We start from the raw sequence: 288,358 nt of genomic DNA on the forward strand, positions 1-288,358 counted from the left end.
AAAATAGTTGTGGATGTTTACTATACCTTTCTAATGTGACGTTGTTGTCCCTGGCTCTCTTTCCCTCCCGCTCTGTTCCTGTGATACTGAGTGTAACTACTGCCCCTTCCCCCTCTTCCCAGCGCAAAGCACAAGGCTCGCGTGCGGAGTGAAGCGGGAAAAAAGTGCGAGAGAGAGATGGTGAGAGAAAGAAAGAAAAAACCCACAGCTTGTGTCGTTCACTTCAAAGAGTCGGCTCTAAGAGCCGTTTCATTCGCGACCGACACATCACTACACTGAGTCACGCTGTCAATTGATGTGCTTTTGAGGCATTTTTTTTCCATCCAGCTTGTTTATGAGCTGGAGGTGTATCATGGTGTTGCACAATGTGTCTCCTCTAATCTGAGAGCCTACTGTTTGATAATCTGCCGTCAACCCAATCTTCCCAAAATAACAGATTATGATTCTAAAAGTCATGGCCACAGATCAGCTCACATCTCTATTTATAGCCTTTTGCATCATCCCACCATGTCTTCTGTTCTCCAGCTATTTTTAACCACGTCTCCTTCACCAGTGGGATAAAGATAATCCATTTCTCAGCGAGTATTTGTTTAAGCTTCAGGTCAACATCTTTTGCGATTTTAAAGGGAAGCAAAAATGAATAAATGAAGTCATATCTAATGCATTTTTATTCAATTAAAACAACGTATATTCAAATTTTACTTTGATGACGTAATTTAAATTCATTTTTAGTGAGAGTAGGATGACCCAAGGACAACATGAAGCCCCAACAAAAATTTGCCTTTGACCAGGCCAGTGTACTTCCAGTGCTGCTGCAAAGTCCAGGAAGGGATGTGTCAGTAAGCTCATGTGGTGTCAAATCTTTGTCAAGTCAAACATGCAGATCATCATGAATGAAATTTCCATAGAGGATCGGTCAAGAACTGGGGTAGGATTGGTGTGACAGAAAAGGAAGCACCTGCATGATGGAATTGTGAATACTGTGCATTAATATTTCTGGATTGGTTTTAGATAATAGATAATTCTCTTCATCAAAGCTTTGAGCTCAGTTTGGGCTTATAATCCTGCTGATTCAATGAGATCCTGAGCAGCAGCTGAAGGAAGAACATTTGAATAATGAATGAAAAGCTCTTATCTGTTGGAAGATGAAGTCACTTAAGACAATGCAAAATGCATCTGATAGGTAGGCTAGTTGCATAGTGTAGTGAATTTAGAAAGGTAAATAACTAGTAAAAGAAAGAATGAATATTGAATATTCATTGATTATTTATTTATTATATATTTAGTTATACAATCCAGTGTATAGATTTTAGACAACAGATAAAATCTAACTTAGCAATTGCCAACTAATATAAACCTGAATGTTGGCAGGTATGCCAAGACACTCACCTCCCAACCAATGATCTGTAATTTTTGAGTAATATGGTAAAACCTCAGTGATAGGTTTGTAGCTTGAACCTATTCGCTGGAACGTTAAGACAATATAATTACACTGCAAGCAAGACGCAAGTAGGCAAACTTCTTCATGGTACTCGTGCACGGGAGAGACTGGACAGAGCGCCGTCCCTTCGCTTGACCCCAGTAGCTCTCGTCCGTTCTCCCATACACTGTCCTTTTATTGAGGTTACATGAATATGCATAGGTTCATTAACATACGACGTCTACATACAAACAAAGAGTACCTTGCCTGTGTGTGTGTGTGTGTGTGTGTGTGTGTGTGTGTGTGTGTGTGTGTGTGTGTGTGTGTGTGTGTGTGTGTGTGGACTGCTGATCAAAGGGTCAAACATCCTTGGTCAGGAAGAGGGTAGCCTCCCCCTCACCCTAGATGGTTCATCCTAGATAACACGGTGAGGAAGTCCTGCAGTTCATCTAAACAAAGAGCACTTAGACTAGAACAGACGCAACTACGTTAATCCTACCATAAAACAATAAGACACGGTATGACCTCTCATGCTCCCAAAGTGCTGTCTAATACACACAAAGTTTGCAGACTATCAAGGATCAAAACCTCTACCAATCTACAACTAATTACAAAACTCTAAGCATATATAAGTAAATATTTCTAAGCATAAATGACAATCAACAATACAAATCTAACATTTCCCCCCTTTTTGACCTTTATGCTTGAAAAGTTCCCAGGTATGATCACCTCATGTCTGACAGTTTCAATGCAAACCTTTTTATACTCAGCATATGTCAAATCACCCTAAATTACTGAAAAGGTACACAGTTTAACAAATGTATTAGCAGTTATCCCATTCCTCATTGATCTCATCTCATGGCAAACTGCATCCCACAAACAAACAAATTGTTAATTTAATAGTGAAAATAAGAAGATAACATTTCCAAAAACATCTCAGCTTGGTGGTGCTTCCTCCAGGTGTGCACATCACATGTCTCTCTGCAGAGTGGTTTGAGTTCTGCAGGGCGACATGAATGTCTCTTCTAGTTGTTTCGTTGTCCATAGGACCAGAGTCCAAATGTATGTAGAATAAACATTCAAACATACCAGTTGGTTTTGTTGTTTGTCAACATGGGTCTCAGCTATTTCCAAAGCTGCAGACCTCTCAGCACTCTAGTTTTATGGCCTCTTACCAGCCCCCATCACCTGACTTCAGACCTTCGTCTTGTGAGGGGGATATTTATGACTCCTTAATTGTCCACGCTCTGCAGAAAAGCTCTCTGTGGAAAGGGTGCTGGGTTCCGTCATCTTACTGCTGTTATGATCCCAGCAGCCTTCAGAGTGTCATCGTATGCACAGTACAGTGGCACAGCATTAGGTGATGTTCATAGGAAACTGCTGTCATCACCACCATAGCTTCTGGTTCCTGTGCTTTCACAGAATCATGATGTCATCCTCGAACTCCTTCTGCGCTGTCGATGGAGCTTGGCACGCTCCCCTCATCCCACGAGTTTTCATGTTCCAACGCTGCTGAAGGTTTAAGGCAGAGCACGTCGTACACCTTAGTTGTCTTCCTCAGCGTCAATATTGAATCTTTCATTTTATTTAAAATCTCCTGGAAGCTCAGTAGCACAGCCCTCTGTGTGATGTCTGCTGTGCTGAAGATGATCTCTGATCCTCCTGAAGCCTCTCTCCTGGCCTCAGCTCCCATCTTGTGGACGATCCTCTCCTCTATTTTGCAGGCAGTTTCATGGTCCTTGCTGTGGCTCCAAGGTCTGATCTCATGATGGGCCCCAACCAGCTTGACCTTTGACCTCAACCACTGCCTGGCTGTCAGCTATGCCTGGAATGGTTCACGCTTCTCACTGGGCCTCTGAAGATTTCTCAGGAGATTACTGCTGCACCTGTATTTCCTTGCTAAGAAGAAAAACTTCTATTTGGAGAGCATGTCAACAATCATCAAACCACATTCTTTAGTTCAGTGAACTTCACTTATAGGCCATCAAAGCCTCATCTGAACATGGATGCACCACTTGCATAGGTTTAATACTTGTAAATAAACGGCTAATCACACAAATCACTGCAACAATAATAGTAAACATTGTTTAATGTTAATCCTTGCACTCCACCTCTTGACGCATGGACATTCCCATGCGTCAACTCACCAAACCTGGATCCCTGTCTTAAAGAAAAAGATTAGCTAGATCATGTCCCAGGCAACATCAGGGCATCTCCTCTGGAGTAGCTCCGTAACCCTGCAATAAAAGATGTTAGCGTGTCTTGCATATTAAGTTTGCTGAACACCTGGCTCTCCCAGGAGCCTGCATACACACCATCATGGCCTGGAAAACAAATCTGGAAGTGAAATCAAACTTCATACCTGTAAACAATTGTATCATAAGAGTAATAAGCATTCAACATCAGCAAGACAAGTGTCATGTGCAGGTTTTCTCAAATCAGTAACTACAACTATTACCCTAATTCACCTCAGACATGGATTATCCCATGTACTCTGTTAACATTAATGTAATCAGTGACTTCTCTTAAGCAAAGTCACTCCACTCATATATTATTATTATGGGTTCAAAAGTGGCCAGCAAATGAGCCCATAATAAACTATTCCATAATTACTGTAATCTCTTATTTGTTGTACTCATGTCACTTGTCCGCTTCAGCTGAATCTTCTAAATGCAGTCTCAGAAAAACAAACATTAGCAATACACATTGACTATCCTGGTGGGCAGGCGTCGGCCATCCACATTCCAGAGGTGCCATAAAACACCATAAAGTTAACACTCGCTGTGGAAAAAGTAACACTGGTCTCATCACAGTATGTCTCAAACTATATTAATTTCTCCATCAACATATAGCCTGTAACTACAGTTTTCTTCACACATAAACCCAGAAATCTTGTAGTAGAGAAACATACGCCAGTATTCCTATAAATCACATGATCAAACACATGAAGAACCATAATGCTGTAAAAACGAAAATGCAAATGTTAGCGCTTGCGCAGGCGTATGCATACTTTGTCACAGTTATCTCTGTGAGCACACAAGCTAGTGAATGACACACACATAGTAAATTCACAGACACAGAAAATGTCATTTAAAACGTTAAATCATCACGCAACCTCAAGTGTTGCTGTCATCTTTCTGCTTCTGTAAAGGGAAGCACACACAGACTCATCTGCACCTCTGCCAGGCGGGGGTCAACTTCACACAGTCGTGTTACATCAGTAAAGTCTTGTCAGCTTTTGTCAGCTTTTACCAGTCAGTCAGTTTGTTTTCCTTTCACTCACTCATTCATGCATTCATTCTTTCTTTCTTTGCTGATAGTGGAACCTATCGTCGCATTTAGTTTCCACTCTCAGCAAAATGACGTCATTTCAAAAAGAAAAAGAAGAACTTTAGTTTGGATTACATCGCTGAATCCTTTTGGACTGGGACTGTCATTTAATAATTGTCCCAAATAAGTGGCTTTCTCCAGAGTCCATTTAAATGTGGAGAACTCACTTGGCACAATTGTCTTGACGACGTGTAACGCTTTTAATTCCCGACTTGCAGATCTGCTCAAAGAAAAGAAATTCACAAGCAAAAATCAGTGCTTGTTCAAAAATGAAAAATAAAAAATAACAGAGATTATCAAACCAAACTCTCAGTGCACTGTGAAAGTATCAAAATAAAAAGGCCTTGTTAAGTCATGACACAAACTCCTCATCTCAGGAGGGTAAATCATACCATTAGCATGGTTCATCATACCATCATACTAATTGGCAGGCTCAACTTCACAACAAAAGAAAAATCATCAGCTAGATTCACTCCAAATCAACCATCAGCTGCACCACTCACAACATAAGCCTAATGTCTTCTTTAACTTATGAGTTTAATCACCAGGTCTGTGTTCTTCACTCATTTAGGCCACAGATCTATTTTATTCAGTTTTCCTTTTTTTCCCTTCATCATAAAACATGTGACATGCTGTCATGCACTTCACAAAAGAAGTTTGTTCTGACGTATTCAGAGTTGTGTATCTAAATACAGGATTCACTCGCACATCAAAGCAGGAAACTCAGTGTTTTAGAGTCTCCACTCAACACACAACAACTCCAACACATCTCATTCACTCATACTAGAATTCAGTCACCTTTCATTAATCTAAAACCAATCAACTAATTTGCATATCAGCTATTAACCCACTAAGTTGACAGGACGACAGGAAAGCATGTTCAAAATAGTATCACAAAAGACAATTTCCCTCATACAGTAAATTACTTGCTGCATCAATCAAGCAGGAAGCTTCTCCCAATTTACCATTTTAACAACTAAATTTATTGTCTGATCACTGGTTGGTCAAACCAGGATCTTTTTTCCCCACAAAAGTTAAACTGTTGTCCTGCAACTTGGAGAGTCAATTTTTTTTTTTTTTTTAGGATAAATTCAGTATTTGATAACAAGTGTCTGCTAAATTGACACTAATTTAACACTGATGAAAGATAACAAGCCAATTTTCATTACATGTGTTTGTGTTATTAGGCAGGTCTAATGCATGTCTGTGGAGCTGCATCTCCAGCAGAGCATGTTCTTAAAGCTGCCTTTCCTACACACTTCTCTGCTATTATTTAATCATTTCTTAACTAATGTGCTATGAGTCTTCATGAGTCATTTTGTGTTTGGAATTGTTAGTAGGGTTAATGCATGTTCTGCTTGTGTGTGTGTGATTTTGTATATGTTTCTATTTTCGCAATGTTTCAGACTCCGTCTCAATTTTCCAACTTAAGCAGTCAGTTTTCTTTTCCCCAGGTTTGCTAACCCAAATTTTGATTTCCCACATTAAATAATTCCTATGTGTTCTCACCTAGTCTTCTCACTCTGTTGTCCTCTCCCACTTCAACAGTCCAACAGCCGGCAGTTCTCCTTCAGCTTTGTCCTGTGTCCCACTGTCTCTTCTTGCCATTTTACTCCACAGGTGGCAAATGTCAAACTCCAACTGTTCAGTTCTCCCAAACGTTTTCTTCACATGCACAGTGAAGTCACAGCCACTCTCACTATTGTCCTCTGATGCGGTTGACTTCGTGCTAGTGGCTGAAGTGCTGCTGCTGCTGCCTTCCTGGGCGACTTCTTAGCAGCTGCTGCCGGTTTCTTGGCTTTGGCCGCGGCGGGCGTCTTAGCTTTGGTCTCAGTAACCCTGTTCATCTTGAAGGATCCGGAGGCCCCGGTGCCCTTGGTCTGCACCAGAGTGCCCTTCGCCACCAGACTCTTGATGGCGGTCTTGACACGGGCCTTGTTCTTGTCCACATCGTAGCCTCCGGCAGCCAGAGCCTTCTTGAGAGCGGCCACGGCTTTCACAATCAGCTCGCCCACGCTGAGGCCGACCTTCTTGGGCTTGGAAGTCATCGTCTTCTTCTTCTTGGCCTGAACCTCTGCACAGGGCGCAGGGCGTGTTTATGATGGAGCCTTTCCCACCACAGCGCCGGCACGTTGAACGCATCATGAAGGGTCCATTTCTTTCATGTAGCTATGGTCGCTAGCCAGCATGCTAGCCGCATGTGGCTTGCCCGAGTCACTCAGTCCTTTTTGAGCATTTCAACATGCTGCCGCCGCAGACCCTGGCCTCAGATCCAGCAAGTTTAGCGCGCTGATCTCCAAAAAAGTCCCGAAGGCCAGAAAGACGTCAAATAAGTGTCTCGTGCTGAGAACTCAAACAAAAACTCCTCTTCACGCTGCCATCTTGCTCGCCCCTCCGTGAAATTCAACCAATCAGACAGGAAGATGGGTTTGCTTTCTTCTTCTGCTGCTGTTTATCCACATTACTGCTGCTTGTTGGGACTTTTTTGCTCAGGACTTGATGCTGTCTCTTTATCATGTTATTGCTTTGGAGCTGCATTCCTTGTCTTCAGGGAGGGGTGAGAGCTTGCTTGCTTGTGAGGTTGAGAGACACATGGCGCTGTAAATAAGTCAGCCAGAAACTTGGCCTGCATGTTTCCAATGATGTTAAAATATAACTTTCTTCCGACTGCTGCATGTGGAAAATTGATTCAGGTCTGCTTTTCACCTGAAAGTGACAAACTAAAACATTTTCATTATTATCATCACTGCTTAATCAACACACATCTCTCTCTCTCTCTCTCGCTCTGTGTTTTTGTGAACAATCCTTTCTTAAAAGCAGAAAATGAAATTGTAGTTGTTTTTGGCTGATCAACACAAAACCTTTTTCCTATGATTATTTTTCTTTTTCACTCTTTTTTTTCTTTTTTTTTCGTTACAATAGCTGGTGACCTGCAGAATCACCGCTCTCACTCACAATCAAAGGCAATTACTTTTACACAGCGCACAAAAACACTGTGATGTCAGACACATTCACACTCACTTTTTCATCTGCATAAATAAACCATATGGCTGGAGATATGTGCCATGGTGATCCATAAGCATGATCACCAGTTTATTTAATTATTTTTAATCCAACAAAACAAATAAACAAAAACATGATGCTGATGCTACACACACACACGAGTCAAGGTGCAGAAAAACTGCTCATGGAAACGCTGCACACTCTCTGTTTCCCCCTCTTTGAGTAGTTCTCAGACAGCTCTTGATCTGATAATGTGTAGCTTGCTCATCAGCTCAAAAAACAAAAACAAAACTGCAACGCGACATCACACAGTAGTTGCTCTGCCCACAGCGGCAAAGTCTTACACTTTCATATTCAACTCAGCTTCTCCATCATGTACTTTTAGATGTTTCATACAGGGTTCAGCATATTAGTTGTTTTCACAGGTGTGCTGTATATCTCAACAATGGCTCATAATAAGACGACAGTCTTCCACACAGGTCAAGTGCCTCTATGCACTTCATTAGTTTAAATATTTATCTATATCACTTCACCTCACATGTCATCGTACTGAATTTAAGCAACCACAAGCGTAATGTAGATGACTTTTAACAACTATCCACCTCAATTACGTCTATGGTCTGGCACACAGGCTGAAGAGTTAACGTTTTGTGTCAGCAAGGGGTGGGAGGACAGCCACCCACCAGAGCATAGCTGCTGATGTGGGCTGGCCTTCTCCACACGCTCTTCAAGGCTGGTGTGTTTTCTGAAAACTTCTAACATTTTAATCTCTTCCATTTTTAAGCCTGCGATTAACCGCACGGCTCAGGTCCGCGTGAAACCCGCGTGACCGCGCTCGCGTGAACCCGCGCAGCTGTGGAGCCGTCGCTCCCTCTCTTTTTTACATAAATACTTTGTGCTGCCAGGAGCAAAGTCCAGCACAAACGTCTGTCTCCCTCCGACTCACTCTTGGTTGCTTAGAAACCCATGATAACAACAACAGTCGGTGTCACAGACCACATGTTCTGCTCCGCACACACCCACACAACAACAACAACGACGACGACGACAACAAAAACAACACAAAATAGGCCTATCGTCCAGCACAGTCTGGACCCCGCGGAACTTCTCAACGCCCCACAAAGTGGCGGAGAACTCACCTCTAGCCACACAAAGTAGCGAGGAACCCGGGTATCGCTCCACAAAGTAGCGAACTTCTCAACGCCTCACACAGTGGCGGAGACTGCACAACCACACGGTTATAGAGTCGGGCTCTTCTCAACGCCTCACACAGTGGCGGAGACTGCACAACCACACGGTTATAGAGTCGGGCTCTTCTCAACGCCTCACACAGTGGCGGAGACTGCACAACCACACGGTTATAGAGTCGGGCTCTTCTCAACGCCTCACACAGTGGCGGAGACTGCACAACGACACGGTTATAGAGTCGGCCTCTTTAAACTTACTTGGCATTGCTTAGAGTGTAATATCAGCCCGAATCCCGCCGACCGTCATTCATCGAGGAGAAAAGACAGACCGCGAATCCACAGGAACTTCCTGGCTGACGTCAGTCTTTCAGCGTGCCTCTCCTCCCCTCGGTGAATGCGATTCCAGGGCTCCGGCATCGAAGGACCAATTAATGATAGGTTTGTAGCTTGAACCTATTCGCTGGAACGTTAAGACAATATAATTACACTGCAAGCAAGACGCAAGTAGGCAAACTTCTTCATGGTACTCGTGCACGGGAGAGACTGGACAGAGCGCCGTCCCTTCGCTTGACCCCAGTAGCTCTCGTCCGTTCTCCCATACACTGTCCTTTTATTGAGGTTACATGAATATGCATAGGTTCATTAACATACGACGTCTACATACAAACAAAGAGTACCTTGCCTGTGTGTGTGTGTGTGTGTGTGTGTGTGTGTGTGTGTGTGTGTGTGTGTGTGTGTGTGTGTGTGTGTGTGGACTGCTGATCAAAGGGTCAAACATCCTTGGTCAGGAAGAGGGTAGCCTCCCCCTCACCCTAGATGGTTCATCCTAGATAACACGGTGAGGAAGTCCTGCAGTTCATCTAAACAAAGAGCACTTAGACTAGAACAGACGCAACTACGTTAATCCTACCATAAAACAATAAGACACGGTATGACCTCTCATGCTCCCAAAGTGCTGTCTAATACACACAAAGTTTGCAGACTATCAAGGATCAAAACCTCTACCAATCTACAACTAATTACAAAACTCTAAGCATATATAAGTAAATATTTCTAAGCATAAATGACAATCAACAATACAAATCTAACACTCAGCATGCATGTATACCTGTGAATTGAAAATAAAGTCTTTTTTAAATTCAGTTAGTAGCAAAATACTCCACTGATTAATGAACCAGTCTCACAACAGTGAATCAATTGTATATGTGTGTACAGTTGTGCTACAATTACATTTCTATATTGTAGTTCTTCGTATGTCAACTGAAAACATCTAGTTATACACTTGGGGTGCTTCTGCTGAAAATACATAATAGACGGAGAGAAAACTATAGTATGCATCACTGTGTTCATTTTTGATTCACCTCATACCAACTGCAGCACCCTGTCTTGTACTACATCCCAAAAGGCAGCCAAGTATTTGGACTCATTTGAACAAGACCCAATACTAATATACTTTTTCACTACTGTGGAAAAAGTATTTACCCCCTTCATTTTTCTATATATATTTGTCACACTCACAAGTTGTAGATCATCAAAAAATAAATACATTTTAGGCAAAGATAACTGAAATAAATATAAAATGGCATTTTGAAATGATAATTTCATTTATAAAGGACAAAAAGCTGTCCAAACCCTATGTGAAAAAGTAATCTAATCTACGATTTAAGAAAACTCAAGAACAGAAGAAAAATGTCGTGGATTAAAAAGCCATTTCTAAAGCTTTGGGACTCCAACAAACCAAGTGAGAGCTTTCTCAGAATTGCTAATCCAAATTACTGCAAGAACACATGAACGACTCATCCAGGAGGTCACAAAAGAAGCCGGACCATCATCTTAACAACTGCGAGACACAGTGAAGATCTTGATGACAATCAGTTCATGTCTTTTTCAATTCAATTCAGTTTTACTTATACAGCACCAAACCACAACTGCAGTTGCCTCGAGGCGCTTTATATTGTAAGGTAGACCCTACAATAGCACATACAGAGAAAAAAACCCAACAATCATATGACCCCCTATGTCTTGATGCATGCACAATCATCCAGGTAAGTAAATCTCCAAAAGTTGATTCTGTTCATCCGGACGTAGCGTTTTGTGGGAGAAACGTTTCTCACTCATCCAAGCAATGTTCCCTCTAAGCTGCGCACCTGCGCAATTGCGCACTGCTGGCATGGTCTCTGCGCACAGAAAAAAAATCTAACCTGAATTGAAATTAACATTAATACTTTAACAATTCTGTTTTGCAGTGTTAGTCAGTAAGTGGCTGGCTGCTATGGGATTAGAACAATCCCACCTTATCCCATAGCCCAGCCAATAATGCGATTCACATTCGTATAGACGCAGCTAATCAACGTCATTGACAGGCTATGACAGCATCCTTATGTGCCGACACCGGTGTTTTAGCTAGCAAAGTGGCGTGGCTGATGTGGAATGAAGCCACGTTAATGACAACGTGAACAACCATTGGAGATGTGAGCAGGACAGACGGAACAATCGACGGAAAAAGTGTGGACTTTATACCAGTTTTGATTTTGTGTTGATCGGCCACGTAAAACCAGAGTTATGATAAAAATATCTGCAATGTTTGTTTTTCTTTCTGAATGCTATCGTTGTTTATATTTACTGAGGGAAGAAATGGTAAAAACTGCGTTTTATAAGGAAAACGCTTGAAAGCGCTCTCTGCCTGTGAGCAAAACCAAAACCAAAAAAACCCCACTCTTTCCTATTGCTGGAAAAATGTACCATGTCGAACAAACAAAAAATGATATGGCAACAAGGCATTTACTTGTTTAGGAAGGGGGAAGTTTTAGGAGTGACGGCGATGTTTTGAGATGTGAGAGATTTGCGACATAGCGCAAATCGTGTGTAGTTAGTGTGTAGTGTAGTCAATAGTTTTGTTGTGTGCGTCAGAGCAATGAGGCGACTGCTGAATATTACAGGTGTTACAGCAGTGATACATCTCCTGTTGTCAGGCCTGCAGGTATCAGGCTGTTGTTCTCCTTTATCTCATAGTGGCCAGAAATTACTTTTTGGAGTGGCAGAAATAATTTGTGTGGCATCAGATTTGATTCAGAACAGCTGATTGTTCTGTAAATAGTTTGAAATGTTTATTTAAAAAACCACCTTGGCTGCATTTTTAGGTAAACCGCTGCAAAAAACGTTGTTGTTTGCATAACTCAGTTACTTTTTTGAAGAAGTAACTATATAATTAATTGCCCAACATTGGTCATTATATGCTGTATTTTGCAGACAGAGTGACAGGACTCTCTCCCAGACCACAGACTCATAATACAAGTCAGAGCTTTATATTAAAAAAAAGAAAGTTGTGTTTTCAAAATTGGAGTTCAAGTTATTTTTACTTCCAATAGTGTTAACATACTACACAAGGTCATGAACAAGATTTTTTTTAAATTTTCATTGTAAGTGGGCTAAAGCAGTTAATTAAAAGTAGTCTAACATAAATGTAAATGCTGTCATTTGATTATTTTAATAAACCATGTAACTTGGGTGGATTCGATGCTGGCGTGACCACAGTGCACACGTTTAATGTTGCTCACAGTGGTCCAAGGGGCCGCTCAGGGAGTTTGTGTGTTTGCTCAGACACATGAAAAATTAGAGGGAACATTGCATCCAAGAGACATCAGGTCAGTCTAAGGTCAGTCTAAGCTGCAGGACTGCGGGTCCCAAGAAGTCACTTGGATGAGTGACGAAATGTTTCTCCCACAAAACGCTATGTGCGGATGAACAGAATCAACTTTTGGAGACCCCCTATGAGCAAGCACTTTGGCGACAGTCGGAAGGAAAAACTTTTAACAGGAAGAAACCTCTGGTAGAACCAGGCTCAGGGAGCATGGGCCATTTCCTGGGGTGAGAGAAGGAAGACAGGATAAAAGCTGTGGAAGAGAGACAGAGATTAATAATAAGTGTGATTCCCCACAGCACCCTATTGCAGCATAACTAAGGGAGGATTCAGGGTCACCTGGTCCAGCCCTAACTATATGCTTTAGCAAAAAGGAAAGTTTGAAGCCTAATCTTGAAAGTAGAGATAGTGTCTGTCTCCCGAATCCAAACTGGAAGCTGGTTCCACAGAAGAGGGGCCTGAAAACTGAAGGCTCTGCCTCCCATTCTACTTTTAAATATTCGAGGAACAACAACTAAGCCTGCAGTGGAGAGCGAAGTTCTCTAATGGGGTGATATGGTACTATAAGGTCAGTAAGATAAGATGGGGCCTGATTATTTAAGACCTTGTATGTGAGGAGCAGGATTTTGAATTCCATCCATCCATCTTCATCCGCTTTATCCGGGGCCGGGTCGTGGGGGCAGCAGCCTAAGCAGAGAAGCCCAGACCTCCCTCTTCCCAGCCACCTCCTCCAGCTTATCCGGGGGAAGACCAAAGCGTTCCCAGGCCAGCCGAGAGATATAATCTCTCCAGCGTGTCCTGGGTCTGCCCCGGGGCCTCCTCCCAGTGGGACATGCCCGGAACACCAACCCCAGGAGGCGCCCAGGGGGCATCCTTGTCAGAATCAGAATCAGAATCGTGTTTATTGGCCAAGTATATGTGCAGACACATACAGGGAATTTGGTTCCGGTAGATGGTGGCTCTCAAGCACAGCAATGTAAATCACACACACACACACACACACACACACACACACACACACACACACACGTGTCTATATATACACATTACACATACATACACAAAGCTGTGTAAACCAACTATAAATAACGAATCTAACTTATATACATAAAATACAGAAATGCCAGATGTCAGATGCCCGAACCACCTCAGCTGGCTCCTTTCGATATGGAGGAGCAGCGGCTCTACTCTGAGCCCCTCCTGGATGGCCAAACTTCTCACCCTATCTCTAAGGGAGAGGCCAGCCACCCTTCGGAGGAAGCTCATTTCTGCCGCTTGTCTCGTTCTTTCGGTCACTACCCACAGCTCGTGGCCATAGGTGAGGGTAGGGACGTAGATCGACCCGGTAAATTGAGAGCTTCGCTTTTACACTCAGCTCCCTCTTCACCACGATGGACCGGTGCAGCGTCCGCATCACTGCAGCCGCCGCACGAATCCGTCTGTCGATCTCCGGCTCCCTTCTCCAATCACTCGCAAACAAGACCCCGAGGTACTTGAACTCCTCCACTTGGGGCAGGAACTCATCCCCGACCCGGAGTGGGCTCTCCACCCTTTTCCGGCTGAGAACCATGGCCTCAGATTTGGAGGTGCTGATCCTCATTCCCGCTGCTTCACACTCGGCTGCAAACCGTTCCAGTGCAAGCTGGAGGCCCTCACCCGATGAAGCCAACAGAACCACATCATCCGCGAAAAGCAGAGATGAGATTCTGAGGCCACCGAAGTGAAAGCCCTCCACCACTTGGCTGCGCCTAGAAATCCTGTCCATAAAAATTATTGTCTGGCCCATTGCTACGGGCCATTCGATCCCTATACAACCGTTGCAAGAGCTTGGTTTGCATTGCCAGCAACAAGTCGGACTCATTCCCGGTGGGTGATGGGCTCCGCCAGGCTGCCCTTTGTCTCCGGTTCTGTTCATAATTTTATGGATTTTGAATTCAATTCTGGATTTAACAGGGAGCCAATGAAGGGAAGCGGCTATAGGAGACATATGTAATATGTGTATATAAATAAAATTGAATTGAATTGAATTGAAATATGCTCTCAAAAATGTAAAGCAATTTTGGAAAGAGTGAAAGAGAGTGTATTTGAGAAAGTGTTCTACTTATAGCTTGTCCTCCTGCTGCACTTTGGCTTGTTTTGTTGCAATCGATTTTGCATACTGTCAGTGTCACGGTGTGATGTGGAGAAGATGAGGGTCATCCAGACAGATTGGCCTGACAGTAAATAAGCTCCTTTATTCAAACAAGCACCCTCATCCTCCTGCTTTTGTTTGGACTGCATCCTCTCATCCAGGTGTCCCCTCCAGATGGAAGAGCTCAGATTGCTCTCCCAGACACACACACACACACACACACACACACACACACACACACACACACACACACACAGCCCCCTCTGGAAAGTGCTCTTGCAAATATATTTTAGGTTTGTTTAATGAACTGGACAGGACAATTAGAATATCTGCATATTTAATTCTGTTTTGCCAATTTAAGAACCCATATTTAGTTACAATTTTACAACAATGATAGGAATTTGGATGTTTTTTCTAATGGCCTGCTTATAGTATGAGCCTTTTCTTTTTCTATTTTAGTTTTACTGTTTTTGCATTTACAGAGTTTATTCTGTATTTTCAGAGTTTATTCTGTTAAGTTTGAGCATGTCTGTACCTCGTTTCAGTTGGTTTTTACTTCTTTTACTTTAGTAGTTCTTTGTCTCTTGTGTTTTACCTTTAGTTTTATTTCCCTCTTGTCTGATTGTCATTACAGTTTTTTACAGATGCTAGGACACATTTCCCAATACTTAGGTCACTTTTGCAAAACACTTCACACAATCCTCCTAACTGACCTTCAGCTTGGCAAAGCAGTTCATTTCACATTCAAAATGCACTACAACTACCAAAACACTTCATTCAGGTCTCAAATAACCTCATTCTTCCAGAACACTAGCAAAGGTTGACAGCCGACAAACACACTTTGTCACCCACAAAACAATGACCTAAAAAACACTAACAACATGTAGCATTACACAGTGTTTTCTTGTGTAAAACAAGGACACATCTCTTTTTAGAATTTCAATATATGTTACTGGAATGAATCAGACATCATGCAGAATTCGTTAATATTTGTTTCTGTATTTTTATTGTTTTTGCACTAAGTAATCCCAAAATACAAGAATTTGTATACACACCATCCACTGATACACATACAATAGTAATGCTAATCTACTCGGTCTCCTCCATTTGGCCACAGGTTCTCATCCACATCACATCTTATGTCATCTAGGGCGATACACCTAGGAAAGAATCTTCTGGCTGCCAGAATTGAAGGAGTTGAAAAATTGAAGGAGTAACACCTGTGCAGATGTTCATCTACAATGAGAATAAGCTGTGGCTGGTTAAACTGCATTTTTAGATTTAAAATATGTTTCAATAAAATATTGCTGTTGGATTTTGCTGTCTTTTCAAGTTTTGCATTGTGTTATTGTTTTGGCCATAAGTTTAACAGTTTTGAAAACAGTATGTAAGCACATGCAAAATGTCCTGTACGTACAAAGATTTTTGGCAGTTGTTGTGTCTGAGTGAGAAGATAATTCATGAAATTTGAGAGATGTAGTCATTGAATGCATTTTGTGCCAAAACAATGATAACTGGTCCTCAGTTTAGCCCACATAGACTTCTGTTGTGCTCACTGTGTGAGGAGTTTTGCAAAAGTGACCTAAGTATTGAGAAATGTGTCCTAGCGTCTGTAAAAAAACTGTAATTGCCATCAACAGTGTGATTAGCCTCATCTGTCTCAATGTCACCACTGATTTCACTCCCACTTCCACTCCAGTAATAAAGAATAATTTTACAAGAGCTACTATCTGTTTCTTAAATTTGAAATGTGTCTCCTTTTTCTGCACTAATATTTGTATTATATTATTATATTTGTATAGTTATACACTAATATATTCTATCTTGCTTCTTGATGCACCAAAGTTGCTTTCAAGATGGCAGCTGACTACACGTGGTCACAGACCAGGTCCCTGGATTCAAAGCGACTATTTCAATGTAATGCCAAACTGAATAAACGATTCTTAATTTTAAAGGTAACATAGTTAAATTGTTGGCTCATAATAATTTCTTGTACATAGACTCACCTGAATATTTGAAACATTTTCATTATTTAAAAAAAGAGAGAGTCGTTTTTAGCAGGTAAGCACTCCAAAAATTGTTTTTGTATTGTTTTGTTTGGTTTTTCAAATGCAATTCTGAGTCATCATATCCTTTTCTCATGAGGAGAAACACTTGTGAAAGTGACTTCTGTTGCATCTGTTTTTCTGTTTGTTCTGTGACATTCAGAATGTGAAGTTATTAATCATTAAATAAGGGGTTATGAAACAGAAAGAAACTATGTCAGCATAAAACAGGCAATATTGTGTCTTCTGGACTTGAATACTCACATTTAATATTCTGCTGTGAACAACAAAGGCTTCAGTGACCTAAAGTAATTACAAAACTACTCTTATGAGTATGGGCTGTTACATAGTTTGGATTGATGACACCAGAAGAGAAAAACAGATATAGGAATATGAGGGAGCTCTCAGGTTACCTGTATTCCCATATAAAAAGAAACAAGAAATATATGAATTACAAACAGTCTGATGGTCCCCATATTCAATTCAAGGTATTCCCTTTAGGGTTTAATATTTAAAGTGTGGAATTACATTTTAATTAAACATGGCTTAACTGAATACAACATAAAAAATAAACTACTGTCTTTTTTTCATTCTGCCCTTCACCTCTCCTTCCCTTTCATCCTACTATACATGCATGCCTCTCGGTTCCTTCAACCCACTATTCTTCCCCACATCGCACACAGATTTGTTCCAAATATAGAGAAAGCAGCCTCCTATCAGTGGTAAAGTAAAAACATAGAGTAGAAACACTAGTCCTGTGGTGAATACCACAGAAGAATCTTAGCTGCAGAGTAGACACAGCAGTGACCAACACTACAACACTATTGATCTGACTGGAAGACCAAACTGCACCTCTTGAGTACACAAGCACACTGGGATGGACAGAGAGACATGAGTGTTCCTTAGCTGCTGCACTTCGAAGAAAACATTTGGGACATTGTCTCACATATACTGTCCAGTTTCTGTAACAGCTGTACAAACTGAATCTGCAAACACACGCATACAGACACAGACCTACTGTGCAAACAGACACACACAGAGAGGGAGAGAGAGAGAGAGAATAGACAGAAAGTGGGATTTAGTTACAGGAAAAGTTTAAAAAATGGCAAAAACCCAGTAAACTGGCAGGCAAAAATTTGTCTAAAGAAATGGTTTTTATGCTGCAGGCTCAAAATACTGTCGTTAAAAAAAACCAAATCCAGGAAAAGCATAAAAGCAAAGGGGTTTTTTTCCCATTGTTTCTGTCCCATTCTTGAAAGGGTTGATTTTTACTCAGCCCTTTATTTTTGCCACCAGCTGACAGCATTTCATCACAAACTTTTTGTGTCTTTTCTCACAACTGTAGGAAGAAACAAGAAACTTAGATTATTACATTCAGCAGTTGCATTTTGCCTAAACGCGTTAAAAAACAACAATGCTAGCAAACATATTCTCCAAAGCGCTCTACAGAAGTGGAAAGTTTCTGTAATCTTGATGATATTGCTCCTGTTTTTATTATTTTTATTTGGATTAAAGGTGTGTTGGCCCTGCAACAGACTGGCGACCTGTCCAGGGTGTACCCCACCTCTCGCTCTATGACAACTGGGATAGGCTCCAGCATCCCCCGCAACCCTGAAAAGGATAAGCAGAAGTGGATGGATGGATGGAATAAAGGTATGGGGTAATGTGTCTCTTTGCTGTTGTTTGTGTTTGTTTTGTGTGTCTTTGTGGTTCCACATCGGTCTGATATTGGGCCCCTGTGCTTATTCTTTGTCCCTTTATATCCATTTTGCATCTCTTCTTTTCTTTGCTTTGTTTGCTTTGATTGTATTTATCATGCATACTTTTTGCTGTCCTTTAGGCCTATTTCAGTTCCTAATTTACTTTAGCTGTTCTACAGTCATTTGAAAAAGAAGATTTTCACAGGACTCAATGCCAAAGAAAAAAAGCATATCTATATACCGCTTCTGCTTCTGTGGGAATTAAGACGTTAAGTAGTAGCCATGTGCTGTTAACCAAATGCATCAACAAGTGTGACCACATGTGTAAAAGCAGGAATTTGGCACTTTGCTTGTCTGGAGGATTCAGATATCTGTGGACACAACGCCACAATCCTACCAGGAGTGGACAACCCAGCAAATTTACCCCAAAGAGAAACTGAAAAGAGCTACATATACTCTACAGATCTCAGTGTGCTAAATGATAAAGTACATGGCAGTACAATTAGAAATAGATTGAATAGGTAAGGCTTGTTTGGTAGAGTTGCCAAGAGAAAGCACAGGTTAGATTTTCATAGATGCCACAGCAGCTTATCAGCACAAACATCTCATACCAACTGTCAAACAGTGGAGAGTTGATGATTGTTTTACAGCCAAGGGACCCGGGCACCTTGCAGTCACTGAATTGACCATGAACTCCTCTGTATACCAAAGTATTCTGGAATTAAATATCAGGTCATTTGTCTGACCATTAAATCTTGACTGAAATTTGGTCATGCAAGAGGACAATGATCTGAAGCACTCAAGCAACAGAACGGCTACTAAAAAGAGGCACTCATGTCTGCCTAGTAACTTGTCCAACATGTATATGAATTTTTTATCTCTGCTTTAACGTATTAGCAAGGAAAGCCTTGATGATGAAGAGTAGACATAAAAATGTCGTGTCCAGTCGAATGAAATAGGCAAGTTGAATAGAAGCAGACAGCATCAGCACTTTCAGATCAGCATCTACAACTTTTAAATATTTTTATTGTTAATCATTTATGTCCATTTTTTTCAGTACTACAGTTCTCTGTGTAGTGAGTTTTTTGATAGCGTGTTACTTTTACTAAAGGAATGGTTCTAAAGAAAATCCTCCAGCATGTCATTGTCAGTTAATTAAACTCTGAAGGCAGATTTATGCCTTTTTGGTGGCGTGTATATCTTTGTGAGGTCCTACTGTTGTTTTTAAGCATGTGTTCTGTGCTCCTACTTCAAGGATTTGTTTTTATGATGTTTACTTTTTTGCTAAGACACATAAAGGCTCATCATTGTCTGCATCCGTCTATGTGTGCTGTGCCACTTGGCTTCTCCTCACACAACTCGGTGACACAAAAAAATCTTCCCCAGATAAGATGTGATCTAAATGTACAGGGTGGGCCATTTATATGGATACACCGTAATAACATGGGAATGGTTGGTGATATTAAAGTCCTGTTTGTGGCACATTAGTATATGTGAGGGGGCAAACTCCTCAAGATGGGTGGTGACCATGGTGGCAATTTAGAAGTTGGCCATCTTGGATACAACTTTTGTTTTTTCAATAGGAAGAGGGCCATGTGACACATCAAACTTATTGGTAATGTCACAAGAAAAACAATGGTGTGCTTGGTTTCAACGTTACTTTATTCTTTCATGAGTTATTTACAAGTTTCTGACCACACAGCAAATCCAGCATGTCCAAATTAACACTGTCGGATTTGATTTCAACACTATTAAAGTGTCTATATGGTAAATGGTAAATGGCCTGTATTTGTATAGCGCTTTTCTAGTCCCTAAGGACCCCAAAGCGCTTTACACAACCTGTCATCCACCCATTCACACACACATTCACACACTGGTGATGGCAGCTACAATGTAGCCACAGCCACCCTGGGGCGCACTGACAGAGGCGATATATGGGTCCACACCAGAGAGTGTTAATTTAACTCTTTTTGGAGAGTTGGTACGTTAACTCTGATTTAGTGTTAAACACCAAATCTGTCTGGAGTTGATAATTTAACACTTGGTGTTAAGAGTTTATATATTAACTCTCAAAGAGTATTTTAGTTTAACTACGTTAAGAGTTATCTTCTAATTCATTCTAAAAGGCGGGAATTTTACTGTTCTGAACTTCTAGAAATTTCTTTTGGAAATAAACATTTACTAAAAAGATGCAATGGTTTTTGAAAAACATTTATTCTGAACTGTGCACCACAATTTCAAAACATTTTCTGAAAGATGTAACAGTATACATGTTCTCACTTTCATTAGAATTTTGTTTATCAAAAGGTCTGACATGGTAAATGCAAATAACAGAATTCTCATCACTTATTTCTTCAATACAATATGCATGTCCTTCATTCATCCCTTTGTGGAACTTCAACGCACTTCTGCTCTCCCCCATATTCCATCTTCACAAGCATATCCTGTGCGGAGATTGAATAAAAATTAGTTGACACTAATTAATGGCACAAATAATCCAGTAAACAATTGCAGCACAGTAAAAAAAAAGGAATCCTCTTTGAGCCATTACTTGTGTAAAGTATTTTCCCAAAAGACAAGGACACAGGCAACAGGTAATACTGAACTAAATGTAAAACCTCAACCTTTTTAATTTTTACCTAAACCGTGTGCACAAAACTCTGGAGGGATCTATGCTAACGTAGAACCCAGTCAGGACGTCAGCTACTGCTGTTTGCTCGTTTTTTTTTGGTTTTTTTTTTTTTATGGGCGATCGGTTTCAGGCTTCAAGTAGCACCGTTATGCCAACATTTCACATTCTAGACATTGTTTTAGGTGTATTTGACCAAAAGTTTGACTGAAAATTCACATGCAAGCTTTTTTCAAGGCTGTGGTATTTGCCTGCAAACAATACCTTTCAGCTAGCTAAAACAGAATGTTATGCTATCACCGAGCAACATGGCTAATGCCTTTCACACAGCTTTGTCTCAACTCCAAAGAGCCACAGAAGTAAAAGCTCATAATAATAATTGAAACAATGTTTGAAAGAATGACTTACCAAGCATGGCAAACAACTCAAATATGTAGAGCAAAATGTTCTGAAACGGCTTCACTTCACTTCGATTGGAGCTGGGGGCGGAGTCTGTGAATTTACTCTATTGGTGTCATAGCCCCTGTAGGAGTTCAGAGTTAAGAGGTCAAGAGTTAATGTTTCCATTGTAACACCTCCAGATTTGACAGAGAAACACTCATTTTTAACACTCGATTTTAACTACTATCATTTTACACCTCAGAGTTACATTAAAAGAATGTGACTCTGCTTAGAGTAAAATTAACTCTACTTTTGCAAGAAGACTATTAACACCAAAACATTTAACACTTTTGAATTTGCTGTGCACTTATAAAATATGTTCAATGTGCTGCCCATTGTGTTGGATTGTCAATGCAACCCTCTTCTCCCACTCTTCAAACACTGATAGCAACACCGCAGGAGAAATGCCAGCACAGGCATCCAGTATCTGTAGTTTCAGGTGCTGCACATCTCGTATCTTCACACCATAGACAGTTGCCTTCAGATGACCCCAAAGATAAAAGTCTAAGGGGGTCAGATCGGGAGACCTTGGGGGCCATTCAACTGGCCCACGACGACCAATCCACTTTCCAGGAAACTGTTCATCTGGGAATGCTCGGACCTGGCACCCATAATGTGGTGGTGCACCATCTTGCTGGAAAAACTCAGGGAACGTGCCAGCTTCAGTGCATAAAGAGGGAAACACATCATCATGTAGCAATTTCAAATATCCAGTGGCCTTGAAGTTTCCATTGATGAAGAATGGACCCACTATCGTTGTACCCCATATACCACACCAAACCATCACTTTTGTTGTTCCAACAGTCTTGGAGGGATCCATCCAATGTGGGTTAGTGTCAGACCAATAGCAGTGGTTTTGTTTGTTAACTTCACCATTCACATAAAAGTTTGCCTCATCACTGAACAAAATCTTCTGCGTGAACTGAGGGTCCTGTTCCAATTTTTGTTTTGCCCATTCTGCAAATTCTGTGCGCCGATCTGGGTCATCCTCGTTGAGATACTGCAGTAGCTGGAGTTTGTAAGGCTGCCATTTGTGAGTAGCTAACATCCGCCGAAGGGATGTTCGACTAATGCCACTCTCCAGTGACATGTGGGGAGTGCTACGCTGTGGGCTCTTGCTGACTGAAGCTAGGACAGCCACTGATGTTTCTTCATTAGATGCCATGCATCGCAAAGACCAAAGTTGCTCATATACTGTTTGATCATATTTGTGGAACTGGCCATTCACGCTGAAGTCCGTTCCTTTTAATTCCCTGCCGCGGCTTTTCACCTGTTCCTTTTGTTTGAAGTGGCCAAATTTGGCTACAATAGGACGTGGTCTCCCGGCCGGCGACCTCACGGCCCCCAAGCGATGCACTTTATCGAAGGCGATGTTCTTTACGGTGTCCTCCGGCAGCTTCAGGTGGATTTTAATGAAGCTTTTCTTTTCACCGTTGCCTCCGCATCCTCTCCGGCAGACTCTGGAATACCAGAAAACACAAGGTTGTCTCGCATGCTACGGGCTTGTAAATCGATAACGGACTCTTTTATTTTTTTATTTTCTATGTTTAGCTGGGTCACGTTATCGGTGAGAGATTTGACCGACTCCCGTAGCGTGGTATTTTCAGCGGCAAGCGTTTCCACCTGCTGCTGGCTGAACTCCAGGGTTTCTCTCAGAGATTTAAATTCCCGGTGTAAAATCTCCACCAGGGACAGCCTCGCATCGAAACTGGACAATCGCTTGTCGATGTCTGCAATGTCTTTGCCGGCAGGCGATGTTGTGCTGGGGGAGTCTGCCGGGCGACATCTCTTCGATGACGGTGTCTCAATTTTGGCCGGGGAAGATGCACTCTGAGCCTTCTTCATGACTAAATCTTGGAAACAGCGGTCGATGTAATCTTGGAGAGCGTCTAAACCAGGGGTGCCCAATCCCGGTCCTCGAGAGCTACCGTCCTGCAGCTTTTAGATGCATCCTTGTTCCCACACACCCGAATCAAATGAATGGCTTGTTATCAGGCCTTTGCCAAACATGATGGCATGCTGAAGAGGTAATCAAACCATTTGATTCAGCTGTGTTGGAGTAGGGATGCATCTAAAAGCTGCAGGATAGTAGCTCTCGAGGACTGGGATTGGGCAGCCCTGGTCTAAACTCTCCCCGTTGTCCTCCAGGGTGTTAGAGATGATAGGACAGATGTTGTTAGTTATATGACAATTGATTAGTATATTTGGTAATACTGAGGCTTAAAGAAACTTTGTTCAATTCTAAATTACCATTCGCTTTAATTTTTCGCCAAAATCTCCGGCATCTGACGTCAGTGACAACATGAGTCACTTCCGTCACTTACCTGTCTGAGGAACTGAGGCTGTGTCCCAGATGCAAGTAAAACACAGTAGAAAATAAATAAAATCAAAGACTCAGCTGCCCTGTTGCTCTACTTTCACCTGTGTAGCAGGAGTGGGGCAGGCGGAGGTTTGCCCTGGTGCAGGTGTGCCACAGCGGTCATGACAGTGGAAGGATCCGGCAGTTTCTCTGTGAATTTCACATTACCGTGGCAGCGTACTCTGTGCTTGCTCGGAAGTTAAGTTTTTTTTCGCTGTAAAAAGAAGTTTTCTTCCGCTAATGTTTTTGTCACTTTTTACAGAATCAAACTCAAAGTAAGGTCAGTACTTCCACGCTTTAAACACTGCACGCTCATACTCTCTCTCGCACTTGTTATACCAGGGGTCGGCAACCTTTCTGATGACGAGTGCCATTTAAAATTTCCTCAGAAGTCAGTGTGCCATATGATTGCATTAGCAATAAATTTAATAACACTCTATATTAACAGTTACACACTATATAGAACCACTTTATAGAATTATATTTGTTTGCAGATGTTGGCAGCTATCAGTGAATAGTTATCAGCTATTCTGAAAAAAAAAAAGACACTTTTTATCCATAACAGCAAATGAGCTGTACAACAAAAATGCAAATGCTATTTATGGTCTCCTCACAACAATGATAAGAAAAATAAACTGGGCCAGAGACACAGGTCTCCAAGTGTCCAGCATTCAGACGGCTACCCGAGGACACTCGTGAGAGAAAATCTGCTCACACAGAGCCAAATACTGTCAACAAGGCCTCTGCAATGTTCTGAAGACAGCTAAACTCGTCAGGTAGTGATGTCCAGCGTGTGAAAATGCAGGCTCCATGAACACGAACATCTATGGATTCCAGCTGCTTCAACTGCATTAACTGGCATCAACTCCACCAGTTAATGCAAGACAAATCCAGCTGCTCATTAAAGCTTTCTGGTTTGATCAGAAAAGAAAACATTGGTCCATACACCTGAAAGTCCCAAAAATGCATTGTGAATTCTGTCTCGAGTCTACGGGTGTATCCATGTATTTCTGTGGTGCTGATACTGCACTGAGTGGACAGCTCCTGAAGCTTCGCCTCGGGTATCTCCTCTTGCCTCCCCTTTCTCTCATCCACCTGCTGGCCTCCACCACTTGCTAATGTTACTGAATCTGTGGAAGCTACGCCATAGCGACCACTGATTTATTTTTACACACCAGCCAGCATCTGGCCAATCCACCACCTTTCATTGTTTATACCGTCACAAAAAAAAAATTAAAAATCATCGGGCCACTGAGCAAATTCCCGGTATGCCCGATGGCCAGTCCAGCTATGGTCGTGCCATCAGTTAACCCTTCGCGTGCCAACTGTGGCATGCGTGCCCATGGTTGCCGACCCCTGCGTTATACTATCCATTTTTGCGTTATACTATCCACGTTCCTTGTAACGCGTTACTGCCCATCTCTGTTCACAACAGCCAACTAAGTGAACAAGACTTTCCAGGAGGTAGACGTATTGATGCCCAAGTCTGCATGAGGTGCAAGCCACTCATAAGCCTCAAGAATTAAAGGCTAGATTGGATCTAAAAAAGCCAGCAGAGTTCTGGAGAAACATTCTTTGGACAGATGTAACCAAGATCAACCTCTACCAGAATGATGGAAAGAAAAAAGTATGGAGAAGGTGTGGAACAGCTCATGATCTGAAGCATAACGCATCATCTGTATAACGAGGCAGTGTGATGCTTGGATGTGCATGGCTGCTGCCAGTGGCACTAGGACACAGTAGTGTTTATTGATGATGTGACACAGGACTGAAGCAGCCAAATGAAATCTGAGGTGTTCAGAGACATACTGTCTGTTCAAATCCAACTAAATACAGTCAAACTGATTGGGCAGTGTTTCATAATACAGATGGGCAATGACCCAAAAAACACAGCCAAAGCAACCCAGGAGTTTATTAAAGCAAAGAAGTCGAATATTCATGAATGGCTAAGTCATCCACCTGGTCTTGAATGTATTGAGCTTGCATTTCACTTGTTGAGCACTAAACTTTGGACAGAAAGGCCCGCAAACAAACAGCAACCGAAAGCTGCTGCAGTAAAAGCCTGGCAGAGCATTACAAAGAAGGACACGCAGCATCTGGTGATGTCCATGAGTTCAAGACTTCAGGCTGCCATCGCCAACAAAGGGTTTTCAATCGAATATCAAAAATTAACATTTTATTTTTAGTCATATAATTTGTCCAATTACCTCTGAGCACCTGAAATTAATTCTGTTAAAAATACTTTGGTTACATTTTTATGCAATATTTTTTTTTCTCTTCCGGATATATCACCCAGTGCACTCAGGTGTATCTTTGTATGTTTGTGCCTGTAAGGACTCTGAAGAGCCCATTTGACTTGACTGTGTATTTGTATGTGTGCATGTGAGCACATGTTCACATGTACGTGCACATCTGTGTGAATAACAAAGAAACCTGAACAAAACACTGCATAATCTGCTTACAGAGGACAGGATTATTCATCCAGAGGGTAGCAGGGATTTCTTTAACACAACCTTTCCTACATGGATGAGCCCTAACTACTGCATACACCGAGTTCAAAGACTTGAGTTTTCCTGATGTTTTTAGATTATTAAACAAGGCATTTTTAATTCATGTCCATGTTTAGAAAGTTATGATTTTGCGAGTTTAATGGTCAAAATGGTCCACATATTAGAGTACTGGAGGGGTAGCGGAGGTGGACAGCATATATGCTGCTCTGACTGTGACGAAAACAATGAAACAGCTCATGCACATCAAAGTACTTGGCCAGTTGTCAGCCATTTCTGCTGTACTTTTGCATATACAATATGTGTACTATATGGGGAAATGCATATATTGTTTTTTGAAGTTCTGAAAAGGCTATACTGTGAGTTCACAGCACAAAGTCATCTTGGCAACTTGACAAGCCTGAATATGACACCTACTGGGCTGTTAATGAAACCAAATAACTCCTAATGTAAAAGCAGAATACTAAATCTTTCATTTTCTTCTTGCAGAAATTTCTACAAATCTTACCAACCCTGTTCCACGGGCCTGGACATGACAACTCAGTGGCTGAAGCTTCATTAACAAATCCCCACTGTTCACTCATGTACTTCACTTGGACCTTACAGCCTAACCTACAGCCATGGAACTGACTGGACTTTAAATTACATTTGTTTTTGGAACTTCCTAATGAATGGATGAACATATTGCGCTATAGCGGCGTGTCTCTTTTTCAGTTTAGTGACTTTCTAAAGCCTCTGTTCCTATTCTGTGACTCAATATCTCTGCCGGTACGTGGACTCTAACATCAAAATGATGCAGCAAATGATTTTCTTTGAAAACAGATATCATCTCATGACAAATGGATGAGCAAGTGAGCGAGTTTAATGATGGCCAGACTGTGATGGCTAGTAGACAGGGTCAGAGGATTTCTCAAACTGCTGCACTTGTGGAGCGTTGCTGGTTTGCAGTGGTCAGTATCTATCAAAGGTGGAACAGGGGGGAACCATTGGGAGCAAAGCCTGTATGCTCTGATCCAACAGACGAGCTACTGTAGACAGTCTGTTAAGTTTTTTTGTTTGGGGCTGAATATTCACAGACCTGTCAGGGTGCCCGTGCTGACCCCTGTCCACTGCCAAAAGCACCAACAATGGGCACATGAGCATCATAACTGGACCACAGGGGGAGATCAATCGTGTGTGTGTGTGTGTGTGTGTGTGTGTGTGTGTGTGTGTGTGTGTGTGTGTGTGTGTGTGTGTGTGTGTGTGTGTGTGTGCGCGCGCGCACGCGCGCGCATGCACCACTCACCTGGGGAACACCTGGTACCAGGCTGCACTATGGGAAGTGCTTTGGGCAATGTTATGCTGGGAAACCTTGCTACTGGAACACTCTTAGGAACTCCTAAACACTCCCGTGGGTCATTTTGGGAACTGTAATGAACTGTAAAATGGAGAAGATGTTCAACTCTGCTGAAGTAGATGTTCTTTTGAAGTTGAGGAGCTTTATATTTTGCTTTTAGGTTTCAACTAATGATGAAAATTTGTGTGGTATAAAGACTGCAGAAAACAGACTAAACCAGTGGTGTCTCAGTGAGTGAGCGTGGGCTTATAATGAATTTCAAACACATCTAATCAATCTTCTGTGAAAATAAAAATCCTTTTAACTGTTCCAATCAAATCCTCGATGATCAAAAGAGGTGAGGAGACGCTTCAGTGAAATAAACATGGAATCCTGGAATGAATTACAGGACAATACCAGGATTAACAACAAGATCAAAGGCAGGTGCACTATTACACTACAAAGGCAGTGTGTCACCATATGACTGTCAGTGTGCATGGTGTGAACAGAGGAAGAGTGGGTCTGTGTGCGAGGCAGAGTGAATGACTGTAAAATCAAGAGGCAGTTACTTTGACAGACCTTTGTTTAAAAAAATATATCTGCATGTGGGTGATACCAAATATTAAATGTCAAAGAATTTTTTCCATGTTTGTTTGTTCTCAAACAATATCTGAGTCAACCAAAAAATGCAAAAATTACCTTAAAGACTGTGACGAGCATGCTAGAGCAACAGGTGGCAACATGTAGCACTGTAAAAAAGTATTTTCCCTTTCCTGATTTCTTAGTTTATTGCATATTTGTTGCACTTAAATGTTTCACTTCAAAATAAATGAAGTAACTAAAGTAAAAGCTAAAAGTTGTTTTTAAATGATAATTTCATCTATTAAGGGGGAAAAAGCTGGACCAGTGTGAAAAACGAATTGTCCCCTAAACCAAAAAGCCACCCTTGGCATCTGTTCAACACTGCTCTGTGGAAGAATTTAAGCCCACTTGTTTTTGTAGATTTGTTCTAATTTGGCTAGCCTTTTTGAGGTCATGCCAAAGCAGCTCACTCAGATTTGACTTTGTCTAAGCCACAACAAAACCTTCATTTTGTTGTTTTGAGAAATTCAGAGCTGGATTTCCTGATGTTTTCAATCATTGCCCTGCTACATAATCCAAGTGCATTTGCCTTTGTGTTTTGGGTCAGCAGTGGTCTTCTCCTTGGAACTTTCCCATGGATGCCATTTTTCTGCAGTCTCTTTCACACTGTTGAATCATGAACACCGACCTTATCTGAGAAAAGTGAGGCCTGCAGTTCTTTAGATCATTTCGAATTTAAACGATTTTTTGATTCAAAAAGTCTGTCAGTAATCAGACCCATGTGTGGCCAGTGAAATTCAGCTTAGCTTTCTAAAGCTAGGAAAGTTCACAATCTAACAAGTGGAGGCCAATTACTTTTTCACACCAGGTAGCTTTGAAAACCATTTTTCTCTTATTAAATAAAAAAATATTTAAAACTGCATTTTCTATTTACTTGGGTTACATTTCACTAATAATAAAAATTATTTAATGATCTCACACATGTAAGTGTGACAAATATGTAAAAAAACGAGAAATTAGGAAGGGGGTAAATACTGGCCAATCAAGAGACTGGAATCAGTAAGAGGTCCCACAACCAAGAAGATAGGTGGACACCTCTGACATTGCAAGAGAAATTGTCTGTTTTCCATATCAACATTTAACTGCAGAAATTGAGTTTCTGAAAATCTTCACCAGGGAAGAGCTCAGTTTTCATTGTTAAGTAAAGGCCCTACAATAAGACAGAGAAAACCCAAAAAACCAAACAACCCCCTATGAGCAAGCACTTGGGGAAGTGGGAAGGTAAAACCTTTTTCAGAGGAAGGAATCTCCAACAGAACAAGAATTCACTGTCTTCCCACAGTCCACAGGCATGCCTGTTAGCTTAACTGGTGATTCTAAATTGGCCGTATGTAGGTGTGAATGTGAGTGTGAATAGCTCTCTCTCGTTCTGTCTCTCTCTGTGCTGACACTGTGAGGGACCGGTGGCCACTGTGCACCCCACCTATCACCAAAAAGCTGAATCAATGTGCTCTGCACCACCCAAAACCCTGAATTATATAATTGTTAAATAAACATATTAAACCTCCACTGCTCTATTTTGTGAACAGCTTGGACAACTTGATTTTGAAGCTTTTTGCTGATATGAGTGAAAAGTGAAAACAGTTTCTACATTCTACATTTTAAAAGAAGGATTAGATTTCAATCTCAGTCCTCTACATGTGACCCACTGATACATAATGTACTCTTTTCTCTTTTGTCATAGTAGGTCAGGTTACAGGGTACAATTTAGTGTCGTTTCAGAAATGTTTTTTCTCACATGCATTTTGTTACTTCAGTCCTCTGTTAAAACATTCCTCCTCTAGAGATGCCAAATGGGTACAAAGTCAATACAAGCGGTTGATGTAGACCTTCAGCCTAACCCAAAAGAGCTCACCTGGTGGATGGCATGAGGTTAAAGAAACCATGTGATAGGCAGTAAAATGACTATAAAGACATAAAAACAAAAACAACATGTAGCTCTGCAGATTTTACCCAAAGGCTGGAAGGTAGAAATGTCACTGCCTCCTAATCTAGCACACTCGATATGTCATTCTCATTGTCTCAACCCAAGGCTGTCAGACGCTATTGCTCCAGATAAGGATTATACCCAATTCATCATGAAGGAAGTGTGTGCGTATGTGTGTGTGTGTGTGTGTGTGTGTGTGTGTGTGTGTGTGTGTGTGTGTGTGTGTGTGTGTGTGTGTGTAAGCATGTACCAAGGGACTCTGGGTGTAATCTGGGAGCTCATTTGCTAATGCCACACTGCCGTCTATCTCTCACACGGCATTATGGGTCTCCAGTTTCCCTTCATGCTGCAGTGACATCATAGCACACCTCAGCGCAAGAGGGGGTGGTGTGTGCCGGGGGGTGGGGGGGCAAACCTAATATTTATGTTTGCTTACTATTAATAATAACACACAATGAATTCATATACTATCCATGATTCACCAATAGTCCTAATTATCATTTAAATATTGGAATGGGTTAGAGTATGCATGCAGTCTTTTTCCTTCAGCTATTTTAATTGTGTGTTGTTGTTTTTAAATTCTCATCTCGGGTTTATATAAGTTCTCTGCCCCCATTGTCTTTTCATATTCTTTGTCCCATGTTTCAAAACACAACATTTTCTTTTTAAAAAAGAAAAAATATGATTGATTAGTCAGTATAACTCACAAAATCCACGTGAGAGCTGATTTTTCTGTACTTTTTGTTGTCACAGATGTTTTCAAACTCTGCAAAATTTCTGCTTTTTAACATGTAGCTCTGCATAAATGTTTGTAACTACTCTAATATTGCAGTGGACAGAGCTTTCAGCCAGATATACATTTGGCTTGTCCCCCCAGTGTGATTTCCCCCACAGCAGCAGCAGTCACTCCACTTTCACTTCTCTTCTTTTCACCTAGTGGGAACTCTTATTATGTAATGCTCCTCTCTCTCTCCTCCTCCTCTTTCTCTCTTTCAGATGCACACATCGACACGCCCCTTCCTCACGTTTCTCCCTGCTAAGAACGTCTTCTCTCCTGAGGCAGAAGCAACGCATCCACCAGCCGTGGAACACTAGCGCTTCTCCTCGACCTGCCACGCGGAACAGCCACCACTCCTATTCGTGGTCATTTCTGTCAGGAGGTCCGCTCTCTGACCCCAACCACAGTACGCAAGGAAGCGGTCATAGGAGCAGTTACGAGCAATCTCGTCCAAAATGATGAACTATAACAGAGTTACCCAAGTAACGGAAGTAACATTTTCAAAATAAGAGCAGACAATTTCTACATCTGACGTTACATCGGTACACTGTTTCGTATTTGGCAAAAATCGATTGTGAGAAATGACTACGTGATTTTTATTCTGTTCAGAAATTTCTTTACATTTATTTGTTTATTATTAATAAGATTCAACTTCAATGAAATTATTATCTAAAATAAATAGAATTAAATCACAGTGTTATACTAGTGTTAAACCTTTGAAAATTATTTCAAAGGTATCTTCACTACATGTTGTTTTTACAACAATAAATACTAATACCAACAACAACAGTAACAATAGCAAATTTCAGTTTTTATTCAAATTTTTCAACAGCCTAGAAAGACATAGACATATTTTTGCTCCTGGTGTCCTCCGGTCTGTTGCAATCCTGTGAAACAGCAAAACTGAAAATATCCAACAAATATCAGTTTTGACGTCAAAAAAGGTAAATTAGTTTAAATAATGTTAAATCCTTGAAGCTCTCCATGGTTTGGCTCCAGGTTACATCTCAGATCTTCTTAGCCTGCACTTACCCACTCGAACTCTGCGCTTCAGATGCTTTTATTAGTTCCACGCTCCCAGTTCAAATTTGGAGGTGACAAGGCTTTCTCCATTGCTGCCCCAAGACTCTGGAACAGTCTTCCCCCTTTTATAAAATCCTCTTCATCCTTGGAACTCTTCAAATCGAATCTGAAGACCTACCTATTTTCCAGGGCTTTCACATCTCTCTGACACCTCTTTTATTCTGTTTTAGCTATTCTGGTCTTTTATCTCATTGGATGATGTTTGCATGTGTATACTTATACATGTGTGCTTGTGTGTGAATGTGTACATTTTTGTATTTGTATGTGCATATTTGCATGTACACATATTTTTATTTTACAAAAATATATGGATGTCTCACAATGTTTTCTATAATGTTTTCATATTATCTATTTTAATTCTTTTTATTATATTATCCCTCTGTTCAGCACTTTGGCCGACACTTGATGTCTTTTAAATGTGCTATATAAATAAAGATGACTTGACTTGATCCTATCTAGGGAAATATTTTGCTACCTAACTAAAATAGAACCATAAGTTTTATTTTGAAGCTTGAAACCGGATGTGTAATTCCTTCACAGTCTGGTGAACTTTACGAAGCCATCCAAAAGCCAGTCGTATCTCCTCCCGTCGAGTAACTTCAGTACCCGTACAGTAAGCTTGTGTGCCTCTGCCTCCTCGCCTCAGGTTCTCGTACCTCTGCACCACCACCGGGGGTACCGCCGGAACGCTCGTGAGAGAAGAGCGCCATGGCCCGTGTGGTGGTTGAAGCGATGCCGGAGACAGTCGGAGGAGGAGGAATGATGCTGAACCGGCGGAGGAGCAAAGCCAGGCGAAGAAAGCGAAAGGAGTTGTTCGTCGTCCAGATGTGCTTTGCGGGGGTACTTCTGGGGGTTGTCGTTGGGCTCAAGACTGTGGCACAGAAAGCAGGTGAGGGGCACTTTAAAGCTCTGTTTCCTTCTAGTTTGAGTGCTTGTTTTTTGAGAAAAGACAACGTTCATGCGGAGTTTTTCCACAAGCAGGAACAACAGGCTGCTCGGAGGAAGAGAAACATAGAAACAGAACATTGGTACGTATTGTTTCCTTAAATGTGACAATAACCTTTAAGGACGCTACAGTGAAGCCAGTTTTGGGAACATTTAGAGTAAAAAACCCGCAAACAGGACAGTTAGAGTATATTAACATGAGATCTAATATAGCAAAATATTAAATGTCAAATCTTAAAGTAAGCACTGTAAACGTTTAGGCTGATATAATGCCTCGCGTGTGTGCGCTCAACACCAAAAATACACCGCAGAAAGCGTGAGGATGTCTGCAGACAGATCAGGCTGGATTGGGGCACTGTATCAGCTCACATGTACAGTCACGTAAATAACGAAATAACAACAGCATGCCTTCATGTTCAGCATCTGTAACTAATAATGCCCTGGAAATGGAAGCTGTGACTGTGTTGCCTGAATTGCTTTACAGAAATCCACTTTCCTCCTCCTACAGCCCTGTGGCTGCAGCTGATAGGCCGAGGTGCTGATGTACCCGGCACTCTGAACTCTGATGATACTGATGAATGATCGTTGCTGACGAGCTTGAGGCTGACGTTCTCTAATATAAATTAAACGGTACACTTCACAAGCTTATGGCAGCTGAGTGGGATGCTCATTAGACCGGCCTCTGAGGGATCTGCTGTCATAATCAGTCCTACCTTTTGAAGAGTGTCTGTATTTAGTTCTGCGCTGCCCCAGTGTCTTTTTCCCATAAGGTCTTGTTTATGTCCATGTCACCTGCCTGGCAAGTGCTGGGAGTGAGGCAGACCGGTTGGTGACATCCTGAGGATTTAAACTTAACACATCGCTCCTTGTATCTTCTTGTATAGCTCTTCAAGCGCTCCAGACTTGTTGCTTTTTAATCTTACAATGCATTGCCTTTGAGCAAAGGCTTACCAGTGGTAATTTTTCAGTAAATTGGCAACTGAAAAGTCTGATCTTTTGTGTGTGTGTCTGTGTGTGTGTGTGAGCCGAAGCTTCTATGGGGAGAATGTGAAATCATTACAGAAGCATTAGCAAAATGCCAGATGTCCAAAGTATGTAATTATGGACCGCAAGAATTCATCATCAGTGGGGATATTTTTTAAGTTATAACATTTTTTTAGTCTTGATTGTCAGTCTTAAAGTCTTAATTGATGAAGGAGTGGCTGTGTTCTTAGGTATGGTTATTTTACATGCACTGCTGAAGCCACAGAACAGTAAGCATCAGCATAAACACATATCATGAAAGTAAGTAAAATGTTGTTCTGAAAGGATCAGTCGAGAAACTGAGGAGTTCATTCAAAAGCAGTCAGTAATATAGAATTTTTAAAAAATGGTTACTGATGCTTTTCACGGGCTGTGAACTTCAAAGAGAGCATTTTTCATACTCAGCTCGCTAATTGAATAAAAGAAATCAGCATGCAGTTTACTGATCGGTGACGTTGCGGGATTCTTTCTAGTGTGGGGCTATGGATGCAGTCGTCGGACATTTGGATCAGATGTAGATCTGCACAGTTAACATCGCACAGAGGAAAATGTTCAGCTTGGAGGCATTTCAAGCTCTACAGCAAGTTTATGTGACTTAAATGTGGTGAAAGGGAAAAAACACGTATGACACTTTGACCCTCATTAGGTCAGAGAGACGGTATCTACAATAGAAGGTAGGAGAACGGTTTGGTGTGACATGCTGAGAAGCTTCTGTCATACTCATGGTAACCTCAATTCTTTGAGCTCCACATATTACACTTGGGAAGGGAGAAACAAGCAAAAAGACTATGAATGATAGTAGTTTGCAGAATTTCCGTTGTATTTATTATGGGGCCACTGACATTTAATCTTTCACTCATAAATACCAACAGTTCTGGGCTTTTATATTCTTGGATTTACTTGTTTGTTTAATTTTGTTATACAAAGGTATAAAACCTGATGTTTCCTCACGTATGGAGAACAATTTACAGTCTCTTCCTTACAGTGACGATTGCAGCTTATTAATTTAACACCAGTATTGGATCAACACTCAAGAATGGCTATGAGAAGGAGCCAGAATATGTGGAGAATACCCAGTCGGGCTGCTCCAGCCCAAAGACATGCAGTTTGTGGCGTTAGGTTAACTGGCGATTCTAAATTGGCTCTAGGCGTGCATGTGAGTGTGAATACAGGGTGGGCCATTTATATGGATACGCCAAATAAAATGGGAATGGTTGGTGATATTAAAGTCCTGTTTGTGGCACATTAGTATATGTGAGGGGGCAAACTCCTCAAGATGGGGGGTGACCATGGTGGCCATTTAGAAGTCGGCCATCTTGGATGCAACTTTTGTTTTTTCAATAGGAAGAGGGCCATGTGACACATCAAACTTATTGGTAATGTCACAAGAAAAACAATGGTGTGCTTGGTTTCAATGTAACTTTATTCTTTCATGAGTTATTTACAAGTTTACCGTGTTAGCTCTGGGGCAGACTGACGACCTGTCCAGGGTGTACTCTACCTCTTGCGCTGTGGCAGCTTGGATAGGCTCCAGCGCCCCTCCAGTCCATGATAAGTGGAAGACAATGGATGGATGGATGGATGGAGTCAGCATTGTCACACACCTACAGCCTAGGCAATGCTTCGGAAAAAGATGTATCATTGCTGGATCAACTTTGAGCATGGCTGGTTGAAGTACAGTAAATAGACTGGATCTTATCCACAAGTGGTACTAGAAATGTACTGTGTACACTGGCTTCCTCTGCAGACACTGTTATTTGACTTTCTTTGGTTGAAACATCTGTTTTGCTTTCTCAGTTTCGGCTTCTCTAACAGAACAAACTCACATCTTCTTCGTGACCTTAAGTTCATACGTGCTTTGTCACATGTAGAAATGATGTGTGTCCGTATGCAGATTGCAGATAGCAAGACTGATACATTGAAGTAAAATATCAGAGAGACATATCACATTATTTAGAGTTTAAAGAGCAAATAATTGCATCAATAACTTCTTGTTAACCTCCCACTCACCCAAATATAATACATTTAAAATCATTGAAGCTCCCAGTCCCAACTTTAGACTGATCAATTTTAATCATCACTTTACCTCATCAAAGAGTTTCTAACCATTTCATTTCAGTGGAACAATCATTTACTTGCTATGAACACGTGTTTGTTCATGGAAACGTTTTGGGCCTCATTGATGCATTTGGGCTCATTTTTGCCCAAAAATTCAGACTTCTGTCTTGGTGTTGGAACTAAAAGGATTGGACGAGTGCATCCATATTCATGAGTCAAACAACAGAACAGGATCTCTTGAGAAACCTGCTAGTGCTCAAAAGAATGTTCTTAGTAGGAGAAAATAGTCGAGCCCCACAGATTCTCTTAAATTGATTGAAAACTGGCATTTCAAGCATACTTGGACGGATATGCAGAGTGATTAGGTCAGCCCTGCAACTTCCTAGGACAGCTTCAGAAAAATGATGTGGTCAATGTCTGAGTTTACTTTCAGTCAGACCGATAAGTGTTTAAATGACTTGTAAAAAATAAGCTTTTATCAATGTGCAGGGAGCTTGGCAAGTCTCTCAAATGCAGGGATCCAACTTTGAATTTCAGCTTTTTGAGTCAGAGCTGCCGCAACATTGTTGAGCTGGGTGAACTTCTCCATGGTCCAATTGTCCGATTATCCTGTTGGACAACAGGATACCCTCACTGTGCCCTCATTAAGGTTTCCACCCTCCATAATGCATGCAATGTAGCTGTACACACAACAGAGCTCTCTCGCCAGTGCTGTTGCTCATGGAGAGAGACACACTGGGAGTTTCCATCGTGATGAGAAGGACGGGAGCCTGTGATAGTGGGAGAACCTCGTGTACATGCAGTGATGAATGATTGAGGCAGCTGTAATTAGAGGCCACAGATGGACAGATACGAGCTGAAAAGGCTGAAGTGGTATTAAGTCAAAACATTCACCTGGTTCTTTCATGCACACACACACAAAGATCAAAGTCAAACTTCTCTGTTAAATGCAGAGATGTTGTTATAATAAGGTAATATTGATTTAATGCAGTAATACAAGAATACAAGTTAAAAATGCATTGATTGGCAAACTGTTGACGATCACGCTGACTCCCGCCAGTCCCCATGACTATGGCTGCATGACTGCGTCCAAAATGAATGTTGCAGTTATTTTAATTCAATTCAATTTTATTCATATAGCGCCAAATCAAAACAAAAGTTGCCTCAAGGCGCTTTATATTGTACAGTATTAATATTGAGATAAAAGTTATTTGTCATGCTTCTTCATTTATTTGTGTGACAAGTAGTTTTTATTGCACTGCCATATAAACATCACACTGACACTGGTATCCAGGGGGTGGCTGTAGCTCAGGAGGCAGAGCGTGTCCCCTACTAATCGGAAGGTTGGTGGTTCCCTGGCTCCCCCAATCTGCATGCCAAATATCCTTGGGCCAGATACTAAACCCTGATGGGTTCATCTGTGAATTCTAGATAGAATCTGTGTGTGGATGGGTGAATGAGGCATGTTCGCTTTGAGTGCTTGAGTAGAAAAGTGCTATGGAGGAACCAGAACCAGCCCATTTCAGTTGCAACACTGACCTGCATTACAGGCTGATTCCACGTCAGATGCTTCCCGTTAGCAACCACTGCTTTATTTTTCTTGGCATTCATGCAGTTGTTACACTGGTTTTCTGGCAGTTGAGTAAGTTCTGCAGCACTCTGCATATTATTGGTTGGTTAACGTCATTCGTATTTTCCAAAACCTAAGTTGATTCCCTTCAAGTGACAAGCCCTTTACATTCTGCTGTGCCAGACGTTTAGTTTCAGCGTTGTTTATTTTGTATTTATCTATTAATATAGTGTAGTCAGACTCAGTCAGACGTTTCCACTGTGTGCTAAAATGTGCTTTTGATCGTGTTTATTTAATTGTGGGATGCCAAAAGTGACTGAGATTAAAATTCAATTAATTGTGCTGTACAGTTAATTGAGATCATCATTAAATTTACGTTGTTTTGCACCTCCTCGTCTCTGCAGTGTTGGCAGAGGAGAGTGCTTCGTAAACAGACAGACACATGGTGGGCACATTAGTAGGAAAAATGGCGTGTTGAAATAAATCAAGATTAGAGTAAATCCTTTTACAGGAGTTGGTCTTACGAGGCCCAGTATCAGCTGACGACCTCTAATTCCAACATCTTTGTTTACTTGCTTCAGCATTAATGTGTCGTTACTGAGCCGAACTCTCTGTTTCACTTCCTCTCATGGAGCTATGTGCTCATTGTTCCTACATGGATTCCCACCTGGGAGACCAGGACTTGCTCTTACGTTTGTGATCATACCCCATTGGGTTTATGCACACAAACATGTGGTTAAGGTGCGTGTGTGTGTGTTCCACTGGGACATGGATGTGCACGCACCTCATCTCTGCTCGTTCTCTGCCTGTCCTTTATTTCTTTTAACCTCATCCATCCATCTGTCTGCATCGGACCCCTGAAATCACAAGGTATAGAAGCCATGCTTATCCAGGATAAAAGCACTATGGGATAACATTTACAAGTGCACACATAATGAAGCATTCATTATCTACAGGTTTAAATATATTACTTTATATCACTACCATCTCCTCATAATGTGTGACAAAGCTAAAAGATGTATCAGCCAGACAAGTGCTCATGCTATAGAGAAGCCTCTAATGGCTGCTTGCCGTATCTGGTATCCAGCATTAGTGTCTAGATGATCTCACTACATAACGTAAAGCTCGGGTTGGCGGGTCCCCTTCTTTCTGCACGATAGCTGAGGAACAGAGACGGAGCACTTTGTGCTGACGTATAATGTCGGGTCTTTATCTTACAATATAAAGTGCCTTGAAGCAACTGTTGTTGTGAATTGGCGCTATATAAATAAAACTGAATTGAATTGAATTGACAAAGCCTCAGGACTCTGAGCGAAATTAGACAAAAAGGAAAAGAGACAGAAGTGGAGCGAACAGGGACGGAAGGGGGTGCGGTGATTTGAACAGCGAGAGCAAGTGAGGACAGCAGTGGCATTGATGGAAGGAGGAGGAGGAGAAAGTGAGATGAAGAAGGTTGGGGGAATGGAGGCGGAAGGAGAGAAAAGATGAGGTGAGGTGACAGGAGAGAGAGGTGGGAGTAGGCTGGGGTTGTCCATGTTGAGGCGGGTGAAGTGAGGATGGGAGTAAATGTGGTCATGAGGCAGAGAGCAAGTGTGAGGATATGAAGGGAGGGGATGGAGCGAGGTCAGGATTGAAGGCAAAGCAGGCTCTCTTATTTTTCATTGTTATGTGACCACTCTTTCTCTTTGCACTCAATACGAGCAGTGTGGGGCTTTTTCTTAAAAAGTAATAATGCATTCAGCTTTTACGCATTTTAGTCAAAGCAGATTTGAGTGCAGCAGCCCAGAGAGCTTTAGCAGCGGGTCAGAGGAAGAATAATTCTGCTTTATTCTTACGTCAAGTTAACTGTTGATATCTGAAAGGACAACGATGTCGTGACAAGTCAGAAATAACAGCATGTGTTTTTACGCATGTGTGAACTGCAGTGCGTTCCATCAAAGTGTAAATATATGGGATCAGAACGATGCCATCTTGAAATGAAACTGAAAAAAATATTGTAACTGAAATAAATGTACTGAAAAATCTTGTATTGAAAGTGAAAATAAAATTGATAGTGAAAAATAATTAATTGAAACTGTAAATTTTTTTTTTTTTTGCTTACAATTTTTTTTTCCAGTTTCAATCCATTTTTTCAGTTTCACTCTGCTGGCACTGTTGTGGCGTCCAGGGGCGCTTGAGGGGCGGGGATTCCGACCCGCATGTATTTGGATATATTATAGTGCTGACCAATGACTGTAGAAAACATGGACGACGCGGCTGCGGTCACGGACAAACTTGCATGTGTCTGTTTGGGAATGGCAGATGCTGAGAGGTTTACATTACCGACTGTTTCAAAGTGACAGCCTGAGGTGTTCTTCAGTAAATTGGACTACCAGACAGGAGGACCTGAGGCCCTGCCGCAATATTTTCGGTAAGTTAAATGTGTTTGTAAGCTAATCCGTAACTAAGGTCCTTAGCTAGCTACCTAAGATGAGCACTCGACTGTCGGGGAAACTTGTTTTGTAAAGTTCGTTTAGCTAACCCGTGCAGGTGAATGAATTTACCCTGACTAAAGAAATCAAGAGAAACGCACCGGGCTGCTCAGTCACTAACCACGGTTACTGTACTTTTATTATGAGTATTATACTGTAAGAGCAACAGGCTGGACTCTGCTTCAGCTCCTGTGCAGAGCTGATTATTAAATATGTGCAAACAGCAGCATGTTTTCTGTCGCTTGCCACATGTGGAAGGACATTAACACCAACTTTTAAAAAGCTGGCACTTCAGTAACCCCTCATTAGTCAGTAGCTACGGATTAAATAGCAAAGCCCGATATTTATGTACTGAAACCAACTACTTACGCTTGGCAGCTTAAGTTAAAATGTTTAATTTTCTGCAGCAGCAGACTGAACCAGGACTGAAACCTGCTCCATCATCTCATCTTTGCAATGTCCATTTACAAAGTGCCAAACATTATATTGGAAAATGTGTTAGTATATAAGGCCTTTTTGTTTTTGAAATAAACTGTTCATGTGTCAGCTGTCAGCTACTGTAGGACTGAAAAAATGTAAGAGAAGAACTTCAGATCACGAGTGTGTGAGGACAGAGTGGATCAGCTCTATTTCAGATTTGAGAGATAAACTTTATATTTCAGTTTGTGATGGTTCTCTTTGTGATTACAGGAGCTGTCCTCAGATTCAGACCTCAGCACCACCCAGTGACAGCAGACAGATCATCGTATATCTTCACTCTTTGTAGTAACTCCAAAATTAACTGATGAAATCAGTACAAAGGTTAAAGTACCACATGTGCTGTCAGTGAAATCTGCAGCTGTTTTATTGATAAATTTAAAGACAAAAAGTCAAAAGGATTAATCACCCCTGTAACTGTGTCACTATACATCAGCATTAACAGTACTTAAGTTTAGTGTTGCAGAAAACTGCTGATCTCAGACCTGTACAACTTCTGTTTTAAACACTGAATGTACTCAGCTACATGAAGAGCACATGATGTTTTCTCTGACACAATTAAATAAAACCTGATGAAAGGCAAAGGTTGTTACTTGTATGTTGAACTAAAAACTTGTGATCTGGAATTCTTTCACTGTTATTTTGTCAATAGTGTGTTATTTATCATACCAGAGTAACCAGAGAGCTCAATATATATTTAACTCACTGCTTTTGCTGCACTGTGGTATTAGGTTGCTGAACACTTTGTGCTAACCTGTTGACAGTGTTGGGAAGGTTACCTTTAAAAATGTTTTCCACTACACATTACAGATGTAACGTATTCTGAATACTTCACAGCTACATTAATGTACTATTGCTGTGTGATTTATTACTATTACTGAAGGCTACTCGCCATACCAAAACCAACTATATTTTAAAATCTTAATATAAATGAGTAACAGTAGGGTGGACATTAGGTAAGGCTGCACTTTTTGCCGCAATCTCGTATAGAAAACTATTCCGCGTGTATATAAAACATCTCCGCGGCTCTGAACCGTAGTAAAGGGACCTCTGGCTAATGCGTTGGGTTCCGTGTCGGACTTGTAGCCGAAAGCTAGCTTTACTTTGTTGTCTGGGTCAACTTTGCTAGCGAGAGACAGAGGTACTCCACTTTCACTTTCAATACAAGACTTTTCAGTACATTTATTTCAGTTACAATATATTTTTTTCAGTTTCAATATTTTTTTCAGTTTCATTTCAAGGTGGCATTGTTCTGATCCCATACTAATAAAGCTTTGCTATGTTCTTTTGTTAAGTGAGATTTATTGAAAGTTTTTTTTTCAACTTTCTACTAGACAGCACAGTGAAGAGAGGCAGGAAGACAGGGAGCAGGGAGAGAAAGAATCGAACCCGGGTGCTGCATTCAACCTTCGGGAGTATGTCCAAAAAAATGAATAATAAAAACAAACACGTTTAAAGAATTTCCTAATGTTTGGGTCCAGGAGGAGTTGCATCTGTCATCCGTCTGTTTTGTTTTTTGGGTTTTTTTCCCAATATATTTCAATACAGCACAGTAGCTGATAATCTCTGTCAAATCCTGCTAGGTTAACAATGGTCTAGCTCCTTGTCATGTCAGAAATGTTTCGCTTTTTAAGATTTTTAATGTTTTTTTATCGTTCCCCTTCCTGAGAAGTGGTTTAAAGATGTTCCTTACTCTCAGAGACTGCATAACCAGCTAGCCTTCTTTTCACACGACTTTTCCTCACTGCAGCGATGTACTCAGTAAATTCTCTGTCTTTGATGAAGTTGCTTTTCTGTTTCTCACGGAGTATAATGTCATGGTCCTGGGCCATGTTGGCCCAGTGTTCTTAGTTTTCTTGTATGTTTGTATTTTGTTCCTTATTTAGGCCATGTTTTCTGAGTTGCCCTGTTGTGTTGTTCCCTAAGTGTTTTCCCTTCATGGCTTTTACCCCTGTGTGCCCCTCTGTGTATCTGTGAGCCCTCGTCTCTCCTTATGTTTTATTCCATGTTTCCCCTGCCCATTATGTCCAAGTTCTCCCCGTGCTCTCTCTCCCCCCCCCCCCCCTGTGTGCCCTGTGTATTTATGAGCCCTCGTCTCCCTTTGTGGTTGTTTCATGTTTCCCCAGCCCGTTATGTCTGTGTTTTCCCCGTGCTCTCTCTCCTCCTGTCTGAACCTCTGTGCACTTCCTGTTTACTTTGTGACTCTCACGCCCGTACATGTCATGTTCAGTTCACCCCGCCCTGTCTCGTTATGATTATCAGTGTCACCTGTGTTCCCCGTGTGTTCAAACTTTCCTCGTTTACCCTCTGTGTATTTCTGTCTGCGTCTCCCTCTGTTCGGCGTGACGTCGTCCCTCATGCTGTGTGTGGATCTCCCTGTGTCTCCCTGTGAGTTCTTAGTTTATGGTTTCCCAGTTTAGTCTAGTTTGTATGTTTGTTCTACCAGCAAATAAAGCTGTGTTTTGAGTTCACCTCCCCGAGTCTGTGAGTCCTGCATTTTGGGTCCAACTCCTGCCTGCCGCACAGCGATTCATGACAGTACGACGTCACCACAACATGGACCCAGCAGACTTACCCGGGGAGAGCGATCTGATACGTGTCCAACGCCTAGTCGAGTGGATAACCCACACTTCCAATACAAGGGCAAAGATTGTGGGGATAAATGCTATCGAAGCAATCCTCAAAGGAAATTCTCATCTCCGCCAGGTCAGAGGATGTTTGGACTTATTGGCCAATTTGAATGAAGCCCGGGAGGCGGCGCGAACTCGGGAAATATCAGACTTGGCCCAGCAGCAACAGACAACAGCCACCCTGGAGCAGCCGCGTCAGTTTCACCGGCCGGATGTGGTTTTTCCCGGCCCTTTGGAGCCATCTGCGGGGAAGAAACGTCGATCACGCCGCGGGCGCGCCACCCCACAGCCGGACGTTCGGACTTTTACATCGCCGGCTGTGGTGAATAAGGACTCTTTTTCTGTGTCGAACCGTGGGACTATTCGTTCAGGGGTTGTGTTTTGTGCTACGGATGGTAATGTGAACAGTTTATTAGCTGCCCAGCCTCCTGAAGCTCTCTTAGCTGCCCAGCCTCCTGAAGTTCTCTTAGCTGCCCGGCTACAAGCTGTGTCTCCTGTGTCCCCGCTAGCACAGTCATTAACTCCACCACAAGCTCCATTTTCACCTCTACCATCGCTTCAGTCATCAGTTCGGTCTGCCACTCAGTCGCCCTTAGCTCCATCATCCACACTACCACCTGTTTCTCTTCCACCACAACCGTCACTACACCCAGCCATTCAGGCTGCTACTCAGTCAGTCATTCAACCCATAGCCCTGCCATTAAGGCACTCTGTAGCCGAGCCATTAGCCGCCCGACCCGCAGCCACTTCAGCCACTCCTCCACCCGTCACACCTCCACTACAACCATCACTGCAGTCTCTAGCGCAGTCTCCTGCAGCTCTGCTTTCCCCAGTGCAGTCTCCAGTGTCCCCAGTGCAGTCTCCAGTGTCCCCAGTGCAGCCTCCTGCAGCCCTGCTTTCCCCAGTGCAGTCTCCAGTGTCCCCAGTGCAGCCTCCTTTAGCACAGTCACCCACTCAACCACCAGCACCACAACCGTCACTACCTCTAGTTCATTCCCCTGTGAAGTCATTAACTCCACCACCTACTCCACTCTCACCACCACCGTTACTACAGACATCAGTTCAGTCCCCTGTGCAGTCGTTTACTTCTCCACCGTTAGCAGCTCAGGTCCCCGTGTGTCCAGCAGCTCAGGTCCCCGTGTGTCCAGCAGCTCAGGTCCCCGTGTGTCCAGCAGCTCAGCTCGCACCTGAACCTTTGGCCCAGTTCCCCGTAGCAGTGCAGTTTTCTAGCCAGCTTAACGTTGAGCCCGGGGTCCCAATTCTCTCTGGCTCTACATCGGCTCCTGCTGGAAGCTCGGATGAGCTCATCCAGCACTCCGCGGCTCCCGTGTCGCCATCTACCTCGTCCGCTGGGGGTTCCAGTGAGCCCAGCCAGCACCTCCTCGTCTCCGCTGGAGGGTCCGAGGGGCCCGTTCAGCCACCCGTCTCCGCTGGAGGGTCCGAGGGGCCCGTTCAGCCTCCTGTCTCCGCTGGAGGGTCCGAGGGGCCTGTCCAGCCTCACGCCTCGTCAGCTGGAGGGTCCGAGGGGCCCGTTCAGCCTCCTGTCTCCGCTGGAGGGTCCGAGGGGCCCGTTCAGCCTCCTGTCTCCGCTGGAGGGTCCGAGGGGCCCGTTCAGCCTCACGCCGCATCAGCTGGAGGGCCCGAGGAGCCTGTCCAGCCGCCACCTGCGACCGCCTCGTCGTCGCCTGGTCCGGCTGCATCCGCCTGTGCTTCTGCTACGCCTGGGCCAGCCTCTGCCTGTGCTTCTGCTACGCCTGGGCCAGCCTCTGCCTGTGCTTCTGCTACGCCTGGGCCAGCCTGTGCTTCTGCTACGCCTGGGCCAGCCTCTGCCTGTGCTTCTGCTACGCCTGGGCCAGCCTCTGCCTGTGCTTCTGCTACGCCTGGTCCGGTCTCAGCCTCTGCTTCTGCTACGCCTGGTCCGGTCTCAGCCTCTGCTTCTGGTCCAGCCTCGGCCTCTGCAACCTCGTCTGGTCCGGCCTCCGAGTCTTCGTCCTCGTCTGGTCCGGCCTCCGAGTCTTCGTCCTCGTCTGGTCCGGCCTCAGCCTGTGCTTCGCCTGGTCCGGCCCCCGCATCGCCACTGTCTGGTCCTGCCTCGTCTGGTCCTGCCTCGTCTGGTCCTGTGCCCACCAGGCCATGGCCAGCACGCCTGAGACTGGAGGGCCGCCGCTGCCTTCCGCGCGGTCGGCCCCCTGAACTGCTCCGTCGTCTCCTTCGCCGCCGCCGCTGCCTTCCGCGCGGTCGACCCCCTGAACTGCTCCGTCGTCTCCTTCGCCGCCGTCGCTGCCTTCCGCGCGGTCGGCCCCTGAACTGCTCCGTCGTCGTCCCCCCCTTCGCCGCCGCCGCTGCCTTCCGCGCGGTCGGCCCCCTGAACTGCTCCGTCGTCGTCCCCCCCTTCGCCATCGCCGCTGCCTTCCGCACGGCCGGCCTCCGGACCAGCTCTGTCACCTGTGCCACCCACCTGGTCGGCCCCCCGACCGTGTGACCCGTGAACTCTTGTGCCTGTGGGCTCTGGGTCGGCCCCCTGAACCTTATTTGGACTATAGTCATGTGCTCCTGTGTTTTCTGTTGTTTGTTTTTGTTTCCCGTTCTGGTCCCTCCGTCCTGGTCCCCCGCCTCCCGCCCTGGGTGGGTTGTTTTCTGTTTTTGTTTTTTCGGGTTTGGGCTGTCGGGAGCCAGCCCTTGAGGGGGGGGGGGGGGGGGGGTACTGTCATGGTCCTGGGCCATGTTGGCCCAGTGTTCTTAGTTTTCTTGTATGTTTGTATTTTGTTCCTTATTTAGGCCATGTTTTCTGAGTTGCCCTGTTGTGTTGTTCCCTAAGTGTTTTCCCTTCATGGCTTTTACCCCTGTGTGCCCCTCTGTGTATCTGTGAGCCCTCGTCTCTCCTTATGTTTTATTCCATGTTTCCCCTGCCCATTATGTCCAAGTTCTCCCCGTGCTCTCTCTCCCCCCCCCCCCCCTGTGTGCCCTGTGTATTTATGAGCCCTCGTCTCCCTTTGTGGTTGTTTCATGTTTCCCCAGCCCGTTATGTCTGTGTTTTCCCCGTGCTCTCTCTCCTCCTGTCTGAACCTCTGTGCACTTCCTGTTTACTTTGTGACTCTCACGCCCGTACATGTCATGTTCAGTTCACCCCGCCCTGTCTCGTTATGATTATCAGTGTCACCTGTGTTCCCCGTGTGTTCAAACTTTCCTCGTTTACCCTCTGTGTATTTCTGTCTGCGTCTCCCTCTGTTCGGCGTGACGTCGTCCCTCATGCTGTGTGTGGATCTCCCTGTGTCTCCCTGTGAGTTCTTAGTTTATGGTTTCCCAGTTTAGTCTAGTTTGTATGTTTGTTCTACCAGCAAATAAAGCTGTGTTTTGAGTTCACCTCCCCGAGTCTGTGAGTCCTGCATTTTGGGTCCAACTCCTGCCTGCCGCACAGCGATTCATGACATATAATTTGATGTATTGATTTCATTTCTGGAAGCAAACAGAGGACTTCTAAAACTTATTAAACTTATTGACCCACTATTTATCATGCTTTCATCATGCTTTGCCCACTTGCAAACCACTTTGACTGTCGTCCTTCTCTCACCCCAACTGGTCGCAGCAGATGGCTGCCCCTCGATGAGCCTGGTTCTGCCGGAGGTTTCTTCCTGTTAAAAGGGAGTTTTTCCTTCTCACTGTCGCCAAAGTGCTTGCTCATAGGGGGTCATGTGATTGTAGCGTTTTTCAGTGGATGTATTATTGCAGGGTCTACCTTACAATATAAAGCACCTTGAGGCAACTGTTGTTGTGATTTGGTGCTATATAAATAAAATCTTTAGTTTAGCAATGATCTCACTACTACTTAAGGAACAGATATACTTGCAAAGGTGAACAGCGGCTGCAGGTTGAGTGAGTTGAATAAGCCTTTGATGAGTGTAGGCTATAACTAAAGGAAAGCTTGCATTTTGAACAAAGGAACAGTTTGACAGCTGTCCTAGAAATCAAGGAGATTCTGAAGTATTTCTTCTTAATTTTTTACAAACCACAACTTCTGCCCAAACTGTCAAATATTTTTCTGTGTATTATGACTGCTTACTTCATTGTTTTAAAATGAATCATGTTAGTTTGAAAAAAATTAATGAAAAAAAAGTAGAGTTTTGCAATTGGTTACAAAAAGCTGACTAACAAATCATCTAGTTTGAGTATTTTTTTAAACTCTGATGTCAAAAACATTGCACCTTTTGCAAATTTGGAGCAGCACTGATTCTTTTTCTCTTTCAGCATCTCAAAAATTTTGAGTGCACATTAATAATTTATATCTCATCAAACCAAATTACCCTCAGAGTACATTACTGTAAAAATGAAATGTTGCCATAACTGATATTGTTCGACTGTGACCACAAAATGCTAACAGCATACTATTTCAACATGCTAGTTCTTGAGGCAGGTTCCAAAGTTCTTCTCTGCACTTCTATGTTATTTTTTTCATTTTGTGTCTCTGGAGCCAACAGCCAAATTCTGACATTTCCCACAAATGGACTCCTGCTCCTCCCTGGGCAGTGCCTTTAATGATTGAGTGACAGGTTCACTAATTAGCTAGTTAGCCTTGAAAGAATGGTGACAGTGGCGGTAAGTGCACCCAGAGCCATTGAATGGAATAGTTGTGTCATCTCCTTTTACTCCAATGGACCTTTTTTTTTTTTTTTAAAGCAATGGCAGATAATCGAGCCTTGCAATAGTTAAAGACCAAAAATTGATGGTCTGTCTCCTGGAAGTTTGCCGGTAAGAACTGCTGGAATTATTTGAATTCTCCGTGTATCACATGACAACCCATGACAATTCAGAACTCCCGCTAACTTACTCTGACTATTTTTTTGTTCCACTGGAAGCTGGCTAAGATGGCTTATTGTCAACACCAGCTGAAATTTTCATCCAATCAAGTTGTCCGCCATTAATAAAGAACAGGAAGAATATTTACCACACATGCAGACGTGTGTGGTAAATACTAGGTACACAAAATTCACAGTTCGGTTCGGTTCGATACTTTGGTGTCACGGTTCGATATTTTTTCGATACAAAAAAATGTTCATGCCTTTTTAATTTGTCATTTATTAAAATTATAAATATATATTTAAACTCAAAAGTACAGTTTTTAAATTTAATGTTGCTGAAACAACAAAGTAATAAAAACAAATAAATCTATCTGATCGAGAAATCACTCATCTTTGGAAAAGAGAGTTTATTACAGAGAAATGGTTCTTTCCAAAATAAAAGCTAGTGGGGGAGGTTCAATTTGCCATGTTGCAAGGAGAGCTTAACTTCTGTCTCGCTAGCTTGCCCTGCGCTCAGTGAATCTGCGGTCGACTACTCCGCCTAGGCTGCACTGTCGAGCGCAGATCCACTGAGTGCTCAACACAGACAGCATCGTCAGAAGGAAAGTTGATAAAATAAATTAAAAATTTTGTATTGTTCGATACATATGCCTACCGAACCGAAAGCACTGTATCGAACGGTTCAATATTGATACGAATATCGTTGCACCCCTAGTAAATACCCATGGGTGTGTGAAGTTAACATTTGAGGCCGTTAGTGTGAGACATATTACAACATGTGTGTTGGGCCAGTCACTGTCAATTACAGAGGTGTAAACTTCTGCTTCCCACTTTTATAGAGAAGGTGATATGTATTTCCTATAGACAATCACAATGTAGTTACATAAAAGCCGGTGTTGTGGCAGAATGTGATTTCCGGTATTTGCCAAAAACTGATTGCTTGTATTTAAACTGCTATAAATAACTTGTTGCTCTAAAATATGTGAAACATGTAAAACATGGCAAATGCATCCCTCATGAATGACATCAAGTCATCTTGAGCCACAAACAACAAGAAGGTAGAAGCCACAGTCAGGTTTTGGCAGTGACTTTTATATATCCTTTATTTATCCAGTAAAAAAAAATCTCGCTGACATTAAAAATGTCTTTTTTAAGAGTAATCTGGCCAAGAGGACAGTAGATATTGCAACAAATATAACAATAGTTCTGTAAACATATTTAAAGTAGACAAAAATGACCGGATTGGTTATAATGTAAGTACAATAACAAAGAGTTATAAAGATACTTGAAACACTGGTAATTTTATATATTTTATGTATAACCGATTTGTAAACCCTGTTCACTGAAGTCTATTTACCAACATATGTAAAGATATTACATATAAAAAAAACACACGGAAACATTGGAAATCAGTTTTTGGCAGGCAATCACTCTTTAGCACAACACTGGTTCGCTTTCCTGTCCTTTCTCCATTGTATCTGTCAAATAAAGCTGAAAAAGGTAAAAAAGCTAAACAAAATTGTGTTGTTTATTGCTGTATAGCTGAATTTCTGCAAACTTCAGTTATCTGAAGCACCACTTTATTGAAGAAATTTGTCCACAATGATATGAGACGTGTATAAAATCCTACAGAATACGTTTTCTATTCAGCTTAAGGTGCTGAAGGTGGTTTTACGAGCTGCTGAATCATTTAAACACTGCTCCTGCATTTTTATTTCATTTTTGTTAAATAAGTAATGACACACTGTAATATGTCATTGTGTTTTCAAGACCGGCCAAGGACTAAATGGGGTTTTTTAAGTATGTCCTGACAAGTAAAACTTTTGTCTTTTTGCTTTGAACAAAGCAAGCTCTGGGTTAGTTTGGAAACTAAGGTCATAAGGGCAACATGTCCTGGCAGAGTTGGTTGTACTCTCTTCCCAGAACATGGTCTGTCAAGGCATTTCGGTCTAGCAGGCATTTTTACCGCACCTAACACCCAATCAACTGTTTTATGAGCATGCAAATATGAAGGCATCTATCAGAGTATAGTTTTCTCAGGAGTTCTTTGAGAACTAGATACTGCTAAAAGAGAGCGAATAAACTAATAACGCTTTCACAGACAAGCAAAACCAGGATAAAGATGGTAGATGAAGACATACAGACTGTAATGTCTAATGAAAAAGGGACAAAATTAGGTTAGAAAGAAAAATGTTGCTTGAAATATTATCAACACACAAGCAGGCTCAAGAATAAAAGCTCTGAAAATTACTATTCTGATCAGACATTTTTACTAATGTTTTTTCAGTGAGATGTGTCGCAGTTTTAATTTTCTGTGAGACATCTGCTTGGAACGCGGTATCACTCCTTCATTTTTCTCCACCTCAAGCCATTGCACCTCCACTGTTATCCGTAAACACACAGAGACCTACGCACCCACACGGGACTGTGTCTAATTCAGCTGCATCTGGGTCAGCCTGTGTGAACAGAGAGCAGCAGCACTTCCCAAATCTGAGCCAGGCACAAACAAGCTCTCTCCCTTTTCCATCCATCCATTTGTTCCTGCTGTGCCATACTCTTTCTCAATCATCCCCTCCATGTAGTGGCCACTGCGCTCTCATCTTGCCTCTTCCTCCCTCCATTTTGGTGGCACTCAGCTATCATTTTGGTATGTCCCCCAGTAGCTCTAACCCTTTTGCCCTTCCTAGCATCCCAGACGTGCAGCACCCTTACTCATGCTCTCTTTCCCTGTATTATTGTCAGTCTTCTGAAGCCTGCTCACAGACTTTACTTAAGCACAGCTCGCCTGTTTGCTGACTTATTTATTTGCTGTTCTGCCTCACCGTCCCATGTCTGCGTCATTTTCTCTCAGTGAAACAAGGTAACCAACCGTGTTTGCTCTGGCACACTTCATGCAGCCCAACCAAACTGATTTTCAATCACAGATTATCTAAATCTAAAACAGCGAAAGTGCTGGTCAAAAGAAAAAATAAAAACTAAGAAGAAGAGTAACTGAAAAGTCACTGAAACACTCGGTAGATCTAAAGGGAATGTATAGATTTATGTGATGATTCTCAGTGGGTTTCTCACTACAAGCAACACCCTTCACACAGTCTTAAACAGTCATTTGATGAACTGAAACTTGTGATTTTTCTAACAGACAGGCTTCTATCTCAAGTAAAAAATTTTGAAGTTGCCTGTATATACTGATAGAAATGTGTGCAGAAAGGCAAACGTTTCAGGTACACAAAGCTTAACCTCTCCGTTTTGCTGTTTCTGTGTTAAACATGGATGAACTGAGCTTCAGGTGCTCTTGTGCACAACCGAGTCCATGCATATCCACATTTGTAGCCTTTTTAGGGTGTTAATGTTTTTCACTTTGCAGGAAAATACACATCACTGTCTGTGCAGTAATCTGTTGTAAAATGAAGTGAGTACTTGATAGGAACGTTGTGTGTGTGTGTGTCTCAGATGAATGAAACGGTCAAAAGGCTGTTAGTGTTGATTAGAGACTACAATTTATGGATTTCTCGCTCTCTTTTTCTCATTTGCTTTTTTATTACAGATGCTTGTCTGTCTTCCTTTCTTTTTCTTTCTTCCTCACTCTGTTCTCTGATCTTTGTCTGATGGCCATAAAGCACTTCATTATAGGAGCTGCTTTTTGTGACGCTGAGTCCAGATTTGATAGATGAAGAAGGTACTGTCTGCTTCTTCCCCTATTCACAAGGTCACCACAGCGGGTAGCTCTGTATGTTTGATTTGGCGCGTTTTGGCACAGATGCTCTTCCTGACACAAACCCAATGGGATTTTGGTCTCCTCCCCACAGTAAACCAGGGATATTTTGCTTATTAGGCAAATGTGTAAACCGCTACACAACTCTTGTGTTTTTGGTAAAAATGGCCTGGTAAATGGCCTGTATTTATATAGCGCTTTACTAGTCCCTAAGGACCCCAAAGCGCTTTACACCATGACAAGGCATGATGTCCGTAAGGAGAGTCAAAGCAGCTAATTTAAATAGGTGACCAGGTGTCGCCATAAACACTTCTGTGAGAAAGCTCTTTCCTAGCTACACGTGGACTGTACACAAACAGCTGAACAGGTGTGTTCGCTGCTGTGTTGGAATGGTGGTCGCACAAGTTGGACATCTGATCTGTATTACAGTGCTGCCCTTCAAGTGCAGACCACAATTTAGTGAATATGTCAATTTAGTTTTTGTCCTCATACATTTACATTTCTTGAATATGTACCGAGGATATATAGATTTTTTTTCTTTTTTTGTTGAGTTGTTTCCCAACAATATAAGTTTAGCTTGTTTCTGTAGAAAAAACACAAAAGATTAAGTATAGAGGTATTTTTTGATTTTTATTTTATATATATTTAGCTTCTTTATTTCTTTAGAAATGATGAAAGAATTTAGTTTTCCAGTTTGCGTTCTTCTGTAACACTTGTAGCTTATACCATACAGGATTAGGATTTTAGTCTATTATACCCATGTTATGTGTTTAAAAGTTGTACAGTTGTTCAACTTCTGATAGAAAAGAAATTATACTTAAACCAAAATTGACTTTAAAGTTAAAAGGGAAACTTTAGGCTTTACAGAAGTAGTCATTTGGTTTATATTGTGATCTATATATCAATATCAACCATGAAAAAGATGAACATTAGCACTTTTTTTTCCATGTCACCCTCCCCCAGCTTAGCTGATGATGATAAAAGCCACTGTGGCTCTCTAACTGCCACCTGTTATACTAGCCTGTTAAACGTGGTAATTATCAGTGTACCACACTGGTTCACTGTTGGATTATGCAGCCAACTACCCAGGGAAGCCCCGGCTTTTCCCATTGTCCCATAACCCTATAATCGCTATTGTAAACTAGCAAACTATCACTGCAAAATTTAGGTGCACTCTAAATGATGGTTACCGTTACACTAGTTGATTAACCTAAATTTAAATCTCCATTTCATGAATTAGGATAGCAGTAACTAGGAATATCTCTACTCTTTCCTGGAGATTCTTGTGAGAGAACTCAATGATGTCACTGAACAGGGATGATGTGTAATGAAGATGGTAGTTTAAAGTAGGACTTGCTTTAGCAGCAAATTTCTAGAAGCAACCCATACCCATACCCATTCACAGCTCACTGAGCTCAGTAGAGACATCCGTCTGGTGGCATTTTTGTTGACTGCACTAAAATTAGTGACCCTGGTACCCTGGTACATTGAGATACCAGTAATACACCTAATTAGGTTAATCTGCAATGATGTTTTACAACACAGTTGTTTTCTAGTTGTATCCAGTGCTAATATTAATGGATGTGTGGAGTCACAGTTTAAAAATGACTGTCTTGGACAAACATTTACCTTTGAGCTCTGAATCAGTATCATTGTGTGCAGGTGCTTTGGATCCAAGCTTGTCAAATGGGGTCTGCAGGATTTAGAGTGTGATTGGGGGATGAATGAGATGTCAGCACTTTCTGTTTTTAATGTTGTGCTTTAACAATGTTCCTTCAGTGGAGCTGCAGGTGTGAGTCACTCAAAGCTCCTATTCTCCCATTGTATGAGTGTGTGGGTGACAGGTCCACGCTTTTGTCATTGAATACCAGAGATTAACCCAGCAGGATGCCCTCAAACACACACGCTTACACATAACTATTCGCTCACAGCTCTGTGACAGACATGGATTGTCTCTGATTGGTCTCAAAATGGGGACAATTGTTCTGCGATGTTGCTTATCTTTGCATGAATTCCACAATGTGAGTAGAAATCCTTTAGTTTGAATTGTTTGCTCCACAAAGGCAGCCAAATCTGAAGTTCTAAAATATGTGCCCACACTTTCTGTTGTATACCTATCTGACTGTTGGCAGGAAAGGGGCTGTGTTACAGAGCTGGATGCATTCCAGTGATGTGCATCCAGATCGTTATTTGTGAAAATTATTTAGAATGCAGTCAGAGTAATGCCACACTAAATTCATACAGTCCCGATCAAAAGTTTAAGACCACTTGAAAAATTGTCTTATTCTTTATGCTAAAGCATATAGTTAGGGCTGGACCAGGTGACCCTGAATCCTCCCTTAATTATGCTGCAATAGACGTAGGCTGTCGGAGGATTCCCATGATGCATTGAGTGTTTCCTTTCCAGTCACCTTTCTCACTCACTATGTGTTAATAGATCTCTCTGCATTGAATTGTACTTGTTATTAATCTCTGTCTCTCTTCCACAGCATGTCTTTATCCTGTTTTCCTTCTATCACCCCAACCGGTCGCAGCAGACGGCCCCGCCCCTCCTTGAGCCTGGTTCTGCCGGAGGTTTCTTCCTGTTAAAAGGGAGTTTTTCCTTCCCACTGTCGCCAAAGTGTTTGCTCATAGGGGGTCATATGATTGTTGGGTTTTTCTCTGTGTCTATTATTGTAGATATTTTGCATGGTTGGATCTTAACAAGAGACAAAGCATCTTTTTGAGTATGCAATTTTTTTGACAACAACACTTAAACTGAAGCAGACTGTTTTAAATAAAATCTGTGCAAATGATTCATTGTCATTTTCTGTCAGGTAGTCACACTGTCATGATGTTCTGATAGCAAAGGCAAAAAAAAGGTTTCCGTTTTGAACATGATCGGGTTGCTAAACTGCATAAGCAGAGTCTCACGCAGCACGCAATCACTGCTGAGGTGACACGCAGTAAGACAGTCATTTTGGATTTCTTAAATAATTCTGAGGGTTATGGAACAAAAAAAGTCAAGCAGAAGACCCCAAAAAATTCCACCGCCACTGAGCCGAGGATCCAATTGGTTGTCTGTAAAGACACAAATTAAGGCCGTTACTGGTGCAGACTGCACCATAACCCCATAACCATCAGACGGCATCTGAGACAGAATGGCTTAAAATACAAAAAACGTCTTCAAAGGCCTCATCTCCTTGAATGCCACAGAACTAACCGTTTGGACGTTGCAAGAGAGCTCCAAACATGGGACATTGAAAGGTGGAAGAAAGTTTAATTTTCGGATGAGAAAAAAACTTTGATGGTCCTGATGGTTTCCAAGCAGATCCCACCTGAGATGTTTTTATACGTGCCACAGTGGAGGGGGTGCCATAATGCTGCGTGATCTGCCTCACAGAAACCTGGCTATCGGACAAGGTACCGGACTCCGCAATACAACTACCGGGGTTCTCCGTGCATCGCGCGGACAGGTCACAGGATCTTACTGGGAAAAGCAGAGGCGGTGGTGTGTGTTTCATGATCAACAACAGCTGGTGTGATTATGCGAACGTGCACCCGGTCAAATCCTTCTGCTCACCGGACCTGGAGTACCTGATGATTAAGTGCCGGCCATTCTGGCTACCGAGGGAATTTACAGCAGTGATTATTACGGCTGTTTACATTCCCCCACAAGCTGACACTAACCGAGCACTCAGGGAACTGTACAGCGCGATCAGCAGCGAGGAAACTGCACACCCAGAGGCAGCGTTTATCACAGCCGGAGACTTTAATAAGGGAAACCTGAAGAAAGTCTCACCCAAACTCCACCAACACATCCACGATCAAAGCAGCCAAACGTGAGTACAGGGACAGGGTGGAGCAACAGTTTGACAACCCTCGGAGTATGTGGCAGGGACTAAACACGATCACAGACTTTAGAGGGAAAACCAGCACACCGCAGACCACGGCCTCTCTGTGTGAGGATCTAAACGTATTCTACGCTAGATTCGACACAGCGAACACCATGAGACCGGACAGTGTGCGCACCGCGGATGACGTCAGTGCGCACACTGTGTCTGAGGAGGATGTGCGGAGGTGCTTCAGGAAGGTGAACGCACGCAAGCAAAGCTACTGGTCCGGACGGGATTCCCGGCCGCGTCCTGAAGTCATGCGCGGCTCAGCTGGCTGGAGTGTTCACGCACATCTTCAACCTTTCCCTCTCTCTGTCTGTAGTCCCAGCCTGCTTCAAAATGGCCACCATCGTCCCTGTACCCAAATCCTCCACCATCTCCTCATTGAACGACTGGCGACCTGTAGCCCTGACCCCCATCGTAAGCAAATGCTTCGAGAAGCTGGTCAGGGACTTCATCTGCTCTGCACTACCCGACTCACTGGACCCTCTACAGTTCGCATACCGCCACAACAGGTCCACTGATGATGCCATAGCCCTGACACTACACACTGCCCTGTCACACCTGGAGAAGAGAGACACGTATGTGAGAATGCTGTTTGTAGATTACAGCTCAGCATTCAATACCATCGTTCCCTCGAAGCTGGACAGGAAACTGCAGGATCTAGGACTGAGCAGCTCCCTCTGCAGCTGGATCCTTAGCTTCCTGTCTGACAGACGCCAGGTGGTCAGACTGGGCAGCATCACCTCATCCCCCGTCACACTGAACACTGGTGCTCCACAGGGGTGTGTACTGAGCCCTCTCCTGTACTCACTCTACACCTACGACTGCACAGCCACTAACAGCTCCAACATCATTGTGAAGTTTGCGGACGACACTACAGTGGTGGGTCTTATCACCAACAGTGATGAGACAGCTTACAGGGAGGAGGTCAGCGCCCTGACCCACTGGTGTCAAGACAACCATCTCACCCTCAACGTCGCAAAGACAAAGGAGTTGATAGTGGACTTCCGGAGGTGCAGAGAAGTACACACCCCCATCACCATCAACGGCGCTGCTGTGGAGAGAGTGAGCAGCTTCCGGTTCCTTGGTGTACATCTGGCTGAGGATCTTACGTGGTCAGTACACACAAACAAAACAGTGAAGAAGGCGCAGCAGCGCCTCTTCTTTCTCAGGAGACTGAAAAGATTCGGCATGAGCCCCCGCATCCTCAGGACCTTCTATCACTGTGCCATTGAGAGCATCCTCACTGGATGCATCACCACCTGGTATGGCAACAGCACCGCCTACAACTGCAAAGCTCTCCAGCGAGTAGTGCGGTGCTCTGAACGGATAATTGGAGGTGAGCTTCCCTCCCTCCAAGACATCTACAGGAAGCGCTGCCTGAGGAAAGCGGGGAGGATCATCAAGGACTCCAGTCACCCCAGCCATAAACTGTTCAGACTACTTCCATCAGGAAGGAGGTTCTGCAGCATCCGGTCCCGTACCAGCAGACTGAGAGACAGCTTCTTCCATCAGGCCATCAGACTGCTGAACACGTCATAGACACCTCAGCTTCACTACTGGAACTTCAACATTATGCACTCCATACTGTACAGTAATGCCACTGTTTTGCACATGTCTCACTCTGTATATTTTATTTTATATATTTTATTTATTGTTTACTCTATTTAATTTGTAAAATATGTGTACACACACACACACACACACGTAGAAAAATATTTAGTATACACATCCAGAAATGCATATACTATTATATATTGTACATATATTTATTAGTTTCAGATGTAGCCATTCTTGTATTTTGCTTGTTTACATTATTGTATTTGCACAACTCTGTTGCTTGTGAAGCTCGCACACAAGAATTTCACTCACGTGCTGTACCAATGTACCTGCACATGTGATGTGACAATAAAAGTGATTTGATTTGATTTGATTTGATTTGATTTGATTTGATTTGATAATGGTCTGCGGTCCTTTCTCCTTCAGTGGAACAATGGAGATTCAGGAGGTGCAGGGGCGTCAAACCTGTCCAGATGTTGCAGAGAGCATCTCTCATGACTGAGGGCCCTCGTCTGTGTGGTAACGACTAGGTTTTTCAACAGGACAACTCTACAGTACACAATGCCCGCAGGATTAGGGACTTCTTCCAGGAGAATAACATCACTATTTTGGAACATCCTGCGTGTTCCCCTGATCTAAATCCAATTGAGAACCTTTGTGGATGGATGGCAGGGGAAGTTTGCAAAAATGCATGACACTTCCAGACAGTCTTCACCACTTGGAGAAATGTTACCACTCACCTTATGGAAACTCGAATTTTTGAAGTGATCAACAACAACGGTGGAGCTACTCATTACTGAGTTCATGTTTGGAACTTGGATTTCTGTTTTGGGGGAGATTCCAGATTTTTTGGAGGTGTGGTCCTAAACTTTTAATCAGCTGTAAAACAATTTCAGTTTAAGCGTTTGTTGTTGTTTTTTTTTCTTCAATAAATTTCATGCTCAAAAAATGTTTTGTCTCACTCCCATTTCTTCTTGTTGCATGTTGAAGCTTTGCTTGGAACATTATTATGATTCAACCATGCAAAATATGATTTTTTTTGCCATTTTTCTAGTGGTCTTAACGTTTTGATCTGGGGCCTGTTCTTCGTACGTCGCTTACTACATCCAAGATCAAATGACACATCCAAGACCAAACCATCGCGCTAACCGTGAGCTCGCTAATCCGGTTCCCCGAACACACCTGCTGTTGACGATTAGTACAGCTGGACGCAGTAATGTGACATCACTGGGTGTCGTAAAAGGGGCTACGCATCGATAGTAGAAACATTGATCGGCAACCCGCTGATTGGTCGGCGAAAATGTCGAAGGGGCGTGCTCGGTATTTTCCGGCAGCAGAGCAAGAACTCATGAGTGAGGGATTTCAGGAGTTTCAGAGTTTAATTAAAACGCAAGAGAACACTGCAAAGGCTGCAAAAGCAAGGAGAGAGGGCTGGCAGAAAGTTGCTGACAAATTAAACTCGTAAGTAATTTAATAATAACAATAATAATGGATTGGATTTATATAGCGCTTTCCAAGGCACCCAAAGCGCTTTACGATACCACTATTCATTCACTCCCACATTCACACACTGGTGGAGGCAGCTACGGTTGTAGCCAGGCTGCCATATCGCGCCATCGGCCCCTCTGGCCAACACCAGTAGGCGGTAGGGTAGATCTATCATATGACACTATATTGTCCAATATCATATGGCATTATATTATATTATAATATGTTATATTATATCCCCTTTCACATTAGAGCCACAACAGGACCCACAAGAACATGGGAACAAGTAAAAGTGGAATACAGGAGTATTCTACAGAATGGTAATATTTATCTCTTAGATTGCTTTGCGTCTCTTGGCAAGGTAATACTGGCCTGTAATACTCTGTTAGTTTGTTCATAACAGCAACCAAGAAAAGGGCAGAGGAAAAAAAGACAGGTGGTGGTCCTGCACCCCCTCGTCAACAAGTTGGTTAAGTAAATAATACCCTCACGGGAATATCGATATCTCTCAATGAGCACACTGTCGCGCTGAGCTAAAGGATCCTGTCTATCCCGCAATATACGCTGAATTCTGAGGACTCTCCTTATCAATCTTGCACCTTCCGCAATGGGTTGGTCGCGTATACGGACAGGACATGGCTGCGACAGGCTTCCCAAATCCACCTTCGCTTTTATAGCCGTGGTCTCTCATCTTGATTACACGAAGTAATTTACAATTGCTACTCTGAAATATGAATTACATCTGTAATAATCACATACATGTAATAGAATGTTAATAGTTCATTTCCCTTTTTTAGGAAATGACCTGTATGTATCTGTGTGACATCAATAAAAGGATCAAGTGCTGCATTATCTTTAGTTACATTGATGTTATTTATTTATGGTGAAACAGTGGTAAAATATCGCTGTTGCTTTCGTATAAATGAAGCGGACATACCTGCGTGGCCGCGATCTAATCCTGTTTACATAAAGTAAACCTGCTCCCGAGCAGGTTTACGCTTACGGCTCTGTTGCTATGACAGTAAGTCCCGGATGAGCTTCGGGGAACCGAACGATCCAGGATCACGCGAAATCGTCAACAATCTAATCCAGCTAACTTACTTAGCGAGGTACGAAGAACAGGCCCCTGGACTGTATGTAAATATGACTCTGAGAGGAAGACTCACACTCACCAGAAATACTGAGTGTTCACACGCTGGCACTTAATGGAAAACACTTTGCTGTTGAGCTGATAATTAAGTGGCCACTTGGCTCATAGCAGTCAAACTTCACTGTGTTATTAGGCTGTGATCAAACCCAAATGAATGTAAACTAAATATAGAATTGTAGATGATATAATGGATGGTCATGGTTGGATTAGCAGCATGAATTGCATTTGCAAATTTGCAAAGTTGTGTAAGAGTAAAGAGCACCATCACTTACTTACTTTCATTCAATAAATAATTTGTTGTTTGTACAATTGTATTGTACAAATGTTGAGTACGGCAACTGGTGTAGTGCAATATAGCCATATATGGTATTGTAAGTTTAATATGCTGTAGTGTCCGTGGAAAACGTGGGGGCAATCCTTAAAAGTAAGGATTTACAAATAATGCAAAGCCTATATTTAACTGAAAAAGTATGAAATGTCTCACTTTTTTTTTTAATTGTAAAATTGAGACATTTTAGTATTTTTTGTCTTTAAAAATGTATCTTTTTTTCATATATATCAATGAACCACTCCAAGATTTTTGAGATATTTAGAATCCTTCTGTATCATCTTTTTCTATATAAGTAGATGTTTTAGTTCTATTGTAGTTAGATTATAGTTCTAAGGCTTTTTTGTCAATTTTCAACCAAAAACAATAAGAAGTTGACCTTATAGACCTTGGTGGTCGTAAGCAAAATTTTAATGGATTATAAATATCACTTCACTTCTGATACAAAGTTTTGTCAGATTCATCAAAACGTTTCGACCTGTCGTATTTACAGACAAATGATGCAAACAATACAAAAACATAACCTCCTCAGTGGGAGTAAAAAATTTGTTACAAGGACAACTAAAAGGACTGGAAAATTGTCTAAGAAATAAAAACAACCATTGTTGTAAAGTATAAGATATTATATAATACTATACTCATTCAAGTACTGGGTCTACTTTGAGCTGCTCCCTTAGGGGGTTACAACAGCAAGTAGCTCCACAATTTTAATTTTAGAAAACGTAATTAATTTTGTTGGGTTCCCTTCCTGACACAAGGTGCCTCCTTCTGTCTTTTTCTGGGGATATTTTGCTTTATCAAATGTGTATTCCTCTGAACTATGGAGCTACCTAATGACAATAGAGTATAGTTTAATATGTTGCTAGTTCTAGTTTACCAAAATTCAAAGACACTGAGTTTTCAGTAGCAACAAAATGAGCAAATCCTCTTGTTTACATCCAGACTTTTACACAAAAACACATTCAAGAGTCCACTTATGATGGATGAACAAATCTAACCAAGGGCCACTGAGTCTGTCAGTAGGCCATGTAAGCGATTAGATCTAGCTGTGATTAAACATTAGGAGCTATTTTCTATCTCTCACTTTTGTTGCTCTCTCTCTAATCTTCCTCTCGCTCATCAATGCTCTCTTGCTCCCCAAATACGCCCTGGCTAATTCATCACCCGGCTCAAAGCCTATTTTAGCACTCGCCATGTGTATTCTGGGATCCTCGCTTGGCTCAGAGAGACAGATGAAAGAGGAAGAGTTAAGGAGAGGGGTCCATCCCTGAGGAGGAGTGTGACCATTGTAAAATATTCTCTACATCTGCTCTCATCTCCGTTCTTCCACTTTCTTTATTGTTCCATGTTTCCTTACTTACTTCCTTTTTCTGTACCCTTTCTCTTCTGTATTGTCTTGTTCCTCCTATTAGGCTCATTGTCAGACAGTGTGCTCACAATTACTGTTGACATGCAGCTTAGTTCAAGTCCATTGCTGAGATTTCCTGTAGTTTTGGGAGACTGGATTTGCTGCTCCGAAACACTGTCTATGCAAAGCATTAAAAGCAGTTAAGAATTATTTCAAAGGATATTTACTCTGCCATATTCTCAAGATAACTTATGATTCATTGCTGTTTTTGAGATGGCAAAATTCACTGTATTTAGGGTTAGATGAGATGAGAGTTAAAATATCTTCACAGACCAAAAGGTGCCTTTATTAAAAATGTATAAAACTATCATGACCTGGATGACTGAGAACTTACACAGACATGCCTAACACTTGTCACAGTTGGACAAATTTTCATACAGTACCTCCAGCACCTCAAATATTTAACATTGGAATAGAAGTATTATCACATTCTCATAAATACTGACTTACTATAGTATTGGTTCTTTTGACTGTATCCATAACAAGCTGTATACATTTACCCACTTAGTTCAAGCATGTCACATTTTAGCCAAATTATGTAACACACCTTGGAGAGTGATAGGATGTTCAAGGAATGGAGTAAATGTATTTGTACCAATTTTCAAGAACAAGGGTAATGTACCAAGCTGCAGTAACTACAGCATAATAAAGTTGATGAGCCATACCATGAAGATATGGGAAAGTTGATACAGCTGATAAGAAGAGGGTCCAGGCAAGGTGGAGTGGATGAACATGGATGTCAGGGGTGATTTGTGACAGAAAGATGGCATCAAAGTGAAAGGGAAGATTTATAAGATGAGAGTGAGACCTGCCATGATCTATAGTTGGAGATGGTGACACTGACAGACAGGAGGCAGATATGAAGATTTTAAGATTTTCATTGGGAGTGATGAAGATGGACAAGATTAGAAATGAGTTCCTGATTACAACTCGCATTAGAAATGAGGTTATAAATAACATACTACTTCAGAGGGACTTTTCAGGTTCAGCAGTTAGGAGGCAAAGTTGTCATGCTTTTTACAACTACATGAATGTACTATTGCTGTGTGATTTATTACTTTTAGGCTACTCACCACCGAGCTAACATTGTTAGCTGGTGTTAGCTGAGGTCAGTTCATATACCGCAGACTGTTAGAGTTGATGAATAGCATTAACGGCTGCTAGCTGCAAATAATCATGTGCAGTTCTAAAACCAATACCAACTAGATTTTTAAATCTTAATATAAAATGAGTAACAGTAGGGTGGACATAAGGTAAGGCTGCACTTTTTGCTGTGATCTCGTATAGAAAACTATTTCTGTAATCATCAGTAATATGTTTTCTTTCTGTCTGCCTTCAGAACTGCACATGATTATTTGCAGCTTGCAGATTGTTAATGCTATCCATGAAGTCATGGATTCCGTTACTCCCCAACACTGCTCACAATGATGTAGAACAGGCAGAAATTATGAAACCTAACAGCCTAAATGTGACACAATAAGGTTTCACTGTTTCCGGTTAGGCCCTTAGGTTTTTGGATAAGGACTTTTTTGTTGTTGTAATTTTACCTCTGTACACCACCACAGTGGATTGTAAATTATGTGAGCCATTTTTGTACATAAGTCCTTATTTTAATTTTCAGAGACTCAGAAGTAATTGGACAAACTAATATAACTTAAACAAGGTTTATTTGCAGTCTAGAAGCCATAGACATCACCAAATACTATTTCCAGGTATTTACCCCCAACTAGGGCTGTGCGATACGACCAGAATCTTGTATCCCGATATAAGACATTTATCGTCCCGACAACGCACAGAAAAGTTTTACATTTACTTTCTGTAAATTCTGTGAATCTCGGGCAACTCGACTTGAGTCAAGTGTTTTCAGCTGGGCTTCATGTACCTGGAGTCTATTGTTTTAACTGATGTTTAGACATAAGTTGTAACAGCATTTTCTTTGTGAGAATTTATTACACAGCGTGCTGCTGGGAAAAGCCTGTTTTAACGTTGAAGTCTAAGGTTTATTTTGAGCACCTGACGGCTCTTCTCATCTGTAAACTCTGTCCATACTCTTTCACGTGATCCTTCCGTAGGTGGTAGAAGAGGTTTGCTGTGTTTCAGTCTGAGGTGGGGACCGGTGCATAATTTGCACAGTACAGTTTTCTGGTCTGTGTCAGACTTTTCATAACCAAATCATTTTCATGCTATGTTTTGACTGGTCCTTCTGTTTGTCATCATTTCAGTTTATTTTGAAAAATCTCAACAGGATCTTCCGCTTTATTGTGAAAGGTTTATGTGGAAAATAAACAAGCGGATGGCAGAGCCGCACACTGGGCTTACCGTCGTTGTTGCTAATAACAACATGTAAAAACAGTCACTTGTCCATCTGTAGTGTGGTTATTTTAAATATAAGAGAAAGAGAACTTTAAGAAATTAATATAGCCACTACAGCGACCATTAAATCGATGAAAAAATATTGCCATAAACAATTTCTTTTGTGATACCATGAAACAAATGATAGCGTAATATGAAGCAATAGACATTTTCATATTTTCATCCGATATATATTGTTATATCTAACAGCCCTACCCCCAACCCCCAACACTTTTGTAATTGGAATAATTTTGTTAATGCAATATTTCTGTTTTGCAGTGCACTTTAAAATTCATCCTGCTACTTCTGTCAGCAGGCACATCACCTGGCAGCCATATACAGTATGACAATGCCTTAACACTGCCTCAACCATTTCTGACATATAATGTAATATGTTTTGGATCACGAGTCGTTTTTTTCTAGAACTAAGCAGAGGTTTGTTTGTTTTTAATGTCTGTTTTATGTTGAAGGAGATTCACTGTTGCAGAAATTGATGATGATATGATGATGAAGAGGTTTTTCTTAAGCAATGATTACCTGATTTGATAGTCGTACTCTTTCAGTTTCTTCTGTGGTCTTTTGGGACTGCTGAGCTGCCCAGGGCATTCATTCAGTTGTTTTCAGCCATACCAAATGTTTGTTTCAGCATGTTTAATATCTCTTCGATTGGTGATGAGGGAACGGGCCATATTCAGCCATGAAATTGCTTTTTTGTTAATTATCCAATTACTTTTGAGCCACTGAATATGTAGGACTATGTATAAAAATGGCTGTAATTCTTAAAGAGTTAATGCAATATTTTTGTTAAAACGAAACAATTAAAGCTGAGAGTCTGCACCACAGTCATACCTTGATTGCTTGATGAAAAAATGTCATGTTGAAACAATTAGGGAACTAACTCTATTGGATGCTAGTAAAATTATTTGGCTGTGCAAACAAAATACTTGGTCACAAATCCAAATTTATAATAAGGATATAATTCTCCCTAAAAAAGAAAGAAAATTTATTTTATTATTTATTCCCTTCTTGGATACTCAAAACCTGCTATCCTCCTACCAGCTCAAACCTGTGATCTTCTCAGAATTCCCTAAGTAGCTCCTGTTAGCTGGTGATGACAGAGTTGGATGTGTGATTGAGCTCTCCAGCAGCGATTAGCCTGCAGAGCCCTTTTGTTCTCCTGAACAATCCAAACACAATCACAGCACCATTCACCTGCACTTAGCACGGCCAGATGAACCCACTGCGCTTTTAATTACTCCGATCAGATTAATTATACTCTCAGATGACTCCCAGTGAAATTTTGCAATTTCTGTGTATCTGTGTTTGTATTTGTGTGTGTGTGTGTGTGTGTGTGTGTGTGTGTGTGTGTGTGTGTGTGTGTGTGTGTGTGTGTGTGTGTGTGTGTCTGGCCTCAACTGGAGAGCAGCTTATTACAGTAGAGATTAAAAAATCTTTTCCCATTGAAAAGACAACTATGCTGAGGAAACTACCTCCTTACCAGCAGCCTGCTCTTCATTGAGAGAGAACCCAGGGTTTAATAGGCAGTCTGGCTGCCAGAAGCTATTCTGTAAAAAGTTTCTAATTTTAAATTTGTTTCCAGATGGAACATATATTTGGGAAACTTTGGAATATATGGAAATTGAGGCTTGGGAGTTTAACAAATTCTCTTGATCATCTAAGTAGTTGTAGAAAAGTCTTAGTGACACAGATTGGATGTCAGCAGCTAAAAGGTCTGTGTGTTTTGGTCATCTCCACGTCTCTCTGCTCTGCTTTCTCCGTGCCTTTTCCGTGTGTCCTCCGGTGTCCTTATGTTTTCAGATTTGTTTATTAGTTCTCCCAGTTTAGGTTTGTTCAGTTCTGCCCTCACGTTGTTTTTTGAGCACTGTAAATAAACGTCACTCGCATCTCCACCGCTGTCTGCATCTTGTGTGGTGGAATGAATGAGGACCCGACTGCTGCCCCAGCCGTGACAGGTTAGGATTACCTTAACGTCTGAACTTCTAGATTTTCTAGTTTATGAAACTATGCATTTAGCTTCAGGGACCAAGCAATAAGACACAAAGACAAATTTGTTTAAAAAAAATAGAATTCATCTTTTATTGAATGTAAAATTGATAAGTGTCCATAAAATCCACAGTTATTTAAGGAAAAGAAAGAAAAAAAGAAAAATAGGTCTTAAACAAGGCCAAATTCACAATGAAGCAGAGTAAACAAAAGCATAACTAAGTCTAAAATAAGCGGCCTAACAATTCTCCTTCTTGTTATTTTATTTGCAGTTGGCAAACAAAAAATGATACATTGCCACTAGTATAGAGTATAGACTGAAATAAGGCTGTATAGACGCAGACTAGCAGACACATAAAAGGAGAAACGCCTGATAAACACAACAGATAAACCTCAAAAACTCTAAGATAATAAGTCAACAAATCATTTTACTACCCAGTAATTAACATGTCATATCATATATGGCACGGTGGTTAGCACTGTTGCCTCACAACAAGAATGTCCTGGGTTAATCAACCATCTGGCCGGGGCATTTCTATGTGGAGTTCTCCTTGTGTTTGCATAGCCTCTGTCCTAGTTAGGATGCCATCCTGTCTTCATGTACATTTTTAGACTGGGAAGTCAAATGGGAATCTTTCCCATTTAGCTTGGGCGTAAATGTTGGTGTATTGATCAATAAAATACAATAAAGTGCAGCAGAAACACACTTGGTGGACAGTGTATGATGTATACATGTGAATGCACCGAGTGGCTGACGTTATGGTGGCTGCATCAATCTTAACAGTTTATGTCAGTAATAAATTCTTCTATAATTTTCACATTTTATACACAGGTCACCGATTGCTGCGGTCTTTACTCATAGATACACACACACTATTCATCTCAAGCCTCCTGTGATATGATGCACACTTCCTCCGGTCCATTTTTGGAGAATTTAGGCAAATGCACCCTGATTACATAACTACCTTGTCTGAAGTAGTTTCTGCACTGAAGAGGCAATTTGTGCTGAAATGTGTGTACAAGCTTGTGTGTTTTGTCAGGACTCTCTACACACTCTACATAAAACATTTCCATAGTGATAATCTTTGGATCTGTCACACATCCTTAGTTTATGCTTCTCTGAAGCTCATGAATTATTTCTAATGCAATGTTTTTGTGTTGTGGTTTTATTGTAGAGGACTCTTTAGGTTTGAATGTGGGTGTTTTTAGCATCACGTGTGTTTGATTGAAATGACAACCTGATGCTTATGTAATACATTCACACACTGACATTACATTGACATCATGTTGGTTATTGTATGTGACAAGTATACTGGATGAGCTGCACATCCAGAGAGACAAGAATCTGCTCTGGGCCAAAAAGAAAGAGCAGATTTAGTTCATTTGTCTGCGGGAAAGGTCAGAGAAGTCAAATTAAAATAGAAAGTGGTTCACAGAGAAGATGATTTGATGCTCATGTGTTCTCTTATTTTAGGGATTCATCTTGGCTCAACTGACATTTTGCCACAATTTTCTCTTTCCAAAATCTGGTACAAAAGAAGATGCAAAAGAGTTGTATTTGTTGTTCCTGATGTGAGGGCATGGTGGTTAGCACCTCTACCTCACGGCAAGAAGATCCTGATTTTTACTCCACCATCTGGGTTTGGATGTTTTCCCCATGTTTGCATTGGTTCTCTCTGGTTAATCCAATTTCATGCCGCAGTCCAAAGACATGCACTTAGTGGGGTTAGGTTAACTGGTGAATCTAAATTCCCCATAACTGTGAATGTGAGCGCGAAAGATTGTCTGTCTCTCTCTGTCAGCCTGCAACAGACTCAATAATCTCAAGTACAGTAATGTCAAGTAAACATGCAACCTAAACTAAGGCATATAAGCCTTAACTCAGTCTTGTTGGAGGGCTTCACTATATTAGTAGGAGGCAACAAGAGTTCTGACAGTATTGTATCTCCTGGATGAGATAGACTTGGTGTTTGTTCATGTGTGTGCGATTTGTGCACGTGTATCTTTGTGATTACAGAAAACAGATGTTGTAAATGTTCAGGTGATCCTGCTGTCAGGAGCATCAGGACAGGAGAGCTGCTGTCAACCTTCAGCTGCCTAATTTAAACATTATGTCAGACTAAGTTGTAGCTGTAATTTGCCTATTTTCGTTGTAGCTTTCTCAGTGTAAGACAAACAGTGCTGGATGGGAGCAGCTACAAAGTTGTGTTTGTAGCCTGACTCCAGTAAGGTTTTAATGGTGATTCCATTAAACTGCTGCTCCTCGGTCACTTCACCTGAGCTGACCATCGCAGTTGCAACCCCAGCATATTTCTTTTTAACCTGACAGCCACATGACCTCTCTCAATCTCCTTCCCCTCCACATGAGCCACATCTTCAGACAGAAAGAGAGATGAGAGTGGGAGGCCATGGAAATAGTCTGAGATGACAGCACTCGCACACACTCACAGCAGTAGTGGCGTCTGACAGTGTCAGCTAATGAGACCATTAAAGCGCTGTCTCATTCATTAAGCAGCAATTAAAGAAATGGTCTGAAAGGCTTTGCGTCTGGTCATAATTTATCGAGACGTATGTTACACAATGGCACGTAAAAGTAGATGTATAACACAGTATTCCTTCCCTCTGGAATATGTTTGTGACATCTTCTACAGATACAGTATTTCTTTCAAACACAAGTGGCCATGTAACCACTCACAGTCTTATCGATTTATTGATGGGCAATCACACAGAGAGGCTTAGTGAGTGGATGAGTGGATGCGTGTCTGAGAGTGAGTGAGGTGTGTTACACACTGTTTCTCAGTGGTGCTGACAGAGGTTCACTCTGATCTTGCTCTGAGATATTGAGTGGATGTAGCTGAGCGCTTGCAAAGAGGAGTGTTTGTGTATTTCGTTTGGCAGCATGACAGCAAGGATTTGCAACAGTGCATTGACTGCTTGACTGCCTGGAAGAGTAAATTCTGTGTGGAATGCTGCTGCACCCACTTAAGGTGCCATCTTATTTCACTTTTTGACAATGTGCTGATTTTTTTATAGCTTAAGCTGAAAGTGTCTGAATTAATGACAGTCTGTGTAGCATAGGTGAAATGTAGTTTATATCCAGAAGGTGAAAAGCACCACAGATTTTTACCTCCTGGTTCGCAAACATTCGGCTGAGCTGCACTCCCGTGGTTGTAATGTTTTAAAAGTGTGGGCTCAGAATTTTTCCAAGCTGGCTTCAAACAATATCAGTGGTCCCTTGTCAATGTGGGGATGCACAGCTCCTGAAGCAGGTGAAAAGCAACACCCTGCATTGTTGATTTCGTGTCTCTTGACACCAAAGCAAATGATGGCATAAGCTAAGAGTCTGGGCTTTAGTCCAGTTGTTGCACGTGTACAAGAGAATACATGTGACTGAAAGTTTCCCTCCAAACTAGGCACATTTATCATCGCTTAAAGATGAGGCTGAATTTCAAGAATCTTAAAGTGTGGTGATTGCAGTACCTGTTCTGTTAGCAAAATTTAGAAAATAGCCAAGGCTAGCCCATAAAATAGACTCTTAACCACACCCCAGGAGACTACAACTACAAGTTCACAGATTTTACTGGAACAAAAGGAACTTTAACCGTGCTGGACACGAGAAGGAGTCTCTGGAAACTAAAGATAGCAACCTGGGAGAGAGGAGATTAGGGTTAGACAAAGCACAAGTGTGCAGAATGGCTGGCTCAGGTTTGAATTGTGAGTTCTTACTTGGGAGTCCGAGTCTGAGGGTGAGTCTGATCTGTAGGTGGGGGAGCAGGCAGGTGAGGATTTGATCAAGTTTTCCCAGAGAAGGTGGAGCAGCTGGAACAGGTGAGTAAAACTGGAAATGTATCCACTCTTAAGCCACACAGGAATCACTGGAGAGCAGAAGCACAAGGAAGTTGGTGCAGGAGATACTCGTGTTAATCTTATGAAAGATTAATAGAATAATGAGGTGTGCCGGCCGGAGAGTAGGCTGTGGGAGCCCTGCCCCATCTGTGTGGAGCCTAGATGGACTGCGCTGATCCTCCTTGGAACAGAAAATGTTAGTATTGCAGAAAAATAGGTTGACCAGCCCAGTATTCTGTTTCCAAAAGGTCAAGGGCAAATAAGACCCCGCCGTGTTAATTTAAAGTGATCTGACATTAAATGAAAAAGAAGACCAAACTAAGTATGTGCGGTATGTTTAATAGAAACTGAGTGTAAGATATATGCTGGAAATTGCATTGTATTATAAAACATGCATATGAAAATCAGAAAAAGTCCATCTTACTGTATGTATATGTGGTGTGGGGGAGGGAATGGCCAGAAGTAGACTGCAAACATGGTTAAAATTGCTGGTCCACACAGGTAATGTTAAAATCACCACAGAGAAATGCCATCGAATGGAGCTCTTGACTTATACTGAGCGGTATCACCTGCTCTGTCCAGCTCTACCACTCACCATGACTGTGAAACTGTTCACACACAGCTGCTCAGAGTGGCAGCTCTAATAAACACAGCACATAATCTTGTTCCAGCCTATTTCTCAAAAGTGAACTGTCACAGTAAAGTGACTGCTGCTGGGTTTTGGAGTGTTATTTGGACAAACAAAGACATCTGCAGATGTCACTGAGCTTTGGCTGGCTATTTTATTGATGAAAATTATCATCGTAGCCCTAATAAGTTTAAAGAATTGATAACATTTAAAAAATTAGTATAGATATTTACGAACTATTAACATCAACGGTTTAATGTTAATTCTAATGCAGAGCTACTGCATTCTGCTGTATACAGTAGAATTCTACTGTAGTGCTTCCCACAGATGGACTTGACTTGAGGTTCCAGCTAGCCTTTGCACTTTGGTTTTGTGTTTCTCCCGCCAGCTTGGTCAACCAGATTGTTTGTTTTTTTTATGCAGTCACTTTTACAAAAAGTCCCATCTTCCAGCAGGGCACACCATCACGGACTGCAGGTGGCAGAGACACCCCGACTAGAACCTGTCCAATATTTTGGTCCAATTTATGCCATAGCATTAGCACGTGGTGATACTGCAGATGAGTACACTGTATCTGCACTACAGTGGGGCAAAAAAGTATTTAGTCAGCCACCGATTGTGCAAGTTCCCCCACTTAAAATGATGACAGAGGTCAGTAATTTGCACCAGAGGTACACTTCAACTGTGAGAGACAGAATGTGAAAAAAAAATCCATGAATCCACATGGTAGGATTTGTAAAGAATTTATTCGTAAATCAGGGTGGAAAATAAGTATTTGGTCAATAACAAAAATACAACTCAATACTTTGTAACATAACCTTTGTTGGCAATAACAGAGGTCAAACGTTTACTATAGGTCTTTACCAGGTTTGCACACACAGTAGCTGGTATTTTGGCCCATTCCTCCATGCAGATCTTCTCGAGAGCAGTGATGTTTTGGGGCTGTCGCCGAGCAACACGGACTTTCAACTCCCGCCACAGATTTTCTATGGGGTTGAGGTCTGGAGACTGGCTAGGCCTGGACATGCACTGGCTTCAGCAGCGGAACACGTCTGGCACTGCGGGATTTGATTCCCTGCCGTTGTAGTGTGTTACTGATGGTGACCTTTGTTACTTTGGTCCCAGCTCTCTGCAGGTCATTCACCAGGTCCCCCCGTGTGGTTCTGGGATCTTTGCTCACCGTTCTCATGATCATTTTGACCCCACGGGATGAGATCTTGCGTGGAGCCCCAGATCGAGGGAGATTATCAGTGGTCTTGTATGTCTTCCATTTTCTGATGATTGCTCCCACAGTTGATTTTTTCACACCAAGCTGCTTGCCTATTGTAGATTCACTCTTCCCAGTCTGGTGCAGGTCTACAATACTTTTCCTGGTGTCCTTCGAAAGCTCTTTGGTCTTGGCCATGGCGGCGTTTGGAGTCTGACTGTTTGAGGCTGTGGACAGGTGTCTTTTATACAGATGATGAGTTCAAACAGGTGCCATTCATACAGGTAACGAGTGGGGGACAGAAAAGCTTCTTACAGAAGACGTTACAGGTCTGTGAGAGCCAGAGATTTTCCTTGTTTGAGGTGACCAAATACTTATTTTCCACCCTAATTTACGAATAAATTCTTTACAAATCCTACCATGTGGATTCATGGATTTTTTTTTTCACATTCTGTCTCTCACAGTTGAAGTGTACCTCTGGTGCAAATTACTGACCTCTGTCATCATTTTAGGTGGGGAAACTTGCACAATCGGTGGCTGACTAAATACTTTTTTGCCCCACTGTATATGTAACACTTTACATAGAGAAAAAATAATACATAGAAAACAGTAGCACACATATTGTTTCCTGTGATGATAAGACAAAATATATAAATACATCCCAAGAAGTATGGTATAGGAGAGTATAGTATGAGTCATGTACTCATGGCCTGATTATTTTCTCTCTAGGGACAAGGTTGTACCTAGCATGGAGGCACATGTGTAAGCATATATCCACACATGACATGTCATGTAGTGATGCTACAGTCATGCTATAACTAGAAACATGGATTTTGTATGCATGTATGCACACACATAAGCCTGCCAGGGGACACTAATGAAGATAAAGTACCTAATTAAGCATGACAGTGAGGAGGGATGGGCAGCCATATTAAATAATGTAATGTTAGGTGGGCTTGAACCTATAGGCAGTGTGCTTTAACCAATATAGGACACTTTGTAAATATGTGACAGGAGAATGGACGGATGTTGCTAAGAGAGCAAACTCTGCCTATCTGTATACTCTGCTCACAAAAATAAAGCAACACTTGGAATGCAAATGTCCACCAAACAACTGTGCCTGTTGATGAATGGCAGCGTTGGCCATCAAGTCATTAAATACACTGCTCCGTACAATAAAGGAACACTTTGAAAACACCTCTGATTTTACAGGGGGGGAAATAAAATCTACTGATATGGACCGGCTAATGTTTTAGGAATGAAAGGATGCCACACAATTTGATGGACATGAAAAGGATCAGGAACTGAGGATCCCCTCCTCGAACTGGACCTTCTTTTACAAGAATGACATCAAGCTTTATGCCAAGCGAGACTTAAGACGTTGACTCGCTGATCCACCTCACTAGGATCTTTATCAAACTCAAACTCAATTACACAGGGGGCCAAAACTCAAAGCACACTTTAGGTCGAAGGCCGGACAGGATAAACATTTATTGAAAACAATTGTTGTTGTTTTTTTGTCAGAGCTGGATGCTTGGCATCTTTTTTTTGGCAACGAGTTTGTTTAGGTTTGGTGTGAGGTTGTGTGTTGTGGAGAATCTCAGGATTACACAGCAGCTCAATCAGCTCCGTCTGAATCTGTACAGGTGCAGTTTCCACGTCCATGGAAATGGGTTGTGAAGCAGCTTGAAATTCTTTTTTGAGCTTCAAAGTCACCAAAGCGCAATTGCACAATGTGCTCAGTTTATCAGCAAAGTGCGCATTTGGGAAGACTGTTGTGCCAGCTTGGTTCAACATTACTTGACAACAGGGAAAGTGAGGCAAGTTGAAATGCCTTCACTGTATCACACATGTCAGCCATCATGTAGTCACGTCCCTGGAGCTGAAGGTTTAAGACGTTGAGATGAGCTGTTACGTCAGCCAGAAATGCCAATTCCACTTTTCATTTGCTGATGGTTTAAACCTTCAGCTCGGATAAAGTTTACAGTTTGTGTTACAGTGTTCATTACATGCTCTAGTTTTAGGACTTTATTACACAGCGTTTCCTGGTGTATCGTGCGATGATATGCTGTTAACTCACCTTTACAGTTCTCCTCCAGCATCTTTACTTGCATCCTTCCCACTAGTCTATATTCACAGTGCTCCATCTGTTATAAGTCCAACAAGTTTGTCCCAGGGCAGTTTCATGTCGGTTACATTTTGACGTTTTCAAAACTTGGTAACTAAACTTGGTAAATGGCTGGGCTGATACAGCTATCTCCTCTGGTACAATAAAACTTCACAGCAGCTTCACTGTGTTATTTTGCTCTGGTGAAAAGCATCTGCTGAAATGTTAGATTCTTCTTTAACTCTTCTACTTTCTTTATCTTCTGCTCTGCATTTAGGTTTTTCAGTTTATCCTGATGTTTTGTCTTGTAGTGCTGCCTTGGATTAAATTCCTTAATTACTGCCACATTAGCTCCACAAATAAGACACATGGGTTAACTGAAAATGTCAGTAAACAAACTCACCCTCCCATCGGTTTTGAAAGGCTCTGTTTTCAGAATCATCTTTCCTCTTCGCCATTGGAATGTGGTAATGTTCCCAGGTAGCAAGGCAGCTGAAGTGCTGCATTATGGGATCTGTAGTTTGTGCATTATCAGCACTTCATATCGCCAGGTCATTAATAACAATAATAATAGATCTAAATAAAATGATCTTGCAGGCTGGATACAAATGCATGGTGGGCCAGATGAGTTTGACACATATGATCTACAGTGAGGACAAGGCTAAGTGTAGATGAATGGTTGCAAAGACAGTGGAGGTGAGCTGCACTGAAAAGATGGAAGTACTAGAAGGCAGAATAGCAGATATACAGGATAGCTACAAATGCCTGGGTATCTCACAGATGAGCGAGAACCATGATGCATGGAGGTCAGCCACAGCCAAATACCTCCAGAATGTAAAACTGGCTGTGAGAAACCACCTGAACTGTAGAAATAAGATCCAAGCCACCAATGAATACAGTAAATACTATGGGTCACGAGATAGCCAGAATAATAAGCTGGCTACAGGAGGAGATAGATGCCACTGATGTCAAGACACGATAACTCCACCTGAAGTCTAGCACCCTGAAGCTCCTCTCAGATGAGCTGCTCCAAGAATACCTCTGGCAGTTAAAGACAGAAAGTGGTGAGGAATAAGAGGAGCTGTCATGGATGACCAAGCCCCTGCATGGGATGCGCCACTGACAGATAAAAACCCCACCAGTGGTTAGAAAAGACCAACCTAATTGATAGCACAGAGGCTCGGATCATGGCGGCACAAGAGCAGGCCCTAACCAACAGGCTCCAGCAGAACGTCTTAACATGCACCTGGTGTCCATCAGCTCGTTTAGGGTTAGGTACCCCTCTGTAAGTAATTTTATCTGGCATACCTGAGTCTTATAATAGGGACCACTAATATACAAAGAAAATTTGAGTAAAATCAGTTTTCAAATTTTGGACTAAAACCCTTTACCGCTGCATGTTTTACCCTAGCATTGACACTAAACAAAAGTTCCAAAAGGCGACTATAGACACTAAATTGAAACCAGCAAACCCACTCAGGAAAAATTACTCAAATGAAATTGAACTGAAAATAAAATGTATTAAAACGAAACGGAATGTGAAATATAATGTACCTTTAATAATACTGCTAGTACAGCTAGGGGGGTGATTTGGTATAGTTTAATAAGAGCTATTTACCAGTTGGAACCTTAAATGTAAGCTGTAATCTTAAAGATGATATATTTATATACGTAATACTCCAGTGGGAGAGGACCATATACGGCAATGAATTTTTCAGTTTTATTATTGGACATATATGGATGTATATTAGTCGGAAATATATTAACTGTGTGTTTTTCTTTGTTCTTTTTCTAAATCTTTGATTTGAAAATGGTAAGATGTCTTGCTGAAATTTGATGAAGTATACTGTACTTGTACTTTATTCCTGTGCTTGAGGTGTGTACATCAGTTAAACATGACAGCTTTCATGTCAGCTGTAGTTTTTATCCATCATTTTTTTTTGTTCACTTCGTCCAGCTTTACTAAAAAAAAAGAACTGAAGATGAGAACTTTTTCCTATTTAAAATGAAATGTGCATTTTTAGTTCATATGATCTCGATTGACATAGCTCACGTTCCTTTCCCCTCATCTGGAAGCCCTGCAGTGAACACCCCACGACGACTGCTGACTATGGTTACCTGTGTGAGTGACAGCGGAGCGCGTCTGATGGCATGTGCTTGTACTTTGGTTAGTCATAGTTGTATGTCTGTCTGTGCGTATGCAGCACTTACTCGGTATTATGTCATGAACCTACCCGACACCACCGTGCGTCTACTTAGTTCCATCATGTCGCCATAGTAACCTCGTAGAGCAGGTAGCTCAGAAGATAGAGCAGGTCGTCTACTGAGCAGAAGGTTGATGGTTCGATCCTTGGCTCTCAGAGTCCACATGCCAAATATCTTTGGGCAAGATACTAGTTCATCTCCGATGCATCCATCGAAGTATGAATGTGTGTGAATGTTAGAAAGCACTTGAAAGCATAGAAGAATGTGTTGTGTGAATGGGTGAAGGTGGCATGTTGTTTGAAGCACTGAGTGTTCTGGGTAGAAAAGCGCTATATAAGAAACAGTCCTCAGTCCATTTACCTGAAACTATTTCATAGTGGCATCCAGTTTCACTGGTCAGCCAGACTTAGGAATGCAAAGATTCAAGCTATTAGGTAGTGACAAATGTGGATGTTAAGAAATACATTGCTTACACATACACATGTTATTGTCTAGCCCAATCTCATAGCAAAATGTAAAATACTCATGAAATTTGTTTTTGTTCTGGTACTTGAATTGTGAAACATTTTAGTGATAGTGACCACAAATCTTTAAGTAATGTGTTTCAATAGGAAATGTATTTCCTGTCAGCAACACGTATCTTGTCTCATATTCGGCAGCAGCAACCTGGCTATCAAGAAAACAGCTTTTAAATAAATAATAGCCACTTTATTTTAAGTTGGTGATGTTTTTGTAAACCTGATCTATTAATTTTATTTCTCATTGAATTATGAACATATTAAATATTACAAATGTGTTAAAAGAAGGCAAAAGATAAAAGAAAATTCTGCTACAGCTCACTCTCGAATATTTTTCGAGCACTCACAGAGCTGGACTTCTTTAGTATTTGGAAATTCTTTGGTGTAACATTGTACAATGTGTTTCATTGAAAAAAGCAAGCACCACAGTCCAAGTTACATCTCTATTACTAAACTCTCTCTAACTGAAATGAAATAATGAAAAGGAGAAAGCAGACGAACAGTATAGGGAAAGACTGTACAGGTATGCACTCAGCAGGCAAGCTACAAGCACTCTCCTGGGATGTATTATCATGTCTTCTGCTTCACTGTACAATGGCAGCATTTCCTCTGAGGTTTGGTTGCAGTTTCCCTGTGGAATATCCTCTTAAGTCTGCACCAATCTCACTATATCCAACATTCATTCTCTCGTCTGCTACCACATGCCACACAGCCTATCCTTTCATATTCTGTAAATGCGCATATGAGCTAAAAAAAGCCAAACGCTTCATCCCCAATACAGGTGGTCACCGGGAGAAAATGGTAATGTAGCACCACAGAGCAGGACACAAGGCAGACACACAATAAGTACCATGCTGTCACTCTAGCCTTTTCCTTTTCATCCCTTTTTATTTCCGTTACTTTCCTTGTAACATTTACTTTATCATTAAATTGTATTCAAATTGATATTGTGACACAAAGCAGCAAGCATTGGCATTGAAACATAAATATATTACAGACTGTTGTTTCTACCTTCATAATGAAGCAGGTGATTTTTTATTTTTTATTTTTTTAAATAATATAACTCCTTGGATGCTTAAATTTTTGAGTGACAGGTTTGCAGACACAGGGAGCAGTAGCTGCTCAGTACAGTATCTGCATCCCTTGCAGTAATTCAAACTGAACCATACCTGTCAACAGTACCCTGTCTTGGTGTCTTTTCAGGCACGTTTAATGCGTGGTCATGGATGGATGGTTATGATGAATTATATGGCTGTGTGGTACACAGAAGAGTAGGGGAGGGTGTGTATAGAACATTAAGATCCACAATTTGCAAAGACTATACCCATATTCATATTTATACAAGCAGTGTTTTTATATCTGCGTGTGTGTGTGTGTGTGTGTGTGTGTGTGTGTGTGTGTGTGTGTGTGTGTGTGTGTGTCATTAATAACCTTTCTGTGTGGAACTTCAGGAAGCAGTTGCTTGTAAATGTGAGCTGGACATCACATTTCTGACTTTTGGAGTAGCATTGAATCCTGGTACCTCATGAACCCCTTTGCCGTCCTATCTATGTTCCTAACACACATACACCAACACAAATGTTGGTGTTGGTGCTTAACCACACACATTACGTAAACTTACCCCGAACTGACCCCTGACCTCCTAACTGCACCTCAAAACTGTTCCACTTTTCCTCACTGTCCTTATCATCAAGTTGACTGCCGACAGTAGGGCACGGTGTTCACAGGGATAAGGAACATGCAAATATGTGCATGCTTATATTATGACACAACATTCTGATCTGACATGCCATTCTGTAGTCAGCTGACCTGTCAAATGTATAAATATGATTTTGGAATTTCTATAAAATATTTTTATATGTGATTTAGATATTTAATTTTCTTTATGCAAAGTTTCATCAAGATCGGTCTTCTCATCTAGGAGGATATAAGGAACACACATAAAATCTTTATATTATGACAATTACAATTAGAAAAGTGGTCCAAAGGTATAATGTTTCATGATGATATTTCAGTTTGAACATGGATTAAAAAGGATATTAATCTCATGCAGATTTGATTGTTGAACTAGCGCAATGATACTGGAGAACACTCGCTGTTGGACTCCATGTATACATGTGTTGTTACACCAGCAGAAGGACAATGATCTCAAAAATAAAACTAGGTCTGATTTCAATTTAAGCACACTTCCTGTATGCTTTGTGTGCATATCAGAGTTAGCTAATCAGCCAACATCATTTAGGATTATATACATAATAAATAGTAAATAAAATGAAAATAGATCTGTTCAAAATGCCAGATATACACTAGATGAAAAGCTCTCTTTTCCAAGTACTTGCAATAATTGTACTAAATAGACAATAAGCCTTGGTTGCTAATTAACCAAATACTTATATACCTGAATTAATTTAGCATAGTGTTAGTACATTATTTATTCCAGAGATCATGAAAACTGATCAAACTGATAAAAGATAGAACATTTAAATGCAATCCAATCTAGTGCTTCCAGAGGGACAAAATCCTTGGTGCTTGTTATGTGAAAAATCTGAAAGTTATTTGAAACAAATATGTGGCTGAATCAGACAAATGCATTCAAAATCTTCTGAAGTCTGTGTTCCCCTGTGTGTTGACGCAGACTGTCTCACTGCTAGTTATCAATTTAGTTTTTATATTTTTGTTTTTTCCCCTCATTAAATACCATGAAAATAGTCAAAGGAGCTTGCAAAGAAAAGCGTCTGGACTTCTTTAAGTTGCTTGAAGACGTTTCACCTCTCATCCGAGAAGCTTCTTCAGTTCTAAGGTCAAATGAATCAGAATCAGAATCAGAATCAGAATACTTCTGATTCTGATTCTGATTCATTTGACCTTAGAACTGAAGAAGCTTCTCTTCAGTTCTAAGGTCAAATGAATCAGAATCAGAATCAGAAGTATTCTGATTCTGATTCATTTGACCTTAGAATATAAACCTAGTGGGAGTGACCCCCCACAGAGGGACAAAAGGACCCCCTGATGATCCTCTAATCGCCTGAGCCAAGGTGGGAAACTGGGCGTGGGTCCCAATCAGCCAGAGTTTCGGGTGAGCTCATTGTGAAACCTGGCCCCACCTTATCATGCGATTTCCTGAGGTCAGATGGCCCAGGATGTGAGTGGGCGTTATGGCGTCTGGGAAGGGATCTCAAAACTGGATTATAGATGGCAGAGAGTTGGTGTCGTAAACCCCCGCCTCTGTTCAAAGATGGTCGCTCACAGTGGACATAGATGGCTTCTTTCACTCCTCTTTCAAACCATCTGTCCTCTCTGTCCAAAATGTGAACATTGGCATCCTCGAAAGAGTGACCTTTATCCTTAAGATGCAGATGGACTGCTGAGTCTTGTCCTGTGGAGGTGGCTTTTCTGTGTTGTGCCATGCGCTTGTGAAGTGGCTGTTTGGTCTCTCCAATGTAGAGGTCTGAGCATTCCTCGCTGCACTGTACAGCATACACCACACCTCTTAGAAGAGGTTTACAAGTTTGTGGACAAGGCTCAGCGGGCCCAACACTCTAAAGGAAAAGAAAGACAACGCAGGAAATTTCACACCTTGCTTTCAAAAACACACACTCCTCATCCTGAACCTACACAACCCAGAGAAGAAAACACACCTGATGCCAGTCAGGAGAAATGGGTGAAGAACTTTTCAGACAGGATTCTCACTGAACCTGAAAAGAGAGTATTAGCCAAAGGACTCAATTTTGCCATTTCTCCACAACAGTTGCCCATAGTGGACCTCATCACAGCCACAGAATCTGCCATACGGATTAATAAATTATCACAGACAGAAGCAGAGCAAATCAGGATGAAAGTCTCAGCCACGCTCTCCAGTGCCAAAGTCCCTCCATCCAACCTCACAATACAAGAAAAGAAGGCCGTCGCTTCCCTGAGCAAAGACCACAACATCACTGTTTTACCAGCTGATAAGGGAAGATGTACCGTGGTCCTAAACACTACAGATTACCATACACAGATCACTACTCTCCTCAGTGACAACAATACCTACGAAGCCCTAAAGCGAGACCCCACAAGCAGCTACAAAAAGAAAGTTATAGCTTGCCTTCAAGACTTTGAAAAGGACAAAATCATTGACCGCCTTACATATCACCGCCTTTACCCAGGGGATGCCATACCCTGCATCTATGGACTTCCTAAGATCCACAAGGAAGCTGTCCCACTCAGACCCATAGTCAGTAGCATAAACTCAGCCACTTACAACATTGCTAAACACCTTGCTACCATCCTTGCACCTCTCGTGGGGAACACCCCACACCACATCAAGAACTCCACCGACTTCACCGACAAGGTCCTGAAACTTACCCTGGATCCAGATGAAACCATGGTGTCCTTTGATGTAGTCTCTCTCTTCACCTGCATACCCACCACGGAGGCCGTGGAGACTGTCAGAAAACAACTACAAGAAGACAGCTCCTTGGAGGACAGGACCAACTTCACACCCGATCAGATCTGCACACTGTTAGACCTCTGCCTCACCACTACATATTTCAAGTACAACGAAGGCTTTTACAGACAAAAACATGGCTGTGCCATGGGCTCCCCCGTGTCACCTATTGTAGCCAACCTTTACATGGAGGAAGTGGAAAGGAAGGCTCTTGGCTCTTTCAAAGGAAGAGTACCCAGCCACTGGTACAGATATGTGGACGACACCTGGGTCAAAATCAAGACACAAGAAGTGGAATCCTTCACTGCGCACATTAACTCTGTGGATAAGAACATCAAGTTCACCAGGGAAGACACAAAGGGCGACTGTTTGCCTTTCCTGGACTGCGCTGTGCACATTGAAGAGAACGGCAAACTCAACATCGAAGTTTACTGGAAGCCCACACACACGGACCAGTACCTCCTCTTTGACTCCCATCACCCTTTGGAACACAAACTTGGAGTAATCAGGACCCTACACCACCGGGCAGAACATGTTCCCTCTAAGCCTGAAGGGAAAAAGAAGGAACACACACATGTAAAGGAAGCACTCAAAACGTGCAGCTATCCTAAATGGGCGTTCTTAAAGTCAGCAAAGAGGCACAGAAAAGAAGATCAGACACCAGCGAGGGAGGACAGACGCAACAACATTGTCATCCCCTATGTAGCCGGCGTATCAGAGAAACTCAGGAGAGTTTTCTCCAAGCATGACATCCCAGTGTATTTCAGACCCACCAACACGCTCAGACAGAAACTGGTTCACCCGAAAGACAAAACACCAAAACACAAACTTAACAATGTGGTGTATGCTGTACAGTGCAGCGAGGAATGCTCAGACCTCTACATTGGAGAGACCAAACAGCCACTTCACAAGCGCATGGCACAACACAGAAGAGCCACCTCCACAGGACAAGACTCAGCAGTCCATCTGCATCTTAAGGATAAAGGACACTCTTTCGAGGATGCCAATGTTCACATTTTGGACAGAGAGGACAGATGGTTTGAAAGAGGAGTGAAAGAAGCCATCTATGTCCACTGTGAGCGACCATCTTTGAACAGAGGCGGGGGTTTACGACACCAACTCTCTGCCATCTATAATCCAGTTTTGAGATCCCTTCCCAGACGCCTTAACGCCCACTCACATCCTGGGCCATCTGACCTCAGGAATTCGCATGATAAGGTGGGGCCAGGTTTCACAATGAACACACCCGAAACTCTGGCTGATTGGGACCCACGCCCAGTTTCCCACCTTGGCTCAGGCGATTAGAGGATCATCAGGGGGTCCTTTTGTCCCTCTGTGGGGGGTCACTCCCACTGTGTTTAAATCTGGGACTCTCCACCATTTGACCTTAGAACTGAAGAAGCTTCTCGGATGAGAGGTGAAACGTCTTCAAGCAACTTAGAGAAGTCCAGACGCTTTTCTTTGCAAGCTCCTTTGACTACGATGACCTGGATGACTGAGAACCTTCACAGACATACCATGAAAATAGCGTTATCATAAATGACAATAGTGTTGCCATTTTTGTTATTTGTGTGTTACAATTTTCATGAAAAAACTAAAAGAAAACACGTTTTAATCTTTTGAGCTGGGGTGCTGTGGACACCCGAGTTTGTGAAAGCAATAACTCAAGAACAAGGCAAGATTGAATTTTCAAATCAATACCATGGTTGCATCTCCTGAAAATCTCTGTTAAGTTTAAATCTTAGTGACCTTGAGTTCAAGGTCAGAGGTCAACTTTCTGAAAACCAGAGGATTTTCACATTTATAACATAGGTATGTCTACTAGGAGGCTGAAGGGTAGCACTATATTTATATATTTATAAAGAATTACAAACAACAATTAGTTGATGCTTTAAGCAGGTTTATTTAATTAATATCCAATTTATTTCCAATTAATTTCAAATTCATCTTTAACATTTGTTGTAGGTCTGATTGAAGGACTGATGTGATGCTAAGTTTTCCACTGCTCCGCTTTGAATATTGAGAGATTAGTTAATGAACTTTAAGCCAATTGTGCCCAAGTTTAAGACCATATTCATTGGTTGTTTTTGTTATTTTTGGGGGGGCTTTTTTCACAAGAATTGCTAGCTTCCCTAGAGTTTTGGCCACCCCAACAATCAGACGATTGCTAAGAAAGCACAAGGTTTTGTCCCCCTGTGATATTCATGTCAGTGCAGGGGGAACTCTTAGAGAGGCAAGGGACGAAAAAGGGATGCTTCAGAACCTCTGAGGGTGTTATGCGCTGATTTGCATCCAAGGCCAACATCTGTTTGGTGAGCCTGATAAATAATGGTTGGCATTTTCAGGTCCTCGCCTAACCTTCATTAGTTTTACGAGATCATTGAGACGCTTAAGTTTTATAAATCGAGTTTCCTTGGATTGATAATCTGTCTCGTATTGAAATTGTTCTTTGGTCTTAAATGTTGTTGTAGTTGTCTTCGATGAAATAGTCATCAGTGTACAAGCCAGAATCCTGAGGATGATCTGGTAGCTGACCCTGAGTTTCAATTATGAATTTCAAAACATCATAATCGTCTTCCCCAGGATAGAGAGGCACCCCTGTAGAAAGCTCCACAGCTACCAGCCCCAGAGACCACATGTCAATTGCTTCATCATATGGAGTGCCAAGCATAACCTCAGGTGCACAATAACGTCCCCACACGGTCACCAGGAATCACTGCAGAGCGGGACATGCGAGTTTGACTTTGACTGGAGACTCATGGCGATTCACAACCAGAACCCAGGTGGAACAGAGCATTTTCGTTCATCCTGTAAACTTCGTAGCAGTAGCAGTAATGCAAGTTACTTCCCTCAAGTGAAAGCTTTAAATGTGTTTTTGTATATGAATATTTCATACTTTAAGGCTGCCTGTTTATCTAAGGGAGATGAACAATACATTATAATTGTACATAATAATATCACAGATAGATTAAATAAATAGATTTTAGATAGATGTGATGCGAAATATGCATTTTTTTTTTTTGGTAATATGCTGGAAAAGCTTGAAAATGGACCTTGAAAGTGCTTAAAAAGCTTGAATTTGACCTTGAAAAAGGTATATGAACCCTGGAGATTGTCTTATCTCTACTTCTCTGGTGGATTCATGGTGATTTATGTTTACATAATATTTACCTCCAAGGTAGATATTATATGAAACATTAAAACACAAAATACCTTCATGTTATTGATCTGTTACCAGTGAACCTAGTAAGTTAAAATGTTTCATTTTAGTGCCTCTTGCTTTTCCAGCCTTTTGTTTCCCTGTCCCAACTTTTTTTCAAATGTTTCTGCACTCAAATTCGAAATGAGTTAATATTTTTCATGAAATATGAATGTCTCAGCTTACACGTTTGATATGTTTTCTATGTAAAATTTGGGTTCAAGAGATTAGAAAAATCATTGCGTTCTGTTGTTATGTCAGTTTTACATAATTTCACAAAATCTACGTATTGCTTTTGATTTTGTAGGAATTCAGGTGACGCTGGCTTTGCTGAATAGAGAACTACATTTTTGGTTAGCTAAACATATTCTTAAGGGCCCAGATCCACCAAAGAACTGCCATTTTACTTCAGCTGTAAAGCCTGCTATTCCATATCATTGCCTTTCTCTGCTTCATCCTTTCCTGCAACACGGCTGCAAAACATTTGGTTTTTTTGCATTTTGATAAATATAGTTGAACACAGTGCTATTTATAGAAACCCAGTGTGCTGTGCACCTAAGTTGTTTCTGTTGCATGGTGGGAGGGGAGATGGGTCAGAGGTGGAGTGCTTGAGGTTACTGTAACCCAGATGACAGAGCTGGAATGATTGGCCTTGCGGCACTCAGTGTGCCGCCACGCTTAATGCTCCCGCAGGAACATGGTTACACAAGATGCATGTCTCATCTGCCTTTTGTTCTGTGGGGAGAGGGAAGTTATTCAGAAATGTCAATTGACTGTGGAACTAAGAGCTTGTGCATTACAGCCATTATTCTGTTTGTGTATGGGCTGGTTATTTTTTAATATATATATTTTTTAAAAGCAGACAAAATATAGAGAAAGTATGTCTGAAAATGTTTTGTTATATAAAACCACTTTTGCAGAATGCATAATCATGCATTCACTTATTTCACTTAACTTTGTCCCTTGGGTTGGAAGTGCCACTAATGATTGGCCTGATAGGTTTGTAGTGAGTCTGTTTTTCATGAAACCTTCCTTAACATTCCAATATCTGTTTGTCTCCTTTCGGTCTTTTTTTCTTTCACTTAGGATATCATGTTTCCAGCTCCATGGTTGTGGAGGAGGCAAGATGGGAAAGTCGTCACCTTCTACAGGAAGACAACCACTCCAAGCTGTACTCTGAGCCTGAGAAGAACTGCACCGAACCAGGTGAGAGTAATTTAAATGTGTCTCATATGCAAGTGTCAGTGTGGGAGGTTTCTGAAAAGCTTTTATTAGAGCAAGCGGATGTTAAGTGGTGCGTACTTCTATAGTACCCAAATCAAATCAAATCAAATCAAATCACTTTTTATTGTCACATCACATGTGCAGGCACACTGGCACAGCACATGCGAGTGAAATTCTTGTGTGCGAGCCCCACAAGCAACAGAGATGTGCAAACACAACAACACAAACGAGCAAAATACAAGAATGGCCAACCTGAAACTAATAAATATATGTACAATATATAATAGTGTATGCATTTCTGGATGTGTATACTAAATATTTTCCTACGTGTGTGTGTGTGTGTGTGTGTGTGTGTGTGTGTGTGTGTGTGTGTGTGTGTGTGTGTGTATACACATTTTTACAAATTAAATAGTAAAAAAATAAAATAAAATAATAATAATAATAATAATAATAAAATATATAAAATATACAGAGTTGAATATGTGCAAAACAGTGGCATTACTGTACAGTATGGAGTGCATAATGTTGAAGTTCCAGTAGTGAAGCTGAGGTGTCTATGACGTGTTCAGCAGTCTGATGGCCTGGTGGAAGAAGCTGTCTCTCAGTCTGCTGGTACGGGACCGGATGCTGCAGAACCTCCTTCCTGATGGAAGTAGTCTGAACAGTTTATGGCTGGGGTGACTGGAGTCCTTGATGATCCTCCCCGCTTTCCTCAGGCAGCGCTTCCTGTAGATGTCTTGGAGGGAGGGAAGCTCACCTCCAATTATCCGCTCAGAGCACCGCACTACTCGCTGGAGAGCTTTGCAGTTGTAGGCGGTGCTGTTGCCATACCAGGTGGTGATGCATCCAGTGTGCATCAACTGTGATGGGCTAGAGACTAAGGAACTCCGGTTTTGGGCATTACTGCCTTTTTGTGTTCAGGGACAGTTGAGAGAGAGGCAAGAAATGTGGAAGAGTGAGTAGGCGAATGTCATGCAACATTGTCCTAGAGATCCACTCCTCTGGCAATATATGCTATGCCCTATCCACTTGGCTGCAGGTTCACCCCATCAGATTCTTTCTTGGTTCTGCTGACCAGGGGTTAAAGGTAGTTATGCTACAACATTTTAGGACATTTACACACAGTTGATAAGTTTGTAAAATCTTTCCTGTCATTTGTGTTTTTTTTCATCCAATAATTGGCCCGACAGTAGGGTCTCACCTGTCATTTAGCTGGTCATCCAGCTGACTAGGCATATCTTACTTGTGAATGTCGTAACTAGAAAAATCATGTCTGGATCGAAATGTTAGCTAACATGGTCCATCATACTAACTTAGATGCCTAACAGACCTCATTTTATGTAACACAGCAAGCAGATAGCCAGAAATCTGCCATTTATATCAGCTGCGCAACATGTATCTGGCATTAGTAGCTTTATCACATCAAGTTCAGCTTCGTTGTCATTATATTGATTTGTTGTACAACATATACATACAGTACATACAGTACTGCAGCACAATGTCACAGTCGCTACAGGAAAAGCAGCAGTTGATACGACCAAAATTATTGTAACTTGTTGCCTTTGAAACTATTATTGTGAAAACGGGAACCAGATCAGAGGAAATTAGAGCAATGGCATCTTCATTTTGGTTAGTCATGAAGACCATAAAACAGCAGTAAGATGGGGTCAGACAGTTTGTGATAATATGACAACATATACTACATATATAGACATTCACATTGAACAGTCATTGTCATTAACTGCATTCACTGAGAGAATAGGCAAAACATTTTAGATTTTAAACAGTTAAACAAGTTAACTAGAATGCAACCTGTTGGAAAACAGTTGTGTCATGTCCCTTATTGCAAAAAAACATGTTGCAGATGAGTTGTGTTCATCATCCCAGATTGACTCACATTGATATCAACATCTTGGCTGCCTGTTTGCGTTTACACTACAGATGGGATTTATTTGCTGTCAGTCTCTCTCAGGCAGTCTGTGTGAGGGTGATTGAGCATTTCTTTGGAGACAGGTTACCTCCCACCAGATGACCCAGGCGGTCACCTTACGATCAAAAGTTGAGGTTGTTGCACTCTCGACCTCTTGGTCATGTGGTCACCTCAACTACTTGCAGTTGGTCATTAAATGCAATAAATACATGCAATGTAAATACAAAGCAACTAAGGATTTATTTTCAGTTTGCAATGTGGTTGCTATCCTGTTTTTGCAATGACTGAGCAGAGCTCAACTCAGCTGACACATAGAGTGCAGTTTTTGTTTTTTTTAGAGCACTGGTTTATGAAATTGCTGCACATATCTTTTTTCTGAGCTGAACCTAATGGGGTTCCATCATAATGAAAATAACTGCTAGTTTTAGGACTGTTATTTTCAATTATATCTCAATTGTTGTTATTGGCTCTCTTTGTCTTCCACTATGCTTTGCCCTTTTAATACCTGAGAAAAAAACCCACACCGCCTACATCCTTCCTTTTACCTTTCGACACACACAAGCACGCAAAGAACACAAACCTCTTCCAGGTAGAAATCCTCTCTGCTCTCCTTCAGAGCGAATGCTGCCAGCATCCGTATATATTTGTGTGTGAGTCTCTTCCTCAGTGTGCACCAAACTCTCTCATGCCTTATGTTTATTTTCTCTGTGGGCTTGTCAGTGTGTGTGTGTGTGTGTGTGTGTGTGTGTGTGTGTGTGTGTGTGTGTGTGTGTGTGTGTGTGTGTGTGTGTGTGTGCGTGTGTGGGTGGGTGGGTGGGTGGAGAGATGGAGCAGGACATCCAAACATTTGTGTGTTTTCCCTGTGGCGTGGAGTGTGTGAGTGTTTTTCATGTGGAATCCTGTGGCTTTACAAGGCTAACGTCCTGCCAAGCATTCTCTTGATCTCATTGTAAACACACAGCCCTCGTCTAATGCACACATGTAAATGCACTCCGTCCTGCATTTTGGATATGCAAAGACCCTCCTCGGTCATATTGGATTCATACGGACCTTCTATATATAGGCACTACATATTTTCTAGCCTGTTTCTGTTTAATTACACTTTGTCTCCTAAAACTCTAATTACCTTAATAGGGATTATTCCTGCTTTTTTGCGCTAATAGGGGCATTCACAATGCACTCCTTATGCTTCACTTCCCCACTTCTGTCTCTCTGTCGCGCCTTTATCATCTGTGTAGTTCTCTGTCGTCCCCCCGGAGCGCTCGCTGTCTCCTGCTTCTTCTTTGTTTTTCTTTTCTCTCTGTGCTTTTCCCTCCTCCTTCACAGATGCAATCATCAGTTCAATTGCGAGGGGTTGAGTGAAGTCGTCACGCGCTGCAGAAACGCGGCACAGAGACACACACTCGCTGAGACGACACGTGCACGTGCATCTCTGTGCATGCAGCTGATGTGGCAACACGTGCATGCACATATCCATCTAGAGGAACGTTTTCTCTCATGTGGAGCAACTGCACATTATTCTTCTCAAACCCAGTGGCACATCTTTGCAAGGAGCTTAATTAGATTTGTTAAACTTTATACAAGATTAGATTCAAAACGAAACAGCATCTTGAATTTAAGAAGATTAGCTCTTGTTGTTTAATATTGCCAGAAGCAGTGGATTCATTAAGTTGAGATGAGCTATTTTGTCAGTGAGCACTGGCGATGCACTGTATGTGAGTATGTGCTGTAATGAGTTCCGCTGGGATAAAAATCGGAATTCTTGTTGCTCACTGCAGTTCACAATTTTGGGGGAAATACCATTCTATTTTTACTTTTGTTCACTTGTAAAGCTATAGATGAGCGCCATTGTTGCTTTAGATAAGCAACAATGGCACTTGAACACGTGACAGTAAAATTCCCAGTAAAATGTTTACTGCTTTTGCTTCTGAATGCAGCTGGAGTCTCTGTGTCTCCTTCAGGTGACCGTCTATTTAACTTCTCTGCTCGATCTAGCTAAAAGTGACGCTGTCTGTAGGAGATGTAAATGTAGCCAACGTAACGACGAGGATAGAATTATTAGCCAGCCTGTGAACATTTTTAAGTATTTCCAAAGTGCTGGTAAAAAGAGCAACAGACTTTTTTACACAGCTTTTCCAAACATCCTATTTTCATTTTACTTTGCACATAGAAACAAACAAAACCAAGAACTGCCAGGCTTCAAATTCAAATATTAGCCACACTGATGCTAATATTGAACAAGTCTGACACGTCTCCTGAGCAATTCCAGTCCATTCTGCTTTAGCTAGTCTTTTAACATCTTCCTGGTTAAATAGTCTTCTGACCTGAGCTTTGGTCCTCAGTTCACTCCACAGATTTTTGAGTCAGGGCTTCAATAACCTTCACTTTCATCTGGACGTAGTTTTTCACCAAGATCAACATATGTTTTATTACTCGTACCACCGTGTTTCACTGTGGAGACAGTTTTCTTTGGGTTGTTTGCCTCTCCCGGCTTTCTCGCGCACTTCATGCGTAATCTTACTCCAGGTTGTCCTTACCATACTTCAGTCTGGTTTAAAGGTGTCTCTTCTGCAGAAGTGGAACTTTTCTTGCTTTGCTAGACACATCTCTCACTAGTTCTTTTCAGAGTATTTGAAATTTTTCGTATTCTGTACTGTCTTTGAATTTCTTGATGGTACTTCTCACTCCAGTTCTTGACACTTGAAACACTGTGATAGCTTTGTATATCCATCTCCTGCTTTGTGAACATCAACGATTCTTTATCTCAAGCATCTGATTTCCTTTGTTTTTGGCAGGATAGCTCAAATCCTTGTTGAACATTTTATACTGACAGTAAAGTTGAAGAACCCTTAGTTGTAAATTGATTTCATAACAATTCATTACAGTTTCTTATAATCCCTTTCTACGTAAAAAAAAAAAAAAAAAAGCACTTGGAATTTTTAATAAGCAAAAGCCAGTCTATCAACATTCTCCTCTTCAGGCACAATGTGTGACAGGTTACCAGCTCCCCTACTTTTAGATTGGGAGGTGGACTAAACCTAAAGATGTATACTTTGCTAGGTGGCTCAGAGTTGGAAAGATATGTTTCTTCTACCATTTGAGAGGATCTGTCTGAATTTCTACATTAACGAACTGTAAGTAGCTTGAAAGTTAATTTCCCATTGCCTCTCTTTGTGTCAGTTGAGGTTACCGTGCTCTCCTTTGTTGAAGCTTAGTTCTTAGTTGTTGGTTCTTGGCCTTGGGTAGATGGGCCCAGATGAGTGAGTGTTGTTTCTGTATTTCAAATTTTTTTTTTTTCCACTGGAAAGTATTTGAATCTAAACCAGAAATGACATCATTTCCAACAAGTCGCTAGCTGACTAAGCAGCATACATTGCAGTAATTTAAAGTAAAAGTTTCAAAAACTGTCAATGTGCCGTTATGGGTGCATGTCTGATGCAGGGGCGTTAACACCTTTCTTATATCACCACTCTGAAGACCGATGAGCGTTGTCTACAGGTTTACTGACATTCAAAAGGGTAAAACTAAAATCAAGACAAAAAATACAGTCATGACATGCATATGTGCAGCATAATATGCATTTATATACCACCCTGCTACTACATAGCATATGTCTAATTGTCTAATTAATGTCTAATTGATGAGATGAGATAGCCCTTATTTGTCAGTTGCAGGTCTTTTGCCCACAACCGAGATGTGTTATGCGAAGTTGTACTATCGATGCTATCCCAGACGACCTCCAAAATCGCGGGTAACTAGTAGGGGTGCAACGATACTCGTATCGATATTGAACCGTTCGATACAGTGCTTTCGGTTCGGTACGCATATGTATAGAACAATACAAAAATGTTAATTTATTTTATCAACTTTTCTTCTGACGATGCTGTCTGTGTTGAGAGCTCAGTGGATCTGCGTTTGACTACTCCGCCTAGGCTTCACTGCAGATCCACTGAGCGCAGCACAAGCCAGCAAGACAGAAGCTAAGCTCGTTGCAACATGGCAAATTGAACCTCCCCCACCCTCATTCAGATCTGGCCTTTGGAACTATTTTGGTCTTCATGTGAGGTATGACCCTGAAGGTAAGCGCGTCATGGACAAAAGTAAAACAGTATGTTGGATGTGCCACGCAATGCTCAATTACATGGGTGGGAACTAGTGCGTTAGCACAGTAAGCTCGTTAACGTGTTGGCCATCCAGCCCCACGCACGGGGCGATCCGCAGTAGCTCGTTAACGGAAATTTGCCGTGTTGTGGCGTTAACGTCATTTCAGATTAACGCTGACAGCACTAGTGGGAACACAACGAATATGACTGCACATGTACTTCGACATCATCCTAGTGCAAAGACAAGTGGAAGCAGACAAAAACAACAAGCATGCATGCTACAAACTTTACCCGAGTCATTTAGACAGCCGTTAGCACATGATTCTCCTTATGGGGACCTGATATGTTTAATATGCTGCTGAGAATATAGCCCAGAAGAAGCGGATAGTATAGCTTTTATTTTGGAAAGAGACATTTCTCTGTAATAAACTCTCTTTTCCAAAGATGAGGGATTTCTCGATCAGATAGATTTTTTTTTTTATTACTTTGTTGTTTCAGCAACATTAAATTTAAAAACTGTACTTTTGAGTTAAAATATATATTTATAATTTTAATAAATGACAAATTAAAAAAGCATGAACATTTTTTGTATCGAAAAAATATCAAACCATGACACCAAAGTATCGAACTGAACCAAACCGTGAATTTTGTGTATTGTTTTGTTCTTGGCTCCCTCCAAGACCTCCATCTTAATCCATATAGGGACAGAACCTCTGCGACTGCTCCCACTGCGACTGCTCCCTCCTGCTCCAGCAAGCTCTTGATCGTTTTTTTGCCTTGATCCCCAGCATGTGTCTGATGAGGTGGCAAAAACAAGTCTAAAATCTGGACTTAAGCCAGCTCTCTTCTTTTCCTCCAGCTTTAGCAAAAGATGATGACATTTTTCTTACATGGAGGAAGTCCTGGTGATGCTCTCGTCATCTGTGCCATGTTTTGTCACAATCAGAAAAACATGGTCAAGTGACATTTGTTACTCAGATGTATGGAAACAAAACAGGAGTTAGACAGAGTTGCTCAGTAAACTGTAACCCGTACAAAGGAAATGTGTCATCTATAACCAGTATAGTAAATGGCCTGCATTTGTATAGCGCTTCACTCAGTCCCTAAGGACCCCAAAGCGCTTTACACTACATTCAGTCATTCATACACTGGCAATGGTAGGTACATTGTAGCCACAGCTCCCCTGGGGCGCACTGACAGAGGCGAGGCTGCCAGACACTGGTGCCACCGGGCCCTCTGACCACCTCCAGTAGGCAAACATGGGGTTAGTATCTTGGCCAAGGATATTTGGCATGCAGCCAGGAGGCAGCCTGGGATCGAACCACCGACCTTCTGATTAGTGGCTGACCTGCTCTGCCACCTGAGCTACAGCCACCCTCTAATATGTAGCAGTTGTGCATGTATTTGTTGTTGTCCATTTAAATTTGACATCTGATTTAACAAACAGCAGTGTTAATATGTGAGAAAATATGTGTTTCTCTGTCTGGCTGTGTATTAAATATAAAGTATATTTAAATTAAAATAATAATTTTTCTTTGTTTTAAATCCGTTTTTATTTAATACAGATGTTTAGGTGTGATTGCATGCTTTTCCATGCAGTAAGACTAGAGAAACAAGTGAGAGACTCATAAAGTCATTTATAAAACCATTGCCTCTAGTTACTGCAGCTAAAGGTGGTTCTACCATCCGTTGAGTCATGGGGTGTATTTAGTTTTTAGCACACTCCTTTTGCATTTTTGGCTTAGATAAATAATGACACGCTGTATGTTATGTGTTGCTGTACATCTGTGGTTGTTATCTGTGATTAAATGTTTTTAAACCCAGTAAAGACCAGATCATTTTTATTGTGTCCTAGCACATAAACCTTAGAAATGTTAGTGTGTGGAGTTGAATGGTTTCTCTCTGTGCTCCCAGCAGTACACTGAGACACGAAAAAACTCCCATCTAAGCTGACAGCAGAAATGTTTCTATGCATTCCTACGGCAGCAAGCCTCTCTCCCGAGCTCCGTTTGTGCTGTAATTGCTCAGATCAATGGCAATTACGCCCTCCTCCTCCTCTCATCCCACTTCACACAAACATCCATACTCATACTAACAGAGTAGCAAGTGTACACAGTCAGGCTCTGGCAGACACTGGGGGAAGCATGCAAAATGACACAAACGCTCGCACAAACACACATATATATGAAGCAAACAATGGTGCAGATAATGATTTTCTTGTCGTCTCTTTGTGTGTGACATGGTTTCAGTTTTGTAATTTTCCATCAAATTAAAGAAAAACTAAAAGTCCTTGGGAGAAGCACACACACACACACACACACACACACACACACACAGATATGATTACAGAGTGGAGTGCATTGCATTAGAGATAATCATGTTTACAGTTGTAAACTTTCTCCTCTTTGCTCATGCACCGCAAACAATAACCTCTACCTCATTAGACTGTGTGTATTTGTGTGTTGTTTATTTGCCTGTGTGAATCAGTGTGCACAACATGGTAGCATTAACCTCTGTCTGTCATTTTCCTCTGTGACTCATATCTATTCTCATCTAATTCAATCTGACTCCATGATAAGCTATGTGTGTGTGTGTGGAGTGTGGTCTATCCATCGTCTTATCTGCCTTATCAGTTTCACTTTAGCCTGTTTTTCTCTCTATCAACTCTTAATTTACCATAGAAATCACTTGTTATAGTCTTAATCACACTTCAGTTAAACATTTAAAGGGTTGTGCTCTTTTGCTCTCTTTCCCTCTTCTCTGTGTTGATTAATCAGAGTAAGATTGCCATTGATGTTAACTCAGGTGTAGGGCTTGATTTGGACTGTGGCACATTGATTCACATCTTGGACTTGTATGCTTGTCATTAAACCTATTTAATTCTGGGTTCTCTACTTCCACAGATCCTCTTCATAGCTGCTATCATTTTCTTCTTACTAATTCTCTACGCTTTCACTAACTTTGCTCAATCCATCCTCATCGTTCTCTTTCATTTTCTTCAGGTCCTGAAAGTGCTCCTTCCATCTTCTCAATAAACTTGAGTCACTCGTTAGCACATTTCCATCTCTGTCCTTTATCGCTCTGACCTGCTGCACATCCTTTCCAGCTTGATCTTTCTGCATAGCCAATCGGTAAAAGTCCTTTCATCCTTGGTAACTGTCCAGGCTCACATACAACTTTTTCTTCTTTGGGTTTTCCACCTTTCTCTTTGTCTTGTCTCTAGCTTCCCAGTACGATTTTCTAGTTAGACCAAGGTTATTATCAGGTCTGCTGAAAAACTGATACTGTACCTGCAGAATGTGCAGCATTTTACTTTCTCACCTGAGAAAAAGTCACTTTCTGATTTTGACTTTCCATGACTCTTTCCTTTGGGTCACCATTTGTCAAAAGGCTTTTAGGCTATAAGAAGGTCTCTCATGGACTGTAATAAGCATATTTATGCTATTGGAAGTATATTCTCCCCTTGGCATGGCACCACCAACAAGCAAAATCCACACATCTGTAGAGTTACAGTATGTGAGTTATGAACTAGTGTTGTGCTGGCCTGAGAGAGTCTGGACCTTTATTGTGTCAGTGCTGTGTGTTCTTCGACTGATTTGCCTCATCTCCCGAGTCTCAAATGCTTTTGCAGATCCGTTTAAAAACACATTGTTGCCCCTCCCATGTCTCAGTAAACCATGATAAATAGCATGTGTACTGCAGGTTTTCCTAACATGAAGCTAATTATCTACTTAATGGGACTATTTTCTCTTTTTCCATTACTGCACGCTGAGGCAAAATGAACCTTCAAGTGTGAGAGCTTATTTGGAGGCAGTTCTGTCAGAATGGAGGGAGCTAAAAACAGCTTTTCTGAAAGCATTCAGAACCATGGAGTTCAGAAGCTATGAGAGGAACAGGAAACATGGGAATACTGGGGTTGGCACTGTTAGATCTCTCACACCTGTTTCACATGCTACCAGCCTTTGAAATTGCCATCATTAGTTGATATCAATTCCGTTGATATTGCCAGTTAGGTGGCCTCTTCCACCAGTAATAATAGCATTATTGTGTTTAGTTAGTGTTTCCTCATAGACTATAAATCAAAGATACTGTCCAGGTATAAAAATAATGCCATTTATTTGTTAGAGCAGTAGACAGGAAGGTGTTGGAAAAGTCACACTCACAAAATGATCCAGTGCTGACTTGAACCCAGGATGCTGCAGTAAAGACTTTGATTTGATTTGGTCACATGCTCAGCTAAGATATAGAACTCCACGGATGTTAATTCTAAAGTCTTGTCCACATATAAAGTTATTTACTTCTCATGCATCACTTGAAGCTCACAATTGATCACTGGTAGATTTTCCAAGTTCTAGTCTACTTCACTATATGGCTTTTAACTGCATTGTCATTTATTGCCACATCACTGCTAGTTTCTTCCTGATTTCCTTACCTTAAATAAAAAAAAAATCCATTTCCATGTACACCTCATTAGAATTTGATACATAATCACCAGTTATAATAATTTGGTTTGCCAGAATGATTTTGCAATAATCTCCTGAGAGATCTAGAGAATACAGACTGGAGCTGATGGCATTTATATATGGTTTTACAGATGTGTTCTTTAGGAAAACATCTATCGACTTCTTCAAAAAGTATACAGTCATGGTAAAAAGAACATCCACCCCCTCTCAGTTTTATATATCATGATATAATAAAAAATATGGTCCTTATTAAAGGTCACACCATTTTAGTGGTTTAAACTGAGGTAAATAATAATGACTGATCATCTTCAAATATTATGTATTACATATGTCAAGGTTCACCAACAGAAAGCTTCTTTCCTCAAAAGAACATGGCAGCACAACCTAGGTTTGCAAAGTTGCATTTGAACAAACAGCAAGTCTTTTTGAACAGTTGTCCTTTGGACAGATGACACCGAAGTGGAGATATTTGTTGTGTTTTGCTGTGTTTGGGTTTCAGTGAACATAATGCTGTGTATTATAATCAAACACCACATTAAAACTGGTTAGCACAGCAGTGGAAATGTGATCATTTAAGTTTGCTTTTTTTATAGTCATAGCACCTGAGCTCGTTGGAGTCACTGAGTGGACCATGAACTCCTCTTTATACCAAAGTATTCTGGAGTCCAGTATGTTGCCCAACAGGACATGATCCCAAGCACTCCAGCAAATCTCCAACAGAATTGATGCAAAAGAAAAGCATCCAGGGGTTGCAACAGCCCTGTTGGACTGAATTGCTGTGGTAGCAACGTAAGAGAGTTGTGTATAAATGAATGCCCGCAAAGCACAATGAACTGAAGCAACATTAAGAAACAGGGCCAAACTTCTTCCACAGTGATGTGAGAGACTAACAAACCCATACAGAAACGAATAACTTTATATTACTGTTGTACAAAGATTGTTTCACAAGCATCAACGGATGAGTTTTCTACATACTGCTATTCATTTTAGCTTAACTTTTTGTTTAACTGTAACTGTGGCTCATCCAGGTTAGTTTTTGCTGTGGTGTGGTCTGCTGTGCTTTTATAGTACAAAAGAAGGAACAGGTTGTGAAAGGCAGGTTGTTCATATGTCCTTTCATATGCAGAGCCTGGGGTTTGAGTGTAAGGGTGTAGGCACATGCTAGCGTCATGGAGACGCAGAGGCTTGTGTGGTGCGCTGATGAGGAGACGATTACGTCAAATTTGTAATGTAATCAATTACCTTTGTTTGTTTGGCCCCCAACACTCAACAAAAATTGAATGGCAATGAGGGGATGGCTCTTATAATCACACAGAAACACTCAGCAGTACAAAACACAAAGTCCATCTGTCACAAGAAAGCTCGCTAAGCATTTCAAAGTGTGCAGGCCTGCTGGGAGGAGTGTCCATATGTGTGCTTATGTGCATGCTTGTTTGTGTTGGTTGGACGATGTTGGAGGAGGAGAGTGGGTGGGATGATCTGTGTCACTTTGCATTACATCATATCCTGCAAAGGAATCGCACTGGCACAAAATAATCCAGACAGGAAAGGAGGGATCCATGATTATGGAGAAAAAATGGACTAATTTGATGTTATGTAATGGGAGCACTTTCCTAACATGACTGCTATCCTGACATTTCTGATTCATAAACCTTACCTTCAACATTGGCTATACTGTTTTTTGTCAACACAAACCTAATATCACTAACTGAACAATGGCACCCAACACTATGATGACAGACAGCAGGCTTTAACAAGGGAATGTAACTTTTTCTGAAATTCCACTAAACACAGTTTGTCAGATATCACCCCATAGCTTTTGCTTAAAAATAGCATCAGCCTGTTCGTTTGTTTTCTCTGCTGCTTCACTTGAGTGACAGGCGGGTTAGGCAAGCAGCCTTAGTTTTGTCCTCCATAGCACTGATTGCTTAAAACTTCTCTGGAGTTTTTACCAAAGGTCTCCACTAGGTCTACTTACCAAAAGGACTAATTAAGCGACACTACTGACAGGCCAATCAGTGGCATGCAGTCTGGTGACGTCACATCTTCAGATCGACAAAGCTCACTCGAAACTCCAGCCAAGCAGGTACTAAAAAAGTACCAGGTACAGGTACAATAGAAAACCCTAAAAACCAAGAAAAGCTAAGTCAAGTCGAGCTAGTAGGTACTAGTTTAAAAGAAGCTGTAGTGACAGTTTAACAGGACTTGCTGGTTTAATTTATTTCATAGCAATAAGGAACAGGAATAGTAAGTGGAAATGGCAGTCACCAAACTGTATCTCTATAAACCAGATACAGACCAAACACTGAATAACCATTAGGTGACCGTCTTTTCTCTACATTTAGTCTTGGTTGAAATATAGTTCTGAACTTTGCTCAAATGTTTGATTACTAAGCTTTCATTCTCTCGTCTGGCATTTTTATCAAAATGGAGCTTTTATCGTGTATATAAGGCATAATTTCAAAATGTGTTTTATTTGAGAACTCGAAACTTAATGTTTTAGTTCTTTTATGTTTGAAAAAGAAGATTAGCAAAGCTTGGAGTTTCATCCACAATGAGGTGTGTCAAGTTCTGGAGTTCACAGCAGTTACAATAAATTCCTACAGTGACAGGACTCTGGAAAAAGTGTCAAATCATTCAAACAGACTTCCCAAGCTGCTCCAGCAGCATTACTTCATTCAGCGCTGTCACAGAATGTTCAACTGGAGATTCAATGACTGCTCGTGAGCAACAGAATGAGTTAGTGAACTGCAGTATCCTGTTACCAAAATACATTACTTCTGGTGGTTCTTGTGAGCTTTGGGAAGAATGAAAGCCCAATATGAAAGCAGGATTTATCCCTGTTTTGATTGCCTGGAACATTGTCAACATACCCAGCATGCAGTGGGTGGGTAGATGGAAGAACAAACATTTTGCCTGCTGGGATCTTAAAGCATTGATGCTCAGAGCCAGACTCTTTCCTAAAAATCTAAAAGGGGTGTGGTATCATTTTGAACAACTGTGGCAGGTTGTTGCTTCATCAGTGTCCACTCTGTCCGCTCTGTATTCAGCAGGAACTAAAGCAACATTGTACATGATGGTTTAGTATTAAGCATGGTCTGTCACTGCTCTAACGTTTCGTCTTCATAGCGGCATGCACGCACATACACAACCTCAGACACATGTGGGGATTAAGAATTAAATGTCACATTACTCAGCAAGGCCGGCTATATAAAAGTTGTTGGATTTAATCAGCGTCTGAAACATGTCTGTGAATGCATTATGATCCTGGATTATCATTTTAGCAGAACCTTTATTTGAGCTTCGCTGTCTGCTTCACCTTTTGCTAAAAGACCATACAGTAAAAGATGCTAAATGTTTCAGGTAAACATGTAGTCAGTGTGTATGCAAAGCTTTAAACATAAATGCAGATAAACTGCCGTTGGCTCTGCTTTCACTGCTTCAACATCAGTTACCATCTGCACTTTGTGTGGAAACAGAGCTAGCATTAGCAAGTAAACGTGTACTTATTATCTTAGCAGATGAATTTTCTTTGCTAAACAAACTCAGCTTCAAACATCTGCAGAAATAATATTAATATATTAATATAATAAATATATAAAAACTGCTTTTGCTCATTTTTGCTTTTTTTTCTATAAACTCTTTAATAGCATCTGAGTAATCTTTACCTGCAAAAAATAAGTACGCTATCACATTTCAGTGATGACATCCCTCTAAATCCTAATCTGCTAAAGTTGTTTTCTTATTTCTAATTCACATTGTTCAACATGTTTAATTAATTTGAGTTATACAACACCAGACTTTAGTTACATGATATCCACCTTTTTTTTTCGGAAACACTATTCAGACACTCAAATTAGTTTCATATTAAAAGCCTTTGAAGCAGCTGAAAGCACATTGTCCCCCCTTTACCTGGAAGGTATTTAATGTAAGAATCTACCAGAAGTGATGTGGGTAATACATAAATAAACAAACAACACTTTCAGGGACTTTTACAAAAGTTTATCTTCACCTCAGACAAACCCATCTGAAGACTTTCTAAAGGCATGCCAAATAATAAGGCTCCAGGCCCAGATCGATTTGCAGCAGAATTCTATAACGAATTCTGGACAATTTTGTCACCAACGGTCCACAGAATGTTGCAGGAATTCAAAGAAAATGGCAGACTACCACCAAAGTATGCCAACATTAGTCTCCCGCTAAAACCAGGCAAAGCTCTGTATTTGCTACCAGTTATTCTCCAATATCCCTAATTAACGTTGACCTTAAAATAATCTGCAAAGCTCTCTCGAAGACTAGGGAAGATGACACCCTTCATAATGCATCGTGAACAAACTGGTTTTATTAAACGGGCTTTAAAAGGACTTTTGTAACTTAAACAAATTTGGTTTTAGAAACTTTTTCATAAACTCATTAAAAATATACAGTTTCCCAACAACATGTGCTCGGACAAATGACCAAACATCTTCAAGCTTCTGTCTCTAGAGGGAAACAAGGCAGGGATGCCCACTCTCCCTCTCAGTGTTTGCAATTTTTAACAAACCACTAGCAGCAGCAATTAGACAGGCTATACTGATTAAGGGTGTAAAATACAAGAATGTAGGACATAAAATCAGTATTTATGCTAATGTATTACTTTTTCTCCAGCATTTCCAAACAAATATCTCTGAGGTAATTACATTGATAAACTCTTTAAGAGTTGCAGATTATTAAAAAATCTGCAGTTATTCCGATTAGTTGCTCCATCTATAATTATTCTTCTACCCCATTGCAATCTGTAAATATTAATTATTTAGGTATCAGTGTTTCTCCTAGGCTTGCAGATTTAACAAAACTAAACCACATCCCACTTTTAAAGAAAGACAATCTGGCTCACTACTTTCCTTAGCCAACAGGTTAGAATACATCTCAAGATGGTTAAAACATAGCCTCTTGCATGATCCCTGGCACTTTGCAATAATGTAAAGATTTCGGACCCACCATTCATTAGCTCAAACATTAGATGATATGTATGCTTTAAAAGCATTAATATTAGCTAATCTCTGACAGTATTGGGAGTTGACGAAGTCTTCACTGAACCCATGCAAACATACACCCATCTGAAACAATCCTAACATCTTACAAAACAATAATATGATACATTTTTCAGGCTGGAGTTGTAAAGGACTTTAATACTTGGAACATATATTTGAAGGAATAGAATTTATCCGTTTGACACAAGAATAGTGTTGCAGGGTGTGGTTTGTGGCTCAGCTGCAGGGGAGGGATGGAGAAATGGGTTCAGGGTGTGACCCCCCCCCCCCCAATTACTGTCTAATATATGGGCTTGGTGCATCTAGGGGTTCGCTAGGGGTGGGTTTCTCAAACATTTCCCCAGCCTAGCTGCCCTTGGTGGAATTCGGGGAATGGGAGTGCTTATTGGGAACAGTGAGGGAGCTGGCTCCAGTGGGGCCTCCCTGACCTTGGTAAATTTGGATAGGGAGGAAAGGACCAGGGGAAAGGAAGAAAGGAATTTGTATTTTGCCTCCCCAGTCCTTCCTCCCTGGCCCTTCCCTCCTCATTCCTAATTACTGCCCTTCTCCTGCTCCATCATACCGCAACACACGCAGGGCTTTGAGATGCAGGTGCGTCACTGAGGTACAGGGAGGTCCTCCTTCTCTATGTCTTCATGGCTGCCTGTGTCTCAGTTTTACTCTGGAACTTAGACACTGTCTTTACTTAGATTCTCATGATGTGTACATATGGACTTGGGTATGGATATAATGGACGATGTCCAGAGGGGGAGCTGTTCATTCAGCCTCACCTCTGGTGCTGGTGCGGGGCTGTGGCTCCTCACCCCACAGGTGTTCACACAGGTGTACACACAGGTACCCACAGACACATGCTATCTTGGGCTGCTGCCTCAAAAATATCTTGTGTTATTAGTGCTCTGTGATGTTCAGTAACATTGTCATTGTTTTTTATGTATATGTTGGTTGTTGCTGTGGTTACTTTGCTTCTTTTCTTTTGTTGGCGTTCAAGCAGATTCTCAGTGGGGGTTTTTTCTCTCTCTATCCCTTTTATTCTCCTCTATTTTTTCTCCCTCTCCCTCCATTGATTTTTTTCCCCCAAATTCACTGTGTCTTTTTTTTTCCTTTTCCACCCCCTGATCTTGTCCATTGTGGTTGCAATAATCCAAAATAAAGAATTCCAACCACGTTCTAATAAAATATGACTATCAAGTGGATCATTATAGCAAATGCCATAATAGTCCACTTGTGAAAGTAAATCTACAGGGAGTGCAGAATTATTAGGCAAGTTGTATTTTGAGGAATAATTTTATTATTGAACAACAACCATGTTCTCAATGAACCCAAAAAACTCATTAATATCAAAGCTGAATGTTTTTGGAAGTAGTTTTTAGTTTGTTTTTAGTTTTAGCTATTTTAGGGGGATATCTGTGTGTGCAGGTGACTATTACTGTGCATAATTATTAGGCAACTTAACAAAAAACAAATATATACCCATTTCAATTATTTATTTTTACCAGTGAAACCAATATAACATCTCCACATTCACAAATATACATTTCTGACATTCAAAAACAAAACAAAAACAAATCAGCGACCAATATAGCCACCTTTCTTTGCAAGGACACTCAAAAGCCTGCCATCCATGGATTCTGTCAGTGTTTTGATCTGTTCACCATCAACATTGCGTGCAGCAGCAACCACAGCCTCCCAGACACTGTTCAGAGAGGTGTACTGTTTTCCCTCCTTGTAAATCTCACATTTGATGATGGACCACAGGTTCTCAATGGGGTTCAGATCAGGTGAACAAGGAGGCCATGTCATTAGTTTTTCTTCTTTTATACCCTTTCTTGCAGCCACGCTGTGGAGTACTTGGACGGGTGTGATGGAGCATTGTCCTGCATGAAAATCATGTTTTTCTTGAAGGATGCAGACTTCTTCCTGTACCACTGCTTGAAGAAGGTGTCTTCCAGAAACTGGCAGTAGGACTGGGAGTTGAGCTTGACTCCATCCTCGACCCGAAAAGGCCCCACAAGCTCATCTTTGATGATACCAGCCCAAACCAGTACTCCACCTCCACCTTGCTGGCGTCTGAGTCGGACTGGAGCTCTCTGCCCTTTACCAATCCAGCCACGGGCCCATCCATCTGGCCCATCAAGACTCACTCTCATTTCATCAGTCCATAAAACCTTAGAAAAACCAGTCTTGAGATATTTCTTGGCCCAGTCTTGACGTTTCAGCTTGTGCGTCTTGTTCAGTGGTGGTCGTCTTTCAGCCTTTCTTACCTTGGCCATGTCTCTGAGTATTGCACACCTTGTGCTTTTGGGCACTCCAGTGATGTTGCAGCTCTGAAATATGGCCAAACTGGTGGCAAGTGGCATCTTGGCAGCTGCACGCTTGACTTTTCTCAGTTCACGGGCAGTTATTTTGCACCTTGGTTTTTCCACACGCTTCTTGCGACCCTGTTGACTATTTTGAATGAAACGCTTGATTGTTCGATGATCACGCTTCAGAAGCTTTGCAATTTTGAGACTGCTGCATCCCTCTGCAAGATATCTCACTATTTTTGACTTTTCTGAGCCTGTCAAGTCCTTCTTTTGACCCATTTTGTCAAAGGAAAGGACGTTGCCTAATAATTATGCACACCTGATAGAGGGTGTTGATGTCATTAGACCACACCCCTTCTCATTACAGAGATGCACATCACCTAATATGCTTAATTGGTAGTAGGCTTTCGAGCCTATACAGCTTGGAGTAAGACAACATGCATGAAGAGGATGATGTGGACAAAATACTCATTTGCCTAATAATTCTGCACTCCCTGTATTTGTCTTGTTTTGGCATTCAGAAAACAATTCTGATTGCTAAACTGCCGAACAGGACGGCGGGGAAAGAAGTGATCTAGGTAATCTAGATTAACATAAACCTGTAGCAACCAGAAATATTACCTGAAGGCCAGGAAAAATGCCCAACAGATTCACCAATTTGATCATTACATATTTTGCCATACTGATCCACTTGATTGTTCAATCTTTATTATTTATTAATTTGTTACTTTTAAGTCATTACAATCGAAACGGACAGGACCGGGGGTTAGGAAAGAGCAAAAAAAACTTTTTTTAAATGTGTGGAAATAATATATAAAGGAAAAGTAACTCTAAATATATTGAAAATATTAACTTCATACAGTAGACCAGTAGCTATTGGGCCTAAGTAATGTATGCCAAAGATTTTAGCTTGATGTTTTCTATAGCAAAAAACATATAGCTTCACAAAACATTTTGAAATAATTTACAGCATTTCTTTATTGATCATTAACATAATGACTAATTAACTGCATAAAATATTTACACAGAGCTTGGGATCATTTCAAGTGGAGGTGTATGAGGATCCACGCTCAGTATGTTACCTGCAGTAGATGCAGTAGGCCACAGCTCAGGCTGCACTGTGGACATGGTCAGCAGCAACACAGATTTAACCTGAAAAACCTCCATATAAGTTTAAATGTGTAACTCTAATATGACATTTTTTGGTTAGGTTCACACATTCTCCTTGAGAAATGTTATAACAGATGAATTATAAAGCCAAAGTCTGTGTGTATCAGAGTTGATTTGAAAGGTACTATCATCTATTTTCTGAAACTTTATTTCCTTAGCATCTAGCTATAATCCAACTTAACCATAACCGTAGCCAGGGATGTTATGTTAATATGTACCTTCAAACTTCAACTTATCTGTCTAACCTGCAGGGAAGCCTCATTGCAGAAAACCTCTATGTGTTTTTTGGTCTTCACGGCCATTGTTTCAATGTTTTTCTGCAGAGAAGCAATGGTGTTAAGTTTGGTGTTCTCAGCAAATTTTTTGCATAACTTCATCTAGTATCAAACTGAGAGGAGGTCCAATTAGCTGGAATAATGCAAGGCTGGGATGCACACCACTGTAATTATCCCAAATTATTTATAGTAGGCTGTAAAACAGAGATTCAGGAATTCCCCTTTTAACAACAGGACTGCATTACCAGTGTGACAGATGCCCTTATAGCCCCAACAGATCTGCAGCCTGCACAAACACACGTGTGTGTGTGTGTGTGTGTGTGTGTGTGTGTGTGTGTGTGTGTGTGTGTGTGTGTGTGTGTGTGTGTGTGTGTGTGTGTGTGTGTTTGTAATGAAGGTAAACTCTTCTTTAGGACCTTTCTGCCTTCTCACGCAAATCAGCAAATTTTTGCTGGTGGGAATAGACCCTCCTCCCATCCTGCTGCTATGGCAACCAGTGAACTGTGTCACATACCAGTAGGTTTAGTGTGTCTGTGTGTGTATATGTGTTTGTGCATTGGTGTGTACAAAAAGGATGGAGCAGCTGGAAAGGGACGCATACACAATGTCTGATGCATATTTGAGTCCTGCTGCACCCACATCTATGTGCACGTTGGCTTCATACCTGGACACACCTGTCTCTCCCTCACACTACATCTTTGGATCTAAACTGAGAGCTTAGTGCATGAAAGTACTCACTGCCAGCTGTTTGCATACCAGAGGCTTTGCAGCAGTACTTGGCTGCCTCTCGTGCCTCGGTGTGCAGCTCTGCATTCTTCAGCTCTGCAGGGGATGTTTACATTTCCAAACTCTCCTGGTGGAAAGAAACGACCCAAAGCTGACAGACCCGAGTCAGAGGGTTCAGGAGCATGGAGACATGGACATGTGTATTTGCTAATTCATAGTTTTTGCATCTGTGTCTGCGGGTTCTTGCCCCATGTCTGCCAGAGGACTGTCTGTACAGAAACCGTTCCGACAAAAACAGTAAACTGGGCGCTTTTTTTTCACACTTCATGTAACGATTACTTCTTTTTTTTTTTTTTTTTTCTAAATGACATCAGAAACAGCAGTATGCGACATTACGTGATGGCAGAGCTTCAGTTCATCCTTTGTCTTTTTTTTTTTTTTTTTTTTTTTTTTTTTTTTTTAATAAACAGGACAGGGGGAATGAATGAGAGAAAGAGGGGGAGAGAAAGAAAGAAAACCAAAGGGGAGAAGAGACGGTGAGAAGGGGGGGGAAGAGAGAGAAAAAAAAAAAAAAGAACTCCTGGGTCACCTGTATGGAGAAAAAAACAAACAAAAAAAACAAACAGAGGAGACAGCAAACAACAAAGAGTAACATAATAATAGAGAAAACAAAGCACCATCACAATAAACTAGCTAGTCATAGATATCAATATTTACTAAATAATAAACGATATTGTGCAGCACGCAAGATAGACAGCGCACAGTGTGCTTTGAGGCAGCAGCCAAGAAAGCTTTAGTCCGCGTCTGTGAATACCCATGTGTGCATACCTGTGTGGATCAGCATGCTTGCATTCCAAAGGTTTCTCCATGTAATGATCTGCTAGGGAGTGTGGGGGGGCCACAGCCCCGTCCTCCAGGGTGTGAAGCGGGTATGGAGGAGATCAAAACTCCAGACATCCAGAGGCCCCCAGAACACAAGAGACCATGGAAGACCAACAGAGGGGCAGCCGCGCCACTGTTCCAGTAAGAGCTGAGGAGAGTCCCAGATGAGGGCTCGCCCAGCAGCCGCGGAGCAGAAGTCAGGGGGAGTTGCAGTGACGCGCCCGTGAGCAAATGTAACGATTACTTCTGATCAGTTACATAACTGACACACACTACCTCCTCTTTTCCACTTCTTGTTAATGCTGCTGGCATGGATCAGTTATACATAAATTGTTCTATGCTTGCAGCGCATTACACAGTGGACGATGGTAATTGGGAGATGGGTCTGTCACTCTCAGGAGGTTTACTGTAAAGGGCCACACTTTAACACAAACCACAATCACGTTTAGGGCCCAAACGTAACCAATGAGCAAAAATCACAATAAAAGCAAAAAAAGATGGATGGCTGGATTATGAAGTTCAAACTAACGTTGTTTGCATACAGCAAGCTAGCTCAGTAGCTCATTGTAGTCTTTCTGTCTCTGTGCTGAGAGAGCACAGTACAAGAGCCCCTGTGTACCAGGTGACATCATCACACAGCAACTTTTATTATGTTGGCCGTTACCTGCTGCAGTCTCTTGAACGATAGGTGTCGCTATTCCAAAACCTCCTGCAGAAATGGCAGCTAGCAACAGTAAATGTGACAATCTGACACCAGCTTTGTAGTACGGTGTCTAGTGAGGTCTTTAAACTTGCCATTCCCAACCTGTAAAATGCTCCTGTGAGACACTACATGGATGGTTCATCTCCTGGTTTTTCAATGGGTACCCCCACCCTAAGCACTGCTGGTTTAAATGATCTGGAGGGACTATGGCGACATTGCCTGCGGCGTGCAAAGGAACCAATGCCGCGGGTATACTGGGGCCCTCGGGCATCAGTTTGCACAAATATATTTGTGCAAACTGATATATTTGTGCAAAACTGTGACTTTTCAGCTTTTAGCCCAAATGCAACATGTTAGAATGACTCTCAGCTACTCTGCATACAGTAGATTTTAGTGCGTAGGTACACAGGGACACACATCATAAACAGTTTCCTACAGGGGGAAAAAAGCAGGTTTACAATGATGAACATATGATCCCTGAAAGCTGGAATACATTTTTTTAACGTTTTAACATTAAAGTGTTGATTGCTGAAGTCATGGGACCTTGCATCTACAATTTTAGCCACAGGTAAAGAGGTTGAAATGATCTTGAAATAATATACTTGCAAAACTTCTTGGTTTGCTTATGTTTCCAGGGTTTTCTTTTTTCCCCTTTTCGTGTGCCTCCTTTGTTGTCCTGTCAGCATCTTGTTTAAGTTTATTCTTGGACTCTCTCTTTTTTTTTCTTTTTTCTCTTTTTTTCTTTCTGTGATCGTGGCTCAAGAGTTGGGAGCTCGCCTTGTAATCGGAAGGTTGCCGGTTCGAGCCCCGGCTTGGACAGTCTCGGTCGTTGTGTCCTTGGGCAAGACACTTCACCTGTTGCCTACTGGTGGTGGTCAGAGGGCCCGGTGGCGCCAGTGTCCGGCAGCCTCGCCTCTGTCAGTGCGCCCCAGGGTGGCTGTGGCTACAATGTAGCTGCCATCACCAGTGTGTGAATGTGTGTGTGAATGGGTGGATGACTGGTTGTGTAAAGCGCTTTGGGGTCCTTAGGGACTAGTAAAGCGCTATACAAATACAGGCCATTTACCATTTACCATTTACTTTGAAGGTTAATTCCTCATGTGGTTTTCTGTTTTTTTTTTGTTCTTGACTGAGTTCACGTGTGCACTTTTATCCTACTGTGTGTATTCACTCTGGATTTGCTCCCCCGGTCTTTGACACGTCATAGTTGTTTCAAGTGCCAGTTCCTTCTGTTGTCTCTCTGTGTTTTGAATGAACTTTTGGTTTCTGCCAGCGTTTTTTGGTATAAATTATGCCATGAGTCTGCATTTAGTTCCAGCCTTCCTAGCTCAAAGGATATCTTGACTGATATAGATCTCATAGACAGAGCTACAAATGTAAATTTAGGTTCGAATAAATGATGCAGTAGTTCTTAAAAGCCAGCGAGTCTTTTAACATAAACTGATTTAAGTTTACCTTAACCAGTTTGTGTAAGGGAATCCATCTTATTCATCTAGTTGACTGTGGAGCAGTGATACGTCGTTCCATGTTTGTTATCAGACGAAATCGTTCACAGAAAACAAGTCGGATTTTTTGTTGCCTTGTTTTCTCCTCCTCCTGAACATTCTGAAACCCTGATTAGCGCCTCCCATTGCTCAACTTTGATCTGTCACTTAAAATCCCTGTGACAGCGCGCTCCTCCTCTGCAGCAGGGAAAAGGCACATCACTGGCAACATTTATGAAGAGTGTGTCGAGAGAAATTACAAAAGAGCTCCTCTCTCCTCTCCAACTGGGTTTATTTTCAGTGCATGTTTTTCATGCTCTGAATCAGTAAGCTGCAATAACATTTCTATCATGACGCTGTTGCTGTCACAGCAGTGTAGATATCATCAGCAGGGGCCAGACATTGAGGATTACACCATGATATAACTCCCGGTTACACACACACGTGCACATACACAGTTATGCCTGTAGATTTGTACTTGCTCCACTCGATGAGATGACAGTCTTGTCATCTTTTAGCACCTTGCCCTTACTTTAACCCTCCTAGCCAACAGACTTCACTGAATACATGTATTTCACCTTGATTCTGTGTTTGCACATGTCAAAGGTATCCCACAGCAAAAGGTCTGTTTACTGCAGGGTTTTCATGAAGCAACAAGCTCAGAAAAGAATCCAGCAAAGGGAAAAGCATCGAGTTGCTCATTACAAAAGTACAGTCAGACATTAAGCAGACATGTAAATATCCAAAGTTAGATAGTGATGCCATGATTTTCAACAGAGTGAATGCAAAGTAGGATCATGATAGGTTAGAGCCTGCCCTGAGCTATGTACTACAATACTACAAAGCTAGTTCAACATCTGCATGTTTCCATTTCCTTATCTGCCTTTACTTACACAATCTGCAATCAGTCTAAGCTTTCACAGGTGCTTATCCACTTGATAAGTCAATAGAGAGTTTCCCAATCTAGTTGTGAGCACGTGTGTGTGTGTGTGTGTGTGTGTGTGTGTGTGTGTGTGTGTGTGTGTGTGTGTGTGTGAGAGAGAGAGAGAGAGAGAGAGAGAGAGAGAGAGAGAGAGAGAGAGAGAGAGAGGACAGATAAATAACAGGAATGTTGTAAAGAGGATAATGTAGTCTGTATTACAGGGGACTGTGCTGAGAAGAAGCCACACGTCTTCCTGTTGGTTAGAATGATGACTGTGCTTCTGTAGAGCCAGCAGCAGGATGTTAAAACTGCATTGTCAGAAGTACAGTAATAATGTATAATCGCATTTGTTTAGTCTCAAGCTTTAAAAGATACAGCAGCAAACTGCTGCTACTTGTAGGTGGATGGTGATTTAAAGTAAGCACAGCCAATATAAAGTGTTACAGAGTGTTTTGGATGACCACGTGTCACCATGTACCTCCAATAGGGAAATACAGGGTGGGCCATTTATATGGATACACCGTAATAAAATGGCAATGGTTGGTGATATTAAAGTCCTGTTTGTGGCACATTAGTATATGTGAGGGGGCAAACTCCTCAAGATGAGAGGCACCAAACAAGGATGCCCACTCTCCCCTTCACTTTTTGCAATTTTTATCGAACCACTAGCAGCAGCATTTAGACAGGCTACAACAATTGTAAGAACGTAGAACATAAAATCAGTCTCTATGCGGATGATGTGTTGCTTTTTCTTCAAAACTCACAAACCAACCTTTCTGAGGTAATTACTCTAATAAACTGGTTTTCAAGAGTTTCAGATTATTCAATTAACTGGTCAAAATCTACAGTTCTTCCAATTAACTGCTCCTTCCATAATTCTTTTTCTGCCCCACTACAATCTGGAAATATTAAATATTTAGGTATTAATGTGTCTCCTAAGCTTTCAGACTTAACTAAATTAAACCACATCCCACTTCTAAAGAAAGTAGAAGGTGATCTGACTAGATGGAAACCTTTACCCATATCACTCATGGGAAGGGTCGCCACTATAAAAATGATGATCTTGCCAAAAATAAATTACTTATTTTTAATGATCCCGAACAAACCATCACAAGATTGGTTCAGATCTCTGGATTCATATATTTCTAAATTCCTTTGGAAAGATAAACCCCCGCGTATCAGCTTAAAAACGCTTCAAAGAACCAAGGATAGAGGAGGATTAGATCTGCCTAATTTTCAACAATATTTCTTAGCCAACAGGCTTCAGTACATCTCAGGATGATTAAAACGTACCTTCTTAGATGAGCCCTGGCTAGATGTTGAACAGGCAATAATCTAGAGATTTCAGACCTACCATTTATCAGCTCAAACATCCAACAACATGAATGCTTTAAAAGCATCAACATCAGCTCTTCTCTGACAGCATGGTGGGAGTTTCTAAAAATAATGAAGTCTTCATTAATCCCATGCAGACGTACACCTATCTGGAATAACCCTGACATATTACAAAACAATAATATGATTAATTTCCCAGAATGGAGTTCCATCTGACAGACATATACAATATGGGATCAACAAGAAAAGATTTTTAGAATATCAACAAATTAAATCCATAGTAAAAAAGAAATTTAACCTCAGTCAAGTTAAATTGCAAACACCACCAAGCGCGGTACATTTTCTTACTCTTAAATCTCCTAAATTATTGTCTAAAATATACAGAACACTTTCTAAAATAGATGAATCAATATCTCTTCCTATTGCAAAGTGGGAAGCAGATTTGTCAGTCGGCTTAGACCAAAAGTTCTGGTCTCAGATTTGCTTAAAAACCTTTAAATTGATTAGAAATCCCAGTCTGCAATTAATACAATACAAAATATTACATAGAGTGCACTATACAGGTCATCGGATGTTCCAGACGGGCTTTACATCTTCCAACAACTGCTCACACTGTCAAGGCAATACACCAGACAATTACATCCATGCTCTTTGGTTCTGTCCACCAGTGCAGAAGTTTTGGCGCGAGATATGTGAAGACTTATCAAAGTGTCTCAAATGTAAAATTCCAATCTCCCCTTTAGTGTGCTTGTTGGGCAAATTTGTCACTACAGAAACGAATACAGTCCACATGGTTTTTACTGCCCTTTGCATTGCCAAGAAAACTGTCCTCATGAACTGGAAAAATAAAAATAATCTTAATTCTAGCCAATATAGAAACCATCTAATCCCTCTGGGCTCCTTTGATCGGCTCCATCACCTAGCGGGGGTGGGGGGTCGTGGTTTCGTCTTGCTCCTCCCTTCTTTTCCTCCCCATCCCCGGCTGCCTCCCTCTTCCCGCTCCAACACACCCACCCACACAAATAGGGCCTTGGGCCTGGCACACAAATAGGGCCTTGGGGTGCGGTTGTGTCACCAGGGTGCAGGGGAGGCATTCCCCCCCCCCGTCCCCTTCTGGCTGCCTGTGCCTCAATTTTATTCCACAACTTAGACATCCACATTACTCACACGCTCATAACACATACATATAGGGCCTTGAGGGTGGGCATGTTAACGGTGTCCAGTGGACGGTGTGTGTATTCAACCCCACCTCTGGCGCCGGTGCCCACCTCTCAATTTTAAATCCATGTAGACATTGAGGGTTCTCGGGAGGGGCCGTGCTAACACCTGCTGCTCTCTGGCAGCAGCACCATGCTCTCCCGTGTTTTAAATGCACCTTAGAACTAGGCCTGCACAATAAATTGAAAATTTATTGTCATCGCGATATCAGCCTGCGCGATGGGCCCATCGCAAAAGACGACGTAAACTGCGATAATTGGGTACCTTAAAATGTTTACACACGTGCTTTAAAGAAACCCCTTTACACATTTGACCAGTCGAAAAGAGCCCTTCACGGCATTAACCAATCAAATGGATTAGAGGCCCGCTTCCTACGCAGGTGGGGAGCGAACAACGCTGCAGCAACGAGTCAGAGTTGTAAAGGCTGAGAGCGAGATGCATGACGAGAACGGTACTGACTATGAACTCGTGCCTAAAAAAAATTAGTACCTCGCTTTGGAGGTACTTTGGATTTGATAAAGACGATGTTCTCCAAACACAGGTACTCTGCAAAACTTGCCGAACACTCGGCAACCACCAGAGGAAACACGACTAATCTCCACCATCATCTTCAATACAACCACAGAGAACTGTTTGAATAGTTCCAGAAAAACAGGGCTAGCCAAACAAAGGTTGCTAATGTTAAGACAAAGAGCACCGCAGTCCAACAGCCGTCTCTGTATCAGAGTTTTTCAAGTGGAACTCCTTATGAGAAAACGTCGAAGCGCTACAAAGAAATAACAGAGGCCATTACACATTTTTTGACAAAAACATGATGCCTTTAAATACAGTTAGCAGAGAGGGCTTCACCAGTCTGATACATAAAGTGGACCGGAGATACAGTGGGGCAAAAAAGTATTTAGTCAGCCACCGATTGTGCAAGTTCCCCCACCTAAAATGATGACAGAGGTCAGTAATTTGCACCAGAGGTACACTTCAACTGTGAGAGACAGAATGTGAAAAAAAAATCCATGAATCCACATGGTAGGATTTGTAAAGAATTTATTCGTAAATCAGGGTGGAAAATAAGTATTTGGTCAATAACAAAAATACAACTCAATACTTTGTAACATAACCTTTGTTGGCAATAACAGAGGTCAAACGTTTACTATAGGTCTTTACCAGGTTTGCACACACAGTAGCTGGTATTTTGGCCCATTCCTCCATGCAGATCTTCTCGAGAGCAGTGATGTTTTGGGGCTGTCGCCGAGCAACACGGACTTTCAACTCCCGCCACAGATTTTCTATGGGGTTGAGGTCTGGAGACTGGCTAGGCCACTCCAGGACTTTCAAATGCTTCTTACGGAGCCACTCCTTTGTTGCCCGGGCGGTGTGTTTTGGATCATTGTCATGTTGGAAGACCCAGCCTCGTTTCATCTTCAAAGTTCTCACTGATGGAAGGAGGTTTTGGCTCAAAATCTCACAATACATGGCCCCATTCATTCTGTCCTTAACACGGATCAGTCGTCCTGTCCCCTTGGCAGAAAAACAGCCCCATAGCATGATGTTTCCACCCCCATGCTTCACAGTAGGTATGGTGTTCTTGGGATGCAACTCAGTATTCTTCTTCCTCCAAACACGACGAGTTGAGTTTATACCAAAAAGTTCTACTTTGGTTTCATCTGACCACATGACATTCTCCCAATCCTCTGCTGTATCATCCATGTGCTCTCTGGCAAACTTCAGACGGGCCTGGACATGCACTGGCTTCAGCAGCGGAACACGTCTGGCACTGCGGGATTTGATTCCCTGCCGTTGTAGTGTGTTACTGATGGTGACCTTTGTTACTTTGGTCCCAGCTCTCTGCAGGTCATTCACCAGGTCCCCCCGTGTGGTTCTGGGATCTTTGCTCACCGTTCTCATGATCATTTTGACCCCACGGGATGAGATCTTGCGTGGAGCCCCAGATCGAGGGAGATTATCAGTGGTCTTGTATGTCTTCCATTTTCTGATGATTGCTCCCACAGTTCATTTTTTCACACCAAGCTGCTTGCCTATTTTAGATTCACTCTTCCCAGTCTGGTGCAGGTCTACAATACTTTTCCTGGTGTCCTTCGAAAGCTCTTTGGTCTTGGCCATGGCGGAGTTTGGAGTCTGACTGTTTGAGGCTGTGGACAGGTGTCTTTTATACAGATGATGAGTTCAAACAGGTGCCATTCATACAGGTAACGAGTGGGGGACAGAAAAGCTTCTTACAGAAGACGTTACAGGTCTGTGAGAGCCAGAGATTTTCCTTGTTTGAGGTGACCAAATACTTATTTTCCACCCTAATTTACGAATAAATTCTTTACAAATCCTACCATGTGAATTCATGGATTTTTTTTTCACATTCTGTCTCTCACAGTTGAAGTGTACCTCTGGTGCAAATTACTGACCTCTGTCATCATTTTAAGTGGGGGAACTTGCACAATCGGTGGCTGACTAAATACTTTTTTGCCCCACTGTACCGCATCCCATCACGAAACTACTTTTCCCATGTCGCCATTCCACAAATGTATGAAACATGCTGCAAGACCGTCATGTTTGAACTGAGCCAAGCTGAAAACTACGTAAGCACTACAGTAAAGTTTCCTCTCTGTCATGGTCCTGGGCCATGTTGGCCCAGTATTCTTAGTTTTGGTGTGTTTTGTATTTTGTTCTTTATTTATGCCTTGGTTCCTAGGTTGTACTTCCCAGTTCAGTTTCATATTATTTTGTATCGCCGTTATCTTTTGTCAGCAATAAAGCTGTATTTTGAGTTCAGTCCTGTTTTCCCGTGAGTTTGCGTTTGGGTCCTCATCCTGCCTGCACACAGCCTGATCATGACACTCTCCAGTTTTGAATTACATCATAACTACTTGGTGAGTGGTAAAATGATGAACAGCTGCACTGAGATAATTTGCAGTATAATTTAAGTTATGTTTATTTAAAACTAATTCTAGAGACCGGGAAGGATGTCTTTCAGAATTCAAGCCTCAGAAATTTTTTTATGGGGCAATGTTTTTTAGTAAATAAATATAAATATTTAGTATTTACTGCTGTTTACACTTAGCTAGATTAACGTGATGGTGTTGTGTTTAGTATGTTGCTCTTTTTTTTTGCTTGTTTTCTCTTCTTTTTCTCTCAACACGTGAACCAGGAGATTTTTTCCTCTCTCTTTCTCTTTTTAAGTGCCCTTTCTCACTGTCCCTCTTCCCTTCTGTTTTTCTTTTCCTTCATCTTTCTTTCTCCCTTTCCTATCCCTCAGTCATGTCTGTCCCGTCTGTAACAAAAATAAAATAAAATAAATAATAACAACAAAGGTTGATCAAATGGACCAATACGGCAAGGCCGTGATGATCCATTTGAAATCCATTGGGTATCCTTGTTGGTCTTCAGACAACAATTCTGATGGCTAAAGAACCACATGGGACAGGCAAAAAAAAAAAAAGATGGGTGGTGACCATGCTGGCCATTTAGAAGTCGGCCATCTTGGATACAACTTTTGTTTTTTCAATAGGAAGAGGGCCATGTGACACAAGCACACCATTGTTTTTCTTGTGACATTACCAATACGTTTGATGTGTCACATGGCCCTCTTCCTATTGAAAAAACAAAAGTTGTATCCAAGATGGCCGACTTCTAAATGGCCACCATGGTCACCACCCATCTTGAGGAGTTTGCCCCCTCACATATATTAATGTGCCACAAACAGGACTTTAATATCACCAACCATTCCCATGTTATTACGGTGTATCCATATAAATGGCCCACCCTGTAGTGTGTATGTGTGTGCTTGTCATTCTGTTTGTAAACATTATAGCTTAAAAAGTTCTGAATGAATTCTGATAAAATTCTTTTATCATTCAATAAAACCCTCATAATGTTATGCTATGATTTTTACATGTGTGGAGTGCAATACCAACAAATAGAAAGTATAAGGATTTGAAATATGGTTGTAAACAAGAATAAGGTTAAAAATACACAGATAAGGTTACACAGCCAGTCTGTGGAGGGGAAATTCTGGCTTGTAGGGGATCAAGTACTTATTTCACTCAATGACATGCAAATCAATTTATAACTTTTATCTGATGCATTTGACTTTTGGTTGATATCCTGTCCTTCTCCATTAAAATGAAAATATGATTAAAAAATTAAAGACTGTTCAGTTCTTTGTGAGTGAGCAAAGCTACAAATTCAGCAGGCAATAAAATAACTGTCCTGATGGAAATTGGATTGATGAATATCACAATACACGTCTGGGTGCAAGGAGTGAGATCAAAAGATTCTGAGAATCCTCCTATTTCTTATTAAAATATGAAAACTTTTCCGGAATTTAAATTCTTCCTTTCAAAGTCGTCATCTCTTGTGCGTCTGGACCATTTTCTTGACTGCAGCTGCTTTTAAATTTCGCAGTGGAAGTTCTGTTGCTGTCATTTTAAAAGAAAGATTTCAGAGGAATCTATACACTGCTGTGAAAAACACTCCACAATTGCCTTCGTGATAGCTTTAAAAGCTATCTCTGGCAGGGATAACTTGAAGTGAATGATTTCTGTACAACTTCAGCCTCTGTCACTGCTTTGGAGGAATTTTGGCCCACTCTTCTTTCCATGCTTTTGCTGTTTGGGGTTTGCAGCTCTCTTTAGTTTCCGCTGTTTTAGTCTGGTTGAAATCTGGACTGTGTAATTGCATCTTGATACTTTTCACCCAGTGTCTTGTTTCTGTGCTTAGGATCATCGTCCTGTTGCTTGAATCAGTTTCAGTCAAGGTTTAGCTGTCGGACAGATAGCCTCACATTTGACTAGACTCATTTATTATACAGAGGGTCTAGACAGGGTCCTGTAGCTGCAAAAGCCCAAGTTATCACTCCTCCATCACCGTGCTTGACAGCTATGAAGTATTTGTTTGATGTTTGGCACTTTGTGTGATTTTTGCCAAATGCAGTTCTGTGTATTACGGCCAAATATCTCTCTTTTGGTGTCTTCTGTTAAAAGGACATAAAATGATACATAAAAGCATAGAACAGAGAGTCTAACTGTTTCAGGCGTCAATAAATCTGTTCATTTAGGAGCCACGTGCTGTTCGCTAGCAGGACCTTGCTAACCTTTTTCCTGCTCTGGGACTGCAGAGCAGCATAGGTTTGTTACCTACGTAGGAACAGCTAGTGAACAGATATGTTCACACGTGTTCTGTGTTACTAAACAATAAAACACTGAAAGACCATTGTGTAGTGTGCATCAGCTGTAAATCAACTGTAAATGAAATAAATGGTCCGAACAGTCTTCAGAGTTTGTCGTCACATTCTTTGTATCTCTTCTTCCTCCCTCTCCCCCTCTTTTTATCGCTCCCAGTCGACTATTTTTTTTTTAAAGTCACACATGCATGGATACGTTCACTGTCCCATCTCCTGTGCCGTGTGCATTATCAGAGAGAGGCAGGGCTCAGGTGTAGATCACTGCTGAAATTGAGTGTCATGGCAGCAGTTCATTAACACTGGGAATTATTAACAGCAAAAGAGTGACAGAGCAGCACCTCTGTGGCTCAAACCTACCTACATATATCATGATGTGTGTTTCCTTGAGTTTTAATGTCACAGCTGTTAATGCCCAGAAAACAAAAAAGCCACTACACTTAAGCCAACAATCATCGCTCATTATCAACCTCAGTGACAGAATGAGATGAAAATATATTTAAAAGGTTTTAATCCATTTTTTTTTTTCATATCAGCTTACAAAGCTAAATTAGAACGATCCCAGTACTGCTCAGATTACTGCACCATGCTATGTACACAGCCTCACTATTTGGAATTATCTGGCTCTAAGGATTAGCACTAACAGAGAGGAAGTTTGTAAGAAAATTCTCTCACTGGTCTGTGACAAGTCTGTGACAGTCAGAAGGATAGCCAAAATGTAAATAAGTCTAAATACTTGAATACTATGAATGCACCTAATATTGAAGATTGTAAAATGTGAAACTTTCCATGCTCGTGTCTTAAAAATAAAACACATCTTAATTGTCTACGTGTCCTTTCTCGATAAATGAGTAGTTCGGGTCAGTCCACAACCTGAGGTATTCCTGTTTAGCACAGTACAGCTGATACATTGTATAAAAGATGGACATATCCACTGTGTACTTGGACTGAAGTTATCAGCTAAGACTCGCAGGCTTGGTTAGCATACTGCATCCATGAACTGTACAGGTGCAATGCCAGGATAGCCATAATCCTAAAAGAGACTTAAACACTTAAACAGGCCTAGAGACTGGTTGGCGAGCGCCTGATAACCTCTGGGCGCTAGGGGAAAATATATACTCTGGTGTAGGTGTTTGACTGCAAGAGGTTGCTGGATGTTGCTGGGTGAGACTGTTCACAAACCTCCTTATGATGGCTTTGAGCAGTAGCAGTTTACTGTCCATAGTTTGCATGGAAAAAAACATTTGTCTGCAGACACTGGCTACCTGATCACTAAGCGCAAACTGGAAATGGAGAATGCTCACATTAAAAAAAAAAAAAAGTTGTGTTTTACTGCTGAAACCAACACATTTCAATAAGTGCAACTGTTACTTTGAAGGTGAACGATGATTGTTTCTGAAGTTTCCGTTTGAAGCCTGCTTAGTGAGTAGTTGGTGAGAGTTTACAGACAGGGATCTTCCATGCAAATCTCCTGCAACCACTTGCCAACCTGAGGTATAGACTGGCTGGCAGTTGCAGATCACCATACTTTGGCAGATTGCTGTGTCAGTAACTAAAAAATATGATTCACTCACATTTTTGGTTGATGCCATAGGGAAAGGGAAGCAGCTATGTATATTGACATTAACACCAAACTTGACCATCAGCTTAAGTTTATGAAAGTTATCGTGTAGCCACATCATTTTCCTCTTACAATCTTCTGTTTGCATTCTCTGTCACCTTTTATCTGTTTGTAGTTGCTTAAGCATATGCAGGAGGAAGAAATGATTGAAGTTTTTTCCTTAAATGATACAGTAAGTTTTCTTGGGTATAAATTGACAGATTCATTCAGCACCAAAAAGGAAAAACATTAAAAACTGAGCGTCTTTATTCACTCTGTCTTCTTCCGCTCTTTGTTTTCTGCATCGAAACCTTTACTTTTACAAGCATTCCACCTCAGTAAATGTGTTTGTTATTAAGCAGCAGGCTTACAGTCACATGCTGTCAGAGCACCCAGTTACACCGGTCTAAAGTAAAATGAGAACATTTCAGTGCGACAACAGCTCGTCTCATTGTAGCCTACAGATAATCCTCAGCTTCAAATCTGGGCTGCTGCATGGAGGAATTTTATTCATACATTTACAGTTTCTGGTGTGGCAGTGGGGTGTTTCTCATAAAGGAAGAATTAGGGAGTTTAATTTGTTATTCATCTCTACTTTTAAATTAACATCTAGTTATCCTAGAATGCCAATGTTTCTATTAACTATTCAATAGACATTATGCTCAAGATTTACTTCGGAAGGCCAACTGGTGATAGTGATGTATTGTTGGCAATTTGAAGTTCTGCCATTGATGTAACAGCATGAAGATTTTTGCACACAGCCAAAAGTAATGCAAATTAGCAACAAGACTTAATGAGGAAACAAGCAATCAACTACAGGCCCCTTCATTCATAGGAAGTGGCACGTGCTGCGCAAGCAAAGCACAGCGCAAGCACACAGGGAAGGAGTACCGATGCACAGCGCGCTGTGACGTACATTCACACAGCCAACAGAGGCGGAGCCTACAGCTGCGCTGTTTAATCAAAAACACGGAAGAAAACTCGATTCTGTGAGTATGTTCATACGTTTAAGTGCGTATACGGGAGGAAGGAAGGAAACCAGTCTTGTGGAAACATATTTGCACTGAATTGGCGTGAAACAGTGAAACACCTTATTAAATTTCGGAAAGCATATGTATAGTTTAGGTTTATATACTCAAGGTATTAAGCTTAATTTTATACTTTGGTTGTACCTTCTCTTCATTAGTAGAAATAGTGCCAGAGCTCTCTTCTTTATGAATGAGAGATGCATGTTTTGATATAACATGCGCATTTAGTACACGTACAGGCATTGCAAAAAAGTGACATGCAGGCAAAGCGCAACACAGATTTTAGGCTATTGCCTCCAGCTAGCAGTCAGTGCAGTGCATGCTGCTTCCTATGTAAAAGGGCCTTAACTGTTTTCTTCCATTATAACTGGTTACCTAGATTGTTCACTGTAGACAAAAGATGCTAGCAGATGCGTCAGTAGACAGAAAACCTCTCTGTATTTAAAACTTTTGCATCTGGTCAGTGGAAGTACTGGATAACATTTCCCAAAAAGCCACATCTCTACCAGTAATGTGTGGATACACTCTGTTGGGGGAAAACTCTGTAAAAGACCCAGGAGAAATAAAGACACAATGAGACAAAGTTACTTTCTTTATCAAACGTGTACACGGGTGAGCTGCTAAGAACAACTCACACCATGCACAGTGGCTTGGTAATTTTTATAGGCACAGAGCACAGAGACAGTGAGAACAGGATAACAAATAATAAACAGATAAAATAAAACAACTCCATATATGGTGCTAGTCTCGTCAGCAGAGAGCTAGGGAAGATAAAACAATCTAAAACAATATGTCCCAGAAACAAGATGTGTTTGCTGGGAAAGTCTAAAAAGATAATTCTAAACTAATCTAACCATAGGCAAAGGGCAGACAAAAGGCATCTTTGTACATTTAAAAGAAGGTAAAGAAACATAGAATCATTTTTCCTGTAACATTCCCTCCTGTTTTAACTTATTTTAAATGTATACAACAATTGTCTGTGAAGGTTATTTATTAAGTATCTTAAGCAATTTTTTAATTTTCAAAATGTCAGCATAGCAGAAATGGAAGTCATTTGGTCTAAAGAATAAAACAAAAGAAAATAATAAAAAGAAAAACATAGTAAATGAAAATCATAGTAAATGAAATAACAAGTGGAATAAACAAGAAAAAATAATAAAACTAAAACTACAAAAAATAAAGGATAAAAACCTTATATTTTAAAACGAAAACTACAAAAAATAAAAGGATGAAAACTAAAATGAAAACTTTGTATTTAAAAATGATGAAAACCTAATATGTAAAATGAAAACTTCAAAAAATAAAAGGATGAAAACCTGCATAACCTACTAATGTTTTAATCAGTGCGTGATCACTTGACAAGTCATTTTTAATCACCACGTCATTCATTAGCAGTTATTACAAGTTCTCCTCTAACAGAATTGCAACGGGATGCTGTTCTTCTTGAGGCATGGCAACATAAGCAGTCATTGTAGTTGTTATCATCTTTGAAATCATTACTCTTAGACATGGCGGTGTAGCTGCTTCAGATGTGTGGTCAGTGACATATTTCTGCAGAATGGTCAAATTCTGCAAAGCTTCATAAATGTCTCCTCCAGTTTCGTATCCATCAGGGATAAAAGTGCAATATGTCTCCCCGATCAGCTTGCAAACTCCTCCTTGTGATGCTGTTAGCAGGTCTAGTGTCAGTCTGTTCTGCAGCACCATCGTTCTGATGGCCTGCTGTTGTCCTGCTAAGGCCGGTCCCAGGGTCTTAGTCAAGTTGATGTGTCGTAGCAGAGCATATCGGTTGATTTCCACGTGATCCCGCACCTCGGCAACTCCAATGCCGGGGATCAAGCTCTGTAAGAATTTCACTCCTCCTCAGATGCGAAACTCTGGTTCCTTTACTGCTTGGTGCCGTCCGTGCACATCCTGTCTGGTAATGAGTCTTTGTTTGTAGTATCATTCGGTAGCTGTAGTTGGAGCGACAGTTGAGGCTCATCAGTGTCGCGTTACTGGCACAGGTTTCGTTGAGTGAACAGTCCATACACTTCCTCTCGTTCCTCGGTGGGCAGAAAGTGTATATGTATTTGCATAGCAGTCAGTTTTATTATTCAAGTAAGCTGTAGTGTTCATAAACTGCCACCAGAAATTAGTGGCATAGCCATGGGGAAACTTGGTGTACTTTCCTTTGTCATACAGTGTCTGCCTTTTCTCCATGTAGCGTGACTTATTGTCCCTCACGGAAGCAAAGATGAGGAGCCCGGCCATGGTCAGGGCCACTGCAGTTATTAAGAGCCACCACCTCATGACGACGGGACACACCCTCCTGTCGCGAGTAGACCCCCCGGCCAGGAAAGCTGACCCCTCCACCGGGCGAGATCACAACAAGTGGGCAAGCCTGCCGTCAGCTGTGTTTAGATGGCTTCACTGACTCGCCTGCAGTGACTCTGATGGATCCAGGATGGTCGTTCCGCAATTTTGCAAGCTCCAGTTTTTCCTTTGGAGCACTTTGATCAGAACCCAGTCACCGGGCTGTGATCTGCAAGACACTTGATAGACATCATTACATTCTTCGTCATTTACAATCATCTCTTTATTTTCCTACAACTTAGACATACATTTTGCTACTGAAATTGTATCTGCCTTTTTCACTGGGTAGATTTCTGGCCACTTTGAGAATACATCTATAACCACTAGGGTGTATTTTTACCCTTGGCATTCATTTAGCTCAATAAAGTCCATATGGATTGTGTGGTCTCAGGTTTCCCTGAGCATTATATTTTTGACACGTCATGCACGTTCTGACAAATTGTTTTGCTGAGGTTTCAAAACGGTTCTAGCAGGCGTTGTCTCTATGTTATCTGCTGTTGCTGCGTGGCTGTCTGCAGCCTTGGTGTTTGTGACTTTGCTCGCCTCTCTGTTCCTGATAGCCACCTGCGAATTAGTGTTTTAGTCTGTTGTCAACACGTCAGCCTTATTTCTAAGTTACAGAATGCTTCTTCTCCTTTTTTTTTTTTTTTTTTTGTTTGGGAGAATAGATGCAACTCTACATTTTCACTTAAGGCATTTTTAGATAATTTCTAGTTCTTCAAACAAGTCATGGATCTCACACATTTCAAACTTTCAAGTTAGGGTTGTTTCCCATTTATACAAATATATATATATTTAACTTTGCATTGCTCACAGCTCATAGCTCACAGCTCTAAACCTAGGCATTTTTCAATCATATGCCTAATCACTATGTGTCACTGTGATTCTCAAGTATTGTCACAAGTTCGTTTAAATTCGTTTCCAAAACCAACAAAATAATCAAACAAAAACAAAAAACATAAACGTATCAGGACACAAAAGAAAAAGAAAAATGCTGCCACCCGTACAAGGCAGAAGTCTGCATATGTTGGCTTGTAATAGCATGCAGCTTGTAACATGGTAGACTAATGTGCCTGTGTTAATTCAGCTCCATATTATTGTGTGAAGTTGCACTGGGTTGGGAGTGGTTTTGTGGTTGTCACATTTTTGGTGAGCCAATGGCTGGAATGGGGTTGGACTAATTAGAGGCAGGTGTACTTGATTGCACTGATACACTGGTCTACATATAGCCCACACTACAAACACTGCTGTGTTGTTTTGTCTCTCTGTGCAGTCCAGGGCCTATTATATGCCACAGCCTAAAGGCAGCAGAGTTCCAGAGGCTTGAGTGACCACTGACTATATGCTTGCAGGGTGGTGGGTCTCCAAGGACAACTTCTAACCCTGTTAAAGGCAACATGTGGGGTGCAACTTGGCCGTGTGGCATAGCTGGCTCTGGCCTTGGGACTGTGTGTTTTTATACAATTCATAAGTGGGACACTGGACTGTTTTATCTTTTATCTCTTGATATATTTTTCGTCAATAAATTATCTTTTAGAATTTTATTGACTGTCATCTTTTTGCCCATGACTGAAACGGTTGGTCAGACCTAGAGTCTTTCTTTGGGCAGAATAGCAGCTTCTGCTCTAAAAGAAACAAATAAATAAAAAGAAAAGAAAATGTGGAACATGCTCATCAGCTTAGCAGTGTCTACATATTTAATTCAGCTTCTCAATCCTGTAGTTTTAGCTGTTGTCTACAGGGTTTTGCTTATTGGTTGTTATTATAGGTGTGCTCTATATCTCAGCAATGTGTCATTCTAGAATGATAAGTTTCAAGCTGGTCAAGTGCCTCTATGCACTTCATTAGTTTAGTTATTCTCTGTATTGTCTTCATCTCACATGTCATTACACTGAGTTTCAGCAAACCTTAAGCTTGATGCAGACTACTGCTTAACAATTATCCACCTCACATCATAACCGATTAAGGTGCCTCTTCATATTAATATTATGTCATTGTTAATATTATCCTCTTTGTCTTATATGACAGCAATAGCATATTATAATATTTTATCAGTGTGTACCACTATACTACTCCTGAGCCAATTTGTTAGTTAGGATCATCTTATTCAGCAAACAGATAATTTAGAATTCATCCAATCTGCGGTCACATTTGTTCTCTCTGTTGCATGGCGGACCAGGCAGTTCTATTATAATATATTATTTATATTTTATTTTGTATCCATCAAGGGCTTCAGATGACCTGCAGAATCATCCTTTTCCCAGGGTGGAGACAGTTACCTTTTCACACACTGTCCTTGGCTGAACAGTGACACAGCCTTAATATACTTTATTTATGTTATTAAAATATTTTCGTGTGAATTATTTGCTTTATATTCATTTTATACATGCTGGGCATGGTCATCATGCCAACTGTGTTTCATTGTTAATATCACTTTACAGGTTGTTATCCTTGCTATTATTAATTTCAAATACTCTAAAGATAATTTCTACTGTAACTTTCCCTTTGTTTATCTTTATTTCGTACTTTTTATATTTATATCTACTCAGTGGGGTCTGTTTTCAACCCTTTTAAACTAACTCAAACTACTTTGATCTCTAGTTTTCACTTAATAAGGGATTATTATGTTCTTCCTGATATGGGTGTTGCTGCACATGCGGCTGCAGGAGTGAGTGATGGTTTACTAAAAGGATTGTGGACACTGCACAGTGTCTCGTCTTCTGGTTTTACTAAACTGGCAGTTGGATTCTGTTCTTCTGACTGTTTATATTTTGTTTTCTTAAATCTCTCAGTTTACAGACACTGTTTTTGTCCGGCGTCTGGACTTTTCTTTTCTCACCACTGCTCATCAGCAGGAATGAGTTTTAATTTCACTTGCTTGATTACCCATCTTATTTATGTATTTACTTATTTTTGTTTATTAAGTAATGTATACACGATACAGCTGCTATCACCTTCGCTGGTATTAGAGACGAGAGTGAATGCTCACACGCCCTTCTACTTTCGGACTAGTTCCGAAAGCGGTGTGAACTTTACGAGACGGAACTCGACCGTTCTCTCAACTCACCAGCACGTCAGTGAACAGCAGTGAAAGAAAAACACAGTAGGAGCAGCTCAGTCTCTTATTGGACCGTGAAAATTCAGCTTGCTCCGTTAATTAAAACAATACACACACACACATTCACACTTATTCGCGCGATCGGAACCCTTATAATAAAGGGGAGCTGCCAGTCTTTCTGTAGACGAGCTACTTATTCCCTTGACCCAGCTGGGGGAGCTACCCAGAGCTCCAAACCTAACCCACAAGAGTGGGGAGCTTCCAGTCGACGAGCTCCAAGCTACCAGCCGACGAGCTACTTTAAACCCACAGAAGTGGGGAGCTTCCAGTCGCGACGAGCTACTTTCACTATTTTAAATTCCCTGAATTTAAAATACGCTTTTACGCAAGATTGTGTCAGTGTGTCTGTATCTACCTGGTCAGTGTCGCCGGGTCTGGTCCACCTCGATCGGGCCCCACCACCGTGGGTCGCTTTCTAAGAACGTTGGCCAAGACTCAAATTTAACGCCCTTGGTCTTTGACCACACACCTAGTGTGTGGGCTGTCGACAGACGAACAACGTGGACTGGTCACGGAGATGGGACACGATGGAGGCGCTCCGGCTCCGAAGGACCAAGAAATGTTGGGGGAAAACTCTGTAAAAGACCCAGGAGAAATAAAGACACAATGAGACAAAGTTACTTTCTTTATCAAACGTGTACACGGGTGAGCTGCTAAGAACAACTCACACCATGCACAGTGGCTTGGTAATTTTTATAGGCACAGAGCACAGAGACAGTGAGAACAGGATAACAAATAATAAACAGATAAAATAAAACAACTCCATATATGGTGCTAGTCTCGTCAGCAGAGAGCTAGGGAAGATAAAACAATCTAAAACAATATGTCCCAGAAACAAGATGTGTTTGCTGGGAAAGTCTAAAAAGATAATTCTAAACTAATCTAACCATAGGCAGAGGGCAGACAAAAGGCATCATTGTACATTTAAAAGAAGGTAAAGAAACATAGAATCATTTTTCCTGTAACACACTCCACAGAGGAAAGCAAATTTCTATGACTTTGACACTTTGCGCATAGATGTTTTTACCGAATATATGAGTCAATGTCTGCGGTGAAGACAAAATGAGAAGGAAACAGCAGAAAACAAGACACTGAAGACACAAGAGGAAATAATCAGACTATGAAAAACAAAACACGGAGCAGCCCAGGTCGATCTGCCCTCTCCTCTGCTCCTCTATAAACTCTTCCTCTTAGTGTCTGCTTCCTCAGGCCACAATTAACTCACTGAGGGGGCTGGTGCCCAGTACATACTAGCCCACCCTTGTGGAACAGAAGCGGGGAGACTAACCCCTGTTCTGCCCTGCTTGTTATCTTGTTAATCACTCACAGCAGCAAAACCACAGAATGAATGTAGGTAAAATGTGGCGTTAGTGTAAAGCGATCAGACTTACTGGTTAAGAAAATAAAACAGAATTTTGTTACACTGGCTCCCATCTATTCTCTTCGGCTTATCCTATCCCATACTGCTACCTATCCAGCAGGCCGCTGTCTCCCGCAGGGCTCAACACTGTTTGTATTAGACAACATACAAACAGTCAGTTCTGGAAGTGTGTTAAAATGTGTTGAAAACAGGCAAAGTCAGCACTATAAACATCAGGCCAGCTTTGATGAGAATCAAGCTATGATGGCTCTCTAAAAACACCTCTAAAACGTCTTGTGATATTCGGGATGTGCTGGGTTAGTTTGACAACAACTAATAAACTGGCAAAAGGGTCGCGAGTACCCAAAACCCATTCACAAGTGCAGGAAGTGAGGTCTGTTTTCAGAGTTTGAGTTGATGTGACCTCCAAATTTCTCAATTCAGTCAAGCACCATTAAGACGTGTTGTGGAAAAACAAGTCAGATGAAAGGTCTGCTGCTAACATCTTGGAGCCTGATACTGCAGAACACATTAAGAGAGCTTGTGAAAGCCTTGACTCGCCATGTCAGAGCTGTTTTGACAGCATAAGCGGGACCTGGACTGGGCAGGTGGTTTTAATGTTGATCAAAGTGTATTAGTCACATGTCACACACCCAGTCCTCCATAGAGGAGACAGTGAAGGAGTGTATTGAGCTTTCTTTCTCATATCATTTGAATCCCAGGTCAGCACAGGTCATGCTCTGATTTCTCACTGTCCACATTTGCTGCCACACTGATTAAATGCCAGTATTACCATCTAACCTTTAGCATGGATGTAGCACACGCACACACACAAGCACTCACGCCGCTGTTTAGTGTGTACTTGTTTTTTCCAAATGCAACACAAAGTCTGCTCTCATTCATCTCCCAGACGTCCTACATCCCTGCCTCCGTACCATCTATCCATTTTCCTTTTTCAGTATCAGTTTTGTTTTCCTTCTACCCATACACTGTGATTCAAACCTCACACCTCCCAACTTGCAAATAGACACATTTCCATGAATATGATGTCTCTGTAGAGGATTATAAAAACAAACTCCTTGGAAACAAGGACGCAGAACATGGAGAGACACAGAGAGAGAGTATTCCCAGCCAAAGCTTATTAAAAGCCTGCGTCACTGTGTTTGATCTGGAATGTGTTTCATCAGGTGTTCTCCACCAGCTCCTAAAAAGAGCATCTTACTCTTTAGCTCTTAATATGTTCAACATATTTCAACTTTCTCTGTTTCACACCATCTGTCTCTGAAAGCACAAAGGCCTGCTTTAGTTGTTGATGGAGCAGAAAGAGTGGCTAAAAATAGGAAAGTTACAGGCCACAAAATCAAGAAACATGAAAGCAGTTATGCTAAATCCATCCAGCATGGGGCCTTAAGAATTATGTGATAGTTCCACAGATGGCACTGCGATGGTAAGGGACTGGTTACCTTTGATTGCTTTTTAGAAAAAGGTCAGAATTTGCCTTTCAATTGGTAAATATTAGATGTCCTTTCTTGTGTATTTACAACAATAAAAGACTCACAGTATATCTGTGTGAGCATCATGGAGCTGGAGAGATTAGAAGTGAATCTCCAACACTAAAAGTTGAACATTAGGCTGAGGGTTTCTGTCAACCAGGTCAGTTTCCACTCAGGGAAAGATTTCAGCTCTATAAAGATAACACCTGCCTGCTGAATTATAATTATTATGGCCACAAGTGCGAGTTTAAACATACACCATTCAACACAGTTGGTAAACCATCCAGCTGGATAACATATTGGAGCACGATGAATTCAGTTCAGTTTTATTTACGTAGCGTCAAATCACATAAACAGTCACCACAACGTGCCTAAAATGGTTGTTGTTGCCTGTGTGGAGCAGGGAAATTATTTTACTGCTATTGTTAAATAATTGTCATCATTACCATTGCATTAATAATATAATCTGGAGTTTATATTGTGTTTAGAGGTTTAAACAGTGTGTCTTTCAGAAAGGCTAAAAGTAACAGGACAGGAAACAGGCTTGGAGAGTTTTGCAGAAGTGGAAGTTATTTTGAGCAGCAGGCTAAGACGAGGCTTTAACAATGTAACAGATAGCTTTAAGAAGGCCTTAAGCAGTTATGACTATTTTATACACAATGCATATCTGTGCTTATTAAAGAGTTGGAGCTCGGTCAATTAATTGGGGGTCGGAAGCTTTGTTCGGCGCGATGTTCGGACAATCTATTGTGCAAGTGACTTGGAGCCATAGAAGGAATTGCAATACATGCTTACAAAACACTTATATATCAGATCATTTTATATTAAGCTTTTAGTAGGGGTTCTTGATTAAAACATTTATTTAGTAGAAGACATACATATAGTCTCAGTGAGCCTCTGGTCTGGTAAAAGGTCAGAAGTGCAACAGATGAATTGAGAAAGAGCATTTGAGGACGAGACACAGACAGTAGGTGAAGAGGTGACACAAAGAGCATGTGAGGTCAACACATACACACACACACATGAGTTAGATTTATTTAGAGGAGAGATTAGTCATGTCTCGGCAAGAAAGAGGAACAATTCACTTTAAGACAAGAACGGAAAGTACCAGCCATGAAAATAGAAGATGATCTTCTGGGTGAAAAGCTATTGTGGTGTTGATCTGATCTATGTATAAAATGTATCTGTGACGCATGAAGGGGCGTCAGTAAATCAAACCCTGATGCTATAAAATATCTGTTTATGCTTTGATTAAGTCGGAGATCACTTGCTGTCGGCGTACAGAGTGTTCTTCCCACACGTGTGTTCATTAAAATCATTGTTTGACCAAGACCTTCTGGACCATGGGTGGTTTGTACTCTCCCTCCTCAATTTTGAACCTTAACATTTGGGGGCTTCGTCCGGTGGTTGAGGAGGGAGAGAATTGGAGGTGTAGATGGAGAAATTTGGTCTTAGGTGGTCTGACGGGCAGACATGAATTCCAGTGGTCGAAGTGAGTGGGCATAAGCCGGCTTATCCAAAAGGTAAGGCACTACCTGTTGAATTATTTCCAAAGTGTGCCAAATTGGATATGATAAAATTTAAGTCTACTCACTGAAGTTACTGGTGGATGTCTGTTTTGATTTTGATGAAAAATCTCATGAGTTGAAGCAGTTAGAGTTCTGCTAAGAAGAAATGAAAGCAGTAAAGTCTGCTAAAGCAGTTAGAGTCTGCCAGGAAAAGTTTAAATACTGGGTTGAAGTCCCAAAGAAATTGAGTTAGAGTCTCAAGTAGTTTGGTAGGAAATTTGGTCATTTTGTGGGTTAAAGTCCCGGTTGGTCATTAGGTCAGACCTTGGTTGGTCATTTTGTGGGTTAGAGTCCCCATTGTCCATCAGGGTCGATCTGCCTCAGTCATACACTTGTGTTGGGTGTTGATTGTTGTTTCAAAGTATTATAAATTATTCTAGGACGGCAGTTCGAGTCTGCTAGGAAGCGCAGAGCCCGGAGGTTATGCTCCCTCCTTGTCGTGGACGCGCGACATTGACCTGTCGGCGAACAGGGTTAGTTCAGTTTGGCTTAACTGTGGGGTACAGGGCATCCTGGAATGAAGCTAGGAGTTAGAGTCTCCTTACCGTTTGGAATGGTACCTGCGCTTTTTTGGACAGGAGAAGTTGGACTTCGGGCGTGTAACTTTAACTTAAAACTTTGGGGTAAGCCTTGGCTGTGAAACGCCAAAAATAGAGCTTCAGGCAAAGTTTGGGTTGGTTGACGCTTTTAAATTGAGTTAGGGATTTTAGAGATGAGGCCAGAAACAGTTAAAGTCTTGATACTGGTTAATTGGTCGCAAAAAACTCAGGGAGTTTATCCGCTGGGCGGTTATTTTAAATTTGTCTAAATTGTGTAGGCGCTAAAGCTGACAGATCTGACAGTGGTTGTAAATATAAGATGTCTTTGTAATATAAAATAAGAGATCTCTGTGTGAAAGGAGTCCGAGGCAATGCTGGAGCTATTTTTAGACGGTGTGTGTGTGAGTGAAAATGCAAATTAGTAAGCAGTGAACTGTTTAAACCACAGTTGGTTTTACATATACTGCTGCAAACATTGTTGAGTGTGTGTTTCAAATGCCATTTATGTTCATTAGAGGGTTATAAATAAAGTTTTGAGTTGCCGTAGTGGATGTATAGTAATTGACTAAGTTTGGATGCAGATATATAAATATATTGAGTGCACTGTATATACTTAAGACTAACACATTACTTGCAGTAGTAACTTTTCTCCAGCATTAGTTGCTGGTGTGGTTTATTTTTAATTTCTTGTGTGTGCGGTGAGAATTAATGGAGGTTTCAATTTTTTGTTTGTTTGTTTTTTACTTGCTCTTTTTGATTATGACAAGCATGTCTAAAATACTCTTAGGAAAGTGTGTTTTGAGTTATATTCCTCAACTCTGGTCACACTTTAAGTGTGTGAATGCGGTGACTAGAAGATTTTGAATGATGAATAAAGGTGTGAGAGGTATTTCTTTGGTGATGTAAAGTAGGATGTTTTAAAGTTTGAAAGTGTTTTTAATTTAAGAGATGCATGAGTGATGTTATAAGAGTTTAGTTTATTTAAAAAGGTGTGTGTGTGAGAGGATTATGAAATCATTGTGTGAATGATGCTACATTTTAGATCAAAAGTTAGTAGAATTACAGAGGGTTTGTAGATTGTAAATACAAAATAAGTTTGATTAGCCTGCAGAAACAGAAAAGCAGCTTGAGCTGCTCTGAGAAGCTGTGTGTGTGTGACAGGAAGTTACATGCGCATAAAAGGAAGTGACTGTGACGAGTGAGCACCCAGAGAGAGAAACAGATGAGTTAAACTCTAGGCAGATAAAGCGAATGGAGGTTTTGAGAAAAGAAATGAAAAGGATATTAATTGTATGTTTTAGTGTGTCAACACAGATTACAGATAAATAAAGGTGGACTTCTCTCAACCTGGAATTTTGAGTATGGCGCCAAAACCACTAGAGTAGCATAATTGGGAGAAAACAGGCCAGATTTTGGCTTAAAATTTTACAGCTTGACCTCGCACTTGTCCCCATCCTGAGAAGAAGCTCAAAGGACAGTTAATCTCCTGATGAAGACCGACAGAACATCGTGGACTTCAAGAATTAACAGCAGCCAAAAGACAGTGCAACTGACTCGTTAACACTGAAACCAAACTGACGGGACCAGCAGCAGCATGGAAAAGCACACGGTGCAACATGTACTGTAAATTACAGGCGGGGCAGTTGAACAGTGGGATAATGAGCTGTGGAAAGCACTGGACATTGATTGTCAGATTTGCCATGCTTGGAGTAATCTTGAAAGAGATGACCGAGAGGATCAACAGAAAAGAAGAAACCACGTGATGAAACATGCACGGTGGAAAGCAGGCTGGTAAGAACAGTGTGACATGACTGTTTAAAGGCACTGAATGTGGTATTTTGCCAGGCTGGGACTTGATCCAAAAGGAAAATACTGAAGAGAAACAGAGAAGAAACAGACTGTGTTTGCTGGAATTCAAGACAACAAAAGGACACTGAGAGAAGAGGACAGTGACCAGTGAGAGGCGAAGCCGGACGAGTTCGACTGTGAGAATACAGGGTGTAATTGGATTGAAATGAAAGCCTGAACTCATGATGGTTTAGAGATGTCCACCGTCACAAACAAAGAGGTAAACAAGAATAGAAAACATACATAGACAAAGTGTTACATGTGAAATTATTTCTGGAAAGAATCAGAAGTGAGATAGTTTTGAATTAAGAAATCAGGGAAAAGATGCATGAATTAAACCTGACTATAACATATAGAGGCAATGAAGAAAGCAGCTTACACTCACTGAACATTAACAAAATACATAGGAAAAGCAATGAAGACCTGCTTACACGTATATACATGACATAAGTTGGGATTTCTGACCAGAGAGAGGGAAACGGGTAGTTTAAGTACTTGTGATAATAATGAAAATGTCTCAGTTGTGTTTCTTTAGGGGCGAAAGAGACCTGGATCAATTCTCCCCATGCAGCGGTCGGAAGAAACCTGTAGGTTAACTTGACTGGACATGCCAAGGCAAGTTTCTGGTTGAATTGTTCACAGCGCCATGTCTCCATAAACCTGACAAGTGGGCCCTAACTTCTGGCTGAGGAGCAGGAATGCTGTTAATAGAGGGAACTTAAAATTTGGGTTAGCAAATTTGGGAAAGACAACTGACGGCTTGAGTGGAGAATTGTGCAGGAGTCTGACACACTGCAAAAGCAACATATGCAAATTCACATACACAAACAGAAAATGCATTAACCTTATAAAGACAAGACAAGCTCATGGAGTTTAATGCATAGACACTGATTAAACCTGGCTAAGAACACAAACATATGCAATGAAGAACAGCTTGCTATTTTGTATAAATGATCTAATGAGTTGGGAATGTTTAAACATATGTTTCTGTTGTTACAGCAACTCATTGAGAGATGACTCAGTATGCAAATTAGTTGGAGTGAGTGGTGACGAAGGAGCTTCCTGTGTGTGTGTGACTGAGGAAGTGACTTTCAGGAGAGGAAGCACGGCAGACAAGAGGAGTGCAGATTTGGGTAGGAAATAATTTATAGTTTAGTGATATGTTGTTGTAAGGGGGTCTTATGCTGAATGTAAGTATGTTACAGAGCATAAGGGGGTGATTTTTGTGTGCAAATTGTGTGGTTTTAATGAGACTTTCGGTGTATTGAGGAGGTGAAATTATGTGGTGGCAAGACTTGTGTGTTTAAGGTTGTTGAGGTTGTTGTGGTGATGGGTTGATTTTGTCAGTTAGGTTTGGGTTGTTGTTTTTGTTTTTAATAGAGGGAGTTTTAGGAAACATGGACATGTCTAAAAATTGGGCCCATTATTTTGTAACAGTGCACTTAAAGAAAACCTGTCAGGTGATTTTGTTTTGTTTTTATGAGCTAACAATCAGCTCTATTTTTTCCATTTCTGTTTTAAGCAGGCCTGAAACAGCGCTGAAAATTCTCGGGAAGAGCAAATATAAGGGGGCTTTCCAGATTACAATTGGCTGAGGAGAAAGCTACCTGTAAAAAGGATTTTATGCGAGTCAATCCAGTCCAAAAGCATAAAGAAATATTTTCCTATGGAAAATAAAAATGACTGAGCTCATTTTGCTGAGGGTGGAGAATCTGACGCGGGAAGCTCCACTATTAGCAAAAATATGGAGTGAATGTGTGAGTGAATGTGAGGATGAATAAATGTGGACAAACAATTTGTTTTTACCAGAGAAAATTTCTGTTTTGTTTTGTTGACTGGGGTTAGATTATGGGATTATAGTATATTGTTGGGAGAATGCCAAATGCTAAAGGGGAAATATTTTTTGATGTAACTCAGTTACCATTAATTGAAGAAACACATGACTGATAACTGTTCTGTTTTAAGTTTATTTTTATGACATAGATTGGATCATGAGTGGGGAAACTGAGCATTTTTAAGTTTTGTATAGTATCTTGACACATGAAATGTATCAAGATAAGGGGGGTTTAGGGTTTATTAATTTAATTGTTTAATAATTTAGGATCATTTCAGGACCTTTTGGGTTCTTGATCATTTGGATATGGTAAAACTGAAACTGTTATTTTTAAAGTTAAGGTTAAAGGATTAAAGTGAACTTGTCACGGTTTGCGGGGCAAGCCGTGTGGAGTTGTAGAAAAGGACCCAAAAGGCGGCAGCTCTGGTGCAGGTGAATATTTATTTACAACGGTGGGCACAAAACAGCACTGGTGGAAAAACAAGAAACCGGAAACCTAAACTGGGTAAGCTAATAACACAAACCAGAAACGAGGATGCAGGGAGGTCCGGGGAAATACACAAGAGACGCAGGGAGACCGAGGGGAAACAACACAGACGAACCAGCAACTACCATAACAGAAGACACAACTTAAATACACCCAGAGAACACAGGGAGATTACACACAGGTGGGGAACACAGGTGATACTGATAAACATAACGAGACAGGGCAGGAGTGAACACAACATTACGCATACTGACGAGAGACTGTCAAAGTAAAACAGGAAGTACACAGAGGTTCAGACAGGAGGAGAGAGAGCACGGGGAGAACACAGACATAACAGGCTGGGGGAAACATGGAATAAACACAAAGAGAGACGAGAGCTCATAAATACACAGAGGGGCACAAGGGGGTAAGAGTCACAAAGGGAAAAACACTTAGGGAACACCACAACAGGACACCTCAGAAAACCTGGCCTAAATAAGGAGCGAAAATACAAGGAACCAAGAATACTGGGCCAACATGGCCCAGGACCATGACAGAACTGAATCCTGTTTAGAAGATACAATGCCGGTTTTTCAAAGCTGTGAATAATTCTTAGAGGGAAAATTAGTGAGGGTTGAAGGAGTAGAACAGCTTTGATTTCTTTTTGATTTCTAGAAGTAGTGGTTATAATGTAGGCTTACACATACAGATATTACATAGGAGGTATTTTTAGGATAAAGGGGAGAGCTTATAAATAGAAATGATTTTTATACATATTGCATTTTTTGATATGAGTTATTGAAGTTATTGAAGGATTGCACGCTTACAGACACAGAGTTAAGAAACACACATGACAGTATTGATTCCAGGCAAAAGGCCTCCAGGCAAAAGGCCTCAAATTCATTTAGCTTTTTGACTGAACTTAAAGAAGGACCAAAGAGGAAGGAAAGCATATATTTTGGTTAAGTCTGATAAATTAGAATTAGAAGGTATTGTTACATTAAAGGGAGCAAATGAAATAAAAAGGCTATACCAAAAACAGGTGATAACATAGGAAATGTGAGGTTTTAAAATGAAGTTAGTGTTAACACACAGGAGTTGTTTCAAGGCAGCATTTAGCTATGATGAAATGTATACAGGAGTAATTGCTTATATGCTTAAACTTAATTGATTAAAGTGGTTGTTTTTCTTTTGGATCTTTTAGTAGAATAGGCGTTTACGATGATTTTTTTGTTAAAAAGGTGACTTAAGATTAGAGTAGAGGAACTTGCAGTAGCGACAATTTGTGTACAGGAGGTCGATGATCAGATAGGAAACTAGAGCGAGCAACCGGACGTGAAAGCAGGGCTTAAAGAATTTTAAAGTGATGAGTAACGTTGAAGAATATATATAAATATAAGTCAATAAGTTAAGAACATAATTAGGATCAGGCTTTTGATTACAGAGTCCCAAAAAGGATAAGTTAGGGAGATGCAGGAAAAGGTGTTTTGTTTCTTTTGCAGAAGATCGATTTCGGCGACCACAGGAGGGGCGAGGATCCTGGAGATCTCGAGGCCTGCTGAACCACCAGAGAGGGACTGAGAAAACCAAAGCTTACACATGGAGTGTTCTCGAATGGGAGCTGGTGTTTATTACTGGACCAAGTAGATGACAGGAGGTTGTCTGATTTGCTGAGCGAGGACGCAATGTCGAGAGAGGGAGTGTGGAGCAGGGAAATTATTTTACTGCTATTGTTAAATAATTGTCATCATTACCATTGCATTAATAATATAATCTGGAGTTTATATTGTGTTTAGAGGTTTAAACAGTGTGTCTTTCAGAAAGGCTAAAAGTAACAGGACAGGAAACAGGCTTGGAGAGTTTTGCAGAAGTGGAAGTTATTTTGAGCAGCAGGCTAAGACGAGGCTTTAACAATGTAACAGATAGCTTTAAGAAGGCCTTAAGCAGTTATGACTATTTTATACACAATGCATATCTGTGCTTATTAAAGAGTTGGAGCTCGGTCAATTAATTGGGGGTCGGAAGCTTTGTTCGGCGCGATGTTCGGACAATCTATTGTGCAAGTGACTTGGAGCCATAGAAGGAATTGCAATACATGCTTACAAAACACTTATATATCAGATCATTTTATATTAAGCTTTTAGTAGGGGTTCTTGATTAAAACATTTATTTAGTAGAAGACATACATATAGTCTCAGTGAGCCTCTGGTCTGGTAAAAGGTCAGAAGTGCAACAGGTGAATTGAGAAAGAGCATTTGAGGACGAGACACAGACAGTAGGTGAAGAGGTGACACAAAGAGCATGTGAGGTCAACACATACACACACACATGAGTTAGATTTATTTAGAGGAGAGATTAGTCATGTCTCGGCAAGAAAGAGGAACAATTCACTTTAAGACAAGAACGGAAAGTACCAGCCATGAAAATAGAAGATGATCTTCTGGGTGAAAAGCTATTGTGGTGTTGATCTGATCTATGTATAAAATGTATCTGTGACGCATGAAGGGGCGTCAGTAAATCAAACCCTGATGCTATAAAATATCTGTTTATGCTTTGATTAAGTCGGAGATCACTTGCTGTCGGCGTACAGAGTGTTCTTCCCACACGTGTGTTCATTAAAATCATTGTTTGACCAAGACCTTCTGGACCATGGGTGGTTTGTACTCTCCTTCCTCAATTTTGAACCTTAACACCTGACACTATCACCGAAGGTCAGATGAATCCCTGGGTGGTTGCTCAGCAGAGTATACAAGAACTGTATACCCAAAGTCTCAATTATTCTCTGTAGATTCATCATTTTTGTCATATTACATTTTTTAAAAATTACTTGCTAAAAGTTTTTCCAGACTTTTGAAAAGGCTCCTTTAAAGTTTTTATGGATTCTCTGCCAGCAGCACCTTTTCTGCAAATCTGAATTCATATCTTAGATCTTTCTCAGATCTTTGTGTCCTGTGAGGTTTAAAGGTGATAAACTGCAGCTGAGCCTTAAGTCTTAAAGTCTTATATCAGATTTACCTCTGACTCTGCTTCTAATCTAAAACGTGGCACACTATTATAGTATCTGTCGTATTAAAATAACAATTAAAGAGCTACAAGAAGGAGCAGAAGCAGTTTTTTTTGTTGTTGTTGTTGTTTTGTTTTTTTCCCCACACTGACAACCCAGGGAATACAGAGGTCACTTGCCCAGCTACTGTAGCTCAAGGGTGGGCTAGCGTGAACCTGACGCCCCCTTCACTATGCCACCTATGGTGCTAATTGTGGCCCAGGGCTGCAGACACTCGGAGGGATAGTTTATGGAGAAGCGAAGCGGAGAAGAGGGCAGCTCAACCGTTCACTCAGTCTTCCTGCTCTGCTCTCCTGCTGTCTTTTCTTTTGTTTTTCCGTTGGACGTGTTTCTTTTTGCAGTTATCTGCATTATTTTTTTTGCCTTTTCCTTCAGATCTTAAAAGCCATCACCAAGACTTGTTTATTTGTATTTATCTAACATGATGTTAGTGGGCGGTTTACAGGAAAATGCAGTAAATAGAATTGACCTCTCTGTTCGCCCCCCTCTCTTTCTCTAATTTCTACACTTTTCTTTCCTGCTGACGAATGTCCGACGTGTTAGGTAATACCACCCACTCACTTGTAAGCACTTGTGGCAGAAAATAAATGCAACCACATGCTGCAGTTTGTGTATATGTGTGTACTTGCATGCTTTCTTCTGCAGTAACGTGTTAACGATTAGCAAGCTTAAGGCCACGGGCTTGAACATTTTCAATTTACATCATATTTCTGCTGCTGCTTACATGCACATGTCGTGCAGACCCTGTCTGTCTGAAGCTGCTGAGTTCAGCATAGAAAGTAAGAAACTAAACAAGTGGTGCTACCAGACTTAAACTTACACATTCTTCTTAATGCATTAAAATGCATTTGCAGGATTAGGACGGCTACACGACTGATTTGCTCTGGGTGTGTGTGTGAGTGCATGCACTTATAGCTGTAGTTTACAAACGTGCATTTTTCAATGCAAGTGCAAGTACAAGTTTTACCTTTTGAAACATGTTGGCTAATACTTTTTAGACTAACATCATCTGTTGCCGGTTTGGGTCACACTTTTTAATGGTTCACTGCTACATTTATTACCCATATCCTAATCCCTGAATTAGATTCTCATTTGCAACAGTATCTATACCAAGAGTGCCATCTTCTCTTCTTCTGGGACACCACTTCACACAGACGTATAGATAGCAAGACAGTGATGAAGAAATAGTACTTTAAATTTATGTTACTGTATTTTTTGCCAGACAAATTAAGAACAGTATTGTTATTGATGTTATTTGCATTTTTTTTATCTATTTTTAAAAATATGTGACCCTTAATTTTTTGTCATTTTGATGTGTTTGGGATCAAGTTTGAAAGTCTAGTATTGTGCCAATCCCAGATGATTAGAGAGACCTACTTGGCCCACACAAATGATGGGATCAGGTGGCTCGGTTTTTCCTGTGTGGAGCAAACATACTGAAATGGTTTGTGCTTCTTTCAAGGGGACATGTGGAATAAAGTTATTCAGAGTAATCACTTTCATACTTTGATGAAGCACTTTCTTTCTCTTCAAAGATGAAAATGCCTATGACTACTCTAAGAATGAATGCTTCACTCATTCAAGCGTTCACTGGATGGTTTGAGTTTGAAATAATGTGAATGCCATGCTGTGGCCTTCAGTGTCACCAGATGTCAGTCCAACTAAATGACTATGGGAGATTTCATGGTACTGTGCTAAACTCCACCACGATCATAAAAACACAAAATGAGGAGACATCTTTTCTTTGCTAGTTTCAGAGAATTTTAGGATCAATGCATACGTAGTTGTTGTTGTTTTCTTTTAAAGTGATGTCATTTTTTTTAATGAGAGTAGGGCTGCTGTTTGCTTCTTACAGTGCTCTCCTTATACACACTGCAGCATACATATATGTGCATCTGTCTAACACAGCAGGTGCTACAGCATGCTTTGTCATAGATGTAGGAAAAACCATCTGTCATCTGCATAAAGCAGCATCTTTTCTGCAGTTCTTCAAACACCGCAGCCTCCTTAGATCCCTTTAATGATGCATCAGCTTTGCCTCTTCTTTCTCTCCTTTCTGTGTGGCTCTGTCTCTGCTGGAGCCACAGGGCTCTTATGTAATGCTTGTGATATTACGTAAGCGTTGGGGGTGGGAGCATTGTGGGTTAACTGTTTCTCTGCCGCTGAGTCTTATGTCTCCACTGAGGTCAATCCACATTGGTCTTACACAGCTCTACAAAGCTCTACAATATTACAGATAGACTTGTGTGTGTGTAAAGCTAACGCGTATCTCAAATTTATGGCATTTTCTGAAGCATAGCATCTGTGACTTAATGTTTTGGCCCTTATATGAAATGAACCCATTGGTTTTGTTTTGTTTTACTTGTTTATTTTTATGATAAAATACTGTGTGGTGATTGGAAACATGTTAACAGTTTTCAAAACCTGAAAATATGACCAAGTAATAGTAATAGACATGTTTACTCGTACCAAGGGATTCTCTTTGGACTCTAATACTTTCTTCATTCTACTGCTTGGGACATTAATACATATCTAGATATCTATTATGTATAATACACTCCACTTTTATGCAGTTCAAGCATTTACTCAGGATCTGAGTCTGGCTGCTTTGACTAAGCAAAATGTGACCCACATACTTGTAATGTATGTGAAGCAAGGCTTGTGACTTTTAGCCACATGCAGCCTACACTACACCCATATTGACTTTTGGCACACACATTTTCTAATGCCAGTCAAGATTGGCAAAATTAGATAACCCTAAAATGTTAAGTATAACAATGGCCATTTATAACTCAATTTCAAAGTAATATATATTATTATTACTAATAATAATATTATTATAAATAATAATCACAGGGTGTAAATCACAGACACCCTTGTGTTACAGCTCAGTGTAAAACTGCCTTTGACGTAAGACTGTCTGCACTGTTTTAGTGAGCACAAAATTCAATACACACATTTATGAGGCTGGAACCGTGTAGTACAATGTTGGCTAATTCTTAATTAGCTAGGTATTAATTAGCGACCCTGAAAAGGATAAGTGGAAGAGAATGGATGGATGGATAGTTCATTTTTTGGAGATAACACAAACTAAGAACGACTAATGCTTTGACACACACCAGTCAAAGGTTAGTGAAGGATAGAGATTTCTAGGGAAATGGGGATCAAAGATACACACACACACACACACACACACACACACACACACACACACACAAAGCATGTACTGTATGCAGTGTGACTGAATGCATTCTTCATTCACACATCTGGTTAAATGTTTTTAAGCTTTCACACATCCTTGCAGCACTGAGGTATTTAACTACCTGTGATCTCAGTTAAGAAAAGGCTCAATGATCCAGGAAGCTCAGATCTGGCTTGTTTCACTGTGTGTGATAAGAAAAGTTCTTAATGTGAGAGGCTTTCTAAATTAGCTTCCCCTGCTCTGTGTGGATTTTGCTTTTTAGCATCTTTCTGCAAAATTTTCCGCCTGTTTCTCTTTCATGTGCACTATTTTGTGCAGTAAGAGCAGACAGCTTTCTTAGGCGAAATGCTCTGATAAACACACATCTAATATATTTATGAGCTTTATGAGGTGTTAATTTGTGAGTGTTGTGTTTATAGCTTTCTGTTTCTCAATGGCAGAAAAAAACATTTTAGGTGTTTTTTGGCAAATAATTTGTACAAAAACTTTAATTTACCACATTGTGTCTGTGTATGTGTGTTTATTGCTTGGTTCTTCATTCTCTTTCCAGTTTTTCCTTGTTTCTTTCTTTTATGCCTTGACTCTAAATAAGCCTCATTTCATTCAAGTTGAAGCCTTTGCCACAATTTAAAATTTGTGACCACATTCTACCATTTCTTTGTGAGGACATAAATGCAGATAGGTTGACCACTTGGATACAAGCCTCCAAGTGGAGGTAACAATAATGCTTCCAATTATAAAAAAGTAGATCTACACTGTAATCACCTGACCTGTGCTGAGATTTGCATGTTTTGTGGATATAACCATCTGCATCACAGCATTTAAGTGGATGCTGCATGATCTGTCACAAGGGACAACCTCCGCTCAGGGCCAATGTGAAGATGGCAAAAACTAGTTTCTCTAGGTGAACTTCAGGACGGCTTCTAAAGCAAGTCGCTCACTATAGTCTCTCATTTTGAAACAGCTAAGTTTACTCGTTAATAGAAAGTAATTGAGGCCTATGTGGATAACACAAAATATCTTAGTGAGGTCTTATACCTTATCCACCTTGATACTGAAGTTAGCTATGCTAACTTCAGTATCAAGTATCAAGTTAGCATTATTTAGAAAGTCACAAATCAGACTAGACCATTCAATAAGTTTGTGTTTTAGTTTTAGTAAATTCAAATCTTTTTTTTTCTTTTTTTTCGTTTATTACTTAACATTAACAGGCTGTGACACTACGGTGTAGTGGTTTACACACACAGTGAAAGATCCACCATTCAATCTCAGAAGGAGATGGTTAAAAAATCTGTCAGTCAGGCTTTCTGTTGTGGTGACCCCCTGTGAATGAGTGAGCAGCTGACGTAGCATTAACCTCCTAAGACTCAAACTCTTTCATGGCATGCATTTTTAATATCCATTTGCTATTTGGGCTGATTGGGACCTAAAAACAAAGAATTACCTTTTTTTTTGGGGGGGGGGGGGGAGATCCACATATGAGGACAATGGCTTTAAATTTCGAGAGAACAGTGCCAGTATAATGTCCTCATATGTGGATATCAGGCCCTTGTAGAGCAAAATTTTGTATTTTGGTCTAGACAACCCAAAATGTGATGTCCACAAATGTGGACGCCAGGTCCTAGGAGGTTAATTAGCTGAAATATGTGTCTATGCATTGCACCCATAGTTTTTGAAAGCAACTTGCTAACCAAAGTTGCTAGCATTGACTGGTAATTTAGGACTTCATTGTTTAAGCCCATCTCTTCAGCCAACTCTCTAGGACCAAAGTCTTTGTGCAGTCATACCTATCACCATCCGTGCCCTTTAGACAGAATGGAGGTTTAAGGCATTTCTGCACTGGCTGCACTGACAAGTGGTATTGTGTGAGTATTCTTAAATAGCATCGTCAGTATAATCTATTTATTGTAAAGAGACATAAACACGAAGTGGATAAATGACAGTTAATCTGTCTGTAGTGAATGGTGTCGAAAAACAACATGTTATGAGTCATATTTGAGAAGTAGCACAGTGCATGTAGAGTATGCACTTTGATCATTTAATACCCTGCAGTGTGTTATCCCCACATGTTCATTGACTTAAAAGCTGTTCCTTTGGCTGATTGCTTTACTTTATTTAAGCTTTACTTAAGTCCTTCAGCTTGATGGTTTCATCCAGCCTAAAACCAAACAAACCTAAATAGGTCATTTTTTATTCTCCTCTTTCATTTTGGTGTTATATGAAAACTGTATGTGGGGCAGGGCACTCCTCACCCTACTCTGCACATGTACCTCTATAATGCTATCAGTAATCACTTGTGGAAGTTGGAAAATGCAGCAGGCAGAAGCTGACATCAGTACAGACCGCAGGCCAGTCCAACAGTCGGCCGCATGTATCTGTTCAATCCTAAACCAAGACGCATATTCATAAAGGACTATTTTCAACATTTAAGCACTTACAGTAACAGAACCCTTCGTCCCCAGTGTCAGAGGATGACTATGGAAGCACAAAACCTGTGTTGCAGCCAGGTTACAGCTGGGGGATCTACCGCAATATGCTTATCTGTCAAATTCCACCAAATCTTATCAAGATAGACAAAAAAATTTGTGCATGTTTCTCTGCCACCGATAAAACGATAAAAGCTGTCTTCAGAACTGGCTTTTGCCAGCTATGGGTTCGTGCAAAGTTTAAACTGCTCCTCTCTGTCGTGATAAATGACATTATATAACTGCATTTTAAATAAATAACATAGACACATAATACAATAAACCAGTCAGAAGCTTAAAGTTTTAAAGTGTTTTCTTTATAAATATTGTATCTCCAAAAAGTATAATGTACTCTGTATTTCGCTTCTTTTAAATTTCTGGGAAACAGTCTCTTAAATACATAGACAAAAAACAAAAATAGGCATTCTGGATATAATCAGGAAACTTTCAAATGTAAATGAAGGAAAACAGAAACAAAACTGCTTATTATCAAGGCAAAACAAAAGTTCTGAATGAAAAAGGCACAAGAGGTACTGTACTAACTCAGTAAAGTGGGCAGTGAGCCTTATATAGATATGGAACCACAAATCCAGTGTTGATGTGAAGTTGTTCAATTGTCACTATCCTCCATAAGTAGCTGGAAAAGCGCCATCTGAGAAAAATGTTTTTGCATGGCTCAGTTATTTTAACAGTGCCTTCATTTTTTGAGTCTTTATGGGGCGTCTTTTTCGGTCAAGTTTTGTTAACATGGTGTCATTTTGTCGTATATCTCACCGCAAGGGCATCATTAAACCCACCGTCCTTTACAAGAAGGTTATGTTAAATTGACATCACATCGATGCTGTCACAATCTGTTGTTTCTGCCAGTCGTGCACTTCAGAACATGAAAATACCATGCAGTAATATTAGTGGTATGTGGTTGTGTTTCGGTCTTGCCAGTATATTTGTAGTGGACTGTGGAAGCATGTGCAAGACGCCTGCACAAATCCCAGTTAAACCCATGGCTTCACAGTGTATCAAAGTCAAATTACAGTCTAACAACAGTGGAATTATAGTGATACTAAAAGTTTAAATGTCCAGGTTTCAAAGCTCTTTCCAAGATTTTGATATGAACAGAATTTAAAAAGTTGAATTTACTTCTTTTTGTCCACCAGCACTGCACACTCCTGCACGTGCATTCAGTCTGTTAGAACAGTAGTTATTTCGTGGTATGTTGCCTGTTCGTCCATCTGGAAGTCTCATTATAAGTGCCAGGCTTGAAGGGAAAGGAGAGAGAAGAGACAGCTTCGTGACAACGGCCCGTCAAACACACACAAACACGCAGCTCTGGTAGGAATAGAGTTGGCCTGTGTCTGTGCCTGCATTGGCTGGCCGGGTTGAGTGAGCCTCTAATCTGTGAATTGAAAACACGATTCCTGGAAAGAAGAAGTCATGCCAGCAGGCTGAGACTGTTATTGTCTTTGTTATTCTGGGGCTGTGTGGAATTGGCAAAAGCAGCATCTCATCAGCATCTATATGAGCCCGCGGATGTTGCGATTTGTGTGTTTTTGTAATGTGTGCGTGAGAATCTGCATACAATCTGTGTCAGATGTGCGACAGTACAGACACCGAACTTAATTGTTCTATTCTCGGCATGTTCTCAGGATGATGTGGCCTGCTATTTTTATCTGTGTGCACAACTGTCCTGGCTGGGAGCGTTCAGTGTGAAGCAGATTTTGCTGATGGAACCGGCCAATAAAGCGAAAGCTGTTTTCTGACAGATTTGTTTCCCACAGAGTTGATAAGTACCTTTCACTTGCTGACTGACTTTCTGTTTAACATCTGAGGTTCTGCTGATGCGCTTATTAAATTACTTGGAGAAAGAGACACATTTAAACCAGCCTAAAAATTTCAACGATGGCAGTGTTGTTTGATTTGCAACCTGCTCTGTTGTTTTCTCACTGCTGTTTGTCAGTCTCTCAGTCTGTTAGTAGGTGGGAGCAGAAACAATCAAGCCAAATTTCCTGAAACTTGGTGGAGAATAGGACTGGGTGATATGACCCAAAATTCATATCTTGATATTCTTTAGCTGGATGGCGATATACGATATATATCTTGATATTTTTTAAAGCCATAAAGTAAGAACAAAAAGAGAGTTCTTAGTCAAAGCTGTGTCCCAGATCTCACACAGGCACTTTTATTAACATACAGCACAGATGTACATGAAAAAATTACTCAGAAATAAATTATCAGCATTTATTAAATAATAATGCTCCATAAATAAAATAAAGCAATGTTGTTTTTGTGCATAAGAAAAAGCTCACAATTGTAAACTAAAAGACGCTGAGCATAATAACAAAGACAGGCAGATTTCACAGCTGCTCTGGTCCCAAGTTCTACTGCGTAACTGAAAGCCTGGAGTTTGAAATCCTCTTTGTAACCATGTCTCTTACAGGCGCCATTTGTGGTCCTTATACACACACAATACGGTAATATTACGTTGAAGACAATCCATCAAGCGGTGCGGCTTTGTAGCTTACCAAAGTCATAGTGAAACATTTTTTGACAGATTGCTGAGCGCCGTGTACCACATAAAATCGGTTCATGTTCAGTAAGCACAACCAGAATTCATACATTAGGCGCACTGTCGATTTTTCAGAAAATGAAAGGATTTTAGGCATCAACGTGTTAGCGGTTACCTCGAGAGGCAAACTTGTGGCTCCACAAGTATAATTATAACGTAACATAGACTATATCGATATAAACGATATTGTCACATCTCATATCTTGTATAAAAATATATCGATATATTTAAAAACTCGATATATCGCCCAGTCCTAGTGGAGAAGTACAAATTTGGGCCGTACAAGAAGACATTAACTTCTGGTGCAGATCTGAATTGGTTAATATTTGATAAAACCATATATTTTTTGATGAATGTCGTTGTGAATTTACATATGATGCAAAAGTTGCGATAGGCCCCCCAAGTGCAGTTCAGTTTATTGTTATTTGAATTTGAATGAATTATCATTCTAATCTAAGTAGTTTTATGTAGCTATAATGTATTTACCTTTTTCCAAGCATCGATTCAGTATCATAAACTGTTTTGGCTGTCAACACATAGATTCTAAATTTGGTTAAGTAATCAAATATATAAACAAGGGAAAATTTGATTGTAGAAACTAATAATCACTTGTGGAAAAAAGCCTCCCCTCTAGTATCACTCTGTCAGCGGACTGGCACAGAGGCTGGATATTCATCAGAAAGGCTGTTAGCCACAGCGTTGCTAAGGAGTTAATTAAAGGAGCACTGTCCATACACAACACCGCAAACAGTATGAGCTTGTGCAATGTAAATTCTAATGGGCTAACCTCACTAAGAAAAAGTTTGCAAACCAATTGCCTTAAAAACGCAAGTGGAATAGAAAATTTATGTTGTAACAAAAGAAACTACAGACTACTTCATAATTTAAGTCAGATGTACTCTTGTGTTAGTAAATACTAGTTGTTTAGAACAGTAATTCTGAGTAATGTGAAAGTACCTGCAACAGATGATTTCTTAGTTGTATTTGCTTGAACAAGCGTCTCATTTATTTTTTAAAACTATGCAAACTGATTGTTTTAGAAAGAGCTCATGTTGTCAAGGGCTTCAGAAATCCATAGAAATAAATAAAAACAGCTCCATTCTCCTAAAAGAGTCGCATATATAAAATAGAGTGGCGGTATAAATGTGACATTTTTTAGTTTTGTAACATCATTTGTAGATGAGGTGCAGAGAACAGGTTTAGTTGGTACTTTTTACATATAAAAAGTCACGAACTATAATTTAATATAATTAATGTGGGACTTAAAACCATTTCATTAGACTGTACAGACATTTATATAGTTAAATTCTTGAGAGCATCCAATTAAATACCTACTTAAAAAATTATGGCAGTCGCCCCTGAACCAAGGTGGTGAGCATCTGGGAGTCGACACTCTCAATAGACCTCAGGCCTCGTCACTCTCAAAGCCTGTCTAAAAGCTAACAAAAGCAACAGCTGATCAGTTATTAGAAAACTGCTCACAGTACCCATTTATACATTTAAAAAAAATCCAATGTTTTAACTATTTAAACTAAAGATAAAAACAAAAAGGGGTCATTTGTATATGAATGAAGTCAACTGTGATTTGCTACATTCTGTTTTGGAGAAATTGTCCCTCCCTGTTTTACAAAAAGAAAAATCAATCAATGACAAAACAAGAGAGGAGTAAAAGTTAGGAGGCCTCCAAATCTGTGTGATCAGCGTCAACCTTTTCATTTAACGCCTGATAAAACCTACAATTCAATAGGAAACTTCCCCACAGCTTCTTTAATATGTAAAGTTAAAAACTTAGCAGTGCTGCAGACATCAGGAAGGTCATCATCACGTAGAACATTGTGACTTTGCAGCACTTCCTGTCACATCTCTCTTATAGAACAAATAGAGAACAAAATTAAGAACCATTCAAACTTGCAAAGACAATAAAAGGCCATCATGTGACTGTATAGTTGCTGACTGAAGGAGGGAAATCTACAGGTTTATCATTATTAACAGCAGTGAAGAATACTGTACCAGCTTATAAACTGTTGCAGACTTATAACTTAGGCTGTGTGCGTATATACACTTCCCCCTTCTTCATTTCTGAGTTGTTGGGTTTTTGTTTTTGCATATTTGTCATATTCAAATGTTTTGGATCAAATGACTTTAATATTAGTGAAAGGAAACAAAATCAAATAAAAAGTGCAGCTTTTAAAATAATGATTTCATTCATTAAGGGAAAAACAATGTCTGAACTTACCCGGCCCTGTGTCAGAAGGTAACCAGAACAACTGGTTGTGCCAGTCTTGGCATCCTGCACATTCACATTCACACCATCAGTCTCTGAAGCAAACACTCTAATACAGACAGTCTTTCTTATTCTTGGATCTGTGAGAGCAGAAGTCTTACTTGGTCATCTCAGGCACACACTCTCACTGTCAGCACAGCAGCTTCATCCAACTGCTGATCAGACTTTGATCTTATGAGGGGCAGCCTTGTGTGCAAAAGTCCAAGAATAAAAATATCAATCTGGAAATGAATAATAAGGTAACCTTTATATTTTTGTCTTATCAGTATTACTGTGATGTAGGATAAAACCCAGATAACACCCATGCAGAGCGCTATCCACCTGAGAAAAGCTAAAAAATAAAAATAAAAAAATTCAATGTGTATTGAATGGAACATTAAAGCAGATTTCCCAGTTCTGGGTATTTTGTTCATATTATTAGGCGATTATTATCCACCCACTGGCCGACTTTACTGCAGCTCCTTTTTTGTTCCAATATATGTTTGCTATTTTACATATTTTAGCCAATACACTGAACTGAAATGCAAGCAAAAGATGGTAACTAAGCTACAACATAATGTTGTTAAGTGATTAACGACAGTCTGCTGACTGGATTACTGGAAAATACAGATGGTGCTTTAAACCTTGTTGTGATGTTTTATGATAATCAGCTGACCACTAAAGACCAATAGAAGACATCAAATGACAGACCCGTGTCATTCACAGCTCTAATCTTCTCCTTTTTCCCCTGGCTGTTCCACATCATTTTAGATTCCAATTAAAAACTTATTTTTTCTCTTTCCCATCTGCCTCGCTCGTGTCTTCCCCTTTTACCTCTCTCTTCCTCTTCATGCTGCTGTCAGTTCCTGTAAGCAGACAGGCCTGTGTTGTCTTTGGGCCACGCAGGGCAAAAGCCGCCTGACTCACGAGCTCTCGGCTGTTGAGAGGGAGAATGTCACTGAACATTGGGTTGCCTTCACGTTACACAAGCGCACACACGCAACAAACAAACATACGGGGGGGGGGGGAGTGCACGTGCATACTCACAGAACACAGATAGTACTCACACAGAGCAAGCCAAGCAAATCCCACATCACACATGCACACGGTCACGCTGGGCCGTGGCTATTTTTAGCCTGGCTGCTCGTACGCAGAGTCATATTCAACAGGAAATCCACAGGATGGCTGTGTATGAAGACGCGGCATATTTTGGCGTGTTGTGATTGACCACTGCTGTTGGACAGAGATTGATTCATGCTGTCACCTCTGACAGGTCGAGGATGGAGGGACAAACCGGTGTCAAAGTGAAATGCGGTGTCAAATGTGTCAAGTGTTGGAGTCAACCTCTGTCCCTCTTTTTTTTCTTTTTTCTTTTTTCTTTTTTTTCAGTGACCCCAGTCGATCAAATCTGTACACATAAAAATGCAGATTTAAGTGTCTCATTACAATAAAGATATTCAGACACAGTGAAGTTCTGGACAGACAGAGGTCCAGAACAGATTAGGTACCCTAAGCCTTTAAGTGATAGTAACTGAAGCGTTATTTAAAAAGGCTTTACTTGTGCCAACTCTTTTAACCTAACCTTTAATTTCAAAAATTCTTAAAAGTGTATCTGTATCATCTTCAGCTTCAGTTTATGAAAGTTTCATTTTTTAGTAATTCTTCAGTAAAAATGTACTGTAATGATGTAATGTAACAATCTAACTTTTTGGATAAAAACTCTGCTTTAATGTTCCCAGCAGATGAGCCCCAGATTGAGTTTTACTCCATTTACTTCCTTGTTCTTCCCGTTTGGATCCATTTTGAATCGTTCATAGTTGCTTATTTTGTCCAGATACAATCTGTAATTGGAACAAAATGCAGTTTCTTACAATTCCTTATTTGAAATGTTTCATCCTGCAAAACTTCTGCTCTTCATTTACCCATTGCCAAGATGAGTCCTGATCTTGTAGCTCTATTCTTTCTCTATTATTACACCTACTTAACTCAGGGTGAATGTGCTCAGAGCTGACTGAAGTAATTCTGTCAGCTCTCTCTGTTCCTTTCTGCAACCAAAAATACTGAGCTCTTATTAAAGCTCTTATTAAACTCAGAGTTTATCTTTAAACTCAGAGTTTGTCGAACATGCTGTCTGGAATTGGCCCCAGGTTATGTTCCAGATTAGAAACCAGTGCATATGGTATCACTTCATCACCACGTTTGTGGATCCTTTTGTGTGTGTAGAGTCTACAGGGTCTATGTCTGTGTTTTTTTTAATAGCATCTAAAGTCTCTATGATGAACAGATTTCAAATTCTTCTTGATTATTGTTTTTATCCATCCATTCATTTTCTTCCGCTTATCCGGGTCTGGGTCGCGGGAGCACCCCCCACAGGACACCCCAAGGGACACGTTCGAATGCCTTCTCCAAGTTCACAAAACACAGAATCTTTTCGAGGCAGTCCGAAAGTCCTCTCCGAACTCCGCCCACACCCGAGTTTTTGCTTCCGCCACCGCCCGCGCCGCATTCCGCTTGACCTGTCAGTACCTATCAGCTGCCTCCGGAGTCCCACAGGCTAACCAAGCCTGGTAGGACTCCTTCTTCAGCTTGGTGGTTCCCCTTACCTCTGGTGTCCACCATTGGTTCGGGGATCTGGTGATACGATTACGAAATCGATCATCGACCTGTGGCCTAGAGTGTCCTGGTGCCACATGCACTTATGGACACTCCCATGTTCGAACATGGTGTTCATTATGGCCAAACTGTGGTTTGCACAGAAGTCCAATAACAAAACACCGCTCGGGTTCAGATCCGGGAGGCCGTTCCTCCCAATCACGCCCTTCCAGGTCTCGCTGTCATTGCCCACAGAAGCACTGACGTCTCCCAGTAGGACAACAGAGTCCCGCTCGGCGCATAAGCACAAACAACGGTCAGGACCTGTTCCCTGTCCTGAAGGCGAAGGGAACGTTTTTATTGTTTTTACCACAAACAATTTTGAAACAGCAGTATAATGCTAAAAATTCAACCTATTTTTACTTACTGACTGTAGACCAAAACATACCATGTTTTAATTCAGTTTTTACATTTATACTTTTAAACTGTTAAAAGTTTAGACTACCAAGACAATAGCTGAGAAAATAAAAACTAAAACTGTCTTTTAAAATTTAATCTAATTATTCTTAGCAACAGAGCAGCTTTTTGAAGACATTTATTAGTAATTGTTCAGATGCTACCAATGCAACCCCATTCATATGAATGCACAGGCGAAACCCTGAGTTAGCTTAGCGAATTGCTAATCAGCTGGGGTTTTTTTGTTTGTTTGTTTCTTTTTTCTGCATTTGGCTCTTTTGCCATCAGAATTATTGTCTAAAGGCGAAGAAAGATGCCCAACGGATTTACTTTACCAAATTGACCATCCCAGCCTTGCCGTAATGGTCCATTTGATTCACCTTTTATTGTTTATTTTATTTTCACTTGCTGAATACGGGACAGACTTGACTGGGGGAAAGAAAGGGAGAAAGAAAGAGGGAAAGAGAAACAGCTGAGAAGAGGGACGGGGGAGAAGGGCAAAAAACAAAAACCAACAGAATGGGCAGAAATAAGAAATGCATCTATCGATCACCTGGGTCACCTGCTGAGAAAGAAAAAAGAAAACAAGCAGAAGAGAACAAGAGTAATAGAATAAACAGCATCACAATGATATATGGGAATATGACAGTAAATACTAAATATTAAACATTATTGTGCAGCACATAAGATCAACAGAACACAGTGTGCTTTGAGGTAGGAGCCAAAAAGGGTGTAGTTTGTGGGTGTGATCACCCGTGTGTACACCTGTGAGCATGGACGCGCTTATATTTAAAAGGTTCCTACATGTAATGATCTGCTAGAGGGTGTGGGGGGGCAACTGCCCCGTCCTCCAGGGCATGAAGCAGGTATGGAGGAGATCAAAACTCCAGACATCCAGAGGCCCCCAGAACACAAGAGACCAAGGAAGACCAACAGAGGGGCAGCTGCGCCACTGTCCCAGTAAGAGCTGAGGAGAGTCCCAGATGAGGGCTCACTCAGCAGCCGCGGAACAGAAGCCAGGGGGAGTTGCAGTGACGTGCCCGTGAGCTCCGCCGGCAGCCAGCTGTGCCTGAGTGACCGAGCCCCAGGCCGAGAGGCCGGGGGCACCCCACCCCCGAAGTGGCCCGAGCGAGCCCCAGGCTCCAGGCCCCGATAAGCGGCCGCCAAGGAGTGAGCAGGTGTGTACCCGGACGCCCATCCCCAGACACAAAGAACCACCAACGCACCGACACCTGAGGAAGTCCGCCACTGGCAGGGGAAGTGGTGGTGGGGGGAGATAGGCCTCCAAACCTTGGAGGGCCTGAGATGTCCCCAGAGAGGTGGCGTCTGATACCCAACCTGACATATAGACACAGACATACAGGCACACACAGACACAAACATCCATTCCCACCCTCATGCTCTCATATGCACTTACTCCACACTCAACCAACGTGGAGACAGACATAAAGAGACGCTGTACACACGATCACACTCCCCAAGCGTACTCTACGAACCGGGTCTAGGTACCCTTGCCCCTGGAGGGGGAAACTGCACCCAGACCCAGGTGGTGTTACCCTTTTCCCTGCGGTGGGGGGGGGGCAGACCGCCCCGACTCCGCAGCAGCAGGGCGGCCCCACATTCCAGAATTGCTAACAATGTTCCCAATGTTAGAGTAAGTGAATCCAGACAATGGAACGATGCCCAATCTATGTTAAACTCACTAGAACAGGTCTCTGCCAATCACTTCTTGATATCAGATACCATCCCACAAAACTTGGATAAAATGTAATGTGGGTGATCAAACCTCCAGCCTCGCAACCATTCAGGGCATCTGTCTCAGCTTACATGAGATTATTTGCAGAAGTAGGGGACTAGTGATTGTATTCAAATCCTGTTTCCAGTGTCAGCAGTCGCAGTCTGATTCTCTCTTTTGAGGCATAGACATTTGTCAAAAGCTTCAACAGTCTTGTTCTGTGTGCTGATTTATTGTCAACCAAGAATATGTACAAGACTTTGGTGAGTTCAGATTGTCATGTGGTTTAAATTTATGTTTTGCTGAGATTTGTGACATGCATATTTTCTACATTTTTGCTGTTTAACATGTTCCCAAGTTAAACTGTAAAACTTATGTCACCAACTGTGACAATTAATCCTTTAGCAGCGTTGTCATCAGCTTTTAATGAGTCTGTGCTTCACAATCAGCATTAGGACTGTAATCTGAGTCCCTCTGAATTTGTGCTTCTTTGATTTCTACTTGTACTGATCTGCTGGATGTGGTGGCTTCTTTTAGGATAAAAGCTTTAAGCCAGTGATGGATCCATGCAAGAAGATGGCAAAGGGATCATGAAGTGTGCTTCTATATTTTAAGAAACTTCTTACTTGTAATACCAGAGAGCTATTAGACCTCTTAAAGAAAAGATTTCTACTATCAGCACTTTTTTCTCTGGTCTTCGATCATGCTGCTTCTCCTGTATGTCCATTGTCTTTGAGAATTTCCTCCCCTTTAACTGAAATAGATCAGCATCCCACCCCATCATCAAAGATGTTTTTAATACCCTTGGGCCATGTATTGTTGACCTGATTTACTCCTCCCTGATATCTGGCTGTGTCCTGGCTGCTTTTAGACATGCTGTAGTACAACCTTGAAACCCAAGTAACTTGGATTCTTCCTTCCTCTTTAATTCCATGCCCATTTCTGAATCCCCTTTTCTACCAAAGGACTTTAAAAAGGTAGTTTTTAACCAACTACAACCATGCCTGGATTTATTTGAAATTTCTAAGAAGTTCCAGTCTGGTTTCATATTATGACATGGAAACAGACCTTTTAAGAGTTTTTAGTGTCCTGCTTTTAACTGTTGATTCTTGTGTTCTTGGATCTGACTGCTGCATTTGACACCGTAGAGCGTAGCATTCTAGCATTTGATCAACAGATTAGCTCTGTTGTTAAGACAAACTTTTTTCAATTAAGCCTTCTCAGTAAGGTGAAGTACTGCTTCCCTCCATGTTACTCTGAGACAGTAAAAGGCACCTTCATTACTTCTCAGTTAGACTATTGTAATTCTTTGGATGTCAGCCCTGATCAGTCGCTACTTCTTGCCTGGAGGCTATACAAAATGCAGCAGCTCAACTTAAAGGAAAGACCAGCCTTCCGGGCTTCCTGCATTGGCTTCCAGTCCCTTCATGATCCAGTTTTTCTTCTTACTTTCAAGACAAGTGCTGCCAGACACGTGGCAGCACTTCTGCTATCATTTTGTTCGTAGTTAACAAAAAAAATGCAGACATAAGTGTACACATTAGTTTTTGACTCCTAGTGAAAATTGTTTTCTTTACAAATGACTCTCTTACTGAACTAACACTTTAACATGTTTGTGCTTGCTGCTTATATTACTTTCATATTAAATAATTTGCACTCAACAATAAACAAATACACCCTAACAAAAAAATTCAAGGGCCAAATTGCATTATCTTTCTTCACGTCAATATACAGGCCGCAAGTAGGGGCGATGTTGGCCGCAAGTGGTCCCCAGACCGTGGGTTTGAGACCTGTGGTTTAAAGAAATTACAAGAAAGCTTGCCTAAGAGAGTTTGTGCTGTCTTAACAAACAAATGTGTACTTTCAAGCTCTTTAGAATTGTCACTGCACCTATTTCCTGTTTTCCTAGCAAATTATAAAGAAACTCTGTGGATATACATTTCATAGGAACAAATGCATATCCACACATTACTGATTTAGTGTTTAGTGCTTTATTGTGATTCTATAAGTACGTAGACCTGGGCCCAGAACAGAGCCCTGTGGGATACTGGGACAAACTGGTAGTGGAGAGCAATGTCAAATTTAACAAAGTTAAAAAAGAAAGTTTTGTTAAGTTTTGTTAATGGTGTTAAATGGCTTCCGTATATCCACTTATAAATGCAATCCATTATTACTCAAGTACATGCAAATTGAGCACTGGAGGAAAAATCTTGGGCTGCTCTACCACCCTTTAATTTACAGGCTGAAGTTTTGATTTTAGTCTTTTTTAACTTGTTGCAGTTAGGGCTGGGCCATATCATACCGTTCACGGTAATACTGGTATAATTTTGGGCAACGATAGAAAAATGAAATATCACGATAGAATATGGGTAAAACGCGCATGGGCAGTGCCTTTGTTTTCATACGTACATGTCGGAAAAAGCATGGCGGCGAAAGCAAATCGTTGAATGAAACGGATGAACCAGAATTGGTTTGTAAAAATGCTGCAACTTCAGTGTGGAACTGGTTTAGCTTTCGTCCGTCAGATACACAACAAAGCACTATTTTTGGTAGCGCATGCTAGCGGGCCGTCGTTATTATTTTTTGGAAAATACGGCACACTTAAAATCAATCCTTTGATTTTTCTGAAAATCGACAGAGCCCCTTATAATCCCGTGTGCCTTATGTATGAACTCTGGTTGTGTTTGCTGACCTCGAAACGATTTTATGTACACGGCGCTTGAAAATCTGTCAAATGTTTTAGTACAACTTTGCTAAGCTACGAAGCCGCACCGCTTGATGGATTGTCGGAGCATTACCGCTATCGTAGTCAGGAGCCTGGCGGAGTGATACGTACTGTGCTTTAACATAATATTACCGTATTGTGTGTGTATAACTTCTTTTAATTTTTGTGGATATTATACATGGTTATGCTGAGGATATGTCGGCCAGTTTCCACTGGAAATGCCTTTTGGTTAAACTGTCAGCGAGGAATTTGCATTTGCACTGTTAAATTTTTATATAACTTTAATACACATAAAAAACAGCTGCTTGTTTAAGTGAAAATACATTGATGTTTTTTTTCACTAATAAAGTTGTGGAGTTGTAAAGTATTTTGTCTAGTGTCAATTGTGTGTGTGAATGTGTGTGTGAATGGGTGGATGACTGGATATGTAAAGCACTTTGGGGTCCTTAGGGACTAGTAAAGCGCTATATAAATACAGGCCATTTACCATTTTCATTTGTCAATTATATTGTCAGTTATATCGTTATCGCAAATTTTCAAATGTTTATCGTGATAAATATTTTTGGTCATATCGCCCTGCTCTAGTTGCAGTGTGTTTCTGTTTCCAGCGTTTTCATTTTAAAAAGAAGATCATAAACCTATGAAGCAAACATCTTTCATTAGAAAGAAAGAGAAAGAGCTTGTACTGAATTTTTAGGTTTGAAGTGTTTACCTGTACTAAACATATTGTGGCACTAGTTATTAGGAATTTTCAACATTCAAGTATAATGACTGGTTTTCTCAATTCACATTTCCATGAATGATTTTAATTATGACCACAGTCTTAAACCAAGAGGAAACGGTTAAAGTGAGTTACTTTAAAATGAAAAACAGACTACCGCTCTGCGTGCTGTTATAATTTTTTTGTGTGCTTTAAAAATTTCTTTGTCGTTTTCCTTCCTGTGGGTATATTTATTCATAATTGCCATTTGAGATTCTTCTCTGACTTTAATTGCAAATCGCTAACAGACAAAAGCTAGACTTAAAAACGATGGAACCGATCATGGGAAATGAGTGTTCAATTGCCTTATCTTTGGATTTCAACAGTTGCCTTTGTTTGAAGTCACTGTAGTGCAACTTCTTTTTCTTAATTTCTCTCCCTATTGGATATTAAATTCAGTCATCCTTTGGACCTGTATCTGTGTTTGATTGTATTTATATGTTTATTTGTCTTTGTTTGGCTGATGAGCTATTTCATGAGGCCCTCAGGGTATCTTCCTTGAGCTACAGTCAGTATTTAATTGCTCAGATTTTGCCTCCTTTCACTGTTTCAGCATGTGTAAGTGATTTTTCCCCCTCTCTCGCTGCAGCAATCCATGAGTTCCCCAGGGATTACTTCACCAACAAGCAGCGCGTGGAAGGAGCAGTGGGTCTGCACGTGCTTTGCGTGAGTGTCACCTGCAGCACACTACATGGACACTTGAATGTTTTGGAGTTAAAGTTGTTGCATATCCAAAGTAGTTCTAGCTTTCTTCTTTTCAGTGGCTTTAAATGCTTTAAAATAGATTGTCTTCCATTTGAATGGGTCTTAATTTTTTTTGTCACATCTCTGAAACTTTCAAACTCACAAACTGAGTGTTTACCCCTGCTATGTATTTGCATCATGCAATTCAACAGGACCATTAACCTTCCTGCCTTCTTGGGACCTTTTTGTGCCACTGCTATGTGTTAAATGGCTGCCATTTCCACTGTGTTCAGTGGAATATAACCAAACTTGCCACAGGATAGTTTTTACCTGTCAATGTTAATATTCCAGTGTGAATTCCTTAAATCAGCCTAAAATGGCTGAGCAGCAGAAATCCCCACACCCATCACCCTGGGGACCATTTTCTGCCCATTGACTTCCATTATAAACGCTATTTTTCATCCCCAAATTATCATTATATGATTTTATTTTTTCTTCTTTTCTTGGATGTCAATGAAGACTCAGGGCCTTGAAGTTTTAATTTTTAAATTGCAAAAAAAATGCAAAAAAAATAATGGCAGGTCAAAATGTATGTTGGTGCCAATCTTTGGTCCATCTAAAGGCCTACTTATAATGACAATCACATATTACTTCAACTGGTTTTTTGTGGAAATATTTAGTTTCGTTTTTTGTTTTTTGGGGCTTATAACACAGGGCGCTCATGTAATAACACTGGGATTTGAAGGGTTAAAACAACGACAATATAATTAAAACTTTACATGAATATTTCAGGGAGAAGTAGTTTTACAAGGTTGGCTAATTTAAAGTGGAATAAAATATGGATATATGGTCTTTTTATGGCGTTTTTGGGCGTGGCTGAGAATGGTCCCTAGGGTGATGGGTGTGAGTTTTTTAAAGGATGGCAGGAGGGTTAAGGTTGTGGGGGTTTTTCAGGCAGGTTTGTTTCTGATCCACATGGAGATAAGAAAGGTAGATAATGTTGTGTAGGCAGAAGACTGAAGGATTCAGCTTAATGATTTTAGCCTTGAAGATACAAAAACCTCTTTACTTAGCCTCGTGAGGAATTAGTGAGACCACACGGGCTGCCAGGATAGTACTGTACCGCTAGAAACACTGAAGTTCATTAGAAGAAGAAGGAGGACTTTGCTAGTTAGCCTTCATGTAACAGTTTATGCCTGCCATTGTTGTCTGTTGACAATGATGTCACAACTGCTGGTTTATGGTGTGCTTTGAGGTCTTTTTGCAGTAGTTTCTCATGCTCTTCCCAACTTTTGTCAGTCTGGGAACACAATTGTGTGAACTCTGTATCAGTGTACTCTTTGGTATATCAATGCATAAGCAAAGAGATTGTGAGATGGCAGAGGATTGTTGTGTATCAGGGCGGGATGAAAGGTACTGCTGAAAAAAAAACCCGCTAAAATATCTTTGGTTGTTTGTTTTTTTAATTACTTTACTTTCAGCAGCTATGAAGACCAGACCACATCTGCAACTGCTTGCAGTTAGTTGCAAGTTTCAGTATCATGGAGTCACTCTGCGTTCAATTTGCAATTGAATGTGGGTCAACTTGCCCATTCCATGCATTTACATGCAGTCTGTTTGGGATACCTGTGACATTACCTGCGATAAATTGATGAACTTGTAAATCTGTTTCCATTTACATGCTCAGAAATTTACAATGAATTTTTGAAGCTGCTGCTATATAAATTCATAACGTCTTCTGGTTAACAGTGACGTAGTTGGTCCACAACAGTGATTTAATTGCAAACTGACATAAGTGTTTAGCAGCCTAGAAACATGGCAAGGTTTAGCCTTGTTCCATAGAAATAAATTCAAGCATGTTTTACAGAAGTACAGATGTGCTAGACTGTTCTGGGAAGATTATTGCTGAACTTTTGACCAGCTGTTCCCAGCTACTTTCAGCTTTTATGCTTTACTAAGCCCCACCAATCTTTGGCTGAAGTCTGGAAGCAGAGTATTGTTAAATACGTAAGTAAGCGCATTTTCCAACAGTTCCTTGGCAAACTGATGAGTTTTAGTAATATGTCGGTGTATTATTTTATCTGCTTGTAACTCTTTGCTGGGCTTTCAGGTTTAGTCTCAGCAAACATCAAGTAAATGACAACAGAAGCTGAGATTAAACTGCAAACAAAGAAAATAGAGCACAAATGTTTTTTTGTTTTTGTTTTTTCAGCAGGGGGTCTTATCCAGTTGTAAGTGTATACTGTTCTTCACCTGTGTGTCTTTGGCCATCTGCAGGCAGTCTACATGTTCTATGCTCTGGCGTTGGTGTGCGATGACTACTTTGTCCCCTCGCTAGAGAAGATATGCGAGGTAACAAACATTGTAGACTGTAACTGCACTGCTGCTGCACTAACATCACACACTCTTACTGCCACGCTGTGATGCTTAGAATATCTTTCTCTCCCCTCGTCCACCAGCGTCTGCATCTGAGTGAGGATGTTGCAGGAGCGACCTTCATGGCAGCAGGCAGTTCAGCGCCTGAACTGTTTACCTCTGTCATTGGTGAGACAGAGACATACACACACACACATTTTAGATATAATTTAGCTGTACAGCCATTAATAGTACAGTTTGATAATAGCATACTAATAGTGAGGCAATAATTTGTTAATAAAGGGGTTAAAAGTAAATACATATTTAGAGATAATTTATAGCAACTATAATACGGTGTTTACACATTTTCACATCTGAGCTTATACTGAGTTGATATTTTACTTCAACTTAGCTTATTCTGTCGGCTTATTATCTAGCTAATATAACATTGTTGCCAGTTTTTAATCCAGATATTGGGCAGATATTACCACTGTTACAGCTCCAGCTGGAATCCTTTGCATCTGACTCCACTCTAATAGAGTATTCAATTCAAATTTATTTATACAGCGCAAAATCACAACAACAGTCACCTCAAGTTGCTTTATGTTGTAAGGTAGACCCTACAGTAATACATGCAGAGAAAAAAATGACCTCCTATGAGCAGCACTTTGGTGACAGTGGGAAGGAAAAACTCCCTTTTAACAGGAAGAAACCTCGGACAGAACCGGGCTCAGGGAGGGGAGGCCATCTGCTGCAACCGGTTGGGGTGAGAGAAGAGGGTCTTTTTTGTTTTGGTTTGGTGGGTTTGAAGTACCATAGCTAACACTGGCAGCAGGGCTGTCAAAATATGCTACTCTGATACTAATTGATACTAAAAATTCCTTGGGTTAGATCTCAACTGCAACAGTGCCGTCTTCACCTCCTCCTGCTAACACAGAACTTCCTGCAGAACCACTGCAGACAGCTGAATGCACGATTTCAATTTCATTGTGAACACCTAGGAAACAGCACAACTTTGCGAGGCATTTTAAAGACTGCCACTCTGGTCTTGTTAAGAACTTCTTGAGGTCAGTAACGTGCCCATTTCAACAATGTTGAAGTATTAAACAGTTATCTTAAATGCTAACCTGTCCAACACACATATTGTCGTCATTTACATAGCCATTTAACTATTAGCAGTTACCCATCTGTTACGTTATCATTAAGGTAGCAGCTAGCAGCTATGGCTAATAATAAAATCATAATGCTAACGTGGGAGCTTGGCAGCAAGCGTCATCAGTCCTGGTGATTACTCACTCCAGTGAGCAATTTTAACGTGATAAAATCTGTCTGTGTCTAACAACTGTGACTCTCTTAAAGTCTCAGACTGAAGCTGAGAATGATCTGCCAGCAAGGCTATTGGATTTTAAATTTTGATTTTGTAATTGTTTTCCTCAGTTGTTACAACAATGGTGTTGAATACTGAGTGTTTTCCATCCATCCATCCATCCATCCATCTTCTTCCGCTTTATCCGGGGCAGGGTCGCGGGGGCAGCAACCTAAGCAGAGAAGCCCAGACCTCCCTCTCCCCAGCCACCTCCTCTAGCTTATTCGGGGGAACACCAAGGCGTTCCCAGGCCAGCCGAGAGATATAATCTCTCCAGCGTGTCCTGGGTCTGCCCCGGGGCCTCCTCCCGGTGGGACATGCCCGGAACACCTCGCCCAGGAGGTGCCCAGGAGGCATCCTTGTCAGATGCCCGAACCACCTCAGCTGGCTCCTTTCGATGTGGAGCAGCAGCTGCTCTACTCTGAGCCCCTCCCGGATGGCTGAACTTCTCACCCTATCTCTAAGGGAGAGGCCAGCCAGCCTTCGGAGGAAGCTCATTTCTGCCGCTTGTATCCGCGATCTTGTTCTTTCGGTCACTACCCATAGCTCGTGGCCATAGGTGAGGGTAGGGACGTAGATCGACCGGTAAATTGAGAGCTTCGCTTTTACACTCAGCTCCCTCTTCACCACGATGGACCGGTGCAGCGTCCGCATCACTGCGGCCACTGCAAGAATCCATCTGTTGATCTCCGGCTCCCTTCTCCCATTACTCGCAAACAAAACCCCGAGATACTTGAACTCCTCCACTTGGGGCAGGAACTCATCCCCGACCCGGAGTGGGCTCTCCACCCTTTTCCGGCTGAGAACCATGGCCTCAGATTTGGAGGTGCTGATCCTCATCCCCGCTGCTTCACACTCGGCTGCAAACCGTTCCAGTGCGAGCTGGAGGCCCTCACCCAATGAAGCCAACAGAACCACATCATCTGCAAAAAGCAGAGATGAGATTCTGAGGCCACCGAAGTGAAAGCCCTCCACCACTTGGCTGCGCCTAGAAATCCTGTCCATAAAATTATGAACAGAATCGGTGACAAGGGGCAGCCCTGGCGGAGCCCATCACCCACCGGGAACGAGTCCGACTTATTGCGAACCAAGCTCTTGCAATGGTTGTACAGGGATCGAATGGTCTGTAGCAATGGGCCAGACACCCCATACTCCCGCAACACCTCCCACAGGACACCCTGAGGGACACGGTCGAATGCCTTCTCCAAGTCCACAAAACACATGTAGACTGGTTGGGCAAACTCCCATGCACCCTCAAGTATCCTTGAGAGGATAAAGAGCTCCTCTTTATCCTCCTCTGAATGGTAAGTGTTTTGCAGACCCTAAAGTTCTATAGTATGATGTCAATCCCTGGACTATCTGGGTAATATTTATTGCCATCAAAATGTTACTATACTGTTAGTAAAGGTTTTTAAATGTGTCTTCCCATTTTTAGCCTTTAACTCTTGTTAGTGAGAGCCAATCACTTGGCTTGGACACACAATATGGGGAACCAACTGAATGGTAATAAATTCTACCACAATAGTGACCTGGCCAGTGAGCAAGCCAGTAGAAAATACTCGAGAAAGATAGGCCTGGTCAGCAGGTTACCAGCACCCAAACTTTCAAAATAAAAGCCAGCAGTCTGCCTGAGAGTAAATCAATTCAAAACATTAATAGAAAATGTTAAAGTAAGCTGCCAAATATGCTTTTGTGCTTGGCAGTACACCTGGGCAGCCCTCACTAATAAAGTCTATGGGAGAGAAATCCTTCTATAACTCAACAACACATGCAAACAGAGGAACTTATTATGTAAATGCCATCAGTAGTTACCAGCTAGACAAAGGGTCGTGGATCAGTGAAGTACGTCAAGATTACCAAAGAATTGCACCAAGCAGGATGTCTCTGTAACCTGTGGACAGATGACTTGCCATGTGTGGTAATCAGTGATTTCCTTTCCTTCTGCACAGGAGTTTTCATCACTAAAGGTGACGTCGGGGTCGGCACCATTGTGGGATCTGCCGTCTTCAACATCCTCTGCATCATCGGAGTGTGCGGGATATTCGCTGTGCAGGTACAGAATTAACCGCTGATTTTTAGCCGGTGCAGTACACACACTCTGTGACTTGTTTGTTTAGGCCACAGTTTAGATTAAAAACCATGGATGGAAACCTTTTCTGCCTGAATCAGAAAAGGATATGTGTCCTGTTCACTGCTGTAATCCCACTAGGAAAAGAGAAACATACTTGAAAGATTTTTTTTCTTATTTAGATTACATGTTACGTAAAATGCCAAACAGATGCACACACACACACAAAGAGCTTGGCTTATGTTATTAGTGCATGGCAGTGAGAACCTTGTGGGATGTGTTACCCAGTAGAACAAAAGAAGGTGTAGCTGAGCTCCTGTAAGTTGTAGAATTGTCTCAGTCCTCTTGTCTCTCTGTCTTTTCTTCCAGACGATCCGTCTCTCCCGCTGGCCTCTGCTCAGAGACTCAGTCTACTACACCTTATCGATCTCTGCTCTTATAGTGGTAAGAAGCACCTTAAGGTTAACATAGTAACACATCAGATACTTTAAAAGCTCCATACTGGATTTCCTCTATGGAGAAATATTCTAGTTACTCTGATTGTTTCTTTTTTTTTCTTTCCATCTGAAATTATGCCTTCATGTCTTAGATATACTGGTTCTCAGATTTTCACCTCTCTCTTATTACAGTTCATATATGATGAAAAGGTAGTTTGGTAAGTTACACGTTGATTAACTTTGCACACACCTGGCACTTACACTGTACAGTGACACACATGATGAATGCATCCGAACTGTCTTTTCCAGGTGGGAAGCTCTCACGCTGATCCTGATGTATTTTGTCTACATTTTGATCATGAAGTAAGTTCAGTTCATCCACTTTGAGGCTTAAAAATGAACAATGAACTTTTGCTCTGTGCCGGAGTGTAATGTACCCCAACAGTAACAGTTACTAAAATAAGTATTGATACATGTAAGATATCCCTGGGATTAAAATGTCTATTTAAACAGATGAATAACAAACAAATAATAATAATAATAATAATAATAATAATAATAATAATAATAATAATAATAATAAATATCTTTTCTTTTGGCAAATTTAGCAGATATATGGATAAATATTAAGTAACACAACAACAATGTGGATATTATCTAGAAAAGAACGTCATGCTCTGTTTCAAATGGATTGTAGTATTTCATTGAAAACAGTGGAAGTTTACTGAATATCAATATTACAAGCAAAAAATACAAAATGTTTTAAATTCTTGCATATTAATGAGTTTAATATAAGACCCGTGATCGGTGTCATTTATTACGCTGCGATATGCAAACTCATCCCATGTGTAACATAATTTATCCTTATGTCTGCAGCAGTATTATATGAATGGGATATATAGAAATGATACATTTCTTTATGTGGGCTGTGCCACACAGCAGCTTATAGAACTTGACAGATCATTTTTGAATATGATCAACCTATCTCTATTGGGAGGCTATCTGCCGTAAAGAGCAATGACTTGACCCAGCTGTACCAAGCAAAGTGTGGTTTTAACCCGACTTCTGTTCCAGACTGAATTCCTACATTGTCCGTTTCCTGGGGAGGAGGAAGAAGAACTCGACCACTTTGAGAAACGGTGCAGCAAATAACACAGAACTGGACGATGGCTGTGATGCTACTGCTGTTCTTTTAAAGAAAGGTACATTTTTATTGAGACTTTGTACGTGTAATGTGGAACTTCTGATCGAGCTAATGTCTCTGCTTCCTGCTCTTTGCAGTCGTAATGCTAAGGAAAATCTTACTGGTTTATTTCAATAGTATAGCTCGTATTCCATGTATGTGCCCCACAGCAAACCACCACAGGAAGACATCTGTGTTAATGGTAGACGAGCTGCTGTCAGCGTACCCCCACCAGTTGTCCTTCTCCGAGGCCGGCATGAGGATCATGATCACCAGCCACTTCTCCCCCAGAACTCGTCTCACCATGGCCTCACGAATGCTCATCACTGAGGTAACGGCACACGCAGGTGCACCTCAGCCACACTTTTGATTGAAAAAAAGAGGGGAAAAAAGAGATTGCTGACATTTCCAATTTGAAGCAGACTGCGTTGTGTTTTTCTCCAAGGGGAAAGCGTTTCAGACAGCCTCTTTAGCAAAGTAATCTGGAGCTGTACACAGTCCCTGGCCTACAAATCAGCTCCACCATTGAGGATTCTAGGCATGGCCTGCTATGCTACATTTACAAAGGGCTGTTCAGGACGTGATGGGCAAGCTTGGAACAGAAAGAATCACATGGCATCTTATTTGCCATAGTAGTTGAAGAGTTTGTATTGTCTGTGATGTGGTTTTCATTGCAGCTCTCCGTGTGCGCATTAATCAGTCAGAATGTTTTTCTCTGTCTGCACAGAGAGTTTCATTGCCTGTCAAGCTGTTGCATTGTGAACATATTTGCATAAGGCAATGACAGCGGTGATAATGACAGACAGACAACCATGGGGGGGTACCAGTGAGATAATTACAAAAAGACAGCTTGATTTGCAGTTGTTTTGTGTCACTTTCAGTCTGTGATATAGACTGTACATAAAAAGATGGATGCAGCTTCTAGGTCTGAAAAGTCAAGCCAGTGCAGACGTGCTGTAAACCTGCATTCTTTCAAATGGCCAACAGAGGGCAGCTCTTCGGATTGCTAAATTAGCTGTACTGTATTATGTTGAAAACAGCCATCAGCTCCTTTGCATCTATGATCTTTATAATTCAATAAACAGTTCCCTCATGACTTTAAGATCAAAGTTTTGAGACAAATTCAGTTGTTTTGTTTTCTGTTTCTTTTAAATTAAGTTCTTTTAATAGAGTCAGAAATTATGATAAAACAGGCAGTGGTTTAGAGCAGGCCTACCTCATGTTATGTCCAGTCTCACCACACAAAGATTGGGGCACAAATTGCTCCGCTTGGGCCTTCACAAGACCTCTTTAACAAAGGCATCCATCAGTATATACACTCTATGACCCGAGATGCTTAAGTGTGTGGGCCTTCTTATCATCTGTGTCCAGGGTCCCCTTCTCTTATAAGCCGCTTTGAATATCAGTCTCTGTTTTTAAAACAGCCTTGTCTCTTCAGTCAAATATTTTGAATTATACGCAGTTTTTTCCACGAAATTATCAGTAGGTGTAGGTGCTGGTGAATTTATCAAATGACATGTTTGACAGTCAATACTTACCACACTGAGGATCTGTGCAAATCCTGCCTCGCATCAGACCGCTGTGACACCTGACGGCCCCCACTGTGGTGCCCCTACATCTGTTGCTTTAAGAAAAAGTAGAACCATAGCTTATAGACTGGGGTATAAACACGCAATATATGTTGTGTATTAAACTGAAAAGAGTAATGGATAGAATTAAACAATATCACCCAAAGATAGTCTTTATTCAAGAAACACACTTACTCGCGAGTGAAATTGCCCAGATAAGGAGGAGATGGTCAGGTCAGGCTTTCTTTAGCCACTTCTCAACACATGCTAGAGGAGTGGCAACACTCATTCATAAATCAGTGCCCATGTGTATTAAAAAAACCCATCTTGGACCCTGCAGGGTGATTCATTATCCTACAATGCTGAACCAAGACTTAATATTAGTTAATTTATATGGCCCCAATATCGACGACTCCAGCTTTTATAACAATCTATTCCTCTCTATTGCAGCCCTCCACGGTGAGATAATTGTTGGGGGGACTTTAATTGTACCCTAGAGCCTAAGCTTGATAGATCATCAGGTTTAGACTCTTCCCATCCAAAATCTAGACAAGCCATACAACACTTTATGTCTGAATTGAATCTTAAAGATATATGGAGATTAAAAAATCCAACAGGGAGAGAATACTCTTGCTATTCAGCCAGTCATAATAGTCGCAGTCGCATAGATTATTTTCTTATTTCAAACTCTCTTATCTCCAGGATTAACAGCTTTTCATATAAAAGTGTGCTTATATCTGATCACTCATTAACCACGCTTAACTTCTCAGGTACAACAGCTTTTAAACGTAATCCTATTTGGCGTTTAAAACCACACTGGCTGCACAATCAAAAATTCTTGGAATACGTAGGCAAAAATATTGATGACTATTTTTACTTTAATAAATCCGAAACTACAGCCTCAGTAAGATGGGAAGCCTTTAAGGTTTTTATTCGTGGGCAGATGATAAGCTACACTAAAAACAAAGCAGATAATAATTATTCTGAGATGTTGGACCTTGAAGGTCAAATAAAAGAAGTGGAACTTGAGATAAACCTAAATGACTCTAAAGAAAAACAACGAATATAATATTTTCTGTGGAATCTTAAAGTAGGTGAATGTTAACAACTACAGTACAGTCTTAAGCTCTCTAGTAGAGGAGTCTGGCCCTCACAATATTATACTGCTGCAGGAAAGACTGAGATTTGTTTTGTGCAAATGCACAGGAGCTCATGTTCACTCACAATGTGATTATCTTCTCAGGGCTGCAGTTTATATAACAAATTATTGTTTTACTTTTACTTTTGTCAGCAAAAGAACAAAACAGGCCCAGAGAGGCTGCAAGCAAGAAAGTCAGAGACAGAGCAGGAGAACCGTGAACATCAGCTTAACCTCCCCGCTGTCAAGTGTCAACACCACTTAGACATCCACTGTTGTTTTCACATTCATTCTGATACGAGTTAAAATAAAGTACATTTATATAGGATGAGTTCACAACAGTCATTTAACCTTGCATCAGATCTGACCAGTCTCCCTTCTGTGTTTGTGTGTTTGTGAATGTGCTTCTTGTGTTTGCGGCGGCGACGTATAGAGGCAGCGTCTAATCAACACGCGGACTTTGACTAACGGTGACTCTGAGGTTCCCGTGAAGGGAGGGAGCAGGTGGGGCATAGAAAATGGGCTGTCTGGAGCCGAAAGGGGCGTCGGCGTTCGGCGCGATGACAGAGAGGCCGGCAATGAGACGGATAACGAGGACAACGAGAACAATGAGAATGATGAAGAGGAAGAAGAGGAGGAAGGAGAGGGACCTTACGTACCATTCCAATGCCCAGGTAAACCTTTAGATGACTCTTGTTTTTAAGAGTGATGTGTTTTTCAATCAAATCACAGCGAGCGGTCGCAGACTTGGTCCCCATCTTTGAAGAAACCATTTCAAACTCAACAAGGATGCAACTTTATTGCACCCAGTTTCAATCATTTTGGTCGTCCCGCGGTCCCTAACCACTGTTTTCTCTAACACGACTAGAAGCATGGATCAGCAGACCTCTTTGCAAATGTTTAGTTTTATTTCTTGAGAATTGTTAATTACTTTCAGAGAAAACAGGTTTTGGTGCAGGGACAATTGAAAGAAACCTGCTATAATATTTATGCTAAGCTAGGCTAAGTTTCATACTTTCATACTAAAACACTTTTTCTCATAATCTGTTTACTTGTTGTTAAAATAAAAAGTCATGCAAAAAGTTGTATCCCAGTTAACTTCTAATTTTATTTAAGTTGACTTAAGTTTCCACCTCCAGGCTTGATTTATTTAAAACGATGAACAAAAAGAGTGAAGCACAAAAGCGTAATCATGAAAAGTAGACCAACGTAAGAAGTGACGGGATAATTTTACTGACAAACTCAATCATGTTCAGAGAGGGATGCGATTCATTTGATTAAAATAACGTTATCCCATTTAAACAAAAGAGGAGAACAGAAAAAACATCACTCTGCTTGTTAATTATCGTTCAGCGTCCTTCCTCTGTAAGAATCTGTTGTTAATCAGGTGCCAACGAGTAGTCTAAATCAAGTTTAAATTTATGAATTCATTCTGATTTTAAATTTCACACACAGGTGAACTTATGCCTTCATTCTTGTGTGCTTTCATATTGGACTATAATCAGATCTTTAGCCAGTGATAGATCGGAGTTTAAAAACATGCGTTCGTTGGACAGTAAATTATTCCTCCTGCTAGAAAGCAATGTCGGTTTTAAACACTTGTCTTTTCTGTCTTTTCTATCATTCTTCTCTCTGCTCGTGTGTCAGTCTCGACCCAGTCTAAATGCTGTATCTCGCTCTGTGTGTCTGCAGCGGGTGGGTTTAATAAACTGAAGTGGCTGCTGGCTTGGCCTCTGGCCCTGCTGCTATTCTTCACCATCCCCAACTCCTCCACACCTCGCTGGGAGAACTGGTTCATGCTGTCTTTTGTTGCCTCCACACTTTGGATCGCCAGCTTCTCCTACATCATGGTCTGGATGGTAAGTGACGATGGGGGAAAAGCAGACTTGTACTGAAAAGCAACATGAAGCTGAAAACAAAAATGCAATGCAATTAATAATGGTTCAGTGGCATATAATAACGATAATGTATACTTCATTGATCCCCGTGGGGAAATCCCTCTCTCCATTTAACCCATTCACTCAGTGAAGCAGTGGGCAGCCATTGGGCACCTGGGGAGCAGTGTGTAGGGACAGTACCTTGCTCAGGGGTACCTCAGGGTAGCTGTTCAGTGGATTCGAACCCCCAATCTTCTGATCATGGGGCCACCACTCTACCTACGGAGCTGTCCATGATGCTGTTCTTTGTGAGGCATTTGTTGCTTCTGTATATGAAGCTCCTGCTACAGTATAAAAATCAACCAAGCAGATTGGTTGTTGAAGCATTTCAGCTTAAGCATAGAAAAAGGCGCTTGTATACAACATGTGCTATATGAGAACCAATCCATTTACCTTGGCCTACAGCAACACTGTGACGAATTTTGGAGTGATTTTTGACCAGAATTATTAAACAAATATGATTAAACCAATATGTAGGACTGCTTTGCATTTGGGTAATATCTCTACAATTAGAGACATTCTGTCTCCGAGTAATGCTAAAAACCAGTTGCATGAATTTATTACTTCTACGCTGGACTATTGTAATTCATTGATGATCCAGAAGGTTCACCTACAAAGTCTTTAATGATCAGACCCAGTATACCGTTGGGTCTTAGACTGGAGGCTTACTGCCCTTTTTCTGTGGAACCATCTCCCAGTTTGTATTTTGGCCACAGACACTCACTCTGTACTGATTCAGTTGAGTTAAATTTATTTTTTATGGAACCAAATCACAACAGCAGTCACCCCAAGGTGCTTTATATTCTGAGGTAAAGGGCCCACAATAATCCAGAAAAAACACCCAAAAACCAGAAGTCTTTGTGAATGTGCTAAAAATAGCAGACTATGAAAAGCCATGGCAGCGAATAAGCTAAAGTGAATATCCATTCATCCGCAGGACTTAAAGTAAAGATAAATTACGTTTTCTATCAAATGTATAAGGACTTATAATTCCAAGAAGCAGAATAAATACGTTTTAATCTTTAGGCAGTTTATGAATTGTGTTTTTTTAATCAGTGGAAGGTGACATGACTGGAGTATATGCATGTAATGTGAAACTGTGCCCTTTTAAAACATGTTGGCTCATTATGCTGCTGACAGCTATTGTTGTAAATAGATACTTTATAATTGTATAAATAAAAATGAAAGGTGGTCAGAAACATGAAAATCAAATATATAAATAAATGAATGGATGAATAATTCCCTGTGAATCCACTGAATAGTACAGAGAATAATTTAACACTATAGTGAATCGAACATGTTCCCTATTTTGACCTAACTACTAACTGCAAGAATGCATTTAGCAGAACATTAGCTTGAAATCTTTTAGCTTTACAGTTGTTTTGGGGGTTTTCGAGCTATGCGAAATATTGATATGCTAAACATGATTCAGCAATTTTAGTCTGACATTCAACTTAAAAAAGCTGTTTTTAGATTAACCAACTGTGGTAAAGTATTGAATTCGTTAGCAGCTAGTTAGCTCGTTGTTTTGTTTTTGTTAGGTTTTTATTCTGTCTAGATGCTAGGACGCTCCGTTTACACAGGATTTATTTGTTTTGGGGAAGTGAGGTGATTTCAATATGATCCACTCCCAGTTTAACTGAGTTAAGAGTGTAAAAGTCATTTTCTGTGCAGAGCTACGCCAATCGAGCTCATTAATGTGCTCAGTTGTCAGCCACAGGTAGTTATTGCAGTCTACTTTCCAAGTTTAAAAAGTCTGTCTGGAACAATTAGATAAATTCTGGAAACACGGGGTTAATCTAATCCTAATGGGGTTTGAAAAGCTCTTTAGAGCTACAGAATCACGTAATAAGTGTGAGAGCTCTTCAAAAAATTCTTCATTATTCATGTAAGAAAATTGGTAAGTGCATGTGTCATTCCTGGTTTATCTTTAAGTTAAAAAAGAACATTTTAACATTTTGGTTTTGGGTTCTAGTCTTTCTTTCCATTTTTCTGTCAGCACTCTTGATTGTTAAAAATACAACCAGTGATAGTGTGTCTTTGTCTTTGTGTGTCAGGTAACAGTGATAGGCTTCACACTCGGTATTCCAGACGTCATCATGGGTATCACATTCTTGGCAGCTGGCACCAGCGTCCCCGACTGCATGGCCAGTCTTATAGTGGCACGACAAGGTAATCAAACACAAACACGCAAAATGACAGGTTACCAAGCTGTCATTTAAAATGCACACACAGAGCAAACAGCAGAATCAAAGTGAAGCCGCTATCAAAGAGCTGGAGAGGGGACTAGATGACAGAGATGGAGAGGGGAGGTAAAGATCCTGGCCTGTCATCTTTTTCCCTGTGATGACAAGAGAGCGGGAAGACAGGCCGCCAGATCCTTTCCTCTGTCCTTTCATCTGTGTTTATTCTTGCTCCTGTCATCAAATATTTAAACAGCTCTGTCTGTGTGTATGTAGGGGGCTCACCAGGAGAGACACTCGCCACCGTTTAGTCGTCCATCCTCCACTGTGTAGCTGCTGTCGCCTTCATCGCTTTGACATTTTTTTGGAAAGTCATTTGGACAGATAGCTGTACTGAATGCCGCCCGTGTCCACCTACGTCAGACCAACCTGCTTCCTGTCTGCTCTTTTCCCACTCTCTTTACCTTTCACGCTGTCTGCCTGATCTCTTTGATTTCTGTTTTTGCTGATTCACAACTCCGTCTACGTCTGTGTGTTCAGGAATGGGTGACATGGCGGTGTCCAACTCCATTGGCAGTAACGTGTTCGACATCCTGGTAGGGCTCGGTCTTCCCTGGGCTCTAAAGACCTTGGCTATCAACTATGGCTCTGATGTAAGTAGCACAAAGCTCATCGACCCTTTAATTATGGTCGTGCACAGAGCTTTGCAGACTTTCATCAGAAAGTTGTCGTTTTTTTACTTTCAACTGAGCATTTCATCAACAATATGTGGAACAAACAGCCTGTGTGCTGCTCATTTTGTACTGTTGTTGGTCCTTGAGAGAGTCAAAATGAATCTTTATAATGAAGTGAATTTGTCTCTCCTTCTCGTGCCGCTTATTTGATCTTTTGGGGAGTTTGCATGTTTCTCCTCAATGCTGTAAACTTTGTTGTTCTGGACCAATCAGAATACTACCTGTGCATGGTAGTGGCGTTTAATGTAATGTACTGGCATAATGAGTGAAAAAAGGGAAGTGGAGCATAACTGATGTTTCTGATTCAGCCCTAAGTATAAACTTTATCCAAAAGGAAAGTTGAAGCCTAGTTTCAAAAGTAGAGTGTCTTTCTCTAATCCAAAATGGATGATAGGTCTGGGTGAATGCATCTGAAATTGAAACCTTCATGCAGGATTTCAAGTCACTGAAGAGAGCGTCAACATGAACCAGTAGCAGCACCTCTCTCTCAGAGACAAGGATAGATGCCGCAGAAGAAGACAGCTGTAATATGACAAAAGGTTTTCTGTTATGGTGGACTCCCACATAATGAGTGGCATTTTTCCAACAAGTTTATTGCTACTGCTAACATCTCTGCTACATTCCCAGTAGTGCAGTGGAGGGAAATTATGTTTCAGTAGGATTCAAAACTGAAACTGAAAATCTTACCTATTTGCTGCAAAGGAAGATATGCCGTGCAGTAGCTTGTGTCCATCAGATAGTAAAACTCAGCTGATGTATAAATATCAGCTAAGACATGATAGAACAACACATGCAAACATGATCTACAACAATTTGAAAGACAGCATATGCAATAGCTTGGAAAAATCATTTATAAAGCACATTTACAGGTATTGATGGTCTTTAAGTGATGACCTGATGTTTCATCACTGCTTCCGGGTCGAAACTAGTCTGTGTTTATTAAGCCTGTTGTGTTTTTGACATGCTTTGTATCTTGTTCTATTTAATCTGAACAAGCCTCTAAAAAAGTCAGTGATCACTGTCGACCTCTCCCTGTTTGTGTTACCACTGTTCATTATATAGCTCAGTTTTTAAAACCTTATGATGTAACTACAGCCCAAGCAGCAGTATATTAATGACTAACCAAAAACAGAATTATAGGTCTGTGTACAAATTTGATATGAGGTGAGCAAGTACATTGTAGTTGTCTTATGTATTATTACTGCTTATTTTATTAATGATGCCAAAAAACAAACCTGGGATTAATAAAGTGAATCAAATGATAAAGCTACTTCTAAGAACCTATGTTTATCACTGCTGCTGGAAATCAGAGACATTAAACATTGCTTAAAATCTTTCGACCCTCCTGATCCCCATGCAGAGGTCTACAGAGTAGAGAAAACCTGGGGTTAACCCTGAAGTGACTTGGATAAGTCCTTCTTAGTACAGGCAACCAGTTCATGGTACACGGCTAAAACAGACTCTGGCTCAGACTGATGGATCTATGGTAAATGTTAAGTAGATCTGCTCTAACTGAGCAGTCGGAGTGCTTTGTACTACAAGCCTCATTCACCCGATTACACACACACGTTCAAACAAAGCACTTTTTTTCATGCCTAAATGCTTCTGATCAGTAGATGAGGTTCTACCCCCTGAGCCACCTCACAGTCAGAGAGAGAGCTTTATCGTTTTGTGTTATTGTATCGAGTTCGTTCCTGAGATTTTTGTGGAAGACAAAACTGTGTGAACGGGTGGATGACTGGATGTGTAAAGCGCTAAACAAATACAGGCCATTTACCATTTACCATTACAACCTTAAATAGAAAGTTAATGCTGTAAACTAGCATCTTATTAACCTGCACTACTGTTACTGTTACACATAAGAGCTGATACAGACTACAGGAAAATGTAAATCCTTAAAGCACATTTTCTTATTTATCTCATATCTGCGTCCATATGTCTGCTACTTAATCACAACAGTAATTAAGTGCAGCGTAGAACCCAACAGTGAGGCTATTTAAATAAAAAGCCCATTTAGATTCTGATTATAATTTTGATTATGAGCCATAATGTTTACCAGACTCATTATAAGCTATGGCACTGTGAGACCAGGTCACACTGATATCAGCCTTGTTTCAACAGAAACATATTTTATTCACAGTGTTGCAGAGAAATACTACTTTACCCACAATCCTAAACTGAAACAGCAACATCACAGATTGGTGGAGGCTGGAACGAAGCCCTGTACGATTGTGATAATTAGACTAAACTTTAATACAGATCCAAACTACTACAATGGTGCCTTTTTGTTTTCCTTCATTTTTTGAACCAGAACAAATCTTGTCATGGTCTTGATTCAGCTCATAGCTACGTGACTTATTTGAATCCTTAAAATGCTTTCTATAGGACATTCACTTCTAGAACTGTAGCCCTTAGGTTTTAGGATCTGTTGCTAAAGTCTAGAGTCCAAGTCCCCTCATAGTGACCAACAATGTGTTTAAGGATCTCCACACAGGAGGGGACTAGCAGTGACGTGCAGAGATCACAGAAAGTCAGGGAGAAGGTTCCAACTTGAACTTTACTTTTAAGGACATGCTGTATTTGCTGGACACACTTTATATGGACAAAGCTGCACCTAATCTTTAATAGCCTGTGGTCTACAAAAGTGATATAACCATGCAGTCTGCCTTTCCAAACATTTGTGAAACAATGTCTCTAAAGAGTTCACTGAATATGATTTGAATCAGTTTGTAAAATTATTCAATGTGGGAGACCAGGTAACTTCACAGATACATAGTGTGCAAAAGTCAGTGCTCTGTTGTCTTAACAATTCCAGAAATCTCCTCTGGCATCAACATCACATAAAACCTGTGCACCAGGAGCTTCATGCCTGAGCAGGTCCTGTAGGTGTGATGTGTAGGTAGTCCAGTACATGATGGTTGACAGGATTATCAACACATTAAAGGGTCCCTGGGCATCCAGGACCTGGAATGGCTGCTATTAACCAGCCTTTAGCTACAAAACTGTGATTACCAAACTGCTTCCTGTGTGGACTCCCTTTAGGTTGATGATCGTTGCATTAATAATGTCTCACCTGTTCTCTTGCAGATCAAATTAAACAGCAAAGGACTCATCTTCTCTGTGGGGCTCCTGCTGGCATCTGTGTTTATGACAGTGAGTTTTTGAATGGACAGTTTCTGTTTCTTTCTTTCTCATAGCACAGTTTTCATGAGCTTTCCTCCTCTCCTCTGCTGTAGGTCCTGGGAGTTCACCTAAACAACTGGACGCTGAACAAACGTCTGGGTTTCATGTGTCTCATCCTCTACTCCATCTTCGTGTGTTTCTCCTGCCTCATCGAGTACAACATCTTCACCTTTGTCAACCTGCCGACCTGCCGGGATGACTGAGACACGCACGCATACACAACACACTCACTGTGCACACACTTACACAAACAAGTGGTGTTTGCAAGGAATTCAAAAAGAAATATTAAATAGATAGCTGGTGGCAACAAGTGGAAGATCTTATTGGAGACCAAAGAATTAATTGCAAATACTATTTGGCACAGGTCTGACTCACACTGATTTTTCTGTGGCTTGTTTTTTTGCCATATGGAGCTGCTCTGGTGTTTAGCCCACACCAGACCAGAGAGTGGGACTGATTCCAGGAGTAGAGATGGAAGCAACCAACGGACAGCACAGAGGATGATAACCTCGCACGCACACACACACACACACACACACACACACACACACACACACACACACACACAGAAATTATTCTACTACTGCTCACTCCTGACATGAGGACCTTTTATTTTGAAACTCCCTGTGTTAGGTGTGATGTTTCCTAGCTGCTAACCTTTCCTGAGAGGAAAGGCGGGTCTTTTAGATCTACTAGTTGAAAGTAATAAGTAATAAAAAAAAAAAGCAATGATGTAAAGCGATGGGAAGTTTAGACAGAGTTAGGGCCACGAGTCTTCATTATTTGTTACAGTGTTTACGTGGGACTTTTTGTTATTTCCATCTTACGCTCGCATTTACAGTTTTTCTTTTAAGACATGCACCTACAAGTCTCCACTTCAGCAGGAACAGGGCATTATCCCGTCACCTTTTTATAAATTAACTCACGGCCGTAGCTGTCACGTTTCATATTGATTTCCTTTCTATAAATAGCTCACCTCTGTAAATAACCCCCAGATGTCCTATTTATTATTTATTCCTGTCATACGCACAGTTCTTCTCTGGAGGTCACAAGAGCACCTGGGCAGGTTTTTGTTTGTGCAGCCGGGGATCCAGGTCGATGATCACAAGCACAAGCACAATTTTTGTGAGGGCATTTTGCAAAATTCCGTTTGATCTGGATGAGTAGTTCTACGTGTGGACGGGACATGCGGAGCTCAAACTTGCACTGAAGAGCGGGAGAGCAAGGTGTTTACCCGCTGAAGCACGCTGATTATGAGGAGAGGATCCTTGTAAAATGAAGCAGGTTTGTGTGGAGTGGGTTCGAGAAGCAGATGTATTTATGTCTTTCGTGAGTGGGGAGCTGCTGCTTGTTCTCCTCTCAGAGACACTGACCAAATAGACTCAAAACAGTGGTGGCATTATTCAAAACCACACCTGGACCAGGTGTTTGCTCTGTGCTGGAAGGATGGATGGATGTCCTGCTTTACTTCTCTGAGGGTGAGCAATGTAACTGGTAGTAAAGTAGGACTTTTTACCCCAACTCTTTAAGGTTGGGAGGAGTTTCCACTATATTTTTCTCCAGGAGTTCTTTGTATTTTGTAATGCCTAATGTCTAGATTTGTCCAGATTTGGTAGGTTTGTGGCACATAAATATTCCTACTAGTTTTTAGAGCATGTACAGTGTGGTTTGTGAAACCCTCCGGGGAATTTTTTATTCCACTAAGGGGCCAGTAAAGTTTAATTATTCTTGAAAGACTTCCACCAACACTGAAGTGAACGCTTGTCAGTCAGGGTTGATTCTTCTCACACAGTTTTCATCAAAATGTCAGCTTTTCCTCAGACAGGTGCATTTCAAATGTCAAGTGCTCCATGCTCTTTTTTTCTCACTGAGGGAAGAGTATTGCTAAAAGAAAAAGATCTATTGTTTCAGGTACTTTGTTAATTTATTGATCAGAAATATCAAATATCTAAAATAGGAAATGCTGTCTTTCGAATGTATAAATATTTCATATATCACAGATATTTATTTATGTCATAGAAACAGACAGTACAGCGCAACCATAACCGGAAAACAGGGTCTAAATCTTATGTAATGCAATAACTTTGAGATTACCGATATGTAAATATGGCGCTTTGCTGATAAAACATGACTTTATAGTTGAGTTTAAAAAGGCGCATTCAAATCATAAATGTCTGTTAATATTGTTGTTAGACTGCTCAAACTATCCAAACACAACACAAGTTCAAATCATGAAGAGGAACTGTGAGAATGTCTGCCTGACGGGAGACCTAAACACAGTCTGAGGTGATCATTATTATACATATATCAGGGTATAACTGTTAATCCACCTCAAACTTTTCCTCCAGAGTTTCCCTGAAAGAGCTCAATGAGGTGCTAATTACAAACCAAATAACTGGATGACTTTTGTTGTGTCAATAACAGCTCCTGAGGAATGTCTACAAAGCCCACTTCTTCCCGAAAAAAAGCTAAACGTTTAAATTTTATTTGTCACGTGCACAGAAATGCTTGTGTCCAAGCTGCAGACTGGCTGCACTATTCCTGGGCTTGGTTTTAGCATCGTGGGGGTCTAGGCAGCACCCTTAACTGGATATTGAGTGGGAATCAAACTTGTGACTCCTGCACCAAAGGTGTGTAGCTTTACCACTACACTATCCAGCTGCTGGGATGAACAAATAGACAAATTATCTAGGCGTAAAAAATGAGAAAGAAAAATTAGTTGTTTTTTTTTTAAATATCCAAATCTCAAGCGTCTGATTACTGTGGAGGTTAAACACATCAGTATGAGCTAAATCAAGAAATGGATCGAAATGTCTCGTAGCATTCCCCTCTCTGAGGTACACGTGGTTTTCCTCTGTGTCATCCTGTCCGTTACCAACACCTTTCTAATCCAAGGCATCAGTTTTGGCCATCTTATTTATTTCAAAATATATTGTGCACTTTACTATCAAACAATTTATGCTACAGATTATTTGGTTCAAACGTCATGTGCTGCTATTAACTGCATGTACCTACAGTGTAAAACATGAGGTACTTTGAAACTAACCAAAACGCGCTCTCATTATAAAACGACACATCTTGTAGAGGAGATTTCTAAATAATTTGTGATATTCACATGAGTGATATATTGCTGATGTACATATGTATATAAATAGGTGTAAATGTATTTATATATTTTTTGTCTCAATCTGTATATCTGTTGAATATATTTTCATAGTTCCTAGGTCTCCTCTGTAATCCCCTTTGTTTTGACGTGTTTCTTGTCCTTTGTTTACTCGCATGGAGATACTTCGATATAATAAATTATTTATGGTAAATCTTAATGTACTTTGGGATCAGAGTCTAAAGCATTTTTAGATGGCACTGGAGTTAGTTTGTACTGGAAATCCTAGATGACTGCATGCTGTGGCTAGCACAGGATGTAAGAGATAGTGAGTGAGAGTGTATGCAGATGATATCTTTCTGTGCATATCTAAGCTTTACCTCTTCCTACGCAGAAACTTTTCAAAAGAAATTGTTTACTTTGTGTTTAGATGTCTCAAATGTAATTTTAGAGATCATTTTGCTACCTGAGCATTAATAAAGTTGTCATTGCTTAAGGTGACACGATCGCTTGTGCTCTACTTTTGACTGGTCTGCAGTATTATTCTATAGAAAATCTATACATTCAAACAAGTTATTTCTGATAATTCTGTATGTTGTATGCATTTACCGCATTGAATATAGGTGCACAGTCAGTGTGGTTTTTCAGTTGAAGCTGAAAAAGAAATAATGCAACTAGAAACATAAACCAGCCTTTTAGCAACAACCAACCAATCCAGTGACATCACCTTCTGTTTCGGCACAAGATGGCAGAACTTTAACACTCTCTAATGCTAAATGTAGGAAATAAGTATTTAAATTGTGTCTTTATTACTGTGCTCACAGAAAAGGAGTCGCAGAGTGCTTTATAGAAGTCTGAAGCCTAGGTCACCCATGGAACGCTATCTGGGTCTGGTTCTATACAGACTCAGACCTACTGTTAGATTTTGACAGACAGTTATTTTATTTACACCGTGACCTCTGACACAAAGGCCATTTTTCTTTCATATTTACGGTGGTCCCTATGTGCACACTGGAAACACAGACCAGTCACATGCATCATAACCCCTCCCAATGATGCTAGCCAGCCAATCAAGTCATTACTTCAGAATGATGTTGAAAATGTGTATGTGTGCCAAGTCTGCCAGAAGAAACATGATCATCCTTCACCTTGAAGCGCCTTCAGGGGTCTTGTAGAAAAGGCTGGCAGTGATGATCATCTATATGAAGGTGGGTTATTTTGAGCCTTTTAACTGGGATCCTCAGAGGCTTGGATAGCTGCTCCTGTGGCTCTATGATGCAAGTTGAAGAGAGAGAGAAGTTTTTGAGTGTACCTCATAGTGTCACATCCATACCATCTAAGGAGGTGGGGGCTGTGTAGGAGGACTCAGCATTTTTTTTAAATGCTTCTGCTGAACTGGCAGATAGCTGTCAGGATGAAGAATGCCATTTAAAGTTCAGCCTCCAGCTACTGAATGGTGCATGATAGACCTCAACAGATCAAGAGTTGGAAATCTGATGTCTGAAAATTGAGTTTCTGTAAATTAAAAAAGAGTCAAACAGGACTTTGCACTGAGCTGTGTGGGGGGGGAGGCTGGTCGTAACCTTTAGAATCTTTAAAAGTATTTTATTTAATTTTGAAAACATTTACCACCAGAGGGCGTGTTTTCACATGTGTGCTGCTGTGCGTTTTAATTCTTCTTTACCCTGACCCCATTTCCCAAAGCGTTTTCCCATCAGCCGTTGTGCCTTGCCTGGTTAAGTAAAGGTTTCATAGACTTATTGCATCATCTTGTGGTACAAATGTTTTACATTAAAATATAGCCCAGTTCTAGTTTGGTTCAGCTGATGACATTTATCCGTAACCCTGAATTGAATAATTGGAAGAGAATGGATGGCTCATAAACACAATAACAGTTAGAAGATGAAGTAGAGGGACTAGAAAGAGAGAGCAGATTCCTCCTATACTGGCTTCTCTTCATTGGTTCCTGTTAAATCCAAAATTAAACTGAAAATCCTGCTCCTCACATGCAAGTTCTTGAATATTCAGGACCCATCTTATCTTAATGACCTTATAGTATATCACCAAATTAAAGTGCTTCACTCTCACACTACAGGCTGACTTGTGGTTCCCAGAGTATTTAAAAGTGGAATGGGAGGCAGAGCCTTCAGCTTTCTTTGGAACCAGCATCCAGTTTGGGTTCAGGAGACAGACACATCTCTACTGTTAAGATTAGGCCTAAAACTTTCCTTTTTGCGTATAATTAAGGCTGGATGAGTGGACCTGGAATTCTCCCCATAGTTACAGTGCAATAGGTGTAGTCACCATTCCAAGGCAGTAACATAGTAAAAAAAAATTAAACGGTCAAATAGTCCAGGATTTTATCATTTCATCTGAAGGAGGGCTTGTTAAACTATTAGAAAAATGTATTGGTCAAACACAGGATATTATTCTATAACAATTTAGTCTAAATTCTACAAACATGATAGGTGCCACATGTTCTGCCTGTTACGTGTATTTTCTGTGGTTATACATCCTGTTTGTGTGAGGTCATTTTCATCTTCAAGTCTTCATGCAGCATCAATGAGGCACAAGCCCCCTCTGGCGGCAGGAAACTGGTATGACGGGACTCAACAGCAGAGCATTGATCAAACAAATGCACAGACAGTATTTCCATTTCCACCATTTATTGAGTGCAAAAAGAATATTTCTGACATGGATGATAAGCAGGATGTCTCCTGGATACTAAAGATATTTTGACACCATGAAGAACATTTTTAACATTGAAAAGCCATCTGTGAAAAATTCCCGCACAGAGACATATAAATACTCAAAGAATGTTAGAGGAACATGGCAGTAGGTATAAATTCAGACGCTGAAGACTTGGCCCACAGAGGTCTGCACGACAGGCTCTGTACAAGATTAATGCTACTCAGCAACACTTTCACTTCCCTGTTTCAGCTGTTACACTTCATCCTGCGTAAAACAGGACTGAACAGAGCACTGCACTTCAGTTCATTCACTGCATGAGCATCTTTTTCAGCTTTTCCAATTGTTCAAACTCAAGATGTGCTGATTGTGAAATTTTGGGCTGACGCTGATGTTTATAATTATTTGGCCTATAGCTGATTTCATATTTTCATTCCTTCATTCATTTTATTTTTACTGCTCTTTTTCTATTTTGTGCCAAGGGAAACAATAAAATCTGGAATTTAAAATGACTGTTTCAGAGTCTTTCAGCACTTCAGGCAGATAAACAATGGACACTGACACTGGTAAATGTGTATATATTTATATGCTGATTACCTGAAACCTTATAATTTAAGCATTTGGATCAACAGCACCAAAATCAACGCTACGCTGTACTGCAGGTCCTTCTCAGTACTTTCCCCTCCATCATCACGGTACCCTCTACACCTTCCTTTCAACGTGTGTGACTGTGGGACCTCAGACCAGCTTAGATGTCCACACAGTGTCTTCATACATGTTCTTACCACCCGGGTTAAAGGCCTTTGTCAGTAGTACAGAGACGGGGCAGCCGGCCGCAGGATCTGTCACATATCACTCTCATAGGAGTGGAACAATTCAAAAACTGTAACACAAACACCCACAGTGTCACGCCATGGTCGTGTCTCCCTGGACTGTGATATGAAGCTGTCAATGCCTGGTTACTATTTACAGACCATTCAGGTAACGAGTGAATCCGTTTTGTTCATAATGAGGTCGGGGTCAAGTAAAATCTTTTTCTTCTCCTCTAACGAAAACCGAGGTATGAAGGGAAACCACGGCTTTGGAGAACTGTTCCACCCCTACGGTCTGAAACGATAACCAGCAACATCTCTCAGGTCTGAAAGAGCCTCGTTCATATCACCAGGATACTGTCAGTAAATACACAAACACTGGCAACACCTGCCTTTTCTAACATTAAACACAAACTACATGCATGAGCTAAATTTTACAAAGTTAATCCTTCAGATGATCTGATCACGCTGACACATCTCATTCTACGTCAGCATCAACAATTCCCTTTAAATCCAGCAGATGGTGGGGACAACTATGGAACAAAAAAAATGACAAAACACCGTCATCAACAAAAAAAAAACAGCGTCTCTTAAATTTCTGCATTCTGTTAAAGGGGAATCCCACCAATTTTTGTATCTTTTAAATCCAAGTTTGTTTAGATGTAGTGTGAAGTCATTTGAGTGAGAAAGGTGGAGGTCTGCTCACACCTCTGTAGCTGCTGCACCTAAACAATGGTGGCTAGCCAGGTCAGGTAACAGTTTGGTCCAAATGATTGGGACATCAGCTCTGTTTATATTTTATTACATTCAATTTTTTTTCATATGCTTCTTAAGAATGAGTGAATCATTGCAAACCTATATAACCTTATACCTATTATATATATTTTGTTAGTAATAATCATTATTAACAATAGCACATTTACCATGAAACCACTAGAATCTTTTCTCTTTTTTAATAAAGAAATCAGACTGTCCAGCGCATTGCATGCTGGGTTTTTATTATTATTATTAATAACATTGTTTTGTTTGTTGTTGTATTAGAAGTGGCTTCATTCTCTCTTTTTTAAATGGCTTTGTGCATCAGTCACCACCAGGTGCCGCTAAATCCACACAAATCAACAATCTGAAGGATTATCTTTTTAAAATTCAAACAATAAAGTTACAGTTTACCAGCAACTGTGAGACGTAAACTTAAATGACATATATAACCTACATCTATTTGTATACTTAAAGGAACTGTCCCATGTGTCTGAGCTCAGATTCCCTCCATCAGGAGGTGGAAACAGCAACTGACAGAGCTGTTTACCACAAAGTTACCCTGATAAGAAATCCAGAGCAGGAAGACAAATAACTGGCCTGTCAGACAGAACCTTCCCCAGACTAAGAAAGGGGAAGTCCGGCTTTGCAAAGACTGGCACGCCACAGCGCTGAGCCCAGCTCGTGTGTCTCCACATGTTTTTGTTTACTGGAGTTATGGGTGACACTGCGGCAGACAAAGAGCTTGTTCAGGCTTCTGCTCGCTGCTACAGTCACACAGAGATGGAGCTGCTGAGGTGGCTCGGTGGCAGGCTCAGGCCTAAGCTGACTCTGGGTTTGGGGGAGTCAGTCGACAGGTCCGTGCTGAGGTCGTTCAGGTTGGCCTTTGTGTCAGAGGTCACGGTGAGGTCGTTGAGGTTGGGCGCCACATGAAGGGGAGCAGATAGCTGGGCGGTGCTGCTACTGGCCACGCGACGGAAGACGAAGTAGAAGGGACCGGCTTGCGGGCGGCTGTGCAGCTCAGCCTTTATCTTTTGAGGGTGGGTGTCTGGGGCCAGCTGCTGGCTGTTGCCCTCCATCAACAGGAACAGGCCGTAGTTTTCGGGGTCAGACACTTTGAACTTGCGGGCGCACAGCTGGCACACCTCCTCCACGGTGGCATAAGGTTGCACCTGCAGGGTCTTGGCTGTGCAGCCGCTGTCCAGCTCCTGCAAAGCAACCCGCAGGTAGTTCTGAGGGACAGTCAGAGGAGACGGTCAGTGTTCAGAGAGCAAACATACGAAGCCTGAAGACTCAGATGTTTTTGATTGCAGTTAAACACCGAAAATCCTCCTTGCCATGTTTTCGAAGCTGAGAGGCTGTACTGGGTGGTGTTGCTTTTGAAAATACTGGTGTATAAAAATATCAAAATCAACTCTGAAGCTAAAAGACAACCTCTAAAGCAGTGCTAATCTGCCAGCGTCACAGAAACCTTTTGCACTGAGTGAACTTATTTGTGTGTTCTCACCTGGAAGTCATCGATGGATGGTGCAGAGCGCTGGGTGGTGCGGCGGCGGTGCCACTGGTGGAGTGTGTTTCTGGTCTCAGAGCTCAGCACTCTGGCTGCTTGCTCCTCCTGGAAGTTCTTGATCAGAGACATGGCTCCATACGCACTGGTCAGGTAGTAGCCACCTGCACATCAACACGCACACACAGCGGCACACTGTTAATTATGTGGGGGGTGGAGGATGGGGTAGATTGTGCTGGTTTCCATGGAAAAGTGCCACACCTTCTCCATGCAGCAGTGAGGGGTCCAGCAGCTCCATCATGTAGAGTATCTCATTGTCCAGCTGAGGCATGTCACACTGGGCCAACACATAGGTCAGCATGGGCAGGAAGTCATCAGCACCATACAGACGACCTGTCAAACACACAGCAGGTTCACTCATCATTCCTGCCATGCGACACTGACTGTGGGTGTGGGTGTGGTTTTCATCTGTACCTGAGTTGTCCTCCATGATGGTGTAGATCAGTTTGCAGACTCTGAGCAGCATGCTGACCTTCTTCTCTGGAGAGTACAGTTTACACATGGTGTGGAACTTGTGTTTGATCTTTTCTATGGCCACTGTGTCCGGGGGCTGCGCGTCGGCCACGCCCATTTCCTGTGGCTGCCTGGCCTTGGCCTGGGACAGGTTCTCCTTCAGCTCCTGCCACTCCCCACTGCGTATCTGGAATTCCTGCAGGGCGCTGCTCACTACGGCCTTGAGGGGCTTCAGGACACACTTATGCATTGCTTTCTCCAGGACTTGGTCTGTGGACGAGCGCAAAGAGAATCTTTCAGTGTTTCGCACAAATAAACCGTTAGTGAGCTGAGGAAAGTTCAGCATAGCTGCTAGCAAATCAAAACACATAATACAAACATCACAAACGCCAGGCAGCTGCTGGTGCAGTCTGTCTGGCTCTAAATGAAGGACACCGCTAATCACTACCGTGACTTTGCTCCCAGAGGTACATGAGCTAAGTTACTAAAAGGCAAGCAAGCCTGGATCATGCTAACTGCTAAAAGACCCATTAGCATGCCCTCCAAGTAGCTGATTATTGTTTCTGTGAAGCAGGAAAATTACCCCCACCTGCATCAGCCACACCCACCATCAAGTGCGTAAGTAATGTGTACGTGTGAGTCGCATATTAGAAAACAAATGTCAGTGGAGTCTAAATTAAAAAAAACAAGTAAAGATTCCACAAGAGGAAAGCACATCAGTGAATATGAGTCAGTGCAATAGTGGTGTGTTTTTAGATACCATCTCTCTTGAAGGAAGTGCTCTCCCACTTACTGTTTTCTATCTGAACACCTACACAGTGATAAAATACAACCTGTGATATGAGATCAAGAGGGTCCACAGATCACTGAGTGAGACATGTTTTAGCTGTGACATTAATAATTTTACCCATGTTTACTGCATACCAAATTCATTGTGTACCGTGAGCCATGATTTAAGAGCTACAAGCTGTTAGAAGGGTGTCGCGATCAGATCAGTTCTACTTGTCATCATCATGTGTGTAAATCAAGTTCCTATTGACGACCATGTGTGCAGCTCAAAATTCAGCTAGGAGGAGTCAAACCATCATGAGCTTCTTCGGCTTGTGCAGTCTGACTAACACACGAGCAGGAGGCCAAACCACAGCCCTGCTGAATAAGGAATGTGTGAGAGATGCTGACTGTTCTCTAGGAATATGGAGTCAGCAGTTTCTCTGGCTGAGCAAATCTATACACACACACACACACACACACACACACACACACACACACACACACACACACACACACACACACACACACACACACACACACACACACACCTTTCCGCCACATGAACCCATCTCCATCAGCTTCCTCCCGATGAAGTATCAAAGTCCGAGTCTGCTTCACGCATGTCTGTGAGATTCCTCCACTCCTCCAGATGTACGCCTACTGGAGCTGCATCAGAGAACCAAGCTGGCAACTCTCCAGCAGCACATTCTCACTTCCTCATTCCATCACTGTGTACCAACTGCCAGTAAACGAGGTGCTCTGCATGATTCTGTTATCACTGCTTGCTGCCACGGATTAAGAATGAGGAGTGAGCAGATTTCGCCAGTGCTTAAACTCTCTGTGTCAACAAACACTGATAATCCAGGGTGTGACTGTGGCTTATCTCCATGACAAGATCTTTCACTCACTGGAAACCACCTACCTGCCACTACATGTCACCACTGACGTTCCTTACCGTAACGCTCTGCAGCTTGGCAAAGATGGAAGTCACACCAAACTGAACTGTTCAAGTATTTCCAAAGAAAAGCTTGAAAAAATGATATTACGACACCACTGTCTGAAACGACCGCTTCCTTTTTTCCTCATTTCATGTAATTTTGAAACATTTGATCAATCAAAAAGGGGGAACCCATTTCTGTCAAATATATTAAATACTATTATGTAGTTCATATTATTATTAAAGTTGGCCAAAGTTTCAAACAATGACCACTCGGGTTCACACAGTTTTGTGTGATGTCACTCGGGGGAATATCCCTCACTCCACCTCCTGTTCAATCTCTTTGTTTACAAAGTGCAGGAATTTTGCTTCAACAGCTTCACAAAGGAGCTGCGCAAATAAACAAGGTCTATTTTCAACTGTCAGTAATGAAGAACTGGAGTCTAAGAATAACAACATGGCTGTTTGTTCCTGTTCAAAGGGAGTTTTTCCTTCCCACTCTTTCTGGCTGCTGATAGAGACTCATCTGAATGCTGACGCTCTGTCTGCATGATTGTAGGAGCTTTACCTTACAATATAAAGTGTCTCGAGGCAGCTGTTGTTGTGATCTGGTCTTTTCCCCTAAACGTCTCATCGGTCTGCGTTTTTTTTTTAAATTACTTTTAACCATTTTTTAAATGGCTTCTAAAGTTTTACCAACAGTCTAAAATACTCGCCGCCCTGCCTCCTTTTCCCAAAGCTAGAAATCTGAGAGAAGCAGCAATTGCTGCTATTGCAGAACTTGGAACCAGTGGAGTTTGGTCCCATTTGCTTGAAAAATAGCTTCTGATGTCAGCTTTCGGTAGTGAACAGTAAATTTGATATCTAACCGTTAAAACCTAACTTGTGAGCATTTTGGTTAACAACTAGAAGGACAAAACTCATAGCTGTGGGCTTTTTAAATTGGGAGAGTTTTCTTTCCTGCAGTCTCCACTGCTCTGCCTAAGTAATTAAAAACAGTGCCAACATTCCTCACTGTGGACATTAGTTAAGAGCTGTGTCCAAGTCACCCTAAAGAGGGACATGTCCAGATTTACAGACACACTAATGAGACTCCTCAGACTAAAGCTCTGTGCTTATAGGCTTGTAAAAGTGTGAACATATTTTAGCCTGCGGTCTGAAGTTTTCCGCACGTTGACTCTGTGCTTCTTTAGATTGCATGCATGCATCCACCTTAAAATAATGTGAGAGCAGGGTTAAGGAAATGTCACAGTGTCCTGTGTCCTGGATCACAGATGGACTGCAGACATCACAGTGGCACCCATTTTCCTGGGGACAACTTATCAGCCAAGGCCAGGGAAAGCTAGCAATCACACACAAACTTACACACTTCTTGTGTCTTCCCCTCTGAATATAAACATCCTCTCACCAAGCATCCTCCACGCAGCCTTTAACCAATCACCTTGTCTGCTGCAGCTGGGCGGTCTCACATAATACTGTCTACGGGGAACAGCTGAACCTTTTATCCACCATCCATTTGGTGAAGATAAAATAACAGTGAGACCACATCAAATACCATTATACACTCACACACACAATATGTGTGTGTGTGTGTGTGTGTGTGTGTGTGTGTGTGTGTGTGTGTGTGTGTACACAAAGTGACTGTCTCCTTGAACTATAAATAGCCTGCTGAAATCAGGAACAGTAGTGAGTATCTGTTCTGTCACTGAAGCCAGAAGCTACACAGATTGTTGACTTCCTGCTTATAATCTGAACCATAAAAATAGCATTTTGATTCGTCCTCGTCATACCAGCAGCATGTTTAAGACATCTACAGAACAGCAGACCTCATCTACTTTGACCTTTGATCCCATAAACTCCTCTTGAATGTGTTCACTAAAGTCACTTGGTCATTAGCAGGATAAAGCAAGACCAATGTGAATAACGCAAAAAACCCACAAACAAACAAACAAGTTTACGTTTTCAGCTCCAACACTTGCTCATCACTTCCAGTTTCAAAACAGCAAGACGACGACTGCAGTGTGGTCTTTTATATATATATGAATATCTAGTGTGGATCTGTCTGAAGGAAATAAAATCCACCTTCCAGCATCAATAAACATGTTAATTAGCATGTTATGTGTCATTTGTCTGTACAAGAAGTGAATTTCTGAGCTGATATGTGACCTAAAAGCAACAGCGGAATAAAAGTATCATCAGAGCTATAAGTAAAAGCCAGAGTCCCAAGGTGTGCATATGATAACATCATCAATAAGTTAGACCTGCTTGATGTTGATCTGGCTCAGGCTGTCTGCCGGAGGACAGCCTCTCTGTGTGGGATGACTTCAACACAACAGACTCTATTTTCCCCTGCCCCCTACTCCCCCTCCCCATCCTGAACACATACACAGCTGGGGTGATGGAGGAGCACAACAAGCACAGAGGTGGCCTCCATATTTGAAATCGACCTACTCCCAAAAACCATACATCATCTACAACACAGATGGCCTGATGGTACATCTTGTTTTAGGTCACCTCTCGGTTTCATCTAATTCACATTATGTCATTTTCTCACACCACCTACTGGCAGTGTCAAGTGCGAGAGGGAGAGACTGAAGAACCACAGATTAAAAACAAAGAGTGAAGGGCAGGGAGAGGCACAGTGTGATGGGGGCTTGCGTCTAATCCTCTCCTCTGATTGGAGAGCTGGAGTTGGACCGAGACCGGTTGCATGACTTGGCAGACGGCCATCCAGAGGCATCTGGGCCAGCCGGCCTTTGAGCTCAACAGAAAACACTCTCTGAAGCTGCCACAACTAAATGTTGTGTAAGTGTTCCAAGAAGTAAAAGCCGCAGCAGTTCCCAGTGTGTCATCCCTGAGAAAAACAAGCCATTCAGAGAGTGGGCACGAGAGGGGGCCACAACACGCAACAATGGAAACACAAAGCTGCTCTTTCAATTTTAGTTTTCCCTTCCGACACCACACCGATTGTAGCTGTCAATCAAATTATTTATCAAGGGGAAAATGGAACATAATGAAAATGTTTCTGGCTTTAAAGGTGTGTTAAGCAACGTTTTCCATTTTCTAGCGGCTGAACAGCCTGTGGAGTTTTTCACACGTCCAAATCCAAAAGGATGCTTCCCAGAATGCTTCCTTAGCATTCCAAACTATTTATAATGAAATGAGCAGAGATGGAGATACCCTGTTCTGCTCCGGGTCGAGCTTTGAAAAAAAAATGGATCCTTCAATCCTGATACACAAACAAACTTTCTTACAGGTGAAAAAACATTACAAAGTCAACTGTCAGCACTTCTCCACCCAATTCATGACTTCATAGTTGCAGCCCTTTGCTCAACTTTCTGAACGAGGCCAGTAAAAACAGGTTGGTGAAGTGGGCTCCTTCCTCCACAGATAAAACCCTCTTTGTGCTCTGTGTTTACATGTTTCTGTCCAAGGTCTAATGTGGCCACTGAATCTTGGCCTAAATGATTCAGACTCTTCCGGCAGGTGTGTGTGTGTGTGTCAGTGAGACATTGTATGTGCGTGTGTGTGGTTGTGTAGTTGTCTCTGGCTGTCCTCCTCCAAAGTGCTTTAAAGACATTGTAAGATAGGAAAAAAAGGATAAAAATAGTAAAAGGGCAGTAACAGAGAAATGCAAACACAATTATTGCTTCAATAGAGATTTGCATTCTGCTTCTAAAGTAGACACACAAAGCGTTTTCCAGTGTTCACTGCTAAAATACTGAAGTGAAACTGCTACATGTGCATTAATTGGAGTTAATGTGACTGTGATTTTCCACAATGATTAAGATTTCTGAATGTGTCACTCATTCACACTTCCTAGAAATAGTCACATTTATCTGCAGTCATGCAGGGAGCTGACTACCTGCTGAGAAACGATGAGATCAGAAGCTTAAAAAAGGTAGAAATGTTGCAACTGTGCAGAGCGGCTACTTCAGCAGTGATCTGAGAGGAGTGGTGCAAACTGTCTTTGGTGTAGATGCTGTCATTAAAGCAACAAGCTGACATTGTCCTCTATGATGTTAGTATTGGAGGGTCAGTGCAATGTCTGGGAAAACACAGGTGAGAAAATAAAGCTCTGTGCTAAAGTAAAATGATGGAGGACCACACTCTGCACTGCAAACTCACCGATCTGGTCTTCTGGGATCAGGCTCTCGATGGGCGGCTCCATCTCGGAGCTCTGTCGAAGGTAGCTCTTCATCTGTGTGATAAACTGCCGGAGAGTCTGCAGCAGGTCCAGTCCGGAGTCGTATCCCTGCCATGCCTGGGTGCCCGCACCCTCGCCCATGTAGCTCAGATAGTCCTGCACCAAGGAGCCGAAGTACGAGCTCTTATCTCTGGACAGCTCTACCACTTTACGGATCGCCCTCTTCTCAGGTGTGAGCAGCGAGTTGAAAACGCCACTCACTTTGCGAAAATGGCCTCGCAGGGCCTTCTGGAGGACCAGGGCACTGGCACTGGGGCGACGCTTTGTGCGGTGTCCAGGTGGCACCATGGTCAGGTCCTGGTCTTGGTCCTGATCGCTCTCCAGGCTGACGCCATAGTCGGCTTCCTCTTCGTCATCTTCATCCTCATCGTCGTCATCGTCCTCCATACTGCAGAAACCTAGGTGGGACGGTGGGATGGAGAGGGGGAGGTGGGTGTTGAAGTCAGCCTCAGTGGGGGGGCTGGGGTCATGCATAGGAGGCATAAAGAAAGCTGAGGACTGAGAGAAATCCAGCGAGTCTGACGAGTCTGTGGAGAGGCTCATGTCACTGAGCCGCTGGCTGCCCCCGCTGCATTCGTCAACTCTTTCTTCCTCTCCTCCACCCACCTCTCCATGCTCGACTGCTGTCACCACGGTGGAGTCTGGGGGACTGCAGGAGTTCTGGGAGCAGGGTAGAGCCTTTTGCCGGGATAGTTTGGCTCTGATTAGGGCCTTCTCAATGGTGTCGTCCTCCAGAGCTCGGTGACACTGAGCGTCCTCTAGACTGGATGTTGGTGAGGCTTTGGTTCGACGTGGAGATGAGGACAGAGATGGCAGAGAGAGGGGCAGTGATGGCCGGGGGATGGATATAGGTGAGCTGATGCTAAGTCTCTTAGGCGGAGAGGATGAGGGGCTGATACTTAGCGAGGAGCCAAGGCGAGAAAGGAGGCTGCTGCCTCGCTCCCTCTCCTCCACCTTCTCCTTGATCCAGGAGATCTTTTCGGGCATGCTGCGCTGCCGAACAGGAGGGGCTGTTTGCTGTGCTGTAAAGCGAGGTGGAGGTGGCCGAGGTGGTGGAAATCGTGTCACGCTTTCTGGCCCGCTGAGTTTGTGACTTGTGCTGGTGTGTAGCTCTGTGTTTCTGTCAGGGTTCTGCAGGTTTTCTTGCTGTGACTGGCTGCTGTGGCTGTGATCTGAGCTGCAAACCTGAGCTTCCTTACTGCTGCCTTTTCTTTTGTCAGCTTCCTCTCTCAGGTCCTGCTTTCCTGTGTCGGGGATGTTGGGAGTGAAGCTCTGATTATCATCTGGCTGGTGGACCTTTAGGAAGAGGGGGTTGATGAAGCACAGCGCTCCATTGGCTTGGCAACACTCAAGCTCAGATGGGGTGCGAGTTTGAAGCCGAGGGCGTCCTGAGGTAGCTGTTGAGGACACTGGTCTGTGGGCAGGTGGGGGTGGTCTGTCAGGGGCTGCTGTCCCCGTCAACGACACTGGGCTCTTCCTCCTGCTGCACAATGGAACATCCCAGAAGCCTAAAAAGAAACAGCAAATGAAAGATCTTGTGTTCATATTGTTTTCTATTGTTTTTTTAACAGTAACCATGAAATGTCTAAATTAAATATCAACATTGTGTAAACAATACTTGTATAATACCCTAAATAAATGTTTTGTAAGCTTTTACAGACTTCCATACAACTTCATTACCTCAGATTATTTTGACCATGACCATAATCATAAAGTGATAGTGTGTTACTGTGATTGACCTGATCTGCTAAAACGAATCCCCAAGGCCATGAGCCCTATAACCTATAAACAAATTTATCAGAGTTGCCTTTTCACAGCTTTCAGATAAAAACAGGACTGATTAGATTTCAAGTTCAGCCACAATTTGGCTTTCATAAATGATGAAAGTAAGAAAAATCAAGGGAAAAAATGGGAAACATTTCCTATAAATCCTTTGTGTTTGCTTTTAATTCGAATCAGACTTTATGTCCAAGGAAATCCCCTGTAAAAAGAAATCAATAAATACTTGACTTATCAAGTTAATGAATAACCTTGTTAATTAACGGAGATTTTAATCACTGACTAAGAATAATAACTGCGTTTTTTGTCATAATCTAACAGCCAAAAGACAAGAAACATATGGCAAGATGAGGGAGACTCATGAATTCAAATATTACAGTCTAGTATCATGTAACAATATTTTTCTGTAAGTAAGAAATTTGAACTGTTTCACCCTCAAAAGCTTTGGAGGCATGAGTGCCACGAATATTGACTAATAAGGGCCAAAATAATTCTGTTTAGATTTCATTGCAATATTAGAGCACCATTTAACAAAGAAAGCATCACCATTGCTCACAATTATCTCAAACTGCATCTGCTGAACAGTCCAACTTGCCTGTGATGTCCCTCAGCGAGGCTGTGTAAAACACAATCAAGTAAAAGATCCTTCTGCCCACTGCAGTCAAACAGCTTCTCACTGCAGAATCAAGTTGGAGTGAAGTAGAAGAGCTATTTATTGGGTGGTTTGCTTTCAAAAGCAAAAAATGTGCCAAGAAAATAAACAGAGTCAGCTATCTTTTTTTTCCACGGTTTTACTGGGAGCCGACACGTTTATAGATCCAACAGTTCAGCGAAGAGCAGGAAAATGCTCAGCAGTGCTCCCATCAACTCCCAGTAAAAGCCCCGCTAAATAAAACAAATGCCAAAAACCTCTAAATGCTCCTTCATGCTGTTAGGAGCTTTTCTCAACAGAGGAAAGAAAGAGAGAAATGGCACTAAACAATTTTAACACAACTCTTTGTTGAGCACTTGGAGTCTGAGCCGTACCAGACAAACACACAGCAGAGGAAACAACGGCATATGAGAAATATTAGTGCCAGACACAGTGCAGCTCCTTCACACACAGCAGAGAGGAAACAACAGTACTTACTGTGACCCAAAGCTGAATGGCACAGGCGAACTGCTGATGTCAGTCTAACTTTGTGTTTAGAGGACACTGCGTCTCTGCAGGCTGAAACTCTGCTGGTTTCTGTGGCTCACTCGCATTCCCTCTTTGTTATGACTCACTTGTGTTAATAAGGGTGTGGGCGGGCTGTTGGCACACTCAACCCACCTCTCCTCTCCCCTTTCACATGAAGCTGCGTGGCAAACCAAAACAAGTCCATCCCCCCATTTCCGTCTTGCGCTGCTGATGTTTATTCTCTCTATAAGTAACCTTTACTTCTCAGACTTGCTGAAAAACTTCTTTGTACATTCGTTACAGTTGTGCTAAAAGTTTACACATACTGATGATGGGAATGTCAGGGTTGGGATTTTAATGATTTCTTTGAACTGCTCTTTTTCCAGGGTGGAATGATTATACAGCATACATCTTTAATGATGTCAAATAAAATTAAAAAAAAAAAACCCTACAAAAACTGGCCATACAAGTTTGAATTTATTTTGGATCAAAATCATACATACATCCCGAGAATATTCGGTTAAATTTCCCTTAGCAAGTTGCACCTTAATCATGCACCTTCAGTAGCCACCAAAAAGCTTTCGGCATAGTTCTGGTTAGATATAACCACTCTTCTTGGCAGACTACATTGGTGGATTCCCTGGTGCAGACTAGAGATGGCACGATACCACTTTTTTATGTCCGATACCGATACCGATATCATAAATTTGGATATCTGCCGATACCGATATGAATCCGATATAGTGTTTTTTAATCAACAAAACTGTTTTTTAAAATATCTTGCTGCATTTTGCAAGTCTGCAAGTTCATACTCAAGTTTAAAACAACAACTACACTAAAGCTATTCTGTTATACCTGTATACAAAAAAAATATTTCATAGTTCAGCAATACTGATCAATCTAATAAACTTAAACCTACACCATCCTCCCTATTCTGGTATTTTAAAGAGTACTTAGCGTAAATATTAAGCAACCTAACTAATAGGGTTCCAACTCCCAGCAACAACAAAAATAAATAAATAAAAAAATAGGGAACCACCCCTCACGCGCCACCTCATGATGCTTAATCGACGTAATCAACCTTAATTTGATGCAGTGTGAAAAAAAATGCACAGAAATCAATTATTTTTCAAGAAATATTAAATAGATTCAACATCTTTCTTCAACAAAATTGCAGACTGCACAGATGGTACCTTCCCAAAGGAAAATGTACTATAGCTTACTAGGGTATATATATTAGACTTAATAGTTACTATATACAGTAATTGACTTCTATTCATTTTACATCAAATTAAAACTTTGGGTGTCAGATAATTATTTATTAAAAGCTAGACATTTTAAATGAGAATAAGAAAGAAAAGTATGTCTCTGTGCCCCTTTTCCCTGTTAATGCCCTATCGGCCCCCCTGGCTAAACTTTGCTAGATGCGCCCCTGCACAGTTACCAGCCGTCAGCTACTAGAAAAAGATCCTCGAGTAGAAAGTAATATTAAATACATTCTAACAACAGCTGATCAAGCTTAAACGTGCTGCTGTTGTTCAGCCGCTGGTTTGCTCTTTCTGGCGCAAAGTGGACCAAAAACAAACAAGAGAGACTCACGACAGAAAAGCCGATCAGCTGATCATTTAAGCAGTTTCACGATTGAAGTAGCAGCCGGAGAGCGAGAGGCAGTCGCTCGTTAAGCTTAACGTGGGAATGCTTTACAAACATTCAGAGATGGACTTACACACTTGCTTTACTTCTCTCGGGATAACTTTGTCGGAGATGAAATGCCAGGTTGCTAGCGAAGCTCCAAATGCTATCCAGACCACCGACAGGTCCCGCATGCCACAGCCGCTCTATCACGTGATGCATACTGCTCCGACGTGCTAACGTTCTGAGGTGAGTTACGGTGTGTTGCAAGTTTTGTGAGGTGCTTTCGTGATATTTAATGGATCGGATTACATTTTTTATTTTTCTCCGATATCCGATCCAGTAATTTAGGTCAGTATCGGACCGATACCGATACGTAATATCGGATCGGTCCATCTCTAGTGCAGACCCAGCTTTTAATCATGGACTGCAATTTTTTTTCAATAGGGGTTGAAGAAGTCCCAGACTGTCATCTTCAGAGTAGAGAACACCAGTTAGCATGTTCAGGAATAACCCAGGAACCAACAAGACTCCCACGAATTGGAAACTTCTGGAACACAAGTGTCCTGCACAGTGCGCACATACAGAGCCCAAGACAGGAATGTGTTTTGCTGTGGTTTTGTGTAAGAACTGGGAAATTGTGTGACATCATTCAGAGCTACGGCTGCCAAACTGGAGCCAGGAAAAAAAAGTCAGAGGGAGGAAGTGGTGGCTCTCTCAGTGCTGAGACTACTTCAACTTAACCAAGTGGCAGATGAAACAAACTGTTCCATCAATGAACATGCCGCTTTCCATAGGAGTAGATCTGATTATCAGGCAGCACACCAGGATGTTGCCAGACTCTACAGTGTATTAGCAACATGCTGAGCTGATCCTAAGGATTATCATCAAGATCAGTGTTATTACTAACAGATCAGTAACAACCAATCAAAACCCAACAGATCTCTTAATGAGCCTGGAAATGACGCTTTACAGCTCTGCTTTGACAGCCTGCAGTAAATATACAGGTACAAAATAGAAAGTGTGAATCTCAGGTCAAATACTGAGCATAAGAATCAGGAAAGCTCGGGCATTGATTAGTAAGTTATCACTCCCATTGTTAACATTCAGACAGAAGCTACTCGCTCTCAGGAGGTGCTAACCTTCCTTTTCACTTGTTAAATTAACTAAGACACTTGCAAGTAACATAATAGTAACACACTCTGGTGAGTCTGGTGTTGCCTGCCTTGCTAGTGTCTTGCCAATATCTACATAGAGCAGTTTATGAAAAAACAACAACAACAAAACACGTGTTTCAGCTGCAAACCTGAGCAACAAATAGTTCATAACTGGATCTGATACTGACGGAGGAACAATATTAAAGAATATGGAGTCAGGGCCAAATAAACACGACGGAATATGACTGATCAAAGGCTGAGAACCTGATGACATCTACAAAAGAAAGGCAAATATTTAGTGATACAAGATTAGAAATGTTTTATTTATCTTTTATTTCTATACTAAGGAAATTATTTGTAAAGATTAAATAACAATTCAATGATGTTGTTTAAAGCGATGGTTTCCAAAGGTTTTTGCAATGGGAACAATATTAAACAGATTAGAAGTTCGGGGGGAGTATTGATGTGTCGTTCAAAACACCCAAAAAACAATTTATGTTATTGAATTACTTACAGTGTTTAGAAAAATTCAGCTTTACTAATATTAACATAAATTAGGGGTTAAATAATAATGTTAATGACCCACTTGGTCTGAGAAGCTTTATATTAAACAAGTACTCACGGAGGCAAAAACATCCATTCATCTACTTAGCTCTAAGCCCTTGCCAAGAACTCTGAATTGGCTAAGGGCTAACACATATGGATAGCAACCGTACACACCCATGGCCAGTTTAGAACAATTTCACTTACATCATGCGTGTCTTTGGAGTCCATGTATGTTTTCATTTTCTACGTTAGAAGCCATACAGTCATGGGGAGAACATGCAAAATTTCAACCAATGCAAACGTGCTCCCATGCAGTCCCCTGAAAACCCAACAGTACATTGCTCAACTGGTCAAATGCTGATTGGTTGACAAGCTAAGCAGAGCAGGAACACGACAGTGGAGTTCGTTGCCAACAGAGAAGAGCGAAAAAAAGATCAAGGATAGACTTCTATGAAGATCAGACCTCCCAAACAAAAGAAGTTGTCCCCTTTTGGCTGTTAAAAAGATCCGAGGTCTGCACTGAGACTAATGACTAGCTAATGTGAGAATCCATTAAAATATTCACGCCAACATTACATTTATGTCATTTATGCTCTTAGTTCTTTAAGCACATTTTTAAAGATAAAGTTATTATGGTGCAAACTTGCAAACTTTAAAAATAAATTATAGGGAAAACCAGAAGCAAAACATCAAAACTTAATCAATTCAAGACTAAATACAAAAACATATCATTGATCTTAAAAGTTCCCCTCCTAATTTGTCAGCCAAATAGAAAATCTGTACACATGAAGTGTCTAATGGGCCACTTTTGGACCCGGCTGCCAAGCTAAACTTTAAGAACATTACAAAAAGTCAGTTACCTTACTAAAAAAACCTTCCCTACAAAAGTGTTATCACAGGTGGCGCGCCACACAACATAGGTAACATGACACTGACAACGTCACACTCAACAGTGATCTTTTCTCCTCTGAGTCAGTGGTGAAAGTAATACCCACAGAGTCTCACAAGCATACTTGTTCATATCAACGTCAGAAACGTCTCCTAGATCAACTATTCACTGTAGCTCAATTACCTTTAGCAACACAAAGGCCACTATTGTGTCACTTCACCAAAAAGGCGCCCTTTTTTATGAATGAAAGACTGTTTGTGGGGGGAGGGGTTGTTAAGACAACAAGTCTGCACGCACTTCAATAAAAGGCAAGAAAGTCATCAAATCATCGTGTCACACGGAATTCTTTAAGAAGAAGTCAAGTCTACCTTTGAGCACCCCTTAATGCCTCAAGCTGAATCATAGTGGTAGAGTCTGAGTGGATAAAAAAGTTGCTCTGAGAAGGATGTACAAAAAGAGTGCTGTGGAACATAAATCACGGGGAGATTCTGAGCCCTTTGCTGCATGTCATCACCCACTCTCTCTCCCTGCTTTCCTGTCTACTCTCCACTATCAAACTGCCTAACAAAGGCTCAAAAAATAATCTTAAATGCTTGAATGTCATCGGAACTATTGCCTTTACGATGAATTTACAGAAAACTAAATGTTGTAAGTGGTAACCTACCAGGGTTAGATTTATCCCTGCACACTTTACATGTTTAAAAAACAAAACAACTTAAAAAAGGGAAAATGTTTTTGATTTGTGTCACAATGATTATTTCCTTGTCCCTGGTTTGCTGACTTGGCCAAAAATCATCCCATGATAGTAAAAGGGAGGGTGGCACCACGACTAAAACGACTATCGCAGTTATTTGTCAAGATTATTCATTGAGTTTAGTGATAATAATGTTTGTCTTAGAGTCATGCTTTCACTTTTTCACAGGTCTGTGTCCCTAAGAGGAAAAATGTGAAAAAGTTGTAATTGTCTGAGTTGATATTAAACAAGTCACAGCACCGTGGCCTTCATGATTAGATGTAGTGCAGTTTGAGGTGAATTTTTAGGTGGTTGATTAAGTTAGTTGTGTGTCTTGTGGTGACGATAACTCTACAGCACTGTTATAGGATGTGATGATTAATTATATGATGGTGGTTATTTATGGTGGTCCAGGGAACAGCTGTGATTGGTACATGCAGACAGGTCATTTAGGGAGCGCTTGATTTGCTCTTGTTTTGTGTTCCACTGGCAGACCACCACTTTCAATATCATTTGATCGTCTTCATTAAATTGCGTTAAACTAAAATCGTGATCAAGATTAAAATTGAAATAATTGTGCATCCCTAGTACTGGGTAAGGGATTGAGGCTGGTTGTTGGTGGTGATGACGTTGACCTCACACCATTAAGTCATGAACATGAATAAAATCTCTTCCACAAACACAGGCGGTCTTGCCTGATTTAAACAAAGCTCAGTCGCACTGATCTGGGTGTGGAAGAGGTTTTTGTCCCTAAGACTGATTCATTCAGCACCAGCATGCCAGTTAACTCCTCAAATACCATGGAATGTGGTTGGGATGGGCCACAGGAGGAAAAAAGTTTCTGCGGGTTTTACACCCGATAAATGTGGGAAAAGAGAAAGTACCGTCTGCTGACGGAAGTCCACAAATCAGTTTGAACAAAAAAAACTGAAACTGAGCAATCATTAATTACTTCCAAATGACTGAATGGAGAAGAATAGTAACTGGCTATCAACAGCGCTCAGCGGTAATTTACTTCCATACTTGCAGCATATACTGCATTCCTTAGACTTTCATAAGATAAGAGAGATAAGATAAAACTTTATTAATCCCTCGGGTGGGTTCCTCTGGGAAATTCGGTTTCCAAAAGCACAGCACCGACAAAAGTTACAGAGTTACAGAATATTATACACACACACACACACACACACACACACACAATATACGAAGGGGATAAATAGAATAAATAGGAATAAAAATACAAATACAAGTGAATTGCACTATAAGCTACTTTGGAAATAAACAACCAACTATCACTGAGAGTTACACTGAACACAGATGTTACACAAACATTATTCTCAAAATGGCTTCAACATTTAAAGTTTATATGTAGCCAATTACGTCATATTTATTTGTCTCTGCAGTTTGAGTTCCCCAGCTTGACCATTAACACACACTACATATAAATAAGTGAACAAACCTGCACCAAGCTTAGCAACTTCCTCAAGATCAGAAAAAGTTCTGGCTGAAGCGATGGCCTCTGGGAGTTTCAGAGTAAACGGCAACACATCCCTGAGAAAGAGAGAAAGGGATCAATGAAAGTTAGAACACGGAGGAAAAGCGGTTTGATTTAAAAAGCTACTCTCAAACTTGTGTTAGTCACCGTGTTGAAAAAGCTGTGGCTCAGCTTTGTGTGCGATGGTGGCTAAGGTGTGGGTTCAACCACAGAACTGTGGAGGATAATATGTGCATGCTGCTGTGCTACTTCTGGGACTTTACCAAAACATTTCAAAGATTTTAGTTTCGGTCATGCAAGCTTGCGTGAACAACAGTGAACCTAATTTTATGATAGTGATGTCACAGTGAAGCCTGGACACACTGGGGCAGTGGAGGATATACATTTTGATCCCCTGTTGAATTCCTCATTTTAACAACTTACAAAGAAATAGGCAGTCTATAAAAATTAATTAATTAATTAATGTGCGTTCTAGTGAGGAAATAAGTATTTGATCCCCCCTGAGAATTTGTCCAGTACACTATCCAACAGATAGTTGTGTGGCAGCTACCAAAGGACTAACTGTTATCAAACCACCGTTCACAGTTCCACATGACAACAGAATTGACCGCTAATAATTTTTGAACCCAAAGGTCATTTCCAAAGAGCTTCCAAACATGGCAGATTTCAAAAAGGATGAAATGAGAACATTGGAAAAGGAAGCCTAAAAAATATCTACTGCAGAAGAAGAGGATCTGAAAATTATATCCTTTGGAGGAAAAAAACATAAAATCCCCCAAAAGACCTGACCCAGGTCAAGATACATCTGACTCTTCCATTGATCTACTGTTCATCATAGTCTCATCAGAAATCGACTTGAGGCTGTCAGAAAGCTATTCTTAATCCGCTCCTTTGCTCTGGTGCAATTACTCAAGAACTGGACAGAAAATCAGTGGCAACAGGTCTTATAGAGTGTGGAATCCAAATTTGAATTATGGTTCACATTCAAAAGTCTGAAATTTGGGTATTATCGGTTATATATCAAATTCTGAGGATTCTGAACAAAAAGATTACGTAAATTTGTTCATGGGACTGAATGAACATGATTTTGTCTGAGAAACAAACATTATGCAAATAATCCAGTAATAATGAAGCAATTCCAGACACCAGGAGTGTTTTCGGACTTCAATGTCCAGGATGTCCTGTGAGGAATGCTTCAGCAGAACATTTGTTGTGCGACCCCCGTGCAGAGCAGGCAATAGATAGGTCAATACATATCTGAACAATCAACAGTGCATAAGCATTTTACCCATATTATGAACTGCTAGCAGATTGTGAATACAGGCTGTGGAACTTTTGAGCTTCCTCGTCAGATGCAGAGTTAGGAGCTCAGTGTTTCAAGGCGGGCTCAGACTGCAGCTGCTGCTTCTCCATATCAAAAGAAGCCAGCAGAGGTGGTTTGGGAGTCTGACAAAGATGCCACCTAGATGAGGTGTTTCAGACATATCCAGCCACAAGGAGACCACGGGGAAGCCAGAGGACAAACTGGAGCGATTGTGTGTTTTGGTTGACTCGGGACTGTAACTGGGTCAGTAGTTCTTCTTTCTTGAGTTTTGTGATGATGGTTTTTAAATAACAGAAACAGAAGCAGTAGATATGTGCTGAAATATGAATGTCTAACAGTTTGCAATAATGATGGTATGGTGACTTTACCTGCTGATGCAGCAGAAGGCCATGAGGCGGAAAAGGTCTGCAAAGCTCAGTCCTGATCCCTCTAGAGAGAAAGCTGTAGGAAAACAGAAGCACATGATCAGTCCAGCGAAGGAAACCATCAGAGGGCAAAAAGCATTAGAAAAAGACAGCTCAGTCTTTTTAAAACGGTTTGCAGCAACAAAGGCCAATGAGGCAAAGCAAAACATTCACATGTTTTAAGTCAGTGCATGCAAAGTGTGGTTCAATTCTGCTTTATAGTCCCTTAATTCAAAGGAATCCCCACAAGGTTACAAACTATATACAAACAACAGCAACGAGAATGACAGTGTGTGAGCACTTTTCCTCGACTTACTGACTCATTAGTTTGTAAAAGAACACCATGCTGGAAAACAAAGAAGGAAATCCTTAGCACGCATGTTGTCGGTAATACACGAATCAAGAAGGCTGTTTGCTCACAACTTGGCACACAGTCAACGCTCCGGGCACTGAACTAAACATGACCAAGATCTTCGAATGGTGAACGCGTTAAACTCTGAGTAGAATGCAGTAAGACAAAGACATCATATACAGTCTCTGGAAAGAAGGAAAGTGGGTTAAAACCAAACCTGCCGACATGTACACGTCTCTTTTTTCTGGGACTTCAAATCTTCCTTCAGTCATTTCACTTTTACTTGTTGAAATATTGACTTTAACACATGAAAAGAGCCCTTATTATTACCTGTCATTACAGCAATGACAGCAGGCCTGGTAGCACATTCCCACACCACTCATCACAGGATACCTGCCCAAATACCTTTATCAAAGTCCATTAATCCCAATTCTCTGTTAAAGAGCACGGGTTTAAACAGGCCACAGAACAGACTCGTTACAGAGCAAATGATTCATATGGAAGAATTCCCTCCCAGGTAGAACGCTCCTGTTAATGTTTTAAACTGTTATTGCAACACCTGCAGCTTTGCTTGCCAAATGTTTATCACAGCTCAATCAAGGGCCAGCTCTTCATGCAGTGGACAATGTGGCTAGTGTGAGCTTAGAGTCACACCAGATGGAAAATACCACTAACGGTTACTTAAAAAAAAAAAACAGTTCCAGACAGCAGTGCAGGGGTAAAGTGGAAAAACTCCATAATAGCGCAAGTTTTGGAGGTATGCAACTGCTGCTCAGGGGGTGAATCCAGCCCTCTTTCTGTTTGCATTTCTGTTTGTCCTCCAGATTATTGCAGAATGTCTCGATGCATGTCAGCTTAAGAAAAGTCACTTTAGAGGAACAGGAAAGTGGTCTTTAAACATCAGGTGTTAAAAAAACAGTAACTCATTATTACTGCTGCAAATCACTGAGATCACAGAGAGTATTACAGTCGATGGAAATGCTCAGTAGAAGACGTTCTGTCTCACTGTGCTCATTGTTTTCTCTGCAGGTGCAAAGAGAAACGTCACTGTCTCTTTAGTTTAGCAGGGCTGAGATTCACACTCAGCACATTCTGTTGCCGGGTAAGCATTTGGAAATTCCAGTTCAGTGCAGACAGAAACTGATGGCAACAGACAGGTACAAGAAGTAGACTGTATGCATTCTGGAAGTCTGGGAAATCCCACTTTTTATGTGGCTGAAAATGCAACACTAACACACTTATTCAGAGTGACAGGGAAGGAAGAAGTGAGCACAGAAATAAAGCGAAACAAACAATATATGAAAGCCTGTGACATATTTTGAAGACATAAGTATTAGGGTTTTACTACAGGCTTGTCTGCTATTTGCCGAGCTCATCTCTGATGACGGCCCTGCTGTGAGTGCTGTGGTCCTGCGTGGGAACTTGGCAGCTGGAAGGTGCTCTTGTGTTCATCTTCGACCTGAGTCTCTGTGGTTTATAGTGTCGTTTAGGCCTGGGATTCTTTTTTTCAATTTTAGATTTAGGCCTTCAGCCTTCAGAAATGCTGATACTGCCTGTCTACTCAAATAGCTGGTTATGAGACAGGTGTGAGTCATGAGGAATGTTGTCACCAAAAACATCTAAACAAGTTGGGTTTCTGTTCAGTAATGGACAGTAAATGACCTTTTCAGAGTCCTCAAAATAATTAAACCATTCTATTCAAAGAGTTCTAGTACTGCCTAAAAGTATCCAGTAGAGGAATTACCCCTGTAAATTCTTTGTTCCTCTCCTTGCATCATTCCACTATTAACAGCTCTGCCTGTTGCTGCTGGTGACTGACAGCTTTGTGTATCTCAGTGGCTAAAAATAGCAGAGAAAAACAAACACTTACTGTACTGGCTCTCCTTTACGGGGAAATCTTTGACAGGAACGCTCGCGTCTTTATCCATGCGTAGAGATATGACTTTTTTCTGCAGGCTGGCTGATTTCCTCACCACAAATGTCTATGGGTAAGGAAAGAGAACACATCCAGTTAATGTTTGCACAAAAACTGGGTCATTCTTCATGTTCTGCTGACTCAGCTGTGCTTTGTAGAGAGCTGGAAATACTGTAAGGAATGTCCTAACATCCAGACGCTTCCTATATTTACAAAACGTATACACAACAATGGACGTGTAGTGCTGTATATTTACTGTTATCAGAGGCTAAAAATATCCTATCCTATTTTAAAAAACACAGATTTGGATGGAATCTTGCAGAGAGGTGGGGTATCGGCAATATCATTTCATTTTGGTCCCAATTATCCAAAATATTTTCTTTAAAAACAGACAAACACCGACCATGGCAGAGATACTTTTACTGTTTTTTTAAAACGTTTTTTGCAAAATGAGTTCTTTAAGACTCAAAAAAGTGACTCCCATCATGTTGTTGAGTGAGTGATCTTGTTGTAATGCATATAAGCTGACTGCGGTCAAACAATACACTACTACAATTGTGACTGGTTTTATTGAGGAAAAGAAAAAGTTTGCCGTGTTAGTTGTGATTTCATGCCTCTGTTGTATTAAACATTAACTATTAATCCAAAGTGAGAGCCTCCAGGTAAGTTAGCAGTGTTGGAAAGAAGGAAGCCGCAGTGGCAGCTGTTGCCTCACCCCAGCTTGCTCGTTCTGCAGTATGTGCATGGCTTCCTCGTGGCTAAGGCCCAGCTGTAGCCACACAGTATGGGTATGCACCAGTCTGTCCAGGACGCTGACGCGTCGGTGAAGCGAGTCGTAGCCAGAGTCTCTGGCACCGGCCAGCCCTCCACCAATGCCAGCACAAGGTGAGGCCTGCAGGAAGAGGCCTCCCACTTCTTCCCCCAGTCTGGAAAAACAAACACATAAAATCAAGCATCAGTGGCCGGCTACACAAACCACAAAAAAACACGCAGAATTTTTATTTTAACGTGTAACATTTGAACATATTTCAGAATTGAAGGCATGTTCAGAGACATTCTCACATGGTTCTATATCAAAGGGCGATCGTGGCTCAAAGAGTTGGCAGTTCGTCTTGTAATCGGAAGGTTACCGGTTCGAGCCCCGGCTCGGACAGTCTTGGTCGTTGTGTCCTTGGGCAAGACACGTCACCTACTGGTGATGGCCAGAGGGGCCGATGGCGCGATATGGCAGCGTCGCTTCTGTCAGTCTGCAGGGCAGCTGTGGCTACAACTGCAGCTGCCTCCAACAGTGTGTGAATGAATAGTGGAATTGTAAAGCGTTTTGAGGGTCTCGAAAAGCGCTATATAAATGCAATCCATCATTATTATTATTATATCCACAACAAAACTGGTATTTATTAAAAATAGTTTTTTATTGACATAGTTAAAAAGTAGTAAAATGTTGTAGATGAGCTGCTCCTTGGCAATAAACTCAAATAAAGAACGATACAAAGGTGGACTGATTAGATCGAACGCGCCCACGCAGACAAAAATCCCCAAAATGTGGCTAAAATGACGCCTCGACTTCCTTTTTCACAGTTCCCTTTAATGAAATTTACTAGAAACTTTCTAGCAGTAAAAGTAAACCTAAGAAAACAAAACAAAAAACTTATTTTTACTCAATGATCATCTCTCATATGGACTATTGTTTGACGTCCTGGTCACTTGCTTGTCCAACAACACTTAAAACTATTGAAAACATTTATAAAAGAAGTTTAAAACTACTCGACAAAAAACCGACTTCCCACCACCACTGTCATGTGTTAAAAAAACATAAATTACTGAACTTCAATAACTTAGTGAAACTTAAAAGAGTGAGTTTAATATATAAAGTCTTACACTCTCTTGCTCCACCACCACTAAAGCAGTTCATTAGGCATAAAGAAAGCTCAGACAGGACCACTCGAGCTACAATCCGAGGAGACTTGTTTATACCCCACAGACGGACAGCATTTGGGCAGAACGTCCTTTCTGTCCAGGGTGGCCATCTGTGGAACAGTCTTCCTCAACCCATTAGAGAATGCTCGACATTCAATTTGTTTAAGGCAAAGGTTAAAAACTGGTTATGGACAAATCAAGTGTGTGATCATGTATGAGTTGTATAGTTTTAATGTTTTATTTGGGAACAGAATGGTGTGTATGTGTAAGTTTGGTGATGGAGTTTTTATTATGAATGAATGATGAATTTTTATGAATTATTATGTCTATTTTTATGCTTAAGGACAACAGATGGAAATTAGCCCTTGGCTATAATCTGGTATGTTTACATTCATGTAATTTTTTTTTTTACATTTATGTTCATTAACATGCACTGTCCTAAATAAATAAATAAATAGAAAAAAGAAATTAGGAAGGGGGGGCAAATACTTTACAGCACTGTAGACTTTATGCTCAGAAAGCTGATGCAACCGTTTCCAACTCATCAAGAGAAAGCCTTTATTTCTAAACTCTTGTTGTGAAGCATCAGTAGGCTATCCAGTGTTGTGATGGTTCCCTCCCTGTAGGAACATTTATGGTTTGAGTCTTTGTTGGTTTCCTCCTGCAGTCCAAAGACATGCATGCTAGGTTAACTGGTATTTTAGCTGTGAATGTAAGGTTTAAACTGTAGAGGAGAAACAAGTTGTGGAAGAATACTTGGGCTTGTAAGCTAAAGCACTCAGTGCCACCCAGCCTTTAGTTTGCTTGCACAACATTCAAGACATCTTTTAACTTTGTATTTCTGAAAACAGTCAACAGAAGCTCACATATTTACTTATGTTATTTATTAATGCAGTAAAGCCCCCTACTGAGATTACACACAGTTCTTCCAGCTCTCACTATATGCTAAGATGCCCACGCACACTTTTAATGCTCAAAGTGTTCATAGTGTTTAAAAAAAGGCTATGAGTAATTCAGTAAATTTAGTTTCAATTATTCCAACACAGACAGTGTGCCTCGCAGGGCCTATCAACCTCCTTCTCGGTTCCTCAATAACTAACCGGTACTTTCTGAATTCTACAGAAACCGTCTCTCAGAGGAATTAATCACTGAAGTCCACACTGGACCTTCCAGCTAAGGTATGAAACTTTACACTAGATCCACAGGTGAGTGCTGCATGTTCACAAGCAAATCAGGTGTTTGTTCAGAGACGTTTTTTTCAGAGTTGAGAGACGAGTGAGAAACACGCACTGCAAAGCAGCTCCTGTTTGTCAAGCTGACTCCTGACATTGCTCAGTGGCATCTTTGTGCCGATATCACCACATTTCACACATCAAGACCTAAAGGTTTGCTAGGAGCGCTCTCTGCTGGCAGCCATGGAGAAATACACCAGAAGAAATCTAAAGATATACAAGCACAAGCAGACACACAATTTAGGAACTGTCTTTAATACAGACACAGCATGAGCTCACCCCACAAGTGTTTCTGTCTTCTGATCTCCTCCCACAGGCTCCGTGTTTTTCCCCATCACCTTCTTCAGAGTGCCGATCTCCCAGGCAAATGAGTCGATGAGCTGCACAGACACAGAGACAAAGACTCGATGATCAAAGTGCTTCTGCTGCGTTTCCTGTGGTGCAAACTCTTTGTGAGGATCAATCCGACCTTTGGCTCTTGGGAGTGAGGACATCCTGACTTTCAAAGGATGTTTTAGAACTGGGAAAGAACTTTATGGTTCAGCTTAGAGTCAGCTTTAGTTTATGTTTATTTTATGAGGATGTGTTTAAGAAGCGAAGGATGGCATTCGTCCATGCAAATCCTCTTCAGGAGAAGTAGAAGTACGTGTTTGTGGTTGCAAGACAGTCTACTCCCATTTAACCACTTCCCATTAACTAACCAAAGTTGCTACAGAGGAAACAATTTGTGTCTGTGTTCATGTTGGAACATCTTCATGTCCATACAGGTTCCACAGAGATCTGTATTGTTCACCATTCAAATCTTCTTAACCACAACACAGTATCAATATAACGTGGTTTGAATCGTAGTAACTTGAAAACAAACACATTTTGCATGTTGTCTGAATGGCCACATTGTAATTATTTGATGCTTATGCATGTGATGTTTGATTTAAACCAGCAGTTTAGTCCTCAACATTGCCCAACTGTTTAACTAAAAGTATAAGTATTTTATTTTGCTGGGCTCCACTTTGGCAACAAGTGAAGTGTAAAACGCCCAGTCTGGTTGCTGAAAAGAGATTTAACCCAGAGCAAGAGAGAACAAGCAAGAATCCAACTTCCATCTAGTCGAGTTAGAAGTTATGTGGATGCCTGATCACAAACATTTCACAACCAAAAAGGTCGATCAAATGTACTAAAAAAAAGACCCACACATCAGCTTTTTAAATGCCAGTTGCGACAGCACTCATGTGATCACACACATACATATTTGATTTTTCTGTATTTCCTGTCAGCTGTTTTTCCACTTCTAGACAAATCGTACTGAGAAAGAAAATGTACAGACACACAAGAGCAGAGAGCCACATTCTTTTGACCAACTATCTTGTTTTCGTAATAGCTATGAGCTAGCTCACTGATTTAACACACTGCATCTTGAATCGTTAAACATGAACTGTATTAGCTATCAAACCATAAAATACGCATAAAATATGTGAATAAGACTTTAAATTGTGTCTGTGCTGAACTTTCTTTTGTTTCTTTGTTGCGCAACTGACTTTATTCTGCAGGTTAACTATGGCCTCAGTAACAGCTAATTATAACTTATTGCACATTTTTAAAGCCACTGGCTCTAAAGCAAGAACAATGCCTCGTTAATTTTAGGAAAAAATAAACCATTTTAACAAACTAAAGGCTTTTATGAATATTTTTAATCCATAAAAGATTTCTATATACGATCATAAGCATCTTTTAGGGCTTCATGAGCACTGTATGCCCATCAAATAATGCTTTTTATAAGGCCTTGACAATAAGTATTAAGAACAGAAAGGAAACATTCAGATCAGACAGAAACTACCCTTAACAGGTAAACTGGCAGCAGACACTTAAGGCCAGGAACACATCCAATCAAAAGAGCCTATTTATAAAATTACAACACCCCCCCCCCCATTTGTCTTTCCATATAAATTGTTTGACAATTTATTAGATTTTGAAATGTGTCAAATGAGAATTTGACACAAATTCTACCTTCTTTTTTCTTTGTGTCAGTCTGGCCTTGACCCTCGTCAGAGTGTCACTGATGTCATTGGTTTCACTTCCCAGTCCAGCTTCTGTTGGGCAACCTCACATCAGCAGCTTCAGCAGGGTGAGGAAACCTTTAGTTCAGCCGTTTCAGAGGAAATCAAATATCTGACTCCTTCATTTTTTAAGGGGAACATTTAAGGTTCACAACCTCAACGTTTAGAAAGACAACACTTTCTCAATGAAGCCACAGATGTTCCCCTGCCTAACAAAAAGAGAGTTCTTAGTCACACTGTGTCCCAGATGTCACACGGGCACTTTTATTTACATACAGCATAGATGTACATGAAGAAATTACTCAAAAATAAATTATCAGCATTTATTAAATAATCATGGTCCATAAATAAAAGAAAACAATGTTGGTTTTGTGCATAACAAAAAGCTCACAATTGTGCAGTCAAAATGTAAACTAATAGACGCTGAGCGTAATAACAAAGAGACAGATTTCACAGCTGCACCACGTCTCTGAACAGGTGCCATTTGTGGTCCTTATACACACACAGTACGTATCACTCCGCGAGGCTCCTCCTCGGTAGCCGTAATCCTCCGACAATCCATCAAGTGGTGCAGCTCCGTAGCTTAGCAAAGTCATATTAAAACATTTTTTGACAGATTGCCGAGCGCTGTGTACCACATAAAATCGGTTCGCGGTCAGTAAGCACAACCAGAATTCATACATAAGGCGCACTGTCGATTTTTGAGAAAATGAAAGGATTTTAGGCCGTGCAGCCCCTCCTGGCTGCATGTTGTTAGCGCGGTTAGCTCGTTAGCGCGGTTAGCTCGCTAACACGTTGACGCCGTCCAGCCCCACGCACGGTAACTCGCTAACGGAGATTTTCCGCTTTCATCTTGTCATTGCCTGCAGGTGAAGCTATGGGGGAGGGGGAGTTGTGTTCAGTGAAGGAGAGGCGAGGCCGAGTAACGTTGCGTAGAGACAAAAGTGGACGAAAGAGAGGCAAACCTGCGGCTCCACAAGTATAATTATAACGTAACATAGACTATATCGATATAAACGATATTGTCACATCTTATATCTCGTATGAAAATATATCGATATTTTTAAAAAACTCGATATATCGCCCAGCCCTAGGCAGAATGCATATTAAGAGAAAGCCAGGCCACACTGGCTCAGACAACAGCCTAGAATATTCTAGCACTTCTCTTTGAGCTACAGACATAAAAATGTAGACATTTCAACTGTATTTCAGCAGGATCACAATGGGTTTTTGATTTTTGCTATAAATAATAACTGATTTGTCTCTCTATAATATGACTGGCATCAAAGTATAAGAAAAGCTTTTTGTCCTATGTTTTAGAATATATCAAAATATTATTGTATTAATATCCAACTAATGTTTGTAGGTAGATACAGTAGTGTGCAAAAGTCTTGAACCAGTTCTTATTTCTTTGAATGTATTTTCCATGGAAGCAGAATTTCTTGCAATAATTCAAACAAAGGTGCCAGCACCAGTGTCGTGTTTGCATATAACAAAGTTGTCAAGGAACCAGTTTTAAAATGTATCTTTAGGTAGTTTGTTATTAGCACCCTGTCTGCCTGTCTCGTTTCTGTAATTAGCTACACAGTGTGACAAACATGCACCAACAAGAGTATTACCAAAGAGCTATTAGCTAGAAAGTTGGTGTGAAGTGTGTCTTTAAAAGAAGAAACTGGATACGTGGAGAACAAAATCAGGATAAGAAAATACACAAAGACCTGACACCTGGCGAGATATTCATCTGGCCTTGGCGATCTTTTTTCAGTTTTGAGATCCAAATACTGGCAAACCTGATTTTACAGGATTTACTCTTAAATGTTTTGAGGCGACTGCTGCTGTGACTTGGCACTGAATAAATAAAACTGAAATGCATCTCACTTTCCAGTGACAGTGTTTTAGTTTTCAATATCACTATTTTTATTAAACCCCTGTGAAAAAGCATGTGAAATGTGATACTATTTTGGTATTACATTTAGACCAATGACTGCATTGGTTTAGACCCAATCAGACACCCTTGATCAACAGAGGCTCGCTGAGCACCAGCTGACACTCAGTGATGTTTCTCAGAAACGTCTGAACAGGACGAGCCACTCTTCTACGCTCTACTGAAAATAAACTTTGCACTATTTCACCTCTAGTTTCAAACACTGACAAGCTGATATTTTCTAAGTGTTAACCATCAGTGCCAGTTATCACAACATGCTAACACCTGCAGCAGCTTAGCTGTAGTCCTGCCTTAAACACACACTCACACACACGGCCTTGTATTACAACTTTGACTCACATCAAAGCAGTAATGACTTCAAAGCTTGGCACTAACAAAAAACCTCAACTACAGCAAGTGACACACTCTGCATGCAATTGTGCAGGGCTGCTATTAACAAAGGAGAACCTACCACACACCCACACACATGCATGTGTGCTGAAGTCACCGTTTCACCCTCACCGCATGGACACCTGTCCTAACAGACTCCATACACTTGCATGCCGTGCAAACGCCGAGACAGTGATTTCCGCTCTACATCAGTACGATTTATTAAAGGTGTAATTAAAAGGCCTGAAAGTCCCAGACAACATAACACTTTTAACGAGTGTTAAAAACAGCGTTGTCTGTGAGAAGCAGTGGAGTGGATTCAGCACCACAGCGACTCTCTTCAGACCTCACAAAGCTTCGAATACAAAGAGTTGCTCCTAGTAACATTTTCAAAGCATGTCCTATTAAATTTAGGATGAAATATTGATTTAATAGTAAAAATAATTTATCTACAAATAATAATACAATGTTGAACACTGTGGGAAACTGTTGGGAGTGGTGAGGACGACTCACAGAGCACAGTTCTGCAGGAGCGCACCAGAACAAAGTTCGGCCACAAGTTGGGAAAAACTAAATATGCACTTCATAGATTTCAGTTAATTCATCTTTTTAAAGGTCTAATCGAGCCAAAAGGACCAAACTGTGTGTTTCTGAATTAAAATCTGACTCACAGCAGTGCAATTTTTTTCTTCTACGGTCTTCAGTAACTGAGATGAGCATTTAAACAAATAACCTGATGAACTATTCGTGCACTCAGGTCAGATGTAGAGTACTCCTGTTGTTGCGCTGCACAGGCAGAGACACTGCTTTATGTTCCAGCGTTATCACATCTTTTTTATTTGTGTAATGAAATTGTCAATTTAGGGTCATAATGACACCATTTAACAACTCTGCTCACCCCACAAGTCTTGTCTCAGGGGTTACTGAGACAAGACTGTTCCCTTTTTTCCAAATACATCCAATTAAATTTTACTTTACTGTACTTTATCTGACAACTATCACATCTCGTCAGTGCCAGAGTTACTGTGCCACTCTGTTGCTCTAAGTGTAAGACGAAATAAGGAAATTAAGGGTGGATTTTCTCACAAAGTTGATTTCAGTCTTAATGAAATTCCCCTAATAAATAAATGTCTATGAAAAAGAAAAGTGATTGCTTTTCTTCATTTCTTCGTCAGTCAGAATTTCTTTAGTAGGAAATGTAGGAAATTTTGACAATAGCCTGATTTCTCGTGGTCTGATGAACGTGATGCTGACTGCAACTTCTTCCTCAAAAACTTCAGGTAGAGACAGTGAGGGACCGTCTCTACCTGAAGCGTGCTGAGCGCAGCTCTGTTTGTAAGGATGTTTCTGACTGCTCAGAGTGGCACACACCTTGAAGAAACTGCCCTTGCTGTCCCGCTTGGAGGGCAGACTGATGTTACTTGTAGACATGTTGCCTCTGTGGTCGTCTCTGTGCGCCTGTCTGCTGAGCCGTCTATGCAGGAGGGGAAAAAACACACACAAACATTAGAGACAAACAAAGGAGATTCAGTCGTTCAGAAACACCATTTCCCCACCACACTTTTTCTCATTGTCTTCCTCTAAACCATTTGAAATAAATTAAGGCTGCTTGTGTGTGGAAGGAAACAACCCCAGCTCAGAAAACAGCCCAAAAAATTAAGGATTCACTTTCCTTCACTTGCTAGCACAAATACATACTAGAGCACATGTTCTCTTGGGATATAAAGGTACTATGTACATATGTACTGTGATTTAAATATGGGACAAAGCTGATATCTCTTTCTAGTTTCTGTACTCTTGCTGCAGAAAGTTTTACAGTGTTGTGAAAAATTATTTGTCTCCTTCCTGATTTCTTAGTTTGCTGCATATTTAATCAAACTATTTTTACTTTTTTCAAAAAAACTAACTGATGAATGATGGTGTGATTTATTGAGGGCTATCCAACTGGTATTGCTCTACCTCACTCCTCATTAATCATGGTTTTAAAATAATTTCTATCTTAAGCAACATGCATATTTTAGGTCTTATACTCTGAAAAACATTTCACTCAAAACAAATTCCAAAGCAGATTTGTGTTTCCTACAATACTGTTTGTGTTTTTAAACAGACTGAACGCACGAGCATACGCAGAGGCACGCTTCTCACAGATGTTGTGGCGGATCCTTTTACAACAGCTGATACGAGCCAGCTGTGAGTGGCATGCAAACACATTGCAGTCCTTCCCTTTAAAGAAACACATGAGTAAGAGGAAAACACCAGCAACCACTAGCTGACCCAAAATCCTTTCCTCTTCAGAGTGCTTGAACAGAGGCTGTTATGAAAGCATAAATCTTGAGTCTGCGGCTGGACTCAAGATTATGTGGAACAAGCGGACACGCGGTGGTTTTACCGTCGTTGTTGCTAACGACAACGCATAAAAACAAACGCTTGTCTGTCTGTAGTGTGGTTATATTAAATATAAGAGAAAGAGAGAACTTTAACTAATTAACATAGCCACTACAGTGACCATCAAAACCATGAAAAAAATATTGCCGTAAACAGTTTATTTTGCGACACGACGAAACAAACAATAGCGTAAAATGAAACGATGGACGTTTTCATATCGTCATCCGATATATATCGTTATATCGAACAGCCCTACTCGAGCTAGAGGTCAAACGTCTAACTGTTGATGCCCTCAGACATATATGACATGAGGGAATGCAATGTATAGAAAACTATTATATGTAATCTATACATGTAATCCTGAGGCAACAAGAACTTCTGTCCATAACAATCCTGGTAACAGAGCTGTGATGACACAGAGCTACTCTAAGTTTAAGGACATGGAACTTTGCCAAGAGAGTGAGGTTGGGCGTCCACTACCCCACTAGTGGTAGTGTTTAAGATATCTGAAGCTCCATCATGGTAAGCATGGACAGAGCCTAAGGCTGGTTTTCCCCACTGAGGTGTTTTTACCCTTTAAGCCTTGAAAAACAATTTGAGTCAAGCAGATACCATCTCTTGGGGTCAGGGTTCCAACATCTGAAAAGAACAATGATCTGGTCATTTTTAACAAAAAGGAATCACTTGGCGAACATCTGATTTGAGGGACTCTTGGACAGTTTATGAACGTAAAACTATGCAGACCGTCTTAAACAATGACGCATGCACTCTAGAGCAGCCCAACAGTGACATGGACAAAGAAGTCACATATAAGCTAATCCACGAGGAGCTTCTCTGTAACACTGATCATTTAGTGATAGAACAGCCTGGACCCACCTTCACTAATTCAAGCCATGACATGTAGTGCACCATGTCAGGTTGGTGTTGCCTGACATGTTTCCTCATGTCCATTCTGCTAGGACAACACAGTCTCACCATTTTTAAAAACCAGATCCTTTAGATTCACTGCTAGAAACTAAATGGTGCTGGCAGTGAATGGAGCTGACCAAACCACAGGGATAAAATAAACAAGGACAGGATGCACTGATGAGACATCTAGATGTTGAACCAAGGGGAGAAGTCTTTTTTTTTGTGGAAAAACAACAACACCAGAGCATCAGATTTCCCTTTTATTACTATTAATTTTCTTTTTTCTTTTTTTTTTGGCTTGAGAAAATTGGCAAACATTGATTGAGAAACCTTGAGAAAAACAGGTTTCTTTCCTGGAAAGCAAGCACAGCTAAAGATTCACAGAAGGCATGCGACCTCACTGTTTTTTGTTGTTTTGGTTTTTCCCAGCATGCCTCGTTTCTCCTCTCCTCCTCACAAATCTATCGGGGCTCTGTTGGGTCAAGTCCTCATGTGAAAACAAAGCAGCAGGTGGGGTTATAGTAAGATGTGTTTGTGATTGTGTGTGCAAGCTGCAAGTGTGTGATTCACACACAGTCCAAACCCAGTAAACAGGAAGGCTGGTTGTCAGTCCATGAAAAATAAACAGACTGCCAGTTCCCCAGAATAATAAATAGCAGAAGGAATGCATAAATTACACAAAGTGAGAAACAAACAGTGGTGCAATATGTTAACGCCAGATGATTAAGTAATAAAAAGAATGAGGAATAAGGAAACGAGCTGTTTGATCACCTGCTGAAGTCTGCATTGGAACTAATGTAAGTTCTGTATCTTTTGAACACACACGGAGTATTTCATTGCAGTTTTTTTCCTTTTGAAAACAGTACTTTATGGTTTATGGAAAATCCATAAATTATGGCCACAAATCATAACCCTGATTTGAGAATGGGCTTTGCAATAGATCGTCAACATTTCAGTGTCAAGAGTTCCAAAATCTCCGTCTTAATGAAATGACATTGATGACAAGCAAGGAATCATCTGTCATTTTCCTCCAGTTACTATATTTGGTGTTCTTCTTTACCAGTCCGTACATACACTCTGTGACAGTAAGTCACATGCTGCACGGTTCCCAGGAAAATGGGGCTTAACAAAGTCGGCGAGTAAACTACTACAACAGAACATGTGGAAATGAAAACGTGAATCATACGTGTGTGTCACTGTGTCATGTTTACAGTAAAGCAGCCATCAGCTGCAGAGCTGCAACACATACAAACCATGTGACATACCTGTAGACACCTTAGATTTTTTTTTCCATTTGTTCAAAGAGACACATCAGAGTTTAGATGTGATGTAAACGTCCACATTAATCTTTAGAAAAAATGAAACACACTCAAGAAGCCAACAAACGTAAGTGCAGCAAACACCAGCTCAGCAATGCTGGAATCCACAACTATGGCTGAAAGAGGGAAACAAACTGAGATGAGTCATATCCTTTAACAAAAGCCTGGCTTTTGTTATGAAAACTACACCTCTATCACATGTTTTGCGTTCAGGGTCCTGGTATTAGCATAGCTGCTACTACATAATACTTGTACCAGCCTTTTTAACACAGCGTGTTAGACCACTATGGTAAGAGTGACTAAATGTGTTCACTGACCACAGGACTGCAGAAGCGTTTAGAAGCCCAGCGTGTACCACTACAGGACCAGGCTTGACTTTAAACAGTGCTGCCTGAGGTCTCAAAAATCTCAGACATTCATTGTTTTCCTTTCCTCCTCCAGATTATCTTAACCTTTGAAGAAATGTTATGGTCATATTTCTGTGTGTCTGAGTTCAAGTGAAAAATGCGTATGCTGTCCCAAGAGACCTTGAGAAGAGTAAATTACATTCATGTGTTCACATAACTGACCAATCGGTTCAATACAGAGCCTCACAGTGAATACATTACATGGAGTTAATACTGCTTTTTGTAGCTGATCTACCATCTTTTGCAGTATTTTTAAGCACCAAGTGCACGAACCCTATTAGTGTTCTACCTCAGAGCAGTCTGAGGTCCCTGTATGTCTGAGCATGTGTGCTGAGACATAAAGGAACTGAGTGGACTACTGAAGCTTACTGTTCACACTTAAAACCACAAGAAGCTCCCACCCTCCCAGCCTAACATATAGCTGTACAACACTCATTTTCATAGGTGTCTTTTTAGCAGTGCCACATGACTCACCATTATGTGTTCGGTTACTATTTCCCAACAAGTCACAATTCTCTGGTGCTCAGAGACACTCAAAAACAAACACTACTCAGGTTGGTGTCTGTTTCCTTTCCGTTTCCCCTCATTATCATCCTGTTGATAATGGGGGGAAAAAATCCCACACACAGTCCCAGACCTTGACCCTAGGTGGGGGGTTCAGCTGAGGTAGCGCCATCAAAATATCACCTGGCTTCACATACAAAACTCCTTCAACATTTTTCACCAACTTACTGTGTATGACAGTGGTATCCAGTATCATTACCTACCAACCTACAGCAACTGAGCAGTGGGAGGCAATATTTGGAAAAGTCAGGGAAATCATAAATCAGTGGTGCATCACTGGCATGCAGTGTTTTCCACACACAGACTGAACAGCCCACTCAAACGCACTAACAGCTGCAAAGGATATCTGGTGACTCGTTTTAGCATCTTATTTTCAAAGCTTAATAGCTGCCAACAACCTAAGCCAACACCTTCCAGTCTCTTTATCCCTGACAGACATAAGCTTAGCATCTCCACAGCTTCCACTTCCGAATGACTATTGGGCAACTCCAGAAGTATGTTTACTCATTCACAAAAATATTCAGGTTTTTTCCCAATTTGTTATGAAGAAGACAATTCCACTCATTCCTTGTAATCACTGGCTATTTTATGAAAAGGAAGGAAACTTGTGCACAGAATGGCTCTCAGTACTTTAAGTAGTAGACCAAGTTGGCCAAAAAAGAAAAAAAAATGTCCACATGCCATTCCTGAGCACTTCTCCTCCATCTGATGGGATTTCCTGTAGGTCATGGGCTACGCTGGCAGCCATGTAGTTACTTCCACTTAGAAAGGCTAAGTTTAGCTTTTAAAAGTGTGCGAGTGCACTCCTCTTTACATTAGCAGGGTGTGTCCCCTCACCACAGGGCACAGATTTATTCCATGGAAACCTGTCCCACAGCACAGAGATCACCAACTTGCACAAACACACATTTGAACTGAGAAGAGAGCTCTCTGCAGCCAGACTGTGTAAACACACACACACAAACACACCACAGTCTGCTGTCAAAGTATTTGCACTGCACCACTCACACCCAGTATGCTTAACCAAATTCAACAGCACCTCAATAAAAGTGCTGATGGCGCAACACCTGACTTAAATCACAGCTCAGGCTCAACGTATCCTCTACCCGGTTAGCTCCAGATGTGAACTTTGTGTGCTTTCAGTTCTGATGGAGAACAAGTCCATGAGTCACTCACCTGTCTAAATAAGCACAGGATTCGTTTGTGTTGTGGATACAGTGCTGCTGTGTACCCAAAAAAGTAGAGTGGTTCAGTTGGCTCCATTGCATGTTACAACTGTAGGATAGTGAGTGTGTGAAATTTCACAGGTAACAGACTTTCTGCAGCCCATAAGTCTGTCTTTTTATTGTTGAGCCAACAGCTGATCAAAGTAGCTGCTAGCCAAATGGTGACATTCACATCTCACTGAAATTCTCTGAAAGTGTATGTTGCAGATTTCTTCTATGTTCCTACTGGCTGACCCATCAGTGCACACACAGAGCCCCGCTGTGCTGTCTGACGCACAACACGCTGATAAATGCTTGTTAAGACATAAACTGTTTTCAGCTTTCAGTTTTATTTGTCATATGCAAGTTAGCACAGGGTCAACATTCTGTTAAGTCCAGAATTGAATTCAAAATCCTGCTCCTCACATACAAGGTCTTAAATAATCAGGCCCCATCTTATCTTAATGACCTTGTAGTACCATATCACCCTATTAGAGCACTTCGCTCTCGCTCTGCAGGCCTACTTGTTGTTCCTAGAGTATTTAAAAGTAGAATGAAACAAGGTTAATGAACAGTGTACTCTCGCAGTATTTTTTTTCTGCAGGAAGCAAGCTGTCTTTGTAAGTAGTTGGGAAATATTTTGTCATTACTGGGTAATTCCCAGAGCTACAACCATTTCTGTGATGTAAAAGAAATGGTACACTGTTAGATCACATAATTGTGAGGGCTTATTAGCACAGAGGAGCATAGCTGATGCTTTAGCAGTGGGGCGGAAAATAGTTGGGCATTTTAAACATTCCACCTTAGTCTACTCCCGCCTCGAGGACATTCAGGGACAGCTCAACCAGCCAATAAAGAGACCGCAGCAGGACGTATTACATGCTCCAGTCCCTCATAGAGCAAAAGCGAGTGCTGGGCGTGTATGTGTCCGAGCACGAACTCCCTGACTATCTCGCCGCTCACCAATGGGCTCTTATGGAGACGCCTGTTGCCATCCTCGCCCCCTTTGAGGAACCAACTAAAAAAGTGAGCAGCTACGACGCACTAGCCTCTGATGTCATCCCAGCTGTGACTGTGCTAGTGAGACTTCTAAACAGAGAAACAGACGAGGACCACAGCGTCAAGACAATGAAAGCAACCTTACAGGCAGCTGTCACGAAGCGCTTCAGTGACGTCGAGACTTCATCTCCACCATACTTGACCCAAGGTAAAGTCTGTGTGCTATAGGTATTCAATGATAAACTACAGCACTAAATGTAAGATTAATTTCCATCTGAAAATATTATATTTTTGTAACTAAAATACACAAATACAAATGTATGCAATATATATAATATGAAATATATTTCCCTTATTACTACCAGAAAGTCAAATGGCTGGCATCTGTGACAGTGGTTTAGGGGAAACTAAAATCAGTCCTATTTTTCCACATATTAATACATTCATGAATTTTGTGCAGGTATAAAGATCGCTTCTTCTCCAACAACACTGCTCCGGAGGCCAAGCTGCACCTGAAGCAGGAGCTGCAGATGATGTCCAGAGCTGAGGCAGAGGGGAGTCGGGCAGAAACTGCAGAACCTCCTGCTAAACTGTTCCTCAAGGCCCAGGCCAGCACTAGCAGCAGTCTGGACACTGTATTTGACGAAATCGCTAAGGAGCAGCCCCAGGCAGCACAGCCGCTGGCAGCAGGTGCTGCCATTGAGCTCGACACATACCTCGGAGAGGCCCCGAGCCCTCGTGAAGACAGTCCTCTGAAGTACTGGGGTGTCAACAAAATCAGGTTCCCCACTTTGGCTAAAATGGCCCATAAATACCTCTCAGCCCCATGTAGCAGTGTGGAAAGTGACAGGCTTTTTAGCTCAGTGTCACACATTATAGATGAAAACAGAAACAGGCTGGCTGCTGATCATGCAGAAAAGCTACTTTTCTTAAAAAAAACCTGCCACTCACTTTTTCTAAATAGGCTCCATTAAGCGAGTCGTCTTAGACTTGATGTTAATACCTACCTCAGTTGCACTGACTGCCACAGTTCTATGTTGGTGGATGTTGTTAGTTTATTCAAATATTGTGCACTAAATAGCAAAGACGTTTATTAATGCCCCTTTTGTTGTCCAAAATAATAATCAACAGCAGCTGGTTTAGCTTGATAAGCTGTTGTTAGAATGTATTTAATATTACTTTCTACACCAGGATCTTTTCTACGTAGCTGACAGCTGGTAACTGTGCAGGGGCGCGTCTAGCAAAGTTTTGCCAGGGGGCCAGGTAGGGCATTAACAGGGAGAGGGGGGCACAAAGAAATACTTTTATTTATTATTCTCATGTCTAGTTAAAAAAAAAAATCTGAATCTTACAACCAAAGTTTTCATCTGATGCAAAATGTATAGAAATCCATTATTGTATATAGTAACTATGAGTCTAATATATACCCTAGTAGGTACCCTAGAACCTACAGTACTTTTTCCTTTGGGAAGGTACCATCCGTGCAGTCTGCAATTCTGTTGAAGAAAGATGTTGAATTTATGTAATTATTGTAGAAATATAATTGATTTCTGTGCATTTGTTTTACACGTGCATTAAAGTCGATTACGTTGATGAAGCATCATGAGGTGGGGGGTGGTTCAAAATTTTTTTGCTTGACATTGGCAACCCTATTAATTAAGTTGTTTAATATTTCCACTACGTACTTTTTAGAATACCAGAATAGGGAGGATGGTGCAGGTTCAAGTTTATTAGATTGATCAGTTTTGCTGAACTATGAAATATTTTGGGTGCAGTGTGTTTTTGCATACAGGTATAACAGAATAGCTTTAGTGTTTTGTTTTTTAAAACCTGAGTATGAACTTATACAAAATGCAGCAAGATAAAAAACAAACCGTTTTATTGACTATAAAATACACTATATCGGATTAATATCGGTATCGGCAGATATCCAAATTTATGATATCGGTATCAGTATCGGTAGCGTGCCATCTAGTAAAAAGTTCTCTGAAACCTGAGGAGATATATGAAAGTACAATTTACCTTTCATATGTACGCCCGCTGATATGCAAAAATATAATCATTTTGCACGTCAGCTTTTTAGGTTACCATGTGACGAGTAAACAGTTCAGGTTCAACAATACAGGTTCTGTCCCCATTATTTTCAACCAACACACCTTCTCTTATGTATAAGAGTATACATAAGTACACTATGTATATTTTCTATACACTAAACATACCTGACCACTAATTATGCAGCATCTGACATAGTACTGCAGACATCTACAGGTTCCCTGCTGTCCCCTACTGATTGGAAGGTCCGATCCCAGGCTTCACCAGTCTACATGTCAAGTATCCTTGGGCAAGATACTAACCCCAAGTTTCTGTGAATGTGTATGAATGAAGTTAGGAAGCACTAAGCATAGAAAGAAAGTGCTTGTGTGATTGGGTGAATGTGGCATGTTGTATAGAGTGCTTTGAGTAGTCCGGGAGAGTAAAAGGCGCTATATAAGAATCAGTCCATTTACCTTTTAGCTAAGCACTGGTAAAAATGCAAATTTAAATATTTGGAAGTCCAAGAATTGTTTGAAGGCAGAGCCATTCTGTACAGGTTTCAAAAGCACTGCCACTTGCCTGCCTTGTTTAAAGACCTAAGTTAGCAAAGAACACTGAAACAGAATCTCGTCTGTTAATGTGACTGCAGACTTGTGCCTTCTTGGAAGTTGAAGGTAAATGCTTGCAGATGAGGCCTAATGTCATCACAGCTTAAATCTGGAAACGGACTGGCATTTATTTAGCTCTTTTTTAGTGACCACTAAAAGTGCTTTGGAGTGCTATGAGAAAAAATATTCAAAGATATATTCATATGCTACTTTATTCTGTTCACTTCATCTATCGCACATTAACGGATAATTTAGCATTAACCTAACTTGCAGGTCTTTGGACTGTGACAGGAAGCCAGAGAGAACGCACGCAGGACAAGGAAGAACACTCAAAGTCTGCATGGCCTCTGCCCTGGTGTCCCGGTTAAAGAAAGAGTTGCTAGTACAACCTTTGCTTAACAGCAGTAACTTGTATTTACCTGGGCTTTTGTTCAGTATGGAAGACATGGGGATGAGGGTCGAGGACAACACTGATAATGGGTAATGTGGATTGTAATAATGACAGAAATAGTTCAGATTTTTTTGCCATAATTAAGCAGTCCTATTTCTGGCAGTAAGTACTCTGTTATAACCAGGTTTTAGCTTCAGTATGACAAGAGTGGGACCAGCAGGACCTATATGAAATGTCAAGTTACCTGTCAACAATATCTAAATTAAGTCAGAATGACAGTAACACACTGATTGGCGTCTTATTCTTTATTATGTCACACTCTGGTATGAAAGCACTTCTGAAAGAACTGGTTTCATTCCTCAAAGAGAAACTCCCTTTTCTTGCTTTTCCAGCCTCTGATGAGAAATACTTACCTATATTTACCTAAGTGGAAGGAGAGTGGTTTTCTGTGATGGTGACGCTTCATCAAAGACCACAATCATACCTCTCTCTGCATATTTAAAGAATTAAAATACATATTTTCTATATCTCTTCTCATAACTGTGGTACTCCAACAACAAACTGAATTCCTGCCCTGTGACTCAGGTTTGAGGTACAGCAACTGCTTCGGGTCCTGAGCACTAAGCACATTAGCAGATTTCTGAGGAGATTGGAAAACCAGGATCCTGACCGGTACCAGGAAATACTCCCCCACCCCCACCCCCCCACACACAAACCTTCTTCAAGGAAAATAAGACAGTCAGGAGAAGGATGATATGATGTTATAGGCTGAGGATGATGAGTACGGTTACACAGCTAGAACTCTTAGACAGCAGTCCAATTACCATGTAAACAATAGACAATATGCCAGCCTGTGAGCTAGAAACATTCAGCAGCCAAAGAGGGGGGGGGGGGGGGGGGGGGAGACAACTGAGCCACAAAACACACGAGTGGATCTGTGAGCCGAGCTGAAATAACACTCTGATGCTTCGGGCTACGTGAGTTTGGAGAACAAATTTACATGATCATTCAGAGCTCATTTTGCTGTACTTGTTGTAGCGAACTCCTTCCCAGTAATAACGTAGAGGGACCCATTAACTACTTTATGATAAGTAATCTTACTCGTTATATCCCTGCAACTTGAAACAACGCTGAAAACACGTTATGAACAGACATCAAAATGCATCGATAAATCTGTATTTAATTAGGAGTGCTGACCGCGGACTGAAGCGCTGATAATGGGCTGAAGGCAGGGGCTACTGTAAATACTGCACATTTATTTATTTATTTATAAGATTGAAGACTTATCTAAATGACATAGTTTGCTCCGTGTGTTTTCACTGAACACCGTGTATTTTCTAAACATGCGTGAAATAAGTACGGAGGCTTTCTGTGGACTGGGCACAGGAAAACGCCGCGCGACAGGTGGTGTTTAAGCTGTACAACACGTCCCGCAGGATTCACAGAACGCTGCTTTGTTAGAGAAACTGTGAGTTTGCCGGCTTTTCTTGGCGGAAAGAATTACATCTGAATTTCGAAGCGGAACATAATCAACAAAAAAACAAAAAGACCTTTGACTCGTGCACAGCAGCCACACAAAGAACACGCAGCTGAACTTTAAACTTACTTACCTCTTGCGGATTGTGGGTTATTTCACTTTGGCAGAAGAAACTTCCACTGCTTCGTTTACTTGTTGAATGTGTGAGAGCATTATTGCTCCGTGTCGGCGTTACTTTCGGTTGTTACACGTTGTCAGTGTTACTTTTTCTCACTGTGTCGGCTGAAGAAAAAGATTCCATCCAGCTGTAGCTTCCCCCATGGTCCAAGCTCATCTGAGGAGCAGACTTTCCGTCTGAGTGTGAAAACGATCCGCTTTTGTTTTCAAAATAAAATACCTAACGCTCATGTCAAGAGATCCAAAGAGCGAAATTAAGTTCAATGATCTGTGCTGTTTCCAAAAGCCTTTCTTTACATGCTATATATAAAAAAATATATTAAAGAAAACGAATGTTCCACTGAATAATAACAACTGTCGTGTTACTCAAAGTACACTTTGGAGTTTGGACAGATTAAATAAGCAATGTTTGCAAATAAACTATGTTGTTCTTTACACTTTCGTGAGCAGTTACAATCACAGTAACAGTAGAGAATTTCAAAAACAAAAATAAGTGATGATAAGCTTTAACCCTATATTGAAATAACAAAACAATAAAGTTTCATATAAAAATGAAAATATCTAGCACAGAACAAGAACAATTGAAGGACAGAAAACTTCTCTTGTGTTTGTTTCACATTCGCAACACTTATTTTTCCAAGTGTCAGTGGGAACCGGAGGTACGACCAGGGTAGGAAGTTGTTAGGGTTCCTGGGTCGGTGACCCAGTGTTTTGTGTTTTTGGTAATTTGATTTTGTTATTTCATTATATTCTAGCTTTGCTTTACGGGTTTTTCTTAGTTAAGGTCCTCTGGGTGGGGTTTGGTTAGAGTTTTAGTGTTTTGGTTTTCTGTCTTTGTTCCTTTGTTGCTGTCTTTCCTGTCTGCTGTATTTCCACGTCCAGTCAGTGTCTGTGTCTGCCCTGGTCCCACGTCTCTGTTCCCTTTGTTTTAGTGCTTGCCTGTGAGTCTGTGTTATGTTTCCTGTTTTACTTTGGAAGTCCATGTCTGATGTTAATGTGTCTGGTTTTGCTTCCCCTGGTCTCGTTAGGCCTGATTTGCCCCAGCTGTGTTTCCCTCCTGTTACTCATTCCCTGATTGCTCCCTCTGTGTATTTAAGCCCTGTGTTTCTCTGTATCCATGTCGTGATCTACCGTTTATTTTGCTGTGTGTTTTGCTAGTCCACTGGTGTTAGTTTATTTTGAGTTTTTCCAGTTGTGTTATGTTTGCGTTCAGCATTAAAGCTGTTTTGGTTTAAGTTTGTCTCTGGAGTCTGCATCTTGGGTCCTATCCCTGTCCGCACACAGCCGTCACCTAACAGAAGATCGCGACCAGAACGTGGACCCTGCAGACTCCTTTTCCTCGGAGTTCAACGGCGAGACGGAGCAGTGTCTGCTTCCGCTTCGTCTGGTCCGGCCCCAGCCTCTGCGGCGCCGCCTGGTCCGGCCTCCGAGTGTTTAGCTTCGTCTGCGCCTGGGGTCCCCATGCCGTCTGGGCCTGCACGTCCTGTCCGGCCTGCACATCTGGCACATCCTGCTCGTCCTGCATGTCCTGTCCGGCCGATGACTGGACGTCGTTGCCGTCATGGCCGGCTCCTTGACCTACGCCGCCGTCATGGACGGCCCCCTGAACTACGTCGCTGCCAGTGCCTCCCGCCTGGCCGGGTTTATTTTGAGTTTTTTTCCAGTTATGTTATGTTTGCGTTCAGCATTAAAGCTGTTTTGGTTTAAGTTTGTCTCTGGAGTCTGCATCTTGGGTCCTATCCCTGTCCGCACACAGCCGTCACCTAACAGAAGTATTGAAACCATGCCTTTAAAATAAAAGTACAGGTATTGTCGCATACAGGTTAGACACTAATAATAGACACTAACTGTTTTATTTTAAAGGCATGGTTTCAATACTTCCTACCCTGGCAATGATGTTGCCTCCTCCCCCCACAACACGCAAAAGCAACAAAAACAAACTCAAAATTAATTTTCTTGTCACGTGTTCCATTTGAGAAAACCGTATTGGTCTGAAGTTTTTGGCTTTAATTCCTCTGGAGTCGACAAAAGTGTACTCTTAACACACAAACTTAAGAACATTTTAATCTAGGGCCATAATATGGACATATGTTAAAAACCCTGTTGTACCGTTCTCCCGACTTCTTCTGTACACGCTGTTAAGTCAATTTTTTTAAATACTCTAGAACTTGGTATATACTTTTGTGTTTACATCCCTTCAGAGTGGCTTCTTGACAACCGTCCATTCTCAAGGACATGATTTTCACATACTGTTTATCTGCTGTAGATAGTTTTTAGACTTTCCACTTCTTCGCGTTGTACTTGTCGTGTTTCCTCAATTTCTTAAGGACAAACTGTACACCACACCAAAATATGCCAAGCTTTCAATCAATAGTTTTTTGGGAATGACCTTGTTGGTGCCTGCCGAATTGGTTGATTTTTTTTTAAAAAAAAATTTCATAAACTCAACTAAAGAAATGTGAAGAAATGATCAACGGGCTGCAAGACTGCAAATTTAAAATGCAATTTAAAATGATTTGTTGCTATTTTTTTTCTGTTATGTGTAGACACAAGACTGATTCATTCTTTCAGTTAGGTGCCTTTTTATGGTTGAATTCATTACATTCATTTCAGAGAGGCTTAACATATAGACAGCACTGAGTTTATTGTGCTAGGCCCTAAAAATATGAGAAATAAATTTGAAATGAGACTCTCACACTGACTCACATTTCTTTGGTGTCATATTTAATCATGATATGTCCTTTAACTCACACATTATAATAATAATAATAATGGATTGGATTTATATAGCGCTTTTCAAGGCACCCAAAGCGCTTTACAATGCCACTATTCATTCACTCTTGCATTCACATACTGATGGAGGCAAGCTACGGTTGTAGCCACATGACTTAATTAAACAAATATGTAGATTTTTTTTTCTGCGCAATATTACTAAAATTAGAAACATCCTGTCTTAGACTCATGCTGAAAAGCTAGTCCATGCACTTTGTTTTCTTTTCAGGTCTGGACTATTCTGATTACTATTTATTACCATCTTCCAAAACCTTCCTGAAAAAACTTCCAAATAGAGCTCTCACTGTGTGCAAAACACCACAGTGATACTTCTAAGAGACTAGAAAAGAGACAGTTTTCCTCCCATTTTAGCTTCTCATCATTGTTTTCTTGTTGAATGTAGAATTTTATTTAAAATCCTTCTGCTTACATATAACGTCCTGAATCAGACCTCGCAGTTTTATATTATTCCTACAGAGCACTCTCAGACTCTCAGTTTTTAAAAGCAGAATGGGAGATAGAGCCTTCAGGCCCCTCTTCTCTGAACCCATCTGTCAGTTTAGCTTCACAAGCCATACACCCTGTATACTTTCATAATTAGCCTTAAAATGTTCATTTTTGAATTTGCTAATTTTGTTGAATCAGGTGAATATGAACCCTCACGTACTTGTGCTGTGACACACTCAGACTTCTGGGGGACCACGATGCACTAAGCGTTTCTTCTCCAGTCACCTCTTTTCGGTCCTGATCTGTTTGTAGTTGTATCATCTTTCCTTTTACCTCCTTATAGTTGTAAAACACTGTAAATGTATGTTTTCCCATAGATCAGCACAGATCATTTAAAACTGCTTAATATTCTGTTTGTTTGTTGTTGTTGAAAGAGGAACCAAAGGTGGCAAACCACCAGTGCCGTTTAGAAGCTGCAGAGCTAAACAAAATTCCCATTTGCTGTACTTTTCCCATGAGAGGACAGAGATGACTATCGGGAATATTGTGCATGTGTCACTCTCAGCTCCGAAGTATCATTATCAGAGAATTATGGGCAGATCGCCAAAGAGACTCGGTTCTGCATTTACTGAAGATTAAATAAGTTGTTTTGACAGAGATATGCCAGTTGTCATGAGCCACGACCGTGGTACAGTAAATCAGTGACAGTAACTTGAGGAAACTTTGAAACCAGACCAGCATGCATTCATTGCATTATTTAGACCTGAGCCTTCCTTACCGTCACAAATGTTAAAACGTCTTCTGGGGAAAAGGCCTGTCATACCAGCACAAAGGTGGTATGATGGGGTATGACTTTTTCCTGGTTGAAATATTGGATAGTGTCATCCTGACCATTGCTCTGTAAGGTTGCGAAGTTTGGGGTCTACTCAGACAGAATTTCTACATGCAGAACTGTGCAGAAACATTTTACACATGCATGGAAAATCACCAACAAAGAACTGTCGAGCCTCCTCTCAAACACTCTGGCTGGTCTGTCAACAACACTGCTTTCCAAACACCAAACAGTAAAACAAATTACAACACAATGAAAAGATACGTGTCTAAAACACTGGAAACAATAAACTAAATGCAGAGACAGATTAGATTACCTGTGCAGAGATTATGAATTGTTAGAATATCTCTCAACTACCAGCAGAGACGGAGCCAACCAAGTGTAGTTCAGTGACCACAAATTGGCAACTAAACAAGAAACAAAAATTCACAGCAATCAAAAGGAAATAGATTGATAGATAACTGTCAAGATCATGCAGGGATAACATGAGGAGTTCAGCTGGAGCTCAAGTACTGGTGTTGTTGGAACAAAAGGGGAGGGGGGGTGAAACATTTAAAGATTCTGAAATTCACTAACCTTTACCTCTACCAATCACCTGAATTTTACAGCATTACAGATGATTGATCAATAATTTAATTTCATGTCCTTTTGGTGAGGCAGGAACTGGAAGTAACCATGACTTAATAAACCAAGAGGACATCAGCTGATGTCTTCAGAGGAGGATGAAGAGCCATTTTCACACTCAGTGCATGACCATTTTCAGACCCTGCTGTATGTAAAGTCTTGCCATCATGGCTAAGGTGCAGCTATATATAATATATATTTATATTATGCTATATTCATTTAGCACAACCAAAATAGCATGAAAATAAAAAACTGAATGGCTCAAATTGTCTGTCGGGTCTTTCAAGGGTTATACATACTGAACAACCATAGAGTGACAGGTTCTGAGAAGCATTACATGAGAAAAATACCATAAAAAGCATCTTAAAAAGAAAGCTTGTAGCTCTATTAAATGTATCGTTTTTTCAGTGAAATTCCCAAAGATCCAACCAATACAGTTCTCTGAAATGCTTCTTTAATTGGATATATTTGTCCTCTGGAAGAAGAGCAATAATGAAAGAACTATACAGTGATGGATCTTTTCATGCACAGTGCTTTTTGTGAGCATCTCATCCTGGATTAAAACTGTTGTGTTCAAGTATTTTGGTTAGACAAACATCAGAGTGTTGAACTTTTGTTGAACATGTCTGTTTCCTCAGAATGTGAAATGTCCGTGGAAGGCTTCCAGCAACGCCGGCCACTCCCTCCCTGTCTGAACGGCACGAAGCATAGCCATCGCTTCACCACATCAGCATATTGGTGGTGGGTGGCCTCCTTACCTACTGGTAGGGATGGGTACCGGTGTCCGGTGCCATCTGACATAAACGGTAGTAACCTACGGTGGCCCCTAGAGACAAAGCACGTACAAACTCCAAAACACTTGCAAACTCCAAAACACTTGCAAATTCCAAAACACATGCAAACTCCAAAACACTTGCAAACTAAAAAACACATGCAAACTCCAAAACACGTACAAACTCCAAGACACATGCAAAATCCAAAACACTTGCAAACTAAAAAACACATGCAAACTCCAAAACACGTACAGACTCCAAAACACTTGCAAAATCCAAAACACTTGCAAACTAAAAAACACATGCAAATTCCAAAACACGTACAAATTCCAAAACACGTACAAATTCCAAAACACTTGCAAAATCCAAAACACGTACAAATTCCAAAACACTTGCAAAATCCAAAACACGTACAAATTCCAAAACACTTGCAAATTCCAAAACACGTACAAATTCCAAAACACGTACAAACTCCAAAACACTTGCAAAATCCAAAACACTTGCAAACTAAAAAACACATGCAAATTCCAAAACACGTACAAATTCCAAAACACGTACAAATTCCAAAACACTTGCAAAATCCAAAACACGTACAAATTCCAAAACACTTGCAAAATCCAAAACACTTGCAAACTAAAAAACACATGCAAATTCCAAAACACGTACAAATTCCAAAACACTTGCAAAATCCAAAACACGTACAAATTCCAAAACACTTGCAAAATCCAAAACACGTACAAATTCCAAAACACTTGCAAAATCCAAAACACGTACAAATTCCAAAACACTTGCAAAATCCAAAACACTTGCAAACTAAAAAACACATGCAAATTCCAAAACACGTACAAATTCCAAAACACTTGCAAAATCCAAAACACGTACAAATTCCAAAACACTTGCAAAATCCAAAACACGTACAAATTCCAAAACACTTGCAAAATCCAAAACACGTACAAATTCCAAAACACTTGCAAAATCCAAAACACTTGCAAACTAAAAAACACTTGCAAAATCCAAAACACGTACAAATTCCAAAACACTTGCAAAATCCAAAACACGTACAAATTCCAAAACACAACGGAAGTGCTCCAGGACGCTAGGGGCAGTGTTGAGCTTTTGTTACCTAGTAACTACACAAGCCAGGAAGTACCAATGACCGGATTTGGGGTTTGCAGCCTTAAAGGCCGCATTTTAAGGCCGATTACGTCACAGCGACAAGAGAAGGCTTTCCCAATTCAAAGGCTGCTCGAAATGCGGCCCTCAAATGCGTCCATAATTTCCCTGAATTTTAAGGATGGGTCGGTGTAGCCTTCATGGCCCAACATATCCCAGACTTCATAGTGTGGTGGTGGTGTGGATAATTTTGCCGAAAAAAAACGGTGGAAGCGGAGCGGAGGAAGTGTAAACTTTCAGAAGTAAGTACTGAATATTATGTCACTTATTTATGCGCAAATATTTTTTTAATGAAGAACATTAAACCATTATTGTTGGCCACATGTCGGGAAAGTTATGTGACATTAGTCATGTCTGTACTTTCAGAATTAACTTGGTTTTAAAGCCTTTACTTTAAAAATATATATATAGTCGACCTTAATCTTACAGAGATTGTGATGATTTTGTGGATAATTAAAGTCAGTCATATATCCACAAACACAACAAGCTGAAAGTCAGTGATGCTGCTCGGTTTGCAGTCCTGAATATCACAGCACAAGCAGGATTCACTGCACTGTTAATGTTAGCTGTGTTATATTGCTGCCTCTGTTCGGTGGTGTCGAGCCAAACGGACTTTAACGTGTGTTTGAACGAGCTGACGGTTCACTCGTTAAGCTGAAAGAAAGATGCTTTAATCACAGGAGTCACACATGTGTGTCCACTGTACCATCTGGGAACTCCTCTTGTTTCGTAATAACACAAACACTAAATCCTCCTTCTTTTGTGCTGTTTTGTAGCAGTGTATACACCTGAGACTGTCACCTGTCTGTCTGTCCTGCACTCTCTCTGTTTCTTTCTCTCTGATTGTGTAATAAAAATATGAACATGTGTTTATAAGTCACACTTGTGTTTGAATCCTGCAGCTTATCACACATTTGATTTCCATGTGTGACGACTGCAAGTGTCCAGAGTGAGGACAGACTGAGGGACCCACTGCTGCACATCATCTGTGAGGCTTTGCACCCCTGATGATCCACCAGGACAAACTCAACAGTGTGTGAGGAAGAGGAGGAGGAAGAGCCAGCAGCAGCTGACAGATGGAGAGAATAGACAGACTGTTCCCTGTTTGTGAAGGACTGCTAGAAAAGTTTAAAATAACTAATTGTCTGTCCTGAATCAGTCTTATTAGGTAATGTTCAAATAATTTTATCATTCCAGTGTTTTCAGTGTGGGAGAAAGTACTCAGGGCCTTCAAGTTACGCACTATGAAAGGCAGCAACAAGTGTAATATTCAGAAACCTAAAGTATGTATCAGCAGCAGAATGGAGCTAAAAACAAATGTTTGTTTCAGTTCTATGAAGCTTTGAGTATTTTGGATCAGTAGCACTGCTGTGTTTGTTGCATCATATTGCTGTAATTGTTTATATGCTTTATATATTCTGAGCTAAGTTGATCTATAGTGTTACATCATATTCTGTAAGGATGTTATGTGTTTGTTTACTTTCTGCCCAGTTTGACCCATTTAGCAGAAGCCAGCCTGTTTAAGGCTCTGATATCTATTCTGTATGACTTAAAGCAGTTATGACATGGTCTGATTTTCTCACCCAATAAAGGAATATTTCATATATCAGTCTACTCTTCATTTTATCAGAAACAGTTATCACAGCTTGTACATTTTCTTTTTATAAATATATGTAAGCAATGAGCCAAATTTAGTAATGCCAGCATGAAGGAACAACATTTGTCTCTTATATATGATACACCTATATATGCACTGTCAAAGATACTTGTCTTTGAGTGAAGATTTAAGGTGATAAGACATATAAATAACTGCAACTTGAATCTGTACTGAAGCTCAGTATTTGACACAGAGTTCATGTTCACTGCTGTAATAGCTAATAATGATTAATATAATAACTAGAAAATTGGCCATATTATATTTACATTACCAAAGTGATATGACTTTAGTCTCATGAACAACATCAGCTAATTCTTATTTACTAATTAATCTTGAAATAACTGTTCAGTACAGAAATGAAGCCCAAAAATCATGTTTTACTGTCCTGTGGTCTCAGCCTCAGATACTTATCAAATCACACAAAGCTCATGTAGAAACAAACAAACAAATGAACAAAATATGTTCTCCCTCATTTCTGTCAAATCAAGTTGTATGACACGTTTCCAGCGGTTAGTATCACGGTTGCTAGGCAACCTGGGAAGCGCGACGGAGACTAGACCGTCCCATACAGACAAACTTGCCGTTTATTTTGCAAATCGAGCTCAACACTGCCCCTAGCGTCCTGGAGCACTTCCGTTGTGTTTTGGAATTTGCATGTGTTTTTGAGTTTGCAAGTGTTTTGGAATTTGTACGTGTTTTGGAATTTGTACGTGTTTTGGAATTTGTACGTGTTTTGGATTTTGCAAGTGTTTTGGAGTTTGTACGTGTTTTGGGTTTTGCAAGTGTTTTGGAGTTTGTACGTGTTTTGGAGTTTGTACGTGTTTTGGAATTTGCATGTGTTTTTTAGTTTGCAAGTGTTTTGGATTTTGTACGTGTTTTGGAATTTGCATGTGTTTTTTAGTTTGCAAGTGTTTTGGAATTTGCATGTGTTTTTTAGTTTGCAAGTGTTTTGGAGTTTGTACGTGTTTTGGAATTTGCATGTGTTTTTTAGTTTGCAAGTGTTTTGGATTTTGCAAGTGTTTTGGAATTTGTACGTGTTTTGGAATTTGCATGTGTTTTTTAGTTTGCAAGTGTTTTGGGTTTTGCAAGTGTTTTGGAGTTTGTACGTGTTTTGGGTTTTGCAAGTGTTTTGGATTTTGCAAGTGTTTTGGAGTTTGTACGTGTTTTGGAGTTTGCGTGTGTTCTTTAGTTTGCAAGTGTTTTGGAGTTTGCATGTGTTTTGGAATTTGCATGTGTTTTGGAGTTTGTACGTGCTTTGTCTCTAGGGGCCACCGTAGTAACCAGACCGAAAAGCAGCGCACATTTCGGTGCTTTATTTCGGTGCTTTTTTTTCCTGAGCTGTGATACACTTTAGATTCTAGCCAATCATTTTACGTTTCCGAGGATAGTAGGCGGGGCCAGGTACGTGCGTTCTTTTAGAGCAGAGCTACAGATTAAAAATGACCAAGGCAAAGCGGTCAAAAGTCTGGCTGTACTTCACAGCAAAATATGCAAACTCAGCAGCCTGCAACAAGTGCTTTAAGCTGATACTGTGATACTGTCAAAGGAGGTAACACCTCAAATCCGATGAAACACCTGGCGACGCATAGTGTTTTTTTTAAAAGCCCAGAAATGCGCCGTATTTGATAGCTTGCTGTGAGACCTCACACCGAGCACATCTACTGCCGGTGGGTTGCCTGTTATGCAACATCCCCCAAAAACACGAAGAGGAGAGTCCTGGCCCCTAGCCCTGCCAGTGTAGCAGAAATGATGAGGATGATGGTGGCAGCAGCCGTTCTTCTCTGCGTGAGTAGCTAATTTACGTTGAGTAGACTAACCACATTATTACATTAATGCATGTAAGGTGAACTAGCAAACATCATCATAGCTACATGCGGCTGTCTTCTTGTTTGATGGCAGATACTCCCTTCACCCTGGCTAAAAAGGCTAAAATGACCAAAGAAAAAGTGGAAAACAGTTAAACATGAGAGGTTTTTGGACAAAGTTTGTGTTTTTTTCCATTGTTTAAGCACTGCTTCCAGCCAAGAGTGATACCATATATGCCCCATAGCTGCAGAAAAGGCTAACACTGTTATATTTTTACAAAACACAGCTGAACATGAGAGGTTTTTGGACCAATTTTGTGTTCTCCATTCTTTCAAAAGTACCGATTTGGCACCGGTATCGGATAAAACCTAAATGATACCCATCCCTACCTACTGGAGTTCGCGTCAGAGCACCTGAGGGTTAGAAAAGCTTAGTCTTTATTTACCACCCATGCTGGGCTAAGCTTCTGTTCTACATCTTTAAGGTGACTTACAGAAGAGCACCCCCTGGAGGCGAGTGTTCCTGAAGCTCCTCTTGGCCCACCCTGTTCAGCTCAGGCGTGTGTGCATCAGGCGTCTCACTGCATCATCAATAGTAGCCCCGCCCATCCGTGACAAGTAAGACACCCAGAATTTTGACCTGGTGTCATCATCAGAAATCTCAGATTCACATTTTAGGCAAGTCAAGCACGTGAACAGCACCTTTTAATTACCATTCTCTTCTGTACTGCCGGGTCCTCCAGCTGGGTCTCCATCTCATCCAGCTCCTTCAGGGTCCTCAGAGGGCGCTCCATGTCCAGTGCCTCCACCTCCTCTTCGTCGTCGTCGGCAGTCTGACCCTGCAGTCGGGCTTGGATGTCCCTCAGCACCACCCACTGCTTCTGTTGCTCTTCTTTGAGCTCCACCAGCAAGGAGATGATCTTTTGCAGAGTGCTGATCTCTGGAGAAGAAAAAGAGAAATAAAAAATTCTGGCTTGATGCTGTGAAACACTCAAGAATGCTGTCATGTGATACATTTAAGTGTTTGAAGCTATAATGATGATGTAAAAATGGCTGTAATTCCTAAATGTTAATTGTGAGACAATATTCCTAAAACTGTGTGCAAAAACATTTGTGACCAGGTGGTCAATTCAGGAATATAATATTGATGGCTGTGTAGTGCACACATGCTTCTAAATATTCAGACTTAAAATGTTCTTACACAAGTAAGCATCTTAATGAATGTTTTATGGCTCTTTATATTTCTTATCAGCAAAGACCAATGTCCCCAGTGATATATCAGCTGTTGTTGAATAATGCTCATGCATACACTCAGGCAAACTGCATTCTTCGGTTCGATTTCTCAGTTTCAATGCAGTGTAGTCTCTAACACAAAGCACTTGAACTTCAGTGAAACTGGAGCCCAGACGTCTTGGGCAGGCTGTCCCAGAAAGTAGTTACACGTCCTTGTTTTCTGCCACTGAATAATTGCATGATGACTAAAATCAATATTTATTTTGACATTTTACATCAGTTATGTCATGCTAGCATCAGCTGTTGAAGTAATTTTGCAAGCTAGCCAACTAGCACAGCTAGTGAAAATGTTAGCAGGTACAGTCAACCTTGTACCTGAAACTTAGCTACACTGCATAAATCTGGTGACAGTTGTACAAGCTAACTGACAAAGCAATTCATCAGCTCTTGATGAGTGATGGCCTGAGTTTTCAGATGTTGGCAGAATTTGGCAGTGAACTGATGGCAATAGGATGGCTGTGGCTCAGGTGGCAGAGCAGGCTGTCAAGTGACTCAGTGTTGAAGTATCCTTGGGCAAGATGCTGAACCCTGAGTTGTAAGTGTGTGTGATAGTTGTACGCGTGACTGGGTGAATGTGACTTACAGTATGAAGTGCTTTGAATGCTCAAATTGAGTACGAAGGTGATATATAAATACTAGTAGGTTTACCATTACCAATATTGTGATATAGGTATGTTCTTTCATTCAAATTTCAACAATATCAGAGTCTTACCACAACTTATCACAACAAGGTTCCATTTATGTGCAAAGCCAGTGTCAAATATAGATATAGCAAAACATCAACCTGTTTTCAGCTGTTCCCTGACTGTGCTGTTGGGTGTCTCATCTGTCTCTCTCTCTCTCTCTCTCTCTCTGTGTGTGTGTGTGTGTGTGTGTGTGTGTGTGTGTGTGTGTGTGTGTGTGTGTGTGTGTGTGTCATTATGAATACCATCCAGAGGTGTGATTCTTGACAACATCATCATCATCGACTTCCCCTTTCAATCTTTTGTATCTTGAGGAGCTACTGTTTCTTATAATGATCTTGTTCAGAAAAGCTTCATTCTTGTTTGAAAATGAATACGATGTTGAACCAAATAAATAAACCGAGCTTGCACTGGAGTAACATATCGGTGATGGGTGTTTATATTTTTAAAACTGTATGAATTAGTTTACCTCAGTCAGAAAAAGGTGGAGTGCCCACTCCAGGTTAGGGATGAGTCGATATACAGTCACTCTACATCCCCACCCTCAGCTATGGTCATGAGGTTTGGGTAGTGACCGAAAAAATGAGTTTGCGGATACAAACGGCAGAAATTAGCTTTCTCCAAAGGGTGGCTGACCTCTTTGGAGGTGAGGAGTTTGGTCATTTAAACTCTGGGACCATGTGTAGTTATTTTTTACATGATGGCTGTTTCTATTCATGCAATTTGAAAACAAAAGCTGAATTTGATTCAGTTTCATACTTTTATGCACTTGACTTTTATGCACTGTGCTTACAAAGGCCCTGAACATTGTAGTATTTATAGTAAATGATGTGGAAATATTTTTCACAGAGGTTTGTTGGACTCCTCTGGGAGATGAGGACACACCCACATCTGTTTTTTCCACACCAAGTTCACAGAGGATGTTACAGCTCTGACTCAGCTTTGTGGCATCAGACACCCACACAGGAAAACCAGCACCTGGACTTCATGCAGGAGAGACTGCCTCAGTGATGATGGGCTCTGCATCCTCTACTTTAATTCTTAATCTCTTTCTCCTTTAACGCACAATTCAAAGGCTTCCGAAAGAGTCTAAACTTACTGAGGAAGTCTGTAACTACATTTGTACTTTTACTTGTTGTATGGCTTATATTTAAGAAGAATGAAGTAACTTTAGCAGAACACAGTCATCCAGCTTACACGGTATTTCTTTTCATCTCATTAATTCCAGTCTAACCTGAATTAACCATTTGAGCTCCGTTTCTTAAACTCCCAGGAATACCACCTGGCTCAGTAATCCTCTTGTCTGATGATTGACAGAAAGTTAACAGTGGTTTTATTCTGAGAAGTGCTGCTAAGGCTGGAAATAAAGCAAGAGAAGCGCTAATTGAAAAAAAATCTCTATATTGAAAAAAAATAATCTCTTGATGCATTATTACAGGCAAGGATATTGCCAAAAGTTTAGTTCCTCTCGATTTCCATTGGAAATTGTTTTATCACTAATCCAAATGACTTCTAACATATGAATATGATCTAATATGATGACATGTTTGTCTCACTAAACTATTGTATCCAACTGCATTCAGTCTAAAAAGTTTTTTTTGTTGTTCAAAAAAAGAAGAAGAATAAAAAAAGATCTTGAAAATTATTTTTTTCATTTGGAATTCAAAAATAGTTTTTAAAATTACGTTTTTAATTAAGAGTTTAATTCTTTGTCTGTGAAATCCATTTTTGATTTAAGTATTTATTAATAGTATTGGTAATTCATTTTTGAGCTTTATAAATAGTGTTAAAATGTGTTAAAAATACTGACAAAAATGATAAAGAACATAAAAATGAAACTGGAAAATGCAGCACTGATCCAAATAAGACAAAAGATTAATGCTGCAGGAAATCATACTACTGCAAACAGCGGTATTTTAAATTGAATTCGTTCATTTAACGCCCACAGCATAATAAGGACACATGGAAACAAGATCAAATAATTGATTGAAAAAATACCTTTCATTTGTGTTCTAGTGTAGCTGCAGTTCCACGTGTGAAAGCAACTTAGCAGCAGATTAAATTCACTGAAAACAAAAATACAACCTGACCGACACAGCAGATATTGTATTTCAGGGCTCTAGAGTGCGACCAATTTGGTCACAAATGCAACCAAATTTTTCAGTGGTGCGACTAAAAAAAAAAATTTGGTTGCACCTGTGCGACCAAATGTTCGGGTAGCAAAAAAAAAAAAATCTGCAACCTTCCCTGTGGTCAGCAACAGACACACATTATGCCCCTATCGTGGACTAAACCAATCAGAGATAGTAAGGGGCGGGACCTCTCTGATTGGCCGTGGTCCAGTTGAAAGTGCAGGTGGAAGTGGGAGGTGAGTAGCTTGAATAAAGCGATATCAATTCATTAAATCCTGAATCGACTTTTAAATATAACGGTGTTTTGCCAGAAACGGCAGATTCTCAGATTAAAGCTCACCAAACCATTTCAACAACAACCAAACAGCAAATGAGAGCAGGTACACGGACTCCACACAGAGACGTAAACACAGAGCGGACCCGACGCATCAGAATCAGCTTTGTCTTTCTCGGCTTTCTCACCCGACGGCCCGTAGACGGACACGCTGTCGGAGCTCAACGATCCTGATGCGTCCGGTCCGCGCTGTGTTTACGTCTTTTTGCGCTGATTCTGAGCTGCAGGATTTGTCTCTCCAACCAAAATTCACCGAGCTGAATTTTGCTGTTTTGCTTCCACGACTATTAAAATCGCACTTCATGCACAGCTAGCTCTCTCTCTCTCTCTCTGTACTTCAAGAACAGTTTCCCGTCTCCAATCTCTGTTTTCTGTATTATTCATTCGCTTATTACCCACCAGTCTACCGTTGTTTACAGGCTGTGGCTGCTGTCTTTTTCTTTTCTTTTTTTCACTTAAATGACCTCAGACAAGAAAGCCTATTTTTTCTGTTGGTCAATACTGAAGAAATTTGAACTTGATATGCAGAACATTGTAGAATATTTTTAAGGTTATCTGCTATAAAAAGCCAGACCAGGAAAATCTCCTTCATGTTTTTCTGTGTTTTATTCTCAGTTACTTTCACACAAAGGCATCTGCTGTGATGTTCACAATTCTGATGAAGTCAGTACTGATAAATGATCAGAGTTATAATATTTCTGACTATCTGAGGCTAAATTGAATCGAATTGGGACTTTGAAAACCGGAATCGAATGGATTATAGAAATCAGTGATGATACCCAGCCCTAGTGAGCAGCCTAGGCACGACAGACGTGGATGTAGCTGTAATAGGAAAAGAACTATTGCTAACTTTTCTGTTAGGTTAAGGCCTGATCCTTCTGAAATTCATAGCCAGTGCTCTGACACGGTGTCATCAATCTTTGAATGCTGAGAAAGCACAGTGTATCCAGAAAAACACATTATATTATATCAATTATTATACAATTTGTGTGCGCCTAACTTTTGTGCCGGTACGCCTAACTTTTTAAAGATAGGCGTACCGGTACGCCCATGGCAAAAAGTTAGTCTAGAGCCCTGCATTTGGATAAACTTTGAAACGACCAAATACACAGCTGAGACTATGTTTAAAATTTTCATCATTTTACATTTTGTGAACAGTTTAAGTTTGAGCTGTGAAGCGTAGCCGCTGCTAACCGCTTTTACTGTACCTGTGTACTGTACCTGTGTACTGTACCTGTGTACTGTATCTGTATACTGGACCTGTTTACTATACATGTGTACTGTACCTGTGTACTGGACCTGTGTACTGTACCTGTGTACTGTATCTGTATACTGGACCTGTTTACTGGACCTGTGTACTGTACCTGTGTACTGTACCTGTATACTGGACCTGTGTACTATATATGTGTACTGTACCTGTGTACTGAATCTGCTTACTGTACCTGTGTACTGTTTCTGTGTACTGTACCTGTGTACTGTACCTGTGTACTGGACCTATGTACTGAATCTGTTTACTGTACCTGTGTACTGTACCTGTGTACTGGACCTGTGTACTGTACCTGCGTACTGAATATACTTACTGGACCTGTGTACTGTATCTGCGTACTGTACCTGCGTACTGAATATACTTACTGGACCTGTGTACTGTATCTGCGTACTGTACCTGTGTACTATATCTGCGTACTGTACCTGTGTACTCTACCTGTGTACTGTACCTGTGTACTGAATCTGCTTACTGGACCTGTGTACTGTACCTGTGTACTGTATCTGTGTACTGTACCTGTGTACTCTACCTGTGTACTGTACCTGTGTACTGAATCTGCTTACTGTACCTGTGTACTGTATCTGCGTACTGTACCTGTGTACCGAATCTGATTACTGTACCTGTGTACTGTACCTGTGTACTGTATCTGTGTACTGTACCTGTGTACTGTACCTGTGTACTGAATCTGCTTACTGTACCTGCGTACTGTACCTGTGTACTGTACCTGTGTACTGAATCTGCTTACTGTATCTGCTTACTGTACCTGTGTACTGTACCTGTGTACTGTACCTGTGTACTGAATCTGCTTACTGTATCTGTGTACTGTACCTGTGTACTGTACCTGTGTACTAAATATGCTTACTGTATCTGTGTACTGTATCTGCGTACTGTACCTGTGTACTGTACCTGTGTACTGAATCTGCTTACTGTACCTGTGTACTGTATCTGTGTACTGTACCTGTGTACTGTACCTGTGTACTAAATATGCTTACTGTATCTGTGTACTGTACCTGTGTACTGTACCTGTGTACTGTATCTGTGTACTGAATCTGCTTACTGTACCTGTGTACTGTACCTGTGTACTGAATCTGCTTACTGTATCTGTGTACTGTATCTGTGTACTGTACCTGTGTACTGAATCTGCTTACTGTATCTGTGTACTGTATCTGTGTACTGTACCTCTGTACTGTACCTGTGTACTGTACCTGTGTACTGAATCTGCTTACTGTATCTGTGTACTGTATCTGTGTACTGTACCTCTGTACTGTACCTGTGTACTGAATCTGCGTACTGGACCTGTGTACTGTATCTGCGTATTGTACCTGTGTACTAAATATGCTTACTGTACCTGTGTACTGTATCTGTGTACTGAATCTGCGTACTGTACCTGTGTACTGGACCTGTGTACTGGACCTGTGTACTGAATCTGCTTACTGTACCTGTGTACTGTATCTGCGTACTGGACCTGTGTACTGTATCTGCTTACTGTATCTGTGTACTGTACCTGTGTACTATACCTATGTACTGAATCTTCTTTCTGTACCTGCGTATTGTTCCTGTGTACTGTACCTGTGTACTGGATCTGTGCACTGTACCTGTGTACTGAATCTGCGTACTGGACCTGTGTACTCTACCTGTGTACTGTACCTGTGTACTGAATCTGCTTACTGTACCTGTGTACTGTACCTGTGTACTGAATCTGCTTACTGTACCTGTGTACTGTACCTGTGTACTGTACCTGTGTACTGAATCTGCTTACTGTACCTGTGTACTGTATCTGTGTACTGTACCTGTGTACTGAATCTGCTTACTGTACCTGTGTACTGTACCTGTGTACTGTACCTGTGTACTGAATCTGCTTACTGTACCTGTGTACTGAATCTGTTTACTGTACCTGTGTACTGTATCTGTGTACTGTACCTGCGTACTGAATCTGTTTACTGTACCTGCGTACTGTATCTGTGTACTATACCTGTGTACTGAATCTACTTACTGTACCTGTGTACTGTACCTGTGTACTGTACCTGTGTACTGAATCTGCTTACTGTACCTGTGTACTGAATCTGTTTACTGTACCTGTGTACTGTATCTGTGTACTGTACCTGCGTACTGAATCTGTTTACTGTACCTGTGTACTGTATCTGTGTACTATACCTGTGTACTGAATCTACTTACTGTACCTGTGTACTGAATCTGTTTACTGTACCTGTGTACTGTACCTGTGTACTGTATCTGTGTACTGTACCTGTGTACTGTACCTGTGTACTGAATCTGTTTACTGTACCTGTGTACTGTATCTGTGTACTATACCTGCGTACTGAATCTGCTTACTGTACCTGTGTACTGTACCTATGTACTGAATCTGTTTACTGTACCTGTGTACTGTACCTGTGTACTGTACCTGCGTACTGGACCTTCGTACTCTACCTGCGTACTGTAACTGCGTATTGTTCCTGTGTACTGGATCTGTGCACTGTACCTGTGTACTGTACCTGTGTACTGTACCTGCGTACTGGACCTTCGTACTCTACCTGCGTACTGTAACTGCGTATTGTTCCTGTGTACTGAATCTGCGTACTGGACCTGTGTACTCTACCTGCATACTGTATCTGTGTACTGTATCTGTGTACTGTACATGTGTACTGAATCTGTTTACTGTACCTGTGTACTGTACCTCTGTACTGTACCTGTGTACTGAATCTGTTTACTGTACCTGTGTACTGTATCTGCGTACTGGACCTGTGTACTGTATCTGTGTACTGTACCTGTGTAATGGACCTGTGTACTGGACCTGTGTACTGTATCTGCGTACTGTACCTGTGTACTGTATCTGTGTACTGTACATGTGTACTGAATCTGCTTACTGTATCTGCGTATTGTACCTGCGTACTGTATCTGTGTACTGTATCTGTTTACTGTATCTGCATACTGTACCTGCGTACTGTACCTGCATACTGTACCTGCGTACTGTATCTGTGTACTGTATCTGCTTACTGTACCTGCGTACTGTATCTGCGTATTGTACCTGCGTACTGTATCTGCGTATTGTACCTGTGTACTGTATCTGTGTACTGTATCTGCGTACTGTACCTGCGTACTGTATCTGCGTACTGTATCTGTGTACTGTACCTGCGTACTGTACCTGCGTACTGTATCTGTGTACTGTATCTGTGTACTGTATCTGCATACTGTACCTGCGTACTGTACCTGCGTACTGTATCTGTGTACTGTATCTGCTTACTGTACCTGCGTACTGTATCTGCGTACTGTATCTGTTTACTGTACCTGTGTACTGTATCTGCTTACTGTACCTGCGTACTGTATCTGCGTACTGTATCTGCATACTGTACCTGCGTACTGTATCTGCTTACTGTACCTGCGTACTGTATCTGCTTACTGTACCTGTGTACTGTATCTGTTTACTGTATCTGTGTACTGTATCTGCTTACTGTACCTGCGTACTGTATCTGCTTACTGTACCTGCGTATTGTACCTGTGTACTGTATCTGCTTACTGTACCTGTGTACTGTATCTGTGTACTGTATCTGCTTACTGTACCTGTGTACTGTATCTGTGTACTGTATCTGCATACTGTACCTGCGTACTGTACCTGCGTACTGTATCTGTGTACTGTATCTGCTTACTGTACCTGCGTACTGTATCTGCGTACTGTATCTGTGTACTGTATCTGCATACTGTACCTGCGTACTGTATCTGCTTACTGTACCTGCGTACTGTATCTGCTTACTGTACCTGCGTATTGTACCTGTGTACTGTATCTGCTTACTGTACCTGCGTACTGTATCTGTGTACTGTATCTGCTTACTGTACCTGCGTACTGTATCTGCGTACTGTACCTGCGTACTGTACCTGCGTACTGTATCTGTGTACTGTATCTGCTTACTGTACCTGCGTACTGTATCTGCATACTGTACCTGCGTATTGTACCTGTGTACTGTATCTGTGTACTGTATCTGCATACTGTACCTGTGTACTGTATCTGCTTACTGTATCTGCGTATTGTACCTGTGTACTGTATCTGTGTACTGTATCTGCATACTGTACCTGTGTACTGTATCTGTGTACTGTATCTGCGTATTGTACCTGTGTACAGTATCTGTGTACTGTATCTGTTTACTGTACCTGTGTACTGTATCTGTTTACTGTACCTGCGTACTGTACCTGCGTACTGTATCTGCATACTGTACCTGCGTACTGTATCTGTTTACTGTACCTGTGTACTGTATCTGCTTACTGTATCTGCATACTGTACCTGCGTACTGTATCTGTGTACTGTATCTGCTTACTGTACCTGCGTACTGTATCTGTGTACTGTATCTGTTTACTGTACCTGCGTACTGTATCTGCATACTGTATCTGTTTACTGTATCTGTGTACTGGACCTGTGTACTGTATCTGCTTACTGTACCTGCGTACTGAATCTGCGTATTGTACCTGTGTACTGTATCTGTGTACTGTATCTGCATACTGTATCTGTTTACTGTATCTGTGTACTGGACCTGTGTACTGTATCTGCTTACTGTACCTGCGTACTGAATCTGCGTATTGTACCTGTGTACTGTATCTGTGTACTGTATCTGTTTACTGTATCTGTGTACTGGACCTGCGTACTGTATCTGTGTACTGGACCTGCTTACTGTATCTGCGTATTGTACCTGTGTACAGTATCTGTGTACTGTATCTGTTTACTGTACCTGCGTACTGTATCTGTGTACTGTATCTGCTTACTGTATCTGTGTACTGGACCTGCTTACTGTATCTGCGTATTGTACCTGCGTACTGTATCTGTGTACTGTATCTGTTTACTGTACCTGCGTACTGTATCTGCGTATTGTACCTGTGTACTGTATCTGTGTACTGTATCTGCATACTGTACCTGTGTACTGTATCTGTGTACTGTATCTGCTTACTGTATCTGCGTATTGTACCTGTGTACTGTATCTGTGTACTGTATCTGCATACTGTACCTGTGTACTGTATCTGTGTACTGTATCTGCGTATTGTACCTGTGTACAGTATCTGTGTACTGTATCTGTTTACTGTACCTGCGTACTGTATCTGTGTACTGGACCTGCTTACTGTATCTGCGTATTGTACCTGCGTACTGTATCTGTGTACTGTATCTGTTTACTGTACCTGCGTACTGTATCTGCGTATTGTACCTGTGTACTGTATCTGCTTACTGTATCTGCGTATTGTACCTGTGTACTGTATCTGTGTACTGTATCTGCATACTGTACCTGTGTACTGTATCTGTGTACTGTATCTGTGTACTGTATCTGCGTATTGTACCTGTGTACTGTATCTGTGTACTGTATCTGTGGATAAAGCAGTGGCTCTGGAGGTGTGGGCGGAGCCGTCACTAAAATGTTGACAGAACGTTGGGGATGGAAAAAGAACTACATTTCCCAAAAGGCAGGTATGGGGAAAAGTCCTGCACCGTGTGGAAAAAGCAAAATCGTGGGCCAGGCTGGATCAATCTGCAATTTATATTTTTTATATTTATATTTTTTTATACTGGATGGATTAAGCCTCATTTGTACTTAGTGAATCCCACCACACTATGTCAACAAGCTTTAATTGTATTATCTGGTGTTTGTGCTTCATTGGACTTCCTCAGTATCCTGTAGTAGTTTATGTGTTGCTTTAAATGATGAGCATGCAGTATACCTGCTGTCCATAGTTGGAAACAGTGATAACGCACACAAACCAAGATGTGTTGGCCCGACTGTTTCAAACTTCATTTTCATCAAATACAACATGTAGATTGAGAACCGAACCAAGAGACCTGCAGTCCAGTTTTGTTCATGTACAGTGTGGTTGACACAAAAGCCCTCAGTCTAACAATGGAAAATGAAGAGCAAACACCAACGTTAACCAACATCATAAAGTATTAAAAGTACACTGCCATACGCCCAATTCAAAGCAACCTGTTCACAAATCTAAAAACTGCTCATTTGGAGCATTTGATTAAATACAATAAATCCATAAATATCTGGACAGAGCTGCATTGCGCTTTGTAATTTTGATTTTTCTTGTTGTTGATCTGAACATTGAGTCTCATTTTAAAGTGACTAATATGGATAACAGAATGATAGTCACGGGGACAAAGAACAAAATCAGATGGTGTACTTGTTGGCTAAACAAGCTCTGAAAAAGGACAACATTATGAAGGTACAGATGGGTGACAAATTTAGGGAAATATTATGACTTGCACATTCATCACGTCAGCCCATCCGAACACCTACTGGAAATTTTAATGATGTTAGGCTGCTCTCTTCATCGCCATCACCAAAGGACTTGGGGAATGCTAAGGTGCACTGAAGCTGTTAGCCAGCGCAACACAGTCTGCTTGAGTATTGTTTCTGATCGTGTTAATCCCTTTATGAACATTTGGACCAGCCCTCTAATGGCTGCTTCCAGTAGGATAACGCACCATATCACAAAGCTCAAATAATCTAAAAGGTTTTTTTTAACAGAGTTCAACACTCAAATGGACTCAACAGTCACCAGATCTTAATCCGGTAGCACCTTTGAAATGTACTGAAACAAGAGATTGGCATGATGGATGTGCAGTCTACAAATCTGCAGAAACTGCATAATGAAACAATGTCAATGTGGACCAAAATCTCTGAGCACCACCTTGCTGAATCTATAATAATGAAAGCAATTCTAAAGGTGAACGAGGGTCCAATGTGGTACTAATGATATCTAATAAACTGGGCAGTGAGTATGTAAAACAAAGCAAAAGGTGTGAAAAATGAAAACAACAGAAAAAAAAACTTTAGAGTGCAAACAAATCAGTTCGGTACAGATGTATTTACCTAGGATCGACACTTTCATATCGTACAGTAAAGACTCTACAGTTGTTAGAGCGGGAACGTTGGGGCAGTTGGTAAAAGTGGGAAGGAAGAACTAACTTTTAACAGGAATACATCTCCAGTACAACCAGTTTCGTGGAGGGGAAGCTGGAGCCGGGGTCCTGAGAAGAAAGGAGCAAAAATTAAACAGTCCAAAGCAAACAAAAGTACTCACCTTTGAGACTTTGCTTAGGGTCAGTTAAAACAATGCCAATATGTGCTTTAAGGGTAGAATCAGGTGAAATGCCACTATATATTAGAAGAAAACTGTTAATAGTTAATTATTAGATACATTTGAAAGGTCATAATAAAAGTCATCCTGTTAAGAAAGTGTTAGAAAATTGTTGGGAAAGAGGAAAGGATTTTTCAGGTACAAGTACAGTGACTATTTGCAGATTTATACAGATGGATCGAAAAATCCAAAAATTAAACAAGTGCGGCAGTTGTCATTCCAGAAGAAATTCCCAAGGAAATTGAAGTGTCGCAGTATAACCCAAGAGATGGCAGTAGTGCAACACTGATAGACTGCAAGCTGCCGTAAAAAAGCGAAGAAAAAAACACGAACGCAGTCACCGATCGCGCTCCAGTCCAGCAGGTGGCGGAAAAAAGCTCGATCCAAGTTGGGGTCACAGCCGCCAATGAATCCAACGAAGAAGGAGAAGAAGTTAAACGTGTATGCTGAGCTGGCTGATGTGGAATCTGTATTTCGTGATTTTAGTAGATAACTCGGGAACAGTAGGATGGAGAATGACATTCTTGTCTCTCTGGAAGATTTAGGGTAAGTGAAAATACGGTTATGTATCCCGCTGTGGAAACACTGTGTGCCTAGCCACGCTCCAGGGAGCAGACCTGCCCATTCTTTTCTATTTTAGCCAGCGCAATACAAATATAGCTTTAGCTAAACGGCTAAATTGGTGTGGTAGCTAGCGTTCGGGCGGTGTTGTGTATTTATTTATTTATTTATTTATTTATTTATTTAAATTTAAAATCGCTGCTTATGAGTGTCATATTGATGTGTGTACATAGTCATGCAAATCGAGCCTACACAGTGATTTGACATGATAAGCTACAGGCTTCGTCAGCAGCAGCAGCTGCTGCCATGAAAATGCATACGAGGATAGCTCCAACACATTATTTTGCATTAACCAGTTCAGACCAGTTTTCTAAACAAGATAGAGAAGATGGTTCCAGATTAATCTCTTATACGCTGAAATTTCCAGTAGGTTCTCCCAAGTCACTGGGGCTCTCGTGCCACTTTCGTTGCCTCATGTAAGCCTGACAGTAAGAAGAGAGTCCTTAAATAACCACATTTTAAAATGTGCTTTGGTTCTGTTTGGAGACGCTCTGGCTCTCTTAGCAGGCTTCATTTCTACTCGTCATCAAGAGTGAGAGAGGTTTTATGTGTTTTTTTATTTTTGTTGTTGTTTTTTAATATGAGCTCTATTTGTGTGTGCGTGTGTGTGATGGATGGATTGATTGAGTGCAGGTACCAAGGCCCTCTGTTGGAAGAAGGAGCTCTGGAATCTGCTGTGAGCGGAGGAGCAGCTTCACCCGAGTTTACCAAGCTCTGTGCTTGGATCGTCTCAGAACTCAGACTCTACTGCAAGCTGGAGGAAAATGTCCATGCTACCAACTGTAAGCGCTGCTCATTCACTAGGACATGAAGCTCTTCCTGATGCTAACAAATGTAAAATATAATTGTTGAATAGTTGTACAGCAGATTATTAATGAACATCTATTCCAGTGTTTGTTATTTTCTGGCCTCCAATTCCAGTCCATGATTGTGGGTATCATACATGAGTTAATGAAATGAGATCTAACCAACTTGTTTATCTAAAAGCCAACATTTAGAAAGTGCTTTTTGTTCTTGTTCCAGGCCCGAGTGAGGCAGAGGGCTTCCAGCTGGAGATGAGCGGCCTGCTGTCAGAGCTCACCTGTCCATACTCTGTCCTCACCAGTGGAGACATTACCCAGAGGTTCCTGAACAGGACAGACTGCCTGCTGCTTATAAGTACGAAAAACACTCTTAATAACCACGCCTGTCTTTAAAGAGCAACTTAAACCTGACACTTTCTATGAACTGCTTAGACACACACAGGCTGTGATAAAGGCCCACCTAATGTCAACATGTCTTCTGTATTTAAATGTCTAATGTGGATGAAAGCAAAAAAAAGTGAGAGGAGAGGAAAGATGTGAGTCTTGCGCACTATGCTCTCACTGCAGGCAAAACAAGTGAAACATTCACTGTGGGTGTGCCACTGGTGTTTGAGTTTTAAGGACTCATACATTCAGCAGGTGTCCAGTTTTACCTGTTGGTTGGAGAAGGTGTGGCAGCTTTACTAGTAATATGCTGCATTTAGAAATGAAGTGTCTTTATTCTGGTAGGTGCCTTCATCTAGTTTTACTTCTTTCACTGTGGATTACTCTCATACACGATCCATAAATCTGCAAATCTGTCTGTGCAGTCGCTGGTGTTCATGCAGCATTACTGTAGTCACCCATGTTGTCATCCTCTGAATTTCCTGACTTCATCAGCGCATAAACTGAGTAATTATACTATAAACACTGAGGTCCACTGGCTTCATGTTTTTGCTGTAGTTCAGGTCAGAATCAGGTCAGGAAAACATAATGACAAATTACAAAAATCTGTTCATCCTTCCATCTTCTTAACTGCTTCTCACACCTGTGATAAGGTGAAAGGTGCTGTACAGTGGACATTTCACCATTCTGTGGCAGGGCTGGAGTCAAACATGAGCAATAAATCTAAACTGAGCTTGAACAACTACGAACATAGTTTGATGATGGCAGGAAAATCAGCAGCGGATACTGGATCTGACCTGTCTGGACAGAACGCAGCCATGGCTGTCGCCACAGTTTTCACCCTGACACTCTGTGTGTCTTTTAACTTGGGCAGTTCCCAGTCGGTTTTTCAGAGGGAAGTAAATGAAGGTGGAGTATTGCTTCACTGTCTTGGCCTCAAAACACAGATTAGTGCCGACTTGTAAATCTCAAGTGGAGCTGATTTGTTTGAAATGTGACTTTCAGAAACCTGATCTCACTGTCAAAGCAATAAGAATTTACTCAAATTCATTTTTGGGGGGTTTCAGCTTTTCTGGTTTCTGAGTTGGAGGCGTCGAGGATGATCCTGGTTAACAAGCCTCAGAAGAAAGCCCAGGAGTCTGGAAGCCCTGCGTTCCAAGAACTGAAGGGCATCTGCATGGCACTGGGCATGTCCAAGCCTCCAGCCAACATCACCATGTTCCAGTTCTTCAGTGGCATAGAGAAGAAGGTCAGTTAGACACAGAGGTGGTGTCCACTATAAAGTAGGGTCTCTAAAAAAGAGCGACACCATATTACATCGTGTTGTGATAACTCGCACTGGGTGAGAGTTAAAAACGACGAGTGAAGGAGCAGCAGCTGTAAAGGTCACCTCTGACCTTTGAAACAAGCAAAAACATCTGGGACAAAAGGGTGCAGCAGCTCATACGGATAAATGGGGCAGAACCTTTAAGAGACATGAAGACAAATAAAAGGATTTTGAATTCATAAACGAGCAGCCACTGAAGTTATGCTAAACTTGAAGTGATGTGCTCTCACTTGCACCAGAAAAAAAATCGAGCAGCGTGTTTTGCACCAGCCGTAAGCGAGCAATGGAAGCCTGGCTGATCTCTATGAGAAGTGCATTGCAGTAATTGAGATGAGAGGTTATAAATGTTTATGATGATTATTTAATATTTTATTATCTGATAACATCTCATCTGTGTCAGCACTCTAGGCAGACTTTAACATTTGCCTGCCCCAACCCAAAGATTTCCCACTGCTGCTAATTTATTCGTTTTCACATATATGAGATAAATGATTAAAATATAACTGTTTTGCAGTGAATAAACATAAAATGGCTAAAGTTTCAGGGCCGAGGCAGAATTTCATAATGAATTTTGCACGTTACCGTTACAGAGAAATACAAAGCCTTCTTGTTATTGGGGTTTTTTTTGTTGACCTCTGCAAAATGTACCCAAACTATTACTACCAAGGGGCAGTGTTTTACCAGAATATTTCGTGTAGTTGCCCACCCTCTAACATGAAGAAAATAAAATGTATGGTTTGCTCTTAGATTCCACAGCAAAGTAAGTCTAATTGAGGTAATCACATGCAGGGCATTTAGTCTAAAATGACAAACAAGAAGAAGTCCATTTGGGAAACATTAGCACTTTATTAATATAGCCATTGCTTTGTGGCTTCCAATCAACATCATCACTCATTGTTTTCATCTCCAAAGCTGTAGAAAGCTGCTGTCATGTGGACTTTTTATCATTTGGAATAGATACTTGTCATGTCCCCGTGCTCCTCCTCTTCAGGTTGAATTATGAGTGGATGCTGCACCATCTTGTGGTAGAAACTGATATTACATGAAAGCACTGCTCAGCACTGTTTTCACTCTTTTTGACATTTAGTGTAAAACAGGTGTATAAGCATGGTACTCGTGTTCATTTTAGAAAGTGTGTAAACTTACAATGAGTGAACGAGTTTTAAAATGTAGGCTTAAAAGCAAAGGAAGGATGTGAGCTGCCTGCCAGCAACACTGAGAGAAATGAATGTTTTGCAACAACCAACCATGAGGCTGACAATCTGAAGTCAGGGAAAGGATTCCTGCCCTCCTAAAGTGTTTTTTCTTTGAAAGCAGATACTTTTACAATTCAACTTGCACACATCTGCACATGCTCTCTTTTTCCTTTCAGCTGAAAGAAGCCCTTAGTCGAGTTCCACCAAACCATGTAGGGGAGCCGTTGTTAAAGAAGCCCCTTGGACCTGTGCACATGGTAAGTAAAAATGGTGGAGAAATGCAGAACAGTCAGTGAATAGTATGTGAAGACTCTTTCTTCTCTCTTAATCTTTTTACCTTAGGAAAAAATTGAGGCTATAAACCAAGCGCTAGTGAATGAGTATGAGGTGAGAAGGAAGATGCTGTTGAAACGTCTTGACGTGACGGTGCAGTCCTTCGGTTGGTCCGATAGAGCAAAGGTACGTAGCAACGTGGCATCCTCCTAACCAAGTATGAAGCACGTGTCTAGCTTTTTAAACAGGAGCACTGTGGGTTACAGAGGTACTGCTCTTTGCTCTCTTTCATAGCAAATGTTCTTAATTGGGTTAGCTACAAAATCTTCTGCTCTCTTAAATGTTGTTCTTCTCACTATAAAAATGTTGGGCCAAAACCAAAATAATCCTTATTTATCTTTTGCCGGTGTTTGTGCTGCCGTCAGTTTGTCCTGCATCTGAAAATAGCTATTTTGGCTCTTCTCCTGTAAGGTCACCATTCATTTGGTGGGTGTGGCTGCTTTGCTGACAAACAGAACTGCGTGCGACATTACGGCCACATGCTCTCGCTGACATCATATAGAGCCAGGAGTAGGAGTTTGTGCCTGAGCTTTTGGCTCACATGTACATACGCTGGACTCATCATTTAAACTTTGGTTATGTTTAATATGAGTATCTGAACAGGAGATATGACAGAAAATATGAAAAGGCAGAATAGGTGGACTTGAAGTTATAACTTCATCCGGACCACAACTTTTCATAAGTAATTATTATTTGAAAATAATATAAAACGGTGAGAAATTCCTGCCTCTAGAGGCTTCCTGAAGAGATACAGCCTGAAATCCAGAGGAATATAAGCTGCTATAAAATGATGAAAAGAGTAATCATCTTTTCAAATAATTCTGCCAGTTGATTGTTGATTCTGAGTCTCGTGTTTAGTCATATACTTTGAAAAATACTGTTTAATACAATAGATGTGTTACTGTCCTGTTGTGGATTATGGGCTTTATTGTGCTCATCTCTCTTCAGACACATGCTGATAAGTTGAGTAAAGTTTACCCTCCACTGCGTTCAGCTCTTGCCAACAAAAGTAAAGTCTCTGTTGCTCATCTTCTTGCCGCTCGCCAAGACTTCTCCAAGATCCTCCGCACAAGCAGCGGCAAGATAAGAGAGAAGACGGCCTGTGCCATCAATAAGGTGGGCTCATCAGTGCAGTGACACCTGTCCTTCTTCCTTTTCATGTCTTTTACTCTGTTTTTATTTCAGTGTAAAATGCGTTGATTTAATACTGACTGGTGGTAATAAACATATAAAGCTCAGCACAGTAACTTTAGTTTGAAATGTTTCTCCTGGTCATCCACGCGTCACGTCTAGTGGCGCTGTGGTCAAGCGTCCCACAACTGTTTGATTTCAGCACATTTCCTCTCCTCAGGTTCTGATGGGCCGAGTACCAGACAGGGGAGGTCGGCCGTGTGAGATTGAGCCTCCGCCTCCAGAGATGCCCACCTGGCAGAAGCGTCAAGATGCTCCCCAAATCGGAGGACACTATGGCGGCGGTGGGCACGGAGGTGGCAGGGGAGGATACGATCACGGCTCTCAAGGTGGCCGTGGGGGCTATGAGAGGGGAGCCGGGGGAGGAGGACACGGGGAGAGAGGAAGTAGAGGAGGAGGTGGAAGAGGGAGAGGCAGTTACAACCAGGGCTACTATCAGGATGCAGGAGGTCATCACGGGGGAGGAGGAAGAGGAGGTTATGGAGGAAACCACCAAGGAGGCTTCCAGGATCCCAACTACCATGGAGGAGGAGGCGGCGGATACCATGATGGCGGTCATTACCAAGACAGAGGTGGCGGTCGAGGAGGTCGGGGGGGTAGAGGAAGAGGAGGAAGGGGAGGAGGAGGACAAGGAGGAGGCTGGGGAGGAAGAGGGGGGCAGAATTTTAACCAAGGAGGACAGTTTGAACAGTTCTTCCAGCATGGTGGGCAGCATTATAGCCAGGCTGGCTTTAGTCAAGGCAGACATTATACTAGCTGAAGGCAGGGCAGCACAGCAGAGTCCACGTCGACTGCTTCTCGTTCATGAACTCATCTAAAATGCCTTATCAGCTGATCTTCAACTATTATAATGGTTACAAGCTGACGTTATAGAAACACAGGTAGTATTTTTCACCAGACTGTTATGGTCTCTATTCAGGGCAGTTCTAAAGTGGCCCTTTGTTTTCAGTTGTTTTCATATAGATCTGCTATAAGTGGTTGGTCGACAAGTTGGACTCTGCTTAATTAGCCTTATTGTGGACATTTTTTTCGAAAACTAAAGGTCCCTAAAATTTCAGTGTGTGTGCATTTGCTGTATCTGAAATTAGAGGTGCACACTGATATTACAGGATTCTTGAAATTCTTCTAGTTTTGGTGAATATGAGAATGACTTGAAGGGAAAAAAGCATCATTTTCCAGTCTTAGTTTTGTTTCGGTTAATCTGACTAGAGTCCTTTGTTACTTATTTAAAAAAACAAAATGATGCTATCTTGTACTCCTAATGGAAGCTTGTGTGCATACAGGTATGGATGTTGAAAGGTTTGCATGGATGAGTGAATGAGAAATAAAAGCTGAAACGAGTGTCACAGGTTCAATGGTCTTGATTATCTACATCAGATGGGGACATTCCCTCATTGCCAATTATTTACATCAGAGTTATAAACTCACTGGGCATTTTATTAGGCACACTTTGATGAAATGATTAATTCTAATATAGCAATCTGTCTCGTGCGACACATACAGTTAAATTTGTTGTCTCTCTTGAACAGTTGAAAATGGCATAGCAGTCCTATGTATGCAATATGCTTAAGAGAAATGCTATTATAATTTTAATTGTTTTAAGACGATACAGACTACCATAAAAACTGACCTGAATGCTTTAAAGACAAGGTACAATTTAAAGGGAATTGTGCCAAGTGCATCTCATGACTTGCTTGAAGGATGCCAAAATGAGAACCAAGTGCAGTTATGGCTGTTCAATAGAACCTGTTCCTGAATCTGGAAGTGCAGGTCTTTTGAGCCCTATGCTGTCTTCCAAATGGCAGCAAAGAGGATGGCTGATAAAATGGATTGGTAACGTCCTTTACAATGTTGCTGTAATGCTGGGCTGACAGTGTGGATACCTAACTTTGTGCAAGAACCCTAAAATGAGGAGCAGTAGGAGTTTCAAGTTGATACCATAGAGGTATCTACTAGGAGGCTGAGGGGTGGTTGCCAGCGGTTTGACAGCAGCTGTGTAGTTTCCCTACCAAGCTGTTGTACAGTATGATAGAATGCTTTATATTGAGCAGTGGTAAAAAGACTAGCGGTTTTGCAGAGAGCTGGAGCAGAGTTAACAGTCAGCTTAAGGTCCTCACCAGTGTTGATCAAGTTACTTGAAAAAAGTAATCAGTAACTAATTACTGATTACTTCCCCCAAAAAGTAATCCCGTTACTTTACTGATTACTTATTTTCAAAAGTAATTAATTACTTAGTTACTTTTTAAAAACACGATTTACAACCTGAAGAGGTGATAAAGCAATAGATCTTTCAGCCCAATTCTACTTTTTCTGCATAATCCATCATACAAAATGTAATCAAATGGAAAAGTCTCTTTTTAAAACTTGTTTTATTAGTTTTAATCTTTTAACTTTATGCATCAAGCAAAAATTTAACTGTATGCACCATTCTCTGACTGGAAGAAATTTGTTTAACGTTTAAACCTATTTTCTGCACATTCCAGCACATAAAATAAAATTTGTTTTCGTGTTTACACTCACTCTTTCGAATAGATGCAAGTAAAACACAGCAGAAAATAAATAAAATCAAAGACTAGCGGTCCTGTTGCTCTATTTTCACCTGTAAAGCAGGAGTGGGGTAGGCGGAGGTTTACCCTGGTGTAGGTGAGCTGCAGCGGTCAGTTGAAGAATCGGCGAGTTTCTCTGAATTTCCCATTACGTCATAGCGCACTCCCAGTGCTTGCTTGGAAGTTTAGGGGGGTTTTTTTCCGCTGTAAAAAGAAGTTTTCTTCCCACACACAACGGACACTAATGTTTTTGTCACTCTTTATGGAATCAAACTCAAAGTAAGGTCAGTACTTCCACGCTTTAAACGCTGCACGCTCACACTCTCTCCCGCACTCGATATATGATCCACTGTTGATCTGCACACAGCTGTTGTCACGAACGTCGCACTCGCTTACATCACTGTCATGAGGCATTCTCGCAAAAAAAATCACGGTTTTAGTAACGCAGTAACGCAGCGTTCCTACGGCAAAGTAACGGTAATCTAATTACCGTTTTTGCAATAGTAATCCCTTACTCTACTCGTTACTTGAAAAGAGTAATCCACTTCCTCTCCTGATGGTTTTTAAAAATGACGTCATAAAATTGTGCACTGACCTGCTTCTGAAGCCAGCTTCAAGGAGCTGTTTTGAGGTTCCTACTTGAAATACATACTCTCACTAACCCCCCGACCGACACCAATTCACAATTATATAGCCTAGTAAATACTTGTCACGTCAAGACAAGTTCACAGCAGTAAGTACACTAAATAAATTACTAACAAAGCGGTTCACACATTCATAGTATGTCCATAACAGTACAAAATAATTACTTGCATCATGACATTGATTTAATGCAAGACAACACTTGCATTAAATTAAGGAGTTGTATATTGTCAAGGATTTTTGTGTTTATATACAGGGTATATAATTTAAATATCCCTATGGTGAAAACTGGGAAATGACGTTATAGTCTGAAACATTTAGTGAATGTCTAAGCTCTGACCAAAACAAAAAATAGTGGACTGTATTTTGAAAAGATTACTCCGGAAGTGTACTTGTTGTCTTTCCGGCGGAAGCTGCAGACGGCGAGAATTGCAGCGGCAAACCCTAAACACACACTGGGTTGAAAAGAGCTTCTCTTATTCAGCGTTACGTGTCCTCTTGAACACAGACATGTATCGCCCGGGTGAACCTGTTCGCCAGGTGCCTCCACCGCTGCCGTTCGGACCTCCACCGCCTCACGGCCCTCCTTTTAGACCCACAGGGCCCTGCTCTGTTCCTCCTCCTGGACACTTACCCCCCAGGCCCTGTGGACCATATCCGGTCGCGGCACGAGATTATCTCCACAACAGACCGCCGAGTGGGCATTTCGTTCGTGTACGTACCCAAGACTAGGTAGTACTAGCTTAGTGGTGAAGTAACATGATTGGGAAAAGGGAGTTGGCAACCATAACGCTAGCGTACGAATTCATAGACCACTGTGAGATACAGCTCTGACACTCCTGTATGTGCGGGAGGCCTCAGTGCACAGCATGCACCTCTCATTGTGAAAGAAGTGGTTGGTTTCTGTATCCTAACTCAGTTTTTTGTGGGTAAATGCGAGTCACGTGACTGACACGAGCACGCTACACAACGTTTGGCTTCACGCTTCATAACGTTGTACTGCAAATATGTGTAGCCGTTTCTTATTAGGTCTACCATATTCAGAAATAAATTTAATATATGTATATGATCGATGCATAAAGCAATTTTGAGAATTCATAAAGTCATATGTAGTTCAGAAAAAAACAAAAACATTTTATTTAAATAAAAAAAAACACACATTGTTGGGAGGGAAACAAAGAGAAACTGGCTTCTTTTTCCACTCTAACCGTGTTTACAGGCCGTTATCTGTTTTACACACTCGATCAAATAACAAATACAAAATAAAACAAAAAGCAAGTTAAGAATCATAATGTCTCTTTCAGTGGACATAAAAAAAGTCTTCGGCGTAATGTTAAGTCTTTTGTGCTATTTGGTGCATCTCAAATATATAAAAGAAATAATCCTAAAAGTAGCTATATTAATACTGAAACAAACAAGAACAGAAAGTAAAATATTCCCTCCAAACAAAACGTATAAATACGAAACATGCAATTCAGTCCATGCTCCGCCCATCTAGTTATAAAGCACCAAATCACAACAACTGTCCTGCAAGGCATGGCCAGCGACACTCCCTTTTCTGTCAATGTAAAGAACTTTAAAAACACATTAAATCCCTTAGATATGTTAATAAAAGACAAATAAGTGCAATTTTAACTGTATGTATCAGTTTTTGTACATGATAAAAGAAATCCGTCAGCGTGGGCAAGAAATAAGTGTGTAAACATGCAGAAAACATTCTGGTAGCTCACTGGCCAGACTGTCTTTTAATTATAAAACGCAAGACTTCTTTTAATCAAAGCCATTTTTTCCCCTACCACCCTAAGGCACATAGTGGAAAAAAACAGGAAAATTTCTGTCATTTAATTGTTTCTGTTACTTAATTACTTTTATCCGGTAAGTTGTAAAGGTTAAGGACATACAGTTAAAGGTCTAGCATCTACGCTGTCCAAAGACACACTGGGCTGGATTGGAGTCTTTGTCGAGCCAATTCTGTTCCCTGGTCCTTATGTTTGACAACCATGATGTAGACAGATACAGTATATAGCCTACAAATTTCTGCTAGACTAAACATCATTTTAGACAAAAGAGTGAATGAAATTAAAAAAATGTAGTTTTTGAAATGGTAAAGAAAATCAAAATGTCTTCTTAAGAAAAAAATGTTTAAACATTAACGTCTTGTGTTTCAATTTTGAAAAGTAGTCACATTCCTTATACATTTTTAATAATGTAAGCTGGCTGCAAATAACTACTAACATTCCATTTGTTACCTGCTGTCTAAAAATGACCCTCTTAAATTTATAGAGGTTGCTGGTAGAAAGACATACGAGAAAGGAAAGAAATTTTAGAAAAGGTATAAGAAATACACTGTTATCAACCCTAAAACAGCCGTAATAACTCGGAATGCTTGCAAACTTGCAGACATAATTAATCTTCTTTAATTATGTCTTGCATTGGTTAAAGGTTTTTAACCCCCGGATAAAGTACAGAAATGCTAGTCCACCTGTTTGTTTCTTTCTAAGATATGGTTGAAATGGTGCTGCTGTCTTCTGCTGATCCATTTTTTTCTGTAAAAGTAATTAGTACTTGCTAGCTTCCTATCTAATCAGCAACTGTTTATGTTTATATGTATGTATATATTAACATGGTACTTAGCTAGAGAGGGCTACTTTTGGGTCAATTCATACGCAACGTTTTCTGTCTGCTGTGGAGTAGTGACAAGCGGCTGGCTTTGTGGTTAATTTGTCAGTTCCGTATGGATCAGTATTTGCTCTAACTGCTTCACATCAACAAGGGTAAGTTGGCACTTTTTTTTCTGATGAAAAACAGTCTAGATCATTTGTGAGTTGTAGTGTTTTATAGTGTCTCTGTATGTTAATTGCTAATGCTAATGACAATAACTGAGCCGTATCATGAAGTGTATCTCCAGGGAGTCTCTTGTTGCTATAAGTCAGTGTTTGGACTTCACTTTGATTAGTCTGTTCTGTTGAAATAACAAAGTCTGAGTTGACGTAGAAAAATGTTGGTGATCTCAGGAAAAGAAGTATTTAGATAGCATGACCCAACCAATAAGGTCAGCAGTGTAAGCTACTGTTGAATGAGCTTGCTGCTGTTAGATATTATTAGATCAAATGTGGAATTATGCCAAACATCATATCCTACTTAGATCATCTGACTTTAAGGAATAAAATTAATAAACCATTCTAATGCTGGGACATTCATCCCCTTTTAGATAGCAGAAACCATCTTAACAAAATGCAGCCACTACAGATCCCTTTGTGGATGTGTTAGTAAGAGCATCTAGCGTAAAAACCCAAGTAGCTCTTTATCTTCAGTAGTTTGTGTGAGATTCTTCACCGGGAGTGTGATTCTCCCTCTGTGAAGAGTTCAGCTGAGCCAGTGAACCTGGACTGCATCTGTACTGTTTTAAATGTCATGTAATAAGGTTAAACTGTTATGTAACCTGAAAACTTGTAATGGAGAAGTTAGTTGTCCCCTTCTTAGGATTGTACCATTAGTTTATGTCTCTGTTTTGTGTTACCAGTGAAACATTTTTATGAACATAATATATTTTCTGATAGTGTTTATTTACTCTACATTGTTTCCCATATTTTGCAGGATAACATTTTAAAATGAAATCGAATTGGATTTTTAAATCCTGAAGATGCACTGAAGAATTGATGGGATTTGAATTGTCCCTTATTTGCTTTTAGGAATGGGCAAATACAAGTAAATATGTTGTTGTACTGATTCATGACTTTTTTCTTAAGAAACATATAACATGTCATTTTTAGCCTTCATGTAGAGATTTGTCTTCCTTTGTACAGCAGGAAAAAACAGTACTATCTGTGGCTGCTACTCAGTTTGACTTGGTGGAAGTTGTATGTTTGTGTGCCTACATTTATCAGAGGAAACTATTGTGTATTTTAGTTTGTTTAGTTTTACAATAGCCAAAAGTCTTGCTAAAGAAACATTTTGGAAGTTGCATGTTTTATAGTCACATGCGGTAATTGTACAAGCCAGAGTTCAAGAAGCCTTGGAAGCATTTAAACACCATTCTGATTACCATTGTGAGCACACACGATTATGGCCATGGCTGATTTTTATAGCATTTTGATATATTTATTGTATGTGGCACATGTTACATTAGGTAATTAAGGAGCTCTGTTTTTTTAACCTGTCACAGTGTCTTCATTTGCTTGGTTATGTTGTGACAAAATAACAAATGTATGTGTACAAAAACCTTTCAAAAAGTAAAGAAAACCTGTGTCCTGTGCTGTTTTTTTTTTTTTTTTTTTTTAAACAATTTCATTTTTACTTTAGAAACATCAGCTAGTGTTACTAGAGTAGAGCTGGCTTTTTATGCTTTTATTGAGACTCAGCTACTCCATTTGCATCCCTTCAAAGTCACTGACTGCAGGTTGTCATTCACACAGTGGTTCAGTCACTTTTTACAGCATGTACTCTGTTCAGAATGACCTGAAAGGTGATGTTGATGCTTAGCACTGTTTACTTTATTAAAATTCCTGAGAAAATAGTTGCCACCAGTGTTGGTCAAGTTACTTGAAAAAAGTAATCAGTAACTGATTACCGATTACTTCCCCAAAAAAGTAATCCCGTTACTTTACTGATTACTTATTTTCAAAAGTAATTGTTACTTAGTTACTTTTTAAAAACACGATTTACAATCTGAAGAGGTGATAAAGCGATAGATCTTTCAGCCCAATTCTACTTTTTCTGCATAATCCATCATACAAAATGTAATCAAATGGAAAAGTCTCTTTTTAAAACTTGTTTTATTAGTTTTAATCTTTTAATTTTATGCATCAAGCAAAAATTTAATTATATGCAACATTCTCTGACTGGAAGAAATTAGTTTAACATTTAAACCTATTTTCTGCACATTCCAGCACATAAAATAAAATTTGCTTTTGTGTTTACACTCACTCTTTCGAATAGATGCAAGTAAAACACAGCAGAAAATAAATAAAATCAAAGACTCAGCGGTCCTGTTGCTCTATTTTCACCTGTAAAGCAGGAGTGGGGCAGGCGGAGGTTTACCCTGGTGCAGGTGTGCCGCGGTCAGTTGAAGAATCCGCGAGTTTCTCTGTGAGTTTCCCATCACGTCGTAGCTACTCGGTGCTTGTTTGGAAGTTTAGGGGTTTTTTTGCTGTAAAAAGAAGTTTTCTTCCCACGCACAGCGGACACTAATGTTTTTGTCACTTTTTATGGAATCAAACTCAAAGTAAGGTCAGTACTTCCACGCTTTAAACGCTGCACGCTCATACTCTCTCTGCACTCGATATGTGATCCATTGTTGATCTGCACACAGCTGTTGTCACGAACGGCGCACTCGCTTACGTCACTGTCGTGAGACATTCTCGCAAAAAAAATCATGGTTTTAGTAACGCAGTAACGCAGCGTTCCTACGGGAAAGTAACGGTAATCTAATTACCGTTTTTGCAATAGTAATCCCTTACATTACTTGTTACCTGAAAAAAGTAATCAGATTACAGTAACGCATTACAAGTAACGCGTTACTGCCCATCTCTGGTTGCCACACAACCCCACTCACATTTAACTAATAATAATCTGTATGAACAGTTCCAGTCTGGTTTTCACCCCTCCCATAGCACTGAAACAGCACTTATAAAAATAACCAATGATCTTCTTATGGCAGCTGACTCCGGTTTACTTTCCATTCTTATTCTCCTCGATCTGAGTGCTGCTTTCGACACTATTTCTCACTCTATACTTCTCAGTAGGCTAGCCTCTATCGGTCTCTCCCATACTCCACTAGCCTGGTTTAAATCATACCTGTCTGATCGCACTCAGTTCATTCAACTCAAATCCTTTACTTCTCAGCCCTTTCCTCTGACCACTGGTGTGCCCCAGGGATCTGTCCTGGGGCCCCTTCTTTTCATTATCTACCTTCTACCGCTTGGACATATTTTCCGTAAATACAATATCCATTTTCGCTGTTATGCCGATGACACCCAGCTTTATCTGTCCACTAAACCTGATTCTGCTCTTCCCCATCCTCCCTTACCCTCTGTTTAGCTGAACTAAATTCATGGTTCTCTTCTAATTTTCTCAAACTCAATAGTAATAAATCCGAGCTCCTCTTGGTGGGCACTAAATTAACATTATCCAGAACCAACAGTTTCTCTATTACTATCGATAACTCACCGGTCTTCATTTCTTCCTCTGTGAAAAGTTTGGGTGTCATCCTCGACTTTATCTTTCAATTCACACATTAATAATGTTACTCGGTCTGCATATTTTCAATTGCGCAACATTAATCGTCTCCATCCTTTTCTCACCCCACATGCTAATGCCATTCTTGTCCATAGCCTTGTTACTTCCCGGATTGATTATTGTAATTCACTTCTTTTTGGTCTTACTCAAAAATCCATCCACAAGCTCCAACGCGTCCAGAACTCTGCTGCCCGTATCATCACCAGGACCCCTTCTGTCCACCACATCACTCCTGCCTTGCAGCAGCTTCATTGGCTCCCGGTCAAATATCGCATCAATTTCAAAATACTCTTGTACACATTTAAGGCTATTCATCATCTCTCTCCTCCATATCTCTCTGATCTGGTTAAGATCACCGCCCCATCTCGTTGTCTCAGATCTTCTTCTTCCCTTTCACTCTCCGTCCCTTCCCCCCATCTTGCAACCATGGGCAGCAGGACTTTCAGCTGCTCTGCTCCACGACTCTGGAATTCCCTAAATCCTGATTTAAGAAATATCTCTTCCTTCTCACTCTTTAAGTCCAAACTCAAAACCCACTTGTACAAAATAGCTTATCCCACATAACCTCTCCACTCTGCTATTTTATTTGTTTATGTCTTATCCTTTTATGTTGCTTTTATTCTACCGTGTACAGTGACCTTGAGTGTTTTGAAAGGCGCTTTCAAATAAAATTTATCATTATTATTATTATTATTATTATTATTAGTCTGGTGAGATTATTTTTCTCTGCAATTCATGAATAGGCATGTTACTGAACTTGCATTTGAACAAGAAGATGTGATACAGAGTTTCCTCCATGAAGAATTTTCCTCATCTTAAAATGAAACATGAACCTTTTAAAGTAGACCAAAAGTTTCACATTTCCATGGTGGTTAGCTAGGGCCTTGTATCTTAATTGCAAAATCCTAACTCTGATATGCTGAGACAGGCAGGATTCACATGGATGAATTTCTGGCTTCAACACTCTTATTTGCCTTGAATTGGGTAACATCATGCATCGCTGATCTAAATTACAGATCAATTGCTTTGCTTTGTCTGTACTATAAGTGGAGAGACATTCAAGATCTGAAGCACCAGTGCAGACATTCAACAGTCATGATTATTCACTTGTGATTTGTGCAGTTTGGCATCTAAATGTAAGAAATAAGTTATTCATTGCAGTGAATAATCACCCTGTCGTATTTGAACAAAATTACTCCGAGGAAGGCACCTCGGCTGATGTTAAAGGCTAATCAAAGCTTGGCTAGCTTGCCTTGTGATGATTGGTTACTATTGCTATGACATTTGTGCCAGCAAAGTTACCCCCAAACATCAGGAAAGCTTATGTCAAACGTTGGAAGCAATGCATTGATGTGAATCCTGCCTTGACTTACACAGGTGATAATACTGCAAGGGTTGACTCAGCTAAACAAACTTTAACTGACTATAACTATAACTGATTCTTCTTCACAAAAAGAAGAACCTCACTGCTTAGTACTCATCTATGTAAAGCTCCAAAAGGAGCCACTCACTGCATTCAGATCTGCTGTAAAAGCTTTGCTATTCTAACATTAAGATAAGTAAAAGACTATATAAGCAAAGACACAGTTGTTATGGAACAAATGCAGACTAACTGAAATGTAAAATTAAAGTTTTATATTGTCAAGAATAAACAGTGAATAGTTTAGAGCAAATACTCTCAAAAGTTGGAACATTATTTTACCCTGGCAGCTTAAGTTGCCGTCACACTGGAAACGATTCCCTCATTGCATATTTACTTTGAAGCTGACGACTGGTCACTTAGTAGAATGCCGGGAAGTTGAGAGATGTTTCTTGGGTCCTGCTCGCTTTGAGTCACCAGCTGTTATTTTCCCCGTACTTGCTCGACGCGACTTTCTATGGTCTCTGGTTGTTACATCAGTGTAAATTGTTTCCAGTATGGATGCAGCTTCAGTCTACAAAAAAAAAGACAGGCTTGACACTTGACGCAAGTAGTAAAAGCATTAATCCACTCTGTAGCAATAATGACAGTTATACTCTGTGCTCTACATAGAATAAAAACTGTCAAAATTACTATGGGTTGCAAGATGAGGCAGGTCAAACATAGGCTGTTGTAAGATTTTGTAAAAAAATTCTAAAATAAGCTAATAATTACCTGTTGTGACCAGACCACTTAAATGGCTAATCTTTTGTTTTTAAATGGAAAACCTTCTAAGTGCAATCATTTAGTGTGATAAACCAAAACTGCATGGGCTTGACCATTTTTAGATAAATACTATCATTTGGGAAATGTCTATTTAAAATCTCTTTAGAAGTTATTCCATACAAAATAAAAAATGCCATAGATAATCTTCTGCAGTTATAACCTGTACAGCACTATAACATGAAATCTTAATGCTCTCAGCCCCACTGTAGCAGCTTCTCCATAGACCGTAGTACACCAATTGCTTTGGGAGGAAGCCAGCAGATTGTTACTCCTGCTGAACCATCAACACATCCGGTACCACAGTGGAATCCCCCTCCAGTGGAACGTCATTCTCTAGATAATAGGTCTGTGTGTGTGTTTGTGTGTGTTTCTGTCATTGAAATAGTGTGTATAAGTCAAAGTTTCAGCATTAAAATATTCTTTTGTTTGTAACACATGTTTGTTTCCAGTGACCGTGCTGGTGAGGAATTCCTGAGATGCATTGCAGCCAACAAACCTCTCCCAAACTATCTGAAAGGCAACATGGCATACAACCTGGCTGACGCATTTAAGTCAGCTAGTATCTTGAAAGAAGCAGTCAAATCAGACCGTGAATTCCAGAAGCATGTGCCTAGAAGCAAGAGCCGTAGTCGAAGCAGAAGCCGAGGCAGGTCTCGAGCCAAGAGTCGCGGTCGAAGCAAAAGCAGAGTACGCAGCCGAAGCAGGGGAAGAAGCAAAACTCAAGCCTGTGGGAAGAGTCGAGCTAGAAGCAAAAGTAGGGCTCGCAGTAGGAGTCGGAGCAACAGTCGAAGTGAGAAAAAAAGTCATGTACGGAGCAAGAGTCGAGCAAGGCGATCCAAGTCACGAAGTAGCAGTAGTGAAAAGAGCCGAGGCAAAGGCAAAAAGAAAAACAGGAGCCCCGGACTCATCACTGTCAACAGCAGTAATAATCTGCCAGGAAATAGTCTATTAGAAGGATTGAAGCTGGTTATGAGCAGCCAAGATTTGGAAGATCACCTGCCATCTCTCAAAGATATCATCCTCACTATTAAGGTAGAGCTTATTACTTATTCCACAAGTTATGCTAAGATCATTGTTTTGCTGGACCAAATTGAAACCAGCTGCATTGTAATAAAAAAATCAACATTAAGAGTTCACAACAACAAACCCTAACATTATAGTAATGTTTGCCAAGTACTAGTATGATTTAGCATTTGTAAGTCATTAATTAGTGTATTTTTTTGTTTGTTTTTAAATTAAGACAATCTTGCAGTGCAAAACAGAATTCTCTGACATGCTTTATGTAACTTGATCTAAAAATGACATTGTGTATGGAAGTAACTAGTAATTGATAGAGATTTCAGCAGCATTATTTATATATATATATGTATTTATAATATAAAGAAATTATCAAATTCTATGTAAAATGTCTTTAAGTAGAAGTGCATATGTCAAGTCAAGTAAAATTCTTGTAATTGCAGAAGCTGTTTTTAGGAAAATAAGACTTTTCAGTGAAACCTGTACAAATTATGTGCTGTATCTACCCTGCATGTTACATTGGGACAATACTATTACAAATTGCTATTATATTTAAATAATAGCAGCTTAAATTAATAGGAGCTTAAATTGAAATTTCTTAACACAGCACATAGACGTCTCGGACATTGGCAGTTGTAAATGTTAAAAGCTATAGTTTATAATGGCGAGGTTTCAATATAGGCCATATGATCCAGGAAAGAATGTTAGTCTTAAGTTAAAGCATGTAACAGTGCACTGGAGCTTGAGGTTTTTAGTTGGTGTTTATGCTGAACTTATTTATGCTGAAATGAGAATTACATTGACCTACAAAGGCTCGTGGGTGAACAATTGATTGCTTTAGCCCTGAACCTTTAAACTGAGCAGTATAATTGTGAGCAGCCACAAATTCAGTGTATCTAATTGTGATTTCTTCTACACAGGCTCCAGATGAGGGCAAAAAAGTTGAGTGTGTATCTAATGAGCCTACACACATGGAACATGACAGTCAAGACAGTTTATCAATGCTGGAAAAGGAAAGCATGCTGCTTCCGCATGAAAGAGTTGGTGGTGATTTCTCATGGCTTCAAGGACAAAGTCAAGAAGATGCTGCATACCAGAAAGCTAATGAACTTGAAGATGAAGAGTCTTTCTTGTATGGGAATGAACCAGCTTCCCAGATTAATGAAAAGGCCAAACTACAGAAAGAGAGTAGTTCCCTTTCCACTCGTTGTGGACATCTTCTTGATCCAAATCAGTCCCTGCAGTTGGCTTCTTCAACTTTAGTCCACTCCAATCTGGACAACATGGAATATGAGAAAATCAAGACCATATTAAAAAGCCTGGGTTCATCAAGTGAGATCAAGGTGAAGACGCAGGGTCAGAATGAGCAGGAGTCATCTCCTACACTTGTCAATTCAGACAAAGCAGCAGCAACTTTAGCATTGCCAGCACTCAATAACCCAAATGTACGTCAGGCTCTGGAGTCTCTGCAATCTCTGATCAAAGGTGAGAGATTTCTATTAAATGAAAGATTCAGCATAGTTTACTCATGCTACTGAGTTCTATTTTTTTCAGTATTTTGTGTTATTAACGATAACAGTTGTTTGATTTACTTCATTATGGCAGATTATGAGTTACACATAACATACTTTTAAATTTTAAACCTGAAATTGTATGTTATTTGACTTGTCTGTGAATACAAACCATATGCAGTGTATTTAAAATAAACATAGATAATTTCAAAAGATGCACTAGTTAATGGACTACTGTTTTCAGGACTTGAGTTTGGCATTTAGCTAACTTCGTCTTTTGTTTTTGAACCAGAAGGGATTTGGATTTTATATTGGAGGAAGAGTGGAGATGCCCAGAATCCATGTTTTTTTGAAGTCCAGTATCCACAGTTACTGATAATTTGTGGTGCCGCTTCATCTTCCAGTGTTTGTAGTGATTGATCCACTGTGTTTTATCAACTCCATTTTCAGTACAGAAGATTGTACAGCACTATCTCACAAGTGTTATGGAGATGCTGGTTTCTTTTACCAACAGGACCTCTATCTAACGACAGTGCCAAAATTACTAAAATGATTTTCTGATCTGTTTATAAAGTAAACAGTAATAACATACTGTTACTTTATTTAACAGCATGTTATTGGTCAGCTAACTCATCTGACGCTAACCCCATAGAGCAGCGGTGCCCAACCTTTTTTGCGCCACGGACTGGTTTAATATCAGACAATATTTTCACGGACCGGCCTTTAAGGTGTCGCGGATAAATACAACAAAATAAAATGAAAAGGCCAAGACAAAACTGTGGTATTTTGTAAATATAGTAATAAACACTAATTCACTGTGTAATTGTGTAACTTTATTAGCAGCGTCCTCCTGAAATGCTCCAACAAATTTGAGAGTAACATAGTCCTCTGTGCCACTTGCTCTCGCGTAAATATTTCTTTCAAAATAAGACACACAACTACAACACGGGAAAAGACCCAGGGAAACAGAGTTAACGATAAAAACCCTGAAAACCATACATTTCACAACCAAACCTCAAATCTTGCGGCCCGGTACCAAACGACTCATGGACTTGTACCGGTCCGAGGCCCAGGGGTTGGGGACCGCTGCCATTGTTATATTTATATAACATACAGACGAGGTAAAGGGTGCTCAGGCTCCTAAACACGTGCTTAACTTTTGGTGAAAGAGTCTTGGTTTTCTTTTTTTCTGTTTTCTTTGAACTCTTCTTTTTCCAGGGTGGAATGATTGTACAGCATACATTTTTAATTACTTTAAAAAACAAGAATTGGGTGCACAAGTTTAAATTTATTTTGAATTTTCTTTAAACCACACTGTGTTAACATTGTACATACAGGCTCAAATATATACGTCCCCACTAATATTTGGTTAACTGTCCCTTAGCAAATTGCACCTTGACCTGATGCTTTTAGTACCCATTAACAAGCTTCTGGCGTAATCCTGGCTAGATATTTGACTAGTCTTCTTCTAGCTGCTGATCTGAGGAAATGTAAAAGAGGAAAGATTTTGGAGGTTGTAGTCCTCCTTCATTATTCCAGCCACTTTGTGCAATGTACCAGTACAACTGTTTCATGTGAGTGGGACAGTTTGCGTGTTCTTTTTATTCTTGGCTGTGCTGACATATCCAAATAACTTGTACTTATTTATAATTGTTTGAATTGATGATTCTGGAATGTGTAGTTGTTTAGAAATGTCTCCGTGAAACATCCCCTGCATGTGTAAATCTACAATTATCCATCATAGATCTTCACAGAGTTCCTTAGACTTTTCCAGTGTTCTAGACATCGGTCAATACCATGACTGCTGGCAACCAACTTTTTATGCTGGAAAAGAGAAACTACCAATTGTAGTCAACTGGTAGTTTTGACAAGTCAATAGGTAAAAGCCTTGTCAAGTTAAGATTCTGTAGAACCCTCAGCACCACTTATTAAAACATAGTGAAGTGAATGTATAGATTTAAGCATACATATAGTTTTTGCACTTTGTAGATTAGAGACAATCCATCAATTTAAACTTAGGAACCAAATTCTTGTTTTAAGTAATATAAGGTGTTGTACAATCAGTCCACATTGGAAAAGGGTTAGGGTTAAGACTCAAGTGACTACTGTGACTACAACTGTAAATGTGCATACTTTTCAGATGTTAGACATTTCTGTATTGTAAATGCTTTTTGATTGATATGAGGAAATATTCTATAAGTCTGAGGTACTGGATTTCTGATTTTCACATGCTGTTAGCCATAGTCATTGATATTAAAACAAAATAAGCTATTTCACTTTGTTTAATGAATAGGAATGAAATAGGAAATATATATGTAAATTTATCCCCTTTAAATCAAGTAAAAACAAGAATATTTTTACCAAATTATCAGTTTTTTAAAATAGACTCATAAAGGGTAACTTTTGCAGTGGACATGAAAGGGGAAAATGGGAGAAAATTATAAAGATCAGACCTTTTTCTTGTAGCAGTCTGTAATGAGTTTTATTTAAGCAGTGAAGTTGGGCATTTTGATATGGGAGTCTGTGGAGATTGAGTTGCTTTTGGAGGCATCCATGAAACTGCATTTTCTGGCTCCCTGAAATTTGCTTCCTTTTTAAAAAAAATCCTGAAAGGGAATTGGGAAAGACCAAAAAAAATAATGGTTTAAGTAAACCATTGTTTTTTGTATATATTTAAGCATATATACGCATGCTTAAATATATACTTCACTCTCTTTTAATCCAGTTTCTGGGTAACTAAACTATAATGATTTGCTAATTATCACACGTTTTGCATTAGATTTTTACCGAGGTAAAATTCTTTCACTGTGTTGCTGGTGTGGTTGTGATTTTTTTTTCTTTTTCTTTTTTAATGAAAGAGGTCATAAAACATTTTAAATTTCATTAGGTCAGCCATGAAGAAACTTATAGAACGCCCAGCATTATTGTTGCCTGAGGGATGGCAACAAGCACAAAAGTCTGCTTGTGTGAAACGAAGAGACTTGTATGACAGCTATTTACCCAGCTGATGTCACCTGGTCTGATGTCTTAGACCTCTGTTATTATTCTTTTATACTTTTATTAGTGAAAGCATAGTTATACATTAATTACCGTTAATCTTTGATCCTTCAGCTACAAAGGAGAAACGAACAAAAAGTGACTGCGCATCTCAAGCATCTGATAAACATAAGGTGAATTTTCAAACATCATTTGTGTAATGAAGTGAGATACAGGAAAAAATGCTAAAGCACCCGCTTATTTTGAAATTCGAATGTGTTTCACAGGAGGGTGACAGTGAGGAAAGGAAGAGAGAGAAACAAGAGAAAGTAAATAAAATGGAGTCTTTGGCCAAAGAACTGGATGAACTGTTAAAACAAGATGGTAATGTAGTGTTCTTTGTTTATTTCCATTTTGTTGTCTCCCACAGTCTAAAATATTCCTTACACTTAAATACTTTTCTTCTCCATTTGCAGGACTGGGTTTTATAACTCCAGTTACTGGCTTTTACTGCCAGAACTGTGAGGAGTTCATTGGAGATTTGAAGTCTGCTGAAAACCATGCAGCTATCCGCCATCATAGTAACTCTATTGTGAGTACCCATTGTACATAACTCATTATGGATGAGGCACATGATACTCTACATTCTTTTGAAAAACATAAAAGGATAAGTATGTAACCGATTTCAACTTGGCTGACATCTTTTTCACATAGTCAACGTGCTCCTTGCATATACAGAAAAAAAATGTTCAATGATTTTCAGTTATATTTGATTTAAATAGGATCATAACCCTTCAACTTCATGACTACATATTTAAAGGTTTTAATGCCACTTGTGCTTATGTTTCATGTTACTCACCAAAACACACTGTGTGTATCTTTGCATGTTGCTGGAGCTATTAATTCTATGAAAAAAACCCCAGATGGAGTAGCCCTGCACCAACATTTTTGCCAGTGCAATTCACCAGTTGCGATTTTCTTTCTTTCAAATTTCCTTCTAAGGAAATCAAACAGCTCAGAACAGTTGCGTCATTACATACACTCATCATGACCATGTCTTGATAATTTTGGATTTTTTGGTGATTTCTTTGAGCTGTTCTTTTTCCAGGTTAGACTGATTCTGCAACATATATCTTGAGTGATTTTAAAAAACAAGAATTGGATACACGAGTTTGAATTTATTTAGGATTTTCTATCATCCACACAGGGTCAAAAGTATACATATAGGCTCAAATATATGCATATACTCAAAAATTTTAATGAGTGGCGTCAAAAGTTCTACAGTATATTAGTTAGTAATAAAAGTATATATTAACTTAGTAATAAAAAAAGAAGTGTATGTGTATTGCACACTGTTATTATTGCACATTAATTATAATGCACCTTGTTATAAATATAAATATTATTATTGTTAGTTTTTTTTACCATTGTTACCTCCCTCCCAAAAAAGTCCAGGGAGGTAGCCAATCAGGTCAGCTATTTGCATTGATCAGGGCTATTGCCCTGTTGTAAAAGCTGTCCTTGAGTCTATTTGTTTGGGACCTCAGCAGCCTGAACCTCCTGCCGGACGGCAGCAGCTTAAACACCGGGTGTCCTGGGTGTGTGCAGTCCTGTAGGATGCTGTGTGCCCTCTGGAGACAGCTCCTCCTTCAGGTCCATTTTTTCTAAGGATTCTCAGAAAGTGGAGACGCTGTTGGGCCTTCTTTAAAACCACAGAGGTGTTAGGTGTGTCTATGTGCACACCCAGAAACTTGAAACTGGAGACCCTTTCCACACACTCCCCGTTGATGCTGACAGGCTGCAGCTCAGACTTCCTCCTTCCAGGTGAGAGATGGTGGTGTGGAGCGTTGTAGCAATGGCATCTTCAGTTTATCTGTTAGCTCTGTATGTGAAATGGAGCAGGTCGAGTGTGGGTGGCAGGCAGGACATGATGTGACGTCGGACCAGTTTCTCGAAGCACTTCATTATAACAGGTGTTAGAGCAACTGGTCAGTTGTCGTTGAGGCTGCTAATGTTAGTACGCTTTGGCAGTGGGACAATTGTAGCTGACTTTAGGCACGGCGGGATGCAGGACTGGGACAGTGAACTGTTGAAGATCTTAGTGAAGACCCCAGCCAGCTGGTCTGCACACTCTTTTAGGACCCTTGTGGTTACCCCATCTGGTCCGGCGGCCTTCCTGGGGTTCACTGCCCTCAGTGTGCGCCTCACCTCATATTCCTGCACTATGAGGCTTGGGCTGCTACTGCTGTCCGATGTTTCTACTGCTTCTGCCTCTGGTCCCTTCACTTAAAGCGTGCGAAGAAGTGGTTCAGCTCCTCTGCAAGCACCGCGTTACCCTCAGTCAATGTGGTATTGCAGGGGCTTGTAGTGCTGAACTCCCTGCCATACCTGTCGTGAGTTGTTGTTGCTGAAGTGGTCTTCGATCCTTCTCTTGTACGCTGCCTTGGCCTCTCTGATGCCTCTTTTCAACTCAGATCTGGCTGCACTGTAATGCATACCATCGCCGGATCTAATCTAGTCTATTGACTTCTCATTACTGTTCATGATTGACTACGACTGATAGCCTCTCTTTGCTACCATAAAAACAATTAGTTTTACAACAGTCATTATTCTGATCAATACTCAGAACCAATGTTCCCCCTAAGTTGCGTGCGTGCGCAGTTGCGCACTGCTGGCACGGTCTCTGCACACAGAAAATCTGCATTGCGCAAAAAGAAATCTAACCTGAATTGAAATGAAAATAAATACGTTAACAATTCTGTTTTGCAGTGTTAGTGTTAGTAAATGACTGGCTGCTCCAGTATGGCAGCCACCTTATCCCATAGTCGAGCCAATGATGCGATTCACATTCATATACAGTGGGGCAAAAAAGTATTTAGTCAGCCACCGATTGTGCAAGTTCCCCCACTTAAAATGATGACAGAGGTCAGTAATTTGCACCAGAGGTACACTTCAACTGTGAGAGACAGAATGTGAAAAAAAAAATCCATGAATGCACATGGTAGGATTTGTAAAGAATTTATTCGTAAATCAGGGTGGAAAATAAGTATTTGGTCACCTCAAACAAGGAAAATCTCTGGCTCTCACAGACCTGTAACGTCTTCTGTAAGAAGCTTTTCTGTCCCCCACTCGTTACCTGTATGAATGGCACCTGTTTGAACTCATCATCTGTATAAAAGACACCTGTCCACAGCCTCAAACAGTCAGACTCCAAACTCCGCCATGGCCAAGACCAAAGAGCTTTCGAAGGACACCAGGAAAAGTATTGTAGACCTGCACCAGACTGGGAAGAGTGAATCTACAATAGGCAAGCAGCTTGGTGTGAAAAAATGAACTGTGGGAGCAATCATCAGAAAATGGAAGACATACAAGACCACTGATAATCTCCCTCGATCTGGGGCTCCATGCAAGATCTCATCCCGTGGGGTCAAAATGATCATGAGAACGGTGAGCAAAGATCCCAGAACCACACGGGGGGACCTGGTGAATGACCTGCAGAGAGCTGGGACCGAAGTAACAAAGGTCACCATCAGTAACACACTACAGCGGCAGGGAATCAAATCCCGCAGTGCCAGACGTGTTCCGCTGCTGAAGCCGGTGCATGTCCAGGCCCGTCTGAAGTTTGCCAGAGAGCACATGGATGATACAGCAGAGGATTGGGAGAATGTCATGTGGTCAGATGAAACCAAAGTAGAACTTTTTGGTATAAACTCAACTCGTCGTGTTTGGAGGAAGAAGAACACTGAGTTGCATCCCAAGAACACCATACCTACTGTGAAGCATGGGGGTGGAAACATCATGCTATGGGGCTGTTTTTCTGCCAAGGGGACAGGACGACTGATCCGTGTTAAGGACAGAATGAATGGGGCCATGTATCGTGAGATTTTGAGCCAAAACCTCCTTCCATCAGTGAGAACTTTGAAGATGAAACGAGGCTGGGTCTTCCAACATGACAATGATCCAAAACACACCGCCCGGGCAACAAAGGAGTGGCTCCGTAAGAAGCATTTGAAAGTCCTGGAGTGGCCTAGCCAGTCTCCAGACCTCAACCCCATAGAAAATCTGTGGCGGGAGTTGAAAGTCCGTGTTGCTCGGCGACAGCCCCAAAACATCACTGCTCTCGAGAAGATCTGCATGGAGGAATGGGCCAAAATACCAGCTACTGTGTGTGCAAACCTGGTAAAGACCTATAGTAAACGTTTGACCTCTGTTATTGCCAACAAAGGTTATGTTACAAAGTATTGAGTTGTATTTTTGTTATTGACCAAATACTTATTTTCCACCCTGATTTACGAATAAATTCTTTACAAATCCTACCATGTGGATTCATGGATTTTTTTTTTCACATTCTGTCTCTCACAGTTGAAGTGTACCTCTGGTGCAAATTACTGACCTCTGTCATCATTTTAGGTGGGGGAACTTGCATAATCGGTGGCTGACTAAATACTTTTTTGCCCCACTGTATACGCAGCTAGTCAACGTCGTTGACAGGCTATGACAGCATCCTTATGTGCCGACACCGGTGTTTTAGCTAGCAAAGCGGCGTGGCTGATGTGGAGTGAAGCCACGTTAATGACAACGTGAACAACCATTGGAGATGTGAGCAGGACAGACGGAACAATCGACGGAAAAAGTGTGGACTTTATACCAGTTTTTAAACTGTGTTGAAAACACGTAAAACCAGAGTTATGATAAAAATATGCAATGTTTGTTTTTTTCTTGAATCCTATCGTTGTTTATATTTACTGGAAAAAGAAACAGTAATAACGGTGTTTTATAAGGAAAGCGCTCGAAAGCACTCTCCCCCTGTGAGCAAAAACAAAACACAAAACCACCCCCGCGCCCCTCGCCTTTCCTATTGGTGGAAACATGTACGATGTGGACCAATCAAAAAATGATATGGCAACAAGGCATTTAGTTGTTTAGGAAGGGAGGAAGTTTTAGGAGTGACGGCGGTGTTTTGAGATGTGAGAGATTTGCGACGTTTAGCGCAAATCTTGTGTAGTCAGTGTGTAGTGTAGTCAATAGTTTTGTTGTGTGTGTCAGAACAATGAAGCGACTGCTGAATGTTACAGGTGTTACAGCAGTGATACATGTCCTGTTGTTAGGCCTGCAGGTATCAGGCTGTTGTTCTCCTTTATCTCATAGTGGACAGAAATTATTTTTTGGAGTGGCAGAAATAATTTGTGTGGCATCAGATTTGATGCAGAACAGCTGATTGTTCTGTAAATAGTTTGAAATGTTTATTTTAAAAACCACCTTGGCTGCATTTTTAGGTAAACCGCTGCAAAAAACTTTGTTTTTTGAAAAACTCAGTTACTTTTTTGAAGAAGTAACTATATAATTAATTGCACAACATTGGCCATTATATACTGTATTTTGCAGACAGAGTGACAGGACTCTCTCCCAGAGCACAGACTCATACTCATAATACAAGTCAGAGCTTTATAAAAACAAAATAAAACAAAGTTGTAAAACTTTGGTTTTGTTTTGTTGTTTCCAATAGTGTTAACATACTACACAGGTCATGAACAAGATTTTTTTTAAATTTTCACTGTAAGTGGGCTAAAGCACTTAGAATAGAATAGAATAGAATAGAATAGAATAGAATAGCCTTTATTGTCATTGTACAGAGTACAACGAAATTGGAGTGCCACTCCCTTGGTGCAAGATAAATAATAAATATAAATGTAAAATATAAAAAGTACAATAAAATAATCGCAAGTACTCAAACAATAGTAAGTACGATATATACAGGATAGCAGCATTAATATAATGACAGTATGAATAGCAGCATAATATAATGGCAGTGACGGTATGGTATAGCTAAGCAGGTTCAATTGATTTTGTGCTTAATGCTGTAATTTGATTATTTTGATAAACCACGTGACTTGGATGGATTTGATGCTGGCGTGACCACAGTGCACACGTCTGCTGTTGCTCACAGTGGTCCAACGGGCCTCTCAGGGAGTTTGTGTGTTCGCTCAGACACAGAAAGAATTAGAGGGAACATTGCTCAGAACAAGGGTTAAAGTTCAAGCAGCCAAGTGAAAATCTAAGACAGATAATTAGAAATGTCCAACTTGGAACATGTCTTGGAGTAATTTTTAAACAAGTACAGATTCCAAGGTCATTGATCCAAATTGTTTTTTGCAAGTACCCAGATGTGTCACTACTTTGAAAGGGGCTAGAAGCACACCCAAACCATCACCCTCAGATAAAATCTGGACACAACTCTGTGTTCCAACAGGATAAGGATCCTGAAAATTTGTGGACTGTGCTTAAAATGTAGGTCGAACCCAATCTGCAAAGAAGAGTGGTCAGATATCCAGTTATTATGCGCTAAACTAGTTGATGGTTGCCAAAAGTCAGTTGTAACTTGCTACGGGGCATTTAATCAAAACTTAGTAGGGGTGTGTATAATTTTGACCCTGTTTGGAATAAAGAAAAAAATCCAGTTGTGGACCCAGTTCTTGTTGTTTAAATGAATCAAAGTTGGAAAAGGAGCAGTTCTAAGAAATTATTAAAAGCCTAAAATATACTATGATGAATGTATATAAACCTCTGACTACAGTTATATAACTAACCGCATATACAAGCTTGAATCTAAAAATTTTGTTTTCACAATGAAAAAAACTTTACACTTATCCCAAAACTGTTTATGTTCAATCCCCCCTCGTGTATTTGTAGGCAAAAGAACAGACGGACAGGCACTCTAAAGACATCAAAGGACACCCACATCATTACAGTCCCTCCAGTAATCGACACCCTGACCCCCCAGACAGGAGAGATCACAGGGGTTATGGTTACCGCGGGGATTCAGGAAACCACCGGAATAGCACAGACCATCTACGGAATTGGAAGGATGGCAAAGATTTCAGAAGCCGATACCATGATGATGACCACAAAAGTCACAAGGATAGAGATAAAAACATCTTCTTGAAAGAGGAAATGAAAAAGGAGCGAATGTTTATAACAGTCTCCGATGGACTGACACCTTCAACTTCTAACATCAGGGTCAAGGAGGAGGTGGACAAGGAGAAGGCCACTGGAAGCCATGGTAAAGTTAAAGCGAAAGACCTAGAATCATCCAAGGAAAAGAAAGGCAGCATTGAAAATGATCAATACAGTGATAGCACTGATGATGACGGAAAATCACCTAAAACAAAAAAGAATAAAAAGAAAAAGAAGAAGAAGGAGAAGGAGAAAAAGAATAAGAATAAGAAACAGAAGGAGAAGTCTTAGGTGTTATTTTGTCCTTGTCATATAACTCTGGGATGATGGTAGCAGCTTATTTCTGGACTGATTTTCTAACATAGTTTTCTCACTTTCTTTTCCTCCACCCAATTGTTTTTTGTTACTGTCATTAGAAGAGGAAGGTAGACCTCAGAGTGATTCATCATGTATGAAGGAATAGACTGATATGTTAGGAAGCACGTTTGTTGGTGGTCTTTCTCTAAAAGAAGATTAGTATTACTTTTGTCTTTGTGTATCTAGTACAGTGGTCTTTACCTCACTTAGAACTAAGATTGAATTTTCTCAGTTAATTCAGGTATTTTTACCCCACTTCAGACAGCGTGTTTGCTCGGTCAAATTAATTCTCATGTGGAATGAAATGTTCTCATGTGTTCCTCAGTAAACAGGCAAACAAAAACCTTTTCCAAGACGTCTGTTCCTTTTACACATTCTGCACAGTTTTCAGCACTGTATTAAAGTCTGCCACGTTTCAGGTATGGCATCACATCTTGGTTCTATTTTTTAATTAAATGTTCAATAAAATAAGCAGTAAGAAAATAAGCAGTAAGAAATTTTTTTCATTTCATTGGACCAACAGCATTGTAGTTTTAGAAAAGGTATACATGTATCTGACATCTTGTATTCATTTTGATCTCAAATAAAGACGTAAAATAAACAAATGTGTACTATTCCTTAGTTTTTGGGGTTTTCTTTCTTGATTTTATGTTTGATATTATGTTTGAGTGGCTCCCATCAGGAAGTACATGTAGACTATGCTTCCAGGATGTAGGACACAAAAAAAAAGGGTCACTAATGTCCCTACAGCGTTTCAACATCTGAACTGTAAGCCTTTCCCACCCCAGTATTGCATCCTTTTCTTGCTTCCTTCCCCACACATTCAGTTCCTTGGTAATTGAACTGATCATTGAATCTGAACTATGATTGGTCATTTTATACTGATGCTTTTATGTTCTATGTCTTATGTGGTGGTCTCTGTGCCTTTTTAATTGCCCCTTGGGGATAAATAAAGGGAATTTGAATTGTATCAATACATTTGAAGTGATCATATGCGTGTTTGATTTAATTTTAAATTTACCACAATTTGTTTTTAATATCTGAAATGTTCAAATTTATTCAGGTAAATGGCAAAGAACCTGCATCTAAAGAGTAGTTTAGAATTCTAGTACAAATTGGAAATAGTGAAACTACAAGTAACTCAAAGTTACTTTACTAAGTTCGTAAGCTAAGTTATTTTTGCTTGACGTCTGTGGAGAAAAAAAGGTCTGACTGGTTTGACTGTTTTTACATACTAAGGCTTTTGCCTGTGTCTAATGTAATGCAGTCGAAGCTCATCTATCAGAGATGAATATGCCATCCAAAAATGGAGGAACACACTCCATATTTTGTTGTAAATTATTATAGGTATATCATATGTATCTTTTTTCTATTGTATTTACCAACATCAAGAAGTCACAAGAAAAGAAAGACCACACCATGGTACATGTTTAAATACGGAAAGTTTATTGATCTAATTTATTTATTAAACAAAAAGACAACATTTTTTTCACACACAAGGGTGGGCCAATATCAGACAGAAATGTGAACTCCACTCTGTACAGTAGGCAGTAAACTGTGATATGTAGATTCAAGCTGTTCATATTTTTGGCCACCAGATATGACCGTGTTGCAAAGCTTTGAGTAATGTTAAGTGGAGTGATTCTTATATAGCGCTTTTCTACCCTCCCAGGGTACTGAAAGCTCTCTATTCAACATGCCACATTCACCCCATTCGCACCAGCACCGTCTTGTATCAGCTCACTAACTACTAGTGATGGGTAGATGAGGCCTCGTGAAACATTTCAGCACATTCCCCAAACTGTATCGATACTGTGTCGACACAGTGTTGCTGTTTTGCTCCATACTGACACCTGCTGGACCTTAAATATAATTGCGGACAACTTACTTGAGACTCACAACAGACTGATTCAATGACCTGGGGCCCGTTCTTCGTACGTCGCTTACTACATCCAAGATCAAATGACACATCCAAGACCAAACCATCGCGCTAACCGTGAGCTCGCTAATCCGGTTCCCCGAACACACCTGCTGTTGACGATCAGTACAGCTGGATGAAGTAATGTGAGATCACTGGGTGTCGTAAAAGGGGCTACGCATCGATAGTAGAAACATTGATCGGCAACCCTCTGATTGGTCGGCGAAAATGTCGAAGGAGAGCGCTCGGTATTTTTCAGCAGCAGAGCAAGAACTCTTGAGTGAGGGATTTCGGGAGTTTCAGAGTTTAATCAGAACGCAAGGGAACACTGCAAAGGCTGCAAAAGGAAGGAGAGAGGGCTGGCAGAAAGTTGCTGACAAATTAAACTCGTAAGTAATTTAATAATAACAATAATAATGGAGTGGATTGATATAGCGCTTTCCAAGGCACCCAAAGCGCTTTACAATGCCACTATTCAGTCACTCTCACATTCACACACTGGTGGAGGCAGCTACAGTTGTAGCCACAGCTGCCCTGGGGCAGACTGACAGAAGCCAGGCTGCCATATCGCGCCATCGGCCCCTCTGGCCAACACCAGTAGGCGGTAGGGTAGATTTATTATATTACACTATATTATCCAATATTATATTACATTATATTATATTATGTTATATTATATCCCCTTACACATTAGAGCCACAACAGGACCCACTAGAACATGGGAACAAGTAAAAGGGAAATATAAGAATATTCTACAGAATGGTAATATTTATCACTTAAATTGCTTTTCGTCTCTTGGAAAGAGACCCTGGAATAATCTGTTTGTTTATAACAGCAACCAAGAAAAGGGCAGAGCAAAAAAAAGACAGGTGGTGGTCCTGCACCCCCTCGTCAACAAGTTGGTTAAGTAAATAATACCCTCACGGGAATATCGACATCTCTCTATGAGCACACTGTCGCGCTGAGCTAAAGGATCCTGTCTATCCTGCAATATACGCTGAATTCTGGAAACTCTCCTTATCAATCTTGCACCTTCCGCAATGGGCTGCTCGCGTATACGGACAGGATATGACTGCGACAGACTTCCCAAATCCACCTTCGCTTTTATAGCCGTGGTCTCCCATCTTAATTACACGAAGTAATTTCCAATTACTACTCTGAAATATGAATTACATCTGTAATAATCACATACATGTAATAGAATGTTAATAGTTCATTTCCCTTTTTTAGGAAATGACCTGTGTGAAATCAATAAATGGATCAGGTGCTGCATTATCTTTAGTTACATTGATGTTATTTATTTATGGTGAAACAGTGGTGGAATATCGCTGTTGCTTTCGTATAAATGAAGCAGACATACCTGCGTGGCCGCGATCTGATCCTGTTTACATAAAGTGAACCTGCTCCCGAGCAGGTTTACGCTTACGGCTCTGTTGCTATGGCAGCAAGTCCCGGATGAGCTTCGGGGAACCGAACGATCCAAGATCACGCGAAATCGTCAACAATCAAATCCAGCTAACCTACTTAGCGAGGTACGAAGAACAGGCCCCTGGTCATACTTGTACACTGTAAGGTATTGTATTTTCCATGGAATCATTTTGTATCTTTTACATTTCAAATATTGTAGAAATCTTTAAAATATATTGTGAATGACATTAAGTGAAAATTAAAATGAAAGTATTGTGAATGTAATATTACTCATTTAAATGTGACTGACACAGAGTTTATTATAAATTTCTATTCAGAAAAATAAGTTTATCCAATGTTTTTCCAGCTTTGGAAAACTCACAGGCATAGATGAAGCTGGGGTACACAAAAACTGTAAAGCCAGGTGGAAAAGGTTCAGATTAGATGCCTTCCTATTCCCCCAGTACGTTAAAGGATCCTCTGATCTTGGAATGTTTCTCTCCGACACTCTCCACAATACTAAGGGGTTGGCAGTCCTTTATAATAAAATTCAGGACTGCCTTGTCCAGAACAGTCTTCCTAGATGCTTGATTTCAAAATAATAAAACACATATTAATAAAAAAAAATGATGATAAAGCTGTTCAGTGTCAATATAGGCCGACCTGTGTTCATTCTCGGTATGTTTGTGTCCTCATTTTCATGTTTGGCTCTGTAATGCCTAAACACTGATGAGGTGCTTTTTTGTGTAAGAAATGCAGAACAGATGCGACATTTAACCTGCATAAAATGAAATAAATAATTTACACTGCAAGTCACATTGCTGTTTTTCCTATTCTGATAGATTACACTGAAACAAAGACAACGAACTATTACCTTATTTGCAGTTAAAAGATCACACAGCAGAAACATTTCTTTTTCTTAATGATATTACTCATTACCCGGACCTAAATTTGCAGCTGTTGTACTTACATTTGTGTCTCAGCGGCAGGTGGGTCACATACTGTAAGGGCAGAACCATGAAATAATTTCCAGAGCATTTTCATTTTTTTTAAACTGGGGTGTCCATATATGTTAAACTCAGTATCGAGACAATATACATGATTTGTGGCAAGATTAGTCCAGGAGGGGGGTACAAGTTTCTGATCTGCCCTGCAGCATCCTCAAGTGGTGGAAAACTAAAACATCATTTTGAAATGAGAGGGGGCAGGGATAGCTCAGTAGGTAGAGTGGTGGCCCCATGACCAGAAGGTTGGGGCTCAAATCCACTGAATGGCTACCCTGAGGTACCCCTGAGCAAGGTACCGTTCCTACACACTGCTCCCTGGGCGCCCAATGGCTGCCCACTGCTTCACTGAGTGAATGGGTTAAATGCAAAGATGAATTTCCCCACGGGGATCAATAAAGTATAAGTATGAAAGAGCCACACGAAGCAGAATATGCTTGTGTTTTTCTACTGATATCAATTTAACTAAACACAACTTTTAGAAGTGTGCACCACAGGAGGCCAAGATTATAAACTAAACTTAAAAAACATCAACAAAAAGCACAGCCATGTTAATAAATTCTGAGCTTTTCTAAATCTCTAAAAGACAAAGGATCCAGCAGGTTGATGCCCTGGGATCAGCAATGACACACCTCACACAAAGCTGAGACCCCACAAATAAAGTAACTCAGATCTGACTAAGAAAGAGTCCAAAATGAGCACACATCATCTGGTCTCTCTTTTTTAAGATTATTTTAAAAAGGATTAAAACCTTTATTGGATAGTGTAGCAGTGAATATAGACAGAAAGCTGGTGAGAAAGAGAGGGAGATGATGCAGCAACGGACCGCAGGTCAGACTCAAACCCAATCCCCTACACATGCTATATGGCATGTGGTCGCCTGCTCAACACTGAGCATGCAGTATCTGATGCCCAGATGCTGGTAGTTTTGAGGCTGTTTCATAACAGTTTCATATGATTTTTTTAGTGATTCTTAGTAAACAACTGTGGCTAAAGTCTGAATTTCAGTGTGTGTGTATGGGTGAGAAATACACGGGGAGTGAGAGACACATTATCAGGAAGAGGAAGAGACTGAAATCTTCTGAATGTGGATGGCTGAGCTCAGACTCAGATCATTGCTGTCTATATAGGTCTATATTTCGAATTCTTCTAATTATTATTGGTTACAATCATATATGTGCAGGGAATATTAAAAAAAGAGCATTTACACAGATGGAGACTGCTTGGCTCGCACTTTTTGGCACTTTAGTCATCGCTTCTGAGGTGAGACTTCCTTCTTTGGTTATGATTTGGCAGTCTATATTCACTCATTTCTCTTACTGCCCATTCTGTTTAAAGTTACGTAAAATAAATGAATTTTGTTACTTGTTTCACTGAATTTGACAGCACCATTTCTTTTTAAAAGCCGAGTAAACAATCTGTTAAAATTTGGCTCACATCTACCAAGGCCTTGAAGGTTAACTTATTGAAAAATTGATTGAAAATTGACTGAAAACTTTATAACGTAGACACTAGGATTCTTACAAGTGTGGTGTCTGTTGTCACCATAAAGAAAGTATCGCAAGAAGATTTCAAATATCATGTCTGACTTCTCACCTCTCCTTTAAAGTCATTAGATTAATCTGAATGTCAAAGTAATAATAATGCATTATAGAGCTATTTTTTTAAACTGTTTTTTTACTGCCATTTTTTGTAATGACAACATGTTGAGATTTAGGGAATGATGTGATGATTCCAAACAGCATGTTATTTAGGACCTCTGAACTAATACACTACATGTCAAAGGTTTGGACACACCTTTTCATTTAATGTTTTTTTTTTAATTTTCATAACTCCCCAAAATTTGATTCTGTTCATCTGGACGTAACGTTTTTAGTGGGAGAAACATTTTGTCACTCATCCAAGTCTTCAGACTTCTTCAGTCTCAGTTGACTGCAGGTTTCCCCAACCTTATAAACAGTAGATTTGCACATTGACTGAAATGTGTTAGTGTAACCATTTAAATACATACCAATTTGAATAAAATAAATGTTAATATGTATAAAAAATGAAAAAATCAAAACCCAACTTTACCCATACGGAAAAGAAATAGAAAAAAACTTATAAAAGACTTGCATAAGATTTGCTTACTTCAATATAGTGAATCATATAAGGCTTATATGATTTACTCATGAAAGTGGCCACTTTCTCATTACTTTCATATATTGTTTTAGTAAGTATCCAAAACATACAAGTTTCATTTATATAATTTTTCAAGGGATCTTATATCTGTTTTCACTCTTGTATGCTTTTCATACAAGTTTCATGCAAGACAGATACAAACTCTATAAGGTTTATATATATCTTTTCCATATGGGTAGCCATTCTGTATAGACTAGCTGCTGAGCACACACTAATTAAAAAAAACAATCATATTGCAAAATTGGAGCTACATGTGGAAAAATGTTGTTAATTTCAGCATGTTTCAGTTTACAAACCACGTCCCATATTCCTAACGGTGTGTTCACACCGACCGCGATAGACGCGAACACAGCGTCAGGTTTACATGTAAAGTCAATGGAAAAGCGAGATGACCCGCGATTGCGGCTCCCGCGAAAATTCGGAAGCAGATTTGCGTCGCTATATGGCAAGCCATTAGTGCCAAAAATCGCCACTTTTCTAACCCGTTTGGTTAAGAAATGGCGTAAAAAATGCAGTTTAATTGTTTAAAACGCCGAATAAAACGGCGCTCTGTTCCGACAAACACCGTTTTTTCCGACTCTCACATGGCGCCCTGAACACACCATCCGAGTGACATAAAAAGCGGCATTCAAAGACAGACGGAAACGCTGTTTTTTCCGCCACTCGGCAGAAAATAGTGTTCGAAGATGTACCGTTCCTACACACTGCTCCCTGGGCGCCCAATGGCTGCCCACTGCTTCACTGAGTGAATGGGTTAAATGCAAAGATGAATTTCCCCACGGGGATCAATAAAGTATAAGTATGAAAGAGCCACACGAAGCAGAATATGCTTGTGTTTTTCTACTGATATCAATTTAACTAAACACAACTTTTAGAAGTGTGCACCACAGGAGGCCAAGATTATAAACTAAACTTAAAAAACATCAACAAAAAGCACAGCCATGTTAATAAATTCTGAGCTTTTCTAAATCTCTAAAAGACAAAGGATCCAGCAGGTTGATGCCCTGGGATCAGCAATGACACACCTCACACAAAGCTGAGACCCCACAAATAAAGTAACTCAGATCTGACTAAGAAAGAGTCCAAAATGAGCACACATCATCTGGTCTCTCTTTTTTAAGATTATTTTAAAAAGGATTAAAACCTTTATTGGATAGTGTAGCAGTGAATATAGACAGAAAGCTGGTGAGAAAGAGAGGGAGATGATGCAGCAACGGACCGCAGGTCAGACTCAAACCCAATCCCCTACACATGCTATATGGCATGTGGTCGCCTGCTCAACACTGAGCATGCACTATCTGATGCCCAGATGCTGGTGGTTTTGAGGCTGTTTCATAACAGTTTCATATGATTTTTTTAGTGATTCTTAGTAAACAACTGTGGCTAAAGTCTGAATTTCAGTGTGTGTGTATGGGTGAGAAATACACGGGGAGTGAGAGACACATTATCAGGAAGAGGAAGAGACTGAAATCTTCTGAATGTGGATGGCTGAGCTCGGACTCAGATCATTGCTGTCTATATAGGTCTATATTTCGAATTCTTCTAATTATTATTGGTTACAATCATATATGTGCAGGGAATATTAAAAAAAGAGCATTTACACAGATGGAGACTGCTTGGCTCGCACTTTTTGGCACTTTAGTCATCGCTTCTGAGGTGAGACTTCCTTCTTTGGTTATGATTTGGCAGTCTATATTCACTCATTTCTCTGGAGCTGGAGCTACCGCATAAAAATGGCGTTTCTTACGGCGTTCTGTGCCAGCTGTAACGGCGTTTAAAGCTGCGTTTTATTGAAATTATGCAGGGCACTCCCCATGGTTCCCTCATCCAATTACTTTCAACTCATTTCACCCAATCAAAGAAGAGGAAGTGCAGACCACACTAATGCATCACCGATTCACCTTGCTGCTAAGTGATTGCCTATTCAGTACCAGTGCTTGTCACAGTATTGACTTGTATTATAATCCCACTATGCATTTTGATGTGTTTAAGGCATGATCAAGCAAACAAACGACAGAATACTTTTTCTGAAACCTTAACTGTGTTACATGTTATGGCAGCTAACAGGTAATAAGCAGAGCTAGCTTCTTTCTTATTTTCCTCTTTACTTTTCTTAACCTTTAACTTATGTCTTAGCAATCAGATTCTGCCATCATGCATTACCGCTTCGTGCTAGTTATGTTGACTTTTCTCTTCTTTTGTCTCCACTTTTTTCACCCGTATTTGGACACTCGGTGCATGGCTTCTTTGTTTACGTTAGGGATCAGCTGTTAGCGCTGCGCCCTGCAGCTACGCTACCGGCAGACAGACCCTACGTCCCCAGTGAGGAAAGAGACGGGGGTGATGTCTCCCGAGAAGGACACCTTACACACCATCTCTCCTTCCTGTAATCACTGTAAATGTGAGATTGCTCCCTGATATGATTGAGGAGCTAATGACGCTAACCCGGTCACAGTGGCAGTATACAGGTGTCGTGCCAAACTAGGTATCCCCGACAGAATTTGTTTCCCCTGCGTCGGGAGCACACGCTGGACTGTCCAAATCACAGGAAACAGTATCCCACATTGTTGATTTTTAGTTCACAAACACCTCTTATTATGACGCATTACTCCTGAAACTTTGGAGGATTTAGCTCTTTATATAGTAAAGTTACAGGAGAATAAAAATAGTTATCAGCCAAAATGTTAATGGTTTGTTAAAATAATCCCATCTGATAGCGTTAGCATCCGTGGAGGCAGCCTGTGAATCTCTGTGGTCCGCAGATTCCAAACGCAATCTCCGACAGCTCTTCTTATAATATCAGGGGACTTTAATCATGTCTCACTGGACTCTACACTGCCCACCTTCACCCAGTATGTGACCTGTCCCACTGTAGGCAATAAAACATTGTACTTAATGTATGCCAATGAAAAAGTGGCATACAGTTCATCACCTCTCCGATCTGATCGTAACCTAGTGCGCCTTGTCCCTGTGTGCAGCCTTTAGTGTGCACGGAGCCACTAATCACCCACACATTACAGAGATGGTCCGCGGAGGGCATATAAATAAATAATAAAAGCAAATAAATGACAGAATTATTTTTTTGAAACAAGTGGAGACATTAACTTTGATCAAAATCCTTTTGTGTTCAGTTTAAATTAATACCACTGTATAATAGCCTTCAAATTTAATAATGTTAACAGTATCTCAGGGATATTTTTGCCCTTTCAACATGCATTAAAAAATAGGTATGCAGTTTTGAATTAGACCTGTATGTACAGGGAGTGCAGAATTATTAGGCAAGTTGTATTTTTGAGGAATAATTTTATTATTGAACAACAACCATGTTCTCAATGAACCCAAAAAACTCATTAATATCAAAGCTGAATGTTTTTGGAATTAGTTTTTAGTTTGTTTTTAGTTTTAGCTATTTTAGGGGGATATCTGTGTGTGCAGGTGACTATTACTGTGCATAATTATTAGGCAACTTAACAAAAAACAAATATATACCCATTTCAATTATTTATTTTTACCAGTGACACCAATATAACATCTCCACATTCACAAATATACGTTTCTGACATTCAAAAACAAAACAAAAACAAATCAGCGACCAATATAGCCACCTTTCTTTGCAAGGACACTCAAAAGCCTGCCATCCATGGATTCTGTCAGTGTTTTGATCTGTTCACCATCAACATTGCGTGCAGCAGCAACCACAGCCTCCCAGACACTGTTCAGAGAGGTGTACTGTTTTCCCTCCTTGTAAATCTCACATTTGATGATGGACCACAGGTTCTCAATGGGGTTCAGATCAGGTGAACAAGGAGGCCATGTCATTAGTTTTTCTTCTTTTATACCCTTTCTTGCCAGCCACGCTGTGGAGTACTTGGACGCGTGTGATGGAGCATTGTCCTGCATGAAAATCGTGTTTTTCTTGAAGGATGCAGACTTCTTCCTGTACCACTGCTTGAAGAAGGTGTCTTCCAGAAACTGGCAGTAGGACTGGGAGTTGAGCTTGACTCCATCCTCAACCCGAAAAGGCCCCACAAGCTCATCTTTGATGATACCAGCCCAAACCAGTACTCCACCTCCACCTTGCTGGCGTCTGAGTCGGACTGGAGCTCTCTGCCCTTTACCAATCCAGCCACGGGCCCATCCATCTGGCCCATCAAGACTCACTCTCATTTCATCAGTCCATAAAACCTTAGAAAAACCAGTCTTGAGATATTTCTTGGCCCAGTCTTGACGTTTCAGCTTGTGTGTCTTGTTCAGTGGTGGTCGTCTTTCAGCCTTTCTTACCTTGGCCATATCTCTGAGTATTGCACACCTTGTGCTTTTGGGCACTCCAGTGATGTTGCAGCTCTGAAATATGGCCAAACTGGTGGCAAGTGGCATCTTGGCAGCTGCATGCTTGACTTTTCTCAGTTCATGGGCAATTATTTTGCGCCTTGGTTTTTCCACACGCTTCTTGCGACCCTGTTGACTATTTTGAATGAAATGCTTGATTGTTCGATGATCACGCTTCAGAAGCTTTGCAATTTTGAGACTGCTGCATCCCTCTGCAAGATATCTCACTATTTTTGACTTTTCTGAGCCTGTCAAGTCCTTCTTTTGACCCATTTTGCCAAAGGAAAGGACGTTGCCTAATAATTATGCACACCTGATATAGGGTGTTGATGTCATTAGACCACACCCCTTCTCATTACAGAGATGCACATCACCTAATATGCTTAATTGGTAGTAGGCTTTCGAGCCTATACAGCTTGGAGTAAGACAACATGCATGAAGAGGATGATGTGGACAAAATACTCATTTGCCTAATAATTCTGCACTCCCTGTACGTTTTCTGAAAAGTGATGTAAATAAGTAATCTCAAGAACATGAAATAATTGTTTCCCATTTAAACTGGAGATGTCCTTGTCAATGTCATCAGAGTACTCTGGATGTCTTACACGAATTTGACAGTGGCACATGACAGCGCTGCACATAACATAACTAGTTTACCTGTTGTTAAGGACAAAAGAAATATTTTTAATGTGTATCTGCTCATTAGATTGT

General features: G+C 40.9%; 5 protein-coding genes, 2 long non-coding RNA genes and 1 pseudogene across 10 annotated transcripts; 6 read left to right on the top strand and 2 right to left on the bottom strand.

The window, feature by feature from the left end:
- The first annotated feature begins 32,663 nt into the window (after window positions 1-32,663).
- On the top strand, window positions 32,664-175,523 carry LOC146656104 (sodium/potassium/calcium exchanger 3-like). Of its 4 annotated transcripts, none has more exons than XM_085428992.1 (18): window positions 32,888-33,026; window positions 33,116-33,165; window positions 85,213-85,332; window positions 156,709-156,785; window positions 159,081-159,155; window positions 159,263-159,347; window positions 162,474-162,577; window positions 162,962-163,036; window positions 163,222-163,247; window positions 163,339-163,392; window positions 164,104-164,231; window positions 164,383-164,543; window positions 167,352-167,592; window positions 168,611-168,777; window positions 170,913-171,027; window positions 171,579-171,691; window positions 174,860-174,925; window positions 175,009-175,523. In XM_085428992.1, the coding sequence occupies exons 3-18, from the start codon at window positions 85,233-85,235 to the stop codon at window positions 175,156-175,158; spliced, it is 1,737 nt and encodes a 578-aa protein (XP_085285118.1). In that variant the 5' UTR covers window positions 32,888-33,026; window positions 33,116-33,165; window positions 85,213-85,232; the 3' UTR covers window positions 175,159-175,523. The 4 variants fall into 4 exon arrangements, with proteins under 4 accessions (XP_085285116.1, XP_085285119.1, XP_085285118.1 ...); XM_085428991.1 differs by having other exon boundaries at window positions 33,119-33,165; XM_085428990.1 differs by lacking the exon at window positions 33,116-33,165 and having other exon boundaries at window positions 32,664-33,026.
- Window positions 43,238-46,426, top strand: LOC146656105 (uncharacterized). The gene has a single exon (XM_085428819.1). The coding sequence runs from the start codon at window positions 43,238-43,240 to the stop codon at window positions 45,791-45,793; it is 2,556 nt and encodes an 851-aa protein (XP_085284945.1). The 3' UTR covers window positions 45,794-46,426.
- LOC146656106 (uncharacterized) lies at window positions 105,768-106,452 on the bottom strand. Its single transcript, XR_014914251.1, has 2 exons — window positions 106,182-106,452; window positions 105,768-105,942 (listed from the first exon to the last, which is right to left on the bottom strand). It is a non-coding gene; the product is annotated as an uncharacterized LOC146656106 (long non-coding RNA).
- A 5,184-nt stretch (window positions 175,524-180,707) lies between the features above and the next one.
- On the bottom strand, window positions 180,708-223,795 carry LOC146656107 (ras and Rab interactor 2-like). The gene is made up of 12 exons (XM_085428994.1): window positions 223,583-223,795; window positions 212,523-212,625; window positions 207,063-207,163; window positions 204,350-204,560; window positions 203,590-203,701; window positions 201,332-201,404; window positions 199,604-199,695; window positions 190,171-191,757; window positions 184,296-184,604; window positions 184,083-184,214; window positions 183,822-183,985; window positions 180,708-183,546 (listed from the first exon to the last, which is right to left on the bottom strand). The coding sequence occupies exons 2-12, from the start codon at window positions 212,580-212,582 to the stop codon at window positions 183,088-183,090; spliced, it is 3,300 nt and encodes a 1,099-aa protein (XP_085285120.1). The 5' UTR covers window positions 212,583-212,625; window positions 223,583-223,795; the 3' UTR covers window positions 180,708-183,087.
- Window positions 219,069-219,899, top strand: LOC146656108 (zinc finger BED domain-containing protein 4-like; annotated as a pseudogene).
- Window positions 223,796-233,557: 9,762 nt separating the features above from the next.
- LOC146656109 (uncharacterized) lies at window positions 233,558-235,800 on the top strand. Its single transcript, XR_014914410.1, has 3 exons — window positions 233,558-233,689; window positions 234,195-234,327; window positions 234,453-235,800. It is a non-coding gene; the product is annotated as an uncharacterized LOC146656109 (long non-coding RNA).
- Window positions 235,801-246,917: 11,117 nt separating this feature from the next.
- On the top strand, window positions 246,918-253,724 carry tslig3a (tRNA splicing ligase complex subunit 3A). Its single transcript, XM_085428997.1, has 8 exons — window positions 246,918-247,074; window positions 247,783-247,931; window positions 248,173-248,307; window positions 249,404-249,585; window positions 251,036-251,116; window positions 251,202-251,318; window positions 252,141-252,308; window positions 252,544-253,724. Exons 1-8 carry the CDS (start codon window positions 247,037-247,039, stop codon window positions 253,141-253,143), a joined length of 1,470 nt encoding a protein of 489 aa, XP_085285123.1. The 5' UTR covers window positions 246,918-247,036; the 3' UTR covers window positions 253,144-253,724.
- Window positions 253,725-255,958: 2,234 nt separating this feature from the next.
- Window positions 255,959-277,750, top strand: LOC146656111 (uncharacterized). Its single transcript, XM_085428995.1, has 8 exons — window positions 255,959-256,285; window positions 264,192-264,337; window positions 264,443-265,025; window positions 265,931-266,495; window positions 269,633-269,691; window positions 269,785-269,881; window positions 269,974-270,089; window positions 276,188-277,750. The coding sequence occupies exons 1-8, from the start codon at window positions 256,082-256,084 to the stop codon at window positions 276,740-276,742; spliced, it is 2,325 nt and encodes a 774-aa protein (XP_085285121.1). The 5' UTR covers window positions 255,959-256,081; the 3' UTR covers window positions 276,743-277,750.
- Window positions 277,751-288,358: the final 10,608 nt, after the last annotated feature.

Source organism: Rhamphochromis longiceps, linkage group LG13 (assembly GCF_057381845.1).
Source record: "Rhamphochromis longiceps isolate RC_006_pf linkage group LG13, R_longiceps_female_GT1.1, whole genome shotgun sequence".
Lineage (NCBI taxonomy): Eukaryota > Metazoa > Chordata > Actinopteri > Cichliformes > Cichlidae > Rhamphochromis > Rhamphochromis longiceps.

What these genes read in the sequence shown, in the direction of transcription:
- LOC146656107 (XM_085428994.1), bottom strand. Translation starts at nt 212,582, where the DNA reads ATGTCTACAAGTAACATCAGTCTGCCCTCCAAGCGGGACAGCAAGGGC. An exon ending in GCAAGGGCAGTTTCTTCAAG is followed by an intron (nt 207,164 to 212,522) that starts GTGTGTGCCACT and finishes GTGTCTGTGCAG; the next exon opens with CTCATCGACTCATTTGCCTG. An exon ending in GATCCCAGAAGACCAGATCG is followed by an intron (nt 184,605 to 190,170) that starts GTGAGTTTGCAG and finishes GCTCGTCCACAG; the next exon opens with ACCAAGTCCTGGAGAAAGCA.
- LOC146656105 (XM_085428819.1), top strand. Translation starts at nt 43,238, where the DNA reads ATGGACCCAGCAGACTTACCCGGGGAGAGCGATCTGATACGTGTCCAA.
- LOC146656104 (XM_085428990.1), top strand. Translation starts at nt 32,846, where the DNA reads ATGGCCCGTGTGGTGGTTGAAGCGATGCCGGAGACAGTCGGAGGAGGA. An exon ending in GAAGAACTGCACCGAACCAG is followed by an intron (nt 85,333 to 156,708) that starts GTGAGAGTAATT and finishes CTCTCGCTGCAG; the next exon opens with CAATCCATGAGTTCCCCAGG. An exon ending in GTCTACATTTTGATCATGAA is followed by an intron (nt 163,393 to 164,103) that starts GTAAGTTCAGTT and finishes CTTCTGTTCCAG; the next exon opens with ACTGAATTCCTACATTGTCC.
- tslig3a (XM_085428997.1), top strand. Translation starts at nt 247,037, where the DNA reads ATGGAGAATGACATTCTTGTCTCTCTGGAAGATTTAGG. An exon ending in AAATGTCCATGCTACCAACT is followed by an intron (nt 247,932 to 248,172) that starts GTAAGCGCTGCT and finishes TTCTTGTTCCAG; the next exon opens with GCCCGAGTGAGGCAGAGGGC. An exon ending in GTTGGTCCGATAGAGCAAAG is followed by an intron (nt 251,319 to 252,140) that starts GTACGTAGCAAC and finishes ATCTCTCTTCAG; the next exon opens with ACACATGCTGATAAGTTGAG.
- LOC146656111 (XM_085428995.1), top strand. Translation starts at nt 256,082, where the DNA reads ATGTATCGCCCGGGTGAACCTGTTCGCCAGGTGCCTCCACCGCTGCCG. An exon ending in CGAGTGGGCATTTCGTTCGT is followed by an intron (nt 256,286 to 264,191) that starts GTACGTACCCAA and finishes TAATGCTCTCAG; the next exon opens with CCCCACTGTAGCAGCTTCTC. An exon ending in GCCATCATAGTAACTCTATT is followed by an intron (nt 270,090 to 276,187) that starts GTGAGTACCCAT and finishes GTGTATTTGTAG; the next exon opens with GCAAAAGAACAGACGGACAG.